General features: G+C 42.2%; 16 protein-coding genes, 1 non-coding gene and 2 pseudogenes across 31 annotated transcripts in view; 10 read left to right on the forward strand and 9 right to left on the reverse strand.

Moving 5' to 3' along the window:
* Positions 1-13370: 13370 nt before the first annotated feature.
* LOC139367604 (G-protein coupled receptor 182-like) lies at positions 13371-17544 on the forward strand. Of its 2 annotated transcripts, none has more exons than XM_071105866.1 (2): positions 13371-13549; positions 15577-17544. In XM_071105866.1, the coding sequence occupies exon 2, from the start codon at positions 15580-15582 to the stop codon at positions 16663-16665; it is 1086 nt and encodes a 361-aa protein (XP_070961967.1). In that variant the 5' UTR covers positions 13371-13549; positions 15577-15579; the 3' UTR covers positions 16666-17544. The 2 variants fall into 2 exon arrangements, with proteins under 2 accessions (XP_070961967.1, XP_070961969.1); XM_071105868.1 differs by having other exon boundaries at positions 13388-13553.
* Positions 17545-19317: 1773 nt separating this feature from the next.
* On the reverse strand, positions 19318-24755 carry LOC139368451 (zinc finger and BTB domain-containing protein 39-like). Of its 2 annotated transcripts, XM_071107356.1 has the most exons (3): positions 24675-24755; positions 22088-23771; positions 19318-21874 (listed from the first exon to the last, which is right to left on the reverse strand). In XM_071107356.1, the coding sequence occupies exons 2-3, from the start codon at positions 23732-23734 to the stop codon at positions 20927-20929; spliced, it is 2595 nt and encodes an 864-aa protein (XP_070963457.1). In that variant the 5' UTR covers positions 23735-23771; positions 24675-24755; the 3' UTR covers positions 19318-20926. The 2 variants fall into 2 exon arrangements, with proteins under 2 accessions (XP_070963457.1, XP_070963456.1); XM_071107355.1 differs by lacking the exon at positions 24675-24755 and having other exon boundaries at positions 20792-21874; positions 22088-23941.
* Positions 24756-29227: 4472 nt separating this feature from the next.
* On the reverse strand, positions 29228-52539 carry LOC139368452 (arf-GAP with GTPase, ANK repeat and PH domain-containing protein 1-like). Of its 3 annotated transcripts, XM_071107357.1 has the most exons (18): positions 44535-46869; positions 37137-37195; positions 36927-37014; positions 36710-36795; positions 36320-36461; positions 35972-36106; positions 35630-35751; positions 35045-35227; positions 34669-34749; positions 34469-34573; positions 33637-33907; positions 33354-33485; positions 33166-33225; positions 32675-32826; positions 32304-32394; positions 31731-31953; positions 31163-31454; positions 29245-30828 (listed from the first exon to the last, which is right to left on the reverse strand). In XM_071107357.1, the coding sequence occupies exons 1-18, from the start codon at positions 45757-45759 to the stop codon at positions 30604-30606; spliced, it is 3672 nt and encodes a 1223-aa protein (XP_070963458.1). In that variant the 5' UTR covers positions 45760-46869; the 3' UTR covers positions 29245-30603. The 3 variants fall into 3 exon arrangements, with proteins under 3 accessions (XP_070963461.1, XP_070963459.1, XP_070963458.1); XM_071107360.1 differs by lacking the exons at positions 33166-33225; positions 44535-46869 and adding an exon at positions 52180-52539 and having other exon boundaries at positions 29228-30828; positions 33354-33482; XM_071107358.1 differs by lacking the exons at positions 33166-33225; positions 44535-46869 and adding an exon at positions 52180-52448 and having other exon boundaries at positions 29239-30828.
* Positions 52540-53128: 589 nt separating this feature from the next.
* On the forward strand, positions 53129-61669 carry LOC139368453 (tetraspanin-31-like). The gene is made up of 6 exons (XM_071107361.1): positions 53129-53309; positions 54177-54344; positions 57810-57890; positions 58498-58638; positions 59095-59205; positions 59447-61669. Exons 1-6 carry the CDS (start codon positions 53247-53249, stop codon positions 59519-59521), a joined length of 639 nt encoding a protein of 212 aa, XP_070963462.1. The 5' UTR covers positions 53129-53246; the 3' UTR covers positions 59522-61669.
* Positions 61670-71574: 9905 nt separating this feature from the next.
* LOC139367607 (E3 ubiquitin-protein ligase MARCHF9-like) lies at positions 71575-76848 on the forward strand. Its single transcript, XM_071105870.1, has 4 exons — positions 71575-71937; positions 75256-75411; positions 75980-76172; positions 76509-76848. Exons 1-4 carry the CDS (start codon positions 71614-71616, stop codon positions 76835-76837), a joined length of 1002 nt encoding a protein of 333 aa, XP_070961971.1. The 5' UTR covers positions 71575-71613; the 3' UTR covers positions 76838-76848.
* Positions 76849-91472: 14624 nt separating this feature from the next.
* On the forward strand, positions 91473-100421 carry LOC139367606 (natural resistance-associated macrophage protein 2-like). The gene is made up of 15 exons (XM_071105869.1): positions 91473-91587; positions 92086-92169; positions 94240-94385; positions 94615-94737; positions 95383-95502; positions 95704-95810; positions 95903-96041; positions 96237-96392; positions 96631-96789; positions 96926-97012; positions 97965-98084; positions 98381-98530; positions 98895-98968; positions 99112-99265; positions 99986-100421. The coding sequence occupies exons 1-15, from the start codon at positions 91542-91544 to the stop codon at positions 100091-100093; spliced, it is 1773 nt and encodes a 590-aa protein (XP_070961970.1). The 5' UTR covers positions 91473-91541; the 3' UTR covers positions 100094-100421.
* A 3245-nt stretch (positions 100422-103666) lies between these two features.
* LOC139368468 (carboxy-terminal domain RNA polymerase II polypeptide A small phosphatase 2-like) lies at positions 103667-118245 on the forward strand. The gene is made up of 7 exons (XM_071107390.1): positions 103667-104324; positions 108382-108536; positions 110146-110250; positions 112050-112106; positions 112892-112984; positions 113848-114033; positions 116145-118245. The coding sequence occupies exons 1-7, from the start codon at positions 104264-104266 to the stop codon at positions 116268-116270; spliced, it is 783 nt and encodes a 260-aa protein (XP_070963491.1). The 5' UTR covers positions 103667-104263; the 3' UTR covers positions 116271-118245.
* Positions 118246-118446: 201 nt separating this feature from the next.
* LOC139368455 (probable Bax inhibitor 1) lies at positions 118447-127214 on the forward strand. Of its 3 annotated transcripts, XM_071107364.1 has the most exons (11): positions 118487-118710; positions 119923-120077; positions 122936-123023; positions 123114-123222; positions 123356-123476; positions 123621-123669; positions 123766-123863; positions 125636-125715; positions 125857-125957; positions 126087-126162; positions 126280-127214. In XM_071107364.1, exons 3-11 carry the CDS (start codon positions 122968-122970, stop codon positions 126301-126303), a joined length of 714 nt encoding a protein of 237 aa, XP_070963465.1. In that variant the 5' UTR covers positions 118487-118710; positions 119923-120077; positions 122936-122967; the 3' UTR covers positions 126304-127214. The 3 variants fall into 3 exon arrangements, with proteins under 3 accessions (XP_070963466.1, XP_070963465.1, XP_070963464.1); XM_071107365.1 differs by lacking the exon at positions 119923-120077 and having other exon boundaries at positions 118447-118710; positions 126280-127074; XM_071107363.1 differs by having other exon boundaries at positions 118601-120077.
* A 101-nt stretch (positions 127215-127315) lies between these two features.
* On the reverse strand, positions 127316-149658 carry LOC139368454 (nck-associated protein 5-like). Its single transcript, XM_071107362.1, has 11 exons — positions 149503-149658; positions 149222-149329; positions 148982-149101; positions 148104-148202; positions 145035-147725; positions 144509-144921; positions 144208-144346; positions 131769-131844; positions 129226-129519; positions 128830-128978; positions 127316-128596 (listed from the first exon to the last, which is right to left on the reverse strand). Exons 1-11 carry the CDS (start codon positions 149656-149658, stop codon positions 128333-128335), a joined length of 4509 nt encoding a protein of 1502 aa, XP_070963463.1. The 3' UTR covers positions 127316-128332.
* Positions 149659-175996: 26338 nt separating this feature from the next.
* Positions 175997-205336, reverse strand: LOC139368456 (KAT8 regulatory NSL complex subunit 2). Of its 5 annotated transcripts, XM_071107369.1 has the most exons (11): positions 205273-205303; positions 204315-204397; positions 203910-204168; positions 203533-203705; positions 186350-186464; positions 184321-184484; positions 183836-184002; positions 182302-182398; positions 180781-181040; positions 179316-179510; positions 175997-176465 (listed from the first exon to the last, which is right to left on the reverse strand). In XM_071107369.1, the coding sequence occupies exons 3-11, from the start codon at positions 204158-204160 to the stop codon at positions 176379-176381; spliced, it is 1509 nt and encodes a 502-aa protein (XP_070963470.1). In that variant the 5' UTR covers positions 204161-204168; positions 204315-204397; positions 205273-205303; the 3' UTR covers positions 175997-176378. The 5 variants fall into 5 exon arrangements, with proteins under 5 accessions (XP_070963470.1, XP_070963469.1, XP_070963468.1 ...); XM_071107368.1 differs by lacking the exon at positions 204315-204397 and having other exon boundaries at positions 205284-205336; XM_071107367.1 differs by lacking the exon at positions 204315-204397 and having other exon boundaries at positions 205273-205331.
* Positions 181858-181993, reverse strand: LOC139369036 (small nucleolar RNA SNORA2/SNORA34 family). Its single transcript, XR_011627038.1, has one exon. It is a non-coding gene; the product is annotated as a small nucleolar RNA SNORA2/SNORA34 family (small nucleolar RNA).
* A 935-nt stretch (positions 205337-206271) lies between the features above and the next one.
* Positions 206272-216430, reverse strand: LOC139368458 (cyclin-T1-like). 2 transcript variants are annotated; one of them, XM_071107372.1, is made up of 9 exons: positions 216236-216430; positions 215183-215264; positions 214928-215056; positions 212147-212207; positions 211384-211446; positions 211139-211184; positions 210692-210855; positions 210516-210586; positions 206272-210380 (listed from the first exon to the last, which is right to left on the reverse strand). In XM_071107372.1, exons 1-9 carry the CDS (start codon positions 216406-216408, stop codon positions 209073-209075), a joined length of 2097 nt encoding a protein of 698 aa, XP_070963473.1. In that variant the 5' UTR covers positions 216409-216430; the 3' UTR covers positions 206272-209072. The 2 variants fall into 2 exon arrangements, with proteins under 2 accessions (XP_070963473.1, XP_070963472.1); XM_071107371.1 differs by having other exon boundaries at positions 211139-211193.
* Positions 216431-222876: 6446 nt separating this feature from the next.
* On the reverse strand, positions 222877-227582 carry LOC139367608 (SAP domain-containing ribonucleoprotein-like). The gene is made up of 11 exons (XM_071105872.1): positions 227525-227582; positions 225795-225894; positions 225428-225477; positions 225178-225242; positions 225005-225056; positions 224828-224901; positions 224664-224704; positions 224440-224462; positions 224256-224327; positions 224014-224091; positions 222877-223050 (listed from the first exon to the last, which is right to left on the reverse strand). The coding sequence occupies exons 1-11, from the start codon at positions 227555-227557 to the stop codon at positions 223003-223005; spliced, it is 636 nt and encodes a 211-aa protein (XP_070961973.1). The 5' UTR covers positions 227558-227582; the 3' UTR covers positions 222877-223002.
* Positions 227583-233479: 5897 nt separating this feature from the next.
* LOC139368459 (melanocyte protein PMEL-like) lies at positions 233480-247779 on the forward strand. 2 transcript variants are annotated; one of them, XM_071107374.1, is made up of 13 exons: positions 233480-235367; positions 240984-241085; positions 243592-243687; positions 243871-244017; positions 244368-244502; positions 244657-244818; positions 244980-245324; positions 245511-245738; positions 245845-245970; positions 246081-246189; positions 246475-246680; positions 246907-246997; positions 247299-247779. In XM_071107374.1, exons 1-13 carry the CDS (start codon positions 235241-235243, stop codon positions 247462-247464), a joined length of 2040 nt encoding a protein of 679 aa, XP_070963475.1. In that variant the 5' UTR covers positions 233480-235240; the 3' UTR covers positions 247465-247779. The 2 variants fall into 2 exon arrangements, with proteins under 2 accessions (XP_070963475.1, XP_070963476.1); XM_071107375.1 differs by lacking the exons at positions 233480-235367; positions 240984-241085 and adding an exon at positions 241955-242153.
* A 59-nt stretch (positions 247780-247838) lies between these two features.
* LOC139368460 (tubulin alpha chain-like) lies at positions 247839-250961 on the reverse strand. The gene is made up of 4 exons (XM_071107376.1): positions 250858-250961; positions 249261-249483; positions 249010-249158; positions 247839-248905 (listed from the first exon to the last, which is right to left on the reverse strand). The coding sequence occupies exons 1-4, from the start codon at positions 250858-250860 to the stop codon at positions 247925-247927; spliced, it is 1356 nt and encodes a 451-aa protein (XP_070963477.1). The 5' UTR covers positions 250861-250961; the 3' UTR covers positions 247839-247924.
* A 1028-nt stretch (positions 250962-251989) lies between these two features.
* LOC139367310 (tubulin alpha chain-like) lies at positions 251990-269672 on the forward strand (annotated as a pseudogene).
* A 1072-nt stretch (positions 269673-270744) lies between these two features.
* On the forward strand, positions 270745-278328 carry LOC139368461 (tubulin alpha-1B chain-like). Its single transcript, XM_071107377.1, has 4 exons — positions 270745-270830; positions 276159-276381; positions 276917-277065; positions 277155-278328. The coding sequence occupies exons 1-4, from the start codon at positions 270828-270830 to the stop codon at positions 278133-278135; spliced, it is 1356 nt and encodes a 451-aa protein (XP_070963478.1). The 5' UTR covers positions 270745-270827; the 3' UTR covers positions 278136-278328.
* A 590-nt stretch (positions 278329-278918) lies between these two features.
* LOC139367311 (tubulin alpha chain-like) lies at positions 278919-281840 on the forward strand (annotated as a pseudogene).
* A 1524-nt stretch (positions 281841-283364) lies between these two features.
* LOC139368462 (junctophilin-2-like) overlaps positions 283365-288358 on the reverse strand; it is a 23465-nt gene continuing 18471 nt past the window's right edge. Inside the window, exons 4-7 of one of the 3 annotated variants that reach the window (XR_011626966.1) lie at positions 286932-287833; positions 285876-285972; positions 285446-285578; positions 283365-285242 (exon numbers count right to left, since the gene is read on the reverse strand). Coding sequence is in view for 1 of the 3 variants with exons in the window: in XM_071107378.1 (XP_070963479.1) it covers positions 285892-285972; positions 286932-287833 (983 nt within the window). In the remaining 2 variants the exon portion in view is untranslated. Of the gene's footprint in view, positions 285579-285875; positions 285973-286931; positions 287834-288358 lie in introns of all 3 variants that reach the window. The other 2 variants (XR_011626965.1, XM_071107378.1) reach the window with 2 other exon arrangements.

A 288358-nucleotide genomic window follows, 5' to 3' on the forward strand; every position in this document is an offset into this window, starting at 1 on the left:
TGGATAGGTATATTAACATAAATAAATAAAAATTACACACATTTGGTTAATCAAATATTTAATCAGTCTTTCTCAAATGAAGGGAATGATGACAATCTTTGCGAGAGTAGGGAATCTGACTTCATTGGTCCTCAACTCGCTGCTCAGACACTTAATTCAGGATAAATGTAGTTATCCCGGAGTTAGCCTGCCACGGAGCAGGTTACTTCTGAAGAATTTGTTGCCATATAAATTGAGATGAGCCATTTTCGTGCTACTGGTTTTCCTGATTTGAACTCAATTGACCCAAGTTTCCTCGCTAACTCCTCAAACATGGCTCAAGTGGCCACACACCTCTCCAAAGTGCACAATTCCTATGTAATTTCAATGCACATTTATGACTCAATGAAGAGTCTTCAACCAAGGTGTGTATATATATGTTTTTAACATCCTAGATGGTGCCGTTGAGGAACTGTGCCGTTGAGGAACTAGGGAAAGCACACCTGTTGTTTTGTTTGGAACACAGCCCTGCATCCTCGCCATCACACAATTACTGATGTTTACTCAATCCAAGAACTGTACGTTACAAATTGCAATCGGAGTTAGGTGGGCATCATTTGAATGCTTGTTTTTATGCCAAAATGACTCGCTAAGTTATAAAATACAATCTTAGTGTTAGACTTTCACAAGGCAACTCAGAGAAACAGCTCATTTTGGTGCATATACAATACCGGTCAAAAGTTTTAGAACGCCTTCGTTCAAGGGTTTTTCTTTATTTTTACTATTTTCTACATTGTAGAATAATAGTGAAGACATCAAAACTATGAAATAACATATGAAATCAACTAGTAACCCAAAAAACAGTGTTAAACAAATCTAAATGTATTTTATATTTGAGATTCTTTGCACACTCTTGGCATTCTCTCAACTAGCTTCACCTGGAATGCTTTTCCAACAGTCTTGAAGGAGTTCCCACATATGCTGAGCACATGGCTACTTTTCCTTCACTCTACGGTTCGACTCATCCCAAACGTCTCAATTTGGCTGAGTTCGGGGGATTGTGGAGGCCAAGTCATCTGATGCAGCACTTCATCACTGTCCTTCTTGGTAAAATAGCCCCTACACAGCCTGGAAGTGTTTTGGGTCATTTGGTGTTTTATTAGGATCCCCGTTAGCTGTTGCAAAAGCAGCAGCTGCTCTTCCTGGGGTCCACATGAAACATAACACAGAATGACATAATACAGAACATCAATAGACAAGAACATCTCAAAGACGGAACTACATAAAAACTTTTTAAAGGCACATGTAGCCTACATATTAATGCATACACACAAACTATCTAGGTCAAATAGGGGGAGAGGTGTTGTGCCGCGAGGTGTTGCTTTATCAGTTTTTTTTACACCAGGTTTGCTGTTTATTAAAGCAATATGAGATGGAAGGAAGTTCCATGCAATTAGGGCTCTATATAATATTGTACGCTTTCTTGAATTTGTTCTGGATTCGGGGACTGTGAAAAGACCCCTAGTGGCATGTCTGGTTTGATAAGTGTGTGTGTCAGAGCTCTGTGTCAATTGACTGTGCAAGCAATTTGAAATTTTCAACACACTAATGTTTCTTATAAAAAGAAGAAGTGATGCAGTCAGTCTCTCCTCAACTCTTAGCCAAGAGAGACTGGTATGTATAGTATTTATATCAGCCCTCTGATTACAATTAAGAGCAAAACGTGCCGCTCTGTTCTGGGTCAGCTGCAGCTTAACCTGGCCTTTCCTTGCAGCACTGAACTGAAAATCAAGATTAGACAAAACTAGAGCCTGCAGAACTTGCTTTTTGGAGTGTGGTGTCAAAAAAGCAGAGCATCTCTTAATTTTTGCCAGACCTCTCCCGATCTTTACAACCATTGAATCTATATGTTTTAACCATGACAGTTTACAATCTAAAGTAACGGCAAGTAATTTAGTCTCCTCACCTTGTTCAACAGCCACACCATTCATTACCTTATTCAGCTGAGGTTAAGAACTTAAGGAGTGATTTGTACCAAATACAATGCTCTTAGTTTTAGAGATGTTCAGGACCAGTTTATTACTGGCCACCCATTCCAAAACAGACTGCAACTCTTTGTAAAGGGTTTCAATGACTTCATTAGCTGTGGTTGCTGATGTGTATATGGTTGAATCAACAGCATACATGGACATATGCTTTGTTTAATGCCAGTGGCAGGTCATTGGTAAAAAATAGAACAGAGGGCCTAGAGAGCTGCCCTGCGGTACACCACACTTTACATGTTTGACATTAGAGAAGCTTCCATTAATTCAAGAAATCCCTTTGAGTTCTATTAGATAGATAGCTCTGAATCCACGATATGGCAGAGGTTGAAAAGCTATAACACATAAGTTTTTTCAACGACAGGTTATGGTCAACAATATCAAAGGCTGCTCTGAAAACTGACAGTACTGCTCCCACAATCTTCTTCTTATCAATTTCTTTCAACCAATCATAAGTCATTTGTGTCAATGTTGAGTGCCCTTCTCTATAAGCATGCTGAAAGTCTGTTGTTAATTTGTTTACAGAGAAATAGCATTGTATTTGGTCAAACACAATTTTTTTCCAACAGCTGGCAGCAAGCTTATAGGTCTGCTGTTAGAACCAGTAAAGGCCGATTTACCACTCTTGGGTAGTGGGTAGTGGAATTACTTTGGCTACCCTCCAGGCCTGAGGACAATGACAGATAGGAGTGGCTATAGAGTCAGCTACCATCCTCAGTAGCTTTCCATCTAAATGTCAATGCCAGGAGGTTTGTCATTACTAATCGACAACAATCATTATTCCACCTCTCCCACACTAACTTTACACAATTCAAACTTGCAATGCTTTACTTTCATTATTGTTTTTTTATGCATGAATACAATTGCTCACTGTTTGTTATTGGCATTTCCTGCCTAAGTTTTCCCACTTTGCCAATGAAATAATCATTAAAATAATTGGCAAAATCAAATGGTTTCGTGATGAATAAGCCATCTGATTCGATGAAAGATGGAGTTGAATTTGTCTTTCTGCCTATAATTTAATTTACTCAAGTTTTTATATCATTGATCTTGGCTTCATTATACAGTTTCTTCTTCTTTTTGTTGAGTTTAGTCACATCATTTCTCAATTTGCAGTAAGTCCGCCAGTCAGATGTGCAGCCAGACTTATTAGCCACTCCTTTTGCCCCATCTCTTTCAACCATACAGTTTTTCAATTCCTCATCAATCCATGGAGCCTTAACAGTTCTGACAGTCACATAAGAGTCACAGCAAAATCTTTTGTATAATCTCTTCTATACTATTTTAGGCCCAGCTGTTTTAACTTTGGCTTTCCTGGATATAGCCACTATATTGTGATCACTGCATCCAATGGGGACAGATACAGCTTTAGAACAAAGTTCTACAGTACTAATACAAATGTGATCGATACATGTGGATGATCTTGTTCCTGTAGTGTTTGTAAACACCCTGGTAGGTTGATTAATAACCTGAACCAGATGACAGGCACTGGTTAGAGTGAGAAGCTTCAAGAGGTTGAGCGGACAGCTTGATGAAAACCAGTCAATATTCAGGTCCCCAAGAAAGTAGACCTCTCTGTTTACATCACATACACTATCAAGCATTTCACACATTATTTAGATACTGACTGTTAGCACTTGGTGTCCTACATCAACACCCCAAAAGAAAAGGCTTTAGATGTGCCAAGTGAACCTGCAGCCACAGCACTTCAATATCACTTGACATAAGATCTTCTCTAAGCATTACAGGGATATGGCTCTGAATATATATACAGCAACACCTCCCCCATTAGCATTTCTGTATCTTCTATAGATGTTATATCGTTATATTGCTACTGCTGTATCATCACATGAATTATCTAAACTTGACCACTATTGGCCTGGGCCTATCACCTGGGCGGGTGGTGGGTTTTCCAGTCCAGTGGGTGCGCTCCACCTCAATCTTCCTGTGGTCCATCTTTAGTTTCTCAGAGATCTTTTCCCTCACTTTGTCGTCCGACTCCATCCAGGTCTCGTGGAGATTCTGCAATTCCGTCTACAACCATGTTGTTCTGTCTTGATTGTCCCTCAAGATCATCATGGATTCACACACAGAACTGATGTCCTCTCTCAATGACTTACAGGCTGCTGTCATCTTGCCGTTCTCCTGTTTCAACTCATCGAGCTGAACCTGGAAGAACTGCAAACTTCAGTTCCTGGACCTCTCTGGTCAGATTGTCCATTCTTTTATTAGTATAATCCACAAGTATTTTGACAAAACACTTGAAGCTATTTTCTTGTTGTTGTAACAACTGCTTGTAGGTCTCTGTTTTTTTAAAGATCCTTCACATGTGATAGACACCACTGTCCTCAACAGTACTCATGCCGGTTTGGTCTTTGTCATAGTGGGTAGCAACGTAGGTTACTCTGTTACTCCTCGCAGTTCCAGACAAGACAGGTCACGGGGAAGATTGAAAACAACAAACAGCAGGGATCTAGACACTGGAAAGAGACAAGCAGTCCCAGCAACTGATGCTAACTGCGTCACGGGATCCAAACTAAGAAGCTAGCTAGCTACTAAGAACTTTCCAATACACTGGAAAACAACAAATTTTCCAAACAAACAAAACCGAGCTCTTCCTCGTTCCGCGTTCAACAGGAAGTGACGTGAGGCAGGTAAAATAAAAATCACTTTCACTTGATGACAGCTTTGCACACTCTTGGCATTTTCTCAACCAGCTTCAATTTGTTGAACAACAAATGATAGTCCCACTAACCAAACCAGATGGGATGGCGTATCGCTGCATAATGCTGTAGTAGTCAAGCTGGTTAAGTGAGCCATGAATTCTAAATAAATCACAGACAATGTCACCCCCACACCATAACACCTCCTTCTCCATGCTTTACGGTGGGAAATGCGGAGATCATCCGTTCACCCACACCACGTCTCACAAAGACACGGCAGTTGGAACCAAAAATCTCCAATTTGGACTCCAGACCAAAGGATACATTTCCACCAGTCTAATGTCTATTGCTCATGTTTCTTGGCCCAAGCAAGTCTATTCTTCTGATTGGTGTCTTTTAGTAGTGTTTTCTTTGCAGAAATTCAACCATGAAGGCCTGATTCACACAGTCTCCTCTGAACAGTTGATATTGACATGTTACTTGAACTCTGTGAAACATTTATTTGGGCTGCAATTTCTGAGGCTGGTCACTCTAATAAACTTATCCTCTGCATCAGAGGTAACTCTGGGTCTTCCATTCCTGTGGCGGTCCTCATGAGAGCCAGTTTCATCAAAGAGCTTGATGGTTTTTGTGACTGCACTTAAATAAACTTTCAAAGTTCTCGAAATGTTCCATACTGTGACCTTCATGTCTTAAAGTATTATTTTAGCTTTTCTTGCCATAATATCGACTTGGTCTTTTACCATATAGGGCTACCTTGTCACAACACAACTGATTGGCTCAAAAGCATTAAGAAGGAAAGAAATTCCACAAATTAACTTTTAACAAGGCACACCTGTTAATGAAATGCATTCCAGGTGACTACCTCATGAAGCTGATTGAGAGAATGCCAAGCGTGTGCAAAGCTGTCATCAAGGCAAAGAAAGGGTGGCTATTTGAAGAATCTCAAATCTATTTTGATTTGTTTAACACTTTTTTTGCTTACTACATGATTCCATATGTGTCATTTCATAGTTTTGATGTCTTATTCTACAATGTAGAAAAAAATATAAAAAAATAAAGAAAAACCTTTGAATGAGTAGGTGTTCTTAAACATTTGACCGGTAGTGTACACTGAACAAAAATATAAATGCAACATGTAAAGTGTTGGTCCCATGTTTCATGTGCTGAAATAAAAGGTCCCTGAAATGTTCCATATGCACAAAAAACGTATTTCTCTCAGATTTTGTGCTCAAATTTGTTTACATCCCTGTTAGTGAGCATTTCTCCTTTGCCAAAATAATCCATTCACCTGACAGGTGTGGTATATCAAAAAGCTGATTAAACAGCATGATCATTACACAGATGCACCTTGTGCTGGGGACAATAAAATGCCACTCTAAAATGTGCAGTACTGTCACACAACACAATGCCACAGATGTCTCTGTCACACCATGATCTGTTTCACCTGTCTTTGTACTTGTCTCCACCCCCCCTCCTGGTGTCACCCATCTTCCTCATTATCCCTAGTGTACTTATACCTGTGTTCTCTGTTTGTCTGTTGCCAGTTTGTTTTGTTTCGTCAAGCCTACCAGCATTTTTTCCCATGCGCCTGTCTGTCTCCAGTTCCTGTTTTCTAGCTTTTCCGGTTTTGACCATTCTACCTGCCCTGACCCTGCCTGTCGTTCTGTACCTTGCCATACCACCCTGGATTACTGACCTCTGCCTGCCCTGACCCTGAGTCTGCCTGCTGTTCTGTACCTTTCGGACTCTGTTCTTGACTACTGACCTCTGCCTGTCCTTGACCTGTCATTTTGCCTGTTTTTGTAATAAACTTTTATTACTTCGAAACTGTCTGCATCTGGGTCTTCTCCTGAGCCTTCACAGTCTAAAGTTTTGAGGGAGCGTGCAATTGGAATGCTGACTGCAGGCATGTCCACCGCAGCTGTTACCTTTCTCTACCATAAGCAGTCTCCAAAGTCGTTTTAGAGAATTTGGAAGTACGTCCAACCGGCCTCACAACCGCAGACCATGTGTAAACCCTGCGAGTGCAGGACCTTCACATCCGGCTTCTTCACCTGTGGGATTGTGTGAGACCAGCCACCCGAACAGCCACCGAGGTCTGACAATCTGGATGGAAAATTACTCAGGATAATAGTGGACAATATTGCCTTTCCTATTTGCCATATCTTCAATTTAAGCCTACTTGAAAGAAAGTAATTTCGCTACCCAAGAATAGTAAAACCCCATTTACTGGCACAAATAGCCGACCAATCAGCCTGTTACCAACCCTTGGTTGCTATTTTAGAGTAAACAAACTGACAACAGACTTTCAGCACGCTTATAGGGAAGAACATTCAACAAGCACAGTGCTTACACAAATGACTGATTGGCTGAGAGAAATTCATGATAAAAATATTGGGAGGGCTGTTTTGTTAGACTTCAGTGCAGCTTTTGACATTATTGATCATAGTCTGATGCTGGAAAAATGTATGTGTTATGGCTTTACACCCCCTGCTAAATTGTGGATAAAGACTTACCTGTCTAACAGAACAGAGGGGATTCTTTAATGAAAGCTTTTCCAACAACAGGGCAGCTGTTTAGGCCCCTTACATTTTTCAATCTTTACTAACAACATGCCACTGGCTTTGAGTAAAGCAAGTGTGTCTAAGTATGCGGATGACTCAACACTATACACATCAGCTACTACAGCAAGTGAAATCACTGCAACACTTAACAAAGAGCTGCAGGTAGTTTCAGAATTGGTGGCAAGGAATAAGTTAGTCCTAAATATTTCAAAAGCTACAAGTAATGTATTTGAGATCATGCACTAACCTCAACTAAATCTTGTAATGAATGTGGAATTTGAGCATGCTGAGGAGACTAAACTGCTTGGAGTAACCCTGGTTTGTAAACTGTCATGGTCAAAACATATTGATACAATAGAAGCTAAGATGGGGAGCAGTCTGTCCATAATAAAAGCGCTGCTCTGCCTTTTTAAGAACACAGTCAACAAAGCAGGTCCTACAGGCCCTAGTTTTGTCACACCTGGACTACTGTTCACTAGTGTGGTCAGTTGCTAAAAAAGAGGGACTTTGGAAAATTACAATTGCCTCAGAAGAGGGCAGCACGGCTGGCCCTTGAAAGTACACAGGGAGCTAACATCAATGACATGCATGTCAATCTCTCATGGCTCAAAGTGGAAGAGAGATTGGCTTCATCACTACTTATTTTTGGAAGAGGTGTTGACCAGATGAATGTACCGAGCTGTCTGTTTAAACTACTAGCACACAGCTCGGACACCCATGCATACCCCACAATGCCACCAGAGGTCTCTTCACAATCACCAAGTCCAGAACAGAGTATGGGAGGCACACAGTACTACATAGAGCCATGGCTACATGGAACTCTATTCCACATCAGATAACTGATGCAAGCAGTAGAATTGGGTAAAAATACACTTTATGGAACAGCTGGGACTGTGAAGTAACACAAAGGTTCAGACACATTCATAAGCACACAAGCGCTAGCACACTCACTCTACACACACATATATTGTAATATTGTTGTATGGTGGTATTATACATGTTATATTGTAGATGTGTAGTGGTGTAATAATGTTATGATTTACTATTTAATCTTTTGTTTTATGTGTAATGTAAGTACCTTAACGTGTTTGGACCCCAGCAAATTTTCTTCATAGTTGACAAACGGGCTCATTCTGTTGATGATGCCATGTCATCTTGCAACTGTTTATCAAACATAGTGATCATAAACGTTGACACTGTGTACAGGTGTTTAGTGCTGAGGGAGCATCCTTACTCTCTATTTTAGAATACATGGGCAATTACTTCTGATCAAATCCGATTTTATTGGTCACCTACACATATTTAGCAGATGTTATTACAGGTGTAGTGAAATGCTTGTGTTCCTGGCTCCAACAGTGCAGTAGCATCTAACAATTCACAACAATACACGGAAATCTAAAAGTAAAATAATGGAATTAAGAAATATATAAATATTAGGACGATCAATGTCTGAGTGGTATTAACTAAAATCGAATACAGTTTATATGTAGCGCTCATCGGAAGGATGAGACCAAGGTGCAGCGTGGTACGTGTTCATGATTCTTTATTAAATCCAAAGGTGCGGACTCCGGTCGCAAAACCTGAACCTATAGGGGAGGGTCTGGGTGGGCATCTATCCGCGGTGGTGGCTCTTGTGCGGGACGTAGACCCCGCTCCACCTCTGGCTCACCCCACTTTGGTGGCGCCTCTGGTGCGGGGACCCTCGTCGCCGACCCCGGACTGGGGACCCTCTCCGCAGACCCCGGACTGGAGACCCTCGCCGCGGGCCCCGGACTGGGGACCATCGCCGGGGGCCCCGGACTGGAGACCGTCGCCGGGGGCCCCGGACTGGAGACCGTCGCCGGAGGCTCCGGACTGGAGACCGTCTCTGGAGGCTCCGGACTGGAGACCGTCTCTGGAGGCTCCGGACTGGGGACCGTCGCTGGAGGCTCCGGACTGGGGACCGTCGCTGGAGGCTCCGGACTGGAGTCCGTCGCTGGAGGCTCCGGACTGGAGGCCGTCGTTGGAGGCTTCGTGCCATGGATCATCACTGGAGGCTTCGTGCCATGGATCATCACTGGAGGCTTCGTGCCATGGATCATCACTGGAGGCTACGTGCCATGGATCATCACTGGGCCGTGGAGACGCACTGGAGGTCTGGAGAGCCGAGCTGGCACAACCCGTCCTGGCTGGATGCTCACCCTAGTCCGGCAACTGCGGGGCATTGGCACAGGACGCACTGGGCTGTGAGAGCGCATCGGAGACACTGTGCGTAGAGCCTGCGCAGGATATACTGGGCCAAGGAGGCGCACTGGAGGTCTGGAGAGCAGAGCTGGCACCACCCTTCCTGGCTGGATGCTCACCCTAGCCCGGCAACTGCGGGGTGCTGGCACAGGACGTACTGGGCTGTGGACACGCAAACGGAGACACAGTGCGCAGAGCCGGCGCAGGATATCCTGGACTGAAGAGACGCACTGGAGGCCAGATGTGCTGAGCCGGCACCATCCGTCCTGGCTGGATGCCCACTCTAGCCCGGCCGATGCGGAGAGCTGGAATATAGCGCACCGGGCTATGAGTGCGCACTGGAGACACACTGCACAGAGCCGCATAACATGGGGCCTGACTAGTCACACTCTCCCCATGGTAAGCACAAGGAGTTGGCTCAGGTCTCCAACCTGACTCAGCCAATCTCCTTGTGTGCCCCCCGCAAAAAAATGTTTTGGAGTGGCTACTCAGGCTTCCGTGCTAGCTGTGTCCCCTCGTAACGCTGGGCCCCCTTTCTAGCTGCCTCCGCCTTCCTAGCTGCTTCCACCTGTTCCCATGGGAGGCGATCCCTTCCGGCCAGGATCTCCTCCCATGTCCAGGATCCTTTGCCGTCCAGGATGTCCTCCCATGTCCAGTCCTCCGTACCACGCTGCTTGGTCCGTTTGTGGTGGGATGTTCTGTAACGCTCATCGAAAGGATGAGACCAAGGTGCAGCGTGGTACATGTTCATGATTCTTTATTAAATCCGAACTCCAAACAAAACAATAAAAGAACAACGAACGTCACGTTTCGTAGGCTACGCAGAGCTAACAAAAAACAACATCCCACAAACTAAGGTGGCAAAACAGGCTGCCTAAGTATGATTCCCAATCAGAGACAACGATAGACAGCTGTCCCTGATTGAGAACCATACCCGGCCAAAACATAGAAACACAAAACCTAGATAAAAGAACATAGAATGCCCACCCAAATCACATCCTGAACAAACCAAATAGAGACATAAGAAGGCTCTCTAAGGTCAGGGCGTGACATTATACATATGAAATGAGTAAAGCAGTATGTAAACATGATTAAAGTGACTAGTGTTCCATTAAGTAGCCAGTGATTGTAAGTCTATGTATATAGGGTAGCAGCCTCTAATTTGCAGGGTTGAGTAACCGGGTGGTAGCCGGCTAGTGATGGCTATTTAACAGTCTGATGGCCTTGAGATAGAAGCTGTTTTTTTTTCTTTCTGGCACCACTCCGCCAGGGCTCTCACCTCCTCCCTGTAGGCTGTCTTTTCAGTGTTGGTAATCAGGCCTACGATGGTTGTGTCGTCTGCAAACTTGATGATTGAGTTGGAGGCGTGTGTGGTCATGGGTGAACAGGGAGTACAGGAGGGGGCTGAGCACACACCCTTGTGGGGCCCCTGTGTTTAGGATCAGTGAAGTGGAGGTGTTGTTTCCTACCTTCACCACCTTGGGGCAACCCATCAGGAAGTCCAGGACCGAGTTTCACAGGGCGGGGTTCAGACCCAGGGCCCCGAGCTTGATGGTGAGCTTGTAGTCAATGAACAGCATACTTACATAGGTATTCCTTTTGTCCAGGCGGGACAGGGCAGTATGCAGTGCAATGGCAATTGCATCGTCTGTGGATCTATTGGGGCAGTAAGCAAATTGAAGTGGGTCTAAGGTGTCAGGTAAGGTAGAGGTGATATGATCCTTAACTAGCCTCTCAAAGCACTTTCATGATGACAGAAGTGAGTGCTGCGGGGCAATAGTAATTTAGTTCAGTTACCTTTGCTTTCTACAGTACAGGAACAATGGTGGACATCTTGAAGCAAGTGGGGACAATAGACTGGGATAGGGAGAGATTGAATATGTCCGTAAACACTCCAGCCAGCTGGTCTGCGCATGCTCTGAGGACAAGGCTAGGGATGCCGTCTGGGCCGGCAGCCTTGCGAGGGTCAACACGCTTAAATGTCTTACTCAAGTCGGCCACGGAGAACGAGAGCCCACAGTCCTTGGGAGCGGGCCACGTTCGATCCTGAAAGCAGCTGAATAAGGTGTTTTGCTTGTCTGGGAGCAAGATGTCAGTGTCCGCGACGTGGCTGGTTTTCCCTTTGTAATCCGTGATTGTATACATTCCGTTGTCAACAAAACAATCTCTATCCTCTATCTTGTTAAGTGTGTTCAGGTGTGTTGGCCAAATAGGTGTGGCCAATTAGTGAATTACTGAACACAATTAACAAGATGGAGGACTATGGAAGAAATTGTACTTTTACCCCTTTTTCTCCCCAATTTCAAATCAAATTGTATTTGTCACTTGCGCCTAAAACAACTGGTGTAGACCTTACAGTGAAATGCTTACTTACAAGCACTTAACCAACAATGCAGTTCAAGAAATAGAGTTAAGAAAATATTTACAAAATAAACAAAAGTAAAAAATAAAAAGTAATAATAATAATGAGGCTATATACAGGGTACCGTTACCGAGTCAACCGGGTATACAGGTTAGTCAGGGTGATTTGTACATGTAAGTAGGGTTAAAGTGACTATGCATAGATAATAAACACCGATTAGCAGCAGTGTAAAAACAGAGGGGTGGAGCGGGGGCATTTGATTAATTGTTTAGCAGTCTTATGGCTTGGCGGTAGAAGCTGTTAAGGAGCCTCTTTGACCTAGACTTGGTGCTCTGGTGCCGTTTGTTGTGAGGTATCAGAGAGAAAAGTCTATGACTTGGGTGACTGGAGTCTAAACAATTTTTGGGGCCTTCCTCTGTTCTTCGTGATATAATTGGTAGTTACAGTATTGTCTCATCGCTGCAACTTCCGTACGGACTCGGGAGAGGCAAAGGTCGAGAGCCATGTGTCCTCCGAACACAACCCTGCCAAGCTGCTCTGCTTCTTGACACACTGCTCGCTTAACCCAGAAGCCAGCTGGACCAATGTGTCGGAGGAAACACTGTGCAACTGGCTACCGAAGTCAGCTTGCAGGCTCCCGGCCCGCCACAAGGAGTCGATAGAGCGCGATGGGACAAGGAAATCCTGTCCGGCCAAACCCTCCCCTAACCTGGACGACGCTGGGCCAATTGTGCACCACCTTATGGGTCTGCCGGTCACAGCCATCTGTGACACAGCATGGGATAGAACACGGGGCTGTAGTGACGGCTCAAGCACTGTGATGCAGTGCCTTAGCCCGCTGCGCCACTTGGGAATGGAATGTTTTCTAAATGTTCTGAGAACATGACTGTAAATCGAACCATGAGGAAACCTGTAGGAAGCTTAATGCTGAAGTACTGAAATTCCCACCTAAGAAACATATGTGCTCGCTGGGTATCCTGCACCAAGGTTGTATGCAAAAATCAGGGTTTCCCAAAGTCGGTCCTGGGGCCCACCCTGGGTGCACATTTTGGTTTTTGCTCTAGTACTACACAGCCGATTACAATAATCAAAGCTTGAGTTGGTTATTCGAATCAGCTGTCTAGTGCTAGGGCAAAAAACAAAACGTGGACCAGGACCAACATCGGGAAACCCTGTGCAATAGGACAACCACACTCTCACCAAGCTCTAAGAAACACATGGTTCTCAGAACGTTATGTGCTAATGTTACGTGTTGGGGTGGCAGGTAGCCTGGCAGGTAGGAGCGCTGGGCCACGGTCACACTGACCCCAGTGGCACCCTACTCCCCATCTAGTGCACTAGTTTTGACCAGAGCAAAAAATATGTTGCACTAAATGGGGGAAAAGGGTGCCATTTGGGACATAGGCAGCCCCACAACCATCTAGCACTTTCCTGCCCTGCTCTGCACCACCAAGCCCCACCCCATTTCTTAGGATGTCCTGTCAACTCTGGCTCTGAGGGGGATGAATGAGGGGAGGAAAAGGCTTCATCTAGTCTGCCTAAACTAAGCACAGATTCTCCAGGACCCCAGAGCCAGTACGGTCTTCTCGCTCCTCCAAGCCACAGCTAGCTTCCCAAGCAGGCAGACCAAGAAAACCGCCTGCCCTGAGGGACCTTCCCTCACCACCCATCATCTATTGCCAGGCACTCCGCTTCGCAGCACATCAGGATACTGTATGTATGACTGTATTGCTTCCTCCTGTTCTTCACCTCTAGTAGAATTTGCAATGATTTGAGTTGAGACTTGTGAGTGATATATGAAAAATGTCATTTGTGAATATTAATATTTATTAATATTTATTATTTAATTCTCTCATTACACTATACACAAAGTAATTTATTCATGCATTTTGTTGCTATATTATTATGATTACTAAAGAGGAAAACAGAAGATAGTATATGCATACCATAGTGTCTGATATTTTCTCAGGTACTGTGCCTTCAAAAAGTATTCTCACCTCTTTACTTTATCCAAATTTAGTTGGATTATATTTAGATTTGAGACACACAGGATTCCATAATGCCAAAGTGGAATTATGTTTTTGGAATTTTTGACAAATACATTTAAAATGAAAAGCTGAAATATATCTTGAGTCAATAAGTATTTAACCCCTTTGTGATGGCAAGCCGAAATAAATTCAGGAGTATACACGTGCTTAACAAATCACATAATAAGGTGCATGGACATGACAAGGTGCATGTGTGCAGTAATAATGTTTAACATGATTTTTTTTAATGACTACCTCATCGCTGTACCCCACACATACAATTATCTGTAAGGTACCTCAGTTGAGCAGTGAATTTTAAACACAGATTTAACCATAAAGACCAGGGAGGTTTTCCAATGCCTTTCCAAGAAGGGCACCTATTGGTAGATAAAATAAACAAATAAAAAAGCAGTCATTGAATATCCCTTTGAGCATGGTGAAGTTATTAATTACACTTTGGATGGTGTATCAATACACCAATTCACTACAAAGACACAGGCGACCTTCCTAACTCAGTTTCCAGAGAGGAAGGAAACCACTCAGGGATTTCATCATGAGGCCAATGGTGACTTTAAAACAGTTGCAGAGTTTCATAGCTCTGTTAGGAGAAAACTGAGGATGGATCAACAACGTTGTAGTTACTCCACAATACTAACCTGATTGATACTGTAGAGTGAAAAGAAGGAAGCTTGTACAGAATTAAAATATTCCAAAACATGCATCCTGTTTTTAACAAGGCACTAAAGTAATACTGCAAAACATGTGGCAAAGCAATGAACTTTTTGTCCTGAATACAAAGTGTTATGTTTTGGGCAATCCAATACAACGTATTACTGAGTGCCACACTCCATATTTTCAAGAACAGTTGTGATTGTTAAGAACTGGGATAGAGAATAAACAAAATGGTGCTAAGTGCAGACAAAATCCTTGAGGAAAACCTGGTTCAGTCTGCCTTCCACCAGACACTTGGAAATTAATTCACCTTTCAGCAGGACAATAACCTAAAACACAAGGACAAATCTACACTGTAGTTTCTTACCAAGAAGTCAGTGAGTGCTCCTGAGTGTTTAAAGTTTTAGTATTTCTCTACATCTGCTAAATATCTGTGTGCGACCAATAACATTTGATTTGATTTGACTTGTGTCTACTTGAAAATCGATGGAAAGACAGGAAAATGGTTGTCTAGCAGTGATCAACAACCAATTTGACAGAGCTTGAAGAATTTTGAAAAGATTCTTGAAAAGAGACATCCCCAGAAAGACTCACAGCTGTAATCACTGCCAAAGGTCATTCTACAAAGTATTGAGACAGCTGTGTAAATACTTATGTAAATTAGATATTTCTGTATTTCATTTTCAAAGAATTTGCAAACATTTCTAAAAACATGTTTTCACTTTGTCATGATGGGATATTGTTTGTAGACGGGTGATAATTAAGGCTGTAACACGACAAAATGTCTAATAAGTCAAGGGGTATGAATATTTTCTGAAGGCACTGTAGATTTAAAAATGATTCATGACAATTCTATGACGAGAAATTGCTCCTCACATCTCATCTTTGTAGGCAACATTAGCAGACTCATAAACAAGCCAGAAATCCATGTTTGAACAATCCATGTCCTCCACTGCTTACGCTATGTAACGTCGGACTATTAACTGATTAGCCCAATACTAAACCCCTAACACAGCTAACAATTTCCTCTGCATTCAACAGACCATGAACGAACACGACTTCCACAACTCCTCGTTTAATTTCTTCAATGGCACACCGTGGTTCGTCTACGAGTGCACCATCAGTCTGGATAAGGACTATCGGCGGATCGCACTGTTCCTGCTCTACCTGCTGCTGTTCATGGTGGGGCTGGCTGAGAACACCTTGGTGGTGTGGGTCAACTGGCGCCGGCGCCACTCGGCCAACGGCGTCTTGTTCTGTGTCATCAACGTGAGCCTGTCGGACCTGATGGTGGTTCTGATGATGCCCTTCTTCATGCTGGAGGTCACCATGGACAAGGTGTGGCTGTGGGGCCGCTTCCTGTGTAAAGCCACCCACCTCATCTACACAGTCAACTTCTACAGCAGCTCCTTCTTCCTGGCCTTCATGACCCTGGAGCGCTACCTGTCCCTGTCCAGGCCCTCGTCTCCCGCCTGCTTCCCCGTGGCCAGGCGTCGCCGCTGGCTGCTCTGTGGTGCTCTGTGGTTCTTCTCCCTGTTCCTGGCTCTGCTGGAGAACTTCCACGTGGACCTGCTGGAGTGGGACGAGCCCGGCTGCTACATGCTGCCAGACTACATTGAGTGGTTCGTCTCCATATCCTTCCTCTGCCTCATCTTCCAGTTCCTGGTCCCGGTCTCCATCATCGTCACCTGTAACGTGCTGATCGCCCGGGCGGTGCGCTCCGCTCCAGACGTGCAGGGAAGACGGGATGTGTGGCTGGTGCATGTGTACTCCCTAGTGTTTGTCCTCTGCTGGCTGCCGTACCACATGGTCATGTTCCTGATAATGGTGGATGATCTGGACCCTCACGTGTTCAGCTGCAACACAGTGGAGGTGCTCTACTTCTCCTTCAGTGTGGTCCAGTGCCTGTCCCTCTTCCATTGCATCGCCAACCCAGTCCTCTACAACTTTCTCAGCAAGAGCTTCCGCAACAACCTGATCAATGCTGTGGTCCACTATACACCCAGGGAGGACCCAGGAGGGTTGAATCCCCAAGAAACTGCACCCAAAGCAGGAGGACCAGGCACAGGGAAGAAGGAACGCAAGCTTAGCAACATGAGTACCAGCCATTCTGACGTTGCTGCCTCGTAGAAAAAGGAAGCATCACAGTGTCACATTGAGACTTAACTAGCCATCATCACTGAAGGACAATGGAGGAAAGGAAAAAAATCACTTCAGAACTGTTACTGAAGCGTGTGCTGCTTTCACAGGCTAAAAGACAGGGCACAAGACACGAAGCCTCCTAATAGTCTTTGCTGTTTATGACTTGAGTCCAGATTGTCCACCCTACTTCCAAAGGTTGCACTTGCACACTCCCTGTCATGGATTTTTAAGCATTTGATTAGTGTAAGCATTGCCTGGAGGGAGTTTCCACCATTGTTAAATCCAAGACAGGGAGTGTGCAAGTGCGCACTTTTGGAGAAGTGTGGAGATTAGGGATGCAGCCTTGGTCACTAAGCAATAGTCATGTAAATTATAGGCTGACAAACACTCAGTGTCCCTCTCATAATCGGTCTCCCATTTTCTCATCCAGTTTTTCAGCCCATCAATGTTGTAAACAGAGGAAGGAAGGAAACATTTACAGATTTCTTTAAACTCCCACAGGAACTTATGGCACCAATGTCTAGGAACTTCTGGAGGACAGAATTGCAGTCATTACGTCACATTGTGAAGAGGAATGCTTCCTCGTAAACAAACATTTTCCTCTGTGCAACACAGATAAGATTGATCCTTATAACTACTGAGCATAAAAAAAACTTTGTAAAAATGTTGAACTGTAACGGATAAATGTTAAACAATTTTGATTACACAAACATATATACACATCTTAATTTCCACACAGTGACATCCATATTTAACAAATGTTCTGATTGTATTTGACTATATATTTTTAAAGCTACTGAATTTGTAAATGTGTTGGATGCTGAATGACGTCACCTGTTACATTCAATAAAAGTATTTCAAACAGAATGATTGTGTATTATTAAAATCAAAAGCGTGTCCTTTTGATGACTTCTCAATAGGGACAACACTATGAACATCTCATAGTATTACTATATAGGTTGGTATCCTGCTATCCCAAAGGAGATTCTCCACTGAGCTTGTTCTTTAGTCCAGGACTGGGCTTAATCTGTGTCTGGGAAATTGCCCCCAAATGTAATAACTTTTTATTGTGTGGTAATAAATACACAAAATCCAAATGATTTTAGTTGAATACAGGCCTGTGTTTGCTTTCACTGGGAAGTCCAGAGGGAAATGTCCCTTGGTTTAATGATGTTGACATGATGATCAGTGGAGGGAGGAAAGACATAGGTGTCACTCCGCATATGGCACAATGGGAGGAAGCAGCCTACCTAGAGCAGAACAGGGTTCCAGTTTCAAAGGTCACCTATCCCTGAGGCAGGAACTAGATAAATGCTTTCAATTGTGCATAACTGCAGTTGCATCATTAAAATGTGATGACGAAGGTAGTATTCTGTGGCAGTGGACATCATAACATATTAAATGCAATGAAGAATCAAGCCGAGGTCTAAAAGTTACAAGATAACGGGATTCTCAAAACATTTTTCTGTTTACTTTATTCTTTACAGAACAAGAAACGACACTGAACACAAATATAAATGCAATATACAACAATGTCAAAGATTTGACCGAGTTATAAGGAAATCAGTCAAATTAAATAAATTCATTAGGCCCTAATCTATGGATTTCACATGACTTGGAATACAGACATGCGTCTGTTGGTCATAGATACCTTTAAAAAAAAGTTTAAAAAATAAATTTAAAAAAGAGTTGATCAGGCTGTCATTTGTGGCCTGTGGAATGTTGTCCCACTCTTCAATGGCTGTGCGAAGTTGCTGGATATTGGTGGGAACTGGAACACGCTGTTGTACACATCATTCCAGAGCATCCCAAACGTGCTCAATGGGTGACATGTAAATGAGCATGCTGAAACATGAGGTGATGGCGGCGGATGAATGGCACGACAATGGGCCTCAGGATCTCATTACGGTATCTCTGTGCATTCAAAATGCCAATGATAAAATGCAATTGTGTTCGTTATCCGTAGCTTATGCCTGCCTGCACATACCATAACCCCACCGCCACCATGGGGCACTCTGTTCACGCTGTGAACAGAGTGGCCATCGAAGGTGAGCATTTGTCCACTGAAGTCGGTTACGACGCCAAACTGCAGTCAGGTCAAGACCCTGGTGAGGACGACGAGCACGCAGATGAGCTTCCCTGAGACAGTTTCTGACAGTTTGTGCAGAAATTCTTTGGTTGTGCAAACCCACAGTTCCATCAGCTGTCCGGGTGGCTGGTCTCAGACGATCCCGCAGGAGAAGAAGCCAGATGTGGAGATTCTGGGTTGGCGTAGTTACACGTAGTCTGCGGTTCTGTGGCCGATTGGACGTACTGCCAAATTCTCTAAAACGATGTTGGAGGCAGTTTATGGTAGCGAAATGAACATTAAATTCTATGGCAACAGCTCTACTGGACATTCCTGCAATCAGCATGCCAATTGCACTCTCCCTCAAAACTTGATACATCTGTGGCATTGTGTTGTGTGACAAAAATGCACATTTTAGAGTGGCCTTTTATTGTCCGCAACAAGGTGCAGCTGTGTAATGATCATGCTGTTTAATCAGCTTTTTGATATGCCACACCTGTCAGCTGGACAGATGATCTTGGCAAAAGAGAAATGCTCACCAACAATTTGCACAAAATCTGAGAGAAATAAGCTTTTTGTGAGTATGGAACATTTCTGGGAACTTTTATTTCATGGGACCAATACTTTACATGTTGCATTTATATTTTTGTTCAGTAAAGATAATGGAAAACGTTCATAGTTTGCACTAAAAAAGTACATACAAATTACAATTACAAAACAGCATTAATCAAATAAAACGTTTCATAATGAGGTAAGACACCAAATAGAACACAAACACGAGTTACGTTTAAACATCAAATCCAAAGTATGCAAGTCTACAGAGCATAATGTGGTGCTTTTGAAATGCTGGAAGCCACCGTTTGTTTAGTTCATATCATCTGATCACTAATACATACAGTCTACATGAACCACAGTATCATGTTTGTTTAGTTCATATCATCTGATCACTAATACATACAGTCTACATGAACCACAGTATCATGTTTGTTTAGTTCATATCATCTGATCACTAATACATACAGTCTACATGAACCACAGTATCATGCTTGTTTTGTTCATATCATCTGATCACTAATACATACAGTCTACATGAACCACAGTATCATGTTTGCATTATAAATAGTCTATCACTAAAGAAGTAAAATGCTTGGAGGAAAACATACCTAAATGGTTTCCAAGGGAACTGATACATTAAGGCCACATTCATTGGTTGCAAAGTACAGTATGACTGGTCAGGTACACTTACTGGTCCAATGCAGCTGTTTTTTAAAAATCTCAATATCAAATAATTTTCTGGGTAACAATGAAGTTACTTACTGTGATTCTTTTCAATTAAAATTGTAAAAAATAAACTAAAATAGCTTCTTAGCAAAGAACAATTTCGCAAGCAATAACTTTGCTAGGACTGTCTGAGGGGAACACTGAAAAGTAGCAGTAATTGGCAGAGAGGTTTGGAACTTTTTCTTATTGGTCTATTAAGTAATTTACCGTCTGGTGACGTCACCAGGCAGGCAAAAACTCCATCCCACTAAAACAGGCTGGAATTTCAGGTCGTCTTTTCACAACCATAATTGTCCCAATTTCACAGTATTATTCCAACAACATGATGTGGAAATATATATAAAACACAGGGAAATCACGTTTTTGACTGCACTGGGTCTTTAACGCTTGGTGCACAGTGGTAAATATGGTGTTTCACTCAGACAGACACAGACAGTCCATCATATGTTTCATATATAAATTAATACATGGTGCTTAACTGACAGAAAAACAACACTTTTTGTAAAGCAGAGTAATAGTACACTTAGGAAAATGTTTGACTGCAATTTAGGAAAAGTCAACTGACTTGAAGACAGCTTGCAAACAGTAAACGGTAATAAGTCCTTCCATAGACAACAGTGCATACACTGCCATCAAGTGGCTAAACTACTTCCAAGGAATATGTCCTTTACGCTATGCTACAAAACAGGTCTCTTCCATCCAAAACACCATCTCAAACACAGACATAAAACAAGTTAAATGCATTCTACAAGTCTATATATAAGGCTCACAACCAGAGAGAGAGAGAAAGAGAGAGAGAGAAGAGGAGGAGCATGATAGACCAGCTCAAAGACAAAAAAAGACGTGGGAAATAAAAGTGAAAGCGAGATGAAGGCAGAAGGACACCAGAGGAGTAGCTGATTAGGTGTCCAGGGCGGGGAGGGGTTCTTTAGAGTGGTCATTGTACATGAAGGTCTGCTCTATGTTGAAGTCTGGAGGCAGGTGGTCCTTGTGGATCGCCATGTGGGAGGACACCAGCTTGAGCGTGGAGAAATACAGGCTGCAGACAGTGCAGCGGTACATGAGCGCCCCGGCGTGGGTCTTCAGGTGGCAGATCATGGTGGAGCGGCCTCGGAAGAACCTCAGGCACACCTTGCACTGGTACGGCTTCTCCCCAGTGTGAATGCGCAGGTGGTAGGTGAACTCGCCAGAGTGGGCGAAGCGTTTGCCGCAGAAGCGACAGCGGTACCATTTCCCCCGAGGAGTAGCGGCGCCCATGCCCGACCCACCCATGCTAGAGGAGTTCCCATTGGACAGGAGGCCTGCGGAGAAGCCAGATGCCAAGGCCCCCTGAAGCAGCTTGTCTGAGAGGCGGAAGGAGCCCATCCCCAGGTCAAAGCCCATGTTGCCAAGCTTCCCCAGGCTGCCAGCCTCCAGGGGTGAGGAGGAGGAGCAGGAGTACTCCAGCTGGTCAGCCTTACGTTTCCCTGTCCACCCCTGACTGCCCTGTCCCTGGGGCTGGGTCTCATTGGTGTGAAAACTCAGGTGGTACTGGAAGGCTGTGCCAGAGCGGAAGGTCTGTGGGCATAAGAAGCAACGCAGCTCCTCCTCTCCCTCTGCCCCGGCTGCTTTATGAGCCCTCATGGCCTCTCTGTCAGTTTCTGCCTCCTCGGCATGCAGGGCCATGTGTCTGTCCAGCAGAGGGCGATCCAGGAAGCCGCAGGCACAGAGGGGGCAGGAGTAGACTGGCAGGGAGAGGTGGGTGAGGGCGTGCCACAGCAGGGCACACAGGGAGGGCTGGGGTAACAGGCACACACCACAGCTCAGTGACTGGATAGACACGTGACTCAGCAGGTGATCCCTGATGACCTGGTTGCAGGAGAGAGACAATATGATATGTCAACAATACAAGGAGGGATAACACACATCTTCAGGTGTCTTAGCCACTACAATGCAATAGGTGTACTCTTGAGACCAGTGAATTTGTTTGAGCGATGTCAGTCTCTATATTTCACCATTGCCATTAGCCAAAACACGTGCCAAATCACCCAGGAAAAATGAAGCAAATCAAACCACACTGACCTGGAAATCCTTGGTGAGGGTTTTGTTACAGACGGCACACTGCAGCTCCCCATTGTGCCCCTGGGTGGCGGTGTGGAGCTGACTGGGGAGGGTGTACCGAGCAGCCGCCTGGCGTCTGTGGCATACCAGCTTGGCCTGGCTGCAGAACTGGAGATGACACATGTCACAGGAGAACACCACATGGGACAGGGCGTGGGTGATGCTGGCCCCGCGGTCCCCAGGGAAAGATGCCCCACACACCCTGCAGGTCCCTGTCTCAGTAAGGTGGGTCTCCGCGTGGGCCCCCAGGGCAGCAGACTCTGTTAACAGTTCCATCCCACAGGCTTTACACGCCACCATACCCGACTTCTGGCCAGGGTCCACTCCCTCTCTGCCAACCACTGCTCCATTCTCCACACACACAAAGTCCTCATCTTCATCGTCCTCCTCATCTTCTTCCTCCTCCATGTAATTCTCATCATCGCTCAGCTCAATGACATCTTCAGCCAGGGGTCTCCACAGGTCCCCTCCTCCGTCAGTCCCTTCTTCGTCTCCCAGTAGCTGCTCTCTCTCTTCCTCATTATCTTCTTCATTCTCCTCCCCTTCGAAGATGACCCCTGTCACCCCTGTGTGGCCAGAGTTAAGCCCATCCACCCCCCCCAACTGCAGACTGTCCAGGGGGTCTCTAAAGGAGGAGGGGGCGCAGGGAGCCTCCACCCCACAGACCACCCTTCCCAGCTGGGCTGACGAGTCAGGGAAGGAGCAGGCGTCAGACACACATGGAGTTGGAGAACCAGCTCTACTCCCACTAGCTACCATCTGTTCCTTCTCAGTGTTACCAACCCTGTCTCCCATCATCACCTCCACGCCCTCCTCAGTCTTCAGCTGCAAGGGAAGGAAAAGTCCTGGGGTGGCCCCAACAGCTACAGTGGAGAGACTACCTACTGAACTCTGCTGATCTCCAGCCAGCTGTATCTGTTTGTCTTCTGCCATCTGTCCATAGCCCAGGTGAGACTGCTCATCTTCTGCTTTGAGAGGCAGGGACAGAGTGACTGTGTGTCCAACACTCCGGCCCAGCCTGGCCACCCTGCTGCCCTGGGGGAGAGGGAGAGGTGATGGTGCTGACGCCGGGGTAGGAGCAGCCGAGGGACCAGCAGATGACGACAGAGAGGAACAAGATGCTGCAGACGACGAACACATTGATGACCCAGCTGCAGCAGCAACCATGTCAGAGTCCAGGTTTCCATCCGCCACACAGTCTGCAGACCCTGAGCCCAGCTGCTGCAGGTCAGGGAAGGTAGTGTGACAGGCTCTCACCAGCTCTCTCACCCCCAGTCTCTCTGCCAGCTCATACAGCACCCCTACATCTATCAGGTCTGTGAAGATCTCTCCGGTGTAGATGAACGTCAGCACCTTCTCAAAGTTGGCCGGGGACACAAAGTCCAGAGAGTACGTTGTCGTAGCTCCGGCTCCGAGGTTCCGATTCCCCCTACCTGAGAACAGGCTACGGAAGTGTGTCCCAGCGCAAGCGAGCACCGCACGGTGCACTGTGAAGGAGCGGCTCCCCACCTGGAGGATGACATCACAGAAGAGGCGGGAGAGACGGCAGTGATTGAGCTCGGTGAGGAGGCCGGCGGCATGGCCTAAGCCCTGCAGCCGTATCCTCATCCCTCCCTGGCAGTGTCACTCACAGCCTAGAGCCCAACTATGAGAAGATACAAGGGGGGGGGGGGATACTTAAGTAGTTTTGGGGGGAATATGTACTTCACTATTTACATTTTTGACAACTTTTACTTTAACTTCACTACATTCCAAAATAAAATAAAAATTCCTTCATACATTTTCCCTGACACCCAAAAGTACTTCTTACATTCTGAATGCTTAGCGAGACATAAAATGGTCAAATTCACAAGAGAACAACCCTGGTCATCCCTACTGCCTCTGATCTGGCAGACTCACAAAACACTTAATTTAATTTTGAAAACAATAAAATTGTGCCACCTGGTTTGCTTAATATAAGGAATTTTAAATTATTCATACTTTTGATACTTAAAAGTATATTTTAGTAATTACATTTACTTTTGATACTTTCACTCTAGTAGTATTTTACTGGGTGACTTTCACTTTTACTTGTTATTTTCTGTTAACGTATCTTTACTTTTACTCACGTATGACAATTGGATACTTTTTCCACCACTGGTCATTGCCTAACTCATTCTGCAACAGTAACAGGACTAATAATAAACACTTTCTTTTTGCAACGTCCAATAATAAGAGCCAATGAGTGATTGATTGGTTAGACTTGCAAAGTTGGAGTGCAGCTTTGTCGCGCACGTGCTCGTAAACCAACTATTTAATACGTATTTAACTAACATGCAATTATTAGAGATCGAATACATCAGAAACACCCATTGGTAAAAACTAAGGAAACGTTTAACCTTTTAAGTTTAACTGAATGCTAGTTTGCTAACGTTAGCTATAGCCTAGCAAGGTAGCTAGCTGCACGTCACAGTTTTCTACCAAATGCAAACCTATCAACACCTTTCTACAAAGATGGATAACGCCGCTCATATGGCAAATAAAGTTATGTGTATAATATATTATTTACCAATAGAAGGTAGTATTTTCGACCATTTAGCTAACGTTTTCGCTAGCTTAAAGCCAGTAGTCGCATAACAATGACGTAAATAAAAGAAGGCCCCCAAAAAGGAAGAGGCCGAGCGAGAAAAATAAAACGAGAGGTTTTACTCTGTTTCCACTAGATAGCACAGCCACAAAGTCAAAATTATGTCCTAAAAATGTATGAAAACCAAAATTATATTTTTGGCCTTTAGGCATAAATTAAGCAGTGTGGTTGAGATTAGGGTTCAAGTTTTGGTTAGGTTTAAAATCAAATTTTAAGAAGATAAATTGTAGAAAGGCTATGTACAGGGGGCACCGGTACCGAGTTGTGCGATGCTATTGGTTAGTCAAGGTAATTTGTACATGTACAGTCGTAGCCAAACGTTTTGAGAATTACATATATTAATTTTCAAAGTTTGCTGCTTCAGTGTATTGAGATAGTTTTTGTCAGATGTTACTATGGAACACTGAAGTATAATTACAAGCATTGCTTAAGTGTCAAAGGCTTTTATTGACAATTACATGAAGTTGATGCAAAGAGTCAATATTTGCAATGTTGACCCTTTTTTTTCAAAACCTCTGCAAGCTGCCCTGGCATGCTGTCAATTAACTTCTGGGCCACATCCTGACTGATGGCAGCTCATTCTTGCATAGTCAATGCTTGGAGTTTGTCTGAATGTGTAGGTTTTTGTTTGTCCACCTGCCTCTTGGGGATTGACCACAAGTTCTCAATGGGATTAAGGTCTGGGGAGTTTCCTGGCCATGGACCCAAAATATCGATGTTTTGTTCCCGAGCCACTTAGTTATCACTTTTGCCTTATGGCAAGGTGCTCCATCATGCTGGAAAATGCATTGTTCATCACCAAACTGTTGCTGGATGGTTGGGAGAAGTTGCTCTCGAAGGATGTGTTGGTACCATTCTTTATTCATGGCTGTGTTCTTAGGCAAAATTGTGAGTGAGCCCACTCCCTTGGCTGAGAAGCAACCCCACACATGAACGGTCTCAGGATGCTTTACTGTTGGCATGACACAGGACTGATGGTAGCGCTCATCTTGTCTTCTCCGGACAAGCTTTTTTCCGGATGCCCCAAACAATCGGAAAGGGGATTCATCAGAGAAAATGACTTTACCCCAGTCCTCAGCAGTCCAATCCCTGCACCTTTTGCCCTGCCACAAAAAAGGAGAAAGGCAGGAGAAAGGGGAAAACTGTTGGAAAACATACAAGACGAACCGACACGGGAAAATAAGCGACACCTGGAGGGGGTGGAGACAATCACAGGGACAGGTGAAACAGATCAGGTGACACTGTATTCTTAATTCATCAACATATTTCAAGAGTAAAGGCTATCCAAACCTGTTTTTATTATTCATACATATTTTCCTTACCCGAAAATCAACCTGGTCTATAAGCATTTCCTATTATTCTCTGCATAAATCCGAGACACTTAATTTAATATGATATGTTATGGTATGTATTCATTTGTGGAAGTCCATCAGCCATTTCATATGATATGTTATGAATTACAATTCGTATAATAGTGTAACGACCCTGGGTTTATAAGCGCGGAAATCGAATCTGCCGCACGAGCTTGCTTTTGCGGCACAGTCGATAGCGTGCCGGACCTCGGGCTCGAAGGTCGAGGGTTCGAGACCTGTTCCCTGCTGTTTCATTACAATATGTTACAAATTTGCAAAATATGTTATGAATATGCAAAAAGTATGATATGTTACAAATTCTAGCTAGGTGGCTAACGCTAACTAGGCTAGGGGTTAAGGTTAGTGTTAAGTCTTTAGAAGTTAGGTTAAAATCAGGGGAAGGGTTAGCTAAAAGGGTTAAGGTTAGGGGAAAGGTTAGCTAACAGGCTAAGTAGTTGCAAAGTAACTTAAAAGTACTTTCGTTTTTGCCTTGAGTAACCATCTCTCTTATGTAACCATACCAACATAACATATCATACTAATTTCAGTATCTAGCATTTACATTTACATTTACTCTAGTCTATGAGACCAGGCTACAAATCATTTGACAAAATTATATTGGCCAGCAAGTGGGAGGGTTTTCAGCAGCAGTGGCATGTATTCATGGATACCAATGGAAGCCAGGCTTCCCCAAAAACTTTACTAAGAGAAAAAAGGAAAAAACATACTTTATTTAACTTTTGTCTCTTTGTGTTTCTCACTGGAGAAAGCATCCGAGCGAGCGAAACATCGTCCCTCTGTCTCTGTATGTGTAGCCCATCTATCTGATGCTGTCTGGTCAAAAAGGGTATGATATTGTTCAATGCCTGCAGCATTGAATGCAAGGGAAGCCAGCGAGAATTTGGACCAGCTAGGATTTGCAAGGGAAGCCAGCGAGGATCTGATAACATGTATACAATAATAGCCCATCAGCGTTGCGCTAAACTGAGTGAGCTCAACTGTGAATGGTCCTGGCCCACCCCAAAAAATAAAAAATCACAGCACCCCCAAACCCAAACTACTTCCCACAGTTCTGGTTCTGGGTGGAGTTCTAAGAAATTAAGTTGTGGTGGAGGTGTGTACAGATAAGACGTATTCACACCAAAAAAGTGTCAAGGGAAGCCAGTTTGGATTTGGCTTCACACCAATCAAGCCAAACATCATTGACATAAAAAAATGGAATTGTTGCATTGTTGTCCTCTGGTGGCTAGCTAGTTAGCTAAAAATGTCAATTTTCTGAATTAGCCATGGACCGAGATAGGGATTTGGACTTAATTCTCCATACTGGCCAATGATTTAATGGGAATTCTGATCCAATCATAAATTCAAACATTGCCTCCCGGGTGGCGCAGTGGTTAAGGGCGCTGTACTGCAGTGCCAGCTGTGCCATCAGAGTCCCTGGGTTCGCGCCCAGGCTCTGTCGTAACCGGCCGCGACCGGGAGGTCCGTGGGGCGACGCACAATTGGGTTAGGGAGGGCTTGGTCGGTAGGGATGTCCTTGTCTCATCGCGCACCAGCGACTCCTGTGGCGGGCCGGGCGCAGTGTGTGCTAACCAAGGTTGCCAGGTGCACGGTGTAGCCTCCGACACATTGGTGCGGCTGGCTTCCGGGTTGGATGCGCGCTGTGTTAAGAAGCAGTGCGGCTGGTTGGGTTGTGTATCGGAGGACGCATGACATTCAACCTTCGTCTCTCCCGAGCCCGTACGGGAGTTGTAGCGATGAGACAAGATAGTAGCTACTACAACAATTGGATACCACGAAATTGGGGAGAAAAAGTGTTAAAAATAAATAAATAAATAAAATTTCAAACATTGTGCATCTGGCCTGAAAGGATGGAAGCTAGGTGTAGTAGTAGGATAATGTTAACTAGATAGCTAATCATTGCCCATGAAAGGAAGTAAGGCCAGCAAGAAATAATTTTTGCCAGGCTAGCTTGGAACAACAAAAAATAAAAAATAAAAAATAAAAGCTTGTTTTCTATGACTGTTTCGGCAAAATGAATTTCTCTACAAGTGGGGTGAGTCAACATGTTTTTTCTACTTTCTACACACACACACACACACACACACACACAGAGGAATCAGTACCACATGATATTTAGCTGACATTGATTGGACTAAATTGTATTTGGAATCTTTTAGTTGTCATTGTATTAGACTAAGCATGGGTAATTTAATGATGTTGAAGTTGAAGGTGCTGGAATAGTGGAGGCAGCTCCTGTTTTCTTTGTGACTTGTGGTAACTCTCCAGTGTTCTAAATGAATAGATGTTTAGTAGTCCAAAAATGTCAGAAACATTAACTTGATTGACCATGCTGTAGGTCATGTAACTGTTTGTTACCTGCAATATGCTTTGTGGACTCCACCGGACAGAGGTTGCTCTCCGGTTTTGTGATGAAACAAAGGTGTGGTTGAATTTATTCTGCCACAGTGTCTTCTTATTGTCTCGGCCTTAGGCCTATATATCATGGTGGTAAGGCATATGAGATAACAGGTTAAACTGTTGCTGTTCAGCTGTTGAATTACATGTATTCAGCGTGCAAGGGAACCACGCCTGCAAAGCCTGTTATGCACCTGCACAAGGTAAGTCTGAATATCAACTACTGACAAGTGCATAGGAAAGACGCTCGTAAACAACACAGTGTCATTTCCTAAGTCAGAATCAAGCCCTTATAGCGTCTGTGACTCCATTTTAAAGTAGTTATTTTTCTTCTTCATTCTTCATCCAACTAATAGAAATCTCCATCCAGTTGACTACTTTAAAATGGAGATGGCCTCAATGGCGCTGCCCATGCTGTCACAGATGCTATAATCGCACACATACAAAGTCCTCTATCTATGTCTATGGCCTGTTGTTCACACACGTATCTGCCTTCTCGTTGGCTAAAATGGTCCCACCTGATCTCACCTCATCACACCTGCCTTCCATCTTTGAGGACATGTATGTCCATTGTTAGAGCGGTCCCTTGACAATGTTTTCAATATAATAGACCATCTTTGATGCCTCAGAGGCTGCTTGAATGCCAACGATTTGGCAGTAACTCGCCCCAGCGTTCGGATGACAGTGGTACACAGGAACCAGAGGGCCACACAAAGTCATTTAATTCAGTTTACTTACACAACTCATGAAAGTTTCAAATTGAAACAGAGACAAACAGGGATGACAAATAGATACATTGTAACAAATAGAAAATAAAAGTCAGATTAAAGTACTCTGAAAATCATATAGAAACAAATGCAGTCCATTTTTTGAATTGTAACTTTTACCCTGCATGCTTACAAACATTTCCTATGTGTTCCTACAGGCTTACATACGTACAATATATATTACAAAAACATTGTATGGATTATACATCAGCATTATTTCTCAATATTTTAAAACAAAGGCAAAATGTATAATCTAATTAGATATAAATAGTTTATCACAGTTAACCCACCTATTTTCTAATTTGTTTCAATAATTGTAAACAGACAACATTCACAATTTCAGCAATACATTTGCCTTCAATAAATGGAATGAATATTGCTCCTTAGATGTTTGATATGTTGTCTTTCTGTGCTTTACTTTGTATGAGGAGTACTTTATTTATATTATTGTTGCCTTCCTCACTTTCAACACTACTAGTGCTGACCGATTAACAGAAATGTCGGTTATTTTTAAGTTTTTCAAACAACTAATTTACCGACATTGGTTAAATTGTTTGAATTTAATACCGTTTTTATTTTTTTGTGACCCCACTGCACACATTGTACAATTTCTCTGGAGCTAAATCAGATCCCGCCTGAACTGTGCGATGTTGTAGGGAGTTGTAGTTTCCAACAGGCCAATTTTCTACATAGTTTAGCGCATAAAACGTGATAATTAACTACAATAACCACAATTCATTGCGCATCTACTAGTCTGGACTGTTTCTTTTACTCCTGCTAGGGAAGAGAGAAGAATGCTCGATCGTGAGGTGAGAACAGCTATTGCTTCATGAGGTATCTACCTGAAATTACATGATCTAAGATGGATTGTTGGTATTCAGCAGTCATAAAAGTATGCCTTATTTACTTTGAAGAACTAAAAAATAGTAAATTTGTCAGACAGCATTGGCAGCAGCTCTATAGAGATGAAATGATGACTTGGAATGAAAAAATATTCATCAAATAAAACAAATTTTATTAAGGTAAAGTAATGTGAATAAATGATGGTTAATAAGTGGTAAGCAGTAATGGGAAGTCACTACCATCATGGGACTTTTATTAATTGTTTTAGTCTGTGTTACAGTTTTCGACCCACATAATGCATAGTGCATTTAATGTAAAGCAATTAAATAATCGAAATCGCAAACCGTGTTTAAATAATTAAACCGAAACGACCTCAAAAAGCACTAATCGCTCATCACTAAACACTACATCCATAGTTATTTGCTTTTTTTCCACCAGCCCTTGTATGTTTGCTACCATGGCCTCTTAAAGCTACGAAACCCTTCTCCTGGAATTGGTACGACCCAGGCTGCTGAGGCTGGCAGTGCTAGATCTACGGGAGAGACCAAGCGTGGGTCCAGTGGGGGAGACGGGGGAGACCTCGTTAGGACAGCCATGTTGCAGCAGGATGTCAGCGCACTCTTTGCTCCCAGTCTTTCTGGCCATGGTCAGGGCTGTCTGACCCTGGGGATCCCTGGCCTTCACATCACTTCCATACTGCAAGGAGAGAGAGATTGAACAATTCACCATTTACATTCTGTATAAAATTACCAAAAAGTATAATCATTGAGAATGTGGTGAATTAATTAATACCTTATGCTCATTTGAAGTGACTTGACTTGGGCAAAAGGCTACCTTTATTTAACCAGGCAAGTCAGTTAAGAACACGTTCTTGGGAACAGTGGGTAGAACGACAGCTCGGGGGTTTGAACTCGCAACCTTCCGGTTACTAGTCCAACGCTCTAACCACTAGGCTACCCTGCCGCCCCTAACAAAGTGCTTCCAGTGCTTGGGAAAGATAGGAAATAATTTGTCCAGACCAGGGGCTTACCCAGACTAGCAGCTGTGTCATGACCACATCCCCCAGCTGACAGGCAGCGTGCAGGGCAGTGTGAGGCTGTGTATGGGAGGGTGCTCCTCCGGTGGACAGGGCAGTGTTGATCTGGTCCTTGTTGCTGTGGGCCAGGAGTAGTAGGAACCTGGGCAAGTCCCTTTCTGTCACTGCTGACAGCAGACACACAGACATAGCAGTGTCCCCTGGACCTGTGGAGCTTGGAGCAGGCAGGGGTGCCACAAACATCCGTTGCTCGTATTTGGCACGGATCCATGATTCTCTCTCCTCCCTGTGAGAGAGACCCGAACATACAGATGAGTGACCATGAGTTACCATGGCAACTCTTCATGGATCAGGAGAGAGCTCTCTGTGACAATATACAGTACCTTCCATTTGATTTACTGCAACACATTATTGGATGCAATCATTTCAATCTTATTTTAGTCTAAGAATGTTTTTTTATTGGACAAAAATAAGGGCTTTTCTTTTGAGCTCTCACGAAACCAAAAAATCTAGTAAGGTTTACAGATGTTCCCTGTCTATTACATTCAAACAGAGCCCTCACCGTGTGGCGTTCGGGGTGGGTTTGTGTCTGCCCTGGGTGTGGCTCTCCCAGATGCTATTGGCCAGGTGGTTGCCGATGGCGGTCAGGACCTGGGTGAGCTCCCGAGGCCAGTCATCCAAGTCCAGAGAGCGGACCCTCGATAGGTGTGTCCCCAGGTTACGGTGGATCCCTGAACACTCAATGCAGATCAACGCACCCAGGTTGAGACTGGCCCATGTGGGGTCTGGATGAAGGACAGACAAACCAGAGCACAGGAAGTGAGGTAAAACGAGCGCAGTCTGCATCTAACGTAATCTAATTGATGTCCATAACAAGGGTCATTGCTAGAAGGGATCCAGCTTTTGTCAAAGTCACGTCAAAAAGTTTTTTTTTTGCATTTTGCTAACCTTAACCCTTTTCCTAAGCTTAACTTAATTATCCTAACCTGCTATGTTAATTCTCCTAACCTGCTGCATAAGTTCTCCTAGCCTGCTACAAAAAGTCAAATCTGATGTGAATTTTACAAAAGCTGGATCCCTTCTAGCCATGACCCATAACAATGGAGATAAAGACAGAGAGAGCCTAGAAACCCACTTGGTGCTTCGCAGTCCACACAGAGGCTGTTGCCCTTGGCATTGCGGATGGCCTGTATTGCTACTGCCTCACTCTGGCTGCTCCTCCGTGCCTATAAAAGAACACACACCAATTTCCTGGGAATGAAGTGCATGTGGCTGCCTACGTCACTAGACAGAGATCAGCACCTTGGGCAGTGATTCCTGTCACTACACAGACAAACGGTGGAATCTCCCCTCCCCAATTACAGAACAGAAATTCGGAAGGAAAATTTTTATACTATCAGACATTATTACGCTGTAGGCCTACACACACAAATAATGACAAATACATGTAAAGAAGGGCATTGTAATGTTAAGGTGCTGCCCAGGCCAGTGTATTGTGGTCCTTGCCTTGTTCCTAAGGCTTTCACAGGACTGCAGGCTGGCGAGGATCTGGCTCTCTATGGCCGCCACCCAGGCATCTCTTTCCTCTAAAGTCTGGGCCTCAAAGTGCCATGTCTGCCCCGTGCTGGACACGATGATGAAGTCAACATTCTCCTCATCTACAAAGATAGGTTGGTAAAATGCAGGGGGGGGGGGGGGGGGATGCAACATATATTTTAGTAAGTTTGAACCCTGTTAAACACTTATTTGACATGTATGACAATTACAACATACAAACAGACTCACTGTGCCACCATGATATGTTCGCAGAGCAGGCAACAGGCATGCAATGGGGTGACAAGAGGGCGAACAGCTTGGTAGTCATAAGGCAAACAAATAATGAGCTTTACCAATCACAGTTTCGATCCGAATGTGCCATACAGGTAAAAAGTGACTGACAAACAGACAACCAAGACACAGGACGATTCAGTGATCCAGCTGCTCATGTTCCTCGTTACCTGTCTTGTTAATATTTCTCAAGCTACCAAAGCTTTTTAATTTCCACATTTTGCGCTTGGCTGCAGGGCGACAGGTTAGCCCAGACAAGCAGGAGAGGAGGAGAAGGAAAATAAGAGCAATAAGAGATAGACATAAATAGTGCAGAATAATCTGGCAGAGATGTACAGCAGGAGGCCCCAGAGCTCACCTTCAGCCTGTCCAATGGCTGTGTCTCCTTTCTGGTTCATACTCTTCTTCCTTGTTTTCTTCTTTCTGTCAATCATTGGAGAGGATTGACCGTCTTTTCCAAAAGGGAGACTGGTCACTCCTTCAATAGCTTCTGACATTGGGGTACAAGGACAAATAAAACAGTTTGTTATGCGCTTGCAGCTCTGGTTCTAACATGCTCCAAAGGCCACATTGGCATACTGTATATTAGAAACCCATTATTATGAATACAAATGGAACACAAAAAGGGCTTTCTGACATACCAGCACTGTGTGACTTGCTGGACAGTGACGATGGACAGCATTTTACCCCACTGTCTGCTGGAGGAGGCAATGCCCCAGCCTGTTCCTCTACGGGCACAAGGCCTGTGCTCTCCGTGGCCCCAGTGTCTTTGACTGCGTCGTTGAGGCCAGGGGAGGGGGAGGGGCCACAAGGGGGGACAGCCCTGGGTGGGCGTTTCCCTGGAACCTTCACTGTGACACGCAATAGGTCGATCTCTTTAGCGTGAGCATTCGGCATGTAGTCCTGGAACCGCTGTAAGAATATTGTAAGATAATACACAACGCAGAGGACTAGAGGTCAATAGGGAATTAACAATCAATGGAAATAGTTGTTTTTCAGTTCAACATCTGTTTAGAATCTGTGTAGGAATTTCAGTCCTGGACTCATAGCTACAGGTGTCAAGTTTTTCTTGATCCAAATCGTTTATACATTGAGCCTGAAACAGGATACTATAATTTTACTGCAAGGAATTCTAATTGGTCAACTACAGGCTAGGGTTGGGATTTATAAATGACATCCTGACCCTTTGTTCTGTCGAGAATCATTGAGGACAGGGAAGAATTAACATCTGCTTCTCAGCATAACATTTATGATTTGTCCTCTTTGAATAAACCTATTTCTCTCCCCCTGATTTGCTTTGGGGTCTGTGTTATTGAAGAGTAACATCAACTGCAAACACCGCCAAAATCATTCCCATGACTAGGTTGATGTGCTGAATATCACTGGACTAATATTGCAATGTTACTGTGTATTTAAGTTCACAACACAGTGATATTACTGATGTTGATCTGGTTTGATTATGTTGCGACTTACATTGACGCTCGAGTGATAGCCCAGTGTGCCGTTGCTGGACAGAGTGACATATTTCTTCTTCCACTCTTTGTTCAGCGAGCTCCCACTCCGCTTCCATAGGATACTCTGTTACAATGGGATTAATGTTCCCTTCTATTACCGAAGATACAATAGAACTAGCTTATTCATTATACACGGTATCCAGTGTGTGTCACACTGACCTGTTTGATAGTGATAGCCCGGACACTGCTCAAGTCACCTTTAGGGTCAACATTCTTTTCACTGCCACTGCCTCGACGGTTCTGAGAGAAGTTGTACCAAGTAAATAGAGTTTGAGATGAGAGTGTGACAGGTATAAAGACGGACTGACACAAGTTTACAGGACAGACCCATGTAGTGAGATGAGGGACTACATGATGGATGAAGAAGAGAAAAGAAACCGTGTAACGACTACTATAATCTACAATTGTAAAATGTATTTTTTAGCTCTCGTTTGAAATGTGTTGGCTTGAATTGTATGGCTCTTTGGGACATTGTTCCACTGATGAAAGCGTCTTCTAGTTTTGACCAGCAGAGATTCGGAGAACAGTAACTGACCTTGAACAGGGAGGTCCGTCGTTGAGGGACGTTTCTCAGGGACCCCGAGGAGGTGACACTGCCGCCCCCCTCTCCCCCCGCCCCAACCCCCGTCCCCGCCCCACCCCGCAGCTCTCTATGGCTGATCACAGGGGTAGAGGGTAGGGAGGAGGGGTAGTTACTACTCAGTCCTCCATTACTAGCCTGAGAGGGAGAGGGGAGGACAGACAGGGGGATGGGGTGAAGTGGACAAATGAGATGAAACAGTAAAGGAGGCAAACAGACAATTGACACAGTGTTCTTCCTTCTGGAGTACACTTGCAATCTACTAGGATAAATCCTACAACAGTGGTTCTCAAAGTTTTTAACCATTCTTTGAATCCATGTATGGCCTCCTTTTATCCCCCAAATGAACTAAAAAACCACGTATACAGTATTTAGCCGCAGCTCAAGGTTAAGTCAAACGCTCATATAGGAGAAGCTACAACACCACGGCTGTTATCCACCTGTGGGTCCCACTGCACTACAGTATTGATTTTCTGTCAACAACACAGACGAGATAAGCCTGGGGGAAAATACAGATGTCAACAGTTTGAAGCATGTTACCTGTCCAGGGAAGGATGTTGAACCAGGTGTGGAGCCCCCAGAGTGACTGGGGGAGTTGGGAAGAGACTTACAGGAGGCCAGTAGGGCAGACTGCTTTTTCTGTGTGACTATCTTCTGGGCAGCTGAGAGGACAGAGCAAGATCAGTAAGAAGGCACGAATTGCCAATGATGTTCTTTTGACCGGCATGTGAACTGCATTGTTAAGTGGAATGTTTTGTGAAGCATCAATTTATGAAGACTGAATGTTTGTATTTAAAGTAGGACTGACATTCTGTATTGTGTTGGCACATTAATTTTGGATCTCACTGCTGACACCAATGTACTCAATGTCAGTTGACTTACCCTCCTGAAAAACCCGGTCCACGTTGAGCCCATAGGTGGCACAAGTCTCATAGAACACACAGTGCCTCACATCAACACATAGCTGCCGGGCACGTATGTCCTCAATCACGCGCGGGTTGGTACTGCTGATTTTGTCTACAGGGTAGAGAACAACAAACAGAGACAGATGAGGTCATGAACACATTACGCTGCTAGAGTAACAGATCATTGGAATCCAAATAAACAAACAAGCACTCACTGTTTCCGGTGTGATCTGCAGCACGTCTATAATGCACCTCTGTCTGTTACATGCCCATTATAATGAATGGCCTTAATCCACCCCATCCTTTCCTGCCTCCTGTCCCTTACCTTGTGTCCCAACCACAACCAGTGGGATTTCGGCAGTGCTGCGGAGTGTGTTGAGTTGGCTGTAAAGTTTGTACACCTCCTGGAAGCTGGCCTCATTCTCCAGACTGAATACAAGGACCACTGCATCCACCCAGCTGCTGAACTGGAGACAGAGATTTGATAGGATAGGGAGAGAGAGAGGGAGAAGAATGCAGAACGAGTCAGCGGTAGCAGTATTGGTTAAATATCCCACAAAAAAAATAATGGATTTTGACCAACTAATCCAATGTAATTCAGTGAATTCTATTAATCAATCTTTCTGTGTCTCTGGTGCTATAGCGACACATTCTTGCACATGGATAACAACAAGGCTGTATGGTTCAGAGGGTACAGACACACACAAAAACACACCTGTGCATCAGGAAGCGCAGCCTCCTCCCTAATTAGTAATAGATGGTTATGTCCATCTACCAACACCTCCTTCTTATACCTCCCCCCTGACAATGGAACAGTAGAGCAGAGGTTAGTTACTGTGTGTCAAGAGATTCATGAAAGATAAAATGGTAGGACTGCAGAGTTGTTCGGTATATAGGACGAAGAGGACAAGATAGGAGTTTTTCACGCTTACCTTCAATCTTCTCTAGAGGAAGATAGCTCCCTGTTATGTATCTATTTACCAATGCTGACCTGCCACTCTGAAGACTTCCCAGCAGCCCCTGCACAGATAAAAAAATGTTAGGAAACACACACAACCTGTCTTCACTGATGTGGTAGTTTCCCTGAAGCTCTATCTAACTTCCCTTTCAAATGACCTTTCATGAGGATGGATTTGTCTTACCACACGGAGCTCTGGGATGGATCGACTCAGGGTCCACTCTTGACTATTTGCACAACTAGCTGCTTGGGGACAAAGGGAGAGAGAGAGAGATAATAATGTATATAATGCTAGGGGAATATCATAGTAAGGATGATCCTGAAATGTCACTAAGTTTGCTTATGAAATGACTTATGAATATAGCTGTTAAGCACGCCCCTTTAAGAAAATGCACTGTGAGGTCAAACGGTGCCCCATGGATTGATGATGAGCTGAGAAATTTAGTAATTCAACGTTATGATGGCAAAAAAGCATCAGATAAATCTGGCACTCCGTTTGATAAGCAAAGTTATTGTAAATTAAGAAATCTTGTGACCAAGCTAAACAAATGAAAGAAGGGTTTCTATAAGCACAACATTGATGAAGTAAAGGGTGATAGGAAAAAACTGTGGGGAATGTTGAAAGCTATTATGGGTAGGAATTCAAACATGTCTGCCTCTTTTGTTGAATCAGAGGGTATTATTACAAAACCACACGATATCGCAATCTACTTTAATGAATATTTTACAGGCAAAGTGGACAGGCTGAGGAATGCTATGATTCCAACTGATGGCTCCATGTCATATACCCTTATAAAAGATTGTATCGTGAAGGAGAGGCAATGCATGTTCAAATTTCACCAAGTAGTGGTTATTTTTTAAATTTAATCTTTATTTAACTAAGCAAGTCAGTTAAGAACAAATTCTTATTTACAATGACAGCCTACGCCGGCCATACCCTAACCAGGACGACCCTTGGCCAATTGTGCGCTGCCCTATGGGACTCCCAATTACGGCCGGTTGTGATACAGCCTGGAATCGAACCAGGGTCGGTAGTGACGCCTCTAGCACTGAGATGCAGTGCCTTAGACTGCAGCGCCACTCAGGAGCCACTATTCCACTACCTAAGGATACAAAAATCTGCATTCACTGGTCCTAATAGTCCTAATTATTGGAAAAAATTGTATCTGTACAAATCAAGGATTATTTCTCATGTAATGGTCTGATAACGGGTTTCCAGCATGCAAACAAAGAAGGGCATTCTACGAGTACGACCTTAGGACAAATGACAGATGATTGGTTAAAGAGGATGGATGACAGGAAGTTAGTTGGTGCAGTGTTGCTAAATTTCAGTGCTGATTTTGATGTAATTGATCATGAACTGTTCCTAGGTAAACTCAAATGTTATGGTTTCAAGTCAGCAGCTCTATCCTGGATATAAAGCTATCTATCCAGGAGAAGGCAAAAAGTATTCTTAATGGTGGCTTTTCCAATAGTAAAGATATACATTGTGGTGTTCCTCAAGGAAGCTGCCTAGGCCCACCTCTCTACTCTATCTTTACTACTGATTTACCTTCAGTAATGAACAAAGCAAGAGTGGTAACGTTTGCCGATAACCCTACAAATGTATAGCGCAAGCATCAGAATGTAATGAGCTAACAGATGTACTCAGCAGAGAACTAAGAGTGGTGTATGAGTGGGTTGATATGAACAAATTTGTGTTGAACATTTTGAAAACTAAATGTATTGTATTTGGTTCAAGATACATGCTTGCTGATGATACCCAATTGAATTTGTCGATGGATAGAACGCATGTGGAGCAAATTAAAAATACTAACTACTAGGTTGGACGCAGCTTTATCATGGTCAGAACACATAGATAGTATTGTTATTAAGATGGGTAAGGGAATTGCTGTTACAAGAAACATCTAGCACTCTGAATCAGGTGATTCAATCCCTGGTCCTATCACACTTAGAGTACTGTCCAGTTATATGGTCAATCCCTGGTCCTATCACACTTAGAGTACTGTCCAGTTATATGGTCAATCCCTGGTCCTATCACACTTAGAGTACTGTCCAGTTATATGGTCAATCCCTGGTCCTATCACACTTAGAGTACTGTCCAGTTATATGGTCAATCCCTGGTCCTATCACACTTAGAGTACTGTCCAGTTATATGGTCAATCCCTGGTCCTATCACACTTAGAGTACTGTCCAGTTATATGGTCAATCCCTGGTCCTATCACACTTAGAGTACTGTCCAGTTATATGGTCAATCCCTGGTCCTATCACACTTAGAGTACTGTCCAGTTATATGGTCAATCCCTGGTCCTATCACACTTAGAGTACTGTCCAGTTATATGGTCAATCCCTGGTCCTATCACACTTAGAGTACTGTCCAGTTATATGGTCAATCCCTGGTCCTATCACACTTAGAGTACTGTCCAGTTATATGGTCAATCCCTGGTCCTATCACACTTAGAGTACTGTCCAGTTATATGGTCAATCCCTGGTCCTATCACACTTAGAGTACTGTCCAGTTATATGGTCAATCCCTGGTCCTATCACACTTAGAGTACTGTCCAGTTATATGGTCAATCCCTGGTCCTATCACACTTAGAGTACTGTCCAGTTATATGGTCAATCCCTGGTCCTATCACACTTAGAGTACTGTCCAGTTATATGGTCAATCCCTGGTCCTATCACACTTAGAGTACTGTCCAGTTATATGGTCAATCCCTGGTCCTATCACACTTAGAGTACTGTCCAGTTATATGGTCAATCCCTGGTCCTATCACACTTAGAGTACTGTCCAGTTATATGGTCATCTACAGCAAAGAAAGATATCAAAAAAAGCTCCAAATGGCTCAAAACAGGGCTGCCAAATTATCTCATTGCTCTATCCGTTTGAATACTATCCAAATGCATCAGAATCTCTCATGGCTTCACGTTGAAAACAAATTACTGTCCAGGCTTCTGATTTTCGCTAAGAATGTTGTATTTTTCCAAAAAACACAGTACTTTTCAGGCCAGTTAGTACATACAGGCAACATGCAATACCACCAAACTAGACAGGTAATTTCAGGGCATCGAAGACAACCCAAGCAAAGAACAAATCGCCTTAAATCTACAGTTTTATATAGAGCCATAGCTGAATGGAACTCATTACCAATCCATATTTCTCAGGCAAAAAGTTAATCCACCTTCAAGAAAGCAAATTAAATAACATTAATGCGTTAGACCATATGACTGGACAGGAAATAGAAAGAATCAACTAATTGTGTTTCCTGTCAAGTATTTTAGTTGTCTGTATTGTCTACTTGTTAAATGTTTGTAAAGTCTTAATTTGCAATGGTTTGTAATGTCTTATTAATTGGTGTTGGACCCCAGGAAGATTAACTAATGTTACGGCGTTAGCTAATGGGGATTCTAATTTGAAAAATCACAAATCATAACGGCCTTGGATAGGAACAGCGATAAATTACTGCTCTGTGAATTATAACTGTGTGGTAGCCAGACACCCTTCATGAATCCACATACTGCATGTGGATTTGTATAAGCTTTGCTTCTGCATAATGTATGTTGTCTGCATATCCTGTTTATCGCCTGTCTGTATATTCTGTTTGTTGTGGCAGCCCCATTTCACCAAGTCAAATTCCTGCACATGCAAATGTATAATGAACAAAAATATAAACAACATGTAAAGAGTTGGTCCCATGGTTAATGAGCTGAAATAAAATATCCTAGAAAATGTTCCATACGCACAAAAAAAGAAGCTTATGTCTCTCAAATGTTGTGCACTAATTTGTCTACATCCCTGTCAGTGAGCATTTCTCCTTTACCAAGATAATCCATCCACTTGACAGATGTGGCATATCAAGAAGCTGATGAAACAGCATGATCATTACACAGGTGCACCTTGTGCTGGGAGCCATAACAGGCCACTCTAAAATGTGCAGTTTTGTAACACAACACAATGCCACAGATGTCTCAAACTTTGACGTAGTGTGCAATTGGCAGGCTGACTGCAGGAATGTCCACTAGAGTTGTTGCCAAAGAATTTAATGTTCATTTCTCTACCATAAGCCGCCTCCAAAGTCATTTTAGAGATTTTGGCAGTACATCCAACCGGCTTCACAACCGCAAACCAGGTGTAACTACGCCAACCCAGAACCTCCACATCCGGCTTCTTCACCTGAGACCAGGTGAATCTGAGACCAGCCACGCAGACAGCTGATGAAACTGTGGGTTTGCACAACCGAAAAAAAATTGTCAAAATACGCCTCACCAGGGTCTTGACCTGACTCCAAATGCTCACCTCCAATGACCACTGGCACGCTGGAGAAGTGTGCTGTTCACGGATTAATCCTGGTTTCAACTGTACCGGGCAGATGGCAGACAGCGTGTATGACGTTGTGTGGGTGAGCGGTTTGCTGCTGTCAACCTTGTGAACAGAATGCTCCATGGTGGGGTTATGGTATGGGCAGGCATAAGCTACAGACAACAAACACAATTACATTTTATCGATGGCAATTTGAATGCACATAGATACCGGGGCAAGATCCTGAGGCCCGTTGTTGCGCCATTCATCCGCCGCCATCACCTCATGTTTTCCACATGATTATGTACGGCCCCATGTCCCAATGATCTGTACACAATTCCTGGATGCTGAAAATGTCCCAGCTCTTCCATAGCCGGCATACTCACCAGACTCACCCACTGACCCATTGAGCATGTTGGCGATGCTCTGGATCGATGTGTACAACCGCTTGTTCCAGTTCCTGTCAATATCCAGCAACTTTCGCACAGCCGTTGAAGAAATTAGTGGGACACCACAATCAACCGCCTGATCAACTCTATGCGCAGGAGATGTGTCGTGCTACGTGAGGTCACACCAGATACTGACTGGTTTTCTGATCCATGCCTTGATCTTTTTTTAAGGTATATCTGATCAACAGATGCATGTCTGACTGGGAATGCATATCAGGTAATCAAATGGCTACCTGGACTATCTGCATTGTTAAGGTTATTCTGATTCTGTTTCTGATGAAAGCAACCTTCAACTATATCAACTACTGGATTTAACTAGTTTCTCAATTCAAAGTTGATCCACTCTGCCCCTCAGAGGTTTGCAGTAGCATGTGTTGTTCTCCTAGAAGGCCCTTTATATGCTGAAGCTGCCCGTCACGGCATCTGGTTTCACAAAGAATCAAAGTGTCTAAAGGTGTCTGAAGCAGGGAACTCCCTTTGCAAAGACAGAGAGAAGGTTCGGTGACACTGCTGCGTTCTTCGTCCTCTCCCAGTGGAACACGACACCCACACGCACTCTTGTCACGGTCAGGGAGGTAACACCACACGCACAGTCACGGTCAGCTGACACAGAGCTGTGCCACGCTGCCACTGTCCCTGCTGGGCCAGAGAGGTGACATGCCCCTTATGCGATGTGACGCACACACCCCCAGACCCCCAGTTGTCTCTGCCCACTGTCCACAGCTGTGGCTCTGTGATGGGAGAGAGGGAGAGAGCAGGGTGCTGAGTGCCTCTGTGTTGCTGTTGTGGGTTCCAGGGACAGACCGTTCTAGCTCACAGCCACCTGGTTCTGATCTGAATCATGACTACAGACCATCGGACGAGCCCCTCACAGATGCATCCCCATACAGATGCACAATGAGTGCAGAGAAGATAGGGCAAGTAAAAGATAGGGAGGAGAAAAAGGGCTTTTACACGATCTACCACTGCGGGCAGCTCTCTAGTCTCTCAAATGAACACTCGGATAAGAGATGAACTTGACTCCATCTGAATTCATCCCCAGTCAAAGGGCTCTTTTATGTGCCAGGCCACATGAGAGATGTTGCCAAAGCAATTAGACAGCATGATCCTTATACAGCTGCCTGCAACACACTCCGTATAAAGCTGAATATCGAGACTCCCTCTTAGAAACTGTATGAAAACAACTGTCACGTGTCACTTAGATTCAAAGGACCCTTCCGGTGCACTACCCTTCCATTCTTTTTTAGGAACATCAAAAGTCTCACTCTTCGCCTCCGTTTCATGTCTCTCTCTCTCTCTCTCTCTCTCTCCGTTGTGCAACACACCCATAACATACATTTCCCTACCCATGTTGCTATGGTAACCTTTCCTCCAGACCCCACTAGCCTGATTCTGCTTTTGCCCAGAGAACACATACGTGACCAGACACAGAACACATGCATGTGTAACAGCATGAATAATATACAGACACTTTAGGCACATACTTATATTGAGCAAGCATACATAAAACCAGTTCAAACTCATATTTAACACAGGCTGCAGGCACAAATCAGTGAAACCGCTTGTCAATACAGTCCACAGACCATAATAATGCCGGCATGTTATTGACCTTGACCATACAAATGGGTAATGATTTAAGTGACATGTTTTTGTTGTTGTTGGTCAGAGGCAGATGAAACGACAAGGCGTTCGGATGTTTTATCAACCTGTCACACAAATAGGGCACATTTATTATTCATAGACCTTAGAATGTCAGATGGTTGAAAACATGAAGTACAGGGAAGAGAGAGAGAGAGAGAGAGAGAGATTTGTGGAGGAATAGTCAGGCATTGAGTGGGCGGAACGTCAAAGATATGGATTAAGGATATTGGCTGTAATTGCACTTTCCCAGAGGGTATTCATATTGTCGAATTTCCCTTGAACCGCTCCAGTTTTGGAGACGGAAAAGAAACAGCAGCCAAAGCAATACATCAAAATAACAGATAGTCATGGTGCCATGCTGTCAGCCTGCTGCCACAGCCTGGGCTTTAACCAGAGCTGTATATCCATAATATATACTGTAGTTCTGGCTTTAATCATTAGGATCATTATGAGAGTTAAACAGTGGCGTTGTCCCAAATGGCACCCGATTTCCTATTTAGTGCACTACTTTTAACCAGAGCCCAATGGGCCCCGGTCAAAAGTAGTGCACTAAATCTGGAATAGGGTCCCATTTTGGGACGAACACACAGTGTAGCTACGCCGTGGAGAGATTACCCCTTCAGGCTGCGTGAAATCATCCCCCATTCCATTCAGAAGGGAATTAGATTAAAACTGTCCACTATTGTCAGCTCAGAGATCAAAAGACTTTCTATCATGGTTTTACAGTCACACGTGGCTCTAAGTTAAACATCGCAGACACGTGACATCCCTTTTATTATGAGCTCAATATCAAATGTATGCGAGGCTCTCAGAATAGCTCATTCCCTTCCCTCCATTACAAATGGATTCCTCGGCATACGGATCAAATACGGGACTAGAATAAAATGGATACTCAATTGATTCCTCCTTGACTGTCTAGTTACATGATGGTCGACAGACATTTGCTCTTGATCTGTATATAAAGTATTTCAACCCTTAGAGCAGTGTTTGTGTGTATGCGTGTGAGAGAGTCGGAAGGGACTCTGCTTCATTTACGTGAATGCTGTGAGTGGGAGGAGGTGAGGAGAGGCTATTGGTCTGAGACACGGGGGTGGTGTCATCGTGTGACCCTTATTGTTTGATAATTTCAACATAAAAGAGTGCATTGTTTGTGTGTGTGTGTGTGCTTGCGTGTGTGCTTGCGATGTCCTACCGTCCTCCTCACTGGACTCTCTCTGTATATTGCAGACAGGGGGAAGTGTTGCTGTGTTAGAGGAAGTGGTGGCTGAGACAGAAACAGGGCTGCTGCTTTTGGTGAAGATCCCACTGATGAACTTGAGCATCTTACGATCTCGAGCAGAGCCCTTTTGTCCCTGCTGGTTGTGGGGACCAGGCTGCATCTGGCTGTTCTCTCTGCCCACACAGAGGTCCTCTGCCTGGCTGTTAGGGTCAGTGTCATCCAAGGTACAGCTGTAGCCCCTGCGTGGGGGCTTGGGGACTAGGGTGACCGGAGCAGGTAGAGAAGCGGAACTGTTCTTCAGCCTCTCCATCCTGGGATTGTCTCGTTTTGCAACCGCTCCTCCTCTTCCCTCCTGTGTGCCAGCTTTGTTCCCAGCTTCATCAGTCACTTGTTCTTGATTCCCCGCTCCATCTCCAGCTTCAACCCTACATCCCTGACCCTGAGATCTGTCCCGACCCTCACCACTCTCAGCCCAGGAGGCCCGACAGAGACCAGGGGACCGGGTTGGGATTCTGCCGTCTCTGCTACCCAGGCTCTGGGACGCCGAGGGGCTTCGCTTGGCCTCCCGGCGGCTGGTCACAGGGCTGGCCAATGGGCTGTGGGCTTTGAGCACGGACCCTGGATGCTGACCTCCCGTGCGTACAGGGATACTGCTCCCGGTCGGGGTGCGGTTGGGGTCGACTGCTACCGCCACAGATGTTGAGGTCTGCGGTGTAGCTGTGCTGCACGTTATCACTTTTGAGGTGACTGTTGTCGTCCGGTTGTCCTCTTTCTCTCCTGCTGCATCCTCTCCACTCGTTAATGTTTCAGTCTTGACATTGTCAACCGCGGAGGAGATAACACCATTGTCTCCGTCTGGTAACTCGTCCCTTTTTTTAGGAGGAACATCGCCCACAAAAGGTTCCTCGTCTCTCGAGGGGAGACTGGGTGATTTTCTTTCCTCCTTCTTGAGTTCACTAACTTTTCCACCCTCCAGGACAGCAACATCTGCCTGGTTGTCCTCTGGGGAGAAGGGCTGTCCCGTCTCCACCCCAGCCCCATCCCCAGCCTCCCTCCCCTGGGTGATTGACCTGGCCTGCTCCCCTCCATGTTCTTCCACAGCCTCTACCTTGACCAGGGTGAGGGAGATGAGGTAGGTGGTGCGCTGGTGCAGCGTGTCGGCTCGGCTCATGTGATCAGGCTTTGGTAGACACACCATAGACAGAGAAATTCAGAAAGAGCTGACACTGACATGGGTCGATGACTGACAAGCTTTGAAATTCTGATCCTCAAAGGAAAATGACAGCAGCTGGGAGCAAACTCAGAGAGAGAGAGAGAGAGAGAGAGAGAGATGAAGTATCTCCTCAGGGGGATTAGAACAGAACTGCTACCCACTTTCAGATGTATTTATTCACTTTCCCTCTTCTCTGCTTTTAGATTTAGGATTCCAGTCATCCAATGTCAGTGTTTCACTTAATCTTCCATCCATTGTCATGGAATGTAGAAAAATACAACATTTTTTGCCCACAAATATCTGAAATTCGTGCAGTTGTGTTAACCAAAAACATGCTATGGTAAAAACAGCAGCAGTATAAATATAGATGGATTCAATTATTCACTTGACCTTATTTGCGTTGTGTTGCCACTCCCCCATCTCGAATGGTGTTCAACTCCATGTCCCATATTTGATGTAAAACGCAAATCAGAAAAAACAAAATACGCTCCAAGTCACAATATAGTCTATCTCACTGCAACTGTCGATCAAGTGTCAGGAACATTTTAAGTGTTTGAATATTCCCATGTTGAAAAAAAGATAAGAAAATGATCCTCACAGCCGTACAAACCATGGTTTATCCTCTTCAGCCATGTGTTCTGACAGGAGCCTCTACTCAATCAGAGAAGGGTTGTGGTCAAAGCGAGAGAGACAGACAGGACAGTGATCCGACGTGATGTCGATCAGGAAGAAAAAGACAATAGGATCCAATCGGAGGCAGAGATCTGAAGATGCATGACCGAGTCACAGCGCCCGGCCACCATCACGCCTCTCACCCTCGGTCCCTGTGTCTTTCAAGTGTGTCAGGCACTGGGCATGTCAGTAGTACCACGAGCCTGGGAGGCTGAGCTAAGCCTCTGTGCTGAACACTGAACGTCTCTGGCTCTGAATCTCTCTGCTATACAGACAAATCATGTTCGACATGAGTAGGAAATAAACAGTCGCAAAGCTGGTACCCGGATAGTATGGATACAGAGAGGAATCTTCTCAATCCCTCCTCCTCAATCCCTCATCTTGATCCCCCTTCTTGTGTGAGCGCCAAACCAAACAGAGAAGGAAAACCCTGTTTCTATCCTATCTCCCCCTCTCTGTCTCTTTCCCTCTCAGCAGGCAGACTGTGTGCTGTCCCTGCTCTTTATTGCTTGTCACTCCCCCTCCCCTCCCCTCCCCTCCCCTCCCATCCCCTCCCTCCCCTCTCTCTCTCTCTCTCTCTCTCTCTCGCTCTCTCTCTCTCCCCCTCCCCTCTCTCTCTCTCTCTCTCTCTCTCTCCCCCTCCCCCTCTCTCTCTCTCTTTCTGTCTCTCTCTCTCTCTCTCTCTCTCTGTCTTTCTCTCTCCCTGTTATGAATGTGGAGGTGATGAGGCATAGATGAAAAGACTGGTGGTAAAAGCTCAGAGAAGCTGGACCTGGTGAAAGAAGGCAGGAGATACCAGAGGAGGGGAGATCAGGGGCAAGAGAGACAGAGAAAGAATAATGAAAGAGGTGTGGGAGAGGGTAATCAAGAGTGGCGGTGGAGTAGAACGAGGGATGGTGGAGAGGAAGGAAAATAGCGACTGCTTTATTTTTCTCCTTCTCCTTTCCCTTGTCTGTTCTCATTGCACAGCTGCAGCAGCTTCATCAAGATCCGTCACAGCCACTCAGTGTTAGAGTTATCATCAGTATCCCCCTCCTCAGTCTTTACTCAAGATGCTGAGCTGGCCTGTTACTAAGGTTTTAGGATCTTCCTGGCTCCAGTGGTATTATCCTAGCTCCTTTCCTACTCTATCAGCAGAGGATCTCTATCTCTGTATCTTAATTGTGTGTGTGTGTGTGTGTGTGTGTGTGTGTGTGTGTGTGTGTGTGTGTGTGTGTGTGTGTGTGTGTGTGTGTGTGTGTGTGTGTGTGTGTGTGTGTGTGTGTGTGTGTGTGTGTGTGTGTGTGTGTGTGTGTGTGATGGTCCCTGTGTGAATGCATTGACCTGTAGCCTTCACTACCATATACAGGATATATGTTCATTGGCAGATATGAGGGTGAGAACATATTGGATATCAATAAGATCATTACATTACATTACATTCAAATAAGAAAAACTGAAAATGTTCTATATCTGACTCGTTATGCCATAATACATCTCTATCCAAATGTTACAAATTTCAGATAAAAAAAAACATACATTTTATGGGTTCTCTTTGTAAAACCACGTACAGTTTTGTGAGGGTTGTTTAGGTGTAGAATCTTCACATACACTAGACTCATATCTCAGTCTCTCCCTGCTGACATCCAAATACATAACATCTGACTACCCACCTGCTCCCACCTACTTCCCCTCCCTCTAACCCACTTACAGTCACTGAGGGGGCCTTGACCACACTCACACTGAATACAAAAGACCCTGACAGCATTTAGCTTAAGGAGTAAAACACAGCCTAGGAACAACATGATGCAGTCTCAAACACAGAGGAAGTGCACTGAATGAATGTGACTGGTACATCCACCTTAGGGCTAACACACAATGTTATTTTTGGAGAGCAGGTCAATTTATGTGTGAAATCCTGCAGAACATATAAAATCATATTTTTAGTGTTCCATTTCTGTGCTTACGTGTAAGAGGTTTGCATATCTTTCTGTCTCTTGATGAATCTGATGTAGACACCCACAGATTTGAGATGAAGAATCCGGTTGCTCAAGGCAAAGATTGTCAGACACGTGGGCTCTCTCTCTCTGACACACACACACACACACACACACACAGACACACACACACACACACACACACACACACACAGAGGGAGTCAGATGGACACTGACAGAGAGCAGTGTTGAGGCTGGATGATATATATATATATATTTTTTTTTTAATTTTACCCCGTTTTCTCCCCAATTTCGTGGTATCCAATTGTTTTTAGTAGCTACTATCTTGTCTCATCGCTACAACTCCCGTACGGGAGAGACGAAGGTTGAAAGTCATGCGTCCTCCGATACACAACCCAATCAAGCCGCACTGCTTCGTAACACAGCGCACATCCAACCCGGAAGCCAGCCGCACCAATGTGTCGGAGGAAACGCCGTGCACCTGGCAACCTTGGTTAGCGCGCACTGCGCCCGGCCCGCCACAGGAGTCGCTGGTGCGCGATGAGACAAGGATATCCCTACCGGCCAACCCCTCCCTAACCCGGACGACGCTAGGCCAATTGTGCGTCGCCCCACGGACCTCCCGGTCGCGGCCGGTTACGACAGAGCCTGGGCGCGAACCCAGAGTCTCTGGTGGCACAGCTGGCGCTGCAGTACAGCATGGATGATATTTTTATATATTACCCAGCTAGCACATTTGGTTCCTTGTAAGTTGTGGGAACGTATGTTTTTGGTTTCACATTGGATGTGGTAACGAAGCCATACATTTCCTGACCGGTAAAAACGAAACGATTTTTAAACGTTATGAGAACAGAAGTGAAAATTTGGCCTTTTCTGGGAACGTTTATTTTTAGGTTGCAGGGAGGTTCTGAGAACTTTTACTCTGGTTCCTTTAACGTTTTCCAGGGAGGTTTTATTAACGCTCTGAGAATGGAACATATAGATCAGTTGGAGGATTTTGAATAACTTCCTTAAAACTTTCAATTAATGTTTCAATAAGACTTTTAATAACACTGCTAGCTTATTTGGGGTAAACGTTTTTTCAACTCCAAGCACAGATAGGACACATGGTTTTTCATTTACTTGGGCTTTAAATCATGCAAAGGCATGCATTTTTTTATTGTGACATGGCATCAGTGAGATTCAAACCTATTATCTTCTGTTCTCTATCAATGGAATTAGTCCACCGCACCACCAGGATGGAGCTAGCATGCCATGTTGTTTTATGCATACAAATCTGTTTATTTTTTGTCTATTCAAACAGACCCCGTTTCAAAGGAAACAATGCTGAGAATGGAATGTACCTGTTTTTAAATAACATTCTTTGAATTCTCTCTTAACGTTACTAAAATGTTCTTTATATTCTCAGAACCATTTGAGAATATGACTTTAAATAGAACCATGAGGAAACCGGTAGGAAACGTTATGTTGAAGTACTGAAATTCCCACAGAAAAACATTGTTTCTCAACATTCTATTAACTATTTGAGAGCATTCCCAATGTCAAACCAGTTGGAGAACGTCCCTAGAACATTACCAAAATTGAAATGAAATGTAACCATGTTTGAACTTTTAGGAAACGTTCTGTTAAAAGCAATGAAATACCAGGAAAATAAGGTTTTTTTTGTCAAGTTCCTTAAATGTGCTGAGAATGTTCCAAAGCCAAGCAACTATCCTTAACTACTCCCAGAAAGTTGCGGGAAGGATGTATGCAAAATAACCATAGGGCGGCAGGTAGAGTGTTGAGCCACTAACCAAAAGGTTGCTAGATCAAATCCCTGAGCTGACAAGGTAAAAATCTGTCATTCTGCCCCTGAACAGGGCAGTTAACCCACTGTTCCTAGGCCGTCATTGTAAATAAGAATTTGTTCTTAACTGACTTGCCTAGTTAAATAAAGGTTAAATTAAGAAATCAAAACACGTTCTCACCAAGCTTTAAGAAACCTATGGTTCTCAGAACGTTATGTGCTAGCTGGGTATTCCATCTTTGCTGTAAGCCCTCCCTGGTCCTCTTTAAAAGGCCCATTGCAGCCGTTTTTCTCTCAATATCAAATAATTTCTGAGTAACAATTAAGTACCTTATTTGAACAAAAATAGCTTCCTAGCAAGATACATTGTTCAAGCAATAATTTTGCAAGGACTGTCAGGGAGTGATCTAAGTTGGGAGGGGAAAACTAGCTGTTATTGTCAGAGGTTTGGAACTCTCTTTCTTATTGGACTATTAACCAATTTACTGTCTAGTGATGTCAAAACTCCATCCCATCAAAACAGGCAGTCTTTTTAAACGGGTCTTACACTAAGAGGGCATTATCATAATTCTCACAATTTAACATTATTATTCCATCCTCATAGTGTGGAAATATATATAAAACACAGAAAAATATATTTTTTTACAGCACTGGGCCTTTAATCTGTTTTCTCTACAGAAATCATCCACTCTCCCACTGTGTTGGCATGCTGCAGAGAACGGAGCTGCTGCATGTGACAGATCCTAATTCAAATGGCTTCATTCGGCACCCTGGAGCATCATTCCTTCTCCCCACGCTGTTTTTTTGGTCAGCCTATTTTTGGCACGGCGGCCATCATCCGCTTCATCCAACTCACTTCCATTCAATTCCTGACAGAAATGCCGCCTCTGACACCAGTGCAATGCACACTATCGGCTCTGGCCAAAAGTAGTGCTCTATGTAGGGAATAGAGTGCCATTTGGGATTGAGCCCATGAGATGGGTACCACAGAGTGGACTGTCAGAGTCAAGAGTCTTTGATCGTGGCTGCCATGGAACATTTGCTGGCCAAAATGTATAAATTATGCTAAATAAATGTTTAAAGCACAAGTGACTCTCAACTAATTAGGGACTCTGGTGACCTTTCTCCCACAGCCAAATAGGGGAGTGACTAAATTACTATCTTTCACTGAATAATACATTGATGATCTAGGGAGAAAAGGTTGAACAATTATTCTTAACATCTCTACTCAATTTTGGTTATGGTTTAGGGCAGCCATCTCATTCATTAGTAAAACAGAATAGCAGGTGAACTGACAATAAAACAAAGACGCTCTGTGAAATCAAGAAAGAAACTAAGCAAGAGTGGGAAGGAGGATGGAGGAAGTGACGGAAAGCGGCAGAATTCGCATGCAAACTAAGGTGCTAGGAAACTGTCTTGGTCTGAGAGGAAGTGGCTTTGAGGGTACAGAAGAAGGGTGGCAGACAGCGTTTTGGGTTGAACAACCCTGCTGCCATGGTAATGGCCACAGAAACTTGTTGCTAACCCTGTGTTCAGACTAAATAGTAGCTACACAAACATGGCTTCACTCTCAGAAGAAAGTCAAATGGAAATGTTGAAGTGAGAGAGAGGAGTGTGGAAGAACGCTGCCCACACCGGGGAAGTCAAGAGGTTGATCTTATCGTGATCTGCAGTCAGTTGTTTTGAGATGCACACACATTTCTGGGTAACTGGTCAGTCTTGACCTTAAATGAAACCTCCACCTCCATCACAAACAACGGTACATAACACTTTACTTGAAGGGGGTATGCACAAGGCATAACAGTTGAGAAAGACTTCAAATGGGCTAATCAGTAGAAAGAAAGGTATTTTCCGTGACCAACCATATTATACAAACCTATAATGTGATCTAAGTCACAGGTTTGAACGCTATACTTGAATTCAGTAACACCGTGGAATTGATTCAAAACTGCACATTCTAATTTTGTGTCAAACAAAGCTTGCACCTGCTGTGATGATAAGAGAGCTTACCCTGAATACTATGGAGGTAAACCTTCAGGCCAGAACGGAGCTGCTGATCACCAACCCTCTCAAACTGCTTGAACAGTTTGTTGATTGTGTTCTGGACGGATTCATGCCGTTTCACCTCTGCTCTTATGGCACTTGACTGAGCCAATTTGTTGCTGCTATTCATCTTGAAGTATGTAGATTGAAAAAACTGGGTAAAGAATGCAGTTGCTTTCAGCCCATTTAAACTCTTTTTCATTCCACAAATGAACCGTTAAAATGCAAAAATATACCCCAGAAGAAAGGTACACTCAAAAGTCTAGACCACAAAACACCAGAGCTCTCATTGCAACATGTTTCAGTTTCCTCTGATGGCTTTGAACTGACTTCCTTATTTCAAATCGTATGTGCTCTAAGCAACACTAACAACTGCAAAGGTTATTTTTGCTGATTCAAAAGTCATACTATTTTCTTTTACATAAAAATACAATTTCAGGTGCAATAGGTGCATTAAGTATTTGTGTTAATAGATATCTCTATGTTCACAATAAGGGCACAACAACAAACCTATAGTAACACTGACAGCATCAGAGCCTCTCCTTGTCTCGTGTTGCTGGTCGCTGGTGTTGCTGTACATGACATAATGCCAATGCATGGGTAAGTTAATGTTTACATAACAATCATCTGCCTTTGAGTGCCACTTGTGTCTCTCTCTTTCTCAACCCTCTCTGCACTATGTTGCCATTCTCCTTGTCAAGGTTTGTGGAGTAAGGCCTTCCATTTATTTATGATAATAATTCATTACCCCATATGTGATATGAATAACACATTACACTGGATCATATATTTTATTTTATTCAAGAATTATGATATTTGGAAAATGTTGCACATTTTCTCTTCCACATACTGTATACAGAAAGATAGGTAGTCTTGATGATGTCATGCACACACGTCATGACAACGCCCTCTTTTCACTTGTGTGCTGTTGCCTGCCAGACCAACAACAAATCAGTTTAGCCAGTTAGCCTGTGAAAGCTTTGCTATTAAAGCAAGGTCTTTGTTTTAGAATTTTGATTTTAAAAAATACGAATATGGTCTGTGGTGGATTTACCTGCTCTAAAAACGCGCTTTGTTCCTTAAATGTGGTTTACATTGTGAGTATTGAAGTGGAACATCTTAGCTAGCTAACGTTAGCTTGCTACACAGCTAAACTGGATAGCTAGCTAACTGGCAAATGGAAGATTGTGTAACTAGCTAGCTAACACATTTTTTTTAAATTCCGTTTTAACTAGCATACGATGTCATCTAACTGGACATATGGGTAATTTCTGACGGAGATTGTTGCTTTTGCTAACGTTAAATGTATTGTGTCAAATATTTAGCGTTAACATTATCTAGCTAACCAAATAACGGTAGCCTACTAAAGTTAGCTAACTGCTATATTAGAACGCATCATTGCTTGGGTTGGGTAAAAACATAACTACACATTCACTTGCAGATGTAACTATCTAGCTATTCGAAACAATACTGTACATTAGCTAGCTAGCTGACCCAGTCGGGTTTTGATTTAGCTATATAACTAGTTCACAGTGAGCGTTATCTCCCTCGACCTCTGAATATTCACTGACACGTGTTACAGCTGTTCCACAAGGTCCACTCGATCCTCGGTCTGGGAAACCCTGCTATAGTGCATAGTTCTCCTCTTTCAGCTCAGCCCTTAGATAACAGATCTGTGTGTGTGTTGTTTTTGTTTGGATGCATTCCTCAATCAGCACATTGGCCTAGTTATTATCTTACCTTTCCCATGTCCTCAGCATAAACTGCCAGTGGTTCCTTACTTGATTGCTTGTTAATTTACCTCTTGCTATGACTTCTTTTAAGCCTGGTTCCAGATCAGTTTGTGCTGTCTTGCCAACTCCTATGAGCATTGCAAATATGTACCATGACCAAAGGAGTTGACAACACAACCACATCTGGGACCAGGTTAACAGTTCACTGTGTTTGACTACCACCCTCCTCAGCTGGTAGGTCTGCTGCTGATAGGCGTGGCAGCATGGGGGAAGGAGTTTGGCATTGTGTCTAGCATCCACATCATCGGTGGGGTCATAGCTGTGGGCTTCTTCCTGCTTCTCATAGCCATCGTGGGACTCATCGGAGCCATCCACCACCACCAAGTCATGCTCTTCTTTGTATCCTTTATGTGTCCTGTAGGAAGAAGTCTCCTAACGTGGCTCAGTTTGAGTCAATCGTTGGGCGTTAATTACAGTTTCCCTGACTTCATTGTATTACAGTTTGGAATAGTGTATCTATTACGTTTTTGTAAGAAAGGTGGCGATCAAATGAAAGATTAACATCTCATGGGAAGTTTTATGACATTTTTTATTGTAAGAGAAAAATATTTGATCAAATATGTGAAAAGTCCAGACTGGGCTTATGGGTACCGAATGTACCGTTAAATCCATAGATATTCCAAATAAACCAACCTCTTAAATAATCAATTTGAATCCAGTTTCCAAATGTTGAAAACATGCATGCTGACATTTCTTATGGGATCTTAGATTATATGAATCTCCCCTAAAGTTATAAAAATAAACTGATCATTACTATTCATCGTGAAATTACCACTCATAACAGCGGGGTGTCCAATCGTATCCACAGAGATCAATGTGAAGCTCGGCTTTTATTTTTGCCAACCAGCACACACCTGATTCAACTATTCATAGATTTAAACTATTCAAGACCGGATTAGTTGAATCAGGTGTGTTATTGCTTGGTTAGAACACAACCCTGCACCCACACTGGTCCGCTGTGGATAAGAAGCCATGCACAAAGACCATAACACACACAAGTTTAAATTAATTATCTAAATGCTGGTTCACATTTGCTGTACTTCTATTATTGTTAATTAGTTCAACTTGTCTCCCTAAAGCCTGTCTGAAGACAGTTTCAAATCTCCCTCTCTACTGTTGCATTACAATGGTACATGTGGTGAACCAAACAATAGAATCACCTGGATGAGAGACAACAATATGACAATGCCCTGTGCCTAACTGCATGAGTAGTCGTCCAATGGTCATCTTCTTGTCTCTCATTTGTTTCCATTTTTGTCTGCTACTTGTAGGTCTTCTATCCCTGATATCCTTAAAATCTTCTCTCTCTGCTGTCGTGTCTTTGGCTATGCCGGATTAAGTGATATGACATGCTATTCTATAAAATAATTTCTTTGTAATTAATATTAAATAAATAATAAATAGTAAATAATTAACTAGAAAGTCGGGGCACCATGAAATAATGTTTATAGAGCTGTTATCTTCCGAATAAACTCTTAAAGACCTATTAATCTTTTACATCAATAGCAGTCAATATTTAATCTTCACCTTATTTAGTCTCATCTGAAAGTTGTAAGTTCTTAGTTATCTTCACGAACCCTGGCAGGAAGTTGAATCAGCAATACAAAATTTGGTTTAATTATTTATTTACTAAATACCTAAATAATCACACAGAATTACATCTACACAGAATGGATCATACATTGATGACAAAGTATGTCATAAAGCAAAACGTCCCTAGCGGACGGAACAGATATGACAGCTGGTTACACAAGGAAAGGGGGTTGGGTTTGAGTGAAAGAGCGAGAATACTGAGGAGCAAAGAGGTTTTGTGTGTCTATCGGGCCGTAGGCAGCTATGCTAACGTAAATACAGTATCTTATGCATTCAAAATTACCGCCCATTTGAAAAAGGAAAATGCAATTAATATTTACTCTGAGCTGCGCTTCGATCAGTTGGTCGTAGATGGGAGGCCGGGTTTTCCTTTGAAGAATGTCTGGTGGTAGAATGGATACTTGTTAGTACCGTCGTTGTGTGGTAGGAGAGATACTCTGTCCGTCCTCTCCTAGCCCACGTCTACAGTTGCTGCGCTAACGCAACGGCTAGGAGGTATCACTTCTTTAGTGAATAAGAGTTCAATGTTCATACCAAGTTGCCATACTTTAAGCTCATGCTATATTCTGGCTGGTATAGTCGAAATTCATCCTTCCGGCGTGTAGGTCGTCACCTTCGCATTGAAATTCGATGCTAATTTCATCAGGTTCTTGCTGAGGTTGGCTTAGTTCTGTAGGTGGACTTTGTCCTTTCAACGTGGGGACCTCAAGTCCACACGCCCTTGGAGCAAAAAGTTACATTTTCGTCAAGGGGCTTATATAGGATTGGGAGAGAGGGCCGTGTTTCATAGTTTACAACCAGTGTCTGTTCACATGGGCGGGGCCACTGAGTTGAGCATAGTTTACTCATGAAAACCAATTCTCTCATTTAGGAGCTAAAAATTACATTTAATCTTTTCACAAATAGTTTCATATTTAAACATTTAAATTGCACAACAATTCCATGTGAATCTGATAACTAGAATGTGTAGATTTTTCCAAGAAACAGTTTATGTCGTCCTATCATCAGTAATCATGTCTCAGACACCACCTGAACTGACATCATATTCATTAAGTCCCAACACATATTTTCAACTGGTTGGATTACCGAAATATGGTTCCGTTTCCCCATCTTTTAATGTCACCAGACTCAATGTTAACAAAGGGATTTTCAATAGTCACATTGGTAGAGTAGAGAGAGGAAAAAGGGGAAAGGTATTTATGGGGGTCATAAACCTCCCCCCTCAGGCCAACGTCATGACACTGTATCAACGACCTGTCTACTCCAAACATCTTGGAGAGACTACAGAGGCTTTTTAATTGTTCTTACTTTTGGTAAAGGCACCATGGATAGATGCATAACTCTAGTTTGAGTATTTTAATCAACATAAATCAGAAGAAAATACATATTTATGCTCAGGTTCATTGAATATTAGGGATATCAACACACAATCCCCATGTGTTTCAATGCATACTGGGCTTAATGAATGATTTATAGTTTAAAAAAAAATTGGAAACCAATTGTTTGGGGAATAAATATAAACTATAGACTACAATATTATGCAAAGTTAGTATTGAACTATATTTATTTTCATTTCCAGGGGGTGCTTTGTGTTCTACAGTAACCGTTAAGCCCACCTGAGCTAAATGTCAAATTTACAAAAATGTGTATGTATAACAATGTTAGTTTAACAGTAAAATAAGACAAAATCCATAAAACAATGTATACCCATGTAGTATGCTATCTTGTGCATATCAACACATGAATCTCTTCATTTTACATGAAGTATCATCACTTATCTGAGAAGGTGCAAAAAAAAACAACATCTGTAAAAATGTGTTTATCTGAGAGTCGCCACCACAAGTTATTTTGCAGCTTTGAAATTGGCCAGTAGTAGGAACTTACACATGTCAATAACTTAGTAATAAAACATCTGGTTGTCTTCGAATAAAAACTGGTATGGATACAACGACCACATAAACTGGTTGAAACACTAAATAGCAGAAAATATTCTTTTTTTTCCCTTCTTTGAATCGAAAGATGGACGTGGGCTTAATAGGTAAGCTTACCCCCTATCTCCCAATGTAGAAACTCTAATGTAGAATGTAGAAACACCATTGTAGAATGTAGAAGCTCCAATGTAGAATGTACTCTGTCTCTCTCTCTCTCTCTCAATATAGGCCTAGTTGATAAATTACCAGTTTGTTGTTTCCTTTAACCGGGCCCTTGTAGTACATGATCATACTTTTCCTGGTATTCCTTGTCCAATTTGGAGTTTCATGCTCCTGCTTGGCCATGAACCAAGACCAGCAGGTGAGTTCCCATAGATCTCTCAAACTCAACTCTGGAGATCTGGGACACCAGGTGGGTGCAATTAATGATCAGGTAGAACAAAAAAAACAGCAGGCTCCGGAACTCGTAGGGTAAGAGTTGACCCTACCCCCTAGGAACTTGTGTAGATCTGAAAGGAATGACATAGATATGCCTTGTCAGCTGCTCCCTTCCACTCCCTCTTTCTCTGTAGAATCAATCTTTATGGCTGCGTTTAGACAGGCAACCCAATTTCGGTAATTTTTTCCACTAATTGGTCTTTGACCAATCAGGGGGGAAAAAGGGCTGATGTGAAAAGATCTGATGTGATTGATCAAAAAATACCAATTAGTTGAAAGAAATATAAGAATTGGCCTGCCTGTGTAAACAGAGCCTATGTTCTCTTGTATTTCCACTCACTCATGTCCTCATGGGCCTGTGTGGCTCAGTCGGTAGAGCATGGTGCTTGCAATTGCAAATGATCATGGATTCGATTCCCACCGGGGCCTCCAAAAAAATGTATTCACTCATGACAAAAAGTAGCTTTGGATAAAAGCATCTGCTAAATGGCATTAGTAGTATTATTATTATACGCCCTCTCTCTTTCCAGGAGAAGCTGCTGAACTCCACCTGGAGTCTGATGAGCAACAACACCAAGGGAGAGCTGGAGGGCCGGCTGGACTGCTGTGGCCTGCTCAACAACACCCTCGGTCAGAGGCAGTTTACCCAGGACTGGTTCAGCTGCAATGCTGTAAGGGTTGGCTGTCCTTGTAATGCATGTTCCTGCAAAATACTACCTGGAAATAGTTGTACTTGTAATACATGTGTCCTTCTGCTCATACTAAGTATGACAGGGAAATGGTAGCTGAAAAATAAGTATGAAAATGTATGCACCTACAACTGTAAGTCGCTCTGGATAAGAGTGTCTGCTAAATTACTCAAATGTAAAAATGCAGCTGTATTTTACATTTCCCCCTTGTTCATGATTAGTCACCACAGGAAATGACTTGGTTTTATCCATGGGTAATGCCCTGTCACATATAAATATGGGACGTAACGATCAAGGAAGCTCTGAATGTTTCCCCCTTGCTTTTGCCAGTGTAGTGTGTACCTCGCTCCCTGTGCTTTATCCGAGTATTTGCCAGTTGATCTACTGTTACCAGTACACCACAGCTGAGACTGCGAGCGTGTCTGTCTTCCATTGCAGCCGTGTAAAGACAGGAGAAACTGCTACACTTGTGGTACCATGATGCTACAGCATGCTACAGAGGCTCTGAAGATCCTGGGAGGGGTCGGACTCTTCTTCAGCTTTACCGAGGTGGGTGTCTGAGCTGCGAGCCTTTCTTTAGGTACTTTTTTGCTCTTTTCACACTATCGTGACCACCCGAACCCCAACCAAACGGTGCCAACTTGGATATTTTCACACTGTCCACGATTCCAGACACTATGGTGGATACGCAACCAGGCCAGCTCAGTACATCTTGCTTTGGCTTGGTAGTGTGAAAAGCCATTTGCTATGACCACATACTTGTCTGAATTATGTAATCATTCTCTTCCAGATTCTTGGGGTGTGGCTGGCAGTGCGCTACAGGAACCAGAAAGACCCCAGAGCCAATCCCAGTGCTTTCCTATAGTCGGTCTAACCCCATCTAATTAATGCAGTACTGTAGATTCCCAATGAGGAGATACACTGGTAGCTGTACATGTAGAGTTGTGCACATCTAGAAACACTCAGGAGTTTAAACTGGACCACAATCATACAAATGGGCTCTGTTCCAAATGGCACCCTAGTCCCTCTATTGTGCACTAGTTTTGACCAGGGCTCCAAATGGCTCTAGTCAAAAGTAGTGCACTATATAGGGAATAGGGTGCTATTTGGGAGACATCTGCGGACAAGAGAGCGCACACAGAAGCTGACACACCCCTCCGATATACACACCATCCTTGAATTCACACTGGACTAAAACACATCGCCTACCTACTGCATTAACCTCTGTTTGTGCAAGCACTCCTCTTCATATTGCCTAGTTTAGATTTAGCGAGAGGTCAAACGTCTCGATTTTGGCAAGGATCCAGATCTTATGTATGATAGGATAAATGATTACCTCCATTGGGCTATTGCCCAGCCTTGATTTGAGTACTGGATCTTTGATGACTGACGATATTCCAACCATGTAACCGTAGACATTCTTTTACACTTGCCCTGCTGCACAGACATACCTACAGTACCTTGTTTTCTCCCATGCCTATTGACAACCCTACTGTGTATAACGTTTAATAAGCCAATTTCATTCACCTTTTCCTCCAACCTGTATGTCGTGTTAATTCGGCTGAGTATGGCCCTCTAGATTAGTGCTAGCTGTGATGTGTAGCACTACAGTATGGTATGTACCGATTGCTGTCAAATGCATTATTCAGGAAGTTTCTATTTTTCTCTCTTAATTTGAGGTGAAATGCTGTGTTGTGGTTTGAAGTCAGATCAAAAAATCTCAAAGTAATAGTTGTCGCAAAGGAATGGGTGCGCGTTGGAAGTGGTGTGTGATGGAAATGTATGTTTTTCAAATGAATTGATGATGCCGTAGATGCTGGTAATGCATTTTAGAAGTTTGATTTTAGATAGTCAAGTAGTTAATCTGGTAGGATTAAGAATATTTATGAACTGAACTTGTGTAACTGAGCCAACTAATTTAACTTTCACATAAGTAGGTAGATCGCCAATGGGACTGCAGCCCTTGTTGTACATGTATATAGTCTTTTGAAAGTTTTCAATATCATGAAAGACGGGTTTGATGGTTAAGATGATCCACACCTCCTGCATTTCCGATGTTCCTTTGTTTTACAAATGATGTCAATAAGTGTAACGATTTAGTGACCTATGAGGGACATGGTAGTCAAGTGCACTATGACCTCTCCTGCTACTTAAAGGTACATTACGTTTATTCCCAACTCACTATTGGTTCTCGTTATTGGCAGTTGAAAGTGTAAACAATAGCAATAGTTCACGTCTTTGAATTGGTTTATGATAAAGGTAAGAAAGTAGTAAGATCATTTGGTTATGTCTAAGTCTTGTATTCTTCCAAAATAATTGTAATGAGCAATACAATGTTAAATGGCACCTTTAACTAGAAGGGAAATTATCTATTATCGATCATTTCAAGTTTTTAGCTGAAAATCAGAAGTTATGCCTAATTTGGTTGAAGCTATAGTGAAGACCTGCTGTACTTGTTTAATTTTCCATAATCCTCAGTTTGTTTGTGCATTTGTTGTTTTGCTGCCTGATGTCGTTGGTTTTGTCCTCATTTGCCGACATGATTTTGTTCAACAGTGTTGAACTCATTTTGAAAGTGTTTTGATAATGCACAGCAGACATTTTTATTTTAATGGACTTAATATTCTGCTTTTAGTAAGGTGCTTTCGTTAAAACACATTACTGCTTGTTCTATGTCTTACACAGCGGTGTGGAGGAGTGGCATCTCATCTGGCCTCTGTTGATCTGGATCAACCTGTAGGACTAAGATGAATTGAAATGTCAGCGCTTGTATTACTTGAACCACTTATGGTGAATTAATATGGTTTTGATGGTGGATATGGTGCTTGAGTGGAGCCACTACAAGGTCTAATGCATATATACATATATATATTATCTGTACGCATTATATTAACTCTGTACCTTATAGACCATGTACCCTACTTAAAACCTTGTGCACTTGTTATCCCAATTGTACCCTATCTTGAATTTTTGAAACTTCAATTTCCAAATAAAAATGACAAGATAGGATAAATGTTTTACTTTGACTATTTTGAGACTCACTTCTAGGCAGGAAGTTATCTCAATTCACATTTGAGTAGTTATTGTAATACACACGTTATCCATGGCCAGCTAAGGATTAGCTTGTTTTACAATGTGCAGCTCTCTCTATGTACCACACAGTGGCAGCACAGCGCGTATACCAATTCAGCTGCACAACATCCATATTCAATTGCTTAAAGAAGGAGTCAAGAGGAACTAGAAAAAGTGGACTATAGCAATATATTCCTGGAAGATCAGCTGACTAACATGAACGGTATGATAGAGGTATTTAGTCCTGTATCTATTGAAAATAAATGCCACATACTGTACATTTTCTAGTCAGGTTTTAAGGAGCCAGGACTGGGAAGAAATATTGAGGAAATTCTCTCAGACAATTGTAAATGTATGAGGTAGTTTCCCTGACACAGGTAAAGCCTCGTCCTGGACTATAAAAAATCTTACTCCATGGAGAATCTCCACTGACAGTGCTTTTTAATCCAGGTCTAGGCTTCATATGTGTCCGGAAATCTGAATCCTTTTCATGTCCATAATGTAAATCTATTGATCCTCTTGTTGGGTCCCATGACAGCAGACTCTGGGTAATAATATACAAGAGACCATGTAGTTACAGGCATTACTTTCCCAATTCAAATAAATGGCACATCCTTTTAAGTAAGCACAAACAAGTTTACTAACAATGGGAACATAATCTGAGTATCCCTAATTCCCTAGTCTATCCCTCCATGACATGAGGTTAGTATAGTATGTTATACATTGGTTTTATGGGGGACTGATATTGACATATTGAATAAACAATATTCCGATACGTTGTACCATAGTTCATGCAAATTTTCAACACCCGCCCCTAGATGGGATGTAACCAAATCACATGCGGGTGTTTTAATAGGCTACGTATACGACTTGGCAGGGTGGTGTACCTGCATACAGGTCGGGCGGGGCCTATCCCCTGGAGTGTAATAGGAACATTTATGTAAGTAAAATGTGCCTGGTAAGGGCTTTGGGTCCTCAGAGTTTCCGGTACGTGGATGGCAGTGTGGTTTGGACACCTCGCTGGTCCACAAACTGTGTGTGTGTTTGTGTGTGTGGTTTGAACACCTCGCTGGTCCCCATCATCCCCATCCTGTCAGTGTGCTCTCCTGAGGGCCTATTGCCAGTCCATGTCCCAAATGGCACCCTATTCCCTATTTTGTGCACTACTTTTGACCAGGGGCTTTGGTCAAAAGTAGTGCAAGGAATAAGGTGCCATTTGGGACTGAGCCCGTTCCCTACCCTGTGATGCATGTCCATATGCCGGGTGTATTAACTTGGAGGAGTGGAGGAGCTGTGGAGATTCACACCAACAGGGACAACCATCTGGCCCTATAATGATATTTTATGTGGTTGTGTGTGTTTGTGTCATGTAATGTACAATGCCTTTTCAGAGACATAAGTAACGAATACCATATGCATCCTACAATATCTTAAAATGATGGATTATATATTATATTAGAGATCTGATAACATGGCTGTTTATCTATCTAATTAGCATAATACATATATCTAATTAGCATAAATAATAACAAATCTAGAGATATCTGGTATATAAATTTTTAGATAGGCTTAGTTTCAATCCACCGCATCTGCTGATGTCGGCCTTCAGCGGTGGAAGGTGGCAGAGCTACAGGGGTGTTTGTCATCTCGAAAATTGTTCTTCTCACGAAAATGTCTGTAGCTTCCAAACAATTTGGCCTACAAACTAATATGACTAATATGGAAAGAAGAGATTCTCATGACTACGACCCCCACAAGCGTCTTGGGACTCGTCTGAAGTCAGTACAGCCGATCTGCCAACTTCTGTCTGTAGCGTCCAAACTGTTTGGGCTACACACTAATATGACCCCAACATCGAAAGGTGAGACTCACGAAGACGTACATGTGTTGTTGTTTTTCTCTAGGACGCCCACAAGCCTCACTAAACTCACAAGAGTTTACAAAAAATAATTATGGAAGTATACTGTATATGGAAGTACTTTAGTTACAATAATAAGGGGTTAAATATGAGTAATTAAATCAAATGTAAAAAATCCTGATCTTTCTTATATCTCTCGTTTATTTTTTTCCTGTCTTTTTTCCAATGTATAGATGCAGTTGAACTCAGAAGTTTACATGCACCTTAGCCAAATACATTAAAACTCAGTTTTTCACAATTCCTGGCATTTAATCCTCGTGAAAATTCCCTGTCTTTAGGTCAGTTAGGATCACCACTTTATTTTAAGAATGTGAAATATCAGAATAATAGTAGAGAGAGTGATTTATTTCAGCTTTTATTTCTTTCATCACATTCCCAGTGGGTCAGAAGTTTACATACACTCAATTAGTATTTGATAGCATTGCCTTTAAATTGTTTAACTTGAGTCAAATGTTGCGGGTAGCCTTCCACAAGCTTTCCACAATAAGTTTTGGCCCATTCCTCCTGACAGAGCTGGTGTAACTGAGTCAGGTTTGTAGGTCTCCTTGCTCGCACACACTTTTTCAGATCTGCCCACAAATTTTCTATGGGATTGAGGTTAGGGCTTTGTGATGGCCACTCCAATACCTTGTCTTTGTTGTCCTTAAGCCATTTTGCCACAACTTGGAAGTATGCTTTGGGTCATTGTCCATTTGGAAGACCCATTTGCGATCAAGCTTTAACTTCCTGACTGATGTCTTGAGATGTTGCTTCAATATATTCACATAATTTTCCTACCTCATGATGCCATCTATTTTGTGAAGTGCACCAGTCCCTCCTGCAGCAAAGCACCCCCACAACATGATGCTGCCACCCCTCTGCTTCACGGTTGGGATGGTGTTCTTCGGCTTGCAGCCTCCCCTTTTTTCCTCCAAACATAACATTGGTCATTATGGCCAAACAGTTCTATTTTTGTTCCATCAGACCAGAGGACATTTCTCCAAGAAGTACGATCTTTGTCCCCATGTGCAGTTGCAAATCGTAGTCTGGCTTTTTTTATGGTGGTTTTGGAGCAGTGGCTTCTTCCTTGCTGAGCGCCCTTTCAGGTTATGTTGATATAGAACTCGTTTTACTGTGGATATAGATACTTTTGTACCTGTTTCCTCCAGCATCTTCACAAGGTCCTTTGCTGTTGTTCTGGGATAGATTTGCACTTTTCGCACCAAAGTACGTTCATCTCTAGGAGACATCTCTAGGAGTACGTTCATCTCTAGGAATGCTTTTCCTTCCTGATCGGTATGACGGCTGCGTGGTCCCATGGTGTTTATACTTGCGTACTATTTTTTTGTACAGATGAACGTGGTATCTTCAAGCTTTGGAAATTGCTCCCAAGGGTGAACCAGACTTGTGGAGGTCTTTTTCTGAGGTCTTGGCTGATTTCTTTTGATTTTCCCATGATGTCAAGCAAAGAAGCACTGAGTTTGAAGGTAGGCCTTGAAATACATCCACAGGTACACCTACAATTGACTCAAATGATGTCAATTAGCCTATTAGAAGCTTCTAAAGCCATGACATAATTTTCTGGAATTTTCCAAGCTGTTTAAAGGCACAGTCAACTTAGTGTATGTAAACTTCTGAACCACTGGAATTGTGATACAGTGAATTATAAGTGAAATAATCTGTGTAAACAATTGTTGGAAAAATGACTTGTGTCATGCACAAAGTAGATGTCCTAACCAACTTGCCAAAACTATAGTTTGTTAACAAGAAATTAGTGGAGTGGTTGAAAAACAAGTTTTAATGACTCCAAGTGTATGTAAACTTCTGACTTTAACTGTATGTTATTCAATGCGTTTCTATGGGCAAATATCAGACCAAATTCAATATTTCATCAAATAATACAACATTTAAAACATGATACTTACAGGGATCCTTATATTCCATCTTAAAACAATTGCATGTTTGTAGCTTAGTAGAAACCCAGCCCTGGGTCCTTGTATCTTAGGGGTAATTATTTTTATAATTGAACATAACACTGCAACCACAGGGCATCAATACCCACATAGAATGTTGTTTGGAAAAAGTAACTGATATTTCTCTATTATTTTAGATGATGGCTTCCGTCTTAACGGCTCTTAACCAACCATGCTATTTTTTTGTTGTGTGTTATTCGTAACCTGTTTTGCACATAATGTTGCGGCTACCGTCTCTTAAAAGAGCTTCTGGACATCAGAACTGCGATAACTCTTCATCCAATATGAGGTGAGTATTCTTCAATGAGTCGGGCGGGAGGGATATACTTCAGACACCCGACCAGGCCCAGATCCCAGTCATTCGCTGGAGAAGGAAACTGAGATTTCACGGAAAAAGATCAGGATGCCATGTGAGGATCAGGCGACGAGTGGCTAATCTGCCTTTGCCTTCCGTTCTGCTAGCTAACGTTCAATCGAAGTAAAATAAATGGGACAAACTGAAAGCACGTATATCCTACCAATAGGACATTAAAAACTGTAATATCTTATGTTTCACAGAGTCGTGGCTGAACAACGACATTAAGAACAGACAGCTGGCGGGTTATACACGTAGGATAGAACAGCAGCCTCTGGTAAGACACGGGGTGGTGAACAACAGCTGGTGTACGATATCTAAGGAAGTCTCAAGGTTTTGCTCACCTGAGGTAGAGTATCTCATGATAAGCGATAGGCCACACAATCTACCTAGAGTTTTCATCTGTATTTTTCATAGCTGTCTACATACCACAGGCCGATGCTGGCACTAAAACCGCACTCAATGAGCTGTATACTGCCATAAGCAAACACGAAAACACTCATCCAGAGGCGGCGCACCTAGTAGCCAGGGACTTTAATGCAGGGAAACTCAAATCAGTTTTACCTCATTTCTATCAGCATGTTAAATGTGCAACCAGAGGGGAAAAAAACTCTAGACCACCTTTACTCCACACACAGAGACACGTACAAAGCTTTACCTCGCCCTCCGTTTGGCAAATCTGAACATAATTCTATTCTCCTGATTCCTGCAAAAATTAAAGCAGGAAGCACCAGTGACTCGGTCTATAAAAAAGTGGTGAGATGAAGCAGATGCTAAACTACTGGACTGTTTTGCTATCACAGACTGGAATATGTTCCGGGATTCTTCTGATGGCATTGAGGAGTACACCACATCAGTCACTGGCTTTATCAATAAGTGCATTGAGGACGTTGTCTACGTACATACCTCAACCAGAAGCCAGGCAACATTTGCACTGAGCTAAAGGGTAGAGCTGCCACTTTCAAGGAGCAGGACTCTAACCTGGAAGCTTATAAGAAATCCTGCTATTCCCTCCGACGAACCATCAAACAGGCAAAGCGTCAATACAGGACTAAGATTGAATCGTACTACACCGGACGCTCGTCGGTTGTGGCAGGGCTTGCAAACTATTACAGAATACAAAGGGAAGCACAGTCGAGAGCTGTGCAGTGACATGAGCCTACCGGACAAAATAAATAGCTTCTATGCTCGCTTCGAGGCAAGTAACACTGAAACATGCATGAGAGCATCAGCTGTTCCAGATGACTGTGTGATCACACTCTCCGCAGCCGATGTGAATAAGACCTTTAAACAGGTCAACCTTCACAAGGCCGCAGGGCCAGACGGATTACCAGGACGTGTACTCCGAGCATGCACTGACCAACTGGCAAGTGTCTTCACTGACTTTTTCAACCTCTCCCTGTCTAAGTCTGTAATAACAACATGTTTCAAGCAGACCACCATAGTCAGTGTCCCCAAAAACACTAAGGTAACCTGCCTAAATGACTACCGACCCGTAGCACTCACGTCTGTAGCCATGAAATACTTTGAAAGGCTGGTCATGGTTCACATCAACACCATCATCCCAGAAACCCTAGACCCACTCCAATTTGCATACCGCACCAACAGATCCACAGATGATGCAATTTTTATTATAATCCACACTGCCCTTTCACACCTGGACAAAAGGAACATCTATGTGAGAATGCTGTTCATTGACTACAGCTTGGCATTCAACACCATAGTGCCCTCAAAGCTCATCATTAAGCTAAGGACCCTGGAACTAAACACCTCCCACTGCAACTGGATGCTAGACTTCCTGAAGGGCCGCCCCCAGGTGGTAAGGGCAGGTAACAACACATCCACCATGCTGATCCTCAACACGTGGGCCCCTCAGGTGTGCGTGCTCAGTCCCCTCCTGTACTCCCTGTTCACTCATGACTGCATAGCCAGGCATGACTCCAACACCATCATTAAGTTTTCGATGACACAACAGTGGTAGGCCTGATCACCGACAACGATGAGACAGCCTATATGGAGGAGGTCAGAGACCTGACCGTGTGGTGCAAGGACAACAACCTCTCCATCAACATGATCAAGACAAAGGAGATGATTGGGGACTACAGGAAAAGGAGGACCGCTTCCTGCCATCCAGGACCTCTATACCAGGCGGTGTCAGAGGAAGGCCCTAAAAATGGTGAAAGACTCCAGCCACCCTAGTCACAGACTGTTCTCTCTGCTGCTGCAAGGCAAGTGGTACCGGAGCGCCAAGTCTAGGTCCAAGAGGCTTCTAAACAGCTTCTACCCACAAGCCATAAGACCCCTGAACAGCTAATCAAATGGCTACACAGACTATTTGCATTGCCACCCCCCCCCCCCCTCTTCTACACTGCTGCTACTCTCTGTTATTATCTATGCATAGTCACTTTAATAACTCTACCTACATGTGCATATTACTTCAATTACCTCAACACAGGTGCCCCGCACATTGACTCTGTACCGGTACCCCCAGTATATAGCCCCGCTATTGTTATTTACTGCTGCTCTTTAATTTTGTATTATTATTATCTCATAATTGTTTTTGTGTGTGGGGGGGGTTCTTAAAACTATTGTTTGTTAAGAGCTTGCAAGTAAGCATTTCACTGTAAGGTAGTCAGAATTGCATTCTTGTCTTTCTATTTCTATGGTCTTTTGACGCCATTTCCACTCCTTCTGTTATGTGATGAGCTGCACCTGTTGTATTCGACGCAGCTCATCACATAACAGAAGGAGTGGAAATGGCATCAAAAGACCATAGAAATAGAAAGACAAGAATGCAATTCTGACTATTTCTATGGATGGAACCACGAGACAAGAGACAAGATAATGATGTGTCTGGATCTAGATCTACATTCCTCTCACTGTAACGATGCAGCCAGGGCCAACAGGAGGGGAAATCATTGTCATCAGTTCAGTAAGAGGAGAGAAACAGGTCAGTAAGCCTATCAATAATGTAACAGACCGACCGGTGGGTGGGTGGGTGGATGCATGTTGTTAGTGCTCAGTAAAAAGAAAGACGTCCTGCCCTGCTACTCCTGAAACTGTCAGTATGGGAGATGATATACTGTTGTTATCATATTTCCCCCATTACAATACGAATGGTGGCGTGTGCATTTTAGGGTTCATAAAATTAGCCCTGCACTGCCATGTCTAGCAGTATGGGAGAGCGTAAGGATATTGTGTGATCGGAATTGTTCTGTTACAGTATGAATCACACCCCATACACTCATTGGTAGGAAGTATCATATCAGGGCAGGTGGTGAGAGTGGGGGTGGGGCAGGATGTTTACGAGTCACTGAAACTACGCCTCAGATTACCATGAGAGGTTTTCGTGTAGGAATACGGGATAGCAAATATGACAGTTTATGGAGACTTCACATAATAGCCTATGAACTGCATCTCAAGCCAAGCTCCATGTTGAAAAATCCACAAGTGCAGAGTATGTGTTAAAAAATCTATTCTGGGGAATTGAACCCATAGCAGGGAATTGCTATGGGTTCAGAATGCTGAGTGTGGGGGGCCGACCAGTGGTCAAGGAACAGCCAATAATTCAGTGTGTGTGTGTGTCTATTTATGTGTGATTAAACTGACCTTACAACCCCAGCGTGTGATATAACCTAATTACCTTGTCTGGTGCACTCTGTGAAATGGCCCCGAGACAATTCTCCCTCACCAAGGAAGGAGCATGAACTTTCTCAGTTGTTTCTCTATCACCATGACATGAGGAATTTCATGGACCTTATAGTAAACTAGTGGTTGCTGGTGTATTAATCCGTGCTTGATTTAGGCAGAAGCTCACCAGAGTTGAGTACCAGGACCTTACATTTTCTACTTCTTGAACTCCTGTTCCTCTTATAGAATATTCATTCAAAAGTATTGTGGAGCTCCTGCACCTAAATATAAACAGTACCGGTACATATTTCAGTCCAAGTCAATCGCTGATAGTGTCCTGGTCGAAAAAGACTGAGTCCCCAAAGATCAAAAGTTGTTGATAATGTGGAGTGTAGAAACAGGTGAAAGAAAGAATGGTGGAAAAGAAAGCGTCCCTGAATTCGAAAGAAAGAAAGAAAGAAATTAAGAAAGAAAGAAAGAAAGAAAGAAAGAGATGCTCAGGCGTCATCATGTATATTTCCCGGGAGTGTAGTGCATGTGGCACTGTGACTGCACACGTCACTGGGCGAGATCGCACCTTGGACAGCGACAGCGTCGTCTGTCAATACAACAGCCGAACGGAATCTGCCCTCCCCATCCCTAACTACAGGGCTCCAGAGAGGGTGCATCCATATCATACAGAGGAGACAGACTAATGACCGTAGAGAAGAACATGATAAAAGTATACCAGTGTCATGCAGTTTTTCATTCTTGTAGGCTAGTATTAATTCCGGAAGTAGGTGCTGCGTTGGTTCACTATCAAAGTCGACCATTTCGAGGAGGAATCAGGCAGCGCGAGCAAGCAGTAGGCTATCATCATCATCACCATCTGAGAGGCTAGGCTACAATATCAATGGCATTAGGCTACTGCTGTAATTGCCCTCTCGGATGTGTAGACATCTCCATCGGTCTGTAAATTAGAAGATTGCAGCAACTGTTGTTTTGAATTCTGGTCTGTTATTCTCAAATTTCGGTGCACCATATTTTCAACGCAAAGATTGAAGACACCGAAGAGAAATGCTGATGGCTATCGAATGAAGGTGGGATGTATCGCTGTTTTGAGTGGATATATTTACAGATATATTTAACATGCAAATTCACTGGATTGCAAATTGGATCCACTCTGTGTGGACGTCGGGTGGAATGAGGTGGACCATTCTTGATGGATCAATCCAAAACATTACAGATGTGGAATAGGAAAAAAAAAACATGATCTGACGGTTGGGATGCTACTAAGGATCATTAAAAACACGATATAATCACACGTCTTACATCTAACTTTCATTATATCGTCTGTCCGCACCCTTTTGGATTATGCTTCTTGACAACAGTCCCAGATATGACTGTGGGGTTGGACATGGAATGTTTATTTTTATTTTTTACATCTCGTTCTATTTTATGTCTCTCCGTTGTTCACTCTTCCACTAGTCCACGCTGGCATGTCTTCTGCTTTGTGTAGCAAACATATCTTTTTTTGCTGCAAACCCCTAATGCAAGGTATTTGATGATGTGTATAATTTAGATCGATAGTGCAGGCAATGGACGATATAGGCCTATCACGTATTTGTGGTGGTAGGGGTGGAGGAAGAATCTAGCTTGACAGCATTCGCAGAGTTGTTTTCGTAATGAATATTGAGAGAGTGTATCGAGCTTCTCAAGAGGGAAATTTCTCATCTGCATTGTCTTAGACACACATGCCATCAGACAACAACCAAGACGTGGTCATTTATTTCTTACCATTTGACAGAACATTTACAGTAGGGTGAGCCTACAAGTTTTGTAAGCTCATCAGTGATACTATTCAGAAAATGTTTAGGTAAAATCCCCTAAATAATAGCATATGCAGCACAATAATTGGCTAAAGATAATAGGTGTATAATAATAATAATAATAACCCTTCTCCTAAATCAAAGGTATATTAAATGTTTTCTTGAGACCACCTTATTTTCAAATTGGTTTCATTCCCTTCTGAATAATTAATGTAGCCAAACATGTTCAAATATAGGATCCGCATGTTTTTCAACGAACTGAAAGTACTGGTTTTTATGCGAGACGATTCGAGACAGCCTGAACGAGCCGAAGCAGAGAGACGGTCCAGCATGCGGGGTCTTGGGATGGGCGGCTGCGGCTGGCCTCCCTTTGTGGACTGCTCCTCCCGGGATGACGAGGAGGAGTATTACGGGACGGATCCTCGGCCTCGGAGCCTGGGCTTTGAGGAGAAGGACCCCAAACTGCAAGTGGGCCTGGATGCCGTGTCGCTCACCAGCACTGCAAGCAGCCTGCGCTGTCGTATCTGCTTTCAGGGTCCGGAGCAGGTACTGTCCCAGATAGATACATACGCCTTCGTTGTCCCGCTTTTCGCGCCACAACACAAAACTGCTCAATTTGACCATTAGGCAATAGCCCTACGCTGTCCATGGTTCTGAATGTTAGTACGCGTGTAGGCCTATAGTAAACCTATATTGCTACACTTTGACCTGTTTCGATTTGGTGTGTTCTGTGACATTGACAAATTGATTTGGTTGAGAAAATACGACAAATACAATTGTTATTTTAGTACTATATAGCCTATAACAATGTTGATTATAGCTTGACTGATGTCATGGTCCACTTGTGCACGTGAATAATAATTGGCCTGGTAATGAACTGGTAACGAATTTCAGAAGAGCAGAAACAGACTGGAACCCAGGCTATGTCTTTGGGCCTCTAAGCCAATGAATGTATAGGGATGCAGAACAATGAACGGAGCTTTGGTCCTCAGCCAAAATTTGACACAACAGATGTGCAGAACCTGTACAGCCTGGCTGAGCTCGTTAACCATGGCCTTGAGATAATGAGATATGGTGTAAGTGCCACTGGAGCACAGATGGAAATCACTACTTAATGACTTTGTGAGATTTTATGTTTGTCATAGCATTATTACAGTATACAGTAGGTGCTACTTCATAGCATCTGTAATCTCAATGGGAGCTATGCAGAATTGAAAAACTATAAAAAGGAACAGGCAGTTGTTTCACACCTGTAATATAACCGTAAGAAATGTTGATCAGTTACCTGGTTCTGACCATGGTTTGGATCTCAGGCTAATTGGCCGGGCCTTAAGTGAATAGACTATGAGGCAAAGGCAAACACACATTCAGAATACATTTTAAGAATGATTTAAAAGCAGCATCAATCTTCTTTAGATTGACATGATATGAACTTATCTTTCAGCACTGCTTCCTGTACCACTGTTATCGTAGACCCAGCCACTTTGTCATTTAATTGTTATTTCATTATTCAAGTGGGTCACAACAGGGGACAGTCATGTCCCTGTCAGTTGAGCAATTACTTCTACAAATATAATAACCTTGCTCTGTGGGACGCATGAAATATGATTCATAATTAAACTTCCTGTCAGAGCCGTCAGAAGGAGAACTCCATGGTATTGCAATGGCATGTGCACCCATAGAAATATAATATCTAGAACGGGAATTCCCATTCAAGTCAAGGTGGGTGGTCTGGGGTCTTAGGAGATTTTATACTAATAATAATATATGCCATTTAACAGACACCTTTATCCAATGCGACTTACATTTTCCCATTCTAGTGATTGTATTTCTGTGTGCTCCATCACCAACCTTTCCACTTGACATGGTCTAGCTTCAGAATAGGCTGTGCCATAGCCTCATATTTGGAATGTTAGCCACATATGAGGCTCTGGGCAGTGCCAGGCAGCATTTGCTTCAGACAGGATGGGTGCCTGGATGGATGGATGGATGGGTGTGTGGGTGGGTAGGTGGGTGTGTGTGTGGGTGGGTGTGTGTGTGGGTGGATGGGTGTGTGGGTGGGTGGGTGGGTGGGTGGGTGGACACACTATTACTTTTACCTGGCTTGACATTTTGCTGTACAACAAATGTTTAAGTTTTTATTCAGTTCCTCATATGCTGCTGATATATATACTTCCTCATATACTGCTGACCAGTTTATGACTGATGGGACATGTGGCTCCTCTCCCCCACTCAAATCGGTATGTTGTTAGTCAATGAAAGTATCTTATAATAACAAGGTTTAAACAAGCAAACCTGGGGAAAATAAATGTAAAAAACAGGAAAAGATTATGAAGTGTCATTGTAAAGCCCCTGTCAAAAAAACATGCAACTGGTTATTTAGGGAGAAATACACATGGGTTAAATGAGTCACTCTCTACCAACTGAACCAAAATGAAAACATTTTTTTCCCCATTTGTGTTTAAAAATCATTTGGGATCAAATTATTTCTGGAGCGAGGGTAGTTTCTAATATGGCACTATTAAATACAATTTTAAATATGGATGGATAACTTTAGATTTTGGTTGTGGTTTGATCTTGTTCATTGCTACCAGATGTATTTGCAGTTTAACTTGATATGAAAAGTAGAACGTAATACTAGTCTTTTATTTGCGTGCTCTTAAGAGTAAATTGGTAAATGTGTACACATGACTCATGCCAAACTTATTCAAAACATCTCAACATACTCCCTTTCCTTCACGAGTCCTCATGGACTATGTCCCGATTCTCCACCCTTCTGAAGTGTGCACTTGCACATTCCCGTCATGGATTTCACAATCTACTTAAGTGGGGATGATCTAATTAGATGGGGTGTTTGCTGTAGGTACTGCAAGCAATGAATAGGAAACTGCATTCAGGGGAATTACTAGGCTACTTTTTTAACTTCAGCCTATTTAGATGTGTATAATTAGACACATACATAACTGTAAAAAATATATATAAAAAAATCTACAATGCTCAACAGTCTCTCTATTCCTCAAGAGTCAACCTGATGAAAGTTCTTCTTATCCCATCCTACCCATCCAGATGAGAAGGGCAATGTTTGCTGTAGGTACTGCAGTAGGGCCTGTATTGATTGAGTTCACTGAGAGTCTGTCTCTGCGCTGAAATGGCAACCTATTCCCTATATAGTGTACTACTTTTGACATAGTGCAACATGAAGGGAATAGGCTGCCATTTGGGACCCGTTTTGTGTGAACAGTAGGGGTTGAATGGCTCACCTCCCGTTCACCTGCCTGCCCTTCAAATCTCTGTGCACCCCTGCCGATGTTGCCGGGCCCTAATTGGCTCGTTCTGGCCAATAGGCCAGCATCAAGCTGGGCACATGCATTGATCTACTAATTATTCCTAGGCATGCATCATTTTAGCATTGAGTAATATACTACCCTCGACATTTAGCTACAGTACTGATGTTTTCACCACTTTTGATTTTCCATTTACTAAGGTGGAAATTGTGGAAGAGGAGGAAGATACTCTAATTAATAATGAATAGGTCATTCATAGTTGCTTTCTGACTGTTTCAAACTCTAAACTATGTGGGAGGATTGTGATATTGTGTTAAGGTGCCCCACAACCTGTGTGGGTCCACCCATTGTATTTTTACTGAGTGTGCCAGACAGACATACACAAAAAACAGTAGCTTTGGTGAGACATTAAGGGCTATCCATTATCCAGTATCGTTTCTTATTCCAAAATATTTCCAATTCAGAAATAACCCATGGTGTGTTATGCCACATCAGACTCACATCACAGAACATTGTCTTGAATGAGAATGTTTATTCTAGTCGTTCTAATTCTATGGTTGGACCCCTCTCTCTCCTGCAGGGAGAGCTGCTGAGCCCATGTCGCTGTAAGGGTTCTGTGCGCTGCACCCACCAGCCCTGCCTCATCCGCTGGATCAGCGAGAGAGGCTCCTGGAGCTGTGAGCTTTGCTACTTCAAGTACCATGTCCTGGCCATCAGCACCAAGAACCCACTGCAGGTATGTCTCGTCACTCCGCCCAACCCCTCATTCTCGAGGACTTACGCTCTGGCCAGAATCAGACCCCAGCCAATTGGTACTTCATGCAGTACAATACAACAGTAGCTCCACTTTCGTGATTGTCCTCATATTGCTTATACCTATCCAATCCTTTCTGATTTACAGAAGTGTCTAGGGAGTAGGGGTCTGTCTCATCCACTCCAGTCGTGTGTGCATTGTGCACCTGGTCTACTCTCATCCTCCAAAATCAATGACGGTTTTTCTAGTGGCCACAGTGCACAGATCTTATCTCACAGGCAGTTTTCTGCTGATGCATCAACTTCAAACCACGTACAATACCCCTATCAGAGTATTACACAGTGCTCTGCTCTGGTGCACTAGTCTATGCGTTACAGTTACTCTGCTAGAACAAGTCTTGGGCACTCGCAAGGAGGAAAGTGTGAAAACTGGACCTGTGCTGACACTTTTTCCTGTTGCCTCACTAAATCTGTGCCTGAAATGACATCCTATTCATTTGACTGTTTCCCCTTATTGTCCCTTTCTTGGCCCTCGTGTCCGTTCTGTTCAGTGGCAGGCCATCTCCCTGACGGTGATCGAGAAGGTCCAGATCGCTGCCATCATCCTGGGCTCCCTGTTCCTCATCGCCAGCATCTCCTGGCTCGTCTGGTCGTCCCTCAGCCCCTCGGCCAAGTGGCAGCGCCAGGACCTGCTCTTCCAGATCTGCTACGGCATGTACGGCTTCATGGACATCGTGTGCATCGGTGAGGAGGAGGAATCACAGAAGACACACACACACATACATTAACACACACACACACACACACACACACACACACACACACACACACACACACACTGTGAAGCTTTGTAGAGTCTACCTGGTGAAAATGGTGCATTGCCAGACTCAAAACAGATGGCGCTGCTTACGTGTCTGCACTGTGTGGTTATACCAAATGTCTGTAATTTGTTAGCACTAGAGTAAGGTGCTTTGTATGACAGATTTGTACCTATTGCCTACTCCCAAGTATTTCATGCCTTAAAAATAATTGAACGCCTTGCATCTTTCTATCTCTGTAAAATCATCTCTCTCTTCCCAGGGCTTATAATCCACGAGGGCTCATCAGTATACCGTATATTCAAGCGATGGCAGGCTGTCAATCAACAATGGAAAGTATTGAACTATATAAAAGCCAATGACTTGGGGGACCCGTTGAGTAGCAGTAAGGGTGGGGGTCGGGGCTCACGGAGTAACCCCCATGGCTTGGGTAGTGGCGGCAGCAGGAGACAGAGTCGGAGGTTCAGGACTATTCTGGACCACCACTGTGGCTACACCATCCTTCATATTCTGAGCCAGCTACGGCCACACAACCCACGTATCGGCTCCTCGGCCAACCGGGAGGTGGTGATGAGGGTGACAACGGTATGAAACTGAGCGTGGAAGGGGTGGAATGAAGGAATAAAGCAGGGTATTGTTTTTTTTCTGGGGGGGGGGGGGGGGGGGTCTGGTCAGTTCTTTCAAGATTCTGTCAACTCCATTGAGGAACTCGATTTCAGTACCCAGCCCAAGGAAGGATACGTACAGACAAGACAATGTCTGGACCTGCAGCCAAGGTACTATGATATTGTAACAACCCTTGCCTTGGTAGGCTCATTACGATCCCTGCCCAGTAGGTTAATCCTACTGGAGCAGTTGTTATGAGTTTGCTGGGAGACCTGGGTTCGAGGCAATGTGTTGGATGTTTGGAAACGTCCTGAAACAGCAACAGACCGCACATATGAGGATCTTTACATGAGTTTGTTTAAAAAAAGCGATGCACATGATTTGTAATAATTGAATGGTTATTATAAACTATGGAAAACATGCAAACTATCCAACATGCTTTATAACAACCCAATCCAAGGATATTTTTCAGTCCGATTTCAGGATGCACAAGGAAATACATGTATTTTCTTTTTTTCTGGTATGGTTTCTTTTTTTTGTCATTTTGATATTTATACGGGGTGTATGATTTAAGGAGATACCTGAAACTCCTTATGGCACGCCAAGCATTTTCAAACAGCTCTAAATAATAATAATAATAATAATAATAATAGTTCCGCAGTTCTGAAATATTGCTGTAGCTAATGATGATTAGGCTACAGACTGGAGAACAAAGAATACTACATCATATTACATCATGCATCAAAGCCATCATATGAAAACCGACGTTCATTACTGCAAACAATACAGGGATCAAGGGATCATCTACAAAAGGAAAACAATGCATTTATTAAGATTCAAATGACTCCTAGTCCTACCTTCTCTGCAATAAAGACATCTGTACATTTCACAGTGAATTTTGCATGGGTATATCATTTTTTTTAATGCCGCATAATTACCACATAACATTTAAGCACTTCTACAAATTTGCTCTATTCAGAAAGGTGCTTGTCAAAAGAAACACTTTTTATTCAGCTGGTTTTAATTGCACCAAACCGTTTTTTAAAAATCTGACTGATGGCAGTGTTATTTCAGCTATGACAGAGATGACCGACTTGCTGCTGTGTGCTGATGATTCAGATTTGATAACAAGCAAACAAACCATTGGATTAAAGATGGAGATCTGAGGATCCCTTATTATTCACTGTCTCACTCCTGTGTCTTTGTTTTTTCTTTTTACACACTTGTGCAGTAAAAATGGTTTGCTGATTAGTTCATTGTGATTACTAGGCCTTCAAGAGAGATCTGGTTTTACATTCAAATTGCGATACGTTTCGCTTTCATTGTTGATGAACACAATCACATAAGGTGGACATTTATGGACTTTGGAAGTTTGTCCTGTCTGTGTCAAAGGCCTGTTGTTCTGTACACTCTGCTACATTGTGGAAGGACACCAGGTTGTGTTGTGGCTAATTGTCGCCACCTAGAGAACTAATCACCTTGTCTCTGGATAATGTGTATTACAGAACAGGTGTAAGGAATTATGATGCTGTAGATGGCGCCCCAATGCCATACATTATTGACTACCTCAACGGCTCTCGTCCTAGGACAAAGTGATACGTGATATACGTGTTATAAATATTGCACCTTTTTATCAAACGTTGCCCCCTCTCACCTCCAATGGCTCAAACACGAGGAGCCTAGATACTGTATATTGCAATAAGGTGCAACTGCAAACCTACATTACAGCTTAGTCCATTCAATTCAGAGATGGACGAACGGCTCTATTTGAACGGATCTTTTTGGTGAACTTCGGGAATTTGGCTCCCTTATTTGCATACTGCTACCAAATATGGTTTAGAAACTCTGCTGCTACTACTACTACTACTGCTTTTCGAGCTCCAGACAACGATTATCTGTAGATATGGTATAAAACGTTATCTGAAGATGGTAATTCCTCACTGCAGGAACAATTGGTCGTGAGGAGAGCCTCATTCTGTACGCTACAGTTCCCCAGTGTGTACAAAAACATAAATAATTGCAGGCGATCTAATTTCGTCAGGTAAAATGTGTTTGAACTCACATTTCACTGTCTGACATAATGGTAGGCATACTTTTAGGCTGTACATTAGAAATGTGTTCTTTTTCGTGGTCTTTATTTGACTGTTCTCAAGGTAATTTACTCAAATTCGTATATGCAGATTTTAATCATGGACCATCTATACCCGGGTTGCATCCAGTTAATCAGACCAGCATCACATGCGCACTAGCACTCAGTGTGCACAGGAAACAGCTATGAAGATGTCATCCAAAAACATGGTAGACATTGGATGAATATAGAATGTTAATATCTTCCACTGTGATGGGGAAAAACTCGGCCTCATTCAATGGATGTTTTGTGCACAAACGTGATGACTAATTTGTCTTATTAGGAATGTTCAAATCTGACTTCTCTATGTCGCCGTCTATGGAAATTGTATTTCTGGGCCACAGTACCAATGTAAAACTGTAGGAGCAGTCGAAACCGTGCTTCAACACCGGAACCCTGGCCCCTTGATTTTGCCCTGTGCTAACCTGCACACCTGACCGAGATTATATTCGGTTACAATTTTGTATCAGACAATTAAAATCGTTGAAATAGTTGATTTGACAGAGGCTTTAACATAAATCCAACTGCACGTTTTGACGATCAAAACAACTTGTTCAAGTGTGTTTGACTGACTGATCGAATAGCTGTCTGTGTAGAGTGCCAACTCCACGTAAATGACGCAGATCGTGGCAAGGGTTCGAATGTCACATTCGCCCCCCCCCCCTTGAAATGTTGAATTATATTTGTGTTAGTGTGTTGAGAAGAGCAGCCAAAATGTTGTAAATTAAGATTTACGAATACATTTAATGAGGTGCTTTATGTTGGGAGTCCCTCAAGCAAACCGACACATAGGTTACTGGCACTGCTACATAAATCATCGTTGTTACTATAGGCGACGTTACATAAATGTGTAAACTACACTTACATGTACAGCCTTTTATCTGCATTATTATAATCATCCACTTCGTCGCATATGCGTTGCTTCAATCGAGCGTCGTGTCCCTGCAGTGAACAGTGTTATCCTTAACAAAAAAATCTGGACGCAATGGGGGCTCGAACCCAAAGTTAATGTGCACAGTTTTTTTTTTAGATGTACGATCAATTTAAATGTTGAATTATCTTTTTTTCTTTCTTCGTAAAAGCACACAGCATCCGCCTTTGTCGGCCTTTAGCATATGCTTTGGAAGGTGGCCTTGCTTACAGCGGTGTTTGTCAAACTATGAAATAACACATGTGGAATCCTGTCGTAACCAAAAAAAGTGTAGGTATCAGAGATCAGAGATCAGCATGTGGGAGAGGTCAGAGATGACAGACCAGTTTCCTACTAGTAGTTACGAGTTGGAAGGGCATTCAAGTGGATTTTTCCTAGTCCTTTGGTATGTGGTAAATAACACATTCCCACTTGGTTAGGAACACAGCATAATGTTTACAAGTGTAACCGATGCGAAATGGCTAGCTAGTTAGCGGTGGTGTGCGCTAATAGCGCTTCAATCGGTGACGTCACTTGCTCCTGTCGGGAACCCGTAAATACCACCTTCCTACTTGGAAAAATGCATGAGAACACCCCTCCAACTCATTATTATGACTAAGAAACTCTGGTATGACTTCTGGACCCAGATCGTTACCACATGCAAACAATACAATATACTGCAAGAAGCCCCTGGAGTGACGCCATGCATGCTATGATTAGTTGAGATTTCACAACGCAGTGGACCGCTCACGTCCCTTTAAGCACCTTTTGAATTGTCTAAGTACAACACACAATCAAACAGTAACTTTTTCACCAAACCTATTCAGTGTTTCATCTAAAAATACATTTCTTATTAAGTCATTGCCTGTCACAATGCAATGCTCACAATACTGTTCATATGATTCTCTTCTCATTTGTTTAAATACATTTGACCATCACTTAATCCAACCGCTTAATGGTTAATAACTTAACCTTTTGGTAAACCTATAGATTTTAAACTGGTCCGTCTACTATATATGGATTTTGAGAACTACAGAAATACAACGTGTGTTTGTAAAGTTGAAACATGTATGATACATGTTAACCATACATAATGACATTATTGCTAATTGATTTCACATAGTGGTAACCACAATTAGTCACTATAAAATGGTGTGTGTGTGAACACTTGCAATTTCTTTCAACATTGAGCAGGATAGACAGCGGGTGAGAGGAAGAAATCAAAGACCTTGTGGACAAGGGCCCTGTCAGAGAGGTGGGCATGGGCCCCGTCAGAGAGATGGGCCCCATCAGAGGTCAAAGAGGTGGGCATGGGCCCCATCAAAGAGATCAAAGAGGTGGGCATGGGCCCCATCAAAGAGGTGGACATCAGAGAGAGGGACGCAGACTGCAGGGAACTGTTGTGTCTAAGGAAGTCCGGGCCATCGTCGTTGACCATGTGGTAAACTGAGGCCTTACCATGGCAGAGGCTGCCAGATTACTTCACCACAATCTGAAACGATCAACTGTCAATTCGATCATGAGAACATTTCGGCAAGAAAACTGGTAATTATGAGGATTCTGTGCTATGAACTATAGCCCGTTACCATATATGTGATTGAATATTATCTGCTGGTGGCTTGTGTGGATGCATGTAGGTGTTATGCAACATAGCTGACTTGAAACATTGTTAACAGTTTCAGGGCCATGGGCCTTTCTCATGATGGAAAAATACAGAATAACATAAAAACAGACACATACAGAACGTAGTGTAGCAAACCACAGACTGTTTTTGTTAGAACTCAAACTTAACAATAACAGAAACCAGATATGTGATAACGGTATCTAGGGAATGAGCGCATAGATACTCGACACAGCAAGTTACATCTATCAACTGGAGTGCCCGGGGGCTGGTACCAGCTCGTACGACAACAATCAACGATAGGCTGGGTGAGTTTAAACCACGCCCAGTCTCTACTCTGACAGGCCGGCTCGGAAGCAGGAACTACTACTGTCATCAGGGTATATTATAATATCTTTGTCAGGAACAAGTCAGTTCTCTGTTTGCCCTGCGAGGTGGGACAGAGAGCCCGTATATACGAAAATTGCATTTACCACTTATTGCTTAGCTAATAAAAAATACATAGTATACAATCGGTGACTCATTGTCATATTTATCCTGATACCAGATTCGAATTGACGCAAATCTAACATAAGTCTGCAGGATATGCACTATGCTTTACCATTACATTTACAGTAAATTACATATTGTAATGCATGTAAATTCACAACACATTTTACAATATTCATACAGTATGATCTATTGAAAGTATACTCTGTTCTACACTCAGAATTGATAGAAGACCCCATGGTGGTGGCCATGTGCCGACCGACCAGCAGTGGTGGAAATGGTGAGGGCCAGGAATAACATTCGTCTGTCCGAAATAAAGCAGGCCATTGAGGAGAACGATGACACCTTTGCCAATGTGGCATCAACCAGCCTACCAACAATCACCTGCCTTTTGAAGAGGCACCAGGTATCTATGAAACACATTTACTTGGTGGGGGAAACATCTCCATGTGCACCGCTATCTCTGAAGACGGTGTGGTAGGATGTAGGGCATTACTTGGATCCTGCAATGCTGCACACCTCATTGTGTTTCTCAATGAAATTGAGCAAGTCTGTCAAAGGTGACGGGGTCACCTATGTCATCGTGTGGGCCCATCCCCAATTCGTGACCCTCCTTTCAGCATGGAGATGGAAGGTGTACGATCGCCATCCTCATGAGTGTGCCACCTTCCTTATGGGCATGGATGAGGCATGCGATGACTTCAATGAAGATTAGATTCGCCATGCCAAAAGGTTTTTCCCGTGGTGCATGAGTGATGAGGACTTTTACTGTGATGTGGATGAGAATTTATGGCCAAATGCTCAAGACAGGCTTGATGCAAATGAATGCATGCTAAATGTTTTATTTTAATTGAATTTGTTTAATTGAATTTTACATTTCATTCGACAGTACACCTAACAAAAAAAATGCTTTATTTTTCAGATATAATTGCATGAATGATTGTAGAGGATGTCTTCATTGATCACACCTTTGATTACACATTGGATAGATACTATTGAAATTATAGATTTTCAGAAAATTGCTGGGTAATGTAAGTGTATTGCATAATGTAATTTACACAACTGTAGCATATTACTTTCAGCATTTCTAAGGGCGATTTGAAACAACTCAGTTGAAAACATATTGTTGTGTTTTGGTGATTAAACCAATGTTCTCATTACATTTCACAATAAACATATATTTTGAATAAATGGTTGTGTAGTGATTAATGTACAATGACAGGTTTTTAATGAAAGACTGGCTGTGTTACAAGTGTGACCAGTTTGGAGCTTTGTACCAAGAGTTGTGAAAATGTACCACGTACTTGTGAAAATAGTACCAAAGCGATTTAAAAAAAACAAATCAATTTTTCAGCACACTTTAAGGGAAGGGCATTTCACGTGTACGTCACTTACACAAATGGCTGATTGGCTGAGAGAAATTGATCATAAAAACTTATGTGTTATGGCTTACATCCCCTGCTTTATTGTGGATTGAGAGTTACATGTCTAACAGAACACTGTGGGTGTTCTTTAATGGAAGCCTCTCCAACATAATCCAGGTAGAGTCGGGCATTCCCCAGGGCAGCTGTCTAGGCCCCTTACTTTTTTCAATCTTTACTAATGACCTGCCACTGGCTCTGAGTAAAGTCTGTGTGTCTATCTATGCTGATGACTCAACACTATACACACCAGCTACCACAGCAAGTGAAATCAACCAACACTTATTAAAGAGCTGCAGACATTTTCATAATGGGTGGCAAGAAATAAGTGAGTCCTAACATTTTTCCAAAACTAAAAGCATTGCATTTTGGACAAATCATTCACTAAACCCTAAACCTCAACTAATCTTGAAATGAATAATGTAGAAATTGAACAAATTGAGGAGACTAAACTGTTTGGAGAAAGCCTGAATTGTAAACTGTCATGGTCAAAACATGTTGATGCAACAGTAGCTAAAATGGGGAGAGGTCTGTCCATTATAAAGTGCTGCTCTGCCTTAACAGTGCTATCAACGAGGCAGGTCCTACAGGTCCTAGTTTTGTCACTCCTGGACTACTGTCCAGTCGTGTGGTCAGGTGCCACACAGAGTGACTTAGGAAAAATTACAATTGGCCCAGAACAGGGCAGCATGGATGGCCCGTAAATGTGAACAGAGAGCTAACATTAATCATATGCATGTCAATCTCTCCTGGCTCGAAGTAGAGGAGAGATTGATTTCATCACTACTTGTATTTGTGAGAAGTATTGACATGTTGAATGCACCGAGCTGTCTGTTTAAACTACTAAGACACAGCTCAGATTTTAATTTAGATTTTTTTTTATTTCACCTTTATTTAACCAGGTAGGCCAGTTGAAAACAAGTTCTAATTTACAACTGCGACCTGGCCAAGACAAAGCAAAGCAGTGCGACAAAAACAACACAGTTACACATAAACAAATGTACAGTCAATAACACAATAGAAAAAAATAGAAAAATCTATGTACAGTGTGTGCAAATGTAGAAGAGTAGGGAATTAGGCAATAAATAGGCCATAGAGGCAAAATAATTACAATTTAGCATTAACACTGGAGTGATAGATGTGCAGATGATGATGTGCAAGTAGATACTGGGCTGCAAAAGAGCAAGAGGGTAAGTAATAATATGGGGATGAGGTAGTCGGGTGTACTATTTACAAATCGGGTGTACTATTTACAGATTGGCTGTGTACAGGTACAGTGATCTGTAATCTTCTCTGACAGCTGATGCTTAAAGTTAGAGAGGGAGATATTAGACTCCAGCTTCAGTGATTTTTGCAATTCGCTCCAGTCATTGGCAGCAGAGAACTGTAAGGAAAGGCGCACCCATGATACCCATGCATACCCCACAAGACATGCCCCCAGAAATCTCTTCATAGTCCCGAAGTCCAGAACAGATTATGGGAGGCGCACAGTACTACATAGAGCTATGACTACATGGAACTCTATTCCATATCAAGTAACTCATGCAAGCAGGGAAATCAGATTTTAAAAAACTACAAATACAAATACACATAGATACAAATACACATTATGGAACAGCAGGGACTGTGAAGAGACAGGCACAGACACACACACGATAACATACGCAGTATACACACACGTATACATATATTTTTTGTTGTAGATATGTGGTAGTAGAGTAGTGGCCTGAGGGTACACACTTAATGCGTTGTAAAATCTTTTTTGTTTTATTGTGTATAACTGCCTTAATTTTTCTAGACCCAAGGAAGAGTAATGGGGATTCATAATAAATACAAAATAGGCTAGCGTAAGCGCTCAGCATCCTTACGCTATTGGGTGTCAGTCAGAGTTATTTAACAGTACTTATAGTAAATGGGCAAGCTAAGGATGTTGATTTAAATCATAATATTAGGAAAAGTGTTTATTTCCAGCGAGTGTATTTGATGGGCTTCATTTCTGTAAATAGATGGTTGGCTAGCCAGCTGAGACTGAAAAGTTGAGAGAATGTTTTTCTGACTGAAGCACATATCTTCTGACAGTGACACAGTGCCCCCCTGTGGACTGAAGCTGAACTTTACTACATTATATTAAACCCTGTTTAAATGAGCAATGTTGAGGTGGTAGAACTGACTAATATTCTATGTAACTATTTGTAAAAAACTGCCCATTATAAAATTGGAGAAACAATTTAATTGTAGCTATGTAGATTTTTATCCGTCATGTTTGGAGTTGTGTTGCACTGTTATGCGGACACTTGCATTTTTATTTACAGTTGAGTTGCCATGGTCGTGTCCGTATACAGTAACTTTAAAGAGCAACTGCCCTTAAAAACCAACTTCTCATTTAGAAAACAGCCTATGTGGGATCCATATGAGTCAGAAACATTTATTCTACTGTCAAAATGGACTACAACGTTTTGATTGGATAATTTTGGTTGTAAAGTCAGTCTCCTCCAAAACTGAGTTTTGTGAGACTTATTGTCATGGCTGCATCACAACATAAATTAAGGTTGGGTTTGTTTCAATCTTGCCCACATGCTCACAGCTGGCAACACACAAGTAATCATCATGACCCAATTGTAATGCCTGTGGTGGTTAGGGGCTAGTTAGGGACCATGGATAAATTACACAATGCACATGGGACAGACAATATGTTAAAATTCCAATACCTATTAGATGCGAAAAGCAATGAGCAAAGAGATGATGCTGTTTGTATGTGGCTGCTATGAAATCCAACTGTGTGTGCAGGTTATCAGGGGTGTATTCATTCTGCTGATTCTGTTGAAAAACATTCCTTAAAACCCCCTAGAGTTTTTTGACACACCGGTGCAGTAATCTAAGTAACATAATAAGAAAATCTTAAAAAAGATATGCATTTTTTTTGTGTGGGCTGCGTCTCAATCCACCCTACTGGACCCTATTGGACTCATCTGAAGTTGGTACCGTCGATGTGTCAACTTCTATTTGTAGTGTCCAAACCGTTTGGGCTAATGTGACCCCACTGTGGAAAGGGGAGATTCTCTGTTTTACTCTACGACCCCCACAAGTGTCACAGGACTCGTCTGAAGGTAACCGGTACCATTTAAAAAAAAATTATGGCAATATGGAGGTAGTTTTATGCTTAATGATATATACAGTACCAGTCAAAGGTTTGGACACACCTACACATTTTTCTTTATTTTTACTATTTTCTACATTGTATAATAATTGTGAAGACATCAAAACTATGAAGTAACACATATGGTATCATGTAGTAATCAAAAAAAAGTGTTAAACAAACCTAAATATATTTTTGATTTTAGATTTTTTAAAGTAGCCACCTTTTGCCTTGATGACAGTTTTGCACACTCTTGGCATTCTCTCAACCAGGTTCACCTGGAATGCTTTTCCAACAGTCTTGAGGTGTGTTTTGGGTTATTGTCCTGTTGAAAAACAAATTAGAGTCCCACTAAGCACAAACCAGATGGAATGGCATATCGCTGCAGAATGCTGTGCTAGTTAAGTGTGCCTTGAATTCTAAATAAATCACAGACACTGTCACCAGTAAAGCAGCATAACATCCCCACTTCCATGCTTCACGGTGGGAAATACACATGTGGAGATCATCCATTCACCTACTCTACGTCTCACAAAGACACTGCAGTTGGAACCAAAAATCTCAGATTTGGATTTATCAGACCAAAGGACAGATTTCCACCGGTCTAATGTCCATTGCTCGTGTTTCTTGGCCCAAGCAAGTCTCTTCTTATTGGTGTCCTTTAGTAGTGCAGTAATTATACCATGAAGGCCTGATTCTCCTCTGAACAGTTGATGTTGAGATGTGTCTTGAACTCTGTGAAGCATTTATTTGGGCTGCAATTTCTTAGGTTGGTAACTCTAATGAACTTATCCTCTGCAGCAGAGGTCATTCTGGGTCTACCTTTCCTGTGGCGGTCCTCATGAGAGCCAGTTTCATCATAGCGCTTGATGGTTTTTGTGACTGCACCTGAATAAACTTTAAAAGTTCTTGACTGACCTTCATGTCTTAAAGTAATGGACTGTCATTTCTCTTTGCTTATTTGAGCTGTTCTTGCCATAATATGGACTTGGTCTTTTACCAAATGGGGCTATCTTCTGTATACCACCCCTACCTTGTCACAACACAAAGGATTGGCTCAAACGCATTAAGGAAAGAAATTCCACAAATTAACATTTAACAAGGAACACCTGTTAATTGAAATGCATTCCAGGTGACTACCCCATGAAGCTGGTTGAGAGAATGCCAAAAGTATGCAAAGCTGTCAAGGCAAAGGGTGACTGCTTTGAAGAATCTCAAATATAAAATATATTTTGGTTTGTTTAAGGGCTATTTGACAAAGGAGAATGATGGAGTGCTGCATCAGATGACCTGGCCTCCATAGTCACCTGACCTCAACCCAATTGAGATGGTTTGGGATGAGTTGGACCGCAGAGTGAAGGAAAAGCAACCAACAAGTGCTCAGCATATGTGGGAACTCCTTCAAAAAGCATTCCAAAACACAGCGTGGTTATTTTGATACATCTTTAATAAAGATAACAATATACAAAAACGTGAAAAACCAAAAAATAAATAAATAAAAAAATAAAATAAAAAAAAATAAATAAAAAAAACAGCCCTGTCTGGTGTAACAAACACAAAGACATGAACAATCACCCACAAAACACAACACCAAACAGGCTACCTAAATATGGTTCCCAATCAGAGACAATGACTAACACCTGCCTCTGATTGAGAACCATATCAGGCCAAACACAGAAACAGACAAACTAGACACACAACATAGAATGCCCACTCAGATCACACCCTGACTAAACAAAACATAGAAACATACAAAGCAAACTATGGTCAGGGTGTGACAATTCTACAATGTAGAAAATAGTAAAAACCCTGGAATGAGTAGGGGGGTCAAAACTTTTGCCTGGTACTGTATATATAATTTACGTATTTTTTTTCTTCTTCTGCATTTTCTTATATCTTAAAGATATAGGACAGATACTTCAAAACTTTATTCCTCATGATATATTTCCTGACTGTCTTTTTTTTGTGCCATTTCTGAATGTGTTATTAATGCATTTCTATGGGCTATAGTAGAAAAGGCCATATCATTTATTTACCTAAAGTGGTCCTAAAATTGTAAATCAAATAGCTAATTGATCCAAGGTATGACCATCTTAAAACAATTCCATATGTCAGCTTAGAACAGAGAGAGGGTGTTTGTGTACTGTGGGATTCTTTAATTAGTTTGGTTAATTTGACAGTTCGGAGTCAATTTTTGAAGTGAGTGTTTTTTGGCAATACACTGGATATATATTTGCTCCAGAGTAGAGAGTATGGTTCCATAGTAGAGAGTAGAAAGTTCCAGAGTAGAGAGTTCCAGAGTAGAGAGTAGAGAGTAGAGAGTATAGAGTAGAGAGTAGAGAGTTCCAGAGTAGAGAGTCCCAGAGTAGAGAGTCCCAGAGTAGAGAGTTCCAGAGTAGAGAGTAGAGAGTATAAAGTAGAGAGTAGAGAGTTCCAGAGTAGAGAGTTCCAGAGTAGAGAGTAGAGAGTAGAGAGTATAGAGTAGAGAGTAGATAGTCCCAGAGTAGAGAGTTCCAGAGTAAAGAGTCCCAGAGTAGAGAGTTCCAGAGTAACAACTGTAATTGAGTACTGGCAGTGTCTGCTGTGGCATGTGGGCATGAGGCATTTATAAGTTATATTCTTCAACATTTCAATGGGTACAATTTCATAAATTCAGAAGTCCAAAAATGGATGTAGCCCCTTTAACCATAACCCTTACCTAACCCTAACCTTAACCCAACTTCAATAGGGGGTGGGGACATCTCAAGGATCCCATATTTGAAGGGCCATTTTAGGCTGTCAATGGTTAGAATGGTTTTGGGGGGGTGGCGCAGTGGTCTAAGGCACTGCATCACAGTGTTAGCTGTGCTGCTAGAGATCCTGGTTTGAGTCCAGGCTCTGTCGCAGCCGGCCGTGACTGGCTTGGCCGGCAGGGATGTTCCTGTCCCATCGCGCACTAGCGACTCCTGTGGCGGGCCAGTCGTGGCCGGCTGCGGAAGCGCAATGCACGACACGGTCACCAGGTGTACAGGGTTTCCTCTAGGTCGGCTTCCAAGGTTAAGCGGGCGTTGTGCGGCTTGGCTAGGTTGTGTTTCAGTAGCGATGGGACAAGATTGTAAGTACAGTCGTGTCCAAAAGTTTTGAGAATGACACAAATATTAATTTCCACAAAGTTTGCTGCTTCAGTGACTTTAGATATTTTTGTTACTATGGAATACTGAAGTATAATTACAAGCATTTCATAAGTGTGAAAAGCTTTTATTGATGATTACATGAAGTTGATGCGAAGAGTCAATATTTGCAGTGTTGACCCTTCTTTTTCAAGACCTCTGCAATCCGCCCTGGCATGCTGTCAATTAACTTCTGGGCCACATCCTGACTGATGGCAGCCAATGCTTGGAGTTTGTCCGAATTTGTGGGTTTTTGTTTGTCCACCCGCCTCTTGAGGATTGACTACAAGTTCTCAATGGGATTAAGGTCTGGGGAGTTTCCTGGCCATGGACCCAACATATCAATGTTTTGTTCCCTGAGCCACTTAGTTATCACTTTTGCCTTATGGCAAGGTGCTCCATCATGCTGGAAAAGGCATTGTGCGTCACCAAACAGTTCCTGGATGGTTGGGAGAGGTTGCCCTCGGAGGATGTGTTGGTACCATTTTTTATTCATGACTGTGTTCTTAGGCAAAATTGTGAGTAAGCACACTCCCTTGGCTGAGAAGCAACCCCACACATGAATGGTCTCAGGATGCTTTACTGTTGGCATGACACAGGACTGATGGTAGCGCTCACCTTGTCTTCTCTGGACAAGCTTTTTTCCGGATGCCCCAAACAATCGGAAAGGGGATTCATCAGAGAAAATGACTTTACCCCAGTCCTCAGCAGTCCAATCCCTGTACCTTTTGCAGAATATCAGTCTGTCCCTGATGTTTTTCCTGGAGAGAAGTGACTTCTTTGCTGCCCTTCTTGACACCAGGCCATCCTCCAAAAGTCCTCGCCTCACTGTGCGTGCAGATGCACTCACACCTGCCTGCTGCTATTCCTGAGCAAGCTCTGTACTGGTGGTGCCCAGATCCCACAGCTGAATCAACTTTAGGAGACAGTCCTGACGCTTGTTGGACTTTCTTGGGCGCCCTAAAGCCTTCTTCACAACAATTGAACCGCTCTCCTTGAAGTTCTTGATGATCCGATGAATGGTTGATTTAGGTGCAATCTTACTGGCAGCAATATCCTTGCCTGGGAAGCCCTTTTTGTGCAAAGCAATGACCTGTGTTAACGAGAGAATCACTGACATGATGTCAGCTGGTCCTTTTTCCAGGGCTGAAATGCAGTGGAAATGTTTTTTGGGGATTCAGTTCATTTGCATGGCAAAGAGGGACTTTGCAATTAATTGCAATTCAGCTGATCACTCTTCGTAACATTCAGGAGTATATACAAATTGCCATCATACAAACTGAGGCAGCGGACTTTGTGAAAATTAATATTTGTGTCATTCTCAAAACTTTTGGCCATGACTGTACCAATTGGATACCACGAAATTGGGGAGAAAAAGGGTTAAAAAAAATATATAAATAAAATAAAATGTATATTATAAAATAAAATAAAATGGTTATTGTGTTCCTACCGAGCTCTTAGCACTTGCCGTGAACACTCCATGGGAGAACCTCAATTGCGTACTCTTTGGGTCCTCTCGCCTCGTTCTCAAAACCCATTGGAGGAGAAGGTTTGAGAACTAGGCGAGAAGAGAGAGAGGACGCGAGGAAAATGCCATTGAGATCCTTCCCATTTCGTTCCTCCGAGGTAGATAAGTTGTTCCCTCCGATCACTCCGGGTCCGACATGATATGAACGCAGCATCAACTGCCACACAAAGTAGGCTATTCCAAAACAGGAAGTCATATTATTTACCTGAATACCTGACTGCACCTGCATGCTCATACCAATGTCGTCCACGAGGACCTATTAATTAATGGACAGGTAGCCTACCTTTTGACTTTGAAGAAGACAAGGATGAAGCGCTTCAGTTCATCAAAATTTGTATCTTTTCTGACGACAGGTAAGGTGACAGTAGAGCTGAAATATCTCAGCGCTAGGGGGAAGAAATAAATTAATTCAGCTGCGAGGGTGACATGTGTCAGACCTTAGCGGCACTATTTGATATGTTACATAGATGGACTTTAAAAAAATATGTGAATCGTACTGTACAGAAAATGTGCTTATGGTTATGTTCAATGCATGCTTCTTTGGCTCTTTCCTTATTCAGTGCATGAAGTATAAAAACATATTTCCATTGTTATCATAATTTTATGAATTGTTGATCAAGTAAAAAAAGTTAATGGTTTTTATTTGACTCAGTCAGTCCAATTGTTTTGTGGGTGGCATTTTTCAGCTAAACCCTGTAATTTACAGTAGGCCTATGTGGGAAGTCCCAGTTCTCTTTGCATGGGTTGGATTAGTTTTGTGTACATTAGGCTAGTATACTTTTTGTGAGAATGGTTTGCCTACCACACCATAATCTACCCTAAATTATAACTCTGTGTGTTACTGTTTTCAGACAGAACCCCCCATCCTGAGAACATCCACATCTCCTCACTACCTCCCAGTATTCCTACAGACCAGGAGCCAACGCATGGAGAAGGTAAGGGAGCCATAGAATTCAAACAGTATAAAGTGTATTCTATGGTAGGAGCAGCAGAGAAGAAACCGCTTCATTTCTGTGACATTGACTTGTTGTGTCAATGGCAGTCCATTTGAAGTCCGGTTGCACAGAGGTTGGTTTGTCATGCACACACATCTCAGAAACCATACTGTGTAAGTAGGCTACATGTTACAGGAAATAAACTTGTTTTGCTTGCTTACAGTCCGGTTTTTGAGATATACAGTACCAGTCAAAAGTTTGGACACACCTACTCATTCAAGGGTTTTTACTTTATTTTTTGACTATTTTCTACATTGTAGAATAATAGTGAAGACATCAAAACTATGAAATAACACATGGAATCATGTAGTAACCAAAAAAGTGTTGAACAAATCCAAATATATTTTAAATTTGAGATTCTTCAAAGTAGCCACCCTTTGCCTTAATGACAGCTTTGTACATTTTTGGCATTCTCTCAACAAGCATCATGAGGTAGTTATCTGGAATACATTTCAATTAACAGTTGTGCCTTGTTAAATGTTAATTTGTGGAATTTCTTTCCTTCTTAATGCGTTTGAGTCAATTGGTTGTGTTGTGACAAGGTAGGGATGATATACAGAATATAGCCATATTTGGTAAAATACCAAGTCCATATTATGGCAAGAACAGCTAAAATAAGCAAAGAGAAATGACAGTCCATCATTACTTTAAGACATGAAGGTTTGTAAAATTTCAAGAACTTTGAACATTTCTTCAAGTGCAGTTGCAAAAACCATCAAGCGCTGTAATGAAACTGGCTCTCATGAGGACCACCACAGGAAAGGAAGACCCAGAGTTACCTCTGCTGCAGAGAGTGTTCATTAGAGTTAATTGCACCTCAGATTGCAGCACAAATAAATGCTTCACAGAGTTCAAGTAACAGACACATGAGTCAGGCCTTCATGGTCGAATTGCTGCAAAGAGACCACTACTAAAGGACACCAATAAGAAGAGACTTGCTTGGGCCAAGAAGGAGGAGGTGTGGGGGTGCTTTGCTGGTGCCAATGTCTGTGATTTATTTTGAATTCAAGGCACACTTAACCAGTATGGCTACCACAGCATTCTGCAGCGATACGCATTCCATCTGGTTTGCACTTAGTGGGACTACCATTTGTTTTTCAACAGGACAATGACTCAAAACATACCTCAAGGCTGTGTAAGGGCTATTTGACCAAGGAGAGTGTGGAGTGCTGCATCAGATGACCTGGCCTCCACAGTCACCCAACCTCAACATAATTGAGATGGTTTGGGATAAGTTTGACCGCGGAGTGAAAGAATAGCAACCAACAAGTGCTCAGCATATGTGGGAACTCCTTCAAGACTGTTGGAAAAGCATTCCTCATGAAGCTGGTTGAGAGAATGCCAAGAGTGTACAAAGCTGTCAATCAAGGCAAAGGGTGGCTACTTTTGATGAATCTAAAATATATTTTGGTTGGTTTTAACACTTTTTTTTGGTTACTACATGATTCCATATGTGTTATTTCATAGTTTTGATGTCTTCACTCTTATTCTACAATGTAAAAAATTAAGAAAAACCCATGAATGAGTAGGTGTGTCCAAACCTTTGACTGGTACTGTATATCACACAGCAAGCAAACGTTTGAGTTGTGTCCTTTGGACTGCCACTGAAACAGCCAGTCAAAGTTGAGTGTTGTTATAAAAGTACTTTCTTGCTGCTGGCTCAAATAACTTTCAGATCGGCTTGTGCTTTTCAATGTTGCACGGTGTTTGTTCTTGCAATCAAATCTATATGACTGGATTATATTTATTGCAATCAGCATGGTTGGATTTCAGCCATGATACAGTTTTACTATAGGCACCACTGAGTTCATACTTGCCTGCTCAGCTGTACTGACAGGAAGGAACCAAATGTAATACTTCCTTGATGACATTACTGCGCTGTAAAAGTTGCAGTTGTAAAAGTTGCAGTTGTAAAACAAAATTGTGCACGTTCTTGTGACCTGATGTAATAGCCTGAACTGGTTGGACTGAGTTGTTCAGCTATGTTAATGACGGTGTCTCTTATTTCAGGAGACATGGCACAAGGGAAAGCAGTTGAGACCACACAAACACAGCGAGGAGCCCCCTCTGTCTTTCCAGAGGGCCAGAATGGGGGAACTGATGTATCTAGTACCTATTTTCACCATAAGGTCCCCATTCCAGATGATGACAGTCAGGTATGAGAGAGAAAGGTCTCAGACTGCCTCGCTCAGAATCCCAATCGTACTATGATTTGCTGGTCTGTTCACAGTGAATAGACTTGGCTTACTTGATTTTGATGTATTACTTTTAGCTAATAGTGGAGCAAAGGGCCTCAAAAGTGCATCAGAATATATACTTTACATTTTGAAAATGTTGTTTTGGAGCAATAAATGTTTAAACCCTTATTCCTCCCTCCTGGTTTAGATGTGGTTCAGTTTCCGTAAGCTATGGGCCTTCACAGGACCTGGGTTCCTGATGAGCATCGCCTACCTAGACCCAGGAAATATAGAGTCAGACCTGCAGTCAGGTGCTAAAGCAGGATTCAAGGTACATGAAGGTTCAACGCTCTATTCAAACCCAAAAGGCTAGTTTCCCAGACCAGATTAAGAATATTCCTGGACTAAAAAGCAAGCTCAATGGAAAATCTCTCTTCAAAAAGTAAAATTTACACTAGGCAAATTTAAATTAATTTAATAAAGCCTTTATTTTATTTTTTTTAATTTTATTTAATCTTTTATTTAACTAGGCAAGTCAGTTAAGAACAAATTCTTATTTATAATGACAGCCTACCAAAAGGCCTACTGCGGGGACGGGGGCCTGGGATAAAAAAATTATATATATAAATATAGGACAAAACACACATCACAACAAGAGAGACAAAACTACATAAAGAGAGACCTAAGACAACAACATAGCAAGGCAGCAACACATGACAACACAGAGAGAGAGAGAGCTAGCACTGGAATTATTTGATCACATTTTGGGGGGGGGGGGGGGTTCAGGTCAAGATTATAGCTGACGTATTTGACTAGCTGTTCTGCATCATTTTTGGACAGAGGAGTAGACTTAATCTGGGTCAGGGAAATCTGCCTTTTTAAAGAACAAATTCTGAAAAATGTTGCGTTATGATTAGAAACGTTTGCGCGTGTATCATAGATGGATGACATCTCTGTTCTCCTCCAATGTATCCAGCTGTTGTGGGTTCTTCTGGGAGCCACCATCATTGGTCTGCTGTTGCAGAGGCTGGCAGCCAGACTGGGTGTGGTCACTGGGATGCACCTGGCAGAAGTCTGCAACCGCCAGTACCCCACCGTGAGTCTCCATTTTGTCGCTCACACTCTCTGAGAAACTCGACCAATATTGAATTAACTAAATCAAATTCTTCCACAGCCTTTTAATACAGTTGCTCATCATAAATGACTTTTTTTTTGTACTAGTCTACAACTGTTGCTTTGTATTGGACGTCAAATGTTTCAGAATGTTGTTCAATTCATGTATTTCTCTTCTGCCTAGGTGCCACGCATTGTCCTGTGGTTGATGGTGGAGCTGGCCATCATAGGTTCAGACATGCAGGAGGTCATAGGTTGTGCCATTGCATTCAACCTCCTCTCCTCTGGCAGGTAGATGACAGTACTGGACTATAGCCTATTACAGAATAGGGAGTATAGTGATATTGGTACCCTAAATGATTTGTTACGTTCTGTGTCTACAGGATACCTTTGTGGGGGGGTGTTCTCATCACCATCATTGACACATTTGTGTTCCTCTTCCTGGACAAGTATGGTCTGAGGAAACTTGAGGCCTTTTTTGGGGTCCTTATTACAATCATGGCCATCACCTTTGGATATGAGGTACACAAGGCTTGACTGTCATTTCGATTCTTTTGTGGAGGAATAGGGATTGTGGATGTACCCTGTACATGTACGCTGCCTGCCTTGTAGCAGTGATACCTGTATTCTCTGAGTGGACGAACATTGTCCCTCTCAGTATGTGATGGTCTAATGTAGATGAAGGTTGTGGTGACCTCTGACCTCTTTTCCTCCCAGTATGTGACTGTGCGTCCGGACCAGGGGGAGCTGCTCAAGGGGATGTTTATGCCGTACTGTGAAGGCTGTGGTCCTGTGCAGCTGGAGCAGGCTGTGGGCATCGTAGGGGCTGTCATAATGCCCCACAACATCTACCTGCACTCTGCCCTCGTCAAGGTAGCCATGGAAGACCACAGTGGCTCTATTTTAGAATCATATTCAATATTTTTCCACTCAATCACAATTACACTATCACTGATGTATAGTCTTGCAATGTTTTATTCTGTAATAATGATTTTGTGGAGATATTGACAATCAAGAAACTGTTGTAGTGTGTCTGTTGATGATCGTAGAATGGTAGTGATTGTGGAATTCCTTTCTGTCTATAAGTGTGATTCTGTTGGACAATGCTCAGTCTCGACAGATTGATCGTTCCAGTAAGAAGGAGCTCAAGGAGGCCAACAAATACTTCTTCATTGAGTCGACCATTGCACTCTTCCTCTCTTTCCTCATCAACGTTTTTGTGGTGGCTGTCTTCGCCGAGGCTGTCTATGGACGCACAAACATTGAAGTGGTGCGTATGTAGCTACTCTGTATGGTACTAAGGAACTAATCATTGGATTGTACAATACATGAACAATGAGTTGCTGCTAAGCCACTGTGTTGTTTTTGTCATTCTTAACAACAAGTCGTATTGCTCTTCATTTCAGCATGACATTTGTAATGCAACTGGTATTCTTCATCTAGATCTGTTCCCCTTGAACAATGAGACACTGCAGGTGGACATCTACAAAGGCGTAAGGCTGCACTTTCATCCTCAGGCTGAATGCCACCATTTTGTTTTTTTCCCTGTTATTCTAGCTTGGTCCCAGATCTGTTGTGCTGGGTGACAGTATTTGGCAAAACAATGATCATAGGAAATTATACTGAACAAAAATATAAACGCAGCTTGTAGTGTTGGTCCCATGTTTTATCAGCTGAAATAAAAGATCCTAGAAATGTTCCATATGCACAAAAAGCTTATTTCTCTCACATTTTGTGCACAAATTTGTTTACATCCCTGGTAGTGAGCATTTCTCCTTTGCCAAGATAATCCAGCCACCTGACCGGTGTGGCATATCATGAAACTGATTAAATAGCATGGTCATTACACAGGTGTACCTTGTGCTGGGGACAATAAAAGGCCACTCTAAAATGTGCAGTTTTGTCACACAACACAATGCCACAGATGTATCAAGTTTTGAGGGAGTGTGCAATTGGCATGCTGACCTCAGGAATGTCCCATGTCGTTTTAGAGAATTTGGCAGTATGTCCAACCGGTTTCACAACCGCAGACCAAGTGTAACCACGCCAGCCCAGGACCTCCACATCTGGCTTCTTCACCTGCGGAATTGTTTGGAGGTGGGGTGCTGCTGAGGAGTATTTATGTCTGTAATAAAGCCCTTTTGTCGGGAAAACTCATTCTGATTGGTTAGGCCTGGCTCCCCAGTGGGTGGACCTGACTCCCAAGTGGGTGGGCCTATGCCCAGTCATGTGAAATCCTTATATTAGGGTCTAATAAATGTATTTGAATTGAATGATTTCCTTATATTAACTGTAACTCTGTAAAATCTTTTGAAGTTGTTGCGTTTATATTTTTGTTCAGTATACCTAGTCTTTCATTACCATACTCTCAGGTCTTGTTTATGACTCTGCTGTTGGGCTAGGTGTTTCCTGACACAACACCGAATGTTACCCCTATCATTACAGGGAGTGGTTCTGGGCTGTATTTTTGGCCCTGCAGCACTATATATCTGGGCTGTGGGCATCCTGGCAGCAGGTCAGAGTTCAACCATGACCGGGACCTACTCAGGACAGTTTGTCATGGAGGTGTGTGCAAGAACTCATTCATTCATTCAAGTTCAATTGAATTGAGAGATAAGATCGACTTTGAGTCAACCCCTGGATCAATTAGATTTGTTTTATTTATTTGCTAATTGCTTTAGCTGTCTCTAACTAAAGGACTAAAGGATATCAGTCAGATAGGCTGTGGTGTGTTTGTGATGGTAAGAAGTTAAAACGACAGTGGCCCAGCTCTGTCATCACAAACACACACCAGACATTATATAAAACCATACATTAGCTCAATGAAAGTCACAGATCTTGAACCCATTCCGTCCCTACAGGGCTTTTTGAACCTGCGCTGGTCCCGTTTCTCCCGGGTGCTGCTGACCCGCTCCATCGCCATCACGCCCACCCTGCTGGTGGCCATCTTCCAGGACGTCACCCACCTGACGGGCATGAACGACTTCCTGAACGTGCTGCAGAGCATGCAGGTTATTTATTTGTTTCACCTTTTTTTTAACCGAGTGAGTCAGGTCAGACGGCAGTGCATGCAAATCTGCTAATCTTAACCCTAGTTTAATGTCCACATCCCGGTTCAACCCTAACACACAACCCTAACCATAACCCTAACCCTAGCTTCACATTGACATCCCGGTTCAACCCTAAACCTATCCTCCACCACAACCCTAACCCTAAATCTAATCCTAACTTCATGTCCACACCCCAGGTTGACCCTAACCCCAACCCCAGGCATTTCAACAGAGTAGTTGGCTGATAATTGAAACATTTATTGGGGATTGTCAACTTCAAGTGGGACCCCTTCTCATGGCTGCTTTCTTTCTCTCCCTCTCACAGCTGCCGTTTGCTTTGATTCCCATCCTCACTTTCACCAGTTTATCCTCCCTCATGAGTGAATTTGCCAATGGATTGTAAGTATACCACAATTATAGTGAAAACTGTAACATTTGAGCTGCATTACATTTTACGTAACATACGATATACATACGATATGAGAAGATTACAAGTTTTTTTTTATGCAACTGACTTCTGTTACTATCCATTCTCCTTTCAGATTTTGGAAGATTGGGGGAGGAGTTGTGATCTTGTTGGTGTGTTGTATCAACATGTACTTTGTAGTCATCTATGTGACCTCTCTGAACAGTGTGTGGCTGTACGTGTTGGCTGCTTTTCTCTGCATAGCATATTTGGGATTTGTGGGTTACCTGGTAAGTATTTTTTACATTTGAAATAAATGCTGTTTTCTTTATTTAGCTTTTTGTGTGGTCATGTTTCCATGTCTTTGCGAAGCATACCAAACCAAAAGTGTTATTTAGAGGACCACTTTAATCTTCAACCACTGAGTCAGTTATTAAAGGTCCAATGCAGCTGTTTTTATCTCAACTTCAAATTATTTCTGGGTGCCAAGTAAGTACCTTACCGTGATTGTTTTCAATTGAAATTGTCAAAACTAAGCAAAAATAGCTTCTTAGCAATTTCTCGAGCAAGGATTTTGCCATGACTGTCTGGGAGATGTCTGAGTGGGGAGGGGGAAATGGAAAACTAGATGTTATTGGGAGAGCGGTTTGGATTTCTTTCTTATTGGTCTATTAACTATTTACTGCCTCGTGAGGTCACCAGGCAGGCCAAAACTCCATCCAACTACAACAGGCTGAAATTTCAGGCATTCTTTTCATACAGCACTTCCCTTTGTAAGTGTAAGAATCATCATTTTCACAGTATTATTCCAACCTTATAGTGTGAAAATATACATCAAACATAGTCAAATCACTTTTTTTTGACTCCACTGGGCCTTTAAACTTTTAACAAACTTTGTGTGAGGACAGTTGTATGTGTAGGAATGCGGTCCTGGCAGTAGAATGATTATACGTTGTACTGGTTCTCTCACACCACTCTCCCCATCTCTCTCTCTTCCTCTCTCCCTCTAGACGTGGTTATGTCTGATAGCGCTGGGTGTGTCCTGTCTGGATGTCACCTGCAGGGTCAGGGACGACACCACGGTTCTGATAGAGCAGCAGCCAGAGTTTGACTCCTGAGCATGGTTCCTTCCTGCATGTGTGTTTGTGTGTGAGGCTATGGGAGGAGCCTTGGGATATTTGAAGGTGCTACTGTACAGATTGTAAGATTTGTTTACAATTTTGAAATGACTAATGTTCTGTAATGATATTTGCCTTTATGACAATTGTTATTTAAGGAATATGCATGAATTAAATAACATGTATTATGGTACATTTCATTAATTATTTCACTTTTGTATGTATTGAATTTTAAGATAATTGCCATATTAATGATCATACTAGGACTTTGATTTGTGAGGAATTTAGAAAAGGATTGTGAAATGGTACTGTACACTGTAAATGTCGATATATATTTACTCTGAATTAATTACACCCTGAAATTGTTAAAAAACGCAAATAAATGCTCCCATTTTTTTATGTTGTGGTCAATGAGATCTACCATGGAAAAAATGGTTTCATAATGTATGTGTCTAGCATTCCTCAACTCCGCCACAGGGAGACACTGTGGATTCAAACCGAGGGTAATGTTTGAAAAGTACCAGTACTGTAGTCTACAACAACAAACATGGAATGCCATGAACGTTAACATATTGTAAAAATGTATCACTATAGTGTTTTTATCTGTAGGTCCACCATGATGATTTTATTTAACCTCATGTCTTTTATTGCTTCCATATGCAAAATTCTACCCTTCTGTATGCATCAAGTTCCCATTCACAGCTAATGTTGTTGATTTTTGAAATTCTTATGCTGGTATGAACAATTGTGTCATTACATTTCCTGTAGCAATCACTGGTATAAAAGTTAAGCATATTCCAGACTGGAAGGTCTGTGACCTTTTAAGAAAGAGGGCCAGAGCAGACAGACAGGTTTTCTTGACATTGTGGCGGCGGGAACTTTTTCCTGTCATGGCGCCAGCAGCCTTCTGTAAGGAGGGAGAGTCTTCCCACCTCCCCTCTGTGTTTTTGTTTTTCTCAATGAGCCGATCTCTCCCTGTGTAGGGCTCTCTCACAGCCTGTCCAGCAGGCCCCTTTCCTGGAAACATAGCCCAGCAGAGGCCACTAAGGGGCAGAGGAGGGAGGCCAGGGCGGCTTCTTCCAGGAAATCACATGATCCTGGACCTAAAGTCCCAGTCCTACATAAAACCTAAGAAGTGACCAATCTCCATGGTATCAGGATGCTATTGACAATGTTGCACAGCTCTGTAAGTAAGTATTGAGGCGAACATGGGACATGTATGCTATATTTCCTGAGTGATTAATTAATATTAATATCGTTAATTGCAGTTTTGTAGGAATAGAAACTACAACATCCACAGTGTTTTATTTATTTTTTATTCTGAACAATGTATTCTCATATCAATATTGTTATATAATTTAATTATTTTTTAACAGAATTTATTAAGATGAAGTTCGATGGTGAATAGATAATTATCTGCTAATTTTTGTCGTTTTGTACAAAGAAGAAGTTTGATGTCATGTGAAACAGGTGAAGGATGGACTGGTAGAAGCTATATTTGCCCCAGGATGCTTTAACCCTATCCTCTGCTGTTGACTAAGATTGGAACAAAATTAAATATTTGAAAATTACTCTGTCATTTATTAAGTCTAATTAAATATTGTAAAACACTTTGCTTGAAACGTATTTATATTTATAACATAATTATAGCAAACAATTTTCCTCAATTATCGTTCAATGATTATTCCGAAAAATCTTTGCTGTTGTGAACCATCATGTAGGCTGTGTGTACATGAGTTGCAGTGCAATTGCAACACCATCATTTCATTTGTAATCTACTTCATTTGAGTTAATACTACTAATAAAAACTTTACATAATTTAAGGCAATGTTGCAGGATAATTTATGACCCATTCCTTAATCCTACACTTCGGTTCTTTTGCTTTTTGTTTGTGAATTTGAGTTTTTGTTGTCCACTTGTGTGCCACTTTGAAAGTCAGAATCAACACAGGGCCTCAGCACCAGCTGCCCAACTCCTCTCTCTTTCTCTGTCTTTATATTTCTCTTTTTCTCAGTCTCTCTCTCTCTCTCTCGCTCTCTCTCTCTCTCTCTCTCTCTCTCGTCTCTTTCCTTCCCATCTCACTCTCGCTGTCTGTATGTCTCTATTAGCTTGGAGGAATGCAAAGACAACATGACCAGGAGTTTGAAAGTTTCATTCGTGTAATCGGGTATCCAGTTCAACTTCGAACCTCATGACATTTTCCAGGTCATCCAGTTCATGCAAATGTTACATTAATTCACATTGCATCTGTGTTGCTGTCTAAAAACAGTCAACGCAGGAATGTAAACAGCTGTGCCATTCTTGTTCACGACTTGGACTTGGTTATGTGGTTCGGGTTCTGTTCCCGGATTCACGATTCTGGCAGTAGAGCCACCATTTTTTTATTTCTCTGCTTTAGTGTTGTTGTTTCTTTATGACTAACCTGACTAGCATATTTTGTCTTTTGCTTCCTGTCCTCAATTTTGCCTCCTTAGCTCAGTGGTCCTGTTAGGACACAGAGGTTTGCTTCCAAAACATTCCACAACCACAAGAGATGCAGAATTCCCTGATTTATTTCCCTCTGTGTGCATGTCCATAAACATTTCATCTGGGGAGAACTTCTTTCCATTCATTCACAGGCACAGCATACACTTACCTCACATCCCATAGAGACATTCAAAGCTCAATGCGCTCAGGACTGCACTAAAGGAGAGTGTTCTGAAATTCACTCACTGGTGCTGTTGAAGATGTTATTGTATAGTATATGGCCATTATTAGATGCTTTCATCCAAAGCAGTCATACAGTCATCCATGCATATATTTTACGTATGGGTGGTCCTCGGAATCAAACCCAAATTCTGGTGTTGCAAGCGCCATACTCTACCAGCTGATCTACAGAGGACCACACTGAGCTACAACACACACCGGTGGATGCTCAGCATCTCATAGCGTCAAAAGCAATTAAAAATGCATCAAGAAATACATTCATTCATAAATTTCAGTGGGTTGTGTAGTGCTGGTGTAATGTATTTTTTTGTCAACAATCAAAAATAGAAACAACAGTGAAACTCATGAAGTATGTGATGCACTGCAATTCACAATTAAAAAAATGCTTGGCTACCTCTTCAATGATCTGCATATTAGGAAGTGTTGTCAGGTTGTAGTGCTGGCAAATTACAACAAATCAACAAAACAGATTATCATAGTTATGATGCACATAAATATATTTAGCAAAAAAAGGAAACAATCATATACTGTGCATAAATTTAAATTATTCTTATGACTAGTTAGAAGTCATGTTTTTTTCTTTGTCATTACTGCAATTACTGACGTACTGTGTATTTCAATGAATTAAAGATTGATAATATCAATGACAATATAAAATAAAACTATTTTAATATTATTATTATTATTCATGTTATAATTTATATGTTGATATGTTTTGCCTAATTGAATAATGCAATTGATTTCAATCATATTATATCGACTTGTGACAAAACCAGCGCTGGAATGTTTTTGGTGTGGAGCGTGCAGAATAGCGAAGAATGCCTTTGCAACTCCCATTTTTCAAAGATCCAATCCGAAGCTAGCAACGGTTTCAAGGCACCCTTGAAGTCCCGCCGAAGAAAAACAAAGCACTGGGGAAAAAAACAAGTCTCACATTTAAAATATAATTATATTTATAACCATTTTTAATTTTCAGAAATATTACCGCCGGTGTAATCTGTTTTATTCTCCTCCTCTCAGTAATCATTCAATTTTGACGGTGTTGTTTATCTATTGCAAGGGGAACTTGAAACCGCCCCCTTGCCCCATTTCCTCGGTTGTTTTTCTTCTTTCGCCTGTATTCTCCATGTTGTTGGAGTGAAAATTGAGGACTTCGCAGAGACAGGAAGGGGCCGTTCGGGAAATATACTAGTGATAAAGTAAACCGAGAGGCGCAGCAGAGGGAATCGCAACGACGAAAACATATCCAAGCGCCCTGCCCCTCCCATGTGTGGACAACAGAAGAAGCGAGGAATAAAGAAACATTGTTGCCTGTGAAATGTAGCCTCTTACAAATCCAACACAGACACACACGGATGACAGTTATCAAGGCAATCCTTTAGTAACTTGTCAACATAACCTAATGAAGGCTGCTTATCTCTGTTTGGGGAACGGATTGGATTTTGAGGGCTCTGTGCTTGTCAGATGGAAAGTTCTATCATCACTCAAGTGCAGAAAGAAGACATTCAATTGTCGACGAAAACAGGTAGGATATGCTCCCGTTTCTATTGTTTATTCTGATTAAACATGGGTTGATTTGATATGGAGAAGGTTCGTTAAGTTATGAAATATAAGGTTGATGTAAACATGTTTCCAGCACGTCCATTTGACAGTTCCAACGTCGCGGACATTGCGCGCGACATTCTAGAGCGCACTGCTCTTGACGGTCGGCTATGCAGCCTACTACACATTTGATTAATCTTGCATACAAATAGGCTATATTAAATGTCTATATTATATGCAACTGATGCTGAACATGGATTGATTTTCAGTTATTATGGAACACCTGTATAATTGGAAAGTGTTTCCCCTCTGGTTCAAACACATTTTTGACAATGCGAGAGTAAAGGCTGTTTGAAAAACTGCATTACATTTGGTATGTAATCACGAACTCAAACCTGCAAAGGATATTAAAACAGTGTTTGTTAGCCAAATCAATATTTCTTACCTATTTACGCACATTATTGGACTTTCAAGACAATCAAATGATTCCGTTTTGTTGATGTTATGGTATTTCTATGGATCAAAACAAGGTTATCTAATGCCATCTTACTAGACATTTAGGGATGTTTATAGCTAATAATAATAATTAAATAAATTGACAGACTTGTCTTTTCGCGCGTAAAATGGTAAACCAAACCACCCCAGCATTTAGCCTGCCCTGTGTTTATGATTTATGCTTTATCTTATTTTCTAGTTGTTGTATGGCACCTTTCCATATTACTGTCACATCTGTCTAGAGCCATACACACAGCACAGCCATGTCTTGTTTTTGTTCGCAGGCTCAGCCTGGAGACAAATACACCAAGCCAGATCAATGCGCGCCAGTGTGGTACACTATCCGAATCTCATTCGAAAAATACCGCATATATCAAAGGCCTGGACGATACAATGTACGATATAAAGATTGGCAAGTGTATGTGTTTTTTTCCTTTGGCTGTTGGAAATTAAACCTAAAACGGTTGCTGATGAAAGATGACAAGCATAACCGTAGAAATGCCAGGTACCGCAGTCGGTGTTGACAGTGGTATGCACAAACACATGCCCTTCTCCCTCCTCCGCCCATTGTAAAGCGCGGTTTCAAAGATTCGTTGTTTTTATGCTTCTGGCACTTTGGTTTGAATTAAAGGATAGGCCTGATACTCTAATGGCACTGGGCCCTATAGTTTTGGGGGCCCCCAACCCCCCCAAAATGCAGATAGCATATAAACACGTCATAAACCATGGCAAAAAAAAATAATCGAATTATAGGAAATTAGCAGTTAAACTGGCAAAATGTGTAGAATAGCGTGAGATTAGCTATAAAACTGCACATTTTTCTCTCGAGACCTTTGGCAATATGTGTAGAATTCCAGGAAATTCGTTTTAAAAATGCTAAATTCTCTCGTCCTCATTGCAAAATGTGGAGAATAGTATGAGATTAGCTATAAAACTGCAAATAAAAATATGCTCAGACCTTGCGGGCCTGCGAAACTGTGGTACGCCACTGTGTACTGCTCTTTGATAATGGTACAATACCAGATTATGTGTGATAGGATAAACCCTTCTGCTCCTATGTTTGCTCAGCAGAGAAAAATATTATAGATTATTATATATTGTTTTTTTTCTTCTCTTTTATTAGAATATTGTTTTCATATATTCAGCTATAGGCTTTTCTACCCTTTAAAATGGCTTTGGACCCCTATGCTCAGAGGTTCTTTCCCCCCTTTTGGCACTAGCATGTTATGTTTATGTTGATGAAGGATATCCACATCATCAATCATTTTTACTATTACATGTACACTGATTGGCAATATGCCTATACAGGTCAGTTCTAAACAATTTCGGTAACACTTTATTTGAACAGTACCTAAAATCCTTATAAGGACTTCATAACACACTCATAACTCCATACATAACACATTCATAAGCAGTACATGAGCATTTCATAAATGCTTAGCTATGCTAACAACTACACGAATACTGCAAATTTCCCCTTGTTTGACAATTACATTTTAGAAATGCTAAAGCACTTCCATTATGAATCTGTCCTTATGTAGGTGTCCTTCAAATATTGTTACAACAAACATTTTATTTTATAGAGAAAATGTTGAAAATGGCACTGGGCCCTAGTGCTCTGTGGGCCCCCAGATGATAGCCTTATTTGGTAAAAGACCAAGTCCATATTATGGCAAGAACAGCTCAAATAAGCAAAGAGAAATGACTGTCCATCATTACTTTAAGACATGAAGGTCAGTCAATCCGGAAGACCCAGAGTTACCTCTGCTGCAGAGGATAAGTTCATTGGAGTTACCAGCCTCCGAAATTGCAGCCCAAATAAATGCTTCACAGAGTTCAAGTAACAGGCACATCTCAACATCAACTGTTCAGAGGAGACTGCGTGAATCAGGCCTTCATGGTTGAATTGCGGCAAAGAAACCACTACTAAAGGACACCAATAATAAGAAGAGACCTGCTTGGGCCAAGAAACAAGAGCAATTGACATTAGACCGGTGGAATTTTGTCCTTTGGTCTGATGAGTCCAAATTTGAGATTTTTATTTCCAACAGCCATGTCTTTGTGAGATGCAGAGCAGGTGAACGGATGATCTCTGCATGTGTGGTTCACACCGTGAAGCATGGAGGAGGAGGTGTAATGGTGTGGGGGTGCTTTGCTGGTGACACTGTCTGTGATTTATTTAGAATTCAAGGCACACTTAACCAGCATGGCTACCCCAGCATTCTGCAGCAATACGCCATCCCATCTGGTCTGTGCTTAGTGGTACTAGCATTTGTTTTTCAACAAGACAATGACCCAACACACCTCAACGCTGTGTAACGGCTATTTGACCAAGAAGGAGAGTGATGGAGTGTTGCATCGATGACCTGGCCTCCACAAACACCCGACCTCAACCCAATTGAGATGGTTTGGGATGAGTTGGACCATAGAGTGAAGGAAAAGCAGCCAACAAGTGCTCAGCATATGTGGCAACACCTTCACAACTGTTGGAAAAGCATTCCAGGTGACTATCTCATGAATCTGGTTGAGAGAATGCCAAGAGTGTGCAAAGCTGTCATCAAGGCAAAGGGTGGCTACTTTTGAAAAATCTAAAATATATTTTGATTTGTTTAACACTTTTTTTGGTTACTACATGATTCTATATGTGTTATTTCATAGATTTGATGTCTTCACTATTATTCTACAATGTAGAAAATAGTAAAAAATTAAGAAAAACCCCTTGAACGAGTCGGTGTTTCCAAACTTTTGACTGGTACTGTATATTAACATAGGTGCTATGCATATCCAATCCAACCAAATAATAGATGCTAATTTCCCCCAGTAGTGGAACCTCTGTGAACTAGGACACATTTTTACAGTGACTGATCAAAGGGGGCTTGGAGCATTGAGGTGTGACTGACTTCGGCTTGCTCCGCTCCAGCCAGAGGTCTTGTTCCAGGAGAGTCAGTGAAATGGTTGGAATGTTTTCTGTCTGTGTTTTCTACAGCAGAAAGTACTGCCTGTGTCCCAAATGGCACCCTACTCCCTATGCACAACTTCTGACCAGTGCCACAGGGTCCTGGATACAAGTAATGCACTCAATAGGGAATAGGCTGCCATTTGAGAAGCAGTCACTGCCTAGTGAAGAGTGTGGGTTTTCCCGCCCTCTCTGTGATTATATAACATGTACCAGCCCCTTCCAGCAGCAGCAACCTCATTAAACCCAGAGTGTGTGTGTGCGTGTATGTGTGTGTGTATGCGTGTGTGTCCTTGCTCCCTTTCGTAAAGGGAGCAAGGAGTTCATTCTACGTTATGTACAGCAACGATGTCTCTCAAAATGGGGGAAATCCTTCTTACTTCTTCATGGGAAAAGAAATGTACAACATCCATTTCCCTCACTCCATCCATCTACTTGGCTTATAAGAACCTTCATTGCCGTGTGAGAATGAGCATAATGTGTTTGTGAATATAATTTTCATATCACTCAGTTTGAATCAAAAGCTTGGTTATGTCACAGCTAATTTTCACACACATTAAAAGCATTCTTATTTTTGCCCTCATGACAGGCCAGGTGAGCAGGTCTTCTCCGAAGAAGCCTAGGAGTTGTAACCTCTTCAAAGCACTTTTCTGTTGCCTCAGAGGAGCACAGGCTGCCCCCAAACCACTGCCACCTTCCCAGGATGCATTGCTGGAGCCACAGGACAATGGGGACGTTGTCAAGGTAACATAATTTATTCCTCTCGGCATCACGGCAGCATTGTAGTTGTAATTATCCATATCAGAAATAGTGTATGGACTGTTGTTTGCCCTATTTCAACCAAGTATGGGACTTTTATGTAGCCTAAAAAGTGTCATTTTGCATTTTGTTTTGTTTGCAAAGCTTGTTTGGACACTTTAAGCAGAGTCTAAATTTTAACAAAATTGCCACAAAGTTTCACACATTTGTCTAGTTCGTTGTATGAAGGAGACCAAGGCGCAGCGTGATATGCATACATTCTTCTTTTAATGAAGAAAGAACACTGAACAAAATAACCGTGCCACTATACAAAACAAGTGCTGACAGGCAACTACACATAGACAAGAACCCACAAAACCAAAAGGAAAAATGGCAACCTAAATAGGATCCCCAATCAGAGACAACGATAAACAGCTGCCTCTGATTGGGAACCAATTCAGGCCATCATAGACATACAATTACCTAGACTTACAAAACCCATAGATATACAAAAAACCTAGACAAGACAAAACAAGCATACCCTCCCTCGTCACACCCTGACCTAACCAAAATAATAACGAAAACAGAGATAACTAAGGTCAGGGCGTGACAACATTATAATTTGCCATGTTAGCCTTTATTATAGGATATGATACTCTTGTGTGAACAACTAAGTGTTTTTTGTCAAACCTTTTTATTTTACCACTGTCAAGTGCCTCATCACATGTTCTAACTACTCCAGCGTAATTGCAGGAAAGGCATAAAATAACTACTTCGGAAATTGATAGCTTTCCTCTGTTGAGCAATACCTATTGTCCCGTGAGAATGTGTGGGATTATTGCCCGTGGATGTTATAACAGCATGTTGCAATATGGAGTAGCTGCTGCACCTGTTGTGAACATCTTGAACACCACCATGACGGTTGGCGGCTACAGAGTTTTTAGGTCTGTTCACATAGATCTCCTACGATAAGACAGCTGAGTGAATTGCAATCCACTAAGGCAAAACAGAGGTGCAGAGGGCCTACAAAGAGTGGATCATGTGATGTGCATGTCAGTTCATGTGGGAGACATAAGATATGTTAGAGATGTACAGTATTTAGTACCCGGTGTGTCGTAACCGATGTGTACAGAAGCATGAAAAGGTGTTGTTGCCCACTGGCCACTTGTGAGGCTGTCAGGTGTAGATGGGCGTTAGCGCCATGTAACCAGGGGCTAATGAGCTTCATGTTTGTTCACATTACCTAGTGTCCTCCAGGCAGCACAGAAGCAGTGAGGCAGCAGTATCTGTTGTGAGGCCTGGGTATTGTTTGCGTCTCTGAATTGAATCTGATGTAACATGTATATGTACAGTATAGACCCTATAGCCTATCAAGTCCATCGGCTGTCAACAGCCCACAGGTGTTACACTGCGACACTGTTATTATAGTGTAGTTGCATTGGTTGGTGGAAATCTATAAATGTCATTTGATTTTTAATGGTAGTAGAGTGAGGAAGTGTTGATGAAGCATAAAGCCAGCCTAATAAAACGGGCAAGATGTGTTGTTGTCCCCAATGAGTGCTCTGTACAGATACAGTAGTGACCTTGGTCTGTACTCTTGTCTCCTCAACCACAGCTCTCATCTGGACCCAGCCTGCTGCCGGAGATGATACCTCAGGACCAGGGGAAGATATGTGTGGTCATAGACCTGGATGAAACACTGGTGCATAGCTCATTCAAGGTAGCTACTGACCTTTATTTAGCTCTCACTGTAACTACTGCTGTTGTCAACTCACTGTTAAAGGGTTTTGTATGGGTATTTGTTTCAACAGTCGTTAAGAGGAAATATCATAAAGTTAATCATGTTTTTCTTTGTTATATGTACACTATCGTTAAAACGTTTGGGGTCATTTAGAAATATCCTTGTTTTTGAAAGAAAAGCACATTTTTTTGTCCATTAAAATAACATCAAATTGATCACAAATACAGTGTAGACATTGTTAATGTTGTAAATTACTTTTGTAGCTGGAAACGGCTGATTTTTTTAAATGGAATATCTACATAGGGGTACAGAGGCCCATTATCAGAAACCATCACTTCTGTGTTCCAATGGCACGTTGTGTTAGCTAATCCAAGTTTATAATTTCAAAAGACTAATTGATCATTAGAAAACCCTTTTGCAATTATGTTGGCACTGCTGAAAACTGTTGTTCTGATTAAAGAAGCAATAAAACGGGCCTTCTTTAGACTAGTTGAGTATCTAGAGCATCAGCATTTGTGGGTTCGATTACAGGCTCAAAATGGCCAGAAACAAATAACTTTCTTATGAAACTTGTTCGGAGAAATTAAGGTTATTCCATGCGAGAACTTTCCAAGAAACTGAAGATCTGGTACAACGCTGTGTACTACTCCCTTCACAGAACAGCGCAAACTGGCTCTAACCAGAATAGAAAGAGGAGTGTGAGGCCCCTGTGCACAACTCAGCAAGAGGACAAGTACATTAGAGTGTCTAGTTTGAGAAACAGAAGACTCACAAGTCCTCAACGAACAGCTTCATTAAAAAGTACCCACAAAACACCAGTCTCAACGTCAACAGTGAAGAGGCGACTCTGGGATGCTGAGTTACAAAGAAAAATACATATCTCAGACTGGCCAATAAAAATAAAATATTAAGATGGGCAAGAGAACACAGACACTGGACAGAGGAACTGTGCCTAGAAGGCCAGCATCCCGGAGTCGCCTCTTCACTGTTGACGTTGAGACTGGTGTTTTGCGGGTACTTTTTAATGAAGCTGTTCGTTGAGGACTTGTGAGTCTTCTGTTTCTCAAACTAGACACTCTAATGTACTTGTCCTCTTGCTCAGTTGTGCACAGGGGCCTCACACTCCTCTTTCTATTCTGGTTAGAGCCAGTTTGCACTGTTCTGTGAACAGAGTAGTACACAGCGTTGCACCAGATCTTCAGTTTCTTGGCAATTTCTCTCATGGAATAGCCTTCATTTCTCAGAACAAGAATAGACTGACGAGTTTCAGAAGAAAGTTATTTGTTTCTAGCCATTTTGAGCCTGTAATCGAACCCACAAATACTGATGCTCTAGATACTCAACTAGTCTAAAGAAGGCCAGTTTTGTTGCTTCTTTAATCAGAACAACAGTTTTCAGCTGTGCTAACATAATTGCAAAAGGGTTTTCTAATGATAAATATCCTTTTAAAATTATAAACTTAGATTAGCTAACACAACATGCCATTGGAACACAGGAGTGATGGTTGCTGATAATGGGCCTCTGTACGCCTATGTAAATATTTCATAAAAACATCAGCCGTTTCCAGCTACAATAGTCATTTACAACATTAACAATGTCTACACTGTATTCCTGATCAATTTGATGTTATTTGAACATGGACATTTCTAAGTGACTCCAAATTTTTGAACAATATTGTATATTATATTTATGTGGTTATTATAGTCCAGGTCTTAGTGATTTTATCTTATGTAATTGCATTAGAATGTTCAACGGCTCCCTCTGTGTTCTTTCCTTAGCCTATTAGCAATGCAGACTTCATAGTGCCTGTGGAGATTGAGGGGACCACACACCAGGTAAAATATATGAACTAAATGCAGTATGTGTGCGCTTGTCGAGTCGGGTAGCTTGGCGTTCATGTACTGTATGTTGATGTGTTCAGAGTTCAGTGTTTGCTGAGCTTAAAATAGGATGTGTTTTTAGGACAGATGAGGTTTGTTACGGGCGCTATGAGCCCTCTAGTGGACAGACGTGAGGTTGACTGGGAAAGGAAGTGTAAGTGTAAAAAAAAAGAAGAAGGAAGTCATTTCAGCATAGTTAGTTCACTTTTCATAAATAAGAGCACACAATTTTAGAGCACACTTTTAGAGAAAATGTGGAACAGAATTCACTCATCAATGCACTGCACCGGGGATAATAATTCAACACTGTGTTGTGTCCTTTGCATGCAGAACTTCATGCAAAAAATGCATATGCACAACTGCGCATGTGAGTACTGTCGTTTGGTTCGGGATTCTTCACCATGGGCCTCTGCCTGGTTCAAGTAATCCAGGATAGGCTGGTTAACACATGCACGGCCTGTTCTTGATTACTTGTTTCAGGAACTGTCCACCAGCAACTGGTAATGGACACAATGACAACAACAATTTCATGTAATGTGGAACAAATATAAGTATGACTACAGAGGAAGAGTGAATATTATAATAATAATATAATACTCCGTTACTATGTCATTTCAAAGCAATTAGTAAAGTAATAAGAATGTTGTTACTGTAGTAATTATAGTGTTGTTACATAGCTAGGTATAAGGGCAACACAATGCAAAGTGTTACAAAACATTAATGCCAGGTGTTTGTTTCAGGTATACGTGCTGAAGAGGCCGTATGTGGATGAGTTCCTACAGCGAATGGGAGAGCTGTTTGAGTGTATTCTGTTTACTGCCAGTCTTGCCAAGGTAAGCTAAAAAAAAACAAAAAAACATTTTGATGTTATGACATTTCCCTATGATTCTTCTTGAGAAGATTACTCTTCATTTTGAATACTAGTTTAGGAAGTCTTACAAGTTTTTTCTCTTTCCCAACCCTCTGTAGCCTTTTCCCCGTGTGTTAGATGACCTTTGTAGTGCCAAAACCTGCTTTGTGAATTTACATATAAAGGAGCTAGCATACATTTTCAATGTAACGTGTAGTTACTTTTGTGGTCAACTATATTGGCACCCTTGCACAATTCTATATATTTTTTTTAAATAAGTTTGAAATAGAAAAAAAATTGGTGTTCACACTTCAAAGTAAAAACAAAATGGCCTGGACTTAAATATAAAGAATTGATTTGGTTGGAGGCAATTTATTCTCATTTATTGTGTTATTTATCTCACCTGTGGGAAGTTACATATTTTTTATTTCTTTAACCTTTATTCAACTAGGCAAGCCAATTAAGAACAAATTCTTGTTGACGGCCTACCCCGGCCAAACTCTAACCCAGATGACGCTGGGCCAATTGTGCGCCGCCCTATGGGACTCCCAATCACGGCCGGTTGTAATACAGCCTGGAATCAAACCACGGTCTGTAGTGACTCCTCTAGCACTGAGATGCAGTGCCTTAGACTGCTGCGCCACTCGGGAGCCCAAAAGTTAAAGGTGCATACAGGGTAAAAATAGCCATTCAACCAGTTTTGAAAAGAGAAAATGGAACATTCAGCTCAGGGTGCCCGAATATTTGACCGCAATTGTACATTATTAGTAGCTTGGGTAAACTTTGGTGACACCTTACCCCCTACTCTCCATTCCCCTCTCCCCCCATTTCCTTGCCCTCCCCTAGTATGCAGACCCAGTGACTGACCTGTTGGATCAGTGTGGGGTGTTCCGGGCGCGGCTGTTCCGGGAGTCCTGTGTGTTCCATCAGGGTTTCTATGTCAAAGACCTCAGCCTACTGGGCAGAGAGCTCCATAAGACCCTCATCTTGGACAACTCTCCTGCTTCATACATCTTCCACCCTGAGAATGCTGTGAGTTTGGGTTTCATTCAACTTCTTTCAACTCAACTGTGACCGCTTTATGGATTCAAACTGATAATTAACATGATTTTATTTCACATTTTACTGCATTCTATGCTATTCACTCTTTAAAGGTTTAACCTTATATTCCACTTAAAATAAATGTCCAGTGTTCCCAGATTTCCATGTAATATGACCTCTTATTAATTACAATAATTACAATATGAGTGAAATAGTTTTTCTTAAAAATAATTGTAATAAAGTAGGTTAAAAGCAGCTTTTCTGTGGAATGGTGTGGGCGTATACCCGTCATAAAAAATATTCAGGCGAGTAGGATGACATCATCCTCTATGAGGAAATGGCAAGCATTCTTTAAACGGTCTGTTTTGAGATGTTAGTGTTTTCACTTCCATTTATCCTTTGGCCACATACAGAGCATTCGGAAAGTATTCAGACCCCTTCCCTTTTCCACATTTTGTTACGTTACAGCCTTATTCTCAAATGGATTACATTTATTTTTTTGGTCATCAATCTACACACAATACCCATAATGACAAAGCAAAAACAGGTTTTTCTAAATGTTTGCAAATTTATTACAAATTTAAAAAAAGATTACAAATAAAAAAACAGAAATACCTTATTTACATAAGTATTCAGACCCTTTGCTATGAGACTCGAAATTGAGCTCAGGTGCATCCTGTTTCCATTTATCGTCCTTGAGATGTTTCTACAACTTGATTGGAATGCACTGGTGGTAAATTCAATTGATTGGACATGACTTGGAAAGGCAAACACCTGTCTATATAAGGTCCCACAGTTATAAGGTCCCAAGCCATGAGATCAAAGGAATTTTCTATAGAGCTTCGAGACAGGATTGTGTCGAGGCACAGATCTGGGGAAGGGTACTAAAACATTTCTGCAGCGTTGGAGGTCCCCAAGAACACAGTGACCTCCGTCATTCTTAAATGGAAAAAGTTTGGAACCACGAAGACTCTTCCTAGGGGTGGCCGCCCGGCCAAACTACGCAATCGGGTGTAGTTTGAAAGGCCTTGGTCAGGTGATGAAGAACCTGATGGTCGCTCTGACAGAGCTTCAGAAGTCCTCTGTGGAGATGGGAGAACCTTCCAAAAGGACAACCATTTCTGCAGCACTCTACCAATCAGGCCCTTTATGGTAGAGTGGCCAGACGGCAGCCACTCCTCAGTAAAAGGCACATGACAGCCCACATAGAGTTTGGCCTGAATGCTAAGCTCCACGTCTGGAGGAAACCTGGAACCATCCCTATAGTGAAGCATGGTGGTGGCAACATCATGCTGTGGGGATGTTTTTCAGCGCCAGGGACTGGGAGACTTGTCCGATTTGAGGAAAGATGAATTGTGCAAAGTACAGAAAGATCCTTGATGAAACCCTGCTCTACTGCGCTCAGACTGGGGTGAAGGTTCACCTTCCAACAGGACAACAACCCTAAGCACACAGCCAAGACAACACAGGAGTGGCTTCGGGACAAGTCTCTGAATGTCCTTGAGTGGCCCAGCCAGAGCCCGGACTTGAACATCTCTGGAGAGACCTGAAAATAGCTGTGCAGCGACACTCCCCATCCAACCTGACAGAGCTTGAGAGGATCTGCAGAGAAGAATGGGAGAAAGTCGCCAAATACAGGTGTGCCCAGCTTGTAGCGTCATACCCAAGAAGACTTGAGGCTGTAATTACTGCCAAAGGTGCTTCAACAAAGTACTGAGTAAAGGGTCTGAATTGAATTTAGCGCAGGTGTTTTTAAAAAAAATACATTTACAATACAAAATATTTTTGCTTTGTCATTATGGGGTATTGTGTGTAGATTAATGAGGGGGAAAAACAATTTAATACATTTTTGAAAAAGGCTGTAACGTAACAAAATGTGGAAAAAGTCAAGGGGTCTGAATACTTTCCGAATGCGCTGCATGAGTATAGGATGAGTCAACAACATTATTATTTGGGTTTGAGTTAACAGAATATGAACTTAAGATTTAGCACAGATATATACATTCTGATATATACAACAAGAATATACAATTTGTCAATACCCTAACACTGCAAACAAAGCATTATTAAGTGAGTGAATGGTTTCTCTGTTGCCCCCTCAGGTTCCTGTGGTGTCCTGGTTTGATGATGTGGAGGATTCGGAGCTGCTCCACCTGCTGCCGGTGTTTGAAGACCTGAGTCAGGCTGAAGACATCTACATCAGACTGGGGGAGCTAAGAGTGCCATGATGGAGACAGGAGAGGACCCTGCTCTCACTGCCAGACTAGCCAGCACCTGGCCCAGAACATACGCACCAACATAGAAATAGAAAAATAACATTCTATTCATATAACATTGTATTTGTATGCTCACCAGCCAGAGACACATGCAGTGTATTTGTTTCAGACGAGCACTTCATGACATTCTAAGGCCTTTACTCTGAGCATCTGTCTGTCTGTCAATCACTGTCTGACAACTCTGAGCCAAAATACCGTAGAGTACTGCAATCACTCCAAATGAATATGAATAAAGTGTTGTTGTTTTTTTTGCCAAACCAGAGGCCTGAATGGCCTGATCTAACTCAGGACACTTGTATCATTGTGCCTTTTTTTTCTTCTTAACAAACACAAAAACCAAGCAGCTCAAACTGTTTTAATGGTTTGTTTTCTTCTTCCAATCTCACTATGCAATCCTCTTCTATAATGATGGACTACAGTGCTACTTGTTATACGGGTGGGTCACAATCATATCCAGAATGCCAACAGAATGTATTCTTTACATTTTCCTGGATATATGACCAGTCAGCATATGCTCATGTACTATACGGTTAACGGATGTTTAAGTATGTAAATATTTGTATTATTTACTGTAAAATGGCCAAGAAAGAAAAATGCCTCTCCAATAAGTACTGAATACATTTGTAAGTAAATAATTTTGAAGAGCTTCAAATATTAGCAACATTATATATATTTTTTAATGATTAACATAAGTTAACATAAAGTTTTATAAAGCTCTTTGAGTTTGTCATTTGGGACGAACTTCTTTAATCTGGTCACTTGAATGCCAACACACTGGATGGCATGGTTGTAGGCTGCTCAGCAGAAGTACAGTATAGTGTCGCTCTTGGAATATTTGGTCCAGTCTTTTAACACATTTATTTTTCTGTTTTTCTTGTAATACTAAATGACAGAAGTTGCACTATTTGTTTTGATAAGTAAGACTGCTTCAAGAAGTGACAACTGCATTTCCAATTCAGTCAGATATATGATATATGATATATGCACCCTTATGCCATGCTGAATGTGGTCAAATACTGTATAATACAAAACTATATGGAATTGTGGTACTCCTAATGCTGAATTAGTATTTTATTTTTTACAATTTGTGTTCATTTTCCATCATTATTTGCCCACTGCAAATGAGGTTATCAAAACAACAATATTCAAAACCTCTGCCAAATTATAATTTCTGGCTAGTATTTTTGGATTGTGTGAAGTTAATCACATATTTTCTTCCAAACTGTGCCTTTCAAACATTACTCCTCGAATCATCATAGATGATACCAACGACATTGTGTTATCAAAAAACAATAATCAAAATTCAGGGGGTTTGTGTTAAATGTTAAATAGGTAAATGTTAAAACAAGTAAATGTTTGTTACTGTAGTATATTGCCATTCCACAAATAATGATGGAAACCAGGATTATTTTATGTGGGTACAATCAAGTTGTTTATATAATGTTTTATGTCCGTTTTTATTGTGTACATTGATCACTTAAGATATTTGAATGAATGTTTACCAATCCTAATGATTGACCAACGATATCTGGTTGTTGATATTGTGTAGATGTAGTTGTTCTCATTGACATTGTTGGTAATTAAACAAAATAAAGCTACATGTAAATTGTAAATCATGAACACACATGTAGGTAGGCCTGCCTATACATTGTTGTTCAGTGTAAGATGGGTCATACTTTCCAATAGGGCGCCAGGTAGTCTAGCGGCGAAGAGCGTTGGGCTCGTAACCGAAAGGAATCACTGAGCCGACTAGGTGAAAAATCTGTCGATGTGCCCTTGAGCAAGGCACTTAACCCGGAATTGCTCCTGTAAATCACTCTGGATAAAAACAAATGTTAGGCCTACACTATAGCTTTTGGCAAGAAATAAGTATATATTGGACGCAAACTGGGCAAAAGTTGCCAAAATAAAGTTGGATTGTAATTTCCTTGTCTATAATGTGTTTTTTTTGTAGAGATTGTGAAATGTTTTGTATTACAAATTTAAAACATATGTCCATCCCATTGGATTTGAGGCATATAATATACAGAAATGTACATTATTTTTTGCTACGAAATAAGCAAAGTATTTGGGTGACAGCGAGAGAAAACAAGCATGTACGCTTGCTATTGCTATATCTCCGGACGCCGAGGGAAAGAGAGAGAGCGGACAGCTTCAAGGCTGGTGTCGAGATGAGTGTGGGCCGCAAGCAATGTTGGGATGAGTGGAATATTGGGACGGACACAGAAAGGTCGATTTCTTAGGAGGAATGGGAGGGGGGAAATGAGGAAGAAGATGAAGATGAGGTCGGAGCTGAATTCGAGGAAGATGGCGTCAAAAATGGAGATGGAGTGTTGAAGAAGATTGGTGTCAAGTGCAAACAGCGAGCCGTGCGCCAGACCGAGTTCTGGAGGTGAAATGGAAGTTAATGAGGGCGAGTTAAGTGAAGTGGAAGGTGTGATGAAGAGCTCGGAGCCCGAGCATGATAAAGAAGTATCGGGTCCAGTAGGAAGGATTTTTTTTTTAAGATAGTGGTTCCTTGCCTTTTGGCGTATCCATTTTTGGTGGTAAATTAGTAGTTGCAGTTGAATCAGTGAAGGCAACCTGTAGTAGACTTGTGATATTTGTTTGTGTTTCTTCTGACCAGAGGGAGTGGGCTCTCCGTGTCACGCAACTTGGGTCAATATATGTTATCTCGCTTTGTTCTTAGGAACATGGCACCAGTGAAATGAGTGTTTTCTGGGGTAGCGTTAAGTGTGGAGGTGGAGCAATTGAAGTCGAAGATTTCCTGGTGTTTGTGACGACCGCAGTATTTGGTGCGACGCAGTTCCGGTGGTGAAACAGGAGTCGCTGTCAGTCCTTTTGAGTTTTGAGTCTTTACTCGACAAAGTCATTTTAGGATATCAGTTATCCTGTTAGGGCTTTTGTGTTAAATCCACTGCGCTGTTTCAGGTGCACCATTTATAGTCGTCATAGCAGTATGTAGGAGGACATTTTCAAGATGTGGGAATTGTGCAGAAGTACACGGGACAGAGGATTGTGTAGTTTCGTTGGATAAAGTTGTGTGTCAACTGTAGGGGTGGGGAAGTGTCCGTCTGGTGCGAGAGAGACAGGTGGAGGTGGCCAGAGTCAGAGTAGTGCAGGTGCGGTATGCTGAGGCAGTGAAGAAAGTAGAGGAGGATGGTTCAAGGGTCCTGAGAGGATGCCTGTGATTAGTGGATCTGTGCCAGCATAGAGGGATAGGTCAACGAGTGATATATGCTTCAGTAAGGTTGGCTTTTTAGCAATGGTTATCAACTGTACCGCATAAATTGAATGTAAATCAGAGAAAATAGATGTTGTGGTGCAGAGAAGCATTTGGGTATACGATATTTGACTTCAGAAGTGTTACAGGGTGTGTTGAGTTGTGATGTCCTGTCCTCCCAGGCCGGTGTCATGGTCAAAGTAGTGGAATTGGGTAGTGTTTTTTTTAACGAGTGTAGCCTTAGTAGTAGGAACCATGAGCTATGTACCTTGGCAATCAGGGGACAAATAACAACAACGGATTAGCGACGTTTTCGTCTTTTGTATGATGATGATGATTATTATATTATTATTTTCGTTTTTTTATTCGGTTCATTACCAGTACAGTTGGTGGCGGCGTGCACTATTGAAGAATTGTTGCTACGTGATGATGTCGCTACGTTGAGACTCAAATCGATTGACACGTAGCTACAATTAGTAAACAAGGAAGAAAATAAAAGAACAGACAAATAAAATACAAGAAATAAAGCTATCTAGGTATGTATTTTCTTCGTTATAACGTTTAATTATGTATTAGTTAGTATTTGAGTTTAAATTCAAGCTAGCTAGAATAACATTAAATTAACGACGTAGCTGGACAATTCCATGGTAACGTTAACGGACTTAGATTTTTAACTTAAAAAATTACTAATAAAAACCATTGGTTTCAAAGTTTTTAACAAACCATACAACTTTATGCACGAAGACTACTTTTAACAATTTCCTCCGAACATTTGACAAAAACACATTTACAAGAAGAACTGTGCAGATACAAAGTTTGGTTACATAATCAAACTGGCAGAGATTGGCAACATAATTACGGTACATTTTTTCCTGTAAATATTTTTATTATTATTATTTATTCAGGGCTGCTAACTTTTGAAGAAAGCTTGTGTTGAGATTTGCTATATGAATTGAATTGCCCATGGCACAACCCCTAGATTGGGAGTCTGGGGGTTCTCCCCCAGGAAAATTGTATTTTTTTAAAGCTAATTTCCTGCAATTATATTTATTTTGACATGACTTAGGCCTATGACCAGGGTGGCTAATAAAAACCACAGGTCAGGTGTATTCAGGATGCTTTGAACATTTGACAACTTTGTTACTTTGAGATTTTTGGGGGATGAAATTGAAAGTCTAATTTAAAAATAATAATTTTGAAGTGGTTTGACACTATTGATGGAGAGACTGGCAAATGGGAGAAACAGTGGGAAGCTTGGAAGCAGGGATTGATTCCTGTTGTGGAAAGTTGTATGGGGCACATGCTGGGGAGTTTTACCACTACTCAAAGGCTCTGCTCAGGAAATACTAATATTAATGCTTGATGGCAGTGGGTAACCAAATCATATATTTCAGTTTCCTTCTCCATATATTGTTTTCAAGGTAAGGACACAAACATTTTGTAATCTGGGTAAACCCTGCATGCAATTCAGGAGTGTTGGCCACCCTTGATCTATGTTTCCCAAGTGCTGAGTGTTTGAAAATGTTCTTGTTCTAACAATTAATTTCTCAATCACCCAACCTTCAAGGATAATCTAATGAATATTCAGGTAGTTTTTTAAAATCGTATTTTTTAAATTTTTTATTATAAAAAAATAAATACAATTTTTACCCCCTTTTCTCCCCAATTTTGTGGTATCCAATTGTTGTTAGTAATTACTATCTTGTCTCATCGCTACAACTCCCGTACGGGCTCGGGAGAGACGAAGGTCGAAAGCCATGCGTCCTCCGAAACACAACCCAACCAAGCCGCACTGCTCCTTAACCCAGCGCGCCTCCAACCTGGAAGCCAGCCGCACCAATGTGTCGGAGGAAACACCGTGCACCTGGCGACCTTGGTTAGCGCGCACTGCGCCCGGCCCGCCACAGGAGTCACTGGTGCGCAATGAGACAAGGATATCCCTACCGGCCAAACCCTCCCTAACCCAGATGACGCTAGGCCAATTGTGCGTCGCCCCACGGACCTCCCGGTCGCGGCCGGCTGCGACAGAGCCTGGGCGTGAACCCAGAGTCTCTGGTGGCACAGCTAGTGCTGCGATGCAGTGATATTCAGGTAGTTTATGCAAACTAGTTGAAGATCCTTGCCATCATCTTACTCTACATAGACAAAATATGATGTGAATCCCCCTACCATCTCTGCCTAGCATGTGCACAAATACTAAAATGTTAAAAAATTATATTTTAGGCCTGGAGCATTCAAAAATGTCCATAAAGGGCTGCAAAAATACATAGCCTGATATAATTAATTTTCAAAGACAATTAGGCATATCAGATTTCAAATATGTGATTACACTGGAAAAATAATGAAGAAGTGGAATGATAAAACCCGTGTGTGGAATAACAGTAGTGTTTTGCTAACAAGCACACTAATTACCCTATATTTTAGCCCATTGTTAAGCAGAAGAATTGTACCACTGATCAGACTAAATAGATAATAAAAACTAATGAAAACAAGATTACATAAATCTGCCCTTAACACCTAACCAAATTATTTTTCTATTTATTGTCCCCCTTCTAGAATCAAATTTACACTTTTGGGTTCACAATCTGTTTGACTAAATTATTTTCATAGTTCAGATCCCTCTACCAAACTTCCCTGCTAAAACATACTGTAGGTCTGTCTGCTGCCTTTTCGTTGTCACAGCCTAAAAGAAAATGCAAGTGTGGATTAAATCGATTTTAGTACATGCTGTCAAAAGGCTGCATTCTGCAATATGGACGGGAGTAACAGCAACCTAATTGTGTTGACAACATAAAACAGCGCTACTGTGCTGCTCTATTTCCAGTTTTATAAAGTCACCCGATACTGTTCTCTCTCTCTCTCCATTCAGCGCCACTCTACTAATGTTGAGGGACGTTTCTTTAAAACGCGCACCCAATCCCCCTGATCCCTTACATAGACCAATCATATGCTTCATTGTGCAACGGTTAACAGTGCTGTGGTAAACCAGGACAATGGTAACACCGCTCACAATGTTAAATTGCAGGCGCAGATGCTACGATTTCAAAGCGATTTGGAGCACAGTTGAAACGTATTCAATGGACTAATTAAGAAAATAAATGCAGTACTTTTCAATGCGTGAGATATGAGGTGTGGCGTGATGTGGGAGAGTTGGCTGCTCTGTTTACTGTGCAAATTGTTCAATGTAGTCATTGTGCATATGGTTTGGTAAACTTTTTGAAATCAATTATGTTTGTTTGGCATTAAAAAAAAATCGGAGTTTCAGTGTAATTCCCTTACTATGGAATTGCCCGGCTACAGCACGGATAGCTACAGTCAAGAATCATTGGTAACGTCAGCTACATCAATCTATGTCATTTCCACCATCAACACAATAACTTTGACTTGTTTTTAGATCTGTCTCAGATCTCAGAATCCTGCCTCAATATGAACATATTTCACCACAGCATCAGATTTCATGCTCTCTTCAAGTTCTCCCAAATGTAAGCAGACCTAAATCAGGTTTCCAATGCAAATAATACTGCTCTGTTTGTAAGTTACTGACATGGTTAACTCAATGTTGTTTCCCCCAGTTCCCACTCTACCCAGTTACACCTGAAGAATGTCTACTCCAGCTTGGCAGTGTGCATGTTCGTGGCTGCAGCAGGCTCCTATGTCCATGTTGTCACACGGCTCTTTCAGGTAAACAGTAAGCACACCACCCCATAATAATAGACAAACATTGGCTAACAGAGAGTAACTAACAGATAGATGTTAGTCAATGGTGAAGCGATATCTAATCAAAAATACTACTGGCTTTATCATATTCCTTTAGGGTGGTTTGCTGTCACTTCTGTGTTCCCTGGGCATGATGGTTTGGTTGTCCATGACGCCACACAACTCGGAGACAGAGAAGAATAGACTGGCTATCCTTGCAGGGTTTGCTTTCTTCACAGGTAAACTCAGGGCTCTAGACAGCAATCTTTGACTATTCTTGACTGTAATATCTCAGTATAATTAGAACAAAAACTCAATATTGATTGAAGAACACTATGGCCAATATGCCTAGTCAGTCAAATTGACTTTTTCTTTCTCACCAGGTGTTGGTCTTGGACCGGCAATGGATTTAGTCATTACCATTAACCCAAGGTGCTATTGAATATTGTTGGAAATCATTTCTTAAGTCTGTTTGTTTTTCAATTGAAGAGTCAAGAGAACGTGTCTTTGCCTATCTGGTCTCTCTAGCGTCATTGTGACAGCCTTCCTCGGAACCTCCATCATCTTCATCTGCTTCACTCTCAGTGCTCTGTACGCCAAGCGTAGGAGCTACCTCTACCTGGGAGGTACAAAGATGTTCTACACTATTCAGTAGCCTAGTTAACTCACTTAACGTAAACCCTTTTGCTCTTCAGGAGCATAAGTCATTCACCTATTTCACAGAATTTATGTCAATTTAGTCAAGATATATACAGTTCATTCGGGAAAGTATTCAGACACCTTTTTCCACATTTTGTTACGTTAGTGTTATTCTAAAATTGATTGAATTTTTTCCCTCAGTAATCTACACACAATAATGACAAAAGAAAACAGGTTTTTAGAAATGTTGAAAAAAACAAACAAAAAACAGAAATACCTTATTTACATAACTATTCAGACCCTTTGCTATGAGACTCAAAATTGAGCTCTGGTTCATCCTGTTTCCATTGATCATCCTTGATGTTTCTACAACTTGATTGGAGTCCACCTGTGGTAAATTAAATTGATTGGACATGATTTGGAAAGGCACACACACCTGTCTAAGGTCCAGTTGACAGTGCTTGTCAGAGAAAAAAAACAAGCCATGAGGTCGAAGGAATTGTCCGTAGAGCTCCGAGACAGGATAATGTCAAAGCACAGATCTGGGGAAGGGTACCAAAAAATGTCTGCAGCATTGAAGGTCCCCAAGAACACAGTGGCCTCCATCATTCTTAAATGGAAGAAGTTTGGAACCACCAAGACTCTTCCTAGAGCTAGCCGCCCCGCCAAACTGAGCAATTGGGGGAGAAGGAACTTGGTCAGGGAGGTAACCAAGAACCTGATGGTCACTCTGACAGAGCTTCAGAGTTCCTCTGTGGAGATGGGAGAACCTTCCAGAAGGACAACCATCTCTGCAGCACTCCAGCAATCAGGCCTTAATGGTAGAGTGGCCAGACGGAAGCCACTCCTCAGTGAAAGGTACATGACATCCCACTTGGAGTTTGCCAAAAGGCACCTAAAGGACTCTCAGACCATGATACACAAGATTCTCAGGTCTGACGAAACCAAGATTGAACTCTTTGGCCTGAATGCCAAGTGTCACGTCTGAAGGAAACCTAGCACCATCCTTATGGTATAAGTATGGTGGTGACAGCATCATGCTGTGGGGATGTTTTTCAGCGGCACGGACTGGGAGACTAGTCAGGATTAAGGTAAAGATAAACGGAGCAAAGTGCAGAGAGGTCCTTGATGAAAACCTGCTCCAGAGCACTCAGGATGTCAGACTGGGGCAAAGGTTTACCTTCCAACAGGACAACGACCCTAAGCACACAGCCAAAATAAGGCAGGAATGGCTTCGGGACAAGTCTCTGAATGTGCTTGAGTGGCCCAGCCAGAGCCCGGACTTGAACCTGATCGAAAATCTCTGGAGAGACCTGAAAATAGCTATGCTGCGAGGCTCCCCATCCAACGTGATAGAGCTTGAGGAGAAATGGGATAAACTCCCCAAATACAGGGGTTCTAAGCTTGTCGTATCATACCAAAGAAGACTTGAGGCTGTAATTGGTGCCAAAGGTGCTGCAACAAAGTATTGAGTAAAGGGTCTTAATACTTATGTAAATGTGATATTTAAGTTTTTAAAATAAATTTGCTAAAATGTTTAAACCTGTTTTTGCTTTGAAATTATGGGGTATTTTGTGTCGTTTGAGGGGGGAAAAAACAATTTAATCAATTTTAGAATAAGGCTGTAACGTAACAAAATGTGTAAACATTCAAGGGGTCTGAATACTTTCAGAATGCACTGTACATACACTGTATATACATATTTTTTTACAATGTGATTTACTACTTTGATTTGATGTGTTCTTTGTTGTCTTCTCAGGGACTCTGATGTCTGGATTGTCCATCTTGTTCCTTGTGTCTGTGTTGAACATGTTCTTTGGATCAGCAATACTCTTCAAGGTAGCCTAAATATTTATAGATCTATCTCTCTCGGGACTTGGATGTGAAGTGATTCCACTCATACATTGGAAGTGTGTAGTATAATTGTGAGGTCTCAGCAAGGTGACCCAGGTGTAACATAGCTCTTCTCTTCACTAACAGGCTCACATGTACATGGGGCTGGTCATTATGTGTGGCTTTGTTCTGTTCGACACTCAGCTCATCATTGAGAAAGCCGAGAACGGAGACAAGGACTACGTCTGGTGAGTCTTTTCAACATTTCACCAAATAATCAGTCGTAGTAAAGCTTTTTACTTTGCTGATGTATTAGAATGGGAAAATAATATATAAAGTAATTGCAATGAAGTAAATGTTTTTCTGTCTTTTGAAAGGCATTGCGTGGACCTGTTCCTCGACTTTGTGGCCATTTTCAGAAAACTCATGATTCTTCTTGCCATGAATGAGAAGGTCATTTTTGTATTTAATTTTTTTTTACAGACAAAATATGAATCTATCATATAATTTACTTTTCCCTCATGTAAGCACATTTCACAATATGCAAATTGTGATATTTTGTATTTTCAGGACAAGAAGAAAGAAAAGAAGTAGATGGAAGAAATCCAATTGAAGTTTCAAATAAAAAATGATCTGTGAGAAGGAACAGAACCAGCAACAAAGCCTCTGGTCTGCAATGCTATTGGTGCTTTTACTATTTGTCGTTCTTTGTTAACTTATGGTATATTGTTTATTTGCTTTGTTTTGAGCTTGCAAAAGGAGGTTACGATAAAATACTGTATTTTAAGCTACTGCTGCAGTGATGATGCTTGTCCTGTAGGGAGAGTGGTTGTTCTATGAAGGCCTACGTTCGTTCGCAGAACTGTGAATTCTTTTTGCCAAGATTTTTCAGCGGACTGTTTTGAGCTTTTGGAGATGAATCATTTTGGTTCGTTGTCAGTGCTATTCCCTGCATTCGTTTTTGTTTTGTTTAATTTATAGAAAGTTATGTGACTGACATGACCTGTGATAGTCTTGAGCACCACTCCTTAAGACCTATCTCTATTATTGTCTCTTGCTCCACGTATGTATGCTACCTTGAAGAATAACCTTATAAACAATCTCTTGGTACCGTTTTGGTAATTCAGATGACCTTTTCATGAAGATTTAGTGCACTTTATGGTCAGACTGGTGAGCTTTTGCGGCACAAAAAGGACTGGTCAAGGCTGTAGAATAGATGAACCAACTGCCGATGCATTCTCTCGCAAGATTTGTGCCAAATTGTATTTTCTTTCACGTTTTGATCATCTGTATACTGTGAAAAACACATTTCATAAGTGTAATTATGATAATCTAATTTGATACATTTAAAAATGCTTAACTAAATGCCTGTTTTTCATTGCAGTACATGCACGCAAACATGCTGATACACATTTCAATTGCAAGGTATATGGTGCAATTTTCTTGTATTTATTTGTGCTTCGGTGAGAACACAAGAAATAATCATAAAAACATTTTTAAAAGTATGTTGACATCTTGGCTGTTCAAGATTGACATCCAGCGTTAAAACAAGAATCTATTTTAGCCAGGTGACTGCATTTACACAATATTACAAAAAAATGGACAATTACCCAAATGATGTGGAGTTGATTTAACATGAAAATAAATAATACAAATACATATTAATTGGACAATAATGTAGCCACATCTCTTTTTCACAATATTATTGCTGGCATCTATTACCTTCAAAGAATGGTGAGCTAAACTAAAAACATATTCTGACAAGCTTTCTTGGCAGTTACAGAGACATAATCTGAACGACACCATCAACAAATAATTTTATACTTCAAAATTGTAATGTATTTATTCAATAGCGAAAAATCACAAACATTAACATTCATTTTTTTTAAGAGCTCAAGATAACGGAATCAGTACATTGTCTGAACTGATAAAGAAAAGAGAAGGACATATTGGTAAGTACTTGCATGGTCAGGGTGTTCAGCGCTCTAGTCTATAATAAATATAGTAAGATCTTTTGGTGAGGGTCAGCGTAAGATTGAACAAGGCATATTCAATTTCAACAAAGACTGAGAATGTTTGATATTGTCATCTTGTCCGGATATTTCATAATCCTAAAATGATTTAAGTAACTATTTTGGTTAGCGGAGTGTGTTCTTTCCAATTACCTCCCGTCATAAAACAGTGATATTCTGAATAGTCTATATCCTTTGGGTTGTAGTTATCCTGAGGAGAGGTTTTTCTTTCCAGTTAACCTTGCAACATAGCTGGTGAGAAAGCATACATTTAAGTCCTAAGGGGACCATCTTATCACAGTCCTTATCCATATTCTTCTAAAGGTGGTCAGTGCCACTTGTACCATTTTCACAATACTGAGCCAAACCAAGCTGGGTCGAACCAAGTTGTATCCGGCTGGCTTGGTTACGCATCCACCATAGAAGCTGAAACCATTCTGGAAAGGACAATGTGAAAAGGAAATAGTCGAGCCAGTCCAATGTGATTCGGGTTGACACGATAGTGTGAAAAGGGTATTTCTTAGCACAGTCCATATCCCATGTTCTATTAAGGTGCGTCAGTCAGCACCGCAGTAAGATCTGCAAAGCACCTGTCTCTCTGCCTCCCCCTGTCATCCCTGGCTACCACAGGAAGAGAGGCTGTCGTAGAGCGAGTCACTGAGTGACTCGGGGGTCTCTAGGACCTGGGGTCGGCTGGGGGAGAGGGCTTCCTCAGGCCTCTCCCTCACCAGCTCTAGGCCTGTCTCCCGGCCAAGGCCCATCTCTGGGGCACTGGGCGTACTGCGGATCTTCCCACGTCGGCTCAACCCTGTCTGGGCCGGCACCGGCAGACTGCTGGGGTCCATGCTACGAGAGACAGAGGGACCACAGGCCTTCTATAAGGAGGAGGCGGAAGAGGAGTGGAGAGAGGAGAGAGAGAGGAGGGGGGAGAGAAGAAGGGAGGGAAGAGAGAGACAGTCCTTTGTAAAAAGTTCACAAATGTCACAAATCCACAATTCATTTTTAATAATGCTATTGTAAATTATTCATGAGCACATCATTGTAAAGAATTCACATATTTCAAATTGAAAATAGTTAGTCTGACATTATTGTCATGTTTTCAACCCACCCCTCTGAATGGGGATCCATAGGGGGCAGTCTCCACCTCTTCCTCCATGGCCAGGTACACCTCAGTGGGCCCTGCAGCGGTCTTCAGGTTGGGGAATGTCCAGGTCTTTGAGTGGGGGGACAGCATGTGAGCTCCATAGGCTTGTTTGTCTGCAAAGGTTACAAAATACATTTGAGTCTTAAATGAAACAGGGCATACATAAAGCACATTGTTATTGTATAAAACCCATTAACATTTTTCCTATACCAAATCATCAGATTGCTATACCCTTATGATGATATGTTTGTTTTTGAGTATTGAATATTTAATATAGTGTATTGTGATATATTTCATATTACATACAGTGATAATGTATTTGATATTATGAATTGTGATGTATATTTCTCACTACTGTACCTTCATGAATGACCCCAGCTGTCTGTCTGTTCATGCCTTTCCCCTCCAGTACAGACCCGTACAGTACCGGGGTGGTCATCTCTCTGTGAGGTTGATAGCACTGCTCCAGGGATGAGGGTTCTCTGTCCAGGGTCCTAGCCCTCCTTCCTACCCTCCCTGGGGAACCAGAGGAGCCATGCTCAGCTCCAGCCCCCCTCATCTTAGACAGGCTTCTTCCTGCTGCCCCACTACTGTAGTCAGGCAGAGGGAACGTTCCAATGCCACTGTCTAGTGTGTAAGTGGAGGCTCCAGAAGCTAGTAGGAGAGGGGAGAAGGTAGAGAGAGAGAGGAGAGGAATTGTACTTGTTACATTTTGATAAATGTCCATGTTGTCATTTTCGGTTAATAGCTCCTACAGTTGAAGTCGGTAGTTTACATACACCTTAGCCAAATACATTTAAACTCAATTTTCCACAATTCCTGACATTTAATTCTAGTAAAAAAATCCCTGTCTTAGGATCACCACTTTATTTTAAGAATGTTAAATGTCAGAATAATAGTAGAGAGAATGATTTATTTCAGCTTTTATTTCTTTCATCACATTCCCAGTGGGTCAGAAGTTTACATACACTCAATTAGTATTTGGTAGCAAGCTTTCCACAATAAGTTAGGTGAATTTTGGCCCATTCCTCCTGACAAAGCTGATGTAACAGTCAGGTTTGTAGGCCTCCTTGCTCGCACACACTTTTTCAGTTCTGCCCACACATTTTCTATGGGATTGAGGTCAGGGTTTTGTGATGGCCACTCCAATACCTTGACTTTGTTGTCCTTAAGCCATTTTGACACAACTTTGGAAGTATGCTTGAGGTCATTGTCCATTTGGAAGACCCATTTGCGACTAAGCTTTATCTTCCTGCCTGATGTCTTGAGATGTTGCTTCAATATAACAACAATTTTCCTACCTCATGATGCCATCTAGTTTGTGAAGTGCACCAGTCCCTCCTGCAGCAAAGCACCCCCACAACATGACGCTGCCACCCCCGTGCTTCACGGTTGGGGTGGTGTTTTTCGGCTTGCAAGCCTCCCCCTTTATCCTCCAAACATAATGATGGACATTATGGCCAAACAGAGTTTTTGTTTCATCAGACCAGAGGACATTTCTCCAAAAAGTACGATCTTTGTCCCCATGTGCAGTTGCAAACCGTAGTCTGGCTTTTAATGGCGGTTTTGGAGCAGTGGCTTCTTCCTTGCTGAGCGGCCTTTCAGGTTATGTCGATATAGGACTTGTTTTACTGTGGATATATATACTTTTGAACCTGTTTCCTCCAGCATCTTCACAAGGTCCTTTGCTGATGTTCTGGGATTGATTTGCACTTTTCGCACTAAAGTATGTTCATCTCTAGGAGACAGAACGTGTCTCCTTCCTGAGCGGTATGACGGCTGCGTGGTCCCATGGTGTTTATACTTGCGTACTATTGTTTGTACAGATGAACGTGGTACCTTCAGGAGTTTGGAAATTGGAGGTCTACAATTTCTTTTCTAAGCTCTTGGCTGATTTCTTTTGATTTTCCTATGATGTCAAGCAAATAGGCATTGAGTTTGAAGGTAGGCCTTGAAATACATCCACAGGTACACCTCCAATTTACTCAAATTATGTCAATTAGCCTATCAGAAGCTTCTAAAGCCATGTCATCATTTTCTGGAATTTTCCAAGCTGTTTAAAGGCACAGTCAACTTAGTGTATGTAAACTTCTGAACCACTAGAATTGTGATGCAGTGAATTATAAGTGAAATAATCTCTGTCTGTAAATGTCTGTAAACAATTGTTGGAAAAATGACTTATGTCATGCACAAAGTAAATGTCCTAACCGATTTGCCCAAACTTGTTAACAAGAAATTTGTGGAGTGGTTTGAAAAACTTTTTTAAAATTTTTTACATTTGACATTTTTCTCCCCAATTTTGTGGTATCCAATTGTTTAGTAGCTACTATCTTGTCTCATCGCTACAACTCCCGTACTGGCTCGGGAGAGACGAAGGTTGAAAGTCATGCGTCCTCCGATACACAACCCAACCAAGCCGCACCGCTTCTTAACACAGCGCCATCCAACCCGGAAGACAGCCGCACCTGGCAACCTTGGTTAGCGCACACTGCGCCCGGTCTGCCACAGGAGTCGCTGGTGCGCGATGAGACAAGGATTTCCCTACCGGCCAAACCCTCCCTAACCCGGACGACGCTAGGCCAATTGTGCGTCGCCCCACGGACCTCCCTGTCGCGGCCGGTTACGACAGAGCCTGGGCGCGAACCCAGGGTCTCTAGTGGCACAGCTGGCGCTGCAGTACAGCGCCCTTAACCACTGCGCCACCCGAAGGAGGCCCGAAAAATGAGTTTTAATGACTCCAACCAAAGTGTATGTAAACTTCCGACTTCAACTGTATGTACCAAAGGCAATTATGAAATGTAAAATATTCTCTGTTTTGATTATGTAAAGTGTAAGGATAAACTAAATACAAGCAAGACTGGATCCCTCCATCAACAAGGATTGTGAGCAGACCATTTTCCTACCTGCAAAGGGTGGGTAGTGAACTAGGTCCGCTAAATTCTCATCTGAGGGGACGTTGCTTATCAGATGTTCTGAACCCTGAGTAAAGAAAAAACAGAAACAGAGTTAATTAAGTGAAATAACAGCCAAAAAACATACATAGTACACACAACAATAATCACATAATAACATAAGTCACACATAATAAAGTAAAAAGTACAACCTTGAGCAACAATGAATGGGGTTCACAGGATCAAGATCAGTTTTTTGAACATTAGCGTGACCTATGCAAGAATGAGTTGTTAATAGTTTCCTTGTTGTTTGAGACATCAATACCAAATTCAGTGTGGTTCATCTTAGGGACGACCATGATAGAGATGCCAAGTTTCAAGTTGATAGGCAACTGTGGAGTGGATTAACAGTGGTTTAAATGGACATGTAAAGTCAAATCTTTGATTGGTCAAGCTTTTCTCAAACTAAGTTCAAGTGGAACTGACAGCATTTTAGCAACATTAAATCTGATTAAAATCTGTTCATATACACCCCCAGGAAGAATGACAACTTTAAAAAAAAATGTTCTGTAATTTTCACATTTTCATAAATTCATAGAATGTTTGGGAACGAGGTAGAGTAAGGTATTTGTGAAAATTCTGTAGCAATATAGAGTGGGAAAGTGGCCGTGTCGCTTGGACATTTAATAGACACTGCAGTAAATAAAACCTAATAAAAACACTTGTTGTCCAGGACAGGAGTCTATGCAGACCGGTGCGTTATAGCCAATCAGAGCTACAGTAAGCCTTTATGCAAATAAGCCATTTTCAACAGCGCAGCTTTAGATCATTAGAACACATTCTTCAAAAGCCAAAAAATACACCTGAATGGATTTCTGAAAATATGTACAGTAAATACCAAGGGAGTCCTCTTACATTTGGGAATTTTACAGTCCTATTGATCAAACAACCATGAAAAGATATGCTCTCTCCCTCAGTTATGCACATCAACAACAATATCCACAACTAATGCTAGCCAGAGTGAGATTATCTTAAAATAAACGAGGAAATATTGGCACTCTCCAGTAGGCGCAGTCATCCATAGGAATGAATGGAATTCAACAGTATTTAAATTACACTGAACAAAAATGTAAACACAACATGTAAGGTGCTGGTCCCATGTTTCATTAGCTGAAATAAAAGAGGAGAATGTATGTCTTTCAGCCACCCATGGCTGAACCCCTGCCCAGTCATGTGAAATCCATAGATTAGGGCCTAATAATTTTATTTAAATTGACTGATTTCCTTATATGAACTGTAACTCAGCAAAATCTTTGAAATTGTTGCATGTTGCGTTTCTATTTTTGTTCAGTATAAATGTTTCAAGGACAAAATTACACGTATTTAAGTATTTTTGTTGTTGTAGTGGGGACAGTAACATTAGTCATCTCAATGAATTATTACTTTAATAAGGATTTTTTTTAAATATATAAAAACATATGTTTGTATGTTTAGCTCACATAATAATTTAAAAGTATGCATTAAGGTGTCTGTAATAGAATACAGGTGGCAAAAACAAATGTAGACATTAATAAATGCATTTCTATATCTTCCAAACTACTTTTGAAGGAAAGAAGGAGGCACAGTGGCTTTAACACAACACCCCCTACTGGTCATCTAGTGTATGGTTCACTCATTAATCCAGTGTTGAATTGCTAAATTGTAATTATTTTGCCACTATGGCCTATTTATTGCCTTACCTCCCTAATCTTCTACATTTGCACACACTGTATATTGACTTTTCTATTGTGTTATTGACTGTACGTTTGTTTATTCCATGTGTAACTCTGTTGTTTGTGTCGCACTGCTTTGCTTTATCTTAGCCAGATCACAGTTGTAAATGAGAACTTGTTCTCAACTAGCCTACCTGGTTAAATAAAGGTGAAATAAAATGTAAAAAATAATAAAAAATACTAACCAATAATTTACATGAACCCTAGATTGCAGATGCTATTTATTGGCCATTGAGAGTCTTTGAAGCCACCGATCGGCCATATTGGCACTCCCTAGTAGGATCAGTCCTCCACGGGAATGAATGGAATTACACAATTTCATTTTGTTGTTGTGGGGACAGTAACATTCATACTCTCTAAAAAAATGCTTTCAGGAAAATGTTTTTAAATATTATTAATTTTTTATGTTTAGCTCACATAATATAATTTAAAAGTATGCATTACGGTGTCTAATAGACTGAATGTGTCAAAAATGGATGTCGACATTAATAAATGCATTTCTATAGCTTCCAAAATATTTTTTGCATTTCAGGAGTGCCAAGATTTCAATACAGCACCCCCTGTCAGTCATCCAGGGTTTATACACATCATTGGTCCCAAACCACATTTTGACAACTGAATGGGAACTTGCCTGCCTGCCTGCCCATTTGATCGCTGCCATTACATTTGATTGACAACTAAGGGTGCGTTTGTAAATTGCCTCCAGTGTGTCAGAGTGCGCTCTGTGTTGTTCGTAAACTCAGAGCGTTGTCAGATTGTCTGTTCGTAATTTCAGAGAGTTTTGCTGGACACTGGACGCTCTGGCCAAGGAGTAGGGTTGATCCGAGCTTTCCTCACAACGGCAGTCAAGCACCCAAGCTAACTGGCTAAAGCTGGCTAGCTTGCTAGTTACTTCCAGAAACAAATTAGAGAACACTTCACTGACCATTTCACTCACCCTAGCAGAGTTGGTTAAGCTGTTCATGTTATCTGGAGGATTAGTGACTAACTGTGCTGCTGGCAACAATTAAATCACTTTTTTTGCTGATGTTTACTGACACCTATGGAAGCCAATTCCCACCACCATTTCTTAATGCCAATACTATCTAAAAATGCCAAGTCAAAATTTCGACATACTATCTCTAAATTCCGACATGCTAGGTCAGAATTTCAAGATACTAAGTCCAAATTTTGAGATACTAACTTGAATTTTGAAAATAGTAGAACATAGGATATGTTTCTTCATTTGTAGCATTATGTGGCAATTTCCATCTATCCACGTTGCAGAGATCAGTACAGCAGGGCCACCGGCTGTGGCGAGCTGGAATTTTCCCCAACACTTTTGATTCAGTTTAATAAAAAAATATTGACACAAAAGCGTTGAAAAGAGGGAAAAGTACTATTGTTTAGAATGATTTGCCTCATGATTTGTCAACTTGTGCACAATTCATCTGTGCTTCAGTCTGATCAACTGTAGCTTACTGATAACAACCACAGTTGCAGGTAGCCTAGAGACGCCTATGCACGCTGATCCCCTCTGACCAAGGGAAAAGAAGAGGTAACGTCATTTACTTCTAGCCTAAGCTATGTAATGCATTTATAGCCTAAGCTATGTAATGTATTTATAGCCATTTGTGTTAAGAGAAAATGTGATCAAATTTGGTTTGCATTCAAACTTCAGGTGGCTAGGCTACCTAGACCTTATCAATTCAAAATTATTGACTGGAATTAATCAACACAATAGTGATGACATTTTTATTTATTTTATTTAACCTTTATTTAACTAGGCAAGTCAGTTAAGAACAAATTCTCATTTACAATGACGGCCTACCCAGATGACGCTGGGCCAACTGTGCGCCGCCCTATGGGACTCCCAATCACGGCCGGTTGTGATACAGCCTGGAATCGAACCAGGATCTGTAGTGACGCCTCTAACACTGAGATGCAGTGCCTTAGACCACTGTGCGAGTAACTTTTTAATTACAGATGCAAAGGCCTACACGATGCAACCCTGCAGAAAGCAAACTCAGCCCTCTTAGTTCTATTATCCAATCACAGCTGTTGTCGATAACTATTATTATTTTTTAATCTTGTCCCAGATAAAACCGTTTTACAGCTGATTTATTACTTTGTTATTCCCTCCAACTTGGGTCCGAAGTTTTACCTGGTTAGGTTAGCCCAGTGGTCCTCAAACCTCTCCTCAGGGAACCCCAGAGGTTTCACAATTTTTTGTTGTTGCCCAGAACTTGTTCACCTGATTCAGAGTGCGCTCTTCACAGACAAATCCCAATTTCAACTGTACCGGGCAGATGTGGCGTTTTGTGGGCGAGCGGTGTGCTGATGTCAACGTTGTGAACAGAGTGCCCCATGGTGGCGGTGGCGTTATATGGGCAGGCATAAGCTACGGACCACAAACACAATTCCATTTTATCGATGGCAATTTGAATGCCCTGAGATACCGTGACGAGATCCTAAGGCCCATTCAGCACGATAATAATGGCGCAAGGATCTGTACACAATTCCTGGAAGCTGAAAATGTCACAGACATGTCACCACCCATTGAGCTAGAGCTGAGCGATATATCAAATTAATTCAAATGTATGTTTTTTTGGCGCAATATTCCAAATGCCTGTATCGCAAGAATGTAGGTTTTGTGTCCGCTTATTCTCATGTTGTATTTTTGGTCTTGTCTCCTTCGCTCCTCTGTGTGCACCTTCCTATTTACACCAGAGATATCGATATAATGACGAGATTAGATTCACCCTAACAGAGTCTCCACCCTAACAATGGGAGTCATTGTCCCAAATGCGGGAAGGCTGCGACAAGCTGTCTCACCCGGATCTTTTTCACCTGTCTTGTGCTTGTCTCCACCCCCCACCAGGTGTCTCCAATTTTCCCCATTATCCTCTGTGTATTTATACCTGCGTGTTCTGTTTGTCTGTTGCCAGTTCATCTTGTCTTGCCAAGTTTTACCAGCGCTTTTTGCAGTTTTCCAGTCTTTGTAGTTTCTGTTTTCTAGTCCTCCCCGTTCTGATTATTCTGCCTGCCCTGAGCCTGAGCCTGCCGTCCTGTACCTGTCGGACTCTGATCTGGTTGCAAACCTCTTTTTGTCCTTGACCTGCCCTTTGCCTGCTCCCCGTGTTATAATAAATTATCTGAGAACTGAATCATCTACCTCCTGTGTCTGTATCTGGATCATATCCTTAGTCGTGAGAGTACGAACTGGCCATGACTTACCCAGCAGAATCCTACCAGCCCCGCAACGCTGTCTGCCTACAAGGAGCCACCATTGGAAGACACGAGGAGCTACTTCAGAACCTTATGGAAGGACTCAATACCTTGGCGGAATGCCATGACCAGGGTTTCAACTCAGTGCTGGAGCAATTCCGCGGGTTATCTACTAAGCAGCAAGCCACTACAGTAACCCCCCGCTACCAGTGGTGCTACTCCCCAATCTAGCCCGGCTTCCAGAGAACCCTGCTTACCTCTTCCGCAGCGCTACGTTGGAGATCCAGGATCCTGCCTGGCGTTTCTCTACCAGTGTTCTCTCATCTTTGAGCTGGAGCCCTCTTCGTTTCCCTCAGATCGCTCGAGAATAGCATACTTGATGACGCTGATGTCTGGGAGGGCTCTCGCTTGGGCTACGGCAGTGTGGGAGCAACAATCCACCATTTGCCTCAGTCTGGAGGAGTTTGTGGCAGAGGTTAGAAAGGTGTTCGATTCTCTGTTGTCCGGGAGAGAGGCTGCTCGTAAGCATCTGCGCCAAGACTCCCATAGTGTGGCAGACTATGCAGTAGGTTTTCGCACTTTGGCCGTTGAGAATGCCAGGAACCCGTAAGCTCTTTTCGACACGTTTCTGAATGGATTATCAGAGGTAGTCAAAGGGGTAGCTCGCAAAGGGGTAGCTCGCAGCCCGGGAGCCTCCCATGGACCCTTGACTCTCTCATAGCCTTGACTGCAATAGTCTGCTCCCTGTCACACTCGCTCGTCCAAGGTGCCAACCTCACCTCCGAGGAATCCCGGAAGTACCTGGGAGAATCCGATGTCACCCGAGTTCCCACGGGAATCACAGAGGGCTATCGACTCGCTTCCTCCGGAGCCCATGCAACTTGGCAGGGCCAGATTTTCTCCTGCTGAACACTTACGCAGACTGAGCACCGAGAGCTGTCTGTATTGTGGAACTGCAGGACATTACATATCTACCTGTCCATTAAAAGACCAGGGTCATCAAGCAGGTATGAGTACGCTGGTTAGCCGTAGAGGAAGTTTCCCTTCTTCCATTACTCGCACCCCTCTCCATGCTATTCTGTTGTGGGGTGACCAGTCCAAATCTCTCCGGGTGCTCATTGACTCTGGGGCCGACGAGAGCTTTTTGTTAAATCAGAAAAATGTGAATTCCATCTCCTTCCTAGGGTACGTCATTGCTGCTGGAAATATTCAGCTGGACTCTGACAAGGTGAGAGCGGTGATGGATTGGCCTCAACTCACATCCAGAGTACAACTGCAACATTTCCTGTGGTTTGTTCATTTCTACCGCCGCTTCATCCGGGGTTACAGCACCCTGGCTTCCACCCTCTCAGCACTCACCTCTCCCAAAGTTCCATTCACGTGGTCTCCAGCAGCTGACTGGGCGTTCTCGGACCTCAAGCATTGGTTTATCACAGCTCCCATTTTAACCCATCCGGACCCGTCCCATCAGCTTGCCTCAGACTTCAGAGTGTTCTGTCCCAGCGTTTTGCCAATGACCAAAAGTTGCATCCCTGCGTTTTCCTTTCCCACCGTCTTAACCCTGAAGAGAGGAACTACGATGTGGGAAATCGAGAACTACTCGCGGCCAAGATGGTGTTGGAGGAGTGGAGGCACTGGTTAGAGGGGGCGGAACATCCATTCGTAGTGTGGACTGATCACAAGAACCTGGAATATCTCCACACTGCCTTAACTCTAGGCAAGCTTGATGTGCCCTGCTTTTCACTCTGTTCAATTCACGATTTCCTACCACCCGGGGTCCAAGAATGTCTCATGCTTCTATAGACCAGCTGCTACACCGTCGGACCCCGAGACCATCCTCCCTACCTCTTGTATCATATATCCCTGGACTTCGTCACTGGTCTCCCTCCATCAGATGGCAACACCACAATCCTTACAGTGGTGGATAGGTTTTCCAAAGTTTCCCATTTCATTCCCCTTCCCAAGTTACCCTCAGCCAAGGAGACGGCCCAGCTCATGGTGCAGCACATCTTCCGGATCCATGGACTTCCGGTGGACATTGTCTGCGATCGTGGTCCTCAGTTTCTGGAAGGCGATCTGCACCCTCATTGGGTCGTCGGCCAGCCTGCCCTCTGGTTTTCACCCCCTGTCTAACGGCCAGTCGGAGCGAGGACCTGGAGACGGCTCTTCGTTGCCTCGTCTCTGCCCACCCCACCCCCTGGAATCAGCAACTAGTGTGGGTGGAATACGCCCGCAACACCTTTCCCTGCTCGGCCACTGGTCTCTCGCCTTTCGAGTGTTCCCTGGGATATCAGCCCCCACTCTTCCCTGAGGAAGAGGTCAGCATACCCTCAGCCCAGATGTTCGTCCGCCGCTGTCGCCGTACCTAGAAGAGAGCCCGGCCCACTCTTCTCAAGATCACCTCCAAGTATCGGTAACAGGCGGACTGCCACCGGACCCCTGCTACCCACTACCGTCTTGGGCTGCCCACTTGGGATCTACCCCTCCGGGTGGAGTCCCGTAAACTTTCCCCCCCGTTTTATTGGCCCTTTCCCCATCTCAAATATTCTTAGCCCCTCTGCTGTTTATCTTCTGTTGCCCCACACTCTCTGTATACATCCTACGTTTCATGTGTCTAGGATTAAACCTCTATCTCCTGTTTCTTGCCGTTCTGTCCCTGATTGACGCTGCCCTGTATTACTGACCCTCCAGCCTCTCACGCCAACAAAGATGATAGACCACATCTTCCTCTCTAACAATGCAGTTTCAACTCGCTATTTGTATTTAAGATTTGGTCCAACAGAATCGGTCATATGGACACAAACACATTGAGACATAATTTTACTGTAATAGAGGATACGTTCACTCTTCTAACAATACTCTTTTTATGTCTCAACTACTCAAATTGCACACCGAGCAGACACTACTGAGAGTGTCAATGAACATTGATTCTGGAAAATGAATGCTCAGTTTGTCACACACAGCATTGGGGTACCACCTAATTCATTGTTAGACTAGCTGTCTAGTCTGTGTTTGATAAATGTGCAACAAGCTTAAAACACAATTATATAAGGAACTGGCAATTCATTCTGAGAAATAAGGCAGCCCACTTGATTTCAACATATGAACAAACATCTGGACAGGCTAATATGCTTTTCAAACAGTTGGAGACAGACAGAACTGTATGTTCAAAACAATTAAATGGTTCAACCTTGTTATCTAGCAAATACTGTAGATCCAAATCGGCTAAACTGTAAATATAAAGATTAGCCAGCTAATCACTAGTAAAAAAGTTTCTCCCATTCTTCTCTACAGATCCTCTCAAGCTCTGTCAAGTTGGATGGGGAACGTCACTGCATAGCTATTTTCATGTCTCTCCAGAGATGTTCGATTGGGTTCAAGTCCGGGCTCTGTCTGGGCTACTCAAGGACATTCAGAGACTTGTCCCGAAGCCACTCCTGCGTTTTCTTGGCTGTGTGCTTAGGGTTGTTGTCCTGTTGAAGGTGAACCTTCGCCCCAGTCTGAGGTCGTGAGCGCTTTGGAGTAGGTTTTCATCAAGGATACTGAATGGCGTCGGCTGCTGTGTTAGGAGCTCTTAACCAATTGTGCTATTGCGTGGGTTTTTTCACGTTATTTCCAACTTATTCTGTACATAATGTTTCTTCCACCGTCTCTTATGACCGAAAAAGCTTCTGGATATCAGGACAGTGTTTACTCACCGCGTACTGGACGATGATTTTTTCTTTAATGAGTCGGACATGAAGAATTGACTTCAGACACCCGTCAAGGGCAACATCCCCGTCATTCGCAGGAGAAGGAGACGGAGATATCGGGGACGTAGGTCGGGGTGCCTTGTAAGGATCTGACGGCGAGTGAGTGATCTGCCTCTATCTACCCTCAGCCCTATTAGCCAACATACAATCATTGGATAACAAAATAGACGAGCTACGATCACAAATATCCTACCAACAGGACATAAAAAAACTAATATCTTAAGTTTCAGAGTCGTGGCTGAATGACGACATGGATAAAATACAGCTGGCGGGGTTTGCGCTGCATCGGCAAGATAGAACTGCTGTCTCCGGTAAGACAAGGGGTGGCGGTCTGTGTATATTTGTAAACAACAGCTGGTGTATGAAATCTAATATTAAGGAAGTCTCAAGGTTTTATTCAACTGAGGTAGAGTATCTAATGATAAACTGTAGACCACACTATTTGCCAAGAGAGTTTTTATCAATATTTTTCATAGCTGTCTATTTACCACCACAAACCGATGCTGGCACTAAGTCCACATTCAATGAGCTGTATAAGGCCATAAGCAAAAAGGAAAACGCTCATCCAGAGGCGGCACTCCTAGTGGCCAGGAATTTTAATGCAGGGAAACTTAAATCCATTTTACCTCATTTCTACCAGCATTTTAAATGTGCAACCAGAGGAAATTAAACTCTAGACCACCTTTACTCCACACATAGAGACGCATACAAAGCTCTCCCTCGCTGTCCGTATGGCCAATCTGACCATAATTATATCCTCCTGATTTCTGCTTACAAGCAAAAACTAAATCAGGAAGCACCAGTGACTCGGTCAATAAAGAAGTGGTCAGATGACACAGATGCTAAGCTACAGGACTGTTTTGCTTGCACAGACTGGAATATGTTCCCGGGATTCTTCCTATGACATTGAGGAGTACACCACATCAGTCACTGGATTCATCAATAAGTGCATCAATGACGTCGTCCCCACTCTCACCGTAAGTACATACCACAACCAGAAGCCATGGATTATAGGCAACATCCGAACTGAGCTAAAGGGTAGAGCTGCCACCATCAAGGAGCGGGACTATAACACGGACGCTTATAAGAAATCCAGCTATACCCTCAGATGAACTATCAAACAGGCAGAGTCAATACAGGACTAAGATTGAATCGCACTACACCGGCTCCGACGGTGTCATACTAGGGAAGCACAGGCTAGGGCTGGGAAGTACAGCTGCGAGCTGCCCAGTGAAACGAGCCTACCAGACAAGCTAAATAGCTTATATGCTCGCTTCGAGGCAAGCAACACTGAAGCATGCATGAGAGCATCACCTGTTCCGGACGACTGTGTAATCACGCTCTCCGCAGCCGATGTGAGTAAGATCTTTAAATAGTTCAACATTCACAAGGCCGCAGGGCCAGACGGATTACCAGGATGCGTACTCTGAGCATGCGCTGACCAACTGGCAAGTGTCTTCACTGACATTTTCAACCTGATCCTGACTGAGTCTGTAATACCAACATATTTCAAGCAGACCACCATAGTCCCTGTGCCCAAGAACACTAAGGTAACCTGCCTAAATGACTATCCCAGAAACCCTACACCCACTCCAATTTGCATACTGCCCCAACAGATCCACAGATGATGCAATCTCTATTGCATTCCACACGGCCCTTCCCACCTGGACAAAAGGAACACCTATGTGAGAATGCTATTCATTGACTATAGCTCAGCGTTCAACACCATAGTGCCCTCCAAGCTCATCACTAAGCTAAGGACCCTGGGACTAAACACCTCCCTCTGCAACTGGATCCTGGACTACTTGATGGGCCGCATCCAGGTGGTAAGGGTAGGTAACAACACATCTTCCATGTTGATCCTCAGCACGGGGACCCTTAGGGGTGTGTGCTGAGTCCCCTCCTGTAATCCCTGTTCACCCATGACTGCATGGCCAGGCACGACTCCAACACCATCATTAAATTTGCCGAACAACACAACAGCGGTAGCCTGATCACTGACAACAATGAGACAGCCTATATGGAGGAGGTCAGAGACCTGGCCGTGTGGTGCCAGGATAATAACCTCTCCCTCAACGTGATCAAGACCAAGGAGATGATTGTGGACTACAGGAAAAGGAGGACCGAGCACACGCCCCATTCTCATCGACGGGGCTGTAGTGGAGCAGGTTGAGAGCTTCAAGTTCCTTGGTGTCCACATCACCAGCAAACTATCATGACCCAAACACACCAAGACAGTTGTGAAAAGGGCACGACAAAGCCTATTCCCCCACAGGAGACTGAAAATATTTGGCATGGGTCCTCAGATCCTCAAAAGGTTTTACAGCTGCACCATCGAGAGTATCCTGACTGGTTGCATCACTGCCTGGTTTGATAGATCTTCCCCAGATCTGTGCCTCGACACAATCCTGTCTCTGAGCTCTACAGACAATTCCTCCTTTCTGCTCTTACATGCACTGTCAACTGTGGGCCTTATATAGACAGGTGTGTGCCTTTCCAAATCATGTCCAATCAATTGAATTTGCAAAAAAAATCTAAAAACCTGTTCTCGCCTTGTCATTATGGGGTATTGCATGTAGATTGATGAGGGGGAAAAATACTATTTAATCCATTTTAGAATAAGGCTGTAACGTAACACAATGAGGAAAAAGTCAAGGGGTCTGAATACTTTCCCGAATGCACTGTACATTGTGAATCGGCCATAAGTATGAAAGAAATGTAGATATGATTTTTAGGCCATATCGCCCAGCCCTACATTGAGCATGTTTGGGATGCTCTGGATCTAAGTATACGACAGCATGTTCCAGGTCCCGCCAATATCCAGCAACTTCGCACAGCCATTGAACAGGAGTGGGACAATATTCCACAGGCCGCAATCAACAGCATGATCAACTCTATGCGAAAGAGATGTGTTGCGCTGCATGAGCCAAATGGTGGTCCCACCAGATGCATATCTGTATTCCTAGTCATGTGAAATCCATAGATTAGGGCCTAATTGATATATTTCAATGGACTGATTTCCTGTATATCAACTGTAACTCGGTAAAATCTTTGAAATGGTTGCATGTTATGTTGCGTTTATATTTTTGATCATATTCAGCGGGTGTTCATATTCAGCGGGTGTTCATATTCAGCGGGTGTTCATATTCAGCGGGTGTTCATATTCAGCGGGTGTTCATATTCAGCGGGTGTTCATATTCAGCGGGTGATCATATTCAACGGGTGTTCATATTCAGCGGGTGACTAAATGAATCAGTTATTCATGCTTGAACTGCATTCACCCATCTGCCTTAATGTACATCATGGAATTTTGGTCAAATAGAAGCTATTTTTAAAACTATTGAATTATCAATGACTGAGCCATCTCTTATCACCAATCCCTTCGTTCTTCCTCAAACTATGTTAAGAGCTGTACCATGGGCCTACACATCGTGTTATTATGGTTCATGGGAATAGGAATAGGTTTTTCAAAGGTTTTTCCCAATTTCCAGAATGATGGACCTTAAAGGTCCTTGAAGCAAAGTTGTTCGGCATGAAGAAAGACGCCTACACACAAAGTGGGCTCCAGTTTCTGTGTATCAAATTATCTATATATATTTTTTTAAATGCTTGAGTTATTTGACCATGTCAAGGGAAAAATAAGAAAAAGAACTCAGACAATAACAATAACTTTGCTGTGAACCCCTAATGAATACTCATTGTAACTCAGCTGTAGCCTACCTTCTGCATGTCCTCTCTGTTGGCGGTGTGGCTGATGATGCTGTCAGTATGGTGGCTGCTGAACGGTCTGGAAGTCTTACAGTCAAAGGAGAGGCGTCTCTGAGCCACACTGATGCCACTGAAGTCCTTCCCATCCACCCTACAGTCACACCAGATAACGGAATCGGTTTATTAAAGGAAAGGCAACACAATACAACTGATATTTTCACCTAAGCACAAAATTCACTTTTCACAAAATCAGATCAATCTTAACTGGCTTATACATAGAATCCAACAGTGCTTGCTTCTATCATTTCCTCACCTGTTCAGTAACTGCTGCATGAAATTGTCTGAGCGCGCTCCCCTGTACATAACAGCCAGCTGGCCCTGTGATTGGTCCATCACCACCTCACAGGAGTGACCCCTCCCAGAGCGGTCTACCCCAACCCCCTCGACCCCGTTCATGTAGGCTCTCTCCTCCTCCAGAGCTCTCCTCAGACCCTCCGCCTTCTCCATCAGCATAGAGATATTCAGGCTCTCGACCCCCACCCCATCTCCTTTAGACTTAGACCCCGCCATCTTGGAAGGGATGTTCAGCCTCCACTCTCCACCCTTCTTTTCGTCTTTGACTTTAGGGGGTATGTCTGGTTTGCGGCTCAGAGCTGGGAGTTTGCTCTTCTTCAGGCCGAACCAGCTTGCGATGCCATTGGAGCCTTTCTGTTTCACCTCTGTGACCTGTTCAAAGTGTTTATTTATCAAATTGATGACAGCAAACACTCTGAAATACTTGATAATAACACCTTACGACTCAACACTACAACACAGTTAGAGAAAACAACCATCAATACCTGTCCTCTGTCTCGGTCCTGCTCTGCCAGTTTCAGCATGTTCTCCTCAATACCCTTCATCACCTTCTCTTCCATGGCTGACGTCGGGCCGGGGGTGGGGCCGGGGACAATGGGGACAAGGTGCCTCTCCTCCTCCTGCTGCGTGCCTGACGTTGGCCTTGGGGGAGGAAAGCTGTCTCCGTGCGCCGTGGTGTTTCTCTTCCTGTTTGCGTTGAGCTTGCTCCTGTCCTCGGACTTGGATGAGTAGCGTGGCGTCAGCGCCGGGGCATCCAGGGTGGGTTTCCCAGCTCCACCTCTACTGACAGCTGAGGGTGAGGGAGCCGGGGCCTGACAGGGTTTAGACGGGGACTTAGGCAGTACTTTGTTGGGGCTGTTGCTGCTCTGAGGGATGCTGGGTGCAGGTTGTTTACCCTGGTAAGACAGGTTCAGAGAAGCTGGGCATTTCACGTTGTGTGGAAGCACGGGAGAGTCCGTGTTTGGGGATGGGAGGCCCAGTTTACCTTTGGGGCTGTCTGTATTAGTCACACCCACTCTGGATGAGAGCGTCTCCAGCTCTGCCTTAGCGACTGAAGAGCCAGAGAGAAGAGACTTAGCTGCTGGATCATAGGACTGACAAGCACCAGGGAACATCAAAGCAACACTACCAAGAATACCTTTAGGCTTACCATCCAAAGAGTCTGTATATTTTGAGTGCCTCTGCTCCTCTAAATTATGATCCACAGGCCTCTCCGCTGTCTTACTCCTGTCATCGTTAAAAGTGACTATACTCTCATCACTATGAGGGTCTGGCTTGTCTACTGGCAGCAACACATTGACTTGTAAATCCTCAGAGCTCCTCAGCTTGCCAAGTGCAGCCAACCTGTCTTTGAATGTGTGACTAGACTCGGCTGGCTGCCTCCCTGGCCCTGCTACCCGAGAAGGCCTCTTGGGAATGGATGAGGGATCATGTCTCTTGGCTGGGAGAGCTGGAGGCTGGGACTGGGAGAGATCAGAGTTCTGCATGGTGGTTTCTCTAGTGTCCTGGTCCTGCGATCCTCTGTCTTTCATGCTGGCGTAGCGAGCAGGGCTCCCCTGAAACTGCGCTGCTCTGAGGGCAGAGGGGTTGGGCAGACTGTGGTGGCCGTGCCAGACTGGGCTCTCTGTGTTCGCATCCTGATCGGACGAGGATGAAGAAGATGAGGAAGATGAGGAGGAGGAGGAGTCCGAGGCAGGGGAGAAATGCTGCAGCTGGAGACTACGGACATTCTCTTTCTGTAGTAGTGGATTCACTAGCTTCCTGTCACTATCTGTGTTGGTATGAGAGGAAAATGATGTGTTTACGTTCTCTGGGACCTTGGATTCTTCCAGCTGAGCCGAGGTGGAGAGTTCCAAAACATTCTCATAGTACGGGACCTTCTGAGGAGAGGCCCTGGGTGTCTGTGATGTGCCAGGGGCCAGTGGCTTGGGGACCCCACAGCTTGCCTTGGGGACCGAGAGGCTGCTGTAGCAAAGTTCCTTGGCTGGAGGGGAGCAGGCATCCTCAGGCTGTGGCGGGGAGGTGGGGGCTGAGGCTGAGTGTGTGGTGGCTGGGTAGGACTCTGACCTGGCGGGTGGAGGAGGGTGCCTGGTCCTCTCTGTGGTGGTGGCTCTGCGTGAGGGGACGGGGGAGTGGTACACCTCATAGTTATTGGTACGGCAGGGGATCTTGGAGGTGCGGGTGAGCTGTGGGCTCAGGCGGACAGGACTGGCCGCTGCCTGGGTCCTCTCTGCCATCGTGGGGATCTTTATAAACTTTAGGATCCTGGACGGGGAGTTGATCGCAGCAGCTTTGACGTCGATGAGGCAGGAGGAGGGGATGGGGCTGAAGGCCACATTGGCTCTCCCTGAGAGAGCTCCCTCCTCTGCTGGGCCACTGTCTTTCTCTGGAATAACTACATCACTCAAAACATTATCACTGTCATTGGAGGAGAGGAGAAACCCATTGGTTTCCAGCTCACAGTATGCAATCTGAGGGTTGTCCTTCACTCCAGGGACAGGCAGCTGGGAGGTAAACAAACTACTGCTGTCTTCAGATTTTCCTTTAAGACAGTCCTCTTCATCTGTGCCCTGGACCTGCCCTGTCTTTATCGCTGCCTCTGGGCACCGATTGGCTGGACTAGTCTGATCTACGCTTGTGACTGACAAGTAAGAGTTGGGACCCGCTGGTTGCTGGTGGTCATTCATTGTCTGGTGTTTCTCCACTGATGTGCTCTTGGTGTGGAACTCACTAAGAGCAGCTGCGGTGGGTGTGCCTTTGATGTGGTTCGGCGTTGAATTAGGCTTCGGAGTGCAAATATGGTTACATTTGACCGGACTGTCTGTGCTCCTCTTGCAGTGAGTAGGACATAACCGCCCTTCACCATCGACGCGCTGTTGGTGTTGCGTGCTGTCAGAGTCTGAGCAGGAGCAGCGGCAGCGTGCCTGGTGCTTCTGACACAGGTCTCCAGCAGCCAGCACAGCCTCCGTGGACATCAGAACCTGGCTGTAGTCACAGAAGGAAACGCTGCCTGCCGAGGGGTGGAACTTGAGGGGGTCGGTCTCCTCCATCTTGCGGAGGACCTCCAGGATGTGTGCTTTCTTCTTGAAGAATGGGGACAGGGCCTCCATGGATGCGGCTGGGCCTCGGGGGGGAGTTGCTGGGGCCTGTGGCAGTGTGCGGTGGAACCCATTTCCCTGTTGAGAGAAATATTGTCAGGTTGTTATTATAGGAGTGAACGTGTTCTCAATAACTAAATTGGTTAAAACAAAGGTTATAAACAAGATTCAAATCATTTCTTTCAATAGCACTTCAACCAGACTGCAGCCTTATACTGTGTATGAAATATCGACAGAACAAACCACTGTTGGCATAAGTGAAGGAAATCAGTTTAACAGAGAAAGTCCAGGTCTCTTGAATACAACAGTGAAATAGAAAGGATATCCATTTCATATGAGAAACCATAGACCCAACAGTATAAGTCATGACTGCTGCCGTAACCCAGACAGTGTTTATCCCCCTAGGAGTCTACAGCCATGTCTCAGGATTAAGTGTCGACCGTGCTTTGTCCTCACCTTGGCTTGTGCTTGACTCTGTGACTGTGACTCCACCTGTTTGTCAGAGACATTGTGCAGCAGCTGTGTATTGTACACTGGGAGGGGTCCTGGCTGCACCTGTAACAGTAAATTCAATGCAATTAGGATATCATGTACACCACTTTAAGCAAAAAAATTGTTATAGAACTCTATACAATAGGCTACATCACTACACAGCAGATTATGACAGATTATGACGTTGCTCTGAGACATGGCTGTATACTCCTATGGCGCACACAAGTGTTCTTCAGGCTGTCCAGATTAGAAAACCTATTTTTGGTTCAAGGTAGAACCCTTTCGGGTTCCATGTAAACCCTCTGTAGAAAGGGTTCACAAGGGTACCTGGAACCAGAAAGGGTTCTTTAAAGGGTTCTCCTATGGGGTTAGCCTGGAGAAACCTTTAAGGTTCTAGAGAGCACCTTTTTTTTCTCTAAGAGTGTTTAACATGGCTCTAGACTCAGTTGGTGTCACGGCCGTCGTTGGAAGTAGACCAAAGTGAGCGTACATTTCTCTTTTTATTTAAAATGTCTCCAACAAAACAAGAAACGAAAAACAACCTTGAAGCTTACAGGGCTCTAGTGCCACTAACAAAGATAACTACCCACACTGAAAGGAGGGAAAAAGGGGCTACCTAAGTATGATTCCCAATCAGAGACAACGATAGACAGCTGTCCCTGATTGAGAACCATACCCGGTCAAAACATAGAAATAAAGAAACCTAGAAAACAAAAAATAGAATGCCCACCGCACATCACACCCTGACCTAACCAAATAGAGAAATAAAACGGCTCTCTAAGGTCAGGGCGTGACAGTTGGTGTAATGTTGCCGTGTCTCAGGGCAGATTGTTACTTTATACCTGGTCGTGAGGGCTTGAATGGTTGGGTAGTTTCTGTTGGAAGAGCTCACAGAGCACTCTGTTCTGTCTCTCCAGGTCAAACACATGCATCTTCAGCTTGATGCACTCCTCTCGCAGATCCTGCGTATATGTATACACAAAAACATATCATTAAAACCACAACCCATGTCTTACCGGTTGTGATTCAAAATGGGCTTTCAAAGAAAATGATGGATTGTTGAGGATGACTTGTCAGTTTGCCTTTTGGTTGAGTAGAGCTTGGACCACATGGTTGGCCACCTCGTCCAGACATCTCTCGTATGCCTCTTTTTGACTCTCATTTGCTAACACAAGAGCTGAATTCTCTGCCTGTTAAAAGAAGCCAATAGATTATTCACAACTGTAAATGTTTAGTATGACAATAACTTTCATAAATTTGAAAATTGAAATGAAAGCAATGAATATGTGGTGAAACTATATTTAAAAAATGACATCATTTGAGATGCTTTATATTCAGTTCATTAAGATTGGGGTTGACTCACCTCCAGCTCTCTGAGTCGGTCCATGAGTTCTCCGCTGTTCTCTTCTTCCTCCAGGTAGTCCTCAACGTCCCCCTCGTCTGACTCCAGGTCTTCATCACACATCCTCGGTTCTGTATCATCAGACATCGTTCTCATCTGGAACACAAGGAGGTTCATAATGTTACAATCGTCTCACTTTTACACCCAAAACATCAATGTACTATGTAATCACCAACATAGAGTAAGTCATCTATACCCTTGCGTTGAGACATGGCCCTAGGACCATGCCTCAGGACAACCTGGCTTGATGACTCCTTGCTGTCCCCAGTCCACATGGCCATGCTGCTGCCCCAGTTTCAACCGTTCTGCCTGCGGCTATGGAACCCTGACCTGTTCACCGGACGTGCTACCTGTCCCAGACTGGCTGTTTTCAACTCTTTAGAGACAGCAGGAGCAGTAGAGATACTCTGAATGATCGGCTATGAAAAGCCAACTGACATTTACTCCTGAGGTGCTGACCAGTTGCACCCTCGACAACCACCGTGATTACTATTATTTGACCCTGCTGGTCATCTATGAACATTTGAACATCTTGGCCATGTTCTAATATAATCTCCACCCGGCACAGCCAGAAGAGGACTGGCCACCCCTCATAGCCTGGTTCCTCTCTAGGTTTCTTCCTAGGTTCTGGCCTTTCTAGGGAGTTTTTCCTATCCACCGTGCTTCTACACCTGCATTGCTTGCTGTTTGGGGTTTTAGGCTGGGTTTCTGTACAGCACTTTGTTATATCAGCTGATGTAAGAAGAGCTTTATAAATACATTTGATGATTTTGATTTGTAGAGATATCAAAGTATATCTGACCAAATTAGGAAAGACAAACATTGTAATTTTGAATTCCGTAAAGTGAGTGTGGAAGAGGTAAAAAAAAGAAGAAGATCGTTGTCTATCAACAATGACAAGCCACCGGGGTGTGACAACATGGATGGAAAATTACTGAGGATAATAGCTGATGATATTTCCACTCCTATTTGCCATATTTTCAATTTAAGCCTACTAGAAAGTGTGTGCCCCCAGGCCTGGAGGGAAGCAAAAGTCATTCCACTATCCCCTTTACTGGCTCAAATAGCCGACCAATCAGCCTGTTACCAACCCTTAGTAAACTTTTTTTAAATGGAGTTTGACCAGATACAATGCTATTTTACAGTAAACAAATTGACAACAGACTTTCAGCACACTTATAGGGAAGGACATTCAACAAACACAGCACTTACACAAATGACTGTCACGCTCTGACCTTAGAGAGCCTTTTTATGTCTCTATTTGGTTTGGTCAGGGTGTGATTTGGGTGCGCATTCTATGTTCTGTTTTCTATGTTTTTGTATTTCTATGTTTTGGCAGGGTATGGTTCTCAATCAGGGACAGCTGTCTATCGTTGTCTCTGATTGGGAATCATAGATAGGCAGCCTTTTCTCCTTTTGTCATTGTGGGAAGTTGTCTTTGTTAGGGGTACGATAGCCCTTGTAAGCTTCACGGTCATTTTTCGTCATTTCTTGTTTTTGTTGGCAACATTTTTCTAAATAAAATAAAATGTACGCTCACCACGCTGCACCTTGGTCTTCCTTTAACGACGGTCATGACAGAACTTCCCACCACAAACGGACCAAGCAGCGTGGTAAGGGAGAGCAGCGTCTTCAGGGGGACTGGACATGGGAGGACATCCTGGACGGCAAAGGATCCTGGACTTGGGAGGAGATCCTGGTATGGATCTCCAGCCTGGTGAGTCCTGTGCCTGCTCCCAGATCCAGGCCTCCTGTATGTCTCCACAGCCTGGTGAGCCCTGTGGCAGCTCCACGCACCAGGCTGCCCATACGTCTCCTCACTCCAGTGATGATCCATGGCCCGAAGCCTCCAGTGATGATCCATGGCACGAAGCCTCCAGTGATGATCCATGGCACGAAGCCTCCAGTGATGATCCATGGCAAGAAGCCTCCAGTGATGATCCATGGCAAGAAGCCTCCAGTGATGATCCATGGCACGAAGCCTCCAGTGATGATCCATGGCACGAAGCCTCCAGTGATGATCCATGGCACGAAGCCTCCAGCGATGATCCCCAGTCCGGAGCCTCCGGCGGCAGTCTCCAGTCCGGAGCCTCCGGCGAGGGTCCCCAGTCCGGGGCCCGCGGCGAGGGTCCCCAGTCCGGGGCCCGCGGCGAGGGTCCCCAGTCCGGGGCCCGCGGCGAGGGAGCCCCGCGGCGAGGGTCCCCAGTCCGGGGCCCGCGGCGAGGGAGCGGGGCCCGCGGCGAGGGTCCCCAGTCCGGGGCCCGCGGCGAGGGTCCCCAGTCCGGGGCCCGCGGCGAGGGTCCCCAGTCCGGGGCCCGCGGCGAAGGTCCCCAGTCCGGGGCCCGCGGCGAGGGTCCCCGCACCAGAGACGGCACCAAAGTGGGGTGAGCTAGAGGTGGAGCGGGGTCTACGTCCGGATAGATGCCCACCCGGACCCTCCCCTATAGGTTCAGGTTTTGCGCCCAAAGTCCACACCTTTGGGGGGGGGGGGGGGTGTACTGTCACGCCCTGACCTTAGAGAGCCTTTTTATGTCTATGATGATAGGCTGAGAGAAATTTATGATAAAAAGATTGTGGGGGCTGTTTTGTTAGACTTCAGTGCTGTTTTTGACATTATCGATCACAGTCTGCTGATGGAAAAACGTATGTGTTATAGCTTTACACCCCCTGCTAAACTGTGGATAAAGACTTACCTCTCTAACATAACACAGAGGGTATTCTTTAATTGAAGCCTCTCCAACATAATCCAGGTATAATCAGGAATTCCCCATGGCAATCTTTACTAATGACTTGCCACTGGCTTTGAGTAAAGCAAGTGTGTCTATGTATGTGGATGACTCAACACTATACACATCAGTTACCACAGCGGCTGAAATGACTGCAACACTTAACAAAGAGCTGCAGTTAGTTTCAGAGTGGGTGGCAAGGAATAAATGAATCCTAAATATTTCTAAAACTAAAAGCATTGTATTTAACTAAATCTTGTAATAAATCATGTGGAAATTGAGCAAGTTGAGGCGACTAAACTGCTTGGAGTTACTATGGATTGTAAACTGTCATGGTCAAAACATATTGATACAACAGAAGCTAAGATGGGGAGCAGTCTGTCCATAATAAAGCGCTGCTCTGCCTTCTTGACAGCACTGTCAACAAGGCAGGTCCTACAGGCCCTAGTTTTGTCGCACCTGGACTACTGTTCAGTCGTATGTTCAGGTGCCACAAAAAGGAACTTAAGAAAATTGCAATTGGCTCAGAACAGGGCAGCACAGCTGGCCCTTGGATGTACACAGAGAGTTAACATTAATGATATGCATGTCAATCTCTTCTGGCTCAAAGTGGAGGAGAGATTGACTTCACCACTACTTGTATTTATGAGAGGTATTGACATGTTGAATGCACCGAGCTGTCTGTTTGAACTACTGGCGCACAGCTTGGACACCCATGCCTACCTCACAGTCCCCGAATCCAGAACAGACTATGGGAGGCGCACAGTACTACATAGAGCCATGCCTACATGGAACTCTATTCCACATCAAGTAACTGATATACAGGCAGTAAAATTCGATTGAACAAATAAAGATACACCTTATGGAACAGCGGGGACGGTGAAGCAACGCACACACACACACACACACACACCCCCACGATAACATACGCACTATACACACACGTACACATGGATTTTATTTTGTAGATATGTGGTAGTGGTGGAGTAGGGGCCTGAAGGCACCCAGTGTGTTGTGAAATCTGTGAATGTATTGTAACGTTTTTTTAAATGGTTTAACTGCCTTAATTTTCCTGGACCCCAGGAAGAGTACAGTATCCATAATAAATACAAATACAAATATCAAGACTTTCTCTGGTGAGAACGGAACCGTAACAATCCCTCTAGTGTCAGGTTCTTGGCGATGGAGAGATGTAACGCTACTCTGCCATGTTAAGACTGGGTGTGTTTGGTCGGATGAATGCATAACTGATGTATCAGCCTGTTGGTTGGCTTTAGCTAGATTACTGAGTAATCTATAGTAACGTAGAGCATACTGAAGAGTTTTTTGTTGTTGGACAAAGCCCATAGGAGCAGAACATAATGGTGGGAGTGCTGGTGGTAGGGTTCTGTGACAGCTGTGAGTGGAGGGGAAGGTCTGGAGATATATCCTTGGGTTTCTCAGGAGCATTAAACAGTGTCGGGGATAAGACTGATCTAACACCAGTACTGAAATCCTGCCAAGTCATCCCCTTCACCCCAGAGCTAAACAGACAGGTCATGTACAGTACAGTAAACCCCTGTTCTCAAACACAAACCGACCGTGGGGATGAGCGCATTGTAAGTCTAAGAGGTGAGTGCTGCGAAGTGCAAACCGCGCATACGTTTACGGGAAACCTCGACACCCCCAGAGGACGCATTTGAACAGGTCTAATATTACTGGCCCATCCTCGCCCTCGCTGCCAGTCTGAGAACTCAGCAGCACCATCTAAACTGACGTATTGAGCTGTATTCAACTGAGCAAAGGCCAATTGGGCCTGTAATGGAGGGCTGATCAACGTGTCTCCTATAGAGGCATAAGGAAGACGATATTAGCTGCGTGTTTAACCTGCCAGAGCGTTAAGGAGGAGTTATAAATATCAGCTATTCTTCACTTAATGCACGGTACAGCTCCAGGCAAGCTACAGTACAACATACACCTGGTTTGTTTATTCATAACAAATGAACAGGACAAAACGACAAAACTCCTCTTCCGCATAACAGCATCTGCGTGTTCTCGGGAACGTTCACAACGTCCAACTGGGCAAAAACTTGTTGGATCAACATCGTTTCAGCGTCATTTAAATCCTGTTTAGGGATGTGATGACATTGAATCAACATGGAAAACTGATTGGATTTTTCAACAAAAAAAAGTCGTCAACATCAGGGCATTTGTCTAAATCCAATGACATGTTGGTAATTCTGTTTTTGAGCTCGCTGTGTGGACAACTCAACCAAACGTAAAGTAAAACGCCGGGTTGAAATGACGTCCGTGCCCAGTGGGATGGAACTCCATGTGAACTCCACGTTGAAATGACGTCCGTGCCCAGTGGGATGGAACTCCATGTGAACTCCACGTTGAAATGACGTCCGTGCCCAGTGGGATGGAACTCCATGTGAACTCCACGTTGAAATGACGTCCGTGCCCAGTGGGATGGAACTCCATGTGAACTCCACGTTAACCAAAACATAAAAGTGAGACTAAATATAACATGGTAGATGCTGCTGTTACTAGGTACTGTACTCTGTGGGGCAGAACCTTGAATCGCAACCAAAACAAAGAGATAAAGGAGAATGCCTCTTTTCTGAATTTAATCCAGACAATTCCAAAGTGACACAATTTATTGATTGCAGCTTGATCAAATCTGATTCACCCACTCTCATGCTCTCTCCCCATCCTTAACCTCATCCTCTTTCCCCACCATCAGACCAATTCAACTGATATTGACTATACAACAGATCCTACATCCGATCACGGCAGATACAATGAAATTCTAGGCAGGGGTCACAGAGAACTGTAGGGGTCAACTGTAGTGTGGTGAAGGACAGCATTGTCGTTGTGGGGGTGGTGCTTAGGCCACTGACTAGCTTCAGCGTGCCCAAACAGATAACCATTCACAGGGAGAGGAGATCAGTGTGTCTGCCCAGAGACTGCTGTGCCAGGCAGGGAGCAAGGGGTGGGGAGGGAGAGAGCGTGGGAGGGGGGAAGGGAGAGAGTGAGGGAGCGGGAGAAGAGAGAGGGCTCGTGAAGAGAGAGAGAGCGAGGGAGAGAAAAGAGAAAGAGCGATGCCCTGCTACAGAAATGTGCTGATATGAGACTGAGACCCATGGAGAAGCACTGCATGCAAAAAGGAGTTTGTGTACAAGGAGGGCGGCCATATTGCTTGCTACCTTATTTTCCCATTCTAGAATTATAAACAGGGGAGACTCCCAAACAATTTATGATATACCCGGATAAAAACAAGACGTGCTTTATTACAATCTGCAGTCCGTGATAAGAAGTATGAAATATATACGGTACATACTTCCATCATCTCCTTCTTCTCTTCTGCATTGTGTGATAAAGAGAACACTGACTGTAATTCAAATGTTTACTATCTACTGTAGATAAGGACTGTCTGTCCGTGAGATACATAGAACAGAGGCTTCACCCTCATCCCTTGAGTGCCTGATCATTACTAATATCCCAGATATTTCCTCTGTTGACTGACACACAGGAGGATCTAAAAGAGGAACCTCTAAAAAAGCAAATACGATTTTTCACCACCACCAATGACATATCTAACCACAGTGACAGAGAAGCTGCCCCTGTTTCCTGTTCAAATGCCACAAAAGGACACTGACACTGTGACATGCACTAAAAAGGACATGAAGAGAAAACAGAGAGTGAAGTACAGAGATAACAAAGGACATGAAGAGAAAACAGAGAGTGAAGTACAGAGATAACAAAGGACATGAAGAGAAAACAGAGAGTGGAGTACAGAGATAACAAAGGACGTGAAGAGAAAACAGAGAGTGAAGTAAAGAGATAACAAAGGACGTGAAAAGAAAACAGAGAGTGAAGTACAGAGATAACAAAGGATATGAAGAGAAAACAGAGAGTGAAGTACAGAGATAACAAAGGACATGAAGAGAAAACAGAGAGTGAAGTACAGAGATAACAATGGATATGAAGAGAAAACAGAGAGTGAAGTACAGAGATAACAAAGGACATGAAGAGAAAACAGAGAGTGAAGTACAGAGATAACAAAGGACATGAAGAGAAAACAGAGAGTGAAGTACAGAGATAACAAAGGACATGAAGAGAAAACAGAGAGTGAAGTACAGAGATAACAAAGGATATTAAGAGAAAACAGAGAGTGAAGTACAGAGATAACAAAGGACATGAAGAGAAAACAGAGAGTGAAGTACAGAGATAACAAAGGACATGAAGAGAAAACAGAGAGTGAAGTACAGAGATAACAAAGGACATGAAGAGAAAACAGAGAGTGAAGTACAGAGATAACAAAGGACATGAAGAGAAAACAGAGAGTGAAGTACAGAGATAACAAAGGACATGAAGAGAAAACAGAGAGTGAAGTACAGAGATAACAAAGGACATGAAGAGAAAACAGAGAGTGAAGTACAGAGATAACAAAGGGGAACCCTGAACACCATGAAGTACGCGTTGCTTTTTGAGCAGCACTGCTCTTTTTAATGATGCTTCCACCTCCACTGCTCTTTTTAATGATGCTTCCACCTCCACTGCTCTTTTTAATGATGCTTCCACCTCCACTGCTCTTTTTCAATGATGCTTCCACCCCCACTGCTCTTTTTCAATGATGCTTCCACCCCCACTGCTCTTTTTAATGATGCTTCCACCTCCACTGCTCTTTTTCAATGATGCTTCCACCCCCACTGCTCTTTTTCAATGATGCTTCCACCTCCACTGCTCTTTTTCAATGATGCTTCCACCTCCACTGCTCTTTTTCAATGATGCTTCCACCTCCACTGCTCTTTTTAATGATGCTTCCACCCCCACTGCTCTTTTTCAATGATGCTTCCACCCCCACTGCTCTTTTTCAATGATGCTTCCACCTCCACTGCTCTTTTTAATGATGCTTCCACCTCCACTGCTCTTTTTCAATGATGCTTCCACCCCCACTGCTCTTTTTCAATTATGCTTCCACCTCCACTGCTCTTTTTCAATGATGCTTCCACCTCCACTGCTCTTTTTCTACTCTTTTTCAATGATGCTTCCACCCCCACTGCTATTTTTCAATGATGCTTCCACCCTACTGCTGTTTTTCAATGATGCTTCCACCTCCACTGCTCTTTTTCAATGATGCTTTCACCCCCACTGCTCTTTTTCAATGATGCTTCCACCTCCACTGTTCTTTTTCAATGATGCTTCCACCTCCACTGCTCTTTTTCAATGATGCTTCCACCCCCACTGCTCTTTTTCAATGATGCTTCCACCCCCACTGCTCTTTTTCAATGTTGCTTCCACCTCCACTGCTCTTTTTCAATGATGCTTCCACCCCCACTGCTCTTTTTCAATGATGCTTCCACCCCCACTGCTCTTTTTCAATGTTGCTTCCACCTCCACTGCTCTTTTTCAACGATGCTTCCACCTCCACTGCTCTTTTTCAACGATGCTTCCACCTCCACTGCTCTTTTTCTGCTCTTTTTCAATGATGCTTCCACCTCCACTGCTCTTTTTCTGCTCTTTTTCAATGATGCTTCCACCTCCACTGCTCTTTTTCTGCTCTTTTTCAACGATGCTTCCACCTCCACTGCTCTTTTTCTGCTCTTTTTCAATGATGCTTCCACCTCCACTGCTCTTTTTCTGCTCTTTTTCAATGATGCTTCCACCTCCACTGCTCTTTTTCAATGATGCTTCCACCTCCACTGCTCTTTTTCAATGATGCTTCCACCCCCACTGCTCTTTTTCAATGATGCTTCCACCCCCACTGTTCTTTTTCAATGATGCAATGATGCTTCCACCCCCAATGCTCTTTTTCAATTATGCTTCCACCCCCACTGCTCTTTCGTCAAATAGATCCACAAAATGCAGACTAAACCAGGTGAAACGACGCACAATTTTCAGTTTAAAGGGAACAGCAAGAGAACAAAACAAGATATATCATATGTCATCACTGAGCTGGAATGCATAACACTTTTTCCCCCTATAAAATGAATGTAAAATGGATATCTGCTATAAAAAAAGTAATCATGAGGACATTTTAGGAGCTTTTATAAGGAGAAGAAAATGTGTAACACTATAGGCCTGCAAAACAAATGTGTCACGCGCCAGAAATAAATAGCCAAGCATGCTGTCTCCTGAAGGTATAATACCCAGAAAATATTGCTAGGAAGGTCCATATTCATAGTTGGAAACATACAGAAAGCCAAAGAACATACAACAGTAGAGTAGAATAGAGTCTTCCAGAACAGACACTCACCTGTGATGCCAGCTCTCCTTAGAGCAGAGTACTCAGTCTTACTCCTGTGCGTGTAAGCCACTTCTCTACTCTCCCCACGTCAGAGCCAAGGAGCTGAGGAAAAAAACGAAATGACACATCTTGTTATTATCATCCTCTCAACTCTTCCTCTCCTACCTCCCTTTTCCAGTCAGAGCATTTTTCAGTCAGGGGATTTAGTGCGGTTTGCAGACATCAAGCGTTATTTTTATACAAATCAAATCAAATTTTATTGGTCACATACACATGGTTAGCAGATGTTAATGCGAGTGTAGCGAAATGCTTGTGCTTTTAGTTCTGACCGTGTAGTAGTATCTAACAAGTAATCTAACAATTTCACAACAAGTACCTTATACATACAAGTGTAAAGGATGATTGAGTTGGAGGCGTGCATGGCCACGCAGTCATGGGTGAACAGGGAGTACAGGAGAGTGCTGAGAACGCACCATTGTGGGGCCCCAGTGTTGAAGATCAGCGGGGTGGAGATGTTGTTTCCTACCCTCACCACCTGGGGGGGGCCCGTCAGAAAGTCCAGGACCCAGTTGCACAGGGCAGGGTCTTGAGCTTAATGACGAGTTTGGAGGGTACTATGGTGTTAAATGCTGCGCTGTAATCGACGAACAGCATTCTTACATAGGTATTCATCTTGTCCAGATGGGTTAGGGCAGTGTGCAGTGTGATTGTGTTGTCTGTGGACCTATTGGGGCGGTAAGCAAACTGGAGTGGGTCTAGGGTGTCAGGTAGGGTGGAGGCAACACGATACTTGACTAGTCTCTCAAAGCACTTCATGATGACGGAAGTGAGTGCCACGGGGCGATAGACATATATCTCAGTTACCTTCGCTTTCTTGGGAACAGGAACAATGGTGGCCCTCTTGAAGCATGTGGGAACAGCAGACTGGGATAGGGATTGATTGAATATGTCCGTAAACACACCAGCCAACTGGTCTGCACATGCTCGGGAGACGTGGCTAGGGATGCGTCTGGGCCGGGAAACCCTGCGAGGGTTAACAAGTTTAAATGTTTTACTCACGTTGGCTGTGATGAAGGAGAGCCAGCAGGTTTTGGTAGCGGGACGTGTCAGTGCACTGTATTGTTCTCAAAGCGAGCAAAGAAGTTGTTTAGTTTGTCTGGGAGCAATAGGTGGGTGTCCACGACGGGGCTGGTTTTCTTTATGTAATTTGTGATTGACTGTAGACCCTGCCAGATACGTCTCATGTCTGAGCCGTTGAATTGCGACTCTACTTAGCTTGTTTGATTGCCTTGCGGAGGGAATAGCTGCACTGTTTGTATTCAGTCATGTTTCCGGTCGCCTTGCCATGATTAAAATCAGTGGTTCGTGCTTTCAGTTTTGCGCAAATGCTGCCATCAATCCACGGCTTTTGGTTGGGGAAGGTTTTAAAAGTCACCGTGGGTACAACATCACCGATGCACTTGCTAATAAACTCGCTCACCGAATCAGCATATACATGAATGTTGTTGTCTGAGGCTATCCAGAACATATCCCAGTCCACGTGATCGAAGCGATCTTGAAACGTGGAATCAGATTGGTCGGACCAGCGTTGAACAGACCCGAGCACGGGCGTTTCCTGTTCAGGTTTCTGTCTATAGGCTGGGAGCAATAAAATGGAGTCGTGGTCAGATTTGCCGAAAGGAGGGCGAGGGAGGGTTTTGAATGTGTCGCGGAAGTTAGAGTAGCAATGCTGCCAGCCCGGGTCACGCATTCTATATGCTGATAAAATTTAGGAAGCCTTGTTTTCAGATAAGCTTTGTTAAAATCCCCAGCTACAATAAATGCAGCCTCAGGATATGCGGTTTCCAGTTTACATAGAGTCCAACAAAGTTCTTTCAGGGCCGTCGAGGTGTCTGCTTGGGGGGGATATACACGGCTGTGATTATAATCGAAGAGAATTCTCTTGGCAGATAATGCGGTCGGCATTTGATTGTAAGGAATTCTAGGTCAGGTAAGCAAAAGGACTTGAGTTCCTGTATGTTGTTATGATCACACCACGTCTTGTTAATCATAAGGCATACACCCCGGCATTCTTCTTACCAGAGAGATGTTTTTTTCTGTTGGCGCGATGCGTGAAGAAACCGGGTGGCTGTACCGACTCTGATAACGTATCCCGAGTGGGCCATGTTTCCGTGAAACAGAGAATGTTACAATCTCTGATGTCTCTCTGGAAGGCAACCCTTGCTCGAATATCATCTACCTTGTTGTCGAGAGACTGGACATTGGAGTAGTATACTCGGGAGCGGTGGGCGATGTGCCCGTCTACGGAGCCTGACCAGAAGACTTGCTCCGTCTGCGGCGCCATTGTTTTAGGTTGTCTACTGGGATCCGACTATTGTCCTAGGTGGTGAACCAAACAGAGGATCCGCTTCTGGAAAGTCGTATTCCTGTTCGTACTGTTGGCAAGTTGACGTTGCTCTTGTATCCAATAGTTCTTCCTGGCTGTATGTAATAAGACTTAAGATTTCCTGGGGTAACAGTGTAACCGTCGCGCCATGTTTATGACATCAAGGCCATATTTCTCTTGCTCCATTTTGATTTCCCCAGATGGACACTCAAACATCACATCCCTGTCATCTCCAGAGAGGAGAGCAGCTTCATACTGTTTTTTTTTTGGTGTTGACCAAACGCAATGAATGTGACTGTCACCATCAGAATAGGCAGCCAGTCCGAATTCTGCAACTCTCCCTCCTCATTGGCCCTAACCCTTTGATGATTGAATATCTGAAGGGTCTGGAGCTTCCACCATATTTTCTCCACTTTACAGATCTGCACACATCGAAGGGTTAGGGCTAAGGGAAAGTGGTAGTAAGCAAATTGGGACAGGCTATGGAACTGGAATGGTCTTCCTGTCCTGTCAGACAGACCAGGAATTTGAGAGGAATCTCCATGCCCTGCAGGGGACAATGTCTGCAGATGGCAGCCCGCCAAAACCACAACCCCCCCCTCCCTCTCATCTTCCCTTCTTTTCATCTCGAGTCATTGTAAAGTGTAATGAAAGAAAGATGGATGAATAATTCAGCAGAGAGACCCAGTAGTGTTTAGAAGTCCCCTTTCATCTTCCAGTGATAACACTATGGCATGCAGGCTACAGACACCCGGTATTACAATCACTGTATTGAACCTATATGTCGTCTAGTCGGTAATCTGGGATTTCCCATTACTGTACTCTCATTGGTAATTATGTTTCGTTTCCACAAGTCTTGCCCTCATTGATAAAGGGGAGCACGGTCAGATGCTCGCTGCCAAAGGTTAACTCCCAAATGGCACCCTATTCCCTATGTAGTGCACTACTAGGCACTACATAGGGAATAGGGTGTCATTTAGGATGCAGTCTTCTCCTCATACTGTAACTTGCTAAATGGGAGCATGTTCAGTCACTGCCATTGGCTTCAGATTCAGTCTAGTCTGGCCGCGTTCCTTCAGACGAGATGAGTTTAGACTGAGCTACAGCGTTAACTCTTCACTCCCAAGCAGCCCACATGGGAACCACGGCTGATCCCTTTTAGATCTCATCAACTCCAAATGGGTTTAGCAGTATTTAGCATCTGCCTTTTCCACTCTGGGTTTCAGCTGCAGATTAACTAGAGCAGAGGAGTCTGCACGCCTGTCTCCGAGTCAGGAGAACACACCTGCTCCATGTGTGAAAATCCTGATCTGTGATCTTGGCTATCTGTTGTTGAGCGACACGAAACAAGTGTAATAGATGATTGTTATGATTCACTTGCCATAGCCATATTGTGTTATTAGCTGCTCACCTGATCACATCCAAGAGACCAGACAAAATGGCTGATCACATCCAAGAGACCAGACAAAATGGCACTTGAGAATGGGTTTTGCCATTGGCATATAATGTTTCTGGGTGCACACACCTGATCACATCCAAGAGACCGCAAAAAAAATAGCACTTCTTCAGAATGATTTTCTTGAGAATGTGTTTTTGCCTGTGGCGGCTGGCAACATTGATATTGATATTACGCTGTGTTGTGTGAGGTCATCTGAATGGAGCTCAGAGTTCAAAGTGGCTAGTCTGGTGTGATGCACGCCACGAGGAATAAGCCAAGCGCAGACGTATACTCTATATTCATGGAATAGAGTTACAGTACAAATCAAAGACAACTCAGCAGAACCAAAAACCTTCACGCTCCTTTAGTCATGTCAGGCACACACTTGGGGATTTGGCTGCTGCTGCCAAGCGGAGGCTGTCTCAGGTTATATCAAATACCACCCTTCCCTTTTGGCAATTTGGGATGGCACAGATTGGAGTTCTCTCGGTGTGAACAAACAAGTGTGTAGGCAGGAGGGGTAAACAACATCACAGCACAGAAGACCCCTTCAGACAAATTAGGAACCACACCTCACAGGAACAACAATGCAATTATAACCATGATTTCTAAAATATGCCACTGTAGGCATACATCTAAGCATAGTGAGATGGTACATAGACTAGATTCATACTAATCAGATTCCTTTGTTACTATGGCTTCTGATGTTTAGCCAAAATAACAGTGGGCCTGATAATTCAATAACAACGTTTTGACTGAAGGTGGAGGGGAGAGATAGAGGGAATAACGGATTTGGGGAAGGGAGGGATGATTCCCAAAAGAATCCAGAGGTTGGACCCATGCCATGTCTGAGAGTAATCCAACAGAATGGCGCAGGCCTCTCTGTGATATTTCAAAATCTTTGCCAGGCAACCCCGAAAACCCCACCCTCCACCATCCGTCCTCCCCACTGGAACAGAATTACAAGGCTGCCAGTCCTGATACAGCGAGACAAGGGAGATTCTGTCCTAATTGGGCGCACTGAACAACAAACAAGAATTCATGAACACATGTCCCTCCTCTTCTATGATCTTCTAATACTAATATGCTTATGGAAACTGTTTACTTTAGTGCTGCCCCAAAATGTAGGCTAGTCCACTGATCACTATGACACAGAAAGTAAGGGACCTGGCGGTGGGCATCTGAGCTCTGCTTCCCAAGTCCATCTGTCCTCTCAGACCACAGCTAATACATCATCTGTTATGGTTCTGTCACGCTGCCTGCCACAACCAGCCTTACAAGTCCAAATCTACGCAGACAATAGCATCAGAATACCACCTTAAAATCACCATAACAGCGCAAAATCAGTTTTAACAGTGATGTATTTGTCTGATTTTCAACGTGCGTGTCCTAAAATGACCACCCAGGCTCACCTTGCTCTGTTTCCTAGCATCCGCTTAAAACATCCGAAACAGCCCTTCCGATTGAAGAAGGGTTTTATCCTCAAGGTGATGTCTTCCAGTTTATACTACTGATAGAAAAGGCCAGTCCTTGGGCATGTGCATTGTGTATCTCTCTCTGCTTGCCCTGTGCTGTCTGCCTGCAGTGGCTGCCATATCTCCCATTGTTCCAGGGCGAGTGGGGAGGCAGGCTTCCTGCCCCAATAGACCCTGCCTACTTACAACAGCTGTGGACTAGCCCCCACCTCTCCTCTCTCCTCCTCCTAAAACTACTGCCTCTGCTGCTGCTGCTGCTAAACATTAACCCTGCAGCTGCTGGTCAGGCCATAAAGGAGATAGAGAGAAATGGGTTAGGTTTCAAAAGAAATCACACCACGTAACCGACAACGGTATGGAGCCGTGGACACAGAGAGGATATCCGACAGTCTGGCTGGCTGGCTAGTGGAGTAATGGAATTATCCATCCAGGGCTATTCAACTGCTTGTATAAAGAACATGGGTTCTGCGCTAAGAGGATTTTCATACCGATTCAGACAACTAATGAGGAGAGGATACCCTCCCCCATGACCATGCAAAAGAGGGAAAGACGCTATTGAATGAAAAACCTATACATAAACAACCAATACATGAGCTAATCATTCAAATATTCTGTTTGCTTTGTAATAGCATTTTTCATCTGTGATTTGACCAAGCACTATGCAGCTAATAATGCTTTTAAATAACACCTTTAATAAATGCCTTATACCAGTCGGCCGAATTGTTTCATATTTTCCAGTAAATTACCCTAATTGACATGGCAGAGAGGCCTGACCTGAATGTACTTGATTCCAGAGAAGACTTCCGGAACTCAAATAACAAAGCCCTGGGGTTATCTCAATGTCAGTGTTCTCAGCTTCTCTCTCTCTTGGAATCTAGATTTGACCGAAGCAGCTTGCCAATGGTGCCACATTCCTATAAAAGCTTGTAAACCTCTGCCAATTTAACCATGGAATTGGATAAATATCACTGTATTGCCACATATTGTATTGGGGAAAAAGGTGGCCATCCCTATGCCTAAAGTAGCACTAGGTTGAGGTGCATCCTCCTTCCTGCTGTCAAAGAAACAGAATCACTGTAGGGCAACCATAGAGGCAGAAATCTGTCTGTCCACCTAGTGGTTGGGAGAGAGAATGCACTTCCACCTCCATCCAGTGTCATATAAATTGTGAATGAATCTGGCTGGATACCATTATTACATCCCAAATGGCACCCTAGTCCCTACATGGTGCACCACTTTTGACCAGGGCCCATAGAGCACTTGTAAAAGTAGTGCACTATATAGGGAACAGGGTGCCATTTGGGACTTTGTCAATGCCTCTGCTCTGTCGGACATTAATCCACACGGGCATCTAACTCTATGGGATGGATGTAGTGAACGGAACATTCACAGAAACAGTCTCCTCAAAGAGGGACAGATAAGCTGCACAGAGGCTGCCATGACCTGGATGAGAGAGAGCAGGTCACATGGTACCCTGGAACTAACAGAGGGAATGAGAAGATGTTTCACATAAAAGGCCTATTGTTACCCTTTTAAAGATCCACTTTCACTTCTCTGAGGATCACGACTCACAAATAGAACAGTCAATATTAACCGAATGCTCAATATCAACGTTGTGTTATAGCGCTATTTATAGGAGTTGGTGATTGTAGGCTAGACACGTAATTGGTTGATGATAGGTAAAAACAGGTAGAGTACCGGTAGCTAAGGGGCTCACATTTCATAACATAGATACTAGTAAGCACTGATAAAAAAAACGTTTTTTTTTTTTTAATGCAGCTACAGTATATCATCAGATTCAGTCACTAGTAGTGACATTCTGACATACCCGGCCACCACTGAGCACCGTTCCACCTGGACCCTTACAGATTTGGCAAGACATCTGCCTAAAACACAATGCAAACCTATGAAAGCCAAGTTCGTTCCATAAGACTGGCGTCCTCTGTCAATTTCCATAAAAAACACCAAAAGCCTCCACGGTTCAACCTGCCATCCATGCACCAAAAAAACACAAGCACCAAACGTTCACAAGCACCAAATGAATACAGCACAGCAGCCTAGCAAAATAAAGAAATGCAACTATGCATTGACAGATGGTCCACCTATCTCAACCATTCTTCTTCCTCGTCGAGCGGTTGGTTAGTTGTTGTGCAAAGCCAACCTCACTACTGTGAAAGGGGGTTGTAAATAAGACTAATGGGGTAAAACCCTATTGAGAGGCGACAGTTTAATGGCCTGTAGTGTGTACAGCTCCATGTGAGATGGAGCTAATTCACCTAGTAGAAATGTGACACTGGCTGCCTCTGCTCTGCTGGGAGATGCACACACACACACACCCACACACACCCACACATATGCACACCCACGCACTCTCTCTCTCTCTCTCTACTGGGCAATGGGAGATGGGCAGGGTGTGTCCACAGCTGGGTAGATAAAATGAGAATGGTAGCCTTTATGGTAATTTGTATGGAACTGCTCAGTTATGCCTTAGCCCGGGGTTAATTACGAAGTCAAAATCGTACTATCCATTCCAGAGACATCACCAAGAAGTACTGTCGCTTTTGCATTGCTGATTTAAACTGTGCATCTTCATGGAGCGTACACAGACACTGACATTGTTTTGAATGCATAAAAGGATCAGACCTAATCTCGGCAAACTGCAAATGGGTAGTTGACATTATGGCCAAACCAAAAGTGAAAAAATAATTTATTCTAAAATTCAAGTTTAAAAATATATAGATGCAATAAACTGTCTAAACATTTCAAAATGTTACATGGCCACCTTCGATATGTGTTTTAATCCAATTTTATTAACCATTTCATGCATTAGTTCCTTGAATTGAATTTGTCCTCTGGTGTGACATCATAATTAATGCTAATATAATGGTTTAATGAATAGACAATACAAATATTTTGTTACCTCTGTCTTTAAATTAGTAATCATATTCTGTAATTTCAGTTGAAAAAACACGTAATTTCCTTCTATATTGACGGTAACAAAGTGTCTCCTCATTACATTTTGAGTAAGATTCAGTAATTTTACTAAACCTAGATTACGTTTACATGTATAATTTAGTCATTTAGCAGATGCTCTTATCCAGAAAGACTTACATTAGTGCATTCATACTAAGATAGCTAGGTGAGACAGCATTTCACAATCGCAGCAAGTAAAGTCAGCAAAGTCAGTGTAAGTAGGAAAAGAAAAGTGCTTTTCCACCCTTGGGGTGCCAATTTGTCCAATTGTATATTATGATGATGTTAACCTGCCTCTTGCTTAACAGTTATTTCTACATTTTCTTCAAGGCAACACCTTTTTTTCCTTTAATTTATTGGCGTCACCCCATTGGACATTATGTCACACCGATGGACAATTGACAACAGGCAGTCAAATTTGACTTAAAAATAACAATACATTTCTATAAAAACAAATTATTTTCCTTTATTTTACTAGGCAAGTCGGTTCAGAAAAATTCTTATTTACAATGACGGCCTAGGAACAGTGGGGGCCTGTTCAGGAGCAGAACGACAGCTCGGGGGTTTGAACTTGCAACCTTCCGGTTACTAGTCCAACGCTCTAACCACTAGGCTACCCTGCCGCCCCACACCATTACTGACGTTTAGAAGTGTCTGAATCCTCATTTAAAAGATTTCAAGTGTACTCATTCCAATTGAAGGGCTTCGAAAGAGTCCTGTATTGTTATTTTTCCATCAATACCTCCCCGAGTCAGGAGTGGTTCATTTAGGCACCTGCTGCCTTCCTTGGATTTTGGTTGCCGTTTCTTGGGCTCCCTCACCAAAATCGAACCCTGACTCACTGTTACCCGTGGTCACCATGGTAGGCACAGAAAGTACGATCGAAAAGCGTTCGTGGTGCCCGAGACTATCCTGCATGGGTTTTGAGTCTGATTGAATGCACGCATCCCCAAAGGTCAGCACTTGTTGGTTTGATTTAGCTCTAGAATTGTTGTAGTCATCCAAGTAATGTTGGAGCAATCAAAGGAAATACAACTGATTTAATTATCCATTCGCAGTTTCACTGTACCGGCCGTGTGTCCCAATACTTGCATGGCTTCAGTTTTTAGACAAGAATAATGCTAATGGTAAAGGTCACTCAGGTAGGCCGCCAAAACATTGAAGTGTACCTGGCCTCAAGGCGACCCCAGAACCCGACCTACCCACAGCCACAGCGTGGACGACATCGGTCCCGACATAGGTCTCGTTATGTCTGGCAAAAACCAAACACTGCATTCCACACACAGTAAGAATCTCAAACCAGCGCTCCAGCTGGTTTGAGATTCTTGGTAGTGTGATGATTTGGGGATTCTTTGCTGCCTCAGGACCTACGAATTCTGCTCCGTATCACATCATTCTAAAGGAGAATGTCAGGCCATCCATCCATGAGCTGAAGCACAGCTGGGTCATGCAGCATTACAATGATCCAAGACACACAAGCAGGTCTACATCAGAAAGGCTGATAAGCAACACATTTTGGAATGGTCTAGTCAAAGTCGAGACCTAAACTCGATTGAGATGCCGTGACGGGACCTGAAAGGAGCCGTTCATGCTCAAAACCCCACAAACGTTGCAGAGTTAAAGCAGTTCTGCATGAAACAGTGGGCCAAAGTTCCTTCACAGAGATGTGAGACTGATCAATCCGATGTCACTAGTTTGTGTTGCCTTATGTAAGGGAGCATGATGTTTTACTTCACACACACACCACACACATTGCTGCATGTACTCACACACACATCCACTGTTTGTTTGCTGTTGTATTTGTGCTGTTGCCAGTGTCTTCTCTCTGTGTTGTCCGTTTTGTATTATATTGTTTTTATGTTTAATACCAGCCCCTATCCACACAGGAGGCCTTTTGCTTCTTGGCAGGCCGTCATCGTTAATAAGAATTGATTTACCTGGTTTAAATAAAAGGTCAAATAAAATCAAATGTTCCATTTATATAATATTAGGTTTTTGTTGAAGATCTGATAACGTTCAGTGTAAAAAAATATGCAAAAATAGAGAAAATCAGTAATGGGGGCAAATACTTTTTTTCACAGCACTGTACATTCCATTCTCAGCATCAACAAAACTCTCTCTGTCCTCTATCTTGTTAAGTGTGTTCAGGTGTGTTGGCCACACCCACTAATTGGGCACACCTGATCTTAATGAGCGCTTGTTCCCTTTGAAATGCGGTCTGTTTGAATAGACTAAAATGAACAGCTTTGCATGTGTAAAGAAAACATGGCATGCTACCTCCATCATGGTGACGCAGTGGACTAATTCCATGGATAAAGAACAGATGATTATAGGTTGAAATCTTACTGATGCCGTGTCACAATAAAACATAGATGTGTTTGCACGATTAATGCCTAAGGAAATTAATTTCCATGTATACTATCTGTGCTTGGAGTTAAAAAAAATGAACCCAGGGCCCAGCGGTCTAAGGAACTGCGTCCGTGTCCGATCCCAGGCTGTGTCGCAGCCGGCCGCGACCAGGAGACGGCACACAATTGTCCCAGCATCATCCGGGATAGGGGAGGGTCTGTCCCATCGTGCTCTTGCGACTCCCTGTAGTGGGATGGATGCATGCCCACTGACTTCGGTCTCCTCCGACACATTGGTGCGGCTGGCTTCCGGGTTAAGCAAGCAGTGTGTCAAGAAGCACTGCGGCGCGGGTAGGGTTGGGTTTCGGAGGACGCATGGCTCTCGACCTTCGCCTCTCCCGAGCCCGTACTGGAGTTGCAGCGATGGGACAAGACTGTAACTACCAATTGGATATCACGAAATTGGGGAGAAAAAGGGGTAAAAAATAAATAAAATGGTAACCCAAAATAATTTAGCAGTGTTATTAAATGTCTAATTGAAACATTCAGTGAACATTTAAAGGAAGTTATTCAAAAACCTCCAAATGGTCTACAATTTCCATTCTCAGAGCATTAACTATTAACATTTTCAGAACCTCCCTGCAACCTAAAAACAAATGTCCCCAGAACAGGCAACATTTTCACTTCTGTTCTCAAAACATTTAAGAAACGTTCAAATCAAATCAAATGTTATTTGCCACATACACATGGTTAGCAGATGTTAATGCGAGTGTAGCGAAATGCTTGTGCTTCTAGTTCTGACAATGCAGTAATAACCAACGAGTAATCTAACCTAACAATTCCACAACTACTACCTTATACACACAAGTGTAAAGGCATAAAGAATATGTACATAAAGATATATGAATGAGTGATAGTACAGAACGGATTAGGCAAGTAGATGGTATCGAGTACAGTATATACATATGAGATGAGTAATGTAGGGTATGTAAACATAAAAGTGGCATAGTTTAAAGTGGCTAGTGATACATGTATTACATAAATATGGCAAGATGCAGTAGATGATATGGAGTACAGTATATACATATACATTTGAGATGAGTAATGTAGGGTTTGTAAACATTATATTAAGTTCAGTTTTAACTGTCAGGAAACATATGGCTTTGTTCCCACAACCAATGTGAAACCAAAAACATACGTTCCCACAACTTCCAAGGAACCAAATGTGGTAGCTGGGCTAACCATTTAATTTAACCACAACATATTTTAATAGCTTTTTCTATCGTTAAATTGTCAAAAGATTATACTTTTTTAAATTGTACTTTTAAAAGGCGTCACACCAAAGGACTAAGAAATGTACCCCTTTTTTGGCAATGGCAAAAAAGTACAATATTTTGATAAACATTTCTGATAAAGCTTACAATCTGTTCAGACCATGTGCTCCAGCTCTCTCGCCCCGAACAATGATACCCAAATGCTGGCTCACTGTTAAATCACACCATGTGGACATTGATTACATTTTGGCACCAAAACCATGAATCGACTTGGGGAAAGGAATTGTATCATTTTTTTTCATTAATTTACTTAAGTTAAAAGTTCAAAACCTTTACCTGTAACAGTCACAGCTTTGAACATTTATCCAAGGCCTGTCTGCTCATTGGGCAGCCGCCTATAGCGCCAGATTGACAAGGGCGCCATTTTCTGAGCTAAACTGACCAAGACGCACCTCCAACAACAACACATACAACCTCACATAATACTGCCCCCAAAAAATGTCAATTTCTCTCAACCAGTGACATATGGGCTTTTTAGGTGAGCACTGATGGTGCCCTGTGATAAGCAGTGTCCATTTTGTCAAATGCAAGGGCGCAAAATATTTTGCTTGTCCATTCCCGGCGCGCCTCACCATTGTGCTGTTGGAGAGACGCATCACTGCAGTTCTCCACCAACGTTGTCAAAAAACAGACACTTTTTACATCATGCAGGTTTCTCCGATCAAATAGCCTAACCTAAATGGCGCTCAATCCATTAAAACAGGTCAAAGTAAAAATGGACGCTACGGAATGAACAATCACAACTGTTGTCCAGGAGTTTCACCCCATTGTCATGATCAGTGGTTTCAAGTTTGTATCCGTCAATTATTGACAAGCTGATCATGGAGAAAAAGAAAACACTTGTTGGTAGCTGATATTCAGAGCTTGAATTGCCAAACTGATTAGTCACATAAATCGGGACTAATAAAGCCAATTTTTACAAAAGGTAGGCCAACAACATAGATGGGCATTCAAAAAATTCCATTGTGGGCGACAAGGTAGGCTACACCCCAGTAAGCACGAGCCGATGTCTTTTGGACGTCTTTTATTGGTCTTGTCCGGATCGGATGTCTTTTTTTGGTGTTTTACAAACATTAGGCTTACCACAGTTAGGCATTTATGAAATTCACTATAGGATATACCTCAGTAAGCAGTAAGCACGGACCGATGCAGACACCTTTTGGACGTCTTTTTTTGGTGCAGCCCGGCCTTGATTTCCACATCCACGGACATTGGTGTTTGGTCCGGACCAAATCTGAACCAATCATGTTTAGTTCACATTTGGTGCGGTTCAGACCGGCCTTGATTTCAATGGTCATTTATTTTTGGTCCGGTCCAAATCTTAACCAATCATAGACGTCGATGTTTGGTTCAGATTTTGTCTGGTAATGGACCAGCCTTGATTTGGCCCAAACATATACGTCTGGAAAATACTTATTTTCAACATCCAGATAATTAGTAGCTTATTTTCAACTTTAATTCAGAACTGAAAATGAACCTGATTTCAACGTCCGGAAAATATGTCTTTTTTCAACGTTCCGGAGAATATGTATTTTTCAACGTCCGAAAAATACTTTTTCAACTTTCATTCAGAACCTACATTGAACCTAACTTCAACGTCTGGAAAATATGTATTTCTGACATCTTTTCAACGACATTTTGCTTACTGTGACTATTCTAGTTTCGCCCGGGTGGTATTTTTTGGTCTTGGCTAAGGCGGCAGAACCGCAAGGAATGGCCCTGCATTTATCACCATTGATTCAAAATGGTAAGAAAACGAATTATACAGTGCATGAATTTACTTATGATCCAAGTTTTTAAAAAACAAAGCTTTAATAAAATTACATTATATATTTGTTTGCCATTACGAACAAAAAGGGTTATAAAACCCAATATCTTTTATAACTGAACCCAGTAACCACACAACAACCCTTATAAATACCTTTCAGGTCAAATTTTTGATGATCTTAACAAAAAGTTGATGAATTGTTCCTCTTTACATTCTACTAAACATTAAACTCTGTAAGGAAAAACATTTGTCTCGCCTGTTTACAGACAGGTTTTTACACAGCTGTAAATACTTCAGTGATAACAGGAATCCCCTTGCCAACAACTGGAGTTCTCTTGCCAGCACTTGGACAGGCAATGAAGTCTGGGTCATGCTCAGTAGGGCAAAACATACCAATGAATATGAGCTTTTCTTATTGAACAAATTCAAGTAGTACCTCACTGTTTCACCAGCTTCAAAAAGTGATCTACTGTGTAGTACCTATTGGACACAACCCTGGACCACTGCAATGTTCCGCTACATTTTTCGACTGAATGTGGCCCTGACTACAGGCTGGTAATAGAACAGCAGTGTTGCACTCAAGGCCAGAGTGGAGCACGAAGCATTAACATACGGGCATGGACATAACCAGCCAGCCAGCCAGCAGCAGCTAACATCTGGACGCCAGGCACCGTGGACGCATCTCAAATGACACTCTATTCCCTATAAAGTGCACTACTTTTGACCAGGGGCTTTGGTCAAAAGTAGGGCTTTGGTCAAAAGTTGCGCACTATGTAGGAAATAGGGTGCCATTTGGGAGGTAGCCGTGTCAGTCAGTACAGACACCCACAGAACCATCGCAGCTGAGCCAAGCATGTTCTCACATCTCAACATCCACATCCTTTGTTCTCATGTCTGGCCAGACCCAGAAAGACTTATTCATAGAATAAAATATATATAATTGAAGTAAAGTTATGGAATGGTTACTATATGGTTGGAAAGTGGAAACAGAACTAAGTTTATCTTCGGTCTCTCCAAAATGACCAATAACAATCTGTCCTTTATCAAATAAATGTATCAAACCAGAGGATACTAGCTTTATAATGTTCATGGTTTTGTCCAAGTATCTCCATGTTTTTCAGACCATGTCAGCTAACGTTTTTTTAGCCCATTGATTTTGTTGTCATGTTTCAGTCATTCAGATATCACATGAATACACATAAGACATGGCAAAATGTGTAGAATTGCAGGAAATTAGCTTTAACGCTTATTTAAGTTTTGGGAACCCATGCATTAGAGGAATGAATTGGGGTAGCCATAGGCCTATCTAAGCCCAAAAGGCTATTGTTATCATTCAATAACAAACAAATGATTTTATATAGTTTATATTAGGAGAGAAATAGAAGAGGATGAGTTTAAACTGTCCTTATAATGACCCCTAAATTATGTTCTGCCTTTAGTCGACACACACACACACAAACACAGTTATGTTCTATCCTCGTTGAGATCTAAAACACATTTCCATTCAAAATCCTATTTTCCCTAACCCCTACATTTCAAATATACTTTAGCCTCATGGGGACGTGGGAAATGTCCCCACAGGGGAGAACATCCCTTGTTTTACTATCCTAGAATAACAAACGGCTGCGGGACATTGGGGGCTTCCAAATATCTGCGGGGGGCAACATCGACATATCTGCAGTGTGTGGAAACGGTAGTGATGTTACCGGGAGATATTCGTGATTCCTCCTGCTTTGAGCTCTGCCATATCGTTCCAGCTCCACGTGGTAATTTATGAATATTTCTACATGCTAATGTGTGGCTCCAGAGACACACACACGCTGCTCCAGAAGCGTCTCTACTCGGCTGCATAACAATGGTAACTACCAGCATGCAGCAAAAAGGCGGGGTGCAGAGGGCGATAGAGTGAACATTTATTTATAACAGACGAGAGGGGGATAATGGAAGAGGGGGATAATGCAAATGCACAGAGAAGCAGTACGTTTAAGAAAGATACACCTCTTACAGCCCAATGACACTGACCTGTCTGCGAAAAGACATTCAATAACAGCATTGTCGAAGTGTGTTAATATAAGTCAATGCAGCTCTGTACAGACATGTTTCCATTGCTCTAATTCCTTATACTGGAGCAGTGAACAGTCATCACAACCAGGAACGTTGAAACAAATTCTCTAGGGAATGAATGACCTTGATTTTAGAGGTTATAATCTCAACAAAAGCACTAATTAGGCCTACTCTATGCATAGGAGCACAAGGACTTGTCAAACACTACGTCTAGACGTCTCGTGTAGTGCTATGCCATCATGTTATGGCTGATGTATTAGAAGAAAAGTATTTGTCAGCATCATTCTGTCACAAAACAATACATCGAAGCATGCCAATATGATCAAATGGAAAATAAATATGTTTTGATCATATGTTCCATCGTATGACTGAAAATTATCTGCGTGTTTGAAACAATCTTGTAACAATTCACTTGGGGAAAATAATCCATGTTTCTCTCAATGGATCCAAACGCCATCATGTTTTAGGGTTTGTAAATCATTCTAAATCCACTGCAACATTTCCTTTTATAACAGATCTTTCAACGGTCTCTATGCAGACATGTGGGACACAAAAGGCCTGCAACACATCTGCATTTAAATAATGTTTTTGAACTAAATTATCCAGGGTGAGGGAATACTTTTACTGCCCATTATACTTGAATTAGTCACTGCTGTTTATGGTGTAAGTGAGCACACCAAATATACATTATAACCTACATTCCAAAAGTGGCCAGAAATTGTAAGGGGGTTTTCCCATAAATCAAATCCATGTTTTGGATTCGTGTCCGCCAGACAACAGACCAACCTAGACAATGCTATTAGTAGCCTAGCCTACATTGCCATTATGTAGACTTTTGGAGGGCAACAGCATATATTCCTAGATGTATAATTTCCCGGTTTTATCTGGAGGGAGACCACATCGATCACAGCAACCGGCATGTTATTTTGGTATGGTTGTTTTTAGAAACTAACCCTTAACCGATTGTTGACAGGTGTATAAATCGAGCACACAGCCATGCAATCTCCATAGACAAACATTGGCAGTAGAATGGCCTTACCGAAGAGACCTTTTAAAATCAGTTCGTCACATTTAGCTCTTATCCAGAGCAATTTACAGTAAGTAGCATAGTGAGTGCAGACATTTATGCTTGCAATGAAACTCACCTCATTTGTTGATTAGGCTACCGCAGAAAAACGTACCATAAAACGTATAAATAGCTCCTTTATTAGATAGCTAGCCTACATTTAAATCATTGTATGAAAGAGATCCAGTTTTAGGACGATGTTTTCTCGGTTGCATTTAGCCTTGCAGGCAGCGTTGTGCCCGAGACTGGTTTAGAGAAGAGTGACGTCAAACAGCCCCACATTGCCAAGTATGACCAACCTCACCGAAGGAGATTTATTTATATATACACACACATAAATAATAAAACACCCACCATTGAACTCACCTGCAGCCTCGAACGGTCCATGTTTAGCGGATGATGCTTTGGAGAATAATACTCAGCATTTGGCAAACCAAAATATTGGCATTCTCAGAAACAATTTAGTGGTGCTGCAGAAGTAAAATGGACCCAATGGACACACTTGGTTACATACTGGTGAAAATAGTCAGTAATTTGTTGTTTCAAGAATAGGCTATTATGTTCAAACTAAACTACTTGCAATAATTACGTTTCACCCATTTCGAGAACCCTATAAAGAGGTGTAATAAGGTAAAAATCAATAAATGCATTTGTGGAGTGTTTATTGAACAGTAACAAACCAGAGTTACAAGTGGTGTTTCATCTCTTCACTACACCAACACTGACTTTGTATACAAGATATACATATGTTTGTAGTTTAAGGAGAAACCAGGATTTATTAAATTACACAGGTAAAGTTGAGAAAGGCAACGGTGCACAAGACCAGACAGACATTGAACCGACTCAGAGAATATCAGCAAAAGTTAGTAATATGACAACTGATTAAACAATGACTTAACAGTAGTCATTTGGCAATGGTGTGCAAAGGCTTTGTTATGATCTACCACCTTGAAGATCCATCCTGGCTTTGAATTGGTCAACTCAACATTAGTCTCTGGAATTCAACACAAGTCTGGAGGCAAAGCTCTCATCTGGAGGTGTCTGCAGCAACATGGTCCAGTTCTGTTGATGAATTTTCCGTGGTGTCCCCTCCTCCTATTACCTCTGATACAATCTGGAGGGGAAGATGAGCAGTTTAGCTAAACCTAGATTCATTTATAGCACGCATTAACCATCAACAATGTAGAGTGCCTTCAGAAAGTATTCATACCGTGTGTGTGTAACAGCCTGACTTCTAAATTGATTAAATAGATCTGTTTCTCCACATAATGACAAAGTGAAAACATGTAGACATTTTTGTAAATTTATTGAAAATGAAATATCTAATTTACACAAGTATACACACTCCAAATAGAGCTCAGGTGCATCCAACTTTCTTTGATTATCCTTGAGAGATCACTACAACTTGGAGTTCACCTTGTTGCCAATTAAATTGTTTGGACATAATTTAAACTACAGAGTTCCTTGGCTGAGATGGGAGAACCTGCCAGAAGGACAAAGGTCTCTACAGAACTTCACAAATCTGGGCTTTATGGGAGAGTGGCCAGACAGAGGTCACTCCTGAGAAAGAAGCATGACACCACGCCTGGAGTTTGCAAAAAGGCATGTGAAAGACTGAGTATAAAGCAAAAGATTCTGTGGTCTGATGAGACAAATTGAACTCGTTGGCCTGAATGCAAAGTGCCATTTCTGGAGAAAACCAGGCACAGCTCAACCTTGTAACGCCATCCCTACCATGAAACATGGCGGTGACAGCATCACACTATGGGGATGCTTTTCAAAAAGGCAGGGACTGGAGAAAGGGGGAATAATGAATGGAGCCAAATCTTTGATGAGAACATGCTTCAGAGTGCAAACGACCTTGGAACGCAAAATCTTTGCCCCAGTCTAACAGCACAACGACGCCAAGCGTACAATGTCACTAATGGCTTCAGAACAAGTACGTGAAAGTCCTTGAGCGGCCCAGCCAAACTCCAGGCATGAATTCCATTGAAAATCTGTGGAAAGTTTCACCGCCACTCCCCATCTAACTTAACAGATTGTGAGAAAATCCCCAAATAGATGTACACAGCTGATAGACATACCCTAGATGACTCAAAGCTGTAATCACCAAAGGTGCTTCTATGCGAATACCTACGTAAATTAGAGATGTCTGCATTTTATTTTCAATTACATCTGCAAAAATTATACATTTTTATCCCCACTTTGTCATTATGGGGTATTGTGTATAGATTCAATTCAGGCTGTAACAACTAAATGTGGAATAACTCAAGGGGTATGAATACTTTGAAGGCACTGTACATTTTCAATCTACTCAACTTTATAAGAATGTATCTCTGTTGGTTAGTCATTCTTTTCAGAACTGCTACAACTACTATGCTGAATAATAATAAATAATAAATCACATACACACATGTTGGAAAACTCTACATATTGCTGATACACAACCATGTTTAAAATGATTTATAGTCAGACATTGGGGAGCTGGGGTGCTAAACTGACATGTGGAATTGTTTTAAGACTGTCATACATTTGGTTTCCCATCTCTTCATTCAAAGAATCATTCACGGACACAATTACTGACAGTTGTGGCTGCTTCGTGTGATATATTGTTCTCTACTTTCTTGCCCTTTGTGATGCTGTCTGAGCCCAATCATTTTTCTACCATGTTTTGTGCTGCTGCCATGTGTTGCTACCATGCAATGTTGTCTTAGGCCTCTTTATGTAGTGTTGAGGTGTCTTGTCGTACTGTGTGTTTTGTCCTATATCTTTTGCCTTCTGGTAGGCCGTCATTGTAAAGAAGAATTTGTTCTTAGCCGACCTGCCTAGTTAAATAAAAACTATGGATCATTTAGCCATTTGATTTGGAATTTTAGGACCATTCCAAAGTTGAAACCTACTCATGCCAGGTTTTTTATTATGGACTGTCATTTCGCTTTGCTTATCAGAGCTGTTCTTGTCATAATATGGACTTGGTCTGTTACCAAAAAGGGCTATCTTCTGTATACCACCCCTACCTTGTCACAACACAACTGATTGGCTCAAATGCATTAAGGAAAGAAATTCCACAAATTAACAAGGCACACCTGTTAATCAAAATGCATTCCAGGTGACTACCTCATGAAGCTGGTTGAGAGAATGCCAAGCGTGTTCAAAGCTGTCAAGGCACTTTGAATTATCTATATATTTTGATTTGTTTAACACTTTTGGTTACATGATTCCATAGTTTTAATGTCTTCTATTATTCTACAATGCAAAAAGAAAATAGTAACAATAAAGAAACCCTTGAATGAGGTCTCCAAACTTGACTGGTACTGTAGATTTGCCTTTACTACTAATGCCCAAAGAAATGCATTGAATAACACTCAAATCTCAAAAAAGACAGTAAAAACATTTAGAAGAAACAAGGTTTAACAAGGTGTGTCCTGAATCTAGGAGATGAAAAATACATATTTTTTTTACACATATTTAACCCTTGGGTAGGCACAAAACTACCGTCATACTTCAATTTGTTTATTTTTGTACGGGTACCGATTACCTTCATATGAATCCCGTGACACTTGTGGGGGTCCTAGACCAAAACGGAGAACACGCGAGTCTCCCCTTTCCATAATGGTAATAGTTTGTAGGCCAAACCGTTCGGACGCTACAGATGTTTACATGAGAAGACCGATTTCCGGGATGTCTCATGGTCTGACAAACATTGCTCTTATTCAACCACCTGTCACCGCAGATGCAGAAGTGCGACACTGGCGGATGTGGTGGATCGAGACGCATCCAAAGTAAAAAAAATAATTTTTAAATAACAAATATAAAAAATATAAAAAAAGTTCCCTAGCCTAAACCGATGGATTTTGACAGGGATTTTTTTTATTATGCAACTTATGTATTCATGTATGTATGCATCTTAGACCAGCGCTTCAATCGACTCTCGGGGGTTAAGAAATCAAGGGCGACAACTCACTTGGTCCTCTATAGACTGCAGAACTCTCTCAGAGAGCTCCATGTCAGCAGAGTCATCGTGTCCCGAAGCATCCAGCTCGACCCCGGTCAGAATGTCCATAGGACCCTCAGCGATGGCCCTGATAGTCTGGTCCTCCAGAGCCAGGGCCGTGTCAAACATCAGAGGGGACGGAGGACACCCCACTACATCCAGGTCCTACAGGAGATGAACAGGAGAGGGGCGGGGAAGACAGTGGGTAAGTGTTACAAGGTGTTTCTATTCCTCAGCCGAGTAGATTAATGCAGCTACATTACAGGGGAAGTAAAAGGCAGAGTTGTGACAGATAAACACTAATGCTATGGTTGAGCACACACAGCAAGCCAGTGAAATCCAACCCTTTTCAATGGGGACCCCATTTTTTTGCGCCAGAATTTCTGCCTACCCTATCCCACCAAATCTAATGAAACTTTAAAATCTACAAATGGATTTATCAATAAATAACCTTCAATTTATTACAATCTCTTAAAATGAATAAACCAATAAATACATTTCAAAACATTTGTATATTGCCCCATACAATAATCTGTGTAGAAATATTATTCAAAGGCCTGTCGACTTTGAATAATACTGCTGTGAGCCTTGTTAAAAGGGATTACGTCGGGAATGTGGAAATGAAGCCCATAATCTACTTCCCTAGAATCAGATGAACTCGTGGATACCATTTGTCTACATGCAGTTTGAAAGAAGTTGCAAAGGATTACCTCAATTGCTAACTAGCATTTGTGGTAGTGAGCATTGGCTCGCCAAACTACCTCTAACTTCCTTCATACTGCACACAGAGACAATTGTATTCACGAGTTCATAGACTCGAGAAGAAACACCCAAAATCTCGACGTATCACGTTAAGGCCATTCTAGAAGGTATGAAATCAAAGTATTTTAGACGCTATTTTGGTATCAGACTCATGAAACCAAGACTTTAAATGTTTATATTTTTGTTCAGTATACATGCAACATGTTTAGACATTCTGGGGGGTGAAAAAAAGAAAATCAGTTTTGGAGGAATAAACGTGTTTGTTGCTTCCAACTGAATTTACTATCCCCTTTGTTAATATGGGGGAAACCAACAGACCATGGGAAGATGTTAATGTTAGCCCGGTTTGGATCTGGACAGCTACAAGCTGTCAGACTTGATTAGGGCACCTTTAGCAATAATGGTAGCAGAAAGAGTGAAAGTAAATCTTGGGGGGGGGGGGGTGAGATACACACCTCTGACTCCCAGCAAGTTTCCTGTTCTTATGATATACTCATAGCATGAAATCCAGACACGTTGTGTGGTAACATTCCACCCCTTGTACGGTGTCATATGCCAGAGTACAAGCAGTGGAATGTTAGCACAAAACATCTGTTCTCAACTAGCCTACCTGGTTAAATAAAGGTGAAAAATAAAAAAATAAGAGCAGGAAACTTGGTCAGACTTCACGTACGTCACTGAACTCTAACGGCAGGCTCTCCGTGGGCTGTAGCTCTGCAGCACTCAGGTACATGTCTTTGGGCAGTACTGCATCCAGCTGCTCTGGGGTCAGGGCCGTCTCCTGTTCAGGCTGGTACATGGGGGGAGGCAGGGAGAGGTGCAGGGGGCAGCGAGGCTCCTCTGACTGGCCCATGTGAACGGGCCGGTCACAGGGAACATCCTTCAGCCCCGGACACATCTTGAACAGTACCTGGTTACTGTCCTGGTAGATGTCTGGATGTCTTATGGTAAAGAATAATAACTGACATCCACAATGGCAATTACATCAGTTATAGTCTCCCATTAAGATACTTCAGGGTATTGTGTATTACTCTGCTATAGGAACCAATGTGAGGAAGCCTAGAAATCAAGGCTAGATCAGCTCATCTTCCTTCGGTGTTGGGCATCTATAGGAATCATGGGCATGCAACAGAACGTCAGAAACAAAAAAAAAACACCAGTTAGACCAGGGGTGTCAAACTCGTTCCATGGAAGGCCTAGTGGGTCGCTGGATTTCCTTTCAATTAAGACCTAGACAACCAAGTGAGGCGAGTTCCTTACTAATTAGTGACCTTAATTCAGCAATCAAGTACAAGAGAGGGAAAACCCGCAGACACTCTGCCCTCCATGGGCTAAGTTGGATACATACGCGTTAAGCAAACAATTAGCACCGTCATTACAATTACCACACAAATAAGCAGTCTACAACAACAGCATTAAAACGACTTAGGTAGTTTTTACTAGCTTTACATCACAAGTTCACTACAATAACAGTATTTGGGTATTTGTTGTGTGAGACGCTGCAAGGTACAAATAAATGGCTTAAAAAGGCTTGGTTGGTTTTGTACAGCAATATTTTGCAACAGGTTGACAAACGCTTTGCTCGGAATTAACCAGGTTTTTATTGATTCTTGGAATAACATTTTAAGCAGAATTACTTGCTATGTCAACCACTTGATTACTAGCAGACCAACAGCGTAATGAAACTGGCGTACACACGTTTCTGTTCGAAAAAAAAACATGAAGTAAAAAATGTTAAAATAATGGACTTGTTTGTTCCTTCCAACTGAATTGACTATTCTCTTTGTTAATATAGAGAAAACCAACAGACCATGGGAAGATGTTAATGTTGGCCCTGTTAGGATCTGCACAGCTACCACAAACTGTCAGACTTGATTTGGGCCCTTTTCGCAATCGTGTGTAGTAAAGGGAGAGTGAAATTAGTCCATGAATATTCTGCAGGTCAAGCACATAAGAAGTTAGGGTTCGAATGGGAAATACGTTATTGTGCAGACTGGTTATCAAGCTTGGACCGCCTTACTAACTAATGCTCCAGTTAACTAATGCCCCCCGCTTTCGGCACAACAAGCATTAGTATGCTAGGGTAACACCTTCACAAAAGTCCACGAAAAAGATTAATGCAAATTTGAAAACGAACTTTAGATAAACACATGACTGATCATAGAGGACACCAGAAGAACCGTATGAAGGATACGAGAGACGCAATGTCGTGTCATTGGGAGACACTGGTTAGAACAGCGGGTCCCTTCCACATAGGAGATACACCTCTGGCTGGACCGCATCGTATGCGCCTGTAGAGAGAACACACACAACGACAGGAATAAGGTTAAGATCCTCAAATTCCTCAACCAAAGTTTGGTTGAGGTTAACGCACATGGTGACCAGTTAATGCAACGTCTTAGTCCGGATACACCAAATCCGGCATACTGCCTGCGTTCCCACAAAACACCGTTTTCCCTCTGCTGGCACTATTGTACTGAGACGATATATCAAATTGATGCTTTAGCACAGTATTCCAAATATCTGTATCGCAAGAATCACATTTATTTCTGAGCGTGCTGCCTTTTTGGTCTGGTCTCCGTTACGCCTTCTGTGCACCTTCCCACTCAGACACCAAGCCCCTGTCACTCACAACTAAATAACTTCCTCTGACAAAAAGCAGTTTAAAACTCGCTATTTGCATTAGAGGTTTAGTCCAACAGAACTGATTATATGTACACCGAAACGCTTCGATACTTTATTGGAAGACATTTCTAACGATAACCTTATGTCTCTAATCCCAAAAGGTAGAACAGACTCTACTAAAACGAAAGTTTTAATGAACATGATTGATCATCACATACCAGCAGCATTCTATCCACAGACTCATGTGCTAGCCGTCTGTTTTATACATGTGCAATGAGCATAAAAATACTAATTTATAAAATCAGAAAATTGGCAAATTGTTCTCGTTCTGAGAAATAAGCATCTTCTTACGCAGGTAGGACACTTGATTTCAATATTTTAACATGAACAGGCTGTTTAAACCATTTGAGGCAGATAAGAGGGTGTATTCATAACAGTTAAACTGTTCTACCTTGTTAGCAAGCAAATAGAGCCAAGTTGGCTTGAAATAAAGATTAGATGGCTTCTCGCTAGCATGTGGCTTTGTGCTTGAGAGATTGTTTATGAGACCAGTGTTAATTTTCACCTGCTACAAGAAGTTTGTAATTAGAGAGAATGTGCATGGTTCTGGTTAAATTTATAACAAAATGGCATTTTAAAAACACACTTGAAAGCCAGATCAGTGATTATAGCAAAAAAAATGCTTGTTAAAATAATAATTACAATTATTAGTGTCGTATGGTTGTGGAAGAATTATAGTTAGCCAAGGTATAATTTTACATTGACCTTTCTCAAGATGACGGTGCCACGTTGAAAGTCACTGAGCTCTTCAGTAAGGCCATGCATTCTACTGCCAATGTTTGCTATAGAGATTGCATTGTTTGATTTTATACACCCGTCAGCAACAGGTGTGGATGAAATAGCTGAACCCACTCATTTGAAGGAGAGTCCAAATACTCTTGCATATCACCCAGCCCCTCTGGGCTGCTAGGCATTTCCACATTCAATCTTCTGAGACTCACAAACAACCTGGAACATAACTATTTACTTCTGCCAGGCCACGGACAGTTGCTGGAGTCCCCGGGATTTAGAGTCCATCCCTACAAAACAGTTAAGCCACAGACCTGAAGAGGAGCTCCTTCAGTGACGGCCTGTCTCCTCTCTCGGAGCTGACGGTGAAGCAGAGCCTCCACGCCGTACCGGCGGCGGTACCGACGCAGAGCCTTCAGCTTTCTCAGGTTCTCCCTCTCCTTCATGGAGAGACCCTCCGGGCCAGTCAGCAAACTACTCCCTTTTGGACAGAAAACACAAGGGGTCAGAGACTGTATTCAAAAAGCATGTCAAAGTAGGTGTGCTGATCTGGGGTCAGGTTCCCTGTCACAAACACACCCATTACGCAGGAGGTCAGACAGCTACTGGAATAACCATAATGATCTCACCAGAAAAACCCACGATCACATCTGGACAAGTACTATATGAAGCTGTCCAATTGGAGAAATTATTTATATTTTCCGTTGCAAAATGTTGCACTACAGCGAAACCTATTGGTCGCAAACCTGACTAACTACAGGACAGAACATGCTGGGTTAGTGCAGCACCATGGCTTTACCTAGGGTTTCATGCTCCACCTTGCGGCTGTGCAGGTATCGGCGCTTCTTCTCCTTGAGGAGGTGCTGCAGGCGTTTGAACTGGTCGATGTAGAGCGACTGGAGTCTGATGAGCTTCTCCCGTGTGATCAGAGCAACCTCCTCTGCCGTGTACACCCCTGCATGTCTGTAGGTCAAACAATCCATGCAAACAGTTACAACAGTCCACAGCAAATGTGTCATATCTAGGGCTGTTACGCTGACCGTATAAACGCCACAATTCAAATTCCACGTGACTGTTAAGTCACGGTAATTAGGCTTTTCCATGTTGATGCTGTAATTAGGCTTTTCCAAGTTGATCACTGACATCAATGCAAATGTATTCAAAAAACAAATCAAAACAGAGCCCATGAGCTCATGTTGCACAACATCTCTACAGGCTATGCAATTGCATGAGAAAACAGGGTGTGGGCCTCTTATTTAGGCCTACTATATTTACCTCAACTTTCCTAATATTAAGCACAATGCTTTTCTTTACAACAGGAGTATAGCCTACCTGGCTGGCATGAAAATGAACCACGTGAAAAGCTTTATCTATTTATGTATATGTAAAGACAAGATGAAATCAATAAGTGTGATGGTGACAATTAGCTTATCACTTGTTTATATATTAACTTGTGAATGACGCCCAGCTTAAGGCAAACAGAGTATTTTTTTGCAACTTCTTCAAATCATAGTTGCATGCTTCATGTAGCCTAGCCCATACCTTAAAATAAAGCACATTCATCCCCTTTACAACAGGTGTAGAGCCTAACTGGCATACATACACAGCACGTTAGTTTCAAGCTTGGGGAAGATCATTTTCACCATAAAAATGCACCTTTATTATAAAAGCAATACATGCATAAATCACATTTGTGGACACTTGAGAACGGTGTTTCCCTGCTAACGGAACATTCGTGCTTATAACCTACTGCCATGTACGCTTTGCTGGGCTTTACGTGGAGAAATAGCCTAATAGTTAAACATATTAAGCTAAAAATGTTAAAATCGGATGCGTCAGGCTCATTGCTTAAAACAGGTTTAATGCTAGCGGTTGTATTAATTGGGGATCTATCACATCCCACAACTGTCCCAGACTGTTAGAAATATTTCTCGGACAGAAGGACCAGTTGTCCAATATACTAGGTCAACTTTTAGACAATGGGGGATATTAGATTGACATAGGCTAGTGCTTTTGCGGTTCGGTAGGCCTACTCCTCTTATTGGCGGATGAAAATTGAAATGTGGATTGTTGTTCCACGATACGAGCCTCAGAATTGGATAAGGACGCACGCAGTTGTGTCCCCGATGTCTTCACTTGTAGCCGGTGAGAAAACCCCGATCACATGAAGGGGACGCAGCCGGGAAAAAACTGCTCAATACAGAATAGCCCCATGTGCGCACTCAAATCGTTTGGAGGAAATAGCCTTTTATTCAGCTATGTTCAATTGTATTCTTCATACTATAAAATAATGCCATGGAAATTTAAGCAAATCGTGTCTGCTAAATGAACTATTGTAGCACACAGCCATAGCAGGCCCTAACATAAGGACAACTCAGTATGCCATTCTGTTCTTCTGAAAGACAACATATCATGTTTCTTTAGACCAGTCTAAAATAAATTGATTTGTTGTGATATGTAGGCTAGAATACATGGATTTATTAGACTTTTTAAAATGTAGATGTTCCAAAGGTCTGCATCAGTGGCTTGCAGGCTATGAGTGGAAGCCAGGAGATGCTAAATGGGTTTATGTTAATTACAGTGAGACTGGCAGTTATTTGCTTGACAATCACCGGCTGACAATTTCATGACCGCCACAATATGATCGTGCTTTCATATTTTTTTTTTTTTTTTTACAGGTTGAGCTAAATATGATATCAATACCTTGAAGTTAAAGCATTTTTACAGAGTACATAAAACACTGAAAATATCACAATTAATCTCATGGACATTACAAGACCCATGTAATGTGAGCACAAGCAAGCACACAACACCAAAAGGTGCCTTACTTGAGAGGATCCTCATGGTCACTGTCGACACTGTCAGCTTCACTGTCTGGATCTCCTCTCCATGTCTGGTCCAGCACCAGTGGTCCCTGCTCCTCCTCACTCCAGCTGTCCACATCTGACAGACAAGCACCAATCAATTCCTCTGCTCTATTGCATGGCTCAATGCAACCAAGAAAGTATTGACACTAGCTAGAAAGTATACAATGCATTCGGAAAGTATTAAGACCCCTTGACTTTTTCCACATTGTTACAGCCTTATTCTAAAATGGATGAAATAGTTCTACACGCAAATAATCTACATACAATACCCCATAATGAAAAATGGTTCAGAAATTGTTGCAATATTTCCTTTTTTTTATAAATATTTTTGCATTTACATAAGTATTCAGACCCTTTACTCAGTACTTTGTTAAAGTACCTTTAGCAGCGTTTACAGCTGAGTCTTCGTGGGTATGAAGTGACAAGCTTGGCACACCTGTATTTGGAGAGTTTTTCCCATTCTTCTCTGCAGATCCTCTCAACATAGACAGGGCTCTAACTCCTCTAGCTCCACAATGAAATAGGGTGCAGGCCAGGTAGCAGGCTGTTAGCCAGCCTGCCAGCATAGTGGAGTCTGCCACTAGCACAGTCAGTGTAGTCAGCTCAGCTATCCCCATTGAGACCGTTGTCTGTGCCTCGACCTAGGTTGGGCAAAACTAAACATGGCGGTGTTCGCCTTCGCAATCTCACTAGAATAAAGACCTCCTCCTTTCCTGTCATTATTGAAAGAGATCATGATACCTCACATCTCAAAATAGGGCTACATAATGTTAGATCCCTTACTTCAAAAGCAATTAGTCAATGAACTAATCACTGATCATAATCTTGATGTGATTGGCCTGACTGAAACATGGCTTAAGCCTGATGAATTTACTGTGTTAAATGAGGCCTCACCTCCTGGCTACACTAGTGACCATATCCCCCGTGCATCCCGCAAAGGCGAAGGTGTTGCTAACATTTACGATAGCAAATTTCAATTTACAAAAAAAAAAAAGAGAACTTTTTCGTCTTTTGAGCTTCTAGTCATGAAATCTATGCAGCCTACTCAATCACTTTTTATAGCTACTGTTTAGCGGGTCTCCTGGGCCATATACAGCGTTCCTCATTGGGTTCCCTGAATTCCTATCGGACCTTGTAGTCATAGCAGATAATGTTTTAATCTTTGGTGACTTTAATATTCACATGGAAAAGTCCACAGACCCACTCCAAAAGGCTTTCGGAGCCATCATCGACTCAGTGGGTTTTGTCCAACATGTCTCTGGACCTAGTTTTGTCCCATGGAATAAATGTTGTGGATCTTAATGTTTTTCCACATAATCCTGGACTATAGGACCACCATTTTATTACGTTTGCAATTGCAACAAATAATCTGCTCAGACCTCAACCAAGGAACATCAAAAGTCGTGCTATAAATTCACAGATTCAAAGATTCCTTGATGTCCTTCCAGATTCCCTCTGTCTACCCAAGGACGCCAGAGGACAAAAATCAGTTAACCACCTAACTGAGGAACTCAATTTAACCTTGCGCAGTACCCTAGATGCAGTTGCAGCCCTAAAAACTAAAAACATTTCTCATAACAAACTAGCTCCCTGGTACACAGAAAATACCCGAGCTCTGAAGCAAGCTTCCAGAAAATTGGAACGGAAATGGCGCCACACCAAACTGGAAGTCTTCCGACTAGCTTGGAAAGACAGTACCGTGCAGTACCGAAGAGCCCTTACTGCTGCTCGATCATCCTATTTTTCTAACTTAATTGAGGAAAATAAGAACAATCCGAAATTCCTTTTTGATACTGTCGCAAAGTTAACTAAAAAGCAGCATTCCCCAAGAGAGGATGGCTTTCACTTCAGCAGTGATAAATTCATGAACTTCTTTGAGGAAAAGATCATGATTGTTAGAATCAAATTACGGACTCCTCTTTAAATCTGCGTATTCCTTCAAAGCTTAGTTGTCCTGAGTCTGCACAACTCTGCCAGGACCTAGGATCAAGAGAGACGCTCAAGTGTTTTAGTACTATATCTCTTGACACAATGATGAAAATAATCATGGCCTCTAAACCGTCAAGTTGCATACTGGAATCTATTCAAACTAAACTACTGAAAGAGCTGCTTCCTGTGCTTGGCCCTCCTATGTTGAACATAATAAACGGCTCTCTATCCACCGGATGTGTACCAAACTCACTAAAAGTGGCAGTAATAAAGCCTCTTGAAAAAGCCAAACCTTGACCCAGAAAATATAAAAAACTAATCGGCCTATATCGAATCTTCCATTCCTCTCAAATTTTAGAAAAGGCTGTTGCGCAGCAACTCACTGCCTTCCTGAAGACAAACAATGTATACGAAATGCTTCAGTCTGGTTTTAGACCCCATCATAGCACTGAGACTGCACTTGTGAAGGTGGTAAATTACCTTTTAATGGCATCAGACCGAGGCTCTGCATCTGTCCTCGTGCTCCTAGACCTTAGTGCTGCTTTTGATACCATCGATCACCACATTCTTTTGGAGAGATTAGAAACCCAAATTGGTCTACACGGACAAGTTCTGGCCTGGTTTAGACCTTATCTGTCGGAAAGATATCAGTTTGTCTCTGAATGGTTTGTCCTCTGACAAATCAACTGTAAATTTCGGTGTTCCTCAAGGTTCCGTTTTAGGACCACATACATATATATATATATATATATATATATATATATATATATATATATATATATATATATATCCTCTTGGGGATGTCATTCGAAAACAATGTTAACTTTCACTGCTATGCGGATGACACACAGCTGTACATTTCAATGAAACATGGTGAAGCCCCAAAATTGCCCACGCTAGAAGCATGTTTCAGATATAAGGAAGTGGATGGCTGCAAACTTTCTACTTTTAAACTCGGACAAAACAGAGATGCTTGTTCTAGGTCCCAAGAAACAAAGAGATCTTCTGTTGAATCTGACAATTAATCTTAATGGTTGTACAGTCGTCTCAAATAAAACTGAAGGACCTCGGCGTTACTCTGGACCCTGATCTCTCTTTTGAAGAACATATCAAGACCATTTCAAGGACAGCTTTTTTCCATCCACGCAACATTGCAAAAATCAGAAACTTTGTCCAAAATTTATGCAGAAAAATTTATCCATGCTTGTCACTTCTAGGTTAGACTACTGCAATGCTCTACTTTCCGGCTACCCGGATAAAGCACTAAATAAACTTCAGTTAGTGATAAATACGGCTGCTAGAATCCTGACTAGAACCAAAAAATTTGATCATATTATTCCAGTGCTAGCCTTCCTACACTGGCTTCCTGTCAAGGCAAGGGCTGATTTCAAGGTTTTACTGCTAACCTACAAAGCATTACATGAGCTTGCTCCTACCCATCTCTCTGATTTGGTCCTGCCGTACATACCTACACGTACGCTACGGTCACAAGACGCAGGCCTCCTAATTGTCCCTAGAATTTTCTAAGCAATCAGCTGGAGGCAGGGCTTACTCCTATAGAGCTCCATTTTTATGGAATGGTCTGCCTACCCATGTAAGAGACGCAAACTCGGTCTCAACCTTTAAGTCTTTACTGAAGACTCATCTCTTCAGTGGGTCATATGATGGAGTGTAGTCTGGCCCAGGAGTGGGAAGGTGAACGGAAAGGCTCTGGAGCAACGAATTGCCCTTGCTGTCTCTTCCTGGCCGGTTCCCCTCTTTCCACTGGGATTTTCTGCCTCTAACCCTATTACAGGGGCTGAGTCACTGGCTTTACTGGGGCTCTTTCATACCATCCCTGGGAGGGGTGTGTCACTTGAGTGGGTTGAGTCACTGATGTTATCTTCCTTTCTGGGTTGACGCCCCCCCCCCCCCCTTGGGTTGTGCCGTGGCGGAGATCTTTGTGGGCTATACTCGGCCTCGTCTCAGGATGGTAAGTTGGTGGTTGAAGATATCCCTCTAGTGGTGTGGGGGCTGTGCTTTGGCAAAGTGGGTGGGGTTATATCCTTCCTGTTTGGCCCTGTCCAGGGGTGTCCTCGGATGGGGCCACAGTGTCTCCTGACCCCTCCTGTCTCAGCCTCCAGTATTTATGCTGCAGTAGTTTGTGTCGGGGGGGCTAGGGTCAGTTTGTTATATCTGGAGTACTTCTCCTGTCCTATTCGGTGTCCTGTGTGAATTTAAGTGTGCTCTCTCTAATTCTCTCGGAGGACCTGAGCCCTAGGACCATGCCTCAGGACTACCTGACATGATGACTCCTTGCTGTCCCCAGTCCACCTGGCCGTGCTGCTGCTCCAGTTTCAACTGTTCTGCTTTATTATTATTGGACCATGCTGGTCATTTATGAACATTTGAACATCTTGGCCATGTTCTGTTATAATCTCCACCCGACACAGCCAGAAGAGGACTGGCCACCTCACATAGCCTGGTTCCTCTAGGTTTCTTCCTAGGTTTTGGACTTTCTAGGGAGTTTTTCCTAGCCACCGTGCTTCTACACCTGCATTGCTTGCTGTTTGGGGTTTTAGGCTGGGTTTCTGTATAGCACTTTGAGATATCAGCGGATGTACGAAGGGCTATATAAATACATTTGATTTTGATTCAAGCTCTGTCAGGTTGGATGGGGAGCATCGCTGCACAGCTATTTTCAGGTGTCTCCAGAGATGTTTGATTGGGTTAAAGTTCGGCCTATGGATGTCCTTTAGTGGCCCAGCGAGACTTGTTCCGAAGCCACTCTTGCGTAGGGTTGCAAACTTTCCAGGAGATTTCCCTGAAACTTTCCATGGGAAGTTAAGCCCGGGAATTTGGGTAATTTTGCTTCAATTCATCAAAAGTTAGCTTATAACAGTGAACCTTTGTGGGATTCACAAGGCAATTCTAGGTATTGTGGCATATTTTGGTTAAACTATCCCCAATTCAATTGAATGTACATGTACAGCTGATTCAAGATCTTGCACACTAATGAGATGCTATTGAGCCCACACTACTACACTGTCTGACCCAAGGACCACATGCTTTCTGGTAAGTTGATTACAATACTGGGTGGGGTGAATATATTTTATAACATACATGAGTTTTTGTTAACTAGTAGCCGACAGCAAAGTGTTTAAATCATTTCTAACTTGTTAATTTCTGCTACCATGTGGGTTTTAGCTTGCTTTAGCCTGCTATCTGAGTGTTAATTCACCTGTTTCCACACACTTAATTTTAAACAACTCTTTTGTAAGATAAATGTTCTGTACATTGTATTTGTTTTTACTAATTTTTTCCTAATCTTTACAGGAAAATGCCATGGGCACTGTCTGATGCTTTGAGACATTTCACTGCAGCCAATGTAGAAGGAAAAGCGGTGTACATGTGCAAATACTGTGCCAAATCATGTGAGGAATGCAACAAAGATGCAGAATCATCTGGCCAAGTGCATAAAGTTCCCTCAGCACTAAACCTGACAAAAGTCCCTCTACTTCTAATCGAGGTGAAAATTATGAAGACACCTTTTCGATAGCAACGGCTCATGGTCCTGACTTCTGAAGGCAAGACCACAGAAGGTATTTGCACTGCTGACAGACAATGCTGTGAACATGAAGGCTGATTGGTCTAAAGTGGAGGAGTCCTACCCTCCCATCACACCCATTGGCTGTGCTGCTCATGCATTGAATCTGCGCCTCAAGGACATCATGGCACTGAAAACAAAGGATACACTTTACAAGAGAGCCAAGGAAATTGTTAGGTATGTGAAGGGCCATCAAGTTATAGCAGCAATCTACCTCACCAAGCAAAGTGGAGAATAAGAGCACCACATTGAAGCTGCCCAGCAACACCCGTTGGGGTGGTGTTGTCATGTTTGACAGTCTCCTGGAGGGGAAGGAGTCTCTCCAAGAAATGTCCATATAACAGTCTGCCGATATGGACAGCCCCATCAAGAGGATCCTCCTGGATGATGTATTTTGGGAGAGAGTGGTAAGCAGCCTGAAACCTATAACAGTAGCCATTGCACTGCCATCCTGCCTGATGTTCAGACTCTGCTTGCAGATGTAAGAGAAGAAACCCGTACTGCCCTGCCCACTTCACTGTTGCTCCAAGCAGAGGAAACTGCAGTTTTGAAATGCATCAAAAAGCATGAAGGCTTCTGCCTGAAGTCCATACACTTTCCACAGTGTACATGTTGGACCCAAAGTATGCTGGCAACAGCATCCTGCCTGGTGCAGAGATCAACAAGGCCTACGGTGTCATGACTACCTTGTCTCGCCACCTTGGCCTGGACTATGGCAAGGTTCTTTGCAGTCTGGCGAAGTACAATTCCAAGCTAAGGCTTTGGGATGGAGATGCAATATGGCAGTCGTGGCAACATCTCATCAGCCGCCTGGTAAAATCGACTTTGTGGATCTGAGGCTCTTTCCCCTGTTGCCATCATCATCCTCCAAAACCCACCAACATCACCCGCCTCAGAGCGCAACTGATCCTTGTTTGGGAACACACACACCAAAGCACAACAGGCTGACCAATATAAAAGGGTTGAAAAACTGGTGGCCATCCGGGCAAATTTGAGGTTGAAAAGTGACAGTGAAGACAAAGGTCTCAGTCTGGATGTTCAAGATGTGGACATTGAGGGGGTCCAGGGAGAACACATGGAGGCCTGAGGGGGAAGACAACTATCATTACAGATGTTGAATTAAAGTTCAATTCATAACTAAATATTTTATTTATATTTTAAGGATTTAATCATTTACAAATATGTCTACTTATGATAAGGTAAAAGGTTTGTCTCCATATGATAAATATATCAAAAGCAAAAAACATCTACATTTAAATAGTATTAATTTGCATTAATTTCCATGGAAAGTTTCCACCTCTGAATATTCCCCAAAATGTGCAACACCACTCTTGCGTTGTCTTGTCTGTGTGCTTAGTGTCGTTGTCCTGTTGGAAGGTGAAACTTCACCCCAGTCTGAGGTCTTCTTCCATTTAAGAATGATGAGGCCACTGTTCTTAGAGACCTTCAATGTGGAGAATTTTTTGGGTACCCTTCCCCAGATCTGTGCCAACACAATCCTGTCTCAGAGCTCTAAGAACAATTCCTTCGACCCCATGGCTTGGTTTTTGCTCTGACATGCACTGTCAACTGTGGGACCTTATATAGACAGGTGTTTGCCTTTCCAAATCATGTCCAATCAATTGAATTTACCACTGGTAAACTCCAAGTTGTAGAAACATCTCAACGATAATCTATAGTACCAGGATGCACCGGAGATCAATTTCAAGTCTCATTGTAAAGAGTCTGAGAATACTTAAATTAAGAAATCTAAACACCAGTCTTCACTTTGTCATTAAGGGGTAGTGTGTGTAGATTGAGGATTTTTATTTAATACATTTTAGAATAAGGCAGTAACGTAACAAAATGTGGATCTTACTCGATTACGAGCAGACCAACAGCAACAAAACTGGTGTATGTATATGGAGCGATTTGAATTCAATATTTTGAAATTGCATTTAAATAGATAATACATTTTGATATAATGCACAAATTCAAATCATTGAAATCATAAATTGAAATTGTATTTCATGATTCAAAACTGAATTGAAAGAGACGTGTGTGTGTATACATACCACTTTCAATATGGTAAATATGGCATTTGTCTGCATAGCAACTTAATAATTTAAAGCTTACCAAAGTTTCATGCTCAACTTCTCAGATGTATGCAGATTTAAAATGTTCAAATTCAGTTCTCTAAAATCAGAATCAAAACCGGACACAAGATTCTGCTACTTTACCAGCAAGGAACGGTAGAAGATAACAGATATTGTCAAATGCTTTGTGTTAAACAGGGTTCTGATGCCAATGTGGCATGTTGAATTTATTTCCTTCTTATGAATTTGGCTCTAGCGTTTGGGCTGTAAGCAATTCTGGCCCCATTCCTGAAAGCCAAGACTCTCTGGAGCGTGGTTGGGTCTTCCGTTCCCCTCTATGGTGCTCATAGGACATGCAATACACATTAGAAGGGAGGGTGATAAAGAAAACTCGCAACCACCCTCCTGTAGCATACTAACTCATGGCACTATTAAAAAAGGCCTTCAAGTGCTCAGTTCAGGCTGATCACATCTGCTACAAGTCTTGTATTTACAACTCATCAAGAGTGTGGTTTGGTGACGCATGCTTATGTGACAGACGTGAGAGTCTGGAGACGCCGTGGAGAACGTTCTGCTGCCTGCAACATCCTCCAGCATGACCGGTTTGGCAGTGGGTCAGTCATGGTGTGGCATTTCTTTGGGGGGGGCCGCCGCACAGCCCTCCATGTGCTCGCCAGAAGTAGCCTGACTGCCATTAGGTACCGAGATGAGATCCTCAGACCCCTTATGAGACCATATGCTGGTGCGGTTGGCCCTGGGTTCCTCCTAATGCAAGACAATGCTAGACCTCATGTGGCTGGAGTGTGTCAGCAGTTCCTGCAAGAGGAAGGCATTGATGCTATGGACTGGCCTGCCCGTTCCCCAGACCAGAATCCAATTGAGCACATCATGTCTCGCTCCATCCACCAACGCCACGTTGCACCACAGACTGTCCAGGAGTTGGCAGATGCTTTAGTCCAGGTCTGGGAGGAGATCCCTCAGGAGACCATCCGCCACCTCATCAGGCGCATGCCCAGGCGTTGTAGGGAGGTCATACAGGCACGTGGAGGCCACACACACACTACTGAGCCTCATTTTGACTTGTTTTAAGGACATTACATCCAAGTTGGATGAGCCTGTAGTGTGGTTTTCCACTAATTTTGAGTGTGACTCTAAATCCAGACCTCCATGGGTTGATACATTGGATTTCCATGGATTTGTGTGATTTTGTTGTCAGCACATTCAACTATGTAAAGAAAAAAGTATTTCATAAGAATATTTCATTCATATAGATCTATGATGTGTTATTTTAGTGTTCCTTTTATCTTGTTTGTTTCCTCTAAATAAGTTTTGTATAAAAAACAAAAAAGATGTAACAATCCATTTCAGATAGTCAGCAAAAATCAAATGAACTCAGGGAATGTGAAATTATACCTAGGCTAAATATACGTCTCCCATAAGACCCACTAATAATTGTATTTCATCAAAATAGGTTACCTGCTTTTTTGCAATAATCCCTGAAAATTGCCTTACTGTTCAATTTAACTAGAACCATGCATAATGGACATTCACCAATAACGACTAACCTCAGGTTTCTATAATACCTGCTACACAACAGGTCTCAATCCCATGTGATAGCGAGTACCAAGCTAATCTTAATATTTCAAGTTGGGAAAAAAAAGAAAAAAAATTGAATCTATTTGCTAGCTAACAAGGTAGAATAGTTGAATTGTTATGAGCACACCCTTCTATCCATCGCCAACTGTTTGAACAGCATGCTAGCCTGTTCACATTGTCATTTGGAAAGCAAGTGGCCTACCTTATTTATCAGAATGAGAACGAGTTGCCAATTCCTTATACAATTGAGTTATGCTTATTGCACATTTACAAAACAAACTATAACGGTCTGGTTAAAATGCTGTGCATGACAAATTTTAGGAGTTAAGTGTATCTTTAGAAACAGTGGGGAACCCGGCTTAAGGATTAATACAATACTTATACATCCATTTAATACTTTCAATAACTTATGATCTTCTGATTTTATTTATTCAGTTTGTGTTGGAAAAAAGGTTAATACTGAAGAGAAAATATAGCCAATCAGGATCTCTGGTGGTGTCTGGGTAGAAAAATCAAGCCTTGAAAAGCTGGACAGAAGGCCTCTGCATTAGAGCAGAATTTTGGAATGAACCAGTCACATTCACTTCTGGAAGGCCTAGACATCACTACTGACTGATAGCAAAGTAGCATAGTTTTCCCATGCTTGTTGTAGTAGTGGTGGCAGCTGTAGCAGATGTTAGAGGAAGTGTTTGATTTGTAAGTGTCACTTTCAACGAGAAGTTAAAGGTTGTGCAGAGGTGGGGCCAACACCAGCACTACCAGGATTGGTGCAACGAGGAGAGCTATGAACAGCATTTTCAAGCTAACAATTATCATCTGTGGAAGCCCTGGGTGTGAGCAAACAAAGAAGCTGTACTGCTGGGATGGTCTACTCTTCATCACCGACAAGACGTCAACCTTGGCCTGTACTGGTTGGTTTCAGACCTATCCAGCTTTACGAAGTTAGCTCTGCGACACCAAGACTCAACTTCACACCTAAGAGCTACGAGAGTTCAAAAACATTTGGACACAAGAGTAGCCCTCTTCAGCTTAACGAGCAGCAGGGCAGAGAGACTCACAACAATGAAATACTGCATTCTCAAGTTGAGGAAAGCCATGGGCCCAACTTAGATCTGCGCGGCTCATGTCTGACTGAGGGTAGGAGCCCGGCCGACCACCTCCGCTTTCTCTGGCAGAAGAGGCTGAATGATAGTGTGTACTAACTGTATCAGTCTTGACCATTCCTGTGTCCACTGCCTCAGTTGAAAGACATCTGCCCTGAAATGGATTAAGACTTACTCCAGGACCACCACCATACAGTCCCGACTGTCAGCCTTGCCTTTGATCTCAAGTCGAGAAAGTAGGCTACTTCTTGGATAAGAAAATCTAACGACAAACTATATGAACCTGCCATTGCTCATTTCATAAAGGACTGGAGGACGGACTTGATTTTCAAATGATCTGGTGAGTGGCAGCTTCTTTTTTTTATTGCAGTTCGCTTACTGTTGATATTAATTTGCTGATGTGTGAAATGTTGCAACTTCAGATCACCGGTTATTTTGTGTGCTGAACGTGATAAAAATGTTTGTAATGCGAAGTAATAGCTGGCTTGTTCATTTTGTGTTTTAACAACTAAATGGTAGCTTTTCTATTGTTATGATTGGGCTCATTAGTTGAGTGAATGGGCTGCTTATTATTTGATCCTGTGTGTGACTGCTGTGTCAAATAGGCACTCCCTTTCAGCATGCTGAAATAGCAGAAGCTGCACTGCCATTTTCTTTTCTCTGATTCATAGTAACTGTCCCTGGTCCTGAATGAATAGTTAGTCCTAGGAATTGTCTAATGGAACGGCTTTTTGGACTTAGTTGAAGTCGGAAATTTACATAGCCAAATACATTTAAACAATTACTGACATTTAATCCGAGTAAAAATTCCCTGTCTTAGGTCAGTTAGGATCACTTTATTTTCATCACATTCCCAGTGGATCAGAAGTCTACATACACTGAATTAGTATTTGGTAGCACTGCCTTTAAATTGTTTAACTTAGGTCAAAAGTGTCAGGTAGCCTTCCACAAGCTTCCTACAATAAGTTGGGTCAATTTTGTCCCATTCCTCCGGACAGAACTGGTGTAACTGAGTAAGGTTTGTCCAGTTGTACTCCTTGCTCGCACACGCCTTTTCAGTTCTGCTCACAAATGTATGGGATTGACGTCAGGGCTCTGTGATGGCCACTCCAATACCTTGTGTTGTCCTTTAAGCCATTTTGCCACAACTTTGGAAGTATAATTGGGGTCCTTGTCCATTTGCAACCAAGCTTTAAATTCCTGGCTGATGTCTTGAGATGTTGCTTCACTATATCCACATCATTTTCCTCCCTCATGATGCCATCCATCTATTTTGTGAAGTGCACCAGTCCCTACTGCAGCAAAGCACCCCCACAACATCATGGCACCCCCGTGCGTCATGGTTGGGACGGTGTTCTTCGGCTTTCAAGCATCCCACTTTTTCTTCCAAACATAATGGTCATTATGGCAAAACAGTTCCATTTTTGTTTAATCAGACCAGAGGACATTTCTCCAAAAAAGTACGATCTTTGTCCCCATGTGCAGTTGCAAACCGTAGTCTGGCTTTTTTTTGGAAAAGTAGCTTCTTCCTTGCTGAGTGGCCTTCCAGGCTATGTTGATATAGGACTCGTTTTACTGTGGATATAGATATTTTTGTACCCATTTCCTCCAGCATCTTCACAAGGTCCTTTGCTGATGTTCTGGGATTGATTTGCACTCATCAGAACGCGTCTCCTTCCTGAGCGGGATGACGGCTGCGTGGTCCTATGGTGTTTATACTTGCGTACTATTGTTTGTACAGATGAATGTGGTACCTTAAGGCATTTGGAAATTGCTCCCAAGGATGAACCAGACTTGGAGGTCTACAGTTTTTTTTCCTGAGGTCTTGGCTGAATTATTTTGATTTTCCCATGATGTCAAGCAAAGGGGCACTGAGTTTGAAGGTAGGCCTTGAAATACATCCACAGGTACACCTCCAATTGACTCAAATTGTCAATTAGCCTTCAAAGCTGTTAAAGGCTCAGTCAACTTAGTCAATGTAAACTTCTGACCCACTGGAATTGTGATCGTGACTTAAGTGAAATAATCTGTGTGTAAACAATTGTTGGAAAAATGACTTGTGTCATGCAAAGTAGATGTCCTAACAGACTTGCCAAAACTATAGTTTGTTAACAAGAAATTTGTGGAGTGGTTGAAAAATTACTTTTAATGCCTCCAACATAAGTGTCTGTATACACACAAAAGTATTTGGACACCGCTTCAAATTAATGTATTGGGCTATTTCAGCCACACTAGTCACTGACAGGTGTATTAATTTTTTTTTTTTTTATTATTTTTTTTAAACACAGCCATGCAATCTCTATAGACAGACATTGACAATAGAATGGCCTTACTGATGAGCACAGTGACTTTTTATGTAGAACCGTCATAAGATGGCACCTTTAAGTCATTCCGTCAAATTTCAACCCTGCTTGAGCTGCCCCGGTCAAATGAAAGTGCTGTTATTGTGAAGTGGAAACTTCTAGGAGTAACGGCTCAGTCGCAAAGTGGTAGGCCACAAGCTCACAGAACGGGACCGCCAAATGCTGAACAGTGCATGGTTGCAACACTCACTACAGAGTTCCAAACTGCCTCCGGAAGGAATGCTAGCACAAGAACTGTTCGTTGTGAGCTTCATGAAATGGCCGAGCAGCTGCACACAGGCCTAAGATCACCACGTGCAATGCCAAGCATCAGCTGGAGTGGTGTAAAGCTCGCTGCCAGTGGACTCTGGAGCAGCGGAACCATGTTCTCTGGAGTGATGAATCACGTGTCACAGTCTGGCAGTCCGACACACTAATCTGGGTTTGGAGGATGCCAGGAGAACACTACCTCCCCAAATGCATGGTGCCCACTGTAAAGTTTGGTGGAAGAGGAATAACAGCCTGGGCTGTTTTTCATGGTTCAGGCCAACCCCAGTGAAGGGAAATCATGAACGCTGCAGCATACAAAGACAGTCTTGACGGTTATGCTTCAGACTGTGGCAACAGTTTGGGGAAGGCCCTTTCCTGTTTCAGCATGACAATGCCCCAATGCACTAAGCGAGATCCATACAGAAATGGTTTGTCAAGATCGGTGTGGAAGAACTTGAATGGACTGCAAAGAGCCCTGACCTCAACCCCATCGAACTATGGGTGATATGGCCTAAAAATAAATCCTTCCTTAAAATAATGAGTGAGTCACAATATACATCTAAATAAGCATTGTACAATTAAATAAGGTCAAATACACTGCATTTCAGAGTGCAATTATTAATTCAGGGCTATTAGTTATACCTAGGTGAAATATAAGCCTTCCAGTCATAAGACCCACTAATAAACAATTTGATTAAATTAACTTGCTTTTTTGCAATAATCACCAATCTGGCTTTCAAGTCTATGAAAATACCCTTGTTACAAATTTAAAACCATGTATAAAGCACATTCACTAATAATTACTAAAATTAAAGTGGGTCACATTAACAAACCCACATGCTGGTGATAAGCCAGTTCATCTTTATATTTCAAGTTTAGGCAACTTGGATCCATTTCCTAGCTAACAAGGTTGAACTGCTATGAACACAACCTTCTGCCGCCAACTGTTTGAAAAGCATGTTACCATGTCCACTTTGTTCAGAATGAAAAGTTGCCAATTCCTTATAAAATAAGTTGGGTTTTATGCTTACTGCACATTTACAAAACAGACTAGACTGCTAGTATAGTAGTTTTTGGCTAAAATGCTGCTAACCTAACAATTCCACGCACGACAAACCGTATTCATTTTCCAGAATCAACGTTAATTGATACTCTCGTGCAAGATCAAATCCCCGAGCTGACAAGGTAAAAATCTGTTGTTCTGCCCCTGAACAAGGTAGTTAACCCACTGTTCCTAGGCAGCCATTGAAAATAAGAATTTGCTCTTAACTGACTTGCCTAGTTAAATAAAAAGGTCAAATAAAAAAGTAGAGTCTTCTCTGCACACAATTTGAGTAGTTGAGAAATTGTATTGTTTGAAAAGTTTACTCTATTACAGTAAAATAATGCCTCAATGTATGTCCATAGTACCAATTATTTTGAACCCAACCTCAAATAGCGAATTGAAACCGCTTGCCAGAGGAAATGTCATCTATCAACTTTGTTGGCGTGAGAGGCAGGGGCTGGGTGTGTAAACCATAGAGGAAGAGTAAAATCTGTCCAAAATAAGGCCAACGCGTTTCTATGGGCTTATTTTGGACCTAAGCTTGTTGCCTGCCTTCCCGCCTTTGGGACAACGACACCCAGCCTCGCTACTGTATATAGCCTCACTACTGTTATTATTCACTGTCTTCATTTCCCTTTTCACCTAATAGCTATTTTTTTTACTTAAAAATTTCACTGTTGGTTAGGGTCTGTCAGTAAGCATTTCACTGTAAGGTCTACTACACCCGTTGTATTTGGCGCACGTGATAAATAAACTTTGATTTGAGACGTACATCTCGTCATAATGTACAGCTCTCTGGTGTAAATGGTGAGGTACACAGGAGCGAAGAAAAATAAAGAATAAAACACGAGAACATGCGGACATAAACACTCAAACAACCTAAATTCTTACAGGCATATGTAATATCGCGCAAAAACAAATTCAATATCGTCGCCCAGCCTTATATCGAACACCTTTGGGATGAACTGGAACGCCAACTGCAAGCCAGGCCTAATTCCCCGATTACAGCGCCCGTCCTCACTAATGCTCGTGGCTGAATGGAAGCAAGTCCCTTCAGCAATGTTCCAACATCTAGTGGAAAGCCTTTCCAGAAGCGTAGAGGCTGTCATAGCAAAAGGGGGGGGTTACATTACAGCCATATTCTAAAATGTATTACATTTTTATAAAGTAATCTACAAACAATACCCCATAATGACAAAGCGAAAACAGGTTTAGTAATTTTCGCAAATGTATTACAAACAAAAATGCCATATTTACATAAGTATTCAGAACCTTTGCTATGAGCTCAGGTGCATCCTGTTTCCGTTGATAATTCTTGAGATGTTTCTACAACTTGATTGGAGTCAATAGATTGGACATGATCTGGAAAGGCACACCTGTTTATATAAGGTCCCGCAGTTCTCTGGTCTGATGAAACCAAGATAACTTTTTAGCTTGAATGCCTAGTGTTATGTCTGGAGGAAACATGGCACCAGCAAAACATCCCAAAAGCAAATTTGCAAGCATTTCTAGAAACCCGTTTTAGCTTTGTCATTATGGGGTATTGTTTGTAGATGGATTAAATAGTTTTCCCCCGCATCAATTTTAATAAGGCTGGACAAAGTTGAATTACTGTTTAATGAATGCCCCGCCTCACTTTCCTCCACAACGCAGGGGTTAGACTAAATAGACTAAACAATGTAATTTAACCAACTGACTGTCCAGCAATCAGGGAATTCATCAGTAAAGTCACAGTGCAAGCTGATAGTATTTTGGACAACCAAATTTAAGTCAAACTTATTGATGAAATTGAAGTCAGGTGATTTGCAATTCATAACTTACATTTTACCGGTACTACCAGTAGTAGTAGGCCAACCGATAACGCCACGACGGAATGCGTTTGAAGTGATGATGCGCCGAGAACAGCTAGCATGTCAAGCAAAGTACATCGCCAGTGGCATGCACACACTTCGTGCAGATCAGCAAGTGGGGGCTTTGTGGCAGCCAGACGAGATAATCGAAGGAGGATGCGGTGAGCAAAGTTACTGGGCTCGAATTTAGTCACGCTTGCTCTATATAGATTGATGCTTCTAGTTGTGCATGTTATAACCTAGAGTCATCAAAAAAACTTTTTTTATACTCCATGGCTGGATTTACGCATTTTTTCCCCCAGTGCTACATTCATTTTGGCAGACCTAACTTGATTGACCCTCTTTCTACAAGGCCTGGTCTATGAGAGGCCTAATCATTTGAAATAATATTTTGTTAATGCCTAGGCTATATACTCATTCGGGTAATGAACTCATTATGCATCAACATTTTAAATTTGATTACAAATATTTGTCAATCATTCTCATTTTTTTGTAGATTAATGAACCGATAATACATTAATAAAAAATTTCTAAAATAATTTTTGAATATGATAGGATGTATAATATAATGTAAAATAGAATGCAATTTGTGAATAATGTTTAATGCTAATTTGTGTATTAATAATCTGAAAATCAGTCTGAATATTTTTCCTATTGTTCATGTCCATATAGCATAAGACAATGTGGTTCCTTCCAAGTACTGCTATTCCTTATCCACTAAAATGGTGTAAAATACTTGTATGTTTGAGGAATTTTAATTATGAGATCTGTTTGAATTTGGCGTCCTGCACTTTCACTGCTGTTGTCATATCAATCCCGTTAACAGGATCTCGGCCGTAAGAAGATAAACGGCAAATCAATTGTCTGGCCTAAAGTAAAAACATGGAAAAAGTCAAGGGGGTCTGAATACTATCCAAATGCACTGGATGTTTTGGCTTGAAAAACATGCTGAAAACATGCTGAAATAATGATTTAGAAAGTCATTATGATTTGTAAAGGAGGCGTTTGTTCCTTCCAACTGAATTGACTATTCTCTTTGTTAATATAGAGAAAACCAACAGACCATGGGAAGATGTTAATGTTGGCCCTGTTAGGATCTGGACAGCTACCACAAGCTGTCAGACTTGATTTGGGCCCTTTTAGCAATAGTGTGTAGTAAAGGGAGAGTGAAATTAGTCCATGAATATTCAAGGTCAAGCACATGTAAGAAATTAGGGTTCAAATGGGAAATAATTATTGTGCAGACTGGTTAAGAACTGAAGTTCACTCTAGGAAAAATATGGTTATTCTAAAACATGTTGCCATTGCACATGGCTTTAGAGGGAAAAGACTCAGAAATATTATTCACCGAGGATGCGGGTGGCTTCACTGCGGCCACTGTCCAGGCCATGCGTCTCGGGGCGGTTGTAGCCACTGAGCTGAGATAGGAGGGCTTCAGGGGAGGGTCCGGATGAGGCCTTTCTCAGCTGGGCCTGGAGAGCCATGGCATTCCTTCTGGCGTGCTCCGCACAGAAGGTCACCCTGAATGTAGACATAAGAATCACAAGCAAGATAAGAACTAAGGTCACAGAGAATTCAATATTGTGCAGATATTTCTGAAGAACTGACTTGGAAAGTAAAAGACTCAGTATTCATTGATACACTAAGGGATTTCCCAGATTCAAGCCCACATACATCAAAATGCAGTTTTGAGAGTTTGATAAACATGCAAGTTGCTTCATTCACCCTTCTTTCTTTTCCACCTTAGGGGCTGCGTTCGGGCAGCGCTTGCCATTCTTGTTGGAGACATAGCTACACTGTCTGTAAGGGGCGTTCTTGTCCTCCAGGACATGTTTGATGCAGAACTCCAGGCCCTCCAGGCGCGGCTGGGAGCAGGGTCGCTGGGTGAAGGAGCAGGCCTGGGGCTCCTGGGTACGGGCGGTCTGGGCCACACGGCCTTTGCTCGATGGCAACACATGGATCCTTATCCTGTTCATCACTGGTCCTGGAATTGAAATACATGTTCCGGTGAGTACCAGGGGCTGAATTAGCAACCCTACAGTTATAAATTGACATAACTACTTAGGTGAGACCAGGCCAATATTGACATTTTAATCATTTAAGCAAAGGCTCTTATCCAGTGTGACTTACAGTAGTGAGTGTACACATTTTTTATGCCGTCTCCGATGTGAATGGAACACAACCCTGGCGTTGAAAGCACCATGCTCTACCAACTGAGCCCAACGGGATACCACAATATGGTAGCAAACAAAGAACACCGGGAGGGGGGGGGGGGCATTACAATAGAATATTGATACTACAATACAACAAACATGGGCCACGATCAAATAAAAAATGTTAACGTTCACGTGTGTATCCGTTGACGGACCGGACCCATGTCACATTAACTTAATCTGTAATTCAAGCCTTCCTCAATTCTTTCATCAAGCATTGCCACAACCTCAGCAATCAATAAATAGTTATACGAAAACATGTGCATCAGATCAGCATAACCAGTGACAATAAACATAAATAAAATTATGAAAATGTCAAGAAAAGTACAGGGCACTACTCATGACATCTGTCCAGCCAACATGCCACATGGTTTCAGATCTGACATTTGCACATGCTGTCGATTGATAAAATGCCTAGTTATAAAAAATCATAAGTTATGCAGAACAGTAGACACGGACCTTTTCATTGCAAAAATGTTCATAACAAATGTTGTTAGTTAATTGCTACGTTATCAAGCCATTTGTTGTAGCTAGCTGCCAAACAAGTATGTTCAGGATAAAACAAACAGTACTCTACCATCTGTGCCAAACACTTGTGCTGTGACGTCCTGCATAAAACCCAATCACGCGCCACATGGAACAGGTCCGCCTCCTTTTAGCTCAACGACATCAAATTGTAGCTTTTGTGTTAGCTTGTTAGCCAGTTAGCTTTAGCAGCCATGTTTGCTTAGCGTTCCTTAGTCTCTGTAGCAACATATACTGGTTTATTCGCTGTCGTTGATGTACAGATGCACTCTGATATAATCAAAATATGTTAATAATCCAAAAAGGAGTTTCATTTAACAGTTTGGTTAATATAACGGCGAGGAGCTTACCGTGTCCTTACCTAGACAGATCTCGAAGCACAATGCCACTGCGTCGTTTTTCCCGCACTCTCCTATCAGTGCCTTGAGAAGATGGACACGCCCCATTTGAGTTTGATTGGTCCAGACTAGTGGGTGGGAAATACACGATAGGTTGAAAGACCTGTCTCTCAATTTACAAAACCCACATCTGAGCAAGTAGATATTCAATTGAGCTTGCGACCTTAGTATATTATTATTTACGGAAACAAGGATTGTTGCATGATCATAAAATAAAAAATAAAAATGAAAGGGATGTTTTTTCTTAAACATTTATTGACATGGGATTATATCAACCACATTTAAAAAAATGAACTTTGTTCACAACAAAAGAACACATACCTTTAGTTATTTTAAACAGTATATATCCCAAAAATGTCAATTACAGACCTGAGTTGTGGTACAACTAAAACATTAAGACGTGACAATGTGTACAGACAGATACAACTTTTGAGCAGTTAATGAAGTACAAAGGAGTAGCATTTGTGATTTTGCATTTGGTTGCATGAGTGTCTTCCATCTATTTTCATAATTTCAGCTTCCTTTTGTGGTCATTCTTGTTAAACAAGCACTCGCACAAGATATATTGCATATAGTCATCCATGTATCAGTTCAAGTCCAATCATTCTTAGCTTAATTTAGTACTAATGAGTATCTTATTATATAATATCAAACAGAATGGAAACGTAATGTTCCTAGTAATACAAGTGATAATTTCCTCAGTTTTTAACAAAAAAAAGCTATTGTTTGTTAGACAATCCTGATGGGATAACGTTTCAGTGCATTTTGAAGTATATCCATGTTTCTCTTCAAATATCATCATAAAGGCTTACCTGAGTGACAAAAATCAATGGTTGGACTCAAGTACTGTAGAAACTTGGCAGACTTTGGCCATTTTATGTGGCCTTTGGAAACAGCAAAAATGTATTTCCATCATGGGTCAGTTAAAGTAATAGAAAACAGCCCCCAGAATAATGATAACTCTTTCCTTTATATACAAAAACAAACAGCAAGAACACAACATGATCAAATCAGTATGCTACAGCTGTGTTACATGATCTCCAAAAAATGAATCTGTCCATTGGCAGCTTATTGGACCAAGAGAGTTCTGGTAAAATGTCAAACATGTCAGAGCTAAGTTACAGCCCACTTCATTTCCACTATCACATAATCTTAAAGATGATTCCCAACACATGATTAAATGAGAGAGAATACCAGTTTATGACCAATAAACATGACAAACAGCATAACTGGACATAAAGGGGATGATTATTATTATCTTAATTGAACAAGTCCTTTACACAGAAATTCATCCCTGACAAGGATGGTTGACAGTGGTAGGAGGGATTTTTTTGTTGTTAAATCCTCTAGTCTCTCAGTTAAGCATGTGTAATCGCCACAAACAAACCAGAAAAAAACTGCTGTATTATCTAAATAATATAGACAAAAGAATATGTTCCTTACTAAAATCACCCAAAAAGGGAATTTCAATTTAATTAAAATAAGTGAAGACTTCAGTTACTGTTAAAACAGTAAAAGTAACACTTAATTCTGTTCAAAACACTAAAAAAGACAATCAGTCCATTATCAAAATGATTGACACTGATGTGGTTTGTATATGAATATGTAGATACACCACATGGCCAAAAGTATGTGGACACCTGCTTGTCGAACATCTCATTCCAAAATCATGGCCATTAATATGGAGTTGGTCCACCCTTTCCTGCTATGACAGCCTCCACTCTTCTGGGAAGGCTTTCCACTAGATGCTGGAACATTGCTACGGGGACTTGCTTCCATTCAGCCACAAGAGCATTAGTGAGGCCGAGCACTGTTGGGCGATGAGGCCTGGCTCCCAATCGGCCTTCCAATTCATCCCAAAGGTGTTCGATGGGAGTTGAAGTCAGGGCTCTGTGCAAGCCAGTCAAGTTCTTCTACACCGATCTCGAAAACCATTTCTGTATGGAACTCACTTTATACACGGTGGCATTGTCATGCTGAAACAAGTAAGGACCTTCCCCAATCTGTTGCCACAAGGTTTGATGCACAGAACAGTCTAGAATGCCATTGTATGCTGTAGCGTTAAAATTTCCCTTTACTGGAATTAAGGGTCCAAGCCCCAACCATGAAAAACAGCCCCAGACCATTATTGCTCCTCCAACAAAATTTACAGTTGGCACTATGCATTCAGGCAGGTAGCGTTCTTCTGGTATCTGCCAAACCCAGATTTGTCTGTTGGTCTGCCAGATGGTGCAGCGTGATTCATCACCCCAGAGAATGCGTTTCCACTGTTCCAGAGTCCAATGGCGGCGAGCTTTACACCACTCCAACCGACGCTTGGCATTGCACATGGTGATCTTAGGCTTATGTGCGGATGCTTGCACATGGAAACCCATTTCATGAAGCTCCCAACAAACACTTGTTGTGCTAACGTTGCTTCCAAGCAGTTTGAATCTCGGAGGTAAGAGTTGCAACCGAGGACAGACAATTTTACCCGCTACAGCACTCGATGGTCCAGTTTTATTAGCTTGTGCGTCATACCACTTCACAGCTGAGCAGTTCTTGCTCCTAGATGTTTCTACGTCACAATAACATCACTTACAAACTGACATTTTGGAAAGGTGGCAGCCTATTAAAGTGCCACGTTTAAAGTCACTGTGCTCTTCAGTACGGCCCAGTCTACTGCTTATGTTTGTATATGGAGATTGCATGGCTGTGTGCTTAATTTTATACACCCATCAGCAACAGGTACGGCTGAAACAGCAAAATCCACTAATTTGAATGAGTGTCCACATACTTTTGGCCATGCAGTGCATGTACTGTAGTATAAACTCTGAATGTTAGTGTAAGCATTTGACTGCTAACATTTTACAACCATTTAAAACAATGACTGCAACACACAAATCTAGGAACTAAAATATAAGCCGTATCAATCTACAGGATTTTTAGCAACTTTTTTCTTAACAAAATGTACAAAAATGTCTACTTTTACCAATTTACATTATTAATATTAAACAATTGTTCACAAAATAATGTAGAGATTACAAAACAAATGTATTGACAAAACGGAGACAAAAACCTCAGTTACTACAGTATTTTGAAACAAACAAAATGTTGAAAACGATGGCTTTGAAGACATGCATTCTGAAATAGGCCTGTGTAAGGAGCACTCAAATATCCTTCAGTTTAACACAGCAGAAAGGGGCAGTTATTTTTATATATATATATATATATATTTTTTTAAACTTCCTCAAAAGCATTCAATACTAATAATAAATAGTATATTTCAAAAACATTCTGGAAAAGACTCATTGTTAACAAGACTTTAAAATGTAGTAAGTGAAGCAAACAAGTTTGTTTCCTCTAATAGGCATTCAAACATGTAACGTTTGACTTTCTTTTAAAAACAGCTATGGCTCAAATATTATGCCCGCCATTCCATAAAATTTGATTTGAGGTCATATCATGATAAAGTATTTACATTGTGAATAAATAATTAATTTTGTTCGTTTAAAATTTTTTGCAAGCATTTCTTTCACACCTCCTGTTATTGCCCCACAGATGTATTGAATATGATGTGACGAGGGACACACTTCAGCACCTACATCAATGAAAAGTATGTATTGGTACATTTCTTTGCTGTCAAGTTGAAAACCACAACATGATCCATACAAACACATAAAAGGGACAGAATTCACAGAGCAAATATCTTATGTAACATGGTTGGATGAGTCTACAGGTACACTGTCAGTAATTCACCCCTTCATCAGGGATCACTTGGGTAGAGGGGGTAGTGGAGGTGGAGGTTCAGCAGGCAGAGGTGGTGGTCGAGATCCCCCCCTAGACCCGCCACTGTATCTGTACTCCACGTACTGAGACCGGCAATCAAACATGGGAGGCTGGACAGGCTGCACCCCCTGAGCACTCAGTAAAGAGTTCAGCATTTCAAACGTGTCCTGATACTCATTCGACTGGCTGCCAACACCTGCATTGTGTCCGTTAGTGTCCAGCTTGTCCCCCTTGGAGTGAGAGTAGTTGCCCTGGTGGAGGGAGGGGAGACCCAGGGAGGGGAGGATATCAGTGGGGTGTGCCCCCAGGGAGTGTGCTCCAGAGGCAGCTAAAAGAGCAGGCAGCTGGTGAGCTGAGTTCCTGGAGGACTTAGAGACTTTGGACGTGTGGGAGCCCTGGGACTCCGTGGAATGTGTCCTCTTTCGAGACACAGAGGAAGAGGAGCTCATTCTAGACGAGTCACTGGGGGCTTTTTTGCTGCTGCTTCCTCCTACAGCTCCAGCAGCACTGGATGAGTGTTTATGTGACGAGGACGAAGAGACAGAAGCACCGCTAAAAGATGACGATGAATGATGGTGGTGGTGATGATGATGATGGTGGTTGGAACGTTCTCTGTGCTTTCCCTCCCTATTCTTGCCCCCCTCCTCTCCCGAGCCTCCACTGCGTACTTTCTCAGGCACCCGAATTCTCACTTTGATGTCCTTTTCTCCTCCTGCTTCTCTGTTCCCTCCTCCACTATGCCCCCCGCCTCCCCCAGACCCCAGAGGGAGGCGCATCTTCAGGGAGCTGCGCTCGCCCCTCTCCTTTTCTAGGGGGATCTTGAGGATGATGGGCGAGGGGCTGCTGAGGTCAGAGGAGGCCGAGCTGGAATGGTGGGAGCTGGATTGCTGCTGGTCACGGTGGTGCTTCTCCTTCCTCTGCTGCTGGCCTATCAGAGCCTGGGCTGCCGTGGCGTACTCCCTCTTCACGCTGGCCTCCATGTTCTCCAGCTTCCTCTTCTGAGCAGCCAGGACGTCAGCGTGCTTGGCCCGGTACTCGCTCAGTGACACCTTGGCCGGGGCATGCAGCTCGACGTGGCTGGGCTGGTCAGAACCACTGCCAAGGGTCGACTTGAGCTCCAGTAGTATGGGAGCCATGGAGGAGGAAGATGAAGAGAGAGGGTTGGAGAGGCTCATCAGGCCACCCAGCATGGTCTCAGACGACGACATGGAGACCATGCTCATCATGCCATCTGTCTGATCGCCATCTTCTGGCACCTTGGACTTCCCTCCCTTCACTGTCTGACCTGCCGCCTGGAACAAGAAATCACAGAGTTAGGCAATGACGGAGCTACATTTATTTAAATCAGGAAAGACCCTTTTGCGAGTACGACCTGAAAGAAATGGAGCTGTGAAAATATTTAAAATGTATGTTAAACTATGACTTACTTTCCAGTTGCGAATGCGTTTTAATCGGCTTGGTGTCTTCTCCAAGATCTGCAGGAACTCGTGGGTGAGCTCTATGGGACACAAAGTATTACAAAGGGCGCTGCAATTCAGTTCCCTACAATACAATCTAACCAACAACTACACAAACACGCATAATGAAATTCAATCAAACTTACCATCCAGCAGCTCGAGGGTGACAGTATTGTCCACATACTCCCACCAGTGCTTGCTGTCTGTAGAGACTGGGATCTCCCAGTTGGACCACTTGCAGGCCAGGTGGATGCAAACGCAGGCCACGATGGGCGGGCTGTGTTGAAGGCAGAATGTGGTCAGGTGTAGACTACACAACAGGTTGGGTCCCAGATAAACCAGCAGAAGGAAAATCCATGGAAACAGGGAAAATACAAGAAGGGGAGGAGAAGAAACAGATTCAGTTTCAGAATATAATGAAAAGGACGACGGTGCACCTCTTAGATGAGTGGTAATTTCATTCAAATACAGGTCATAAGAGCCTCTTCTCCTGCTTTAGATCAGACAACTTTGCAATGCATTTTCATTGAATAATGTTGTATCGAACTGAAATGAAAAGCGTGAAGTTGAACACAGCAGAGTGAACAGCATACCTGTTGGTAGCCATGAAGTATGACGTCTGGGCCAAATCCTTACTCGCTGGAACAACAACACGAGAAACAAGAAAATACAATTAAAACCTGCTACGTTCAAAATACTGACATTAAAAACAAGTGTGTAAAAATATGCATAAATAATACCTTTAACTAGGCGAGAACCATTTATGTCATTTGTAAAAGCACTACTAGGGTTCGGAAACTTCACCAGTAGCCTACAATGGGACATTGTTGATGCTTACCTCTGACTAGCTGGGTGCACTTGACAACATGAGTATGTGGGTGGTCAATGGTGATTTCAAAGGCTGTAATGAATAGGGCAGAGGGGAGACAGAAGAAAGGTTCCATGAGACAATTTCAAAATAACTATCTATAATCCTCTTTCTATGAGAATTTGAGGCTGCTAATGCAAAGTACACATTTTCACTCGAAAGGTACTGAATTTATTGGATTTTTCAGTACTCTCACTGAGCATTAAAATAAATAATTGCCCCGGAAAACCAATGTACTTGTTTTATGAAACTACAGTAAATAGTGAATGAATGCACTGCTTTAGGTCTTCAGATGACAGGCCCTGTATAAGACAAATGTGAATGAGTGAGTAGAGAATAAAACAAGTTTGGCATTTACATTTAAGCCATTCATTGACACAAAGGTCATAGGTGGTGAATGGCCATTATAGCAAGCAATCCAAATGCTAGCAATACTGTACTAAATTCACTTGCTCTCTAATGTGATTACAACAAAAACATCCTCCATCACCACAACCTGCACCACAATTACTCGACACAAATGAATGGCTTAAAACCACAAGGAAAATGTGAAAAAGTAGTGATAAATAGTGAGCATATAGAACTAGGTGATGTGTGGATGTCCAATAGAATTAACTGCTACTGAAAACTCTGCTGTGGACAAGAACAAAGATGGTTAATAGTGTCGGCAAGCAGCACATCTCTAGTTTTGGGTGAAATCAAAGACCCCATTCATTTGTCCATCCCAACTTACCCAGGGTCTGGAGTATAATGCTCTCAAGAATGACCAGGTCTTGGGCTTGTTGCAGGTAAGCCTGAGGTTGAGAGGACAGGCAGGAGACAGGCATTACTCACTAGGAGGCATTCTCTCTCACCCCTTACGTCTCACTCACCCTCTTGCTTTCCCTTTACGCAGTCTTACCTTCAAGGAGGTACAACTAAGCTTGGGCAGTATCCAGATTGTCATACCTTCAGAACGACCTTGTGCCATACCGGGATATTCTGTAATACCCACACTGAACACAAACCCCACTGAGCCTCTAATCCGAAGGTTACGAGGATGTTATCAAGGTAAGTGCCAGCTTTTAGCCAATAAAAATATATGAAAAGCAGATAACTAAAATTGTTGCCGGCCAAAAAGACGCACGGTCCTCATAAGGGACTTCAGCTAAATATACCCCGACTGGGCAAATTGGAAAAGATTGTGTAGATTATTCCCCTTTCCAGCATGCCCGCCAAGAGGTGATTCTTTCTCCAAAACAGAGAGGGGGACTCAAGATAGCAACTTTGTGAGGACAGTAATGTAAGTAATGGCTGATGCGCATCGCAAAGAGTTGGATAGCTTTGACTTCCCAACAGCAGCGGCTCACTTTGAGCAGGCCAAGGTCCACCGCAAACGTATATAAATTGGAGGCAAATTGTGTTTGTCAGACCCGGTCTTAGCAGTTCTGCTGCCGCCCTAAACAAGACCAACATGTCGCCTGTGTCATGATTTGTATTGATAGACTAACGTAATGATGTGTATCATGCTCAATTGGTACATTCCAGTTGAGTTTATTCAGTAGCACTTGGAAACAAAATATTGTTGCCAACTATTCACATCGGAGAGTTACAATGTTGCAATCACTAGGCAGCCAACAGCCTATAGTAAGAGTAGGGATGCAAAATTCCACTAACTTTCCCAAAATTCCCTGGTTTCCCCAAAATCCTGGTTGTAAATTGATGGATTTCCTGCTTATTCCCTCGTAATTCCAGGAATCTTCTAACCATGATTTTTGGAAAACTGGGGAATTTGGGTAAAGTTACAGGAATTGCAACCCGAAGTAAGAGACAGAGTTGTTATCAATAAGCCACATATGTCACACATGACACGAGTCACAACCCCACGTTCAAATTACAATAAACACAACATTTCTCAACATCATCCAATAGAACTGTAAAAAGATCTCATTTGAGATTTGGAAACAAGTGCTTTCATAAACCCATGGGGCGGGGCTCGTGTCACAGGAGTATTGTAAAATAAGCTTGAAACAGCCTTAACGAAATTTGTGTATTTGATTGTCCAACATCAGTTTTATAATTTCTTCATTTTGTGGCTACCAAGAGGGGCCTATTTCTCTTGCTGTGGTGCTGAATCGCAGCGAGAATGGGGAGTAGGGCAACCCTGGTGTTCGTAGACACCCTTGTTTTGTTATTCATTAGACATAATTAAAATGTTCATGGCTAGGCTAAATTAAATTAGAGGCCCAGATTGTAATTGAGAACACCTGTGTTTTGTAATTTATATAATTTAAATATTCATACAAAGCCTATAGGACAGGTCGTTTTCAAATTATATTATATTTTGAAGTGGTATTGTATTACTGTGCAAGTGAGTTCTTCAAGGTTAAATGTTTTTCTTTTTTACATTTTTTATATTGAGTTATGATTTATAGCAGGGATGAAGACAACAGGCAATGAACAACATTCTACTTTATTACAACTTTACAGGATCATTTCTATTCTGTTAAGATTAATTATAATCTAAATGTGATTTTGAACACCGTGGGTGGACACCAGGTAAAGTTACGCACCGAATGCATATGGACACCAGGTAAAGTTATCAAATGTCTGGTCATTTAAAACCTTGCCAGTCAAGTTGTCTGGCGCCAAATTTTCCTAAACTATTTTTTAAGGACAGACGTCCCAGCTGGTGAAGTTATACAAGTAACTCAGAAAGGCTACTCACAGTTTGCTGCACGCACCGAACAAATATAAAGACAGCAAGGTTCTTGATCCAGGAGAGGATTCTCTGCTGTTACCAAGCGAAGCTTGATTTTGGACGACGCTAACAACTTAGCTAGATAGCTAACTAGTGACTAAATTAGCAAACCAAATGCACAATTGCAGAGCATTTAGCATATGTTAGATAGTTAACATTGGGCTCTAGTCTTGTGTGTTGTAAACAAACACCGCGTGACTGGAGACTACAGGTAAGCTTCATATTGAAAAATGATGTGACAGGTGAAATGAAGAACACAATCTTCTTAACTTCCTAAAGTAATGCACAAGTTGACTGCAGGTACAGTATTTACTTCAAACGTAGCTACAAATATAAAACTTCAAATAAATAGCCATGAGATGGTTTTTCAATGCTATTTCCAAATACCCTGGTATACGGTATACCGCCCAAGCCTAGGTACAACCGCCTCATAACACCCCATGGCTGTGATAATACCAGTATTGCAATATTTTTTTCATGACAAAAATGAAAACATGAAGCAGACCCTTTAAAAACCTACGTAAAATAGTGTGCTATAGCTTGTCAAATAAATAAATTAGACTCCGGATGGCAACATATTTGTTTCCAACATTAGGGCTGTTTTCTTAAAGAAGTGAAATCCGCTTAGTGTTTTGTTTCCTTGCCACGATACAAACAAGTATATTGATACTGGTATCGTCCTGGCCCTAACAAACATACCCAAATCTGTTTGTGGAGCACCATGCAAGTGCCAGAGTGATTTCAAAGTGGAGTGGCCAGACCATGGAGACTTACATCACTGCGGACATCTGGTGAAGGGTCCTGAGGGTTGAGGCATGCATGGGTCACCTTGATAACATGCTCCAACTTGCGGGGCTGCTCCTCAACCTTTGCAGCCAGGAATAGTGTTGCTGGAGCTATGACCTAGGGGGAAAATAGGACATTTTGATAGATGCTGTACTGATAGTGCTATGCATTTTACATGTTTCATTTCAAACTATATAAGATACATTTAGCAAAAGATGATGTCAGTGTGTGCAAAGTACTTACATTTCTGTGGAACCTGGTGAACGACTGGATCATGTAGAATCGGTGCATATACACAATGGCAGTATTAATTGTTAGCTGGGACCTGATGCATAGCTACGGGTTAAGGGTTATAGCATAACAATATGACCTGATGTCTCCGTGAGATTGAACTCACTACTTTAAGAGTTAAATGACAAATAGTATGTTTGATGACACCATATTGTATGTAACAGTAGCTACCAACTTATTTTCAAAACTAGTTTTGGATGTAGCCGAGTGATCTAGTACTGCTGTAACTAACGTTACTCCAAATGTTGGCAGTGTGTGTGGTGGTACGTAGTAGGATAACGTATCTCGCTGGCTAGAACTGCATTGTGGGTAAGATCGTTTGCTGTAGCTAACAAGGTAGCAAATAATGGCCACAAAGAAGCCAAACGTATCAAATAAAATGGGTACTAAACTTTCTTAATCTCAATTCACATGGACATTTTATCGAACAGCATTGGACCGCTCACCAATACAATGTCTAACAGTTAGTTATGTAACGTACGCATGGGTTTTAAACTATTGTGTTGTTAGCCTATAGTTAACTCATCGTTATACAGAGCAGATAAATAGATTGCTAGTTTTAACGTTACTCGCGTTGGCTCCCAAAACAGCGCAATTGTTGTCCCAATAACGTTATGCTCTTAAAGTGTTTGATACACCAAAACCCCACGTATAATAGCTAAATAACTCTAACGTCCCTCTGCTCGGCTTTTGTTCTCTAACGTTAAAAGAAGCGTAGGCCTCGGCTGCAAAGGCCTACACAACGTTAGCTAGCCATGCTAATCACACGCAATGATGGTCAGGCCCTTGCTAGCGAGTCGCACGTCTAGGCCGCTAGTTTCAATTAGCTAGCAACCACTCCAGTCCATACCAAGCACATTAATAAATTGTGGTATCAACAATAACACCCCAACTATAAACACAATAGCAGATATTAGCTAGCATCTCGCCATGCCGCCAAACCGGCTTCAACCTCTTGAAGCTAGCTAACCGCTAGCAGGCGCAAATCGTCCCGACAAAAGATACACATTGAGTCGTTGTCCCATGTCCTGTAGAAGGTTCGCAGCTTGTTGTCTGTAGGACAATTCTTTGTCTGGATCAAGCCCCGCACGGCGAGAAGGGCTATTCTCGATCTGTTCTCGGGTGAAGTACCATTTGTTGTTGTTTATTGCAGAAGGAGAAGGGAAGGAAGCCGCCATTACTGAGAAGGACAATATTTTTAAAATTGTGGTTCACAGGAAGTGACGTCAATTATGTGAATGGCAAGTGTCCCCAAAGGAAATATTTTGGTTCCTCTCTGTCCAAAGCAACATTTCTAAACATCTCGAATATTGTGTAAATGCAGACCGCAGCTCAGGGCGTTTCTTGATGTGGTTGTTCCCTATCAGCAAATGTTATGAGGTGTCATGGTGACTGTGGTATGAGACTGATGGTTTCTAACACAGATGATTTGTTTACATAGCAGGTAAAACAAAGTAAGTCAAGTGAATTAGCGTGGCTGGTTAGGAGACTGAGGAAAATAGTTAAGAGTTATAAATACAGTTTGTGGATGAGGTAGTTGGATGGGCTATTTACAGATGGTCTATGTACAGGTGCAATGATCTGTGAGGTTACCAACCAAACATTGTAAACACTGTAACATTGACCCACAAGATTATTGGGTTTAAAAAATATATATATTGCAATTTATGTTCAAATACTTAATACTTAGATGTTGACTTATATCAATTACAAGAAATATAGACAGCATACATGGTTAAAAATGGCTATTTACCTCTGCTAGATTTCATTTATCAATAAAAGCTCTATTTGTTATAATCAAGACATGGGTGGAATAAATGTTTATCTTGAACAAATATAAATGAAACAAGGTTTTCATCACTATTGATGTTTATTGCTTTGAACTGAACAAATTGGAAGTACAAATTTTACATACAGTATTTGATGGAAGAAATAAATTAGCCCCAATGAGCCCCAAATTAAGGCCGGTCTACACACCACATGAGGGACAGAGTTTTACTGTGTGTGTTGCGAATGTATTTCTTGCACTTGATGCATGTGTACTGTGTACGCGTTGTGCGTCGATGTCCAAGATGTTAAAGAATATCACAAGTGGCCAGTGTAGGGTTCTTCTTTGGTAGATGTAGCCAGTCACCAGCTTGTCTAAATTGTCTGCCCCTCCTTTTGTGGCATTGTAATCTATTATGATTTCTGTTTTTTGATGTTCCTGGCCACAGATTCTCCAATCCCTATGCAGCGTACTAATGAGTACTACATTTTTGCCTTTCTTTGGAACGTAGGACACTAGGGACGTGTCCGCCGTGAACACAAACTTAGAGGGATTGATATCTATTGAATACATGGAACAGGCCTGAGGTGGGAGCTCTGGCTTGTTTTTTCGTACTTTTCCTACCTTCATCAGCTTCCTCTTGAGGAGCTCCTGTCCCAACTTGTGCAAAGTTTAAAAAAAGTTATTGCATGTGATGTTGTGGCCACGGAGTCCCAGTGCCACATCCAGGACAACCCTCATCCCTTGGTTATTGTCAGGGGCTCCTCCATTTAGCTTCCACATATACACTTGCAAGTTCCATGCATATGATGAAACAGCATCATAGGCAGCCCAGATCTTGATTCCATATTTTGCGGGTTTAGACAGTATGTACTGCCTGAAGGGGCAGCGGCCCCTAAATGGCATAAGCTGCTCAACAACAGTAACGTTGGGCCCAGGGTTGTTAAACAGGGGAAGGCAGTCCACCCACTGACCTGATTGCAGCTAGCTTGTGTCTCTGCCGCCAAGCTGGTCTGGTGTCCCAGTTATCAAAGCGGATAATCCTGGAAATAATGTGGAAGTTTTCCAAGAGACATTGTTGCACGGAAAAGTTATCTGCATCCCACAGGGATTCTGTGGATTCCCCATTGGATCTGAAAACACCAGCAAGGATAACAACCCCAAAGTATGCATGTAAATTAGTTTGGTCCATCTCCTTCCATCAAGCCTGACCACAAGTCGGACACCACCATGATGACACACCAAGTAATTAGATTCCTGTAACTTTTAGAATACCCAAAGTCTATGTTGAAGATAACTTTATCCCATTACTCAACATGAAAGCAGATCTAATTAAATGGAACAATCTTCCCATAAATTTTATGGCAAACTTAATGATTGAGTTCGAGGCGTGCATGGCCACGCAGTCATGCATGAACAGGGAGTACAGGAGAGGGCTGAGAACGCACCCTTGTGGGGCCCCAGTGTTGAGGATCAGCGGGGTGGAGATGTTGTTTCTTACCCTCGCCACCTGGGGGCGGCTCATCAGAAAGTCCAGGACCCAGTTGCACAGGGCTGGGTCAAGACCCAGGGTCACGAGCTTAATGACAAGTTTGGAGGGTACTATGGTGTTAAATGTTGAGCTGTAGTCAATGAACAGCATTCTTACATACAGTTGAAGTCTGAAGTTTACATACACTTAGGTTGGAGTCATTAAAACTAGTTTTTCAACCACTCCACAAATTTCTTGTTAAACTAGTTTTGGAAAGTCGGTTAGGACATCTTCCTGGTGCATGACACAAGGAATCTTTCCAAAGATTGTTTACAGACAGATTATTTCACTTATAATTCATTGTATCACAATTCCAGTGGGTCAGAAGTTGACATACACTAAGTTGACTGTGCCTTTAACAGCTTGGAATATTCCAGAAAATTATGTCATGGCTTTACACCTGTGGATGTATTTCAAGGCCTACCTACCTTCAATATCAGTGCCTCTTTGCTTGACATCATGGGAAAATCCAAAGAAATCAGCCAAGGCCTGATTGTAGACCTCCACAAGAAATTGTAGACCTCCACAAGTCTGGTTCATCTGGAGGGTCTGCTGTCCGGACCTCTGGCAGTCTCTATGGGGGTGCCACAGGGTTCAATTCTTGGACCGACTCTCTTCTCTGTATACATCAATGATGTCGCTCTTGCTGCTGGTGAGTCTCTGATCTACCTCTACGCAGACGACACCATTCTGTATACTTCTGGCCCTTCTTTGGACACTGTGTTAACAACCCTCCAGGCAAGCTTCAATGCTATACAACTCTCCTTCTGTGGCCTCCAATTGCTCTTAAATACAAGTAAAACTAAATGCATGCTCTTCAACCGATCGCTGCCTGCACCTGCCCGCCTGTCCAACATCACTACTCTGGACGGCTCTGACTTAGAATACGTGGACAACTACAAATACCTAGGTGTCTGGTTAGACTGTAAACTCTCCTTCCAGACCCACAAACATCTCCAATCCAAAGTTAAATCTAGAATTGGCTTCCTATTTCGCAACAAAGCATCTTTCACTCATGCTGCCAAACATACCCTTGTAAAACTGACTATCCTACCAATCCTCGACTTCGACGATGTCATTTACAAAATAGCTTCCAATACCCTACTCAACAAATTGGATGCAGTCTATCACAGTGCCATCCGTTTTGTCACCAAAGCCCCATATACTACCCACCATTGCGACCTGTACGCTCTCATTGGCTGGCCCTCGCCGCCAAACCCACTGGCTCCATGTCATCTACAAGACCCTGCTAGGTAAAGTCCCCCCTTATCTCAGCTCGCTGGTCACCATAGCATCACCCACCTGTAGCACGCGCTCCAGCAGGTATATCTCTCTGGTCACCCCCAAAACCAATTATTTCTTTGGCCGCCTCTCCTTCTGCTGCCAATGACTGGAACGAACTACAAAAATCTCTGAAACTGGAAACACTTATCTCCCTCACTAGCTTTAAGCACCAGCTGTCAGAGCAGCTCACAGATTACTGCACCTGTACATAGCCCACTTATAATTTAGCCCAAACAACTACCTCTTTCCCTACTGAATTTATTTGATTTATTTTGCTCCTTTGCACCCCATTATTTTTATTTCTACTTTGCACATTCTTCCACTGCAAATCTACCATTCCAGTGTTTACTTGCAATATTGTATTTACTTTGCCACCATGGCCTTTTTTTTGCATTTACCTCCCTTATCTCACCTCATTTGCTCACATCGTATATAGACTTGTTTGTACTGTATTATTGACTGTATGTTTGATTTACTCCATGTGTAACTCTGTGTCGTTGTATGTATCGAACTGCTTTGCTTTATCTTGGCCAGGTCGCAGTTGTAAATGAGAACTTGTTCTCAACTAGCCTACCTGGTTAAATAAAGGTGAAATTAATAAAATAAAAGCAATTTCCAAACGCCTGAAGGTTCCACATTCATACAGTGCCTTGCGAAAGTATTCGCCCCCCTTGAACTTTACGACCTTTTGCCACATTTCAGGCTTCAAACATAAAGATATAAAACTGTATTTTTTTGTGAAGAATCAACAACAAGTGGGACACAATCATGAAGTGGAACGACATTTATTGGATATTTCAAACTTTTTTAACAAATCAAAAACTGAAAAATTGGGCGTGCAAAATTATTCAGCCCCCTTAAGTTAATACTTTGTAGCGCCACCTTTTGCTGCAATTACAGCTGTAAGTCGCTTAGGGTATGTCTCTATCAGTTTTGCACATCGAGAGACATAATTTTTTTCCCATTCCTCCTTGCAAAACAGCTCGAGCTCAGTGAGGTTGGATGGAGAGCATTTGTGAACAGCAGTTTTCAGTTATTTCCACAGATTCTCGATTGGATTCAGGTCTGGACTTTGACTTGGCCATTCTAACACCTGGATATGTTTATTTTTGAACCATTCCATTGTAGATTTTGCTTTATGTTTTGGATCATTGTCTTGTTGGAAGACAAATCTCCGTCCCAGTCTCAGGTCTTTTGCAGACTGCATCAGGTTTTCATCAGGTTTTTTGCCACCTGAAATGTGGCAAAAGGTCGCAAAGTTCAAGGGGGCCGAATACTTTCGCAAGGCACTGTATGTACAAACAATAGTATGCAAGTATAAACACCATTGTGACCATGCAGCTGTAATATCGCTCAGGAAGGAGACGCGTTCTGTCTCCTAGAGATGAACGTACTTAGGTGCGAAAAGTGCAAATAAATCCCAGAACATCAGCAAACGACCTTGTGAAGATGCTGGAGGAAACAGGTACAAAAGTATCTATATCCACAGTAAAACGAGTCCTATATCGACATAACCTGAAAGGCCGCTCAGCAAGGAAGAAGCCACTGCTCCAAAACCACCATAAAAAAGCCAAACAGTTTGCAACTGCACATGGGGACAAAGATCATACTTTTTGGAGAAATGTCCTCTGGTCTGATTAAACAAAAATAGAACTGTTCAGCCATAATGACCATCGTTATGTTTGGAGGAAAAAGGGGGAGGCTTGCAAGCCGAAGAACACCATGGCAGCATCATGTTGTGGGGGTGAATTGTTGGAGGGTCTGGTGCACTTCTCAAAATAGATGGCATCATGAGGAAAATTATGTGGATATATTGAAGCAACATCTCAAGACAGTCAGGAAGTTAAAGCTTGGTCGCAAATGGGTCTTCCAAATTGACAATGACACCAAGCATACTTCCAAAGTTGTGGAAAAATGGCTTAAGGACAGCAAAGTCAAGGTATTGGATTGGCCATCACAAAGCCCTGACCTCAATCCTAAAGAAAATTTGTGGGCAGAACTGAAAAAGCGTGTGTGAGCAAGGAGGCCTACAAACCTGACTCAGTTACACCAGTTCTGTCAGGAGGAATGGGACAAAATTACCCCAACTTATTGTGGGAAGCTTGTGGAAGGCTAGCCAAAACATTTGACCCAATTTAAATATAAAGGCAATGCTACCAAATACTGAGTGTACTTCTGACCCACTGGGAATGTGATGAAAGAATTAAAGGCTGTGATTCTATTCTGACATTTCACATTCTTAAAATAAAGTGGTGATCCTAACTGACCTAAGGCAGGGAATTTTTACTAAGATTAAATGTCAGGAATTGTGCAAAACTGAGTTAATGTATTTGGCTAAGGTGTATGTAAACGTCCTACTTCAACTGTAGGTATTCCTCTGGTCCAGATGGAATAGGACATTGTTCAATAATTGGGTCCACATGGTAATCTAGAGGTAAATGAGTTGGTAATAGGAAATACAATTATTTCCATGACAGAATTAAAAAGCTAATTTGGACTGACCAAATGTAGACATTAAGTGTAAAACTACGTGACTCAATGATTATAGCACTCCCAGGTGTGAGTACAAAAGTTATGGGCGGAGTAAATACACTGAAAAATATATAAAAATGCAACAATTTCAAAGATTTTAATGAATTACCGTTCATATAAATCAGTTAATTTAAATAATAAATAAGGCTCCATTCTAAGGATTTCACATGACTAGGCAAGAGTGTAGCCACTGGAGAGTGGGTTGGACATTCTGTGTGTGCTGTGCTCTCAGACCAGGTGAGTGCATCTATAATGCTACAAAATTGTGGCATTGACCCAATGCTCAAATGTCCTCTTTTCTTCTCTCACTTCCTAGATTTATACTAAGTAGTGAAACAATGCCCTGACTTGTAAGCTCACAGGTCTGGCAGTGTAAGAACATAGTCCAGCATGTTGTGCACTTGTCAGGCCACTATCTGGGGGACCCAGTGAGGAGGGTTCCCTGCTACCAGGCCATGTACTCCACTTGGTACAACTGGAAAATAATCAAATAGCAAACCCATGGACAGAATAAACAGCAACTCCAGAAAATAATTGAAAACTACTTTAATGACCAAATGTAATACAACTCGACAAGCTATATACAGTACATTTCAGTTATGTTTGCAACATACACACACAAAAAAAGAGCATAAAACATCACTTAAAAATACCAAATTACACTGTCACATTTCCAAATCGTTCAGAACGCTTCTGTTTCTTTGCCTGAGGAAAAAGAGTAAACAAACATTTTATTTAATTTCTTTATGGAATAAAATATTAGAAAATAGGAAAGACATCTGTAATATATAAGTGTATTCAGAAAGTATTCAGACCCCTTGACTTTTTCCACATATTGTTACGTTACAGGCTTATTCTAAAATAGATTGAATTAGAGTCCTTTAGGTGTCTTTTGGCAAACTCAAAGCGGGCTGTCATGTGCCTTTTACTGAGAAGTGGCTGCTGTCTGGTCACTACCATAAAGACCTGATTTCTGGAGTGCTGCAGTGATGGTTGTCCTTCTGGAAGGTTCTCCCATCTCCACAGAGGAACTCTGGAGCTCTGTTAGAGTGACCATGGGTTCTTGGTCACCACCCTGACCAAGGCCCTTCTCCCCCAATTGCTCAGTTTTGCTAGAGCTGGCCACCCAAGCAAGAGTCTTGGTGGTTCCAAACTTATTCCATTTAAGAATGATGGAGGCCACTGCGTGCTTGGGGACCAGCAAAAATGTTTTGGTACCCTTTCCCAGATCTGTGCCTTGACATAATCCTGTCTCGGAGCTCTACAGACAATTCCCTCGACCTCATGGCTTGGTTTTTGCGCTGACAACAGGTGTGCCTTTCCAAACCATGTCCGATCAATTTAATTTACCACAGGTGGACTCCAATAAAGTTGTAGAAATATCTCAAGGATGATCAATGGAAAAATTATGCACCTGAGCTCAATTTCAAGTCTCATAGCAAAGGGTCTGAATACTTATGTAAATAAGGTATCTGTTTTTCAATTTTAAATACATTTCTAGAAACCTGTTTTCGCTTTGTCATTATGGGATATTGTGTAGAATGATGAGGAAAATGTTTTATTTAATCCATTTTAGAATAAGGCTGTAACATAATGTGGAAAAAGTCAAGGGGTCTAAATATTTTGAATGAGCTGTACCGGTATCGCTAATAAATAGAATCTGAAAACCTCAATGTCAGTTGCGACAGCACCAGTGAGGATCCCAAATCGTTCTTTCCGCTTCTTCAGCTTCTCATCTTCCTCAACCTGGAACACACAAATATGGTCTTAAATCTGTAACATGGAGGTAGGTGGCTTAGCCTAATCAAAAATGCTAAAGTATAACCTCTAGGTTTCAATTCAGCATTTCTTTCAACTTTCAGGATGCCTTATAGTCTAATCTAGAAACTGGCCTATCCCTATGAGCTCACCTTCTTGGAGACTGAAGAAACGTTCCCGCCAAATCGTTCAGCTCGCTTTTTTAGCTGTTCAACGCTGACTGGCTACTCAGAACACAGAGTGAGAGAAATACTTCATGAAATCTTCTGAGTCACAGTAATGGTCACATTATTGAAATGAGGAGAGGTGACTGCTCATCATATGTGGATTACTTGCAGTGGATTTATTCACAGTTACACCTATGATAGAAAGAAAAGAGAAGAAAAAAACACTGATTAATACCAGAGAGCCAATGCAGGAGAACAGTTTTCCTACTATTACGTGTGATAAATGATGTTCTTCAACCTTGTTTAGTAAACTGACTAGAGGTTATGGTTCTTGGAAAAATAACATTAAAACCTCAATATGAAAACAGTAAAGACTGGAAGATTGAGACCGACCTGTGGTGGAAGTTGGAGGTGCAGCAACGGGCAAACCAAACCTGAACGCAATACATATTTAATCAACTTTAATATATAGCTTCATAGATACACTCAATCAAAAGGCAATTAACAATGCATGAGATAGTTAGTCTATAAATTTGTGAGAATGGTTGGGTACTGACCGGGCAGCACGTATGGCCTTCTTGCTGTCAGCTAAGGCAGGGACATTGAAGCGGTCTGCTCTCTTCTGTAACCTCTGAATACGGGATAAAAAATATGTTCATGAGAAGGTTAGCAAACCATCATTGCATCGAAGACCCGTCATGACTGGTGAAACAGTGCAACAAGCATCCCATTACCTCATCCACAGACACTGGAGGTGTGATTTTTACCACTTTCTTTTCAGCCGCCCTGAAAAACATTCAAATCACACGGAACATATTTCAATAATTAGGGGCATCAGATCGTCAGAAAAATCACGGAAAGAAAATGTCCGTCTTCAATGCGTGTTAACATAAAATTAAAAACGTACTCAGACACCGCTACTGGTTTCTCGTCGTTATCCCCAGTGACGGCATCCGCATCTTTCGAGAGGTACTACATTTTCAAAAGCACAAAGAATCATCAAGAAATGCTCCTACAATTATACATTTATTTTCATGTCATATTTCACCTAAGCAATTGCAGCACGTACAAAGTGACTTTATACTGGACATGGTGGTACTCACCTAATCCATACATGAAGTGCCATTGCTGCCATACCGTTTTAAAACCAGGCTTACCTCTGGCTCTTCTCCCAGAACATCATCTTCATTTAGGCCCATGTCATCCTCTGTTAAAAAAAATAATATTTTTTTAAGAATCATAAATTTAAGCATACATGTGTCACTTTGCCCATTCATAGGCTAGGTGTAATTCTTGCAATATTGCTCACACCTTTTAGATATAAAGGAGTGTCAAGGGGTAGGGGCTAGAAGTCAACAAGTTATCACACTTTCTACTCCATGGGCCAGTTTAACTGACTCCGGTGAAGCCTAGTCCTTACTCCAGGACCTAAATGGAGAATATTTTTAGGCCAGCACTAAGTTTTACCCATGTCTGGGAACCTGACCCAATACGTATTTAGTCCATCCATTATTGCATGCTCACCATGCTCCTCCAGATGAGCCTGTAGTCGTGTGATCAGCTCCAATTTGTTGCCCTTCACGCCCAGACCCCTGGCTTCACACTCATGCTTCAGCTCAGCAAGCTGTAGGACAGAAGTGTGGATTGCTGATTAGATGACAAATTCCTACTAAATTGCAGTTCTTGCAATTCAAATGGTACTACCCAACAGCGTCTCCCCTGGAAAAAATGTGTAGCAGGGAAAATATCATTGGGGGGGAATCCCTCCTAGACTTTGTATGCATCAGGACTGAGAAGCTCAGTTCTGCTGACTTCATTAAAGGACATTCTTCTCACAAATGAATTAAAGTGAAAGTATGCAGACACAATCTAAAATATCCAACTCCAGAAATGAGCCCAATAATATTGTTAAAATGTGATAAAATAATTTTTACATCGTGGGCTGTAGTGAGGTGTCACTACAGACACCCTGGTTCGAATCCAGGCTGTATCACAACCGGACGTGATTGGGAGTCCCATAGGGCAGCGCACAATTGGCCTAGTGTCGTCTGGGTTTGGCCAGTGTAGGCCGTCATTGTAAATAAGAATTTGTTCTTAACTGACTTGCCTAGTTAAAAAAAATAACAAAAATGTAAATAGCCTATGCTCCATATTACCAGTATGATAGTAGCAATAAACATTATCACCTGTAGCCCAACTGATGAAGCAAATTGCAAATAAACTGAAGCATGGGGTTGCCTATCTGCATTTACACTATTGGGCTAATCATTAGCCAGATCCCAAATGTTATCTTTTAACTAGTTATTATCCTATTGATTAACTTTAGGTCGCAAAAAACTTGCATAAAAAAGTTAATATAATGTAGGCCAACCTGTTAGGGTAACTCAGAATGCATGTTTCCTTCCCTATGGCACTCATAACTTGAATGCCCAAGAGGAATATTTATCTCGCATAGCACACACTAGCCGATTTGGTAAATAGATAAACTATTCTACTATGGGGTTGTCAGACTTTTCAAATGAATTTCTGATTGTAGAGGAAGTGTGGCCTGTTCTAGTATCGTCAAAGTGCGCCCTAGCAGAAATATTTTTTCATGTTCCATATTTTTTTGTTGCGTGGCGGCAATGATATTGGCTTTTGTCGGGCGCTGTGTTTGTTGTGAAACATTTTACAGACGTAGTTAGCTACTGTTTGCCGTGACACCGTGCAATGAAAACAGCACGCCCCAAAAAGCACATTTAGACCTAACAATAGCATTCTCAAGAACATACTGTACAATTTAATTAATTCACAGTCGAGCATGCGCCGATGCTGTCCCGTTCGTTGCTGACTTCACAGCAGTAGTGGATCACTTTGGCCCTCACAGAGATAAAGCCAGACTAAATAAATTCAACAAGTGTGGATACTAGTCTGGGCACCATTCTGTTTAGCTATCATTCCTCTCCTGTCATGCTAAACATCTGTGTCATATCACACAGAGTGGAATGATATCCGCGTAGCCTGGGTGCCAGTCAGTTTCGCTATCTCAAACCTCAAAATGCCTGGCTAACTACACCGTGTAGCAAGCATGGATTATTTCACTTCCTGTCCGTTAGCATCAATTAGCTAACTGCGGCTGTAGGTGTCCAGGGATCTGCAGCGTGCAAGATCCTGATTTACAAAGTAAAGATAGCTGACAACATACGATAATTAATCTTCCAAAAATATAATACCGGTATAAGACGTTTTAAACTTAGAAAAAACGTGTTCGCAACCTTTAGTTTCTGGAGCTCCCCAATTTCAGCCATCTTGCTTTGCTGAATCTATTTCTCCAATCGGAAATCGACACCCACAGCAATCTGCTGTGCTAATTAATGGATGGGTTGCATGCATTTTATTGTCTATAATTTTTTGTGTAAAAACTTTTGTGACTTGTGTTGACACATCAATGAAAAGTATATTCCAGAAAAGTATTTTATGTAGAACACCTTTATTGATAGGCAGCCATCCATCAATGATCAGATTTAGAAGGGACATTCAATACAGTTGGGCATATGATATAATCAATCGAATTTCGAATATGGAAATACATTGTGTTACAAGACCGTACTGTTGCCGCGTTCAAAATAACTGGGACCTCGGAAAAATACAAATCATGACGTCTGGTGATTTTCAGGTCGGAAAGTCGAAGCTCTAGAGTCCAGAAAGGGACCTGAGTTCCCGAGTTTGAATTCGGAGTTGGATGACCGTTCAAATATTTTTTTTTCGCGAGTTCCCAGTTGTTTTGAACAAGGTAAGTATTCTACTGCATTATGACGCATGTATTTTTGATACGTAGTTATGTTTGTAGGCATATTTCTCATTCCTGCCATGCTTTGCATTTAACTATTTTCTGACAGTCTAATTAAACTTGTTAACAACTGTGAACGTATTTTGTAATATAAGTTAAAACTGCTATTTCTTACACCAATTCTATGAAGTCTGAACCAAAACAGTATGTGAATCAGGCCACCAAAAATAATTTGTGCATGAGGTCTACTTTGGACAGAGCAAAATGTTATGTGGGGGTAGCTAACAAAAAAAGTGCAGCTGAGATAGTTCAGTGAACTATTTTTGTGTGATGAGTTGTCCGAGACTTGTGTTAGTTCCCTGAGAGCCTAGGCATTCAGTGCGCTAACACAGTCTCGTGGCATGCTGATGACAGTTAGCCACCGGTCAATTAGTTCACAGTCACAGAATTAGACTGTAGCCTGGTCCCAGATCTTTTTGCTGTTGTCAACTCCATTGCTCTCATTGTTAAGCCAAACATCATGTTTGTTATGACAATGAGTGACAGGGAGTTAACATAAAGGTTTATTCTCCTGCTCAGACTTTGCATGCATCAACCAATGGTTGCGTGCCACATCATTGACTGTAGATCGCTATGTATATCATAAATACACTAAGCATTCTAAGCTGCTGGAGAATTTCCTCCTACAATTTTGCGCCAATTTTCTTAATTTTAGGCTCAAAAGAAGCGTGTCGTCCTCTTACATCCATCTGGCTTGCCACTTTATATTCTGCTGTGTTTTTATCCATAATGCTAACTGACTTGACATTCCAAATTATCATTAAACAAGGCAACAGTAAACATGTCGTCCCCACGAATGATGCAGCGCCCCCCTTGGGCCAATCAGTGTAATTTTGTAAATGCCGGATCTCTATGAGAAGTCACATCATTCTCCCAAGTTTCGTCAAAATCGGGCTAGTAGTATGATATATTGAGTGGGTTAGCTAGACTCATGCATGGGTTCCAAATGTCATCACTCTGAGTCAAACAGATCAAGAGATATTAACTTGGCCGTTATAGCGCTGCCCTGAGGTCGATTTGAATGCTCTTGCATATGTTGAGCCTTGACCGTGTTTACAACATGTGTACCAAATGTTGTGACAATATGAATGTCATTAATTGATTTCATATGTATTTATGTGCCAGACCACGCCCATGTGAATGTTTATTGGCCAATAGCAGCCATTTTGTTTTAGGTACTAGTTTGGAAAATATTGCGTAGAGAGACCTTTGTCCATTGATGCCACGTATCAAGTTCCGTGCAGATAGTCCATTCGGTGCCAGAAGAGTAGCGTTTCTAGTGTTTCTCACAAAATTATAAATGGCAGAAAATCCATCATGGCAGACCGTAGGGTTTCCCATAGAGAATTATAGACTCCTCTAGTGGACAAAAGGGTATTTTAGCAGGGGCAGCTCAATTCAGGGCTTCCACCAGGCTTCCAACATTTTTAAAGTAGTCACCTGGGTGGGAATTCCTCAGTTTTAGCCTCTGGCGCTGCCGATGCTGTCAGAGATGCTATAATATCACAAATATAAACATGACTCTATCTATCTCTATGTGGGTCAACTGAGGCAAATTGGTTCTTCGTGAGGAGAGGAACCTATGTAAGGAATTTCATGACTTTAAGTCAAATGTGGTGAGGGGCGTGACCTTTCAAAGTGTGTTTTTTCAATCTTCTTATAGAGCCACTATCTGGCCAATCAGTGTAATGTATGAACAAACGTACTAACGGACGGAGACGGATCCACAGATTTCATCGTGGGGAACAATAAAGCAAATTGGAGTGGGTCTAGTGGGTCTGAGATGATGTGTGCCATAACCAGCCTTTCAAATCACTTCATGATTATAGATGTGAGTGCTACAGGGCGGTGATCAATAGTGGCAGGTAGCCTTAGAGTTCTTGGGAACGAGAATGATGGCGGTCAGCTTTTGGACATATGGGGATTACAGACTGGGAAAAGGAGAGTTTGAAAATCAATATTATACTGCAACATTCTACTTTATCCTGTTTAAATGTACACGGAGTGTACAAAACATTAGGAACATCTTCAAGGTGTCCCACATGGATTCTGGCCAATGTTGACTCCAATGCTTCCCACAGTTGTGTCATGTTGGCTGGATGTCCTTTGCGTGGTGGACCATTCTTGATACACACGAGAAACTGTTGAGTGTGAAAAACCCAGCAGTGTTGCACCTGGCACCTACTAGCATACCCCATTCAAAGGCACTTAAATCTTTTGTCTTGCCCATTCACCCTCTGAATGGCACACATACACAATCCATGTCTCAAGGCTTAAAAATCCTTCTTTAACCTGTCTTCTCCCCTTCATCTACACTGATTTAAGTGGATTTGACAGGTGACCTCAATAAGGGATAATAGCTTTCATGGTCAGTCTGTCATGGAAAGAACAGGTGTTCCTAATGTTTTGTGCACTCCCTCCTTACTTTTTTACCCAGGCAGGTTCTTGACAATGTTGACAATGCTCTCTTAAAATTTTGTGCCCGATTTTCTTTAAAAAAAAATGTCGTCCTCTTACATTCCACTGGCCACTGTAGGAAATCAAACATTTGTAAAAAAAATAGGGTGACAGTGCGCAATTGACAGTGAGCAAAAATAACCATAGATGGGAAGTTGACAATGGCTTATTAATAAGCATAAATACATATGCATTTCAAAGATTGAATTGCATTGAATCAAATGAATCAGATCCAATGATTTACTGCCCATAGGGCGGGGTGCCGCTAGTAACATATGATGTGGTTAGCTGATATGTAAAATACCTATCCAGGCATTATAAGATCTGGCATGCGTAAGCAACGTCTGAGCAGGGGAACACGACCAAAAGCACAAACAGACTGGTACTTAGTCCATTGCCACGGTAGTTCATCGTGCTTCGGCCTATGATGACATGTTGGGTGGACTATCACAGGTGAATTTGTATGAAATACATCCCTGCTGTGTTTCTGTTTTCAGGAAAAGGTGCCTAGGAGTCAGATACCTCCCAACCAGAGGAGCAACCTCGTCTACCGAAAGGGAAGCCTCCACAGATCATGAGAAAGACAAAGCCGTCAGTGAGCAGCAGATTGTCTGCAATGACATGGCTTCCATTCCTACCTGGGGTTGCCTTTACAATGTCAAGAGCCAACCTGGGTAAAAAGGTAAGCCGAACGTACATTTCAAACAGGATCGAGTAGAATGTTGCAGTAGCATGGTAGAAGTATGTAGATTATTTTTACCATTGTTGTCCTGATTCCCTCAATTGTATCAGCCTATGTCTGATTTCAACCTAAATGACCCAAACTGTCACGTTATGAGGCCCACGTACAATAATCTGCGTGACCCAAATACTACCATCAGGATCATGGCAATTTGAAGAAGCAAAACTTAATCACTGAAGATGACAACGTAAGTAAAAAGAGACCGTAAACTTAACTGATCGTTAACTCCAGGAAATAGTATTATAGGAGGATACCTTTTGATTCTCTTGTATGCTCATTGAAGGAGTATAACACATACAAACAGTACCTGGATACGGTCAAGACAAACCATGACAAAACCTACAGCAAGAAGATGGTATGTGGGCAGTTTGACTGTTTTCGGAAATGTGTAAAGAGCACACATGTTGAGATCACACATGAAGTTGTTTACAGGTGAAAATGTGAAACGCTCACTCATCACTCTTACAACAATGCTACTGTAACATGTACTGCATATCTTAGGCTGATAAGTATCTAAACTGTACGAAAATGTCTTGTATCCTATTTCAGAAGAAACAGATGCTGAAGAATGGTTCAGTTACATGAAGAAGGCCATATCCCTAAGGATGTTATACTAGAAGATATGAGAGAGTACTTACTGGAAGAAGGAGCTCGGAACATGAAGTATCTGCAGTCAACCATTGGTTCCAGGTAGGCAAGAAGTGCATGTAAATGCACTTTATACAAATGTGAGGGCTGACACCTAGTGGTAATAATGTCGAACTGCATGTTATTGCATATCATTACTCTAGTGACAACAATTCTATAGCTTTATAGTAGAGTTATGCCTAAAAAACAAACAAAAAAAATCTACAAACAAAATGAAAAAGTTAGACCAGAGGGGAAGGCTTTTCAGTGCTGTGCGCTAAAAGAGGTGCATGAACGATGACGGGCTGGAGGGCTGTGTTAGAAATGTCAAGTACATGACTGATCTGTTGAATGTATTAATAGGGTCAGGGGACACAAAGATGGCCTGCAAACGGCATTGTATGACCCAGAGAGAGAGTTTGAGGAGTATTGGGTTTCTAAGGAGCGATTCAGGCTGAAACTCATTCAAAATGATGTAAAGCATGATGTGAACAAGGCCAGGCAACTGAAGGAGGCCAAAGAAAAGTGCAACAGAAAGGTAATGATATCACACACTCTTCATACTTCACAAACTAAACCCAAAAAGTATTGAAGTTTGAATAGGTCAGTAAATTAAGAAATGGTTTTACCTACATTTTTATAGGTGCTAAGTTGACACATTTGAAGGTGCTATTATTTTACTCTGTATACACTTACCAGGTTTCCATTCAACCAAGCTTAACCCGGGAAATCAGCTGTACAAATGTGTCGGAGGAAACACCGTTCAACTGACGACTGAAATCAGCCTGCCGGTGCCCGGCCTGCCACAAGGAGTCGCTAGAGCATGATGAGCCAAGTAACGCCCCCCCCAGCCAAACCCTCCCCCAATCCGGACGACGCTGGGCCAGTTGTGACAAGTTGGCACATTTGATGGGGATCGAATCACAGCTTGTAGTGAGTGACATTGCAGCACTGCGTAGCAGTGCCTTAGACCACTACACCACTATTTGAAGCTCCTATAAATAATCGATGCTTGGCTGCCGTTTGTCAAATTCAAATGTTTTTTTTGTCCATAAAAATCATCTCATGTTGGCTATACATGCGCTCTAGCCAACATGCGCTCAAGCAGATAACGCTGTCGACTAGAGCGCAGGTGCCAATACTGGGCACACTCGCTAAATAACCATCAGTAGAGTTGAAAATGCTATGAAAATAACTTAGTTTTTTATTCAGTACATGGGAATTTCACCCTGCAAAAGGTATTTTTACGTCATCACGCACAGATATCTGGAACAAGTAAATTTGATGGAAAACATGACTGGTTGGAAAATTCTCATATTGTTAATATGAAAATCTGTTGCCAATTGGATGGAAACCTAGCTACAGTTACCAATATTTAAATCCCTATGTGAAATGCAACATACAGTTGAATGTCTTTTGCTGTATATCATCTTTTCATTTATTTTATTATAGCTCCTGTCCAGCTCGCTCGCCTAGCTGCTCACACCAAAACTGTGAATAAAACAGTTTCTCTGTCAGGCAAGTCAGTTTCACCACTAAGTAATCATAATTTAATTATGAAGGATATTTCTGAGTATTGTTTGCTGCCTGCATATTGGCATGTTCATAGCAAAGTGAATGCTAAATTACATCCAATTCAGTATTGTGTGTTTTTGTAATAGGAAACTCATCTAAGGAAGAGCCACCCATGATACAGAGGTGACCATGCCAGGGTTAGGGTTTTGTCTGTCATAGTTGAAGTGTACCTATGATGAAAATTACAGGCCTCTCTCATATTTTTAAGTGGGAGAACTTGCACAATTGGTGGCTGACTAAATACTTTTTTGCCCCACTGTATGTGGCATTGTCTAGGTCGGGATTGAGTCCGGCGATAGCAGGAATTAACTGTGTTACTTGCGATGAGGGAAGTTCCCATACCTCCCAAAATGCTGCTCACAGCATTGATGGCAGTCTGACTTGCCTTGGGGAAATTGCTCTGTTGGGAGGATTCTGTCTAATATTATCAATCATTTTAGTCTTGACCTGCTCCAGAACTTTGATGATCAATTCTATGGTGGCAGACTCCAGTTGGGGGGGTGAGTGAAATGGCATTCTCAGTCAGCTGACAGGCCTGGTCTTTGCTCAGTTTTCTGGATAAACTTTTCAACATAAACCAAATCATTATTTCTCTCTCCAAGCTGTCCTCACTTTTGATGTTCCCTGATACAAATTGAGGCAAAGAGACGGAGCGTCTTACATCATTCCTCATCGAGTGGGCCAGACTTTATTTGAAAAGATCTTTGCTGATGTAGTCAAGAACTCCATCTGCAAGGGTGAGATCGAGGTTATGGAAAGAGGTGCTTCTGGTGGCCTGCTGAGCTTTCCTTCCAGGGGAAGGTTTCTTTGAGTCATAAACATTGTTCAAAATGACCTCTCTTTTCTCATCAGTTGTCTTCTCACCAGGAGACACGAATGTTCCCCCTTGCATCACAATTGACTTTACCTTGTGGTCTTCAACCTTTACCGGAGGGATCTGTGATTCAGTGAGGCTTACATCAGATCCAAAAAGGTTGCTTTGAATTGGTCCAGGAACATTTGATGGACCTTCCACAGTATTGTCATGTAGTGGTAGCTGGCCAGCTAAATCCATTTCACTACATATGTCAATTACATTTTTCCACCAAATCATCGGGAATCGCCTCAACTTTTGTCGAGGCCATTGTTTTCGCGGAGTGCTCTGTTGTTGCCTGAGAGAGCATTTCTTCCATATCTGCTCTGGTATTACAATAATAGGGAGCACTGGCAATCACAGTTGTCTCCATGTCACCCAGAAGACTGCTCACAGCAATGATGGCTGTTTGGCATCCCTTTGGAGACGGCACGACAAATGATACTAGGAATGTATCTTGTTGATGGATATGCTTGTTGACTTCTGTAACCGAAAAATCATTGGTTTCATGCATGTTAACATTAGAAGCCTCCTCCCTAAGTTTGTTTTACTCACTGCTTTAGCACACTCCGCCAAACCTGATGTCCTTGCAGTGTCTGAATCCTGGCTTAAGAAGGCCATCAAAAATTCAGAGATTTCCGTACCCAACTAAAACATTTTCCGTCAAGATAGAACTGCCAAAGGGGGAGGAGTTGCAATCTACTCCAGAGATTGACAGAACTTTGCAGGCTTACTTTCCAGGTCTAAATTACAGGCCTCTCTCATATTTTTAAGTGGGATAACTTGCACAATTGGTGGCTGACTAAATACTTTTTTTTTTTGCCCCACTGTACTTGGAGGCACAATCTGACTCAACTGAAGGTTTTGAGGGATATCCAGGGATCTGGATGTCATCCCTGAAGATGGAATACATTGCCTCATGGACACGGTCTATGATAACCTACTGGATGAGAATGGTGTCCTCAGGTGGCGCTGGTGCAAAAACCTCACAGGAAGACCTTGATTCTTCAGAAGGTAATTACAAAACCATCCTCCCCAGTCAATTGCATTCCTGCCAAAAAATGCCTGTCGATGTCCTCCATCATCCTCACAACTTGTGAGTCACAAGAATATGTTTGGTCCAAATCCCAGCGAATTTGCTGCGCTGTCGTCTGACGATGAGATGCCCAGCATTTTGGCTCAGAATGGGATGACACCCCATGCCAATTCACCAATGGACACAACTGCCTCCACGACCTCTCCTGACAGTGATAACTGAGTAGGGACTTGTTTTATTGGGCATGATAGAAGCATTTGCTTACATTATTTTAAATTGCTTGACCTATTAAAGAATACATTTCTTTTTTTTAAAGATCTTTGAAATACACTAATAACCTAAGCATTTACAGTCTAGTTTTTCTTAGATGTGAGGGTTAAATTAGGAATGAAGTTAAGAGAGATCAATTTAAATAGCTTTGCTCTGAATAGTGACATTGTTCAAAAAGGAGTTTGAACCGTCTCACAATTTAACCATAAAATATTTAACAAAAAACGTAACACTGTTAGTTATAGTTTCAAATAGAGGGGAGGACAAATCCGGATTAATTTAAATCACAAGCGCCCCAGTAATCCTTATTAACTTTACATTCCTGCCATATTTCCTGCCTGTAAGCACAGTTTCTCTTAGCAGCATTGTATGACTTATTGTTCTGTTGACCCAGAAACGATTCACTAATTAGTACAACTTATTATATATTCCTGTGTTATACCTAATTAGACCTACAATACCAGTCAAAAGTTTGAACACACCTACTCATTCAAGGGTTTTTCTTAATTTTTACTATTTTCTACATTGTAGAATAATAAAGATATCAAAACTTTGAAATCATGCAGTAACTAATGAAGTGTTAAACAAATCAAAATATATTTCAGATTCTTCAAAGTAGCCACCCTTTGCCTTGATGACAGCTTTGCACACTCTTGGCATTCTCTTAACCAGCTTCATGAGATAGTCACCTGGAATACATTTCAATTAACAGGTGTGCCCTGTTAAAAGTTCATTTATGGATTTTTTTCTTTCTTAAAACCTCAAGGATCTGACCCTGTTTTTTTAAATGTTCACCTAAAATTATATACCCAAATCTAACTGCTTGTAGCTCAGGACCTGAAACAAGGATATGCATGTTCTTGATTCCATTTGAAAGGAAACACTTTGAAGTTTGTGGAAATATGAAGTTAATGTAGGAGAATATGGACTGCACTAGCATCGAATAGTCCCCTCGATATGCAACTTTCAGGAACCAAAAGGTCAGGAACCAATACACGCAGTCAGTCAGGAAAGGCTAGCTTTTTCAAACAGCAATTTGCACCCTGTAGCTCTAACTCCAAAAGGTTTGGGGACACTGTAAAGTCCATGGAGAATAAGAGCACCTCCTCCTAGCTGCCCACTGCACTGAGGCTAGGTAACACTGTCACCACCGATAAATCCACGTTAATCGAGAATTTCAATAAGCATTTCTCTACGGCTGGCCATGATTTCCTCCTGGCTACCTCAGCCAACAGCTCCGCAGCTACTTGCCCAAGCCTCCCAGCTTCTCCTTCACCCAGATAGCAGATGTTCTAAAAGAGCTGCAAAACCTGGACCCGTACAAATCAGCTGGGCTAGACAATCTGGACCCTCTCTTTCTAGAATGATTCGCCGCCATGGTTGCAACCCCTATTACCAGTCTGTTCAACCTCTCTTTTGTATCGTCCCTAAAGATTGGAAAACTGTCACGGTCATCCCCCTCTTCAAAGGGGGTGACACTCTAGACCCAAACTGTTACAGACCTATATCCATCCTGCCCTGCCTTTCTAAAGTCTTCGAAGGCCAAGTTAATAAACAGATCACTGACCATTTCGAATCCCACTGTACCTTCTCCGCTGTGCAATCCGGTTTACGAGCTGGTCACGGGTGCACCTCAGCCACGCTCAAGGATTTAAACGATATCATAACTGCCATTGATAAAAGACCGTACTGTGCAGCCGTCTTCATCGACCTGGCCAAGGCTTTCGACTCTGTCAATCACCGTATTCTTATCGGCAGACTTAACAGCCTTGGTTTCTCAAATGACTGCCTCGCCTGGTTCACCAACTACTTCTCAGAGTTCAGTGTGTCAAATCGGAGGGCCTGTTGTCTAGACCTCTGGCAGTCTCTAAGGGGGTACCACAGGGTTCAATTCTTGGACCGATTCTTTTCTCTGTATATCAACGATGTCGCTCTTGCTGCAGGGGATTCCCTGACCCACCTCTACGCATTCGACACCATTCTGTATACATCTGGCCCTTCTTTGGACACTGTTAACAAACCTCCAAATGAGCTTCTTTGCCATACAACAACACTCCTTCCATGGCCTCCAACTGCTCTTAAACATTAGTAAAACTAAATGCATGCTTTTCAACCAATCGCTGCCCGCACCCGCCCGCCTGACTAGCATCACTACTCTGGACGGTTCTGACGGTTCTGACTGAGAATATGTGGACAACTACAAATACCTAGGTGTCTGGCTAGACTGTACACTCTCCTTCCAGACTCCTATTAAACAATCCAATCCAAAATTGAATCTAGAATCAACTTCCTATTTCGCAACAAAGCCTCCTTCACTCACGCCACCAAACATACCCTCGTAAAACTGACCATCCTGCCGATCCTCGACTTCAGCGATGTAATTTACAAAATAGCCTCCAACACTCTACTCAGCAAATTCGATGTAGTCTATCACAGAGCCATCCGTTTTGTCACCAAAGCCCCATATACCACCCATCACTGTGACCAGTATGCTCTCGTCGGCTGGCCATCGTTACATATTCATTGTCAGACCCACTGGCTTCAGGTCATCTAAGTCATTGCTTGGTAAAGTTCTGCCTTTTCTCAGCTCACTGGTCACCATAGCAACACCCACCCGTAGCATGCGTTCCAGCAGATATATCTCACTGGTCGTCCCCAAAGCCAACACCTCCTTTGGCCGCCTTTCCTTCCAGTTCTCTGCTGCCATTGACTGGAACGAATAGCAAAAATTGCTGAAGTTGGAGACATATATCCCTCACTAACTTTCAACATCAGCTAACTAATCGCTGCAGCTGTACACAGCCCATCTGTAAATAGCCCATCCAATCTACCTACCTCACCCCCATATTGTTTTTATTTACTTTTTTGCTCTTCTACTTGCACACAAGTATTTCTACTTGCACATCTATCACTCCAGTGTTAATTTGCTAAATTGTAATTACTTCACCACTATGGCCTATTTATTGCCTTACACACACTGTATATATATACTTTTTTTTCTATTGTGTTATTGACTGTACGTTTGTTTATTCCATGTGTAACTCTGTGTTGTTTGTGTCACACTGCTTTGCTTTATCTTGGCCAGGTCACAATTGTAAATGGCCCACCTGGTGAAATAAAAAATATAACACATTAGCTCTGGTAAAAGATAATACTTAAAGAAAAATGCATGTTTTTTTCTAAGTATTTTTTTTGTACCATCTTTGACATGCAAGAGAAAGGCCATAATGTATTATTCCAACCCAGGATATTGGTCACTAGATGGCAGCAGTGTATATGCAAAGTTTTAGACTGATCCAATGAACCATTGCATGTCTGTTTAAAATGTTGTATCAAGACTGCCCAAATGTGCCTAATTGGTTTATTAATACATTTTCAAGTTGATAATTGTGCAACTCCTCAAACAATAGCATGGTATTCTTTCACTGTAATAGCTACTGTAAATTGGACAGTGCCGTTAGATTAACAAGAATTTAAGCTTTCTAACCATATCAGATATGTCTGTCCTGGGAAATGTTTTTGTTACTGGCAACCTCATGCTAATCACATTAGCCTAAGTTAGCTCAACCGTCCCACGGGGGGACACCGATCCCAATGAGGTTATTAATGCATTTGAGTCAATCAGTTTGTGACATGGTAGGGGTGGTATACAGAAGATAGCCCTATTTGGTAAAATGACAGTCCATCATTACTTTAGGACAAGGTCAGTCAATACGTAAAATGTCAAGAACTTTAAATTTCTTCAACTGCAGTCGCAAAAACCATCAAGCGCTGTGATGAAACTGGCTCTCATGAGGACCGCCACAGGAAAGGTAGACCCAAAGTTACCTCTGCCGCACAGGAAAAGTTCATTCAAGTTACCAGCCTCAGATTGCAGCCCAAATAAATGCTTCACAGAGTTCAAGTGACACATTTCAACATCAACTGTTCAGAGGAGACTGCGTGAATCAGGCCTTCATGGTCGAATTGCTGCAAAGAAACCAGTACTAAAGGACACCAATAAGAAGAGACTTGCTTGGGCCAAGAAACGCGAGCAATGGACATTAGACCGTTGGAAATCTGTCCTTTGGTCTGCAGTCCAAATTTGAGATTTTTGGTTTCTGACCGCTGTGTCTTTGTGAGACGCAGAGTAGGTGAATGGATGCTCTCTGCATGTGTGGTTCCCACTGTGAAGCATGGAGGAGGTGTGGGGGTGCTTTGCTGGTGACACTGTCTGTGATTTATTTAGAATTCAAGGCACACTTAATCAGCATGGCTACCATAGTAGCGATATGCCATCCCATCTTGTTTGCTCTAATGGGACTATAATTTTGTTTTTAAACAGGACAATGAGCCAAAACACAGCTCCAGGCTGTGTAAGGGCTATTTGACCAAGCAGAGTGGTGGAGTGCTGCATAAGATGACCTGTCCTCCACAATCACCCATCCTCAACCAAACTGAGATGGTTTTGGATGAGTTGCACCGCAGAGTGAAGGAAAAGCAGCCGACAAGTGCTCAGCATATGTGGGAACTCCTTCAAGACTGTTGGAAAAGCATTCCTCATGAAGCTGGTTGAGAGAATGCCAATAGTGGGCAAAGCTGTCATCAAGGCAAAGGGTGGCTACTTTGAAGAATCTCAAATATAAAATATATTTTGATTTGTCAAAGTTTATTTTGGTTACTACATTATTCCATATATGTTATTTCATAGTTTTGATGTCTTCCCTATTATTCTTCTACAATGTAAAAGTTTGTGTCCAAACTTTTGACTGGTACTGTATATCTCATCGAGTGTTCTTACTACTGTTATGAGTGATAGGATTTGATCATTATTGCTCAGATTATTAGACCATTTTAGTACTGAATATCCTCATTAGAATAGAGCTGAAAGTATTTGAGGGTAAATCTCTTAAATCATTGGGGACAGTAGTCTCTGGGACGGAGTCCAGATTAGCCTCAATGCAATGGATCTGGTGGTATTTTAAGATGGGAGCACATAAGTTTTCACATGTAGTTACCCAATTTTAATGAAAGTTTGAAACATTCTCGCTACTCCAGCAATTTCAATAATAATAATTATTTATTACATTTGTAAAGCACTTTTCATTATACAGTAGCCTATAAGAAGTGCATATCTACTGTACATACCATAGTATTGCCCCATATGCACTATCACAATTCATTCACAAGGCAGCATGAACCTTTGGTATCCTAACCTAAGACTAACAGAGCCCCACAGCCTTGGGAATGTAGACTGATGATTTCACAAGTTGTTGCACCCATCCATAATATATCACAGTAATGTATACTATATGAATCTAAGTTGACTTATACTGTATGTGTAGTTAATGGTGAGTGTATGTGGCTACAGTATGGAGACCAAGAGGAAGAAAGACAATTTCATGGGTCCCAAGACTGCACAGCCTCGTGGGAAATAATCACTACAGGTGTATTATGTTTGAGTCATGTCTTCTTTTTTAACTGTGATGCATATCACTCCCCAGATATTATCATGTGTTAGCAGACAAGTTAATCGTCTCATATATTCAGGTATCTCCTGAAACCTTGTAGACATGTTCTACACAGGTCAACCAAAATGTGTATGTAAAATATATTTGAAACCCCTTTATGTTGTGTGCCTAATGTAAATGAGCCCTGCTATACTGTTCTAGAAAAGCCACACATGTCACAAGTGCCTTTGGGCAGTGGTGTAAAAAGTACCCCGTTGTCATACTTGAGTAAAAGTGAAGATACCTTAATAGAAAATGACTTTTAAGTGAAAGTCATCCAGTAAAATACTTCTTGAGTAAAAGTATTTGGTTTGAAATATACTTAAGGATCAAAAGTAAATGTAATTGCTAAAATATACTTTATCAAAAGTAAAAGTATAAATAATGTCAAATTCCTTTATTAAGCAAACCAGACGGCACAATTTCAAATAATTACGGATGGTTAAGGGCAAGCTCCAACACTCACACCCATTTACAAACGAAGCATGTGTTTAGTCCACCAGATCAGAGGCAGTATGGATGACCAGGGATTTTATCTTGATAAGTGTGTGAATTAGACAATGTCCTTCTAAGCATTCAAAATGTAACGAGTACTTTTGGGTGTCAGGGAAAATGAATTGAGTAAAAAGTAAAATTTTTTTTTAGAAATACAGTCAAGTAAAAGTTGACAAATATAAATAGTAAAGTACAGATACCCCAAAACACTACTTAAGTAAAAATACTTGAAAGTACTACTTAATACTTTACACCACTGCCTTTGGGGAGGTGGGACCACAGTTTCAGTGGGGTAGGAGGGGTTTAGTACTACTGCTGTGAGGCCAGAGATTAAAGAATTTATAAAGCCAGGAATCACAATGGTCTGGTGAATTTGTTCTGACCTGCATTGGAGGAGAAGAAAAGGGATATTCCATATTTAATGTGGAAAGGAAGCGTGCACTCTTAGAATGAAGACGGGGACAGTTCTTGCAGTGTTGTTGCTGGCACTGTTTTCATCTGCTGCAGCAAGTAAGTACAGATGTAGGATCTTAATTTAAGCCAGTTTACTACAGCAGGAAAATTATCCTGCAGCAACAGGAAATGTGAATTATTGTGTGTATTATAATTAATGGACATGTTTGTGGGGGTTGACACATTTTTCGTAAGGGAAAATCAAGTCTAATATTTCAAAGTGGAAATTACAAACTTCAAAAGCCTTTTTAAACCTAAAATACACTACAAGCTTTACATTTCCTGCATTGCAGGAAAGTTCTCCTGCAACAGGGTGATCAAATTAAGATGCTACATATGTACAGCCACTCTGGATATCATTATGTATACCAGATAATCTGGTATACTTAGATTTTATGTTTATAAGAAAGTATATTTTGAAGTTACAATAAGGCATTATTTCTTACCTCAGGCTGTGGCACGTCAGTATTTCACAATATGATAATAATTTAGTAACACTTGTTTCATTCAAACCTTTCAGTAGTGCTGCGTATTGCGAAACACTGCATCTGGTATTGTTTTAGCCACTCTTATGACAGTGGCTCCTAGTGCAGCACTATGTGTCCTTTGCATGACACAGGGTCAGTTTCCCAGACACAGATTAAGCCTAGTCCTGGACTAAAAACCGTTTCAATTAAGATTGTACATTTTATTCTCCACATACTTTGCAAACATTGCACAAATATGAATTAGTCCTGTTGGCATCCTTGATTTTATGGGGAAGCATCATTGCAGTAATAGGGCCTCTAGGAAGATTCAATGCACTAACCTTCAACATTGTGCAAGTCGCATGAGATTTTAAATAAAATAGTTAAAGCACAAGAGAGAAGGGTCTCCTTTGTCACCAATCGGTAGTTTGCATTCATTCCGAACAATATAGAGAGTATCAGTCAGCGGCTCTAAATTCTTGACTTTACAGTAAGATGTACCGATGGTGGGATCATTGCACATTACAGTAGCCTATTCTAACAATCATATCCTTGATAATCACTTTACAGTCTCCCCCAATTGGGATATCATTATTTTGTGATTTTGGCTATAGGGTGGCGTGTATGGATGACCAGAGGTAAATCTAACTCAGATTTATCATTTTGATTAGTCTTTTTTGGGGGGATTATTGATTTTTTTTTTAAAATGCATTTATGAAAATAGTCTGTGCTTATCAGTGCAATTAAATATAAATAGTTTGACCTCTTTGGTCCTTATGTCAAAGACAATCCTCTCCCTTAGCCCTAATCTGTAGTAAAGTTATGGTACACACTCAGCTGACAGTCACATGAATAGGATTGAGGGGGATTGTAGAGCTTTTGGGATAAGCAGTCACCTAGGTCAGAGCTAAGCCCCCTTTTTTGGTTGCAACCGAAAGTGTGACCATCTCCTGCCTTTTCAACTCTAATGAATAAATGCTGACTCTGCATGCATTTTACTGATGTCATTTCTATGATTTATATTCCAGAGCCCAAAAGTCGCTTCACACGATATCCATCATGGAATACGAAAATGTATCCGGTGTGGAAAGATGAAGACCCTCGCTACAAAGACTCTTGGAAAGGTATGCACAATTTTCTTCTGTCTCAACACAATGTTAAATACACTGATGGTTAAATAACATATGTCCTCTTATTTATCAGGAATATCTCTGTGGACAAAAGGGTTTAAAGTCAAGTAAGTCAATTGTTCTTGTGAAATAGTATACTTATGATATTCAATTCAACGTGTACATTCTTCTCAACAGGTGGCAAGGTAAAGTTCATTGTGGGCAATGACGCACCGACCCTGACTGCAGCCAAGGTGACCTTTACCATCGAGCTGCAGTTCCCACACAACCAGAAGGTCATGCCCGACGGAGAGGTGGTGTGGGCCGAGGACTTCACCGTCAATGGTAAGTCCTCTAGGACTGACTGGGTTTTGATGACCTCATCCCTAGGCTTATTGGGAGGAAGAGTCTTGTGAACAAGATTAGCGATTTTGGCTATATATGGGGCTTTTGTCACTTATACGGTAATCTTGGTGCCCAGAGCCAAATCTCGCATGAGTGCTGGCTTCTGGACAGCTATTGTTCATTAATAATTCATGACAGTCTACAATATCTGTATTGTTCTTTCCTTTTGGAAACTACAGTGCCAAGTTACTGTCTGCAAAAAATAACGTTTTGAGGTTAGATACGACATATTCATAGTACATACTCCTCTGTCTAAAGACAAAGCGGAAACCAACTCTGTTTTCCTCTAGGAACACACTACCATCAGTCTGAGCCAGTGTATCCTGCACAGAACACGGAGTGGAACGGAGTCTTTCCCGACGGCACACCTTTCAGGAAGGGTGGTGACAAACCCCCTCCGTATGTGTTTGTATGGAAGACATGGGGTAAGTACAGCTGCAAGCACTCTCATCTATTCGGCCTACAGTATTCATGTTAACGTGTTTCACTTTGTCTTGTAGGAATGTTATAAACGTGTAATAACCATGTAATAACACTGTTATAAGCATGCAAAGCTGTTTCCTTTGCTTTGCCTCACAGGTCAGTACTGGCAGGTGTCTGATGGCCCCTCCTCCTCCCTCACCATCGGGACAGACAATGTCCCTCTGGGTTCCTACATAGTGGACATTGTCATCTACCACTACCGCAGCCACGAGAAGTTCATCCCTCTGGGATACGCCTCCACACAGTTCTCCATCACTGGTTAGTAGAATGAATGAGTGAACAAATTGAATGACTTAATGAGTGAATGAATGAACACATTTTAGTACTATTTTAAAATGCATATGTTTATTCAACTACGTAGAAAACAACAATACTTGCTACTAGAAGTTACTTGAGGGTATTTATTTCTGTTTCTTTAGATCAAATCCCCTTTGCCGTCTCGATGAGCCAAGTGAACGACGTCAACGAGGCAGACCTGAGCTTCGTCCAGAACAGAGCGATAGCCTTCACCATCAGTCTCCACGATCCCAGCGAGTACCTGAGTGACGCTGACATCACATACAACTGGGACTTTGGTGACAGCAGCGGAGCTCTCATCTCCAGAGAGCTGACTGTCACCCATACCTACATAGTGGCTGGCGGCTTCAAGCCCCGGGTGGTTGTACAGGCCGTTATCCCTGATAAAGCATGTGCCACACCAGCTGGTGTTATCCCCACTGGTAGCACTGTCACTATTGGGCCTGCCAACTTGGCAGGCACGACAGGTAATTCTCATCTTGAAACGCTGTAAAAGGGCTTTACTTGGGTTCCTTGCATCCTTAGTCTCGTCAAGGAGAGAGGACGTGATGAATCGTGGGGGAAATACTTTTGACATTCACCCAATACGTAGTAGGCTATGCCAGAACTGACCAAGAAAATAGGAAATTGAATGGTCATGTTTCTCTCCCCAGTGAGAGCTCCTGCTGCGGCTGTGTCAGCTGCTCCAGTAACGGCGGCCACACAGGGAGCTACAGTAAATGTAGGCCCCTCAGTCCCCGCTGAGACTGATACACAGGAGGACACGACTGAGGTGGGAGCCTCCACCGCTCAGCACACAAAGACACCTTCTCCGGTCAACCCTGACACCTCAACTGTCTCCGCTGGTTCAACAACAGCTGCTTCTGAAGTAGAGCCAGCTGGTGTGTTCAAATCACCTACTTAACATGTTCATTGATGAATTAAGGGAATCAATGGTATGTCTAAGGTGTTTTAAATAGTTGGATTGTCACTCTTCTCCTGATACAGGGGAGGCCGCTACGGCCCAAGATCCCGTGGTGATAGTTGTTAAGCGTGAAGCAGGTGAAAAACCCAAGGATGATGACTGTGTGATCTATCGCTATGGGTCCTTCTGTGCTGGCATTGACATTGTTGGTGAGTCAACTGTCTTAAGGACATCTAAATCTCCATCTTGTGGTTTCCTAATATTGGATTTGATTAACATTGAGGATTATTACATCCCGTCTTTATGTCTTTGTTGTCAGAGGGCATTGAGAGTTTGAAGATAGTGCAAGTGGACAATGCTCTGATCAAGACTGATGCATTTGAGGTTGAACGAAATGTAGTGGATCTAACTGTCACCTGCCATGGGAGGTGAGCATTCCTGCACCAAAGCAATTAAAGGGTGACTGTCTCAAAGAATCAAAGCAGTCATTATTTCCCTAAGCAGAATCATGTTCCACAGACAAATCAATAAGGAAAACAGGCCAAAATCCCACCAGTTAAGCACCAGGGCTAGTTTCATTTCCCCAGATTAATCCTAGTCCTGGATTATTATTTTTTATTATTGTATTTTAGTCCAAGATTAGTCTGGGTCAGGGAAACCGGCTTCTATTGTTGCACTGAGTGTTTCTGACCCTGTGTCTGTTTTCCACCAAGCCTTCCCACAGAGGTGTGCATGTTGGTGTCGGATGCAGACTGTCTGATGCCAGTCCACACCATGTGTAACACAGTGTCGCCCTCTTCTGAGTGCCAGCTGGTACTGCGCCACATTTTCAATGACTCTGGCATCTTCTGCATCAATGTGTCCATGACCAATGATGTCAGTCTGGCAGTCACCAGCGCCAAAGTTAGCGTGACCATGGGTATGTACTGTAACATGTCTGCTCTTCACATCTCTGTATGGTGGCTATGTTGGGTGGTAGCACCACCCATGTCTCATACCTGGGTCCCAGGGACAATCAGTCCAACGCCTTCCAGTCCAAAACGTATTGTTATTGTTTAGAAAATAATTAATATATTTTAATATGTTGTTATATGAAGTTGTTATATGAAGTTGTTTTACATACATTATTGTCTGTGTTCTGGCAGGTTCCGGTCTGTCCTCAGTTGGCACTGTAGCCATGGTGATAGGGGTCCTGATCGTTGCTCTGGTCACTGGATCCGTGGCCTACACTTACAAGTGAGTCACATCAACATTGGTCTACACTTGTCACACCTTTCTGAAGGGTTCCATATCACCACAAACTATAACCTGTAACGCTTGCTTTGAGGCATGACACTTATGGTGGGTGTCTGTTTACACTGTACAGCCATGTCTCAGGGCAACTGTATGCGTCATATTGTACCATTGATAGTACCTTTCTAATGACCTTTTTTATCCGTTATTTCACCAGGGGAGACACGTTAAGATTCACACATTTTTGTCAAGTGAGCTTAGTAAAAAAAATTATGTAAATTAATGTTCTCTTTCTGTTCCACAGACGTTTCAAAGCCTACCGTCCTCTGAAGGAGGAGTCTGTGGTTGGCTCCTCCCAGAGCGCTGAGAGCTGTCCTGGTTGGAGCTCTGGACCTCTGCTGTTTTGGAATCTTCTGAGTCGACAGGCTCCTGTAGAGAACAGCCCACTGCTCGATGACAGGCTTGTGTGAATGGACAACAACAACCCATTCAACTGCCAAATACACACAAAACAACAGCCCAAGAAACATTTTATTTGCACATATAGTCAGTCATCTGGCATGTTTTGTTTTTTGTTTTATACTTTTTATACATTTATTTTTTAACTGTGTGTAATTTGGCTTATTTCCCTCAAACTAAACATTTTCAAAGAGCATATGTATGGTAAAACCAACATTGATTTAACAGTTTTATACTGGAGGTTTGACCAGTGAATATTAGTGGAAACGACGGTGAAGTTATACATTTTAATATCTTTTCCCCCATTAAAATCCCCCCAAACTGCACTATTGTCTTTCTATTTGTCAAAATAATGTTGTGAATAAAGACCAAGAGCACAAATGGCTAATTTAATTAAATATTTTATTAGGTATCATAATCAGATCATGCAACAGTAGCAATGTTTGACAATGTCTTGCCTGCAGGGACATTTCAATACTCCTCTCCCTCCTCCTCTCCCTCCCCCTCAATGGAGTCGACCCCTACCTCCTCGTAATCCTTCTCCAGGGCTGCCATGTCCTCTCTGGCTTCAGAGAACTCTCCCTCCTCCATGCCCTCACCCACATACCAGTGCACAAAGGCACGTTTAGCGTACATCAGGTCAAACTTGTGGTCAAGACGAGCCCAGGCCTCTGCCACAGCAGTGGTGTTGCTCAGCATGCACACAGCCCTCTGGACTTTGGCCAGGTCTCCACCTGGGACTACAGTGGGAGGCTGGTAGTTGATGCCAACCTTGAAGCCAGTTGGGCACCAGTCAACAAACTGAATAGAACGTTTGGTCTTGATGGTGGCAATAGCAGCATTGACATCTTTGGGCACCACATCACCACGGAACAGAAGGCAACAAGCCATATACTTGCCGTGGCGAGGGTCACATTTCACCATCTGATTGGCCGGCTCAAAGCAGGCATTGGTGATCTCAGAGACAGAGAGCTGCTCATGGTAAGCCTTCTCTGCAGAGATGACTGGGGCATAGGTGGCCAGAGGAAAATGAATACGTGGATAGGGCACCAAGTTGGTCTGGAACTCTGTCAGATCAACATTAAGGGCACCATCGAATCGAAGGGAAGCAGTAATGGAAGAAACAATCTGGCTAATGAGCCTGTTGAGGTTGGTGTAGGTGGGACGATCAATGTCGAGGTTCCTACGACAGATGTCATATATAGCCTCATTATCCACCATGAAAGCACAGTCAGAGTGCTCTAGGGTGGTGTGGGTGGTCAGGATGGAGTTGTAAGGTTCCACCACAGCTGTGGACACCTGGGGAGCTGGATAGATGGAGAACTCCAGCTTGGACTTCTTGCCGTAGTCAACAGACAGGCGCTCCATCAGCAGAGAGGTGAAACCAGAGCCGGTGCCACCTCCAAAGCTGTGGAAAACCAGGAAGCCCTGAAGGCCTGTGCACTGGTCAGCCTGAAGAGAAAGAGAAATATGTCAATAAAAGGAGGACAACAGATTTCCACATTCTGATCAGATAGTTGATCAAATATGTAATTCATTCATTCTGAGATAGCCACCAGTTTGCGGATCCTGTCCAACACCAGGTCAATGATCTCTTTGCCAATAGTGTAGTGTCCACGGGCGTAGTTGTTGGCAGCATCCTCTTTGCCGGTGATGAGCTGTTCAGGATGGAATAACTGCCGGTAGGTCCCAGTGCGCACCTCATCTGAGGAGAGAAAATGAACAGCTCATTAAGGAGCTCAAGAAAGCAGAGGAAATCCTTTTTGACATACCTTTATTTCAATTGAATGAGAACCAGGAAGCTTACCTATGACTGTGGGCTCCAGGTCTACAAACACAGCCCTGGGGACATGCTTTCCAGCCCCAGTCTCACTAAAGAAGGTGTTGAAGGAGTCGTCTCCTCCTCCGATGGTCTTGTCACTGGGCATCTGTCCGTCAGGCTGGATCCCATGTTCCAGGCAGTAGAGCTCCCAGCAGGCATTGCCAATCTGGACTCCAGCCTGACCCACATGGACAGAGATACACTCACGCTGGAAAATAAATGGAAAAATACTTAATCCTCTACAGGATCGGTGTCCCATCCTCGGGATGGTTAAGCTAAGGTAGGCTAATGTGATTAGCATGAGGTTGTAAGAAGCAAAAACAATTTCCAGGACATAGACATATCTGATAAGGGCAGAAAGCTTAAATTCTTGTTACTCTAACTGCACTGTCCAATTTACAGTAGCTATTCCAGTGAAAGAATACCATGCCATTGTTTGAGGAGAGTGCACAATTATGAACTTGAAAATGTATGAATAAACCAATTAGGCACATTTGGGCAGTCTTGATACAACATTTTGAACATATATGCAATGGTACATTGGATCAGATTAAAACCATCTAGTGGCCAAAGTCTAAATTGCACCTGGGTTACAGTAATTCATTATGGCCTTTCTCTTGCATTTCAAAGATGATGGTGCAAAAAAATGTAAACGCTGTTTTCTCTTAGTATTATCTTTTACCAGATATAATGTGTTAAATTCTCCTACATTATATGCATATCTTTGCTTCAGGTTCTGAGCTACAGGCAGTTAGATTTGGGTATGTCATTTTAGGCATTTAAAAAAAAAAAGGGGCCGATCCTTAAGAGGTTTTAATGTAGCAGAATTACAATACATTTGACAAAAATGTACACTTGCCAAAAACACCACCTAGTGGAAGACTGGGTAGTCTACATGTAAACTGAAGAACAGTATAAATGGAGACCAATAGCAGAGGAATCTTGCCATCTATAAACATATGACCACTATTAAACTGACAAGAAAGTCATATTACATCACTAAGGAATTAAAATGCAGCTGGCATCTGGAGAGGAATAGGTTTATTTTCAGGGTTAAACTAGACATAATGTTAGACATTTGTTACAGAAGAGAGACATATATTCCCCTTCTGTCCCCACCCAGTCTGCCCCCCCACACCTAGCAACACAATGAATGACAGTGAGAATATAATCCCATTTTATTACCATTTTAAATCAATTTCCTGGATAAATAATTGTTGCTGCCTATGATGAACATTGTATAATTCATGTTTTCAATAGCTAGCACAACTTCTGCATGCAAAATATAGTGCCCTTGTTCTTTCATTCCACTGCCATGCCAATTTATGTAATACCCTTGTATTAAACCGAAATAGCATGCAATACCATTTCCAAACGCTAATGCAGTCTAAACAAATATTCTGCACGAAAATGCTCAAAATCCCCCCAATCCAGAATTCATTGTCCGAGACAATAAGAATCGACCCATATAGCCACAATTAGGGTGTAATATTGTCTCATAATTGTATAAATTCTCATTAGAAAACATCAAAAACGTAATTATTTCAGGCTTATCATTGCTGAAAAAAACAACATGACTTACCATGTTTTCTAAGGAGGATCGAACAATAAGGGAAAATACAAAGCAATACGCAGAGAGATCCCTATTTGTGTCTGAATGAATGAGTGTATTCTCTGTCCGTCAGGGTCGACGCAAAAACTGCTGATGTAGAGGGGCGGCGCTTCCAGATTTATGCACAGGCAGTGTGCGTTGTGTAATTCGCCTATATGAGTGTGAAAATGACATTTTTAAAACGAAGCTTTTATGCTAATTGTATATTTTTTCGAGTTGTGCATTATGATAATTATTAAATGGTATGTAATTCAGGGAATGGAGAAGGTAGTGAATTGACCCTATGTCCTGTGTCACGCTTTTCGAATATATAGTTCACCCCAATTAAAAATGCCTATTATCATGAATACCCTTGAGAGTGAGCAATCCCATATTTAGGTGTAGGGACAGCTTTAGCATTAGGATTATTGACTGCAAATCAATGGGAGTGTTGGAAGTTACTGAAGGTCAGAATGCTCAAAGAAATCTTCCAATCTATCACTATAGGACAACCTAAAACACATACCCACATCTTAAATTATGGTTATATATAGATTTATGTCCAAAGTCCTTTTGTGGAACAGTACCAGATAAATAATTAAAAATGACAGAATCGGGGAAGGACGCTAATCTCACTGAAGCTCAGCCAGTGGTCCAATGATGCTGCTGAAGCCTATTTTTCTCCTCCTATCTCTCCTCCCTCTTTGTCCTATATTCTCTGGGCTGGTCACGTGATCACCGTGTCTTGCTCCTGAATGCGCTGGGCTGGCCTGAGTGTATTCTTTGTTAAGGAAGCGGTTTTTCTTTCTGCTATCTATCTAATTGAATATAGCCATAATGACCAAACATGTATTGACTTCAAGGGCTCAGGTCTGAGTTCCCTGATAAGTCTGCATCACCACACAGACTGTCCTGAAGGATTTACACAACAACCCAGGGTTGAAAAGCCTGCATTGTCAGACTATCCTGAGTGCTGGATTTTGTCTGGTAGTCATTGTAAGGTGAGCCCACAACGGTTTGGCGCAACGTGGCCCACCCTGCTCTCCTGAATCGGCATCGGGACCTGTCCTGGATGGTCGCCCACGAGATCCTCCCGGTCAGGGCCGTTATGCACTCACGGGGCATGGCGAGGACATCCGCGTGCCCCCGACCAGGCTGCGGCCAAGAAGAGTCGGTGAGGCACATGCTCTGGGAGTGCAGAGCCGCCAGGGACCTGTGGAAGGAAGCAGGCCTGATCACCTCGTGTCTGCCAGCAGGGGAGGACCTAACACCTCAGCTCGTGCTGTATGGGGTGGGCCGAAGGCCCATTCCATCGAAGGCCTTCACCAAGCTCTGGCCCACCCTCACGTGCCTGAAGGAAGCACTGTGGTCCTCCCGTAACCTGCTGGTAGCGAAAAACGTAGAGACCACCCCCCAGGCAGTGGCCATGGTAGCCACGGAAGCCCTGGGGTGGTATGGAAGGAAGGGGGCCTCGACCCCAGGCGAAGGGTCCCCCACAACACCCTAGGTCCCGGCGGCCACGGCCTGAAAGCGCTGCGGCGCCTAGGGCGATGCGCCTAGGGGAGGGATCTCCTCTGGGCCCCGAAGGACGGGATGATGATCTATTCAGAAGAGCAGGATGAGGTGAGCTTGATAAAGACTCACCCCGCTCCTGTACAAGGGACCGAAGACAGCCTTTTAACAAAGTGGCTTTTTAACATGTTTTTCATGTCTTAAAAACGTTTTACCTTTGTTAGATCATTAGTACACATTTTAAATGGCTTTTACAGATTTGATGTTTTTACAAGGAAAGTACTTTTATTCATGGTTGTTTTCATTGGTTTTAACAACATGTACTTTTTAGCAAATTTAAATGTAACTTTCAAATGCTGTGTTTTATGCTTTGTTGCCGTTTTTATGTGTATAAATGATGTAAAAAAATGTATGAGCTGTTTTTAAAAGGAAATGTGTCAAGAAAACTTTTCCAAAAGAAAAAAAGTCATTGTAAGTTCTTAACTGACTTGCCTAGTTAAATAAAGGTGAAATCATACAAAAACAACAAAAATACTGTAAAGTGAATAATTGCTTTGATACAGCCCCTCTGAAAATCCACTCAAAAGTATCTGAAACAAGCAATTTGTTTGTCTTTAGAGCTTTATTTTGGAATATTCTAAATATACCCTGTGAGCAAAACTGGTTGAAAAGACTTCATTTTAACAGGAAAACTGGTTGAAATCACAAGAAACAAAGATGAATGTCAATTGTGTGTTAATACAGTAAAGTGTGAGTGTGATTTAGGTCCACTGTAGAAGGAGCGGACAAGACGTGTGGTCTCATGCCTATACAATTCCCACACCGCAACAGATGACGGACAAGAAGCCCTGAAGTTAAACAGCAGCTGGATGGGAGTGGTCCACTATGGAATCTATGGATCGCACTCATGGTTTTCCAATGTAGTCAAAAAGCAGTTGTTGGCCTATACTGGTGATCTCTGTGAACACATTAAAGCTTTAAGGACTTTGTGATTATGATAAAAGCTTTCAAAAGTGGATTTTGAAATCAACAGCCATGTCTACAGTATCTGTGGCTTACTTCTTATTGCCGTTCATGCTTAAAAAACATATTCCACTGTAGGGCATAAATCTTAAATAGCTTTTTTTTTTATAGAGGTGATAAAAATAGACGTTTTTCATGATAAACAACGTTGTGTTTTTCTAGTGCTCTTCTCTCAGTGACTTCTGGAACAGATAATGGGGATATCATTTATAACCCTATGGGGATAGTGTATAGTTGCCATTGAGTCCCATGTGGTTAGCAACCAGGGTTGCCCCTGAGCCTTTCCACTTCGCTGCTGCATGTTGAATGACATACAATTATTTTTTATGGACATTTTTTCCCCCTTATCCAAACAAATCATGAAGCCATAGCAATGCCTCAAAAGGTTCGTTTAAACTGCCTTACCACATGCATTGTTTGGTATTTGTTTGTTAAAAGTCAAGGTTTAACCCATCCTTATCACAATTCTTTCCACCACAGTTTGTTCTTCCCCAGCTCATCCTACCATAGATAGAGAAAGGAGGTTTTAACTGTGTCCTCTATACCTCAGTATAAGAGAAAAGAAAAACAAGGAACTTGGACTTGGAGGGAAGCCTCAGTCACATCCCCCACCGGGGCAGCTGTGTCCTGCTCCTTTTTTACTGCTGCTGCTATTCAAGCTTGGTCATGTGACCAACAGATAAAGACGGTTTATGTGGATACTTGGCCTGTAACCAAGCAACTACGTTATTCATCACCTAGCAACGGATGGACCAAGGGAGGATGGGGGCTTGAGGGTTGGGTGTCTGTTGCTCCCTGTCCTAGATCTAGGCTTGAGTCATTGGGCCTCTATTATCAGCAGCACAGACAGTAGTTCTACAACAACCACAAATTCAAGTTTAGTTGGTGCAGTCAAACATTTGATCAATAATATCAGCTATTTAAGTCTACCCATGTTGATGAAGGCACCCATATTGAACAGTGCTTTTATAACTGAATGTGGTCAGGCTGCGACTGACCATAAATATTAAAACAAGCAACAGAATCTCTTGAAATGAATACAAATAATAATCACAATGACACTTGTACTTGGCCTACATTTTATTTGTTTGATTTTATATAACCTTTCTTAACTAGGCAAGTCAGTTAAGAACAAATTCTTATTACAACGACGGCCTACTGCGGGAGGATGCATTTTTTACATTTTTATAAATTAAATAAAAAATATAGGACAAAACACACATCACGACAAGAGAGACAACACAACACTACATAAAGAGAGACCTAAGATAACAACGTAGCACAGCAGCAACACATAATAACACAGCATGGTAGCAACACAACATGACAACAACATGGTAGCAACACAACATGGTAGCAGCACAAAACAGGATACAGACATTATTGGGCACAGACAACAGCACAAAGGGCAAGAAGGTAGAGACAACAATAAATCACGCAAAGCAGCCACAACTGTCAGTAAGAGTGTCCATGATTGTGTCTTTGAATGAAGAGACTGAGATAAAACTGTCCAGTTTGAGTGTTTGCTGCAGCAAACTGAAAAGACGAGCGACACAAGGATGTGTGCGCTTTGGGGACCTTTAACAGAATGTGACTGGCAGAACGGGTGTTGTATGTGAAGGATGACGGCTGCAGTAGATATCTCCGATAGGGGGGAGTGAGGACAGTGTACCGTCTAGCCATACTCCCAAGTACTTGTATGAGGTGAGTACCTCAAGCTCTAAACCCTCAGAGGTAGTAATCACTCCCATGGAGAGAGAGGCATACTTCTTACCAAATCACATGACCTTTGTTTTGGAGGTGTTCAGAATAAGGTTGAGGGCAGAGAAAGCTTGTTGGACACTAAGAAAGAAAGCTTTGTTGTAGAGAGTTTAAACCCGGGAGGGGCCAGCTGAGTATAAGACTGTATCATCTGCATATAAATGGATGAGAGAGCTTCCTACTGCCTGAGCTATGTTGTTGATGTAAATTGAGAAAGGCGTGGGGTACACCCTTGGTGACAGGCAGTGGCTGAGATAGCAGATTTTCTGACTTTATACAATGCACTCTTTGAGAGAGATAGTTAGCAAACCAGGCCAAAGACCCCTCAGAGACACTAATACTCCTTAGCCGGCCCACAAGAATGGATCTATGGTCTACCGTATCAAAAGCTTTGGCCAAGTCAATAAAAATAGCAGCACAACATTGCTTAGAATCAAGGGCAATGGGGACATCATTGAGGACCTTTAAGGTTGCAGTGACACATCCATAACCTGAGTGGAAACCAGATTGCATACCAGAGAGAATACTATAGACACCAAGAAAGAGTGTCAGTTGATTATTGACAGGTTTTTCCAACACTTTGACAAACAGGGCAAAATAGAAATAAGCCTATAACAGTTAGGATCAGCTCGATCTCACCTTTAAATAAAGAACGAACCGTGGCTGCCTTCAAAGCAATGGGAACATCCCCAGAGAGGAGAGACAGATTAAAAAGGTCAAAGATAGGCTTGGCGATGATAGAGGCAGCAACCTTAAATAAGAAAATGTCACATCTAGTCCTGTCACGCCCTCTAGTGCTCATCCTGTGTCGCCTTGACCTGCCGCCACTCCTGTGTGTGTGTGTGTGTGTGTGTGTGTGTGTGTGTGTGTGTGTGTGTGTGTGTGTGTGTGTGTGTGTGTGTGTGTGTGTGTGTGTGTGTGTGTGTGTGTGTGTGTGTGTGTGTGTGTGTGTGTGTGTGTGTGTGTGTGTGTGTGTGTGTGTGTGTGTGTGTGTGTGTGTGTGTGTGTCTGTGTGTGTCTGTATGTGATTGTGTGGGCAGAGACAGGTGTGCTCGAGTCAGAGCAGATCCCCACCAGCTGCAATCTGTTCCATAGTCAAGACTACAAATACTCAGTTCTGCCACCTCCACACTGCCAGATTGTAATCTCTGCTCAGTCAGTCCATGTGTCCTGGTTTCCCTTGCCTGATGGTGTTTTCCTCTCCGCTATAGTTCTGCCTGCTCTGACTCTGGTCCCTGTCTCCAGTCCAACTTCTCGTCAGTCCTGCTACTCTGTCCTGGATTCCTCACTTTACGCTCCCTTGGATTCCCCTCCGGACCTCCCAACACCTCTCGCCTCACCCTCAGCCTCCGCATCTGGTTTCCTGCAACCCGCCCAAGCTTCCCCTGACCTGCACTCAATCTTCCCCCTCCCGTGTTTTAATAAATACCTTGGTTACCTCATCCCAGTCTCCTCGTCTGAGTCTGCTCTTGATTTCACCTGTTCCGCTCCGCATGACAGTAAGGGTCTAAACCCTCTGACCCAGATGTTTTTTTGGGGTCATACATTTGACTATTAGTTAAACAATCCATGATAATATCAGTGGATCATAGGGGGATCTCTCTCAGTGGATGGGAGGGCCTTCATTCTGCAAGGTTGATCTAATCACAAGAATGAATGTAGAATAGATTACACGTTTGCCACAGGGTTTATATTGTGTGCTCTATAGAATAGATTACACTCTTGCCACAGGGTTTATATTGTGTGCTCTATAGAGCTAGGCCTATCGATTGTATGGGTTTCTTTGAAGCAGCTTGGAGGTGGTGAGACAGTAACTAGGTTAGGTTGACAAATGGAGTGTGACATTGTATCTGACTGTCATGCATTTTTCTGCTGATAATATGAATGAAGCAGGCTTTGGCGCATAAATCTTCAAAGCATTTTTATATCATATGCAGAATATACATTTGACCTATATAGATTAAAAAACTTAAATTAGGTCAGGACTGAGCTGAAACATAATTATTTCTAAATACTGTTAAATGAAGTGATAAAAACAAAATTAAAATTCCATTACTCAAATCAGGGATATGCTAAATAGACATTTTTTTTAGTGGTCAGTTATTGCAATGAATCAATTTGTGGCAAATTATTTCAGAGTAATGCAGAATTGACGCACATTGCACAATGGGTGGGGTTCTAGGGGGGTGCTTAATGACGATGGTCTCGTTTATCCAATGTGAAAAGCAGGGTTTTCTTTACTGGACAGATTTACCATGACTTGCCCAATAGCATTAAAGCAGACATAGTCGTCAGGGCAACACTTTTTTTATTTCACCTTTATTTAACCAGGTAGGCCAGTAGAGAACAAGTTCTCATTTACAACTGCGACCTGGCCAAGATAAAGCAAACAGTGCAACAAAAACAACAACACAGAGTTACACATGGGATAAACAGACGTACACAATAGAAAAATCTATGTACAGTGTGTGCAAATGTAGTAAGATTAGGGAGGTAAGGCAATAAATAGGCCATAGTGGAGATATAATTACAATTTAGTATTAACACTGGAGTGAAACATGTGCAGATGATGATGTTCAAGTAGAGATACTGGGGTGCAAAAGAGCAAAAAAATAACATGGGGATGAGGTAATTGGGTGGGCTATTTACAGATGGGCTGTGTACAGGTGCAGTGATCGGTAAGCTGCTCTGACAGCTGATGCTTATAGTTAGTGAGGGATATATAAGTCTCCAGCTTCAGTGACTTTTACAATTCGTTCCAGTCATTGGCAGAAGAGAACTGGAAGGAAAGGCGGCTAAAGTAGGTGTTGGCTTTGGGGACGACCAGTGAAATATACCTGCTGGAGCGTGTGCTACGACTGGGAGTTGCTATGGTGACCAGTGAGCTGAGATAAGGCAGGGTTTTACCTAGCAAAGACTTATAGATGACCTGGAGCCAGTGCGTTTGGCGACGGATATGTAGCGAGGGCCTTCCAACGAGAGCATACAGGTCGCAGTGGTGGGTAGTATATGGGGCTTTAGTGACAAAACAAATGGCATTGTGAGAGACTACATCTAGTTTGCTGAGTAGAGTGTTGGAGGCTATTTTGTAAATGACATCGCAGAAGTCAAGGATCGGTAGGATAGTCCGTTTTACAAGGGTATGTTTGGTAGCATGAGTGAAGGAGGCTTTGTTGCGAAATAGGAAGTGTGTATATGTATTATTATTATTTTTAGCTTGGCAGGTGGGACTCAAAACAGGTGGGGCTCTGCCCTACCTGCCCTGAGTGACGGGTCGCCACTGACTGTACCAGTTCGCGGCTGTTTGCAATGCATAGTCATCGTCACTCATCAGTAATGTAGGCCTACAAGCACGTGCACCAATAGGGCAGTAGTGCAGTAGTGCTAAACAATTAGTGCTTTCTGAAGTCGGTTCGATATTTTTGACATTAAATGTACTATGCGTTATGTGGATTGAATGCTGTAACAGCACAGAAACAATTAAAACAATTAATAAAAATCCATTGATGGTAGTGTCTGTCCATTAGTGCTTATAACTTATTAACCATAATTTATTCACATTACTTTACTTTAATAAAATATTTCAATTGTTATGTATATTACATCTGTTTAATTTGATGACTTTATTATTTAATTCCAAGTCATCATCTCATCTCTATAGAGCTGCTGCCAATGCTGTCTGACTAAATACAATTACTGCTGAATACCAATTACCAATCACTTTGATCATGTATTTTCAGGTAAAGATACCTCTTGAAGCATTTGCTCTCTATCCCTCAAGCACGCATTTTTCTGTCGCTTTTACATAGCAGGAGTAAAAGAAACACAGACTGAGAAGTAGGCACGCAATAAATTATGGTCATTGCAGTTAATTGCCATGTTTTCTGCGATAAATTACTGTATGTAGAATATTGGCCTTTTGGAAACTACAACTCCCTACTACATTGCACAGTTCGGGTTTGATCTGTCTTATCTACAGATAAACTCAACAATGTGCGCATCGAGCTCACAGAAAAAAAGAAAGAAATAGAATTCAAATAATTGAACCAAGTCAGTCAATTAGTTGTTTAAAAACCGAATAAAAAAATATTGGTTAATCGCTCATCACCTACGGTGCAGAGCACATGCCCCTTTGCCCGTCTCTAAAATGCCCTTTTCAGTGGTGATAGCCTATAATTTCCCCCAAAATGTTTTTTTTTTTTTTGGCATACAATTTTTGTCCTTGATGGTCTAAACCCATTGCCCGCACGTCTCCATTAAAATCTGAAATATTCTTCAGAAGCAAAAAGTTGCAGTTGTTGATTGTTTACCAATGACCAGTCATCAGCATTGCTGCACAAAGGTGGGCGCACATATCCAGGTTAGTGACCAAAAGGAATTTGTTTCAAATCCACCAGTTTTGCCTGTCAATAACAGAGGAGGTCTACATAATTCATCCATATAAAATACAGTTTGTCAATCTGCTACTGACTCATCTTTGCCAGAACAATAGGCTACCTGGTGATTTGACTTAACAGTTTAATAGTTCAGATAGGCCTCGTTTGGGTGGCTACTGGAAATACAGTACCAGTCAAAAGTTTGGACACACCTACTCCTTCAAGGGTTTTTCTTTATTTTTCCTATTTTCTACATTGTAGAATAATAGTGAAGACATCAAAACTGTGAAATAACACATGGAATCATGTAGTAACCAAAAAAGTGTTAAACAAATCAAAACTTATTTTGTATTTTATAGAATCTTCAAAGTAGCCACCCTTTGTCTTGATGACAGTCACCTGGAATGCATTTCAATTAACAGGTGTGCCTTCTTAAATGTTAATTTTTGGAATTTCTTTCCAGTTGTGTTGTGACAGGGTAGGGATGGTATACAGAAGATAGCCCTATTTGGTAAAATACAAAGTCCATATTATGGCAAGAACAGCTCAAATAAGCAAAGAGAAACAGTCCATTATTTCTTGAAGACGTGAAGGTCAGTCAATCTGGAAAATGTCAATAACTTTGAAAGTTTCCTCAACTGCAGTCAAAAAACCCATCAAGCTCTATGATGGAACTGGCTCTCATGAGGACTGTCACAGGAAAGGAAGACTCAGAGTTACCTCTGCTGCAGAAGATAAGTTCATTAGAGATATCAGCCTCAGAAATTGCAGCCCAAATAAATGCTTCACAGAGTTCAAGTAACAGACACATCTCAACATCAACTGTTCAGAGGAGACTGTGTGAATCAGGCCTTCATGGTCGAATTGCTGCAACAACAAAAAAAAACCTAAAGAACAACAATAAAAAGAAGAGAATTGCTTGGGCCAAGAAACACGAGCAATAGCTTTGTTCTGATGAGTGCAAATTTGAGATTTTTGGTTCCAACCACCGTGTCTCTGTGAGATGCAGAGTAGGATCATCTCTGCATGTGTGGTTCCCACGGTGAAGCATGGAGGAGGAGGTGTGATGGTGTGGGGGTGCTTTGCTGGTGACACTGTGGTTGATTTATTTATAATTCAAGGCACATTTACCCAGCATGGTTACCACAGCATTCTGCAGCGATACGCCATCCCATCTGGTTTAGTGGGACTATCATTTGTTTTTCATCAGGACAATGACCCAAAACACACCTCCTGGCTGTGTAAGGGCTATTTGACCAAGCAGAGTGGTGGAGTGCTGCATCAGATGACCTGGCCTCAACAATCACCCGACCTCAACCCAATAGAGATGGTTTGGGAAGAGTTGGACCACAGAGAACAGCCAACAAGTGCCAACAAGTGCTCAGCTTATGTTGGAACTCCTTCAAGACTGTTGGAAAAGCATTCCAGGTGAAGCTGGCTAAGAGAATTTCAAAAGTGTGCAAAGCTGTCATCAATGCAAAGGGTGGCTACTTTGAAGAATCTCAAATAAAAAATCTATCTAGATTTGTTTAACACTTTTTTGGTTACTACATTATTCCATATTCTGTTATTTCATAGTTTTGATGTGTACATTATTATTCTACAATGTAGAAAATAGTAAAAATAAAGAAAAACTATTTAATGAGTATGTGTGTCCAAACTTTTGACTGGTACTGTATGTCTAAAGACAAGCAGCTGTGACATCGCACTACCTCCAATATTATGGAATGAAGATGTAACATATTTGGGCAAATTTATTATGATAATTGTGAGGAGGAACAGGGCTACCCGGCTGACAATGAGCACTCTGTAGGCAGGCTGACCTCCAAAGTGAATGCAAGCTGCAGACAGAACATGCTTTTCATCTGATTCTGCAACCTCTACTAGAAGTAGATCATATCATTTTGTTTGCTCTGGACTCCAGAGAAGTGACATGATATATCCCTAACATGAATGACTTTCAGCTCCAAATGCAGGTGTAAAAGTTTATTTCTTTCGTCTCTCTTGCATTTTGAAAATGAAAAAAATTATTACAAATCTATGGCTGTAAAGACAGGCTACACAGCAATTTGTCCAGTGTTGATTTTTCAGTATAACATTTCATTTGATAACATTGACTCAGGAATAAACTCCACTCTGTAAGAGTGAAATTAACACTCAGTGGTGTAAAAGAACCCCCAGTGTTGTTGTAGCTAGAGTTATTGTTTTACACTGTGGAGAGTAAAACAGTCCCATCAAAACCACACCCATCATTATCATATTTCCCAGCATGCTCTACTGCAGTTAGATTTTTTGGGGATTGTTTTTAATATCTGTGATTATATACTGAAAAAATATATAAATGCAACAATTGTAACATGTTTTAATCAGTTACAGTTCATATAAGGAAATTAGTCAATTGAAATGAATTCAATAGGCCTTAATATATGGATTTCACATGACTGGGCAGGGGCGCAACCATGGGTAGGCCTGTGATGGCATAGGCCCACCGACTGGGGAGCCAGCCCCCAGCAAATCAGAATAAATCTATCCCCAGAAAAGGGCATTGTTAAAGACAGAAATACTCCTCAGTTTCATCAGCTGTCGTAAACCAGATGATGAGGTCCTGGGCTTGTGATGATACACATGGTTTGCGGTTGTGAGGCCTGTTGGATGTACTGTCAAATTCTCTAAAATGATGTTGGAGGTGGCTTATGGTAGAGACATTAACATTCAATAATCTGGCAACAGCTCTGGTGGACATTCCTGTAGTCAGCATGCCGTTTACGCGCCCCCTCAACACTTGAGACATCTGTAGCATTGTGTTGTGTGACAAAACTGCACATTTTAGAGTGGCCTTTTATTGTACAAGGTGCACCTGTGTAATGATCATGCTGTTTAATCAACTTCACTGCAACAGAGATAAATCATCAACACTTTCAAAAGTGTTATTTTAACACCACCAGTACAGTGGGACTCATGTGTTCACTAAAAATAGTGTACATTTTACACTTTCAGATAGAAATGGGGGAACATTTTCAGAGTTAAATCTTTAGCACGTTCAAATGTCTTATTTTAACTTCAGAGTTAAATGTACACCATGGATTTTGCTGTGTACATTTGCATAGTGATTGATGTAGACTTTACTGTGAAATGTTTGCTTACGAGCCATTCCCAACGATGCAGAGTTTAAAAATAATAATACAAATAAAATAAAATTGGAATAAAATAACATTTTGCTATATACAGGGAGTACCACTACCAGATTCATGTGCAGAGGTGCAAGGTATTTGAGGTAGATATGTAAATGAAGGCAGGGTAAAGTGACTAGACGTTGATAATTGATAATAATAAGAGGAAAAGAAAGAACAGAGTAGCAGCAGCAAATGATGAATGTAAAAAGTGTTTGTGTATGGATGTGCATGTGTTTGTGTTGTGTCAGTAAGCTTATGTGTCTACAGTGCCTTCAGAATGTATTCACACCCCTTGACTTTTTCCACATTTTGTCGTGTTACAGACGGAATTTAAAATAAATTCAATTGAGATGTTTTGTCACTGGTCTACACACAATATCCCATAAAGTCAAAGTAGAATTATGTTTTTGAAAGTGTTTACAGGTTAATTAAACATTTTAAGCTGAAATGTCATGAGTCTTGAATGTCTTGAACCCCTTTGCTATGGCAAGCCTAAATAAGTTCAGGAGTAAAAATGTGCTTAACAAGTGATTTTTTTTAATGACAACCTCATCTCTGTACATACAATTATCTGTATGACCCCTCAGTCGAACAGTGAATTTTCAAACACAGAGTCAACCACAAAGACCAGGGAGATTTTACAATGCCTCGCGAAGAAGGTAATCAATTGTAAGATCGGTTAAAAAAAGCAGACTGAATATCTCTTTGAGCATGGGGGATATTATTAATTACACTTTGGATGGCGTATCAATACACCCAGTCTCTACAGAGAAACAGGCGTCCTTCCTAACTCAGTTGCCAGAGAGTATCTCAGCTTTGGCAAAAAAAAAAGGTAGGTGTATAATTAAGAACAGTATCTTGCAGGATTCAATAGTTGGAAATATAAGACTTGTTGCCCTGTCATTTTCTCTGCGATTGTCATTCTAATGGAATCCAGACAGAACAAGACCCTGTACTCTAACATTTACATCAAAATGTGCAAAGTTATGGGCAAAGACACAAAACATCCACATTACATTAAATATTTTTCTTGATCAAATAACATGGAAAACCACTTTTTGTGCAGTGTTAATTTAAAATCCTACAATCCGCTTAATGTAAATAAATGTACATTACTGTATTTTACATTGGCAGGTCATCTAGGTTTGTACCTGTAGACTTTCGATCCCCATGAAGCAAAACAATGCACAATACAGTAATTAAGCACATTGAGACATCAAGTGGTTTGTGATGATGTGCCTCAGTTGGCAGAGCATGGTACTTGCAATGCTAGGGTTGTGGGTTCTATTCCCATGGGGGACCAGTATGAAAATGTATGCACTCACTACTGTAAATTGCTCTGGATTAGCGTCTTCTAAAATAGAAAAGGAATAAATAGACCATTTTAAGTTTTCACATAGAAAAAAGGTGCATTTGCAAAGTATTTCAAGAAACTGGAAAACATATATCAAGCAAGTGTTTTCATATTCAGATTATCAGATTAACTGTTTTGTACAGATAATTATCAGACTACAAAATGCTGGTAAACACTCAAATACACTTAGTTTAAATGTACATTTAGTTTAAAAGTAGTGTACTGGGCCTTTACTGGTCCTGTATAAGCACCCCGTCCAAAATAATCGCAGCACCCTCAACCCCAAGCTTCTTACTGCGGCTATGACCCTGTACAGAATAATTTTTTTTCCAAAACATGCATCCTGTTTGCATCAAGGCGCTAAAGAAACACTGCAAAAATGTGGCAAAGCAATTCACTTTTTGTCCTGAAAAAAAGTGTTATGTTTAGGGCAAATCTAATACAACACACAACTGAGTACCACTCTCCATATTTTCAAGCATAGTGGTGGCTGCATCATGTTATGGGTATGCTTGTAATCGTTAAGGACTGGGGAGTTTGTCAGAATAAAAACTAAATGGAATGGAGCTAAGCACGGGTAAATCCTAGAGGAAAACCTGGTTCAGTCTACTTTCCACCGAACACTGGGAGATGAATTCACCTTTCAGCAGGACAATAACCTAAAACACAAGGCCAAATCTACACTGGTGTTTCTTACCAAGAAGACAGTGAATGTTCCTGTGTTTTGACGTGTATCTACTTGAAAATCTATGGTAAGATCTTAAATTGGTTGTCTAGCAATGATCAACAACCAATTTGACAGAGCTAGAATAATTTTGAAAAGAATAATGGGCAAATGTTGCACAATCCAGGTGTGGAAAGCTCTTAGACGTACTCAGAAAGACTCACAGCTGTAATCGCAGCCAAAGCTGCTTTTTTGTTGTATTTTTACCGCAATTGGTAGTGAAAGTTTTGTCCCATTCCTGCAACTCCCCTACGGACTTGGGAGAGACAAAGATCGAGAGTCATGCGTCCTCCGAAACACAACCCTGCCAAGCCGCACTGCTTCTTGACACACTGCTCGTTTAACCGAGAAGCCAGACGCACCAATGTGTTGGAGGAAACACCATTCAGCTGGCGACCGAAGTCAGCTTGCAGGTGCCCAAGGAGTCGCTAGAGCGCTATGGGACAAGGAAATCCCGGCCGGTCAAATCATCTCCTAACCCGGACGACGCTGGGCCAATTGTGCTCCGCCTCACGGGTCTCCCAGTCACGGCCGGCTGTGACACAGCCTGGGATCGAACCTGGGTCTGTAGTGATGCCTCAAGCACTGTGATGCAGGGTCTAGACCGCTGCACCACTCAGGAGGCCCTGACATTTTTTGGGGTTGAGCACATGCCCCCCAAAAGGTCTGTGCACAGCCCTGTAGTCATATATCGGTGATGGAGAGCCTACGTTATACTAGCATAACCTACAATAAGGCAGATATAAATTATTCTGGATTATTTAGCCTTTTATAGAGCCGAAAACAATCTGATGCTGTGAAAGCTGTTACAATGTTACTACCTTCACTCACTGCAATGATACACTGTTACACTGCTGCAACAAAGTCTGTCTTCCTCTTCTATCAGCAAAGTAGCTCCCTCTTTTATAAACTATTTTGAGGTAGGCATATGAATGATTTGTTTTTAATACCGAGAAGATATTCTGATTGTATAGAACAAGTGTCCAAACATTTTTGTTAGAGTTTGATTCTAATTAAATAAGGTTTTCCTCACCAGCGTGAGTGCAGATCTGTCCACGTGAGTCAGGCTGGGCAATGCCTGCAGGAAGCTCTACTGCCTGGAACATGGGATCCAGCCACATGGACAGATGCGACAAGACCATCGGAGGAGGAGATTACTTCCTCACCTTCTTCAGTGAGACCGGTACTGGAATTTATGTCCCCAGGGCTGTGTTTGTAGACCTGGAGCCTACAGTCATAGGTAAGCCTTGTTTCTTATCGAAAAGAGGTGTGGCTGCATATGATTCCTTGCTTTCTTGGTATTGAGCTCCTCATTCAAGACCTTCCTGAGCTGCTAATTTTCTCTCCTCAGATGAGGTGTGCACTGGGACTTACCGCCAGTTATCCATGCTGAACAACTCATCACTGGCAAAGAGGATGCTGCCAACAATTACGGCTGTGGACACCACTATTGGCAAAGAGATCATTGACCTGGTGCTGGAAAGGATCTGCAAACTGGTGGGTATATTAATGAATGAATAAATTCATGAATTAAATGTTTGATCAACTAAATAATTTGAATGTGGAATCTTAAACTTATCTTTACCGTGCTTTCAGAAAGTACTCACACCCCTTGACTTTTTCCACATTTTGTTGTGTTACAGCCATTGGCGGCAGGTAGCCTGTTGGTTAGAGCATTGGGCCAGTAACCGAAAGGTTGCTGAATAATTGAATCCCTGAGCTGACAAGATAAAAATCTGTTGTTCTGCCCCTGAACAAGGCAGATAACCCACTGTTCTCCAGTAGGCTGTCATTGTAAATAAGAATGAGTTCTTAACTGACTTGCCTAGTTAAATAAAGGTTAAATATATATATTTTTTAAAATAAACAGCCTTTGTTTTTCAGGATAAAACTAAACGGAATGGAGCTAAGCACAGGCAAAATTCTAGAGGAAAACATGGTTCACCTTTCAGCAGCACAATAACCTTAAACACAAGGCCAAATCTACACTAGAGTTGGTTACCAAAAAGAAAGTGAATGAGTGACCGAATGACAGTTTTGACTTAAATCTACTTGAAAATCAATGGAAAGACCTAAAAATGGTTGTCTAGCAATGATCAACAACCAATTTGACAGAGCTAGAAGAATTTTGAAAAGAATAATGGGCAAATATTGCACAATCCAGGTGTGGAACGCCCTTAGAGACTTGCCCAGAAAGACTAATCGCTGTTAAAGGTGCTTCTACAAAGTATTGATTTAGGGGTGTGAATACTTATGTAAATTAGATATTTCTGTATTTCATTTTCAATACATATGTTAAAATTTCAAAAACATGTTTTCACGATCATTATGGGGTTTTGTGTGTAGATGGGTGAAACAGAATATATTTAATCAATTTTGAATTCAGGCTGTAACACAACAAAATGTGGAATAAGTCAAGAGGTTTGAATACTTTCTGAAGGCACTACACATGTCCCTTTTTTATCCTCAAGCTGATCAGTGCACAGGCCTTCAGGGCTTCCTGGTTTTCCACAGCTTTGGAGGAGGCACCGGCTCTGGTTTCACCTCCCTGCTGATGGAGCGCCTGTCTGTTGACTACGGCAAGAAGTCCAAACTGGAGTTCTCCATCTATCCAGCTCCCCAGGTGTCCACAGCTGTGGTGGAACCTTACAACTCCATCCTGACCACCCACACCACCCTAGAGCACTCTGGCTGTGCCTTCATGGTGGATAATGAGGCTATATATGACATCTGTAGTAGGAACCTCGACATTGAGCATCCCACCTACACCAACCCCAACAGGCTCATTAGCCAGATTGTTTCCTCCATCCCTGCTTCCCCTCGATATGATGGTGGCCCTTAATGTTGATCTGACAACTGGTGCCCTATCCACGTATTCATTTTCCTCTAGCTACCTATGCCCCAGTTATCTCTGCAGAGAAGGCATACCGTGAGCAGCTCACTGTCTCTGAAATCACCAATGCCTGCTTTGAGTCAACCAATCAGATGGTGAAATGTGACCCTTGCCATGACAAGTACATGGCATGTTGCCTTCTGTACCATGGTGATGTGGTGCCCAAGTATCTCAATGCTGCTATTGCCACCATCAAGACCAAACATAACATCCAATTCGTTGACTGGTGCCCAACTGGCTTCAAGGTTGGACTCAACTATCAGCATCCCACTGTGGTCCCTGGTGGAGACCTGGCCAAAGTCCAGAGGGCTGTGTGCATGCTGAGCAACACCACTGCTGTGGCAGATCCCTGGGCTCGTCTTGACCACAAGTTTGACCTGATTTACGCCAAACGTGCCTTTGTGCACTGATACAGTTGAAGTCGGAAGTTTATATACACCTTAGCTAAATACATCTCAACTCATTTTTTCACAATTTCTGACATTTAGTCCTAGTACAAATTTCATGTCTTAGGTCAGTTAGGATCGTCACTTTATTTTAAGAATGTGAAATGTCAGAATAATAGTTGAGAGAATGATTTACTTCAGCTTTTATTTCTTTCATCACATTCCTAGTGGGTCAGAAGTTTACGTACACTCAATTAGTATTTGGTAACATGGCCTTTAAATTGTTTAACTTTGGTCAAATGTTTTGGGTAGCCTTCCACAAGCTTCCCACAATAAATTGGGTGAATTTTGGCCCATTTCTCCTGACAGAGCTGGTGTAACTGAGTCAGGTTTGTTGGCCTCCTTGTCCATGTGGAAGACCCATTTACAAACAAGCTTTAACTTCCTTACTGATGTCTTGATATGTTGCTTCAATATATCCACATCATTTTCCTACCTCATGATGCCATCTATTTTGTGAAGTGCACCAGTCCCTCCTGCAGCAAAGCACCCCCACAACATGATGCTACCCCCATGCTTCACGTTTGGGATGGTGTTCTTCGGCTTGCAAGCCTCCCCCTTTTTCCTCGAAACATAACGATGGTCATTATGGCCAAACAGCTCTATTTTTGTTTCATCAGACCAGAGGACATTTGTCCAAGAAGTACGATCTTTGTCCCCATGTGCAGTTGTACACCGTAGTCTGGCTTTTTTATGTCGGTTTTGGAGCAGTGGCTTCTTCCTTGCTGAGCGGCCTTTCAAGTTATGTCAATATAGGACTCGTTTTACTTTGGATATATATACTTTTGTACGTGTTTCCTCCAGCATCTTCACAAGGTCCTTTGCTGTTATTCTGGGATTGATTTGCACTTTTCGCACCAAAGTATGTTCATCTCTAGGAGACAGAATGTGTCTCCTTTCTGAGAGGTATGACCGGTGCGTGGTCCCATGCTGTTTATACTTGCATACTATTATTTGTACAGATGAACGTGGTACCTTCAGGCATTTGGAAATTGCTCCCAAGGATGAACCAGACTTGTGGAGATCTTGGCTGATTTCTTTTGATTTTCCCATGATGTCAAGCAGAGGCACTAAGTTTGAAGGTAGGCCTTGAAATACATCCACAGGTGCACCTCCAATTGACTCAAATTATGTCAATTAGCCTATCAGAAGCTTCTTAAGCCATGACATCATTTTCTGGAATTTTCAAACTGTTTAAAGGCACAGTCAACTTCGTGTATGTAAACTTCTTACCCACTGGAATTGTGATACAGTGAATTATAAGTGAAAGAATCTGTCTGTGAACAATTGTTGGAAAAATGACTTAGTAGATGTCCTAGCCGACTTTCGAAAACTATAGTCTGTTAACAAGATATTTGTGTAGTGGTTGAAAAACGAGTTTTAATGACTCTAACCTAAGTGTATGTAAACATCCGACTTCAACTGCATGGTATGTGGGTGAGGGCATGGAGGAGGGAGAGCTCTCTGAAGCCAGAGAGGGCATGGCAGCCCTGGAGAAAGATTATGAAGAGGTGGGGGTTGACTCCATTGAGGGTAAGGGATAGGGGTACTAAATGGAAAACTAGGTGCTACTTATTCAGGAAGCAGAAGTTCTAAACATGATTTCAAAAGCATTTGTATTAAAATGCAGTGAATCAAGTGACTACTGTATTGGAAAAATAAATGTATTGTCTGACAAAAGTATTTTCTTTTTTTAAATAATTGTCTTATTAAATGTATTTCACTTTGTATATCTATAGTTGTCATGAATTTGGTAAATAAAGCACACAATCAGGTTTTAGTAACACTTTACATTGTTGTTTTTATTCCTGTGAAATAACACTGTAATAATATTGTTAACAATATTGTATTTACATTTTGTTACGTAATAGTTTAGTTACTGCATATGAATTGTTTTTTAATAAAGGATATATATTCCTTACTCCACTTGTGTAACAGCAAAAACCTCTGTGCTAGATTTATGAAGACTTTTTGGCATGGGTTGAATATAGCTGATTATAATGTAAATGTACTGCTTTTGAAATGTAATAAATGTACTACTTATGTCACTAATCCTGACTAGTTGTGTTTGGGTTGCCTTTCATTGAATGAATGGCAGGTTTTTTCGTCATGAATCTTGTTCTGGAGGCAGCTCTGCAGTGTGGTCACTAGGTGGCCCAGCCACAAATTCGTGAAGTCTAATTTAAACCTAAACCTAACCCTTAAACCTAGCCGTAAACACACCGCTAACCCTACTGCCTAACCCCAAAAAAGCAATTTTTTTAAATTTTTTTAAATAAATGTTTACATTGAAGCCATTTTTAAAAAACTTTGCAGCTTGCATATCTAGTCTAACGGGGAAATCGCTCAGGTTTGCCTCCAGGACAAGACTCATGACAATAAACGTCAATTTGTGAACGAATGGCAGCTGAACTGTTTTCCAGAAGTTTCAGGCTCGATACAGTTTAGGCTACCGCTTCTAAGGAGCATATACTGTTCAGTAAAAATAACCTATTCAAATAATGAATGACATTAGGAAAGAAAATCTGTGCATGAAGGCTAGAAGCTTTTCCCCAGACATAGCCTAATACTGAATAGCATTACGGTTGCGTCACTCATGGGATTATCTTCAGATATCGCACACATCAAGTTGCAGGCTTCTGAAACGAGCTCATCGTTATTTGATTTTTTTCTCCTCATCCCCTGCACAAAAAGCTATCATGGTGAGCATAGTCGACATATTTTCGGTGACATATTATGTAATGTGTAAATTCAACAATTTCAACCATTTTGTTCAGATGTTTTTTAGTAATTAATGTATGGGACAGTCCTGATTTGCATCCATGGGCTCTGTGACATTTGTCAAATAGAAACGATCGAAATAGCCTTATTTGACTTGTTTTTTTTGTTGTTTTTTACAAATATTGTGTAAACTTATGTCAAATTTTCTGAACTCAAAGCAGGTAAATATAATGGGGTTAATAGAGATGTAAACTTTGAGGGGACTGGCAATGAATGGATCTGCGCGGTAGCCTACTTCTCCAAAATCCTTTGGTCAGTGCAAACAGTAGGCTAAATCAGATTAGGCATGTTCAGCGCTGGTCAACGTGGACAGTCGTCTCACTGCCATTTGATGGACGAATCTATTTACTTTATTAGACTGTATGGCATGTATATTTTCCTGTGTATTTTAGTAGGCTATCTATATATTTTCCCGTGTATTTTAGTAGGCTATCTATATATTTTCCCGTGTATTTTAGTAGGCTATCTATATATTTTCCCGTGTATTTTAGTAGGCTATCTATATATTTTTGCCACTTGCTATGAGAGATTGAAAACAAAAAAATGCTACCTGTGTGTGTGGCTATATTTGCACTTTTGGTTTCTCCTATTCACCTGCTGCAGCGGTTATTGCAATATATTTATCAAAGGGAAAAAAAAACTATTATTATAACACTGGGAATGAATTTCAGTATAAATGTGTATGTGGTTTGACTAATCTCATAACGTTTTAAAGGGACAGCAGCAATGAAACTTGCTGACCTAGATAATCCCCTCCATATGCTGCGCAGTCAGAGGACAACACAACACTAAAACACATCCGTAGAATAGTAGGCTAGATCAAATCAGAACCTGTAGAATCTTAAATAATATTTGATTATTCAGGGTTATACCATGGCATTGTTGAATACTTATTTCTGATCGGATTGAAGGGCATTTTAGAGTGTGTATAATTTCCCTATAACGAACAGTATATTTTCACGGTATAATTCAATGGCTATAGTTCATTCTTTCATCTTCTATGTTTGAGCTGCTTTTGAAGCAAACGTCGAATTGAAAACATTATTGGAATTGTTGAATTGGCTTTTCATAATGGCAAACTAGGACAGATGGTTCGGTTAGCTAAACTACCATGGCAACTACTGTAACTATCTAGTAAACTTATTAGCTACTTCAGTGGATGTTGAACACATTGCTACTGGCAAATGAACACATTTATAGTGGTAAATGTGTTAAATTATAGCCATGGTATAAATGTGATAATCAACTTGGGGCTCTATGCATTATCTGGAAGGTCAGTTCCACTCTACTAGCACATCGTGGAACACACCTTCCACGTTTTTTCATAAATGTCCATAACATGCATAGCCCCTAATTGATTATCCCTTAGATATAATAAGATAATAGAATATAGAACAGAAATAAAGAATGGTCCATATAAAAGCAATCTAACATTTGGCTGAGATATCATAATTTGTTATTCCACACAGCAAATTCTCCAGTGTTAAATTTAACATTGAGAGTGTTTTTTTTCTTAGGGGTGGATCAGCTTAATATTGCGGAAAGATTGTTACTTCCATCAATGTAATTGTCTGCATCATATCCAATCCCCCATATCTTTATTTGGTAAATATATATATCCATATACATACACGTACATACACATATGCATACATATACACATATATACATACACATAGCTATATAGATATACATACTTTTTAAAGAATATACCTTTATTATTCCCCGCAAACCCTACCACCCTCCCCTCAATTGGAGTAAACAATAACACCTTCAGTTTGTGCATCTTATACACATTTTACACACACAATCTATTTTACAATAGTTATATTTTGTTTGTTTTTAGTCCTTCCTCTATTTCTGATGTCCCTCCAGTTTGATTTCTATTTGTAACTGTGCTATTTCACAACATTTCTGAACCTATATACATTTGACAGACCCTGTATGTTTTACATTGGTTATCTTGTTATTAGTCCCACCCTTCAGCTTCATTCAACCCCTCCTATCTATCTCTGAACACCATCCTTTTTGGATTTCTATTTGCCATATATTTTTTAACTGTGCTGTGATGCTTCACAAAAGTACTGAACTGTTCTATTCTCATAGCTTCTACAGATTGTAAATTAAAAATATATTTTTTTGCTAAAATTGTATTATTGATTGATTATGGCTTTTCAAATCACCCAACAACACAAAGAAACGACCATGAAGCTTAACAAAGGCGCGGGGCGGGGACTGCCCCTAACAAAAACAACTTCCCACAAATAACAAAGGGAAAAAAGCTGCCTAAGTATGATTCCCAATCAGAGACAACTATAGACAGCTGTCCCTGATTGAGAACCATACCCGGCCAAAACATAGAACTAAAGAACATAGAATACAGAACATAGAATGCCCACCCAAATCACACCCTGACCAAACCAAAATAGAGACATAAAAAGCTCTTTAAGGTCAGGGTGTGACAGAGGCCTCCATTTTTTTTTAAATGAACTGGATCTTTATATATACCACTTGGGTCCTGTTTCAGTAATAAGTATATCAGACCGTCTTGTTGCGTGTCCGATAATCTACCATTTATATAGGAGTGGTTAAAACATGCTAATAATGGTCCTCTGAGTATATCAAAAAAGTTTGGTATACTTCCACTGGTATGCCATCCAGCCCTGGAGTTTCCCCGCCTTAAAGGCTTTAATTGCATAAAGACGTTCCTCTGTAATTTGTCCTTCACACAAATCTTTCTGTACAGATGTTAATTTTACATTATTATTAGGAAAAAAATCCATACAATTAGCTTTGGTTAGAGGAGACAGAAACAAAAACATATTCTTAAAGTCTTAAACTTCCTCTTTCAAAGTATCATTCGGTGAATCATGCGTGACTCCATCATTTGTAACAAGTTTCAATAAAACATTTTCTGGTAGCATTTCTATATTGAAGATTGAAAATGAATTTGGTGCATTTTTCCCCATATTCCATCCAGATCACTTTATTTTGTATAATATATTACACTGGATGTTTCTTGAATAAGTTCCTCCATTTAATTTTGTTTTTCCTCTAACTTATTCTGTGCCTCTATGATACAGTTGAGAGTGTTAAATTAACACTGAAAGTGTTGCCCAGTATAGACACTGGAACAGTGTTAAATTAACACACTGCTGTATTGCAGGTGGATTTGAATAATTGCATGTTTCAATATCAATGTTTTTGAATCGACATTGGTTGATTAATTAATCTTATGCTTCTGAAATATAAATTACATACATTTTCTAAATTTATTTCACCCGTTACTGAAATTTTTGTTCCAGTTTAGATGATTTAGGTAGTCTCATATTCAGTCTTCCCAACCCTGGCAGTCATTCTGAATGCAGGTTGCGGGTGTTTAAAACATTCAGAAGGTTCGATATCCACATTCTGGCTGGATTTCAATAGGAATTACACATAATTTTGCAAGTCAGAATAATGCGACAGGTTGTGTGAAAACCCCCAAATGTTGGGTTGCTCGGATTACCCCAAATTTGATTCACTTAAATGCTGGGTCTTTTTTATGTAATCCAGAGGTTATTTTCAGTAGGCATGGCTCATTAGGGGCTTGGCTTTTAAACAGTTATTTTTGGACACCCGTGAGAGTAAATGTCAATCCTGTTAACCATGTTAAGTTTGTACACTGCAATGTTACATTTTCCTTGAATATTTTTGCACAGTACATATTGTAACACAAAAATATTAACATAATTATTTACATATTGCAACAAAGTGGTTACTATCCCATTGGGGTTATCACTTTAGAATTTGCATAAGCTTTTAAGGAACTCACACATTTCTGGAAGATTAATTAAAGCTACAAAAGAGTCCGTGTTCAACTGTAACATGTGATGACAATTAGAACAGAATAGATTAACCAGAATGACATTTACTCTCACGGGTGGCCAAAAATAACATTACTGAAAGCCACAACCCTACTAAACCAAGCCTCCAGTCTTCTAATCTAACTTGCTGTGTCATATCTCAATAACCCAGCATCATCAAACCTTGCCCTAAAAACCCCAGAAGGCCTAGATTCATTCAGATCAAGTGTTTAACCAGCAAGAGCAGACACCTGCATAGTGGATGTTTTGGCGGAACTGCGCTGGAGCCGTCAAATCGGTGAGCAGCTGCTCTTGTAATCATTGTCACGAAGCCACACCCGCCACACTCGAGTTAGAAGTTCAGAACGAGAACGTGTAGACTATAAAGAAATAATTACGTTCAAATAGAAAAATTATTACACTAAATAATAATTCAACTAATCAAGATGTAGATTACATCTCACATTCCAGTATTCAAACTTGTAAACAAAGCTGCATGGGATTTCTGTTTTTGCAACTTTGGTACAGCCAATGGCAATGTCCACTTTAGGTACAGAATAATGCCAGGAGCCGCATGTGGATTTGATATCTCTAATGCAGTTCCACCTCTGACACCGCCAAAACAACCGCTATGTGAATGCCAGCAAAAGCACATCTGATTGAATAGAGCCCTATGGGACCCAGTAGTTGGGTCATCCAAAAAACCCAGTATGTTTTAGTGTATGCCCTCAAAATAAGGCCTTGTGAAATACATAATGTATTAAATAATTATGTTTTAATGATAAGCTATTCACTTAGGATCTCACATGGTGAAGTCCATGGGATTGAAAATTGATGAATGCAACAAGGATGTCACTGTCATTAACAAATTCAGTTATGGGTGGTAACCAAAGATTAGGGATATACTGACAAGTTACAGGTCTCTTCGCCTTAACAATGGGAAACCAAGTTGAGCACCCTCTTCCTCTCTGGTGGTAATTCTACAATTCATTTGAAAGGCAAGGCACTCTGGGAAATATGCAAAAAAGCATTACATTAAGCAGTGTGTTAATTCAACACTGTTCAGTGTCTATACAGGTCCACATTTTCAGTGTTAATTTAACACTGAGGAATTTGCTGTGTATTTTCACATTACATCTTTTATATTTTGACCGTATGTCAAGGTCTAGACACTTCCAACTCAACTCTGGACCTCAAAGCCAGTTCCACTGCTTTTTTCAATGTTCCCCTCTAATCACTGACTGAATTAGACCTGGGACACCAGGTGGGTGCAATTAAGTGTCAGGTAGAACAGAAAACTAGCAGGATCTGGACCTCGAAGGATTTGAATACCACTGCTCTAGCCTATTTTGGGTTATTGCGAACCTCCTTTCAAATAAAAAAATGTCTTCCTCTTCACCCTAGCGCGAGTGCATCTCTATCCACGTGGGTCAGGCTGGTGTCCAGATTGGCAATGCGTGCTGGGAGCTCTACTGTCTGGAGCATGGGATCCAGCCGGATGGACAGATGCCATCTGACAAAGCCATCGGAGGAGGCGACGACTCCTTCAACACCTTCTTCAGTGAGACTGGGGCTGGAAAGCATGTCCCCAGGGCTGTGTTTGTGGACCTGGAACCCACAGTCATAGGTAAGCTTTCCCTCTTAAGAAAAAAAGGTTATACTTAGAATCATAAAGGGTTCTTTGGCTTGTCCCTGTAGAACAGGGGTATTGAAATCTTATACGAGGTCCAGAGTACTGCTGGTTTTCTGTTACCTGATAATTAATTGCACCCATTTGGTGTCCCAGGTCTACATCGTCATTACTTGCTGTCTGGGCTTTTAGGTTGGATTTCCATATAGCACTTTGTGACATCTGCTGGTGTAAAAAGGGCCTCATAAATAAATGTGATTGATTGATTGATATCAGTCCCTGATTAGAGGGGGGAAGAAAGAAAAAAAACAGTAGAACTGACTTTGAGGTTCGGATATGAATTTGAGGGCTGTTGAAAAACCCTGGTTCCAGAACCTTTTCCAACAACAAAGAACCATTTTAGAACCCTGTCTTCCATAGTGAAGGTCCTCAGATTAAAAAGGTTTGATGCAGAACCGTTGTCCCTGTAGCAGAACCCTTTTAGAACTTCCCATTCTGTTTTTCATAAGCTGCTGATTTTTTTTCTCCTCAGATGAGGTGCGCACTGGGACCTACCGGCAGTTATTCCATCCTGAACAGCTCATCACTGGCAAAGAGGATGCTGCCAACAACTACGCCCGTGGACACTACACTATTGGCAAAGAGATCATCGACCTGGTGCTGGACAGGGTCCGCAAACTGGTGGGTACCACAGAATTAATAAAATATTTTATCAACTATCTGATCCGAATGTGGACTCCTTTTATTGACATGTTCCTCTTTCTCCTCAGTCTGACCAGTGCACAGGCCTTCAGGGCTTCCTGGTTTTCCACAGCTTTGGAGGAGGCACCGGCTCTGGTTTCACCTCTCTGCTGATGGAGCGCCTGTCTGTTGACTACGGCAAGAAGTCCAAGCTGGAGTTCTCCATCTATCCAGCTCCCCAGGTGTCCACAGCTGTGGTGGAACCTTACAACTCCATCCTGACCACCCACACCACCCTAGAGCACTCTGACTGTGCTTTCATGGTGGATAATGAGGCTATATATGACATCTGTCGTAGGAACCTCGACATTGATCGTCCCACCTACACCAACCTCAACAGGCTCATTAGCCAGATTGTTTCCTCCATTACTGCTTCCCTTCGATTCGATGGTGCCCTTAATGTTGATCTGACAGAGTTCCAGACCAACTTGGTGCCCTATCCACGTATTCATTTTCCTCTGGCCACCTATGCCCCAGTCATCTCTGCAGAGAAGGCTTACCATGAGCAGCTCTCTGTGGCTGAAATCACCAATGCCTGCTTTGAGCCGGCCAATCAGATGGTGAAATGTGACCCTCGCCACGGCAAGTACATGGCATGTTGTCTTCTTTACCGTGGTGATGTGGTGCCCAAAGATGTCAATGCTGCTATTGCCACCATCAAGACCAAACGTTCTATTCAGTTTGTTGACTGGTGCCCAACTGGTTTCAAGGTTGGCATCAACTACCAGCCTCCCACTGTAGTCCCTGGTGGAGACCTGGCCAAAGTCCAGAGGGCTGTGTGCATGCTGAGCAACACCACTGCTATTGCAGAGGCCTGGGCTCGTCTTGACCACAAGTTTGACCTGATGTACGCTAAACGTGCCTTTGTGCACTGGTATGTGGGTGAGGGCATGGAGGAGGGAGAGTTCTCTGAAGCCAGAGAGGACATGGCAGCCCTGGAGAAGGATTACGAAGAGGTGGGGGTTGACACCGTCGAGGGTGACGGACAGGAGGAGGGAGAGGAGTACTGAGTGTTCATGCAAGGACGCCCTTGGCTCCCGTATCTTATAATAGCACAATTTCAAAATCAATGCATTTCTTCTTACAGTTTGATATTTTCTTGCTTCTTGTTTAGGTTTAAGCACAACTGGTTTGTTGTAGTGACAATCACAGATTTGTTTGTTTCATTAAAGATTCACCAATAAAAGTGTGTGTTTAAATTGATTCCAGTATGTTTTGTATACTTTTCATCAATTACTTATCAATGTTTTTAAAACTCCAACATATTAATCTGAAGTAGAGGAATCTGTATTTGGTAGACCTAGATTAATTATACAAAAATACTGCAGTTACAATGTAGTGACATTTTTATAATTTGGAAACGTACTAACTGTAATTGTAGTACTGCAGTTTTGGAAATATAACTGCAGTTATACAGTGTTACTTCAACTTCCAAAAGTAGGTTCTGAAGATGCTTACTTATGCTTACCACACGCATATGGGAGAGATACTTTGACCTATTCTTCTCTGATAAGCAATTGGGAAAAGGCATATAAGATCTTCCAATCAGTTTCAACAAAGTCTGTGTGATGGAAATTTAATATTCATTACATACTATATTGTTTAATTAGTCCGACTATGCTGTTTTTACTTTGAGAATTCTCCATTGTTAAATGTTAGTATTTTTTGCTGATATAGGCTTGTCTTATGTGACTTAGTCATATGTCTGGGTGTACAGATAAGTGCCGTTTGCGTGCGACCGCAGTATGTGACATCCTGTTTTCACAATCTACAGGGATTAGCTGTGTGGAAACATGCAGGAAGGAACAGACAATGGTGGCAGCGTCAGCTATCTTAATCTGAACAGACAAGCTAAATCAGCTTTTACACACCATGTTCCGTCCCTGTATCCACCCATCTGCTAAACTGCCACATAGACAAAATAGGTTGTACTTTTTCTATAAGAGGAGAGAGACAACTCTGTTCGTTGGGCTTTCCTAACGATGCACTGATTGAGTGGTTGTTATTGATTGCTTCGTTTTTTCAAATCTCATAAAATTGTTGTCTGAAAGAATCTGCAGTCTTTCTTCCTATAGAATTTCTCTGACATCTGTCCACTGTATCGTAGAAGTATAAATTGCTGCACCTTTCACATTTTCTATCAGACTTCTTACTACAGTCTCCCAAAGAAAACTCTGTGAGAGTTAAACTAAAAGAAAATTCAATTTCTCCAGAACCACATCTTGAAATTTCTCAACTTAAACATGGTGAGTACACACAAATCATATTATTGTTAGTTACAATAACTTCATATCTTCTTACAATAGTTAAATCAAAGCTGTTTATTTCCAATTTTTTTCAACACAATTTGTCAATTTGACTAAAACAAATGTTTTCGTCATAATTTTACACAGATGTCGTTTTGTAACCCAAACTAAATCGCAAATCAATCTCAATAATTTTGTTAACTTCAGCCAACTACTCTAACAAAACTTGACTTTGAACTGATGTCTCTTCTTAATGACAGCTCTCTCCTGCTTTGATGTCTGCATTAGAAGCGACCCAGGGATAATGACTCATTGTAGAGGAAAATGTAAACTCATTCATTGGCACTCATAATATATTCAAATAAATTGCCTCGTTTTGAAGTGGGCTGAAAGTAATGAGTAACCTGTAAAGTTTTTATTCATTTCGAACTTAAATATTTCATGAGATATTTCAGAATGTCTGACAATAACAAAGTTCAAACTGCTTTGCTGATATGCTAATAAATGTTTAAAAAAATTGAGTGCCATAGTAAAAATACCTTGATTTAACATTTCATATCAAAATAGATGTAGTTAGCAGGTCTAATAAATTAGTTTGAAGTCAAATGCATTCATTATTTGGAATGTGTTGATCAGATTGTAATTGATTTGTCAAATTAGTCCCCCATGGTAGGCTATGTGTGACATTTGGTTTAAAAAACACTGCCTGTTTGTCTGTTCAACAGCCGATCACTTTCTTTCTTCAGTCAGGTGATGTGTCCCCATGTGTACCGGTACCCTATCTCTACAATGAAAGCGTTTTCTGTCATGCCCCAAGCCCCCTCCTCTCCTCACCTACAGAGTTGCTAAGAATTAAACAAAACAAACTCTAGGCCATTTCCATTTTGAAACAAATGAAATATTGTTGTTACTATTCCAGTTTTAGATGAATGTTTTGGTCCAATTGTCTATTATGCCAAAAGATATTCTAAGAACTTGTTTCTTTCAGAAGATTGTAAAGTAGAATTTGAAGGTGATAATTTCCTCTGGATTATGATTTGTCCTATGTGTATTTACAGTTAATACTTGATCGATTTTCAAATTAAAACTATTTATTTAGCTGAGAAAGTTGTAAACAACTATCTTTCCCGAAGTCTGAGTGCATCTCCATCCACATGGGTCAGGCTAGAGTCCAGATTGGCAATGCCTGCTGGATCCAGCCTGACGGACAGATGCCCAGTGACAAGACCATCGGAGGAGGAGACGACTCCTTCAACACCTTCTTTAGTGAAACTGGGGCTGGAAAGCATGTCCCCAGGTCTGTGTTTTCTGGACCTTGAGCCTAGTCATAGGTACGTTTTCTGTTTATTCCATTGGTGTTGAGCTCCTCCATGAGCTACTGATTTCTCTCCTCAGATGAGGTGCGCACTGGGACTTACCGCCAGTTATCCATGCTGAACAACTCATCACTGGCAAAGAGGATGCTACCAACAACTACGCCCGTGGACACAACACTATTAGCAAAGAGATCATTGACCTGGTGCTGGACAGGATCCACAAACTGTTGGCTCTCTCAGAATGAATGAATGAATAAAATATTTGATCAACTATCTGATTAGAACGTGGACATCTGTTATTGTCCTTTTATTGATGTGTTTCTCTTTCTCTGACCAGTGCACAGGCCTTCAGGGCTTCCTGGTTTTCCAGTTTTGGAGGTGGCACCGGCTCTGGTTTCACCTCTCTGCTGATGGAGCGCCTGTCTGTTGACTACGGCAAGAAGTCCAAGCTGGAGTTCTCCATCTATCCAGCTCCCCAGGTGTCCACAGCTGTGGTGGAACCTTACAATGCCATCCTGACCACCCACACCACTCTAGAGCACTCTGACTGTGCTTTCATGGTGGATAATGAGGCTATATATGACATCTGTCGTAGGAACCTCGACATTGATCGTCCTACCTACACCAACCCCAACAGGCCAAAGTAGCCAGATTGTTTCCTCCATCACTGCTTCCCTTCGATTCGATGGTGCCCTTAATGTTGATCTGACAGAGTTCCAGACCAACTTGGTGCCCTATCCCCAAATTCATTTTCCTCTGGCTACCTATGCCCCAGTCATCTCTGCAGAGAAGGCTTACCAAGGCTTACCATGAGCAGTTAACTGTCTCTGAAATCACCAATGCCTGCTTTGAGCCAGCCAACCAGATGGTGAAATGAGATCCTCGCCACGGCAAGTACATTTCATGCTGCCTTCTGTACCGTGGTGATGTGATGCCCAAAGATGTCAAGACCAAACATTCTATTCAGTTTGTTGACTGGTGTCCAACTGGTTTCAAGGTTGGCATCAACTACCAGCCTCCCACTGTAGTCCCTGGTGGAGACCTGGCCAAAGTCCAGAGGGCTGTGTGCATGCTGACATGGCAGCCCTGGAGAAGGATTATGAAGAGGTGGGACATGACAAGTGAAGTAGATGAGGACAGAGAACAGGATTAGAAATGGCTGTCTTTCTTTGTCTGTCTTTCAAATTCTTTACCATAGATCCACCCTTTTCTTTTCACTCCCCCTTTCCATAGATCCACCCTTTTCTTTTCACTCCCCCTTTCCATAGATCCACCCTTTTCTTTTCACTCCCCCTTTCCATAGATCCACCCTTTTCTTTTCACTCCCCCTTTCCATAGATCCACCCTTTTCTTTTCACTCCCCCTTTCCATAGATCTACCCTTTTCTATTCTTTTCAGCCAGTATGCCCTTTCAAAACTCCTAACCTCAAACGAAAAGCACTTTCATGTTGACAATAAATTGTATGGAAAACAAAACGTGTACTTGTCGTAATTTTCAGTTTCCCATTTAGAGGTCTTTGTACCTTTAGTTGCACCTGTACATGAAGTCACACTGGTGGATTAGACCGATTCACTGGGTTCTAGGAACACTGAAGTTCCTAGAATCACACAATTTCAATGTATGTGTTATTACGCTTATTACATATTTATACTAACCTGTAAACAAATAATTACGTTTTAAAACGACTTACTTAAACTACTCGAAGTTTAAATAATTTAAATATATGAGAGCTTTTCTTTGAAAGAGCAGCTATGGTGCTCGTGTGTGTTGGTTTTCAAGACTGTAAGTAGGATGAACCTCTGCTCTGATACCTAAAAAATGTATTGTCTAGAGGGCAGTGTTGTGCAATAAATACTTGTCCTTGTCCTGCCGTGAACATGAACATGCAGAAACTACCAATAGACGCTTACTGTAGTTGGCCGGTCAAGTTCAATACTGAACACTACAACATAGCACAAAGGTAATATTAAATCAACACACTTTGAAAAGTCCCTTCAAAAATGTATCTGAAAAAAATCACAGCCATAAGTGCATACAGGGTAGAGCTAGACCAAATACATTTCATTTGTTCACCCTCAGAATGCAAACAAATAATACATGCTACAATACTACATTCATTGTGAATTGGAAAAGTGAAATGTACTCCAATTTACAAATGTGAAAGTCAACTAGGCCTAAGAAGAACCCAGTCCTAGTTCACAGCCCTGATCTAAAATAGGTCCTGGAATTCATATCCTGCCCAGTCAGGATAGGGGGGGGGGTCTGTCAAGCTGGCAGAGAGGACAGCTGGGGTTTAAAAATACTGTCTTTGTTCCCACTGCGTTTAGACTCAAAACATGATATGGGCTCCTTTACAATTAACCAGCTCATTAAATGTATGGATTAGACATGGTTGCAATGGTATGACAAAAATATAAGCAACCATGTGCTGTATCTATGGAAAATTGATATACGAGCAAGGGGTTTGACGTTGGTATGATGCCATGAGATCAGAAAGAATGCAAAAACAACAGTATATAGATTATTATGAGTCAATGTGCATGGGTCAGGTATTTACATGTGCCCAAAAAGCCTGGTCTACTCATTTACAAGGCCTTTGTACTCCTTGCAGCCTGGTTTGCATGTGTTTATTGTGCAAGTATCTTCCCCGTGAAGAAAATGACATATACCACAACATTGGAAGATATCTTTTATTTTCATTTCACAATTTTAGAAGAGGACCAGCAATATTTATGAATACAATGGGATCCATCCAGGATTATGTCTTAAATAATCAGCTCCAGTCACTTCTGATTGAGGGTCTCGTGAGTGTTTTATTGCAATGAAAGTATGTTACAGAAAGTTTTGATGTTTTATGAAACAATGTTGAGAGTAAGGAGACTGTTGAAGAGTCTCATGTCGCTATGAGCACGAGGGAAACAATACAAGTGCATTGTCCATAGGGAGTAGCAAGGAAGTAGATCTGAGGCCTCTTTTACATAATGTACAAGAGTACCTTATCTTGAATATCTTTTCCCACTTACTTATCAATCGTCTTTGAGGGGAAGACAACTGTTCGGGGACATAAGGGAAATAAAGTTAGAAATACGGATTTATACAGTGCAGAATCTCATACTGTAGTGCTCTCCAGTAAAGTAAGACCTGGAGTGTTTCTTTTCAATACACCACATTGGAGATGTGTACTTCAAAAAGGTACCAGAACACACCCACAACAGTGCCCACGTGCATACAAACGTTGGGAGAAAAATCATCTTGATTGATTATGAAGCGCAAACTTTTTGTTCTGAGTGCAATGCATCTTAAATGGTGTGAGCTATTCTGAAGCAGACAGACCAACTGAATTCCCAAACAACTGCTCACAATTACGTCCTAACAACGCAAGCCCATTGGTTCAAATAAATACCCTCTTGAAATCTACACTAAATGTTCCCTAATGGTTTTTGACAAAATTGACCCCCCACCGCCCACCCAAATGTATCATTATTTTCATGTCATGTTTTTATTAAAATCAAACCATTCAATAGGCTGCTTTACATTTATTTTGATCAGACAACCAGAAAACAACATAGATACACATTACTCCAGAAATCCAATACCACATACACTGGTTAAAGACCTAGAATTCCTCCTCGATTCTGTGTCATTTGAAAGCCTCTTACTAAATAATACAGATATTGTTTTATAAGTACCATTCCAGTGTGACTCACTCAAAATTGCCTTGGAGAGAGAATATGTTATGTGCAAACACAACTGTCCATTACATTGCATTGCTGTGGTGGGTTGCATTGCCATTGCAGACAAGAACATCACGGATTCTCAGGCGTTGCCGAATAAAGAACCAGCATTTCATGTCTTAGAGCCCTGTGACGTCAAAGAGAATGTAACATGTCTTTATTGATGACTACTGAAGAAAGTTGAGAATTGGGCAAAAAAGGAAGAAGGCAGATAAATTAATAGGAGCATAATATAGATTTCTGTCAATAAATAGGAACACTGATATTAGCCCCAAACCACTAATTATAATTGGCAAAAATAGGCAGAAATTAGAGAATATTCAGTTCATTTGAGATTTTCCCATAGATTACATTTCTATAGACAAGATATCAGCTAAATAAATATCTAATTACAAAGCTAACTAATCCTTTCCTGACACTCTAACCTGTCCACACCACAACCACTCTAATCTGCCGGTGATCTGAGGAGACAGTGTTTGCCAATATGAAGGGTTTAGCCCTTTGTGAAAACATAACACACAGTGCTTTAGTTGACTCAGATACAGTGAAATATCATTTACCAAAGACTTCACCAGTGAATAACATTCAACAACATCTCCAGGGTAGACACCGAAACTCACCGAAACTCACTCAACAACTCTTCTTTACAAACACAGTGTCCATTCAGACCCTCTTCTCTTCCAGACCCTCTTCCTGATTCATTGATGTCCTTCAATCCTGAGCCGTAAGGATTCATATGGATTCATATGCATTGATGTCCTTCAATCCGGATTCATATGGTGTTCTTTAATCCGGCTCCAGATAGTCCAAGCAGAGGAGGCTGGCGGGGGGAGTTATAGGAGGATAGGCTCATTGTAATGGCTTGAATGGAATAAATGGAACAGAATTAAACATGTGGTTTCCATATGGTTGATGTGTTTGACACCGTTCCATTAACTCCATTACAGACATGAATGAGCCCGTCGTCCTATAGCTCCCCCCACCAGCCTCCTCTGATTCCAAGCCTCTGGAAAGCAGATTAGCCTTAAAGAACCTCAACGCAGTCACATCAACAAGAAGCTGTGTGTGGAGGAGATGTCATGTGCTTCTTGGCAGTTTTCTTGTTCTGTATGGTCCTTGCTTAAAAATTACCTCAACACCACTGCAAGGTGGTGACCTGTGGGGAAAAAGATCAAGCACACAAAACAAATAGGAAGACAAGTTAATGTCTCATCATCATCATCATAATCGTCACCACCTGGAAGTACCTCCGAGTCAAAACATGCAAACAGTAATTGTTGTTGTAATCAAGCAATACTTAGTCATGTGACCAGATCAAACAGACACTTCCTTACAGGTTGCAAGGGTCAGAAGTTCAGTGCCATTGTGTTTTGACTGCTTGAAACAAAAGAAACAGGTACCTTTCAGTGTATATCTGTAACTGGCAGGACAGTCAGAGAGCTGTGTTAGTTACCTGGGTCGACAGTGTTTCATGACAAGATGTGTACGAAGAGAATGGCCAGGCCAATGTTGAGAAGAATCACCATGGTTATCATGATGGTGTTCGGACTCTGGAAGAGAGAGGTACAGTAGATCCATTTCATGTTTTATTTAACCTTTATACAGGTTTGTCATATTGAGATAAAAATGTCTTCCTCAAGACAGACCTGTTTAAGATCTATGAAACAACAGCAATATAAATGGGATGAATGAAAAATGAAATCGCTATTATCCTTTTTACATTTAAGTTGCATCCATTCCTGTGTAGCAATGCTGCAATGACTCTAGTAACAACACTTGTGAAATATGGTGACTGGGAGAGAAGCTGCTGCTGCATGGTAGGCGGTCTGGTAGGCAGTCTCGTAGGTTCTCATATGCTGTATGCTCCTTTCAACACAGGGGGCCTGGGCCATGGAAAAACCTCCCTAGAGTACATGCCATATAGGGCAGAGCGCTGAGGTCTCACGTCCCAGACAAACCACTAGTCTGCACGCCATTTTCAGCTTCCATAATCATTCAGAACAAACAACTGTTGCCTCGATAAACACTTATGTAACAGACACCTGAAATGCAACGTTCATTTACATACTTTCATAGAACGGAATGGGTCGTCTGGATTACAAAATTGGACATGTGTAGCTAACGATGGTAGCTGTTGGTAAGCTCCCAACAAATTGCCTTGATTGTGGTTGTCAGAAAGGCAATGCAGTTGAGAATAGGTACAAACATAACTAGAGGGATAATTATTATTACATCAGAGGAAAAGCGGAGGGGAAGTTAATCAGAAATGGGGTCTGATTAGTGTGGTTTAAAGGACCAGCATCAACTGCAGATAACAGTCTCCAAAGTAACATCAGGTTACATATTTGCACTTAGAGGAGAGAGGACCTACTGTATGTTCTGAGTCTGCTTTTCGAACCCAGGTTATGGGAGAGTGTGCTACATAACATGTAAGGACAGTCTTCATTTGACTGAATGTGTTCTCAAAATGTTTCAATACATGAGATATTGAGTGTTTGAATTGCCTTACCTGCTCAAATTCTACTACTTCTGTAACTTCACTTGGGCTCTTCACCATGTTCTTCATCAGCTTGGCCTCTGCTTTGGGTTCAACCTTCGGGGCTGGCTTGGCAGCTTTAGGCACTGGTGTAGGTGCAGGTGTGGCAGGTTTTGAAGCTGGACTGGCCTCCTGTTTCGTCAATTGCCTGAGTGATGGCGAAGGCTTGGGTGACACTTTATTGACAGACTGGGCACTGGACTCTGGTTCGCTCTCAGATATGGTGGACACGGGTCGTTCATTGACCGACTCTGTTCTTTGTTTGGGCTCTAACGATTTAGGCTCGGGGGTGACGGCAGCTTTGGAAGACACTTTGGAGGCGGGAGGAAGGGGTGGGGCTTCTTTTTCTTCTTCTGAGTAGGTGACACTGGTACTTATCGAGGGAGCAGCTTCGGACACTTTAGTCTCAGATGCCGTCTTCTCCAGGGGTTTGATCTCCAGGTCTGAGCCCTGCTCTACCTTGTTGCTCAAGCGGCTGGAGGCGCGGCTGCTAGGGATGGGGGCAGTAGCAAGGCGCTCTTCAGGGGGAGCAGCGGCAGGGGCGGGAGTGGTGGGTCGGCTGTTGGTTCTGCTATTGGGGCGGCTGCTCCCCCGACTTCCATTGCCTTTGTCCCCGTTCCAGCCAGCGGGGCCGAGGAGATGGGGGTCCTCTTTGCTGACGCTGCCCTGCTTGGAGTGCCTGGACGCTGGAGGGGTCACAGCAGGGCTGGGGGAGGGCGTGCGGGCTGGAGAGGAGTCAGGCCTGTCGTGCAGCATTGGGCTTTCAGCGGGTGTTGGTGGCTGCCCTGCTAACAGTGGTTCATGCATTATAGGGCCTGTGTTCTCATTGCCATCTGAGATCTCCTGTAGCGCTCTCTTCTTCATGTACTCTGGGCCTGTGGAACAACATGGAGAAATATATGTTTGATGAGATTCCAATAACAACAAGATTAAGATCCGACTAATTTATTATGTTTTATAATTTATATTGATGTTTTATAGTCACGTACACCGGTTAGGTGCAGTGAAATGTGTTGTTTTACATGGTAGCTAATAAAAAATGGTTAGTGCAGGATATAATGGAGATTATTAGCTAGGAAGTGCAGACAGTCGTGGATGGATTTGAGGAGTATCACCAAGGTCTAGATTTGTATTTGGAGCCACTCTGTCTTCTTGTAACACAGTCCTGTGACAGTCACAGTGGGGTGACTACAGTTGGCCCGAGAAAACGCAGCAACTGCATTTCCCTTATAAGATCACATAGGGTTGATATTTCATAGGTCTAAAAACATGCTACTTTAGGCTGTAAATATCACAGAGTGGGCCTTTAAACTAATAGCTGAATTGCAATACGCCAAACCAAAGTTGAGTCTGTAATATAGGCCTAAAGAAATAACAACTGCTAGCTGGTTTTTGATGTA

Source organism: Oncorhynchus clarkii, chromosome 16 (genome assembly GCF_045791955.1).
Source record: "Oncorhynchus clarkii lewisi isolate Uvic-CL-2024 chromosome 16, UVic_Ocla_1.0, whole genome shotgun sequence".
Taxonomy (NCBI): domain Eukaryota; kingdom Metazoa; phylum Chordata; class Actinopteri; order Salmoniformes; family Salmonidae; genus Oncorhynchus; species Oncorhynchus clarkii.

Bases quoted from the DNA above. Each gene is read 5' to 3' on its own strand.
- LOC139368456 (XM_071107366.1), bottom strand. From the start codon at position 205,011: ATGCAGGACGTCACAGCACAAGTGTTTGGCACAGATG. The intron at 182,399-183,835 runs GTCTGTGGCTTA...TTCTCTCTACAG, and splicing joins CTGAAGGAGCTCCTCTTCAG to GCGCATACGATGCGGTCCAG. The intron at 181,041-182,301 runs GTATCCTTCATA...TAAGACATCCAG, and splicing joins GACACGACATTGCGTCTCTC to ACATCTACCAGGACAGTAAC.
- LOC139367608 (XM_071105872.1), bottom strand. From the start codon at position 227,557: ATGGCTGAAATTGGGGAGCTCCAGAAACTAAAG. The intron at 224,902-225,004 runs GTAATGGGATGC...TCCCGTATTCAG, and splicing joins CTCCAGTGTCTGTGGATGAG to AGGTTACAGAAGAGAGCAGA. The intron at 224,463-224,663 runs GTCGGTCTCAAT...TTTCTATCATAG, and splicing joins ACCTCCAACTTCCACCACAG to GTGTAACTGTGAATAAATCC.
- LOC139368461 (XM_071107377.1), top strand. The intron at 276,382-276,916 runs GTAAGCTTTCCC...TTTTCTCCTCAG, and splicing joins CCTGGAACCCACAGTCATAG to ATGAGGTGCGCACTGGGACC. The intron at 277,066-277,154 runs GTGGGTACCACA...CTTTCTCCTCAG, and splicing joins TGGACAGGGTCCGCAAACTG to TCTGACCAGTGCACAGGCCT.
- LOC139367606 (XM_071105869.1), top strand. From the start codon at position 91,542: ATGAAGCGCTTCAGTTCATCAAAATTTGTATCTTTTCTGACGACAG. The intron at 95,811-95,902 runs GTAGATGACAGT...CTGTGTCTACAG, and splicing joins AACCTCCTCTCCTCTGGCAG to GATACCTTTGTGGGGGGGTG. The intron at 96,790-96,925 runs GTGCGTATGTAG...TCTTCATTTCAG, and splicing joins GACGCACAAACATTGAAGTG to CATGACATTTGTAATGCAAC.
- LOC139368453 (XM_071107361.1), top strand. From the start codon at position 53,247: ATGGTCTGTGGTGGATTTACCTGCTCTAAAAACGCGCTTTGTTCCTTA. The intron at 53,310-54,176 runs GTGAGTATTGAA...CACCCTCCTCAG, and splicing joins CCTTAAATGTGGTTTACATT to CTGGTAGGTCTGCTGCTGAT. The intron at 59,206-59,446 runs GTGGGTGTCTGA...ATTCTCTTCCAG, and splicing joins TCTTCTTCAGCTTTACCGAG to ATTCTTGGGGTGTGGCTGGC.
- LOC139368454 (XM_071107362.1), bottom strand. From the start codon at position 149,658: ATGAACCTCCTTGTGTTCCAGATGAGAACGATGTCTGATGATACAGAA. The intron at 149,330-149,502 runs GTGAGTCAACCC...TTCTTTTAACAG, and splicing joins ACCGACTCAGAGAGCTGGAG to GCAGAGAATTCAGCTCTTGT. The intron at 131,845-144,207 runs GTAGGCTACAGC...TTCTTTACTCAG, and splicing joins ACAGAGAGGACATGCAGAAG to GGTTCAGAACATCTGATAAG.
- LOC139368468 (XM_071107390.1), top strand. From the start codon at position 104,264: ATGGAAAGTTCTATCATCACTCAAGTGCAGAAAGAAGACATTCAATTG. The intron at 108,537-110,145 runs GTAACATAATTT...CCTCAACCACAG, and splicing joins ACAATGGGGACGTTGTCAAG to CTCTCATCTGGACCCAGCCT. The intron at 114,034-116,144 runs GTGAGTTTGGGT...TTGCCCCCTCAG, and splicing joins TCTTCCACCCTGAGAATGCT to GTTCCTGTGGTGTCCTGGTT.
- LOC139367607 (XM_071105870.1), top strand. From the start codon at position 71,614: ATGTTCAAATATAGGATCCGCATGTTTTTCAACGAACTGAAAGTACTG. The intron at 75,412-75,979 runs GTATGTCTCGTC...CGTTCTGTTCAG, and splicing joins GCACCAAGAACCCACTGCAG to TGGCAGGCCATCTCCCTGAC. The intron at 76,173-76,508 runs GTGAGGAGGAGG...CTCTCTTCCCAG, and splicing joins CATGGACATCGTGTGCATCG to GGCTTATAATCCACGAGGGC.
- LOC139368455 (XM_071107365.1), top strand. From the start codon at position 122,968: ATGAACATATTTCACCACAGCATCAGATTTCATGCTCTCTTCAAGTTC. The intron at 123,670-123,765 runs GTGCTATTGAAT...TGGTCTCTCTAG, and splicing joins GTCATTACCATTAACCCAAG to CGTCATTGTGACAGCCTTCC. The intron at 125,716-125,856 runs GTAGCCTAAATA...CTTCACTAACAG, and splicing joins GATCAGCAATACTCTTCAAG to GCTCACATGTACATGGGGCT.
- LOC139368451 (XM_071107356.1), bottom strand. From the start codon at position 23,734: ATGAGGATACGGCTGCAGGGCTTAGGCCATGCCGCCGGCCTCCTCACC. The intron at 21,875-22,087 runs GTCAGTGTGGTT...TCCTGCAACCAG, and splicing joins CCCTCACCAAGGATTTCCAG to GTCATCAGGGATCACCTGCT.
- LOC139368459 (XM_071107374.1), top strand. From the start codon at position 235,241: ATGTCATCCCTGAAGATGGAATACATTGCCTCATGGACACGGTCTATG. The intron at 245,739-245,844 runs GTGTGTTCAAAT...CTCCTGATACAG, and splicing joins TTCTGAAGTAGAGCCAGCTG to GGGAGGCCGCTACGGCCCAA. The intron at 246,681-246,906 runs GTATGTACTGTA...GTGTTCTGGCAG, and splicing joins CAAAGTTAGCGTGACCATGG to GTTCCGGTCTGTCCTCAGTT.
- LOC139368452 (XM_071107357.1), bottom strand. From the start codon at position 45,759: ATGGTGTGTCTACCAAAGCCTGATCACATGAGCCGAGCCGACACGCTG. The intron at 34,750-35,044 runs GTCAGTTACTGT...AACTTCTCTCAG, and splicing joins GACGGACCTCCCTGTTCAAG to AACCGTCGAGGCAGTGGCAG. The intron at 30,829-31,162 runs GTAAGCCCCTGG...CTCTCCTTGCAG, and splicing joins TGACACAGCTGCTAGTCTGG to TATGGAAGTGATGTGAAGGC.
- LOC139367604 (XM_071105866.1), top strand. From the start codon at position 15,580: ATGAACGAACACGACTTCCACAACTCCTCGTTTAATTTCTTCAATGGC.
- LOC139368460 (XM_071107376.1), bottom strand. The intron at 249,159-249,260 runs GTAAGCTTCCTG...TTCTCTCCTCAG, and splicing joins CCTGGAGCCCACAGTCATAG to ATGAGGTGCGCACTGGGACC. The intron at 248,906-249,009 runs GTGGCTATCTCA...CTTTCTCTTCAG, and splicing joins TGGACAGGATCCGCAAACTG to GCTGACCAGTGCACAGGCCT.
- LOC139368458 (XM_071107371.1), bottom strand. From the start codon at position 216,408: ATGGCGGCTTCCTTCCCTTCTCCTTCTGCAATAAACAACAACAAATGG. The intron at 211,194-211,383 runs GTAAGCATCAAC...TTTCTCGTGTTG, and splicing joins GTGCACCCAGCTAGTCAGAG to TTGTTCCAGCGAGTAAGGAT. The intron at 210,587-210,691 runs GTAAGTTTGATT...TGTGTCCCATAG, and splicing joins CACCCTCGAGCTGCTGGATG to AGCTCACCCACGAGTTCCTG.